The following is a 288,358-nucleotide window of genomic DNA, read 5'->3' as shown; positions in this document are numbered from 1 at the left end:
AATGCTAAAATAAGTATAATTATTTTTGATGCACAATTCCATCTACCTGATAAAGTTTTATGAAGTAGTCGTGTGTGCATCAATGTAATTTCATTCAATATTACATCTTAGATTTAAGCTATTTAAATAGTCACTCATGACAGCATATGAGGTCTTATAACTGAATGTAGAGATCATAAAACTATGATTTATTATCAGTAAATTTATTACTTGCATAACTGTATATCCAGGGTTTCATAAAAATTTCTCAAACAAAAAGGGGTCATAAGTGAAAAAGATTAAGAAGCTTTCTCTTAGATGATTATATTATAAAACCTAGAAATATTTGCATCAAGATGAGAGGAAGACCATAAGGAAATATAATATAAACAGAGATTAAATGTCAATCATAAGAAAGGTATCTGTGGACCAAATTAAGCCAATACATTCTTCTATCAATGCATTATATGTTATAATATAATATACATATATTCTATTCAGGTATATAAAAAATAAGTTTACTTTGCCTTCCTTATTAATCACACAGCTAAACACATAACTAAACTTCATGTGAGAATAGACTCTGTGTTTGCCTTTTGTCTTTAATGGTGAATTAAAACCTTGTTTCATACTGGTACAAGTGCTACGTCATGTACCAACAAGTCAGAGCTATCTAATAGCCCAGCATTCATCAGCAATTTATTATATCCCATCATAGATTCACTTCACTGCTTATTGAAACTTTAATCAAGCTTGAAGTAAAGTGACAGCTGTATCCTTAACAATAAGGTGACCAAAGTTTAGATATTAGTACTTCCATTCAGATGAACATTGTACAAAATTAAACTTTGCAAGTGTTTGAATGTTAAAGTGTATGAATTTTAAAAGGATAAACTATACTAAAACTTTCTTTTTTAAATAATAGCTTTTTATTTTCAAAATATATTTAGATAGTTTTTAACATTTACCATTGCAAAACCTTGTGTTACAATTTTTCTTTCTCTTTCCTCTAACCCCTTCCCTAGAAAGTAAGTAATCCAATACATGTCAAACATGTGCAATTCTTCTATATATAGTTCCACAATTACCATGCTGTACAAGAAAAATCACATCAAAAAAAGAAAAAAAAAAGAGAAAGAAAACAAAAAGCAAGCAAACAATAACAAAAAGGTAAAAATACGGTATATACTAAAAACTGCTAAAAATAATTCTTAAAATGAAAGTTAACTGAATATATAGTGTTGAAATTGTATGTTTGAAAAGGAGGCAATTTGTTTCCATGACATGTGCACAAATAGGGATAAATCTTTACCTTTTAGGATAGTATCGATGAAGATTAAGGATTTGCTCAAAGTAAAAATAATGATAGAATGAAACTGAGTGTTTGTTTTTTTCCCTATAAAAATGTTAATATTTTTACCTAAATTTCTAAGAAATAAAGTACATTACACATGGATAGTGTTAATTCATGGTGGGATAATGAAGTTCTGGACAAAATTAAAAATTTTAAATGAATAAATCATACCTTCGAGCCATCATCCTTTAAAAAAGGTACATTCATCTTAAAAATAGGTATAAAATAGGTATAGTAGTTAGTATAATGTTTAGAGTACTGGAGTCTTAAAAACCTGACTTGAAATATGGCTTTAAATGATTACTAGTTTTATAAACCTGAGCAAGTTATCTGATTTCTGTTTGGCTCAATATTAGTAATTTATAAAGGAGTGATAATAAATTACCTATCACATAGGGCCATTGTGAGTATAAAATAAGTTAATATTTATAAAGCACTTTGTGAAACTTAAAGCACTATTATTAGCTTTTAAAATTGTTATAGGAATATAGCTATTTTACTTCATATGTAAAGGAAGCAGGATGAATTTTAATGTTCTTATGACATTTTATGACATTACCATCCTTATGTATTTATATAATATGCATATATATTTATAAAGCTATGTGTATATTTGTATATATGTATCATTTATGTCACTGACATCTAGAGCAAAGCTATAGATGATATGATACAGCATTCTTTCTCTTTTGTAGCTTATTTTATCATTTTTCCAGTAGTCTATCTATTATATCTCTGACCATCAAAACACCTACCTCAAAGTGCTTGCATTCATTTCATTCTTCCCTTCTAGTATGATTCTTCTAAATTACTTTAGACTGTAAACCAGACCCATTAAGTATTTGAAGAATGGTATGACGGTTTGTGGTATGATGATATTGGCCTATACTTTTTTGTGATAAATGTAAGGTGAACATTTTAAAAAATAGAAATTCTGGTTTAAGGGTTATATTCTAGAAGATTGAAATTATGGATGATTATTCTCTGAATAAAAACATGATGCTTTTGTTGAGGAGAAGAAAATGTTCAGAGTGGTTATTGATCATGAGGGTAACTGTTATTACATAAACTCCTTCCCCTCACATATAAGTTTGGAACTTGTTTGTAACTTAAAGCTAGAGTTTCCTAGAGCTATGAAGATATTGAGGAACTGGTCTGTGATAACACAGTTCATAGTTATCAGAGATAGACCTAGAATCTTGTCTTTCTAACTCCAAGATAACCACTCCTAAATCACTATACTGCTCTATCTCTCCTACTAAAGCATGAAAGCCAAATTTCTTTTTCTTCTTCTCCTTTTTCTTCCTTCTCCTTTTTCTTTTATTCTTTTTTCTATAGAGGGCAGAAACTCTGAAAAGATGTACTTAAATCTAGGTCAGCAAGGTATATTTAAGTATATATTTAGTACTTAGTATGGTGATGTAATGTTTGCACAAGCTCATTGTATTATAGTGATGTAATCCTACTGAAGTATTTAAGGAAAGGGACAACTGGGAACACACCCTCAGCCACAGCTCTCTGCCACAGACACAAGAGAAGACATCAGATTCCAGACTTCATCTTTGATCAGCCATATGGACTTCCAGCCTCCTTCACTCCTCCACTAAGACCAAGGACAAAGGTTTTGTATCTTGTTGGTCCCTGCTATTATTCACTGTGCCAACGTATTAGTGCCCCAGTTTCCCCACATTCCTTCCAACATTCGTCATTATCTTTTCCTGTCATCTTAGCTAGTCTGAGAGGATTGTGGTATATATAGTGGTATACCAGAGTTGTCTTAATTTGCATTTATCTGATCAATAATGATTTGGAACACCTTTTCATATGACTAGAAATACTTTCAATTTCTTCATGTGGAAATTGTCTGTCCATATCCTTTGATCATTTATCAATTGAAGAATGGCTTGATTCTTTTAAATTTGAGTCAATTGTCTATATATTTTATAAAAGAGGCTTTTATCAGAACCTTTGAATGTAAAAACGTTTTCCCAGTTTATTGTTTCCCTTCTAATCTTGTCTGCATTAGTTTTGTTTGTACAAAACCTTTTTAATTTAATATAATCAAAATTATCTTATTTAAGGGTCAATAATGACCTCATTCTTTTTTAGTCACAATTTTTTTCTTCTCCACAGGTCTGAGAGGTAAATTATCCTATGTTCTTCTAATTTGTTTATAATATCATTCTTTATTTCTAGATCATGAACCCATTTCAACATTATCTTAGTATATGGTATTATGTGTGGATCAATGCCTAGTTTCTGCTATACTAGTTTCCAATTTTCCCAGCCATTTTTGTCAAATAGTGAATTTTTATCCCCAAAACTGTGGTCTTTGGGTTTATCAAGCACTAGATTGCTATAGTTATTGACTATTTTGTCCTGTGAACCTAACCTTGAATAGAGGTTACACATACTTGAAGTGACCTATTGGTTGAGTGTTTCTTTCTTAATTTACATGTCAAATCAATACTTTTGCAGAATTTTAAAGCATTGTGATACAATGGGAAAAGTGCTTGATTTAGAGTCCCTTTAATCTTTGAATTAATCCGAGAGCTATAACTATAACCCTAGAAATCTCTATCTCTTTATCACATCTTCATTTTCCTTCTAATTCAATAATGATGTTATATGAATTTCATTTTTGAGACATTCCTTCAGAATATTTCTAATCAGAAAAGCTTTGTTTGAATCCTACTTACTATCTTACTCTGCTATTTATCATCTATGTGACTTTGGTAATATCACTAAATCTCTACGGGTTTAATATTCCTCATGTATAAACTGAGGAAGATGAAATAAATATCTGAGTTTCTTTTGAACATTAGATCCTATAATTCTATGAATTCTGCTTTTGAGATCACATTTATGTTTTTCTAAATTACATGAAATATTTTATTTAAAAATAAAATATTTCTGGGTTAACCCTAATTATGTCTGCTTTAGAATTTTCCCCTAAATATTATAATATCTAAAATCAATAGCCTTTAATAATCAATAATTTAGTAATTTAGTTTAATAATTGTCTATGGTCTCTATCATTTTTATATTCTTAATCTTGCTGGTCAAAATAAAAATTAGAGCATAGGCAAGATTGGAAAGCATCCTAATTGTTACAGCAAATTCGGCAGTAAGTAAGAGGAAGTTAATTATAGCAGAGTAGGCTGGCCTAGGAAGCAAATCCTGTAAATTGACCTTTTGATTTACAAAGTGGCATATTTTTTTACTTCCTCAGTAATCTGAGAATTGCCAGCCAGAAATCTCCAATATTCATTTGAAGCTTTTAGTAGAATGAATTCATTCCCTACTTCCCCTCCCCCAACAATATCAGTATAAATTAAATTCACCATCATTATTATACTTTGAGTTTTTTGGTCTGTTAGAAAATTATCATATATATCCTCTATCTGACTAGACAATTTATAGTATAACCTTACAGTATAGTATAACTCATAAATAAATAATATATTCTTCTGGTATTCTATATCATCATTAGTTATTGTACTAGAATTAGGGGGATATGAATGATCATGTAAACCCATATTAAGTTTACTGTTCACCAAAACTCCCAGACTTTTTTTTTATGAAAACTTTTGTGTCACCACATACTCCTATATTGTATTTTTATATTTGATTTTTTAAGAACTCTAATGTAGGCTATTACATATGGCTAGTAAATTCCATATTAGGGATGAGGAGGATGAGTCCATCATCCTAGTCTACTGAAATCTTGTTGGTCCCTGCTATTTTTCACTGTGCCAATTATTCATATAAGCTTTACATCACCTGAAAATTAGTTAAGGATGTTACCTTTAATTTCTTTAGAGTCATTGAAGAAAATTTTGGACAGCACAACTGTGCTCAAGTTGGCTGTGGGGATTCAGTTAATCAGAGATTTATCTCATCGACCTTTTAGTTATTTGTAAAAAAAACAGTTTAGTCATAGTAATGACAGTGCTAGCACCCAGGATACCCCAGAATCAGCCAGAGTCAGGATAAGCAAAAGTCTTTAATCTTTATTCTTGGTCTTAGACACAGGATTGAAAAGGATTGAAGCAGAATCTCCTCGACCTGCCTTCCCCTTCTTCCACCACTGAGAGTGTGTCCCTGGCTAGCTTTATTCCACTCCCTAGTCCCTCCTACAATCCTCTATACACCAATCATTGAGCCAGTACAGATAGTGGAAAGGACCATTTTCCAAGTATTTGCCCATAGAGTTATTGTTCAATCAGAAGTTAACCTCAAGCGCTCAGCATTCCTGAGCTCAGTGCATCGATTCAACAGTTTTAGCCCTCTACAAGATATAAATTCCATCCTACTGAATCTTGTTTATAGCTGAGATGTATCTACATATTTGAATTGAATACATATACATGTGAACATAAATATAAACATATATATACATGCCACTACGCATATAGTCACACATTTGTAAATGTATACACATATATACATACGTTGTGTATTAACATATCTGTGTACAAATATAAAAAATGTATTTATATGTTTTATTGCATAATCTATTTATTTATATTTAGTCATTTGAGGGCATATATATTATTCATGCATATTTTATCATTTTATCATGTGAATTACTAATTATTTCCTGCATATGCTCTCTCTCTCGCATTGTATTTTTTCTTCTGTCAAATTTTTCATCTTTCATAATTTATTTTCATCTAGATATTTTCCTCCATATCCTATAACTTTCCATTTAAATGTGTTCAAGTTAAGATACCATGTCTGAAATAAATGTTCAAAATTTACTCATTCATACATTCTGTGGGCTTAGTTATTTTCCTAGAAAAAGTGCTTTTGTCAGTCATAGGACAGTTTTTAATGTTAAATTTTTTTTTTGGTGGGGCAGCTAGTTGTCACAATGGATAGACCCCTTAATACCAGATTCTACTCTGTGTCACTAGACCTCCTTGTCACTAAAATGTTTTACCCTATCAACTTCTGTATCAAGAAGAACACCATATATTTGTAATAAAAAATCAATTCATTTAATGTTGATTTCTGATTGTCTTGGATTGTTGAGCTTACAGCTAATATTCTAGAGTAGGTGTCTATCAAAGTCATGGTGCTTTAGAGATTTGGGATAACAGTACCCTTATATGAACTATTAGTCAGACTTGACTGGAGCTTTTATTTCATGTAATACCTCTCAATGGTTCTTTATGTAATTGCATTTTTCTTACATATTTATATGTGGTATAGCAGAGTGTTTAGTAATTTCCTTACATATTTCTTATTAACAGGTAGCACTTGGTGTGCCTAATGTTGGAGCTTTCCACTAACTCTGTTATTAATATCTACTGGTCTAAACTTTTAGAAGATAGAGATTAAGTGATTTTAATCACAACTAATCTACTAACTGACCGATGTCTTTATAGAGGAGTCTATGTGCCCAATAGCTGTCCATAACTAGATTTCTATACCAAAGTTGTTATGATATTTGAGCATTACCCCACAGAGTTGTGGAATTGATGGTCCATTTAAATTCTTTTAATAACAGAGTTCACTAGCTAGGGCTTTGTACATTCTTCAAAGATACCAGTATACCTCTATCCTGAGTGAGTTATCTAGCACCTGCATAGCTAAAGACTTGAACTCAGCAAAGTCAGTAATCTTACTTTCCCCTTGCAAGTATTAAACAAAGTTAAGTATGGTAATGCATGTAATAATTATTGCCACTGGAGATGGTAAGGCTGAAGGATTGCTTGAGCAGTAGAAAAATCTATGGGGACAGCAAACCAGGACCTGGCTAAACAAGGGCAAATTTTCTCAGACCCAAGAGTAGGTCAAAACTTCTACGCTGATAAATAAAGGGATCAGGTCATTTCCAGATTCCTGAATGCCGTCTGACCTGTGTGAAACAGGAAAATATAGTTTTGGTTTATCTATTTGTTCATCTTTTTGATTGAAAAGAATTTCAGATGCTGAGGCTTTAGTGTCTCAGAAGCCTTTTATTTATTAATTGCCTTAGTGGAATAGTTTGTAAATTATAATTTTTTTAATTATTATGATTCTGTGTTTACAAAGTGGGTGTATCAAGGGAAGTACTAAATACAATTGGGTTTCTGAAGGTGAGCTCTGGCATTTCAGTTGCAAAGGTAACTTAGCTGATGTTTTGAGGCTGTACTTTAGACATCTTCCATTTGTATGTTTGCTCTCTTATGAGTTTACATTCTCTTTATACAAGATAACTTTGGGGACTCAACATTATGAGTTACCAACTCATTGTATTACACATGACTCTGATGAGTTAATATTGTAACTGAAACTCTTACCTCTTTCCTCCTCTAACAGGGAAATGTAGGCATCAAACAGTTATTAAGGTTTGGAGCAGTTTAATATGGCATGAACTAAGTATTATAGAATTCAATGGGCACTTTGCAAGATTCAGTGCCTTACCATGAGGCTAAAGTATCTTCTGCCATTACTTATAATTCAAGAGAGAAATGCTGTAATTGGGACCAAAGAGAAATTTAAGTCATTGCCAATACAAAGGTTTATTTCTCTTTTCCCCACAAAATGTCAGATTATTTTTCCTTAGAAAGTAAAATGTCACTCATAGTATTGACTACAAAAAGTATTCCAAGACACAATTGGGAAATGTATCAAAAATATGTATTATTTAGCTTTTTTCTTATTTGAAGCTTCCTGTAGAGAAGATGTTCTTAACTTGGGGTTCAACATTGTTTTTTAAAGTATATTGATAACTGTATTTCACCATATGTGTTTCATCTATATATTTTTGTGTGTGCAGTTGACCCCATTATTAGAAGGGGTCCATAGCCTTGAAAAAATTTCCAAAGGAGGAATTCTTCTTCACACACACACACACACACACACACACACACACGATTAAAATCCCTTGTATTGGAAACTAGGACAACACTTTTTCTGGGACATGTTGTTTTGGCCCATGCCATTCAATGTCAAGTAACCACATGTGTTGCTTAAGACCCCAAACATTTTTTTTTCAGAACTTGTGTCATACTTTCACATTATCATATGGGTTGAGGTCATGAAAGAAGTAATGGTATTGCCTCTTTTCTTCCTAGAGGCCATTATATTATACTAACGTACAATACAAATTACCATCAATTTAATGGTACAGTTAACTTTGTTTTTAAATGATCAGGGAATGTGATAAGCTATTTAGATATTTTTGGGGAATGCCTGAAATATATATTGGAAATCTTACCAGAAAAGGTAAATTAGCACTGAGTTTCAGGGCTTAGAGGAATAGAGAAGAAAATATTACATACATAAAGCACATCTGAGACTAGTTAGGGCACAACCTTGTTCACTACTTTGCAGTACACTGTCATCCTTTATGTCCCATTCCATTTTAATAGAAGCCATACTAGTCTATAAAATAAATGGGTCTAAGGATACTTTTAATATACATACATATACACATGTATATGTATGTATACATATTTACATATACACATGTGTGCATGTATAGACACAAATACCCCCCCCCCACACACACACACACACACACAGAGAAAGAGAGAAGAGAGAGAGAGAGGAAGAAATGAGGAAAGGCACTTTCCAGAGACAAAGGAAAAGAATAATGTTGGTGGTGCTGTTTTTTTTTTTTTTTTCAGGTTGCCTTTAATAAATAATATTGCTTCTGAACTGTGGAATGCTGGGTGGGGTGAGATTAATAATAATAATAATAATAATGATATACCACTTAAGTATTTATTTAGTCACTTTTCCATTAATCCATTTATTTGTTTATTTGCTTATATTTATTTGTTTATTTTAGGTGCAGTATCTTAGCACTTTATTGTGATATTATCACCATTTTATACTTTGGGCAAAGGAGGAAGGCAGAGATGGATAAACATATTCAGGGTCACACAACCAGCAAGTATCTTGGGTAACATTTGAATCTGGGGCATTGTAATTCTGCAATCAGCACTCTATCCTGAGCCACCTACTGTTTATGAAATATAATAACATTACACACAAGCATAACCTTGTCTTATCGTGTGAATATTTATTTGACTAATAAGACAGGCCTTCATTTAGTGAGTACAATTCTCCTTTTTACAGTGTCTTATCAGTATGTAATTTTAGATTATTGCCATTAATATCTAGTCTACAGATGATAGAATATAGCAAATTACTAGCTGTACTTGACGGAGGCAATGTCTATATCATGTCATATGATAGAAATATCCTTATATGTGTCTTATATTTCATTAATGTCCAAATATCTTCATCAGTTTCAGTTAAGGCAGGTTAGAAAGGTTTCCATTAACTCATATAAAACAGGTAAATCCAAGGGGATAGTGTTACTTGGAATTTCCTTTCCAAACTGATATTTTATCTCTTTTCCATAATTTTAAGGGTACAGTAGTATTATGCTTCAGATGAAGTCAAAAAAGCAGGGGTAACCATCCTGATCTCAGATCAATCAAAAGCAAAAAATTGATCTAATTAAAAGAGATAAGGAAGGGCACTATATCTTGCTAAAGGGTACTATAGGTAATAAAGCAATATCAATACTAAACATGTATGCGCCAAATGGTATAGCATATAAATTCCTAAAGGAGAAGTTAAGAGAGCTGCAAGAAGAAATAGACAGCAAAGCTATAATAGTGAAAGATCTCAACTTTGCACTCTCAGAACTAGATAAATCAAACCACAAAATAAAGAAGAAATTAAATAGGTAAGTAGAACATTAGAAAAATTAGGTATGATAGATCCTTGGAGAAAACTGAATGGAGACAGAAAGGAGTATACTTTCTTCTTGGGAGTTTATGGAACCTATACAAATATTGACCTTATATTAGGACATAAAAATCTCAAATTCAAATGCAGAAAGGCAGAAATTATAAATGCATCTTTTTCAAATCATGATCCAATAAAAACTACAGTCAATAAAAAGCTAGGGGAAAATAGGCCAAAAAGTAATTGGAAACTAAATAATCTCTCTCTAAAGAATGAATGTGTGAGACATCAAATCATAGACATTAATAATTTCACCCAAGAGAATGACAATAATGAGACAACATACAAAAATTCATGAGATGCAGCCAAGGAAGCAATAAGGGGAAATTTTATATCTCAAGAGGCTTACTTGCATACAATAGAGAAAGAGAAGATCAATGAATTAGGCTTCCATCTAAAAAAAAGTAGGAAAAGAGCAAATTAAACCTCCCCCCACAATCAAACACTAAACTTGAAATTCTAAAAATAAAAGGAGAGAGTAATAAAATTTAAAATAAAAAAAAACACCATTGAATTAATAAATTAAAATAAAACTAAGAATTGGTTTTATTAAAAAACCAACAAAATAGATAAACCTTTGGTAAATCTGATTAGAAAAAGGAAAGAGGAAAATCAAATTTTTAGTCTTAAAAATGAGAAGGAGAACTTCCACTAATGAAGAGGAAATTGGAGCAATAATTAGGAGTTGCTTTGCCCAACTTTATTCCAACAAATTTGATAACCTAAGTGAAATAGATAATACCTTTAAAAACATAAGCTTCCCAGATCAACAGAGGAGGAAGTAAATTGCTTAAATAGTCCCATTTAAGAAAAAGAAATAGAACTATTAATCAACTCCCTAAGAAAAAATCCCCAGGACCAGATGGATTTACATGTGAATTCTACCAAACACTTAAAGAACAATTAGCCCCAGTGCTATATAAACTATTTTAAAACATAGGGAATGAAGTACTACTACCAAATTCCTTTTATGACACAGACATGGTACTGACACCTAAACCAGGTAGGTTGAAAACAGAGAAGAAAATTATAGACCAAACTCCCTAATGAATATTGATGCAAGAATCTTAAATAAAATATTAGCAAAAAGATTACAGAAAATCAACATTAAGTAATATACCATGACTAAGTAGGATTTATACCAGGAATACAGGGCTGGTTCAATATTAGGAAAACCATTAGTATATTTGACTATATCAACAATCATATTAATATAAACCTATATGATCATCTCAATAGATAAAAAAAAAGTTTTGATAAAATCCAATGCCCATTCCTTTTAAAAACACTAGAGAATATAGAAATAAATGGATTTTTCCTTAAAATAGTTTGTAGCATCTATTTAAAACCACCAGTAAGCATCATTTGTAATAGGGATAAACTGGAATGATTCACAATAAGATCAGGAGTGAAACAAGGTTGCCCACTATCACTATTACTATTCAATATTGTATTAGTGCTAGATTTGGCAATAAGAGATAAAAAAGAAATTAAAGGGATTAGAGTAGGTAATGAGGAAACCAAATTATCACTATTTGCAGATGATAGGATGGTATACTTAGAGAACCCCAGAGAATCTAGTAAAAAGCTATTAGAAATAACCTACAACTTCAGCAAAGTTGAAGGATATAAAATAAATCCACATCAATTATTAGCATTTTTATACACTACTAACAAAATCCAACAGCAAGAGATACAAAGAGACATTTCATTTAAAATAACTGCCGATAGTTTAAAATATTTGGGAATCTATCTGCCAAGGGAAAGTCAGGAACTGTATGACCAAAACTACAAAACACTTTCCAAACAAATAAAGTCAGATTTAAACAATTGGAAAAATATTAAGTGCTCTTGGATACTGCATCTTTATTCCAAAGAGATCATAAAAAATCAAAAGGACTCGTAATGTGCAAAATGATTGTAGTTGCTCTTTTTTCAGTGGCAAGAAAGTGGAAACTGAGTGCATGCCCATCAGTTGGGGAGTGACTGAATAAGTTATGGTATATGAATATTATAGATTATTATTATTCTATAAGAAATGGTTAGCAAGATGATTTCAGAAACACCTGGAGAAACTTGCATGAACTGATGCTCAGTGAAGTGAGTAGAACCAAAAGAACACTGTACACAGCAAGAAGACTAAATGATGATCAACTGTGATGGACTTGGATCTTTTTAGGCATAAGGTGATTCAGGCCACTTACAATAGACTTGTGATGGAGAGAGCCATCTTCATCCAAAAAGAACACTATGGTGAACAAATATGGATCATAGCATAGTATTTTCACCTTTTTGTTGTTGTTTGCTTATTTTTTTTCTTTCTCACCTTTTTATCCTTTTTGATCTGGGTTTTTCTTGTGCAGCATGATAAATGTGGAAATATATTTAGAAAAAATAATTGAACATATTTAATTTATATCAAATTTCTTGCTCGGGGGCAGAAAAATTTTGAACACGAGTTTTACAAAAAGGAATATATTTACATGTATTTGGGAAAATGAAATGCTATTGAAAACAAAACAAAATAAACAAATAATATATTAACAAACATTACCTGTAATGGAGATAAGATAGAAGCCTGCCCAATAAAATGAGAAATGAGCCTATTTCACCACTATTATTGAGCATAATAATAGAAATATTAACTCTAGCAATAAAAGAAGATATATAGAGAAAGAATTTGACTAAGCAAAGAGGAACTGAAACTATTATTCTTTGCTGATTATATGAAGACATAAAAAATACTTGAAATAATTAGCAACTTTAGCCAAGTTACAAGATATAAAATAAATCCACATAAATTATCGCATTTCTCTATATGATCAATAAAGCCAAACAACAAGCTGTAGAAAGAGAAATTCCATTTAATGGTCAACAATACAAAATATTTGGGATGGTACCTGCTAAAAAAATCTAGGAACTAAATGAATACAATTACAAAATACTTTTCATGCAAATTCAATTATAACAATGGAGAAAATGTCAATTGCCCATGTATAGCTTGAGTAACTATATTAAAATGATAATTCTGACTAAATTAATTTGCTTGTTCAGAATCATATAAATAAAACTACCAATTTATTTTATAGAGTTATAAAAATAGCAACATTATTCATCTGGAAAAATGAAAGTAAAATATATCTAGAGAATTAATGAAAAAAATACAAATGTGGTTGCTCTACAAATGCCAGATTTCAAACTATATTATAAAGTAATAATCATCAGAATATTTGGTACTGCCTATGCAAATAAGTGGTTTAGAAAAAAACATTAGATACACAAGGCAAAATAGCAATTTACTACAGTAAACCATTTGGTATACCCAAATAAAGACTTCCACTTCTGATGTAGAGACTCACTATTTGACAAAAACTGCTAGCAAAAGTGAAAAAAATAGAGCATAAACTAGTTATTGATTAATATCATGTACCAAATGCCAAGATGAGGTCAAAATGGGTTCATTTTCCACTCAAAGTTTATAGAAAGTGCTTTGGATCACTGATTGCTGAAAAGAGACAAATCTATCATTATTGCTCATTAAACAAATTGGGTCTTGCTATTCACAATGTATTCCTGGTTTTGCTCATTTCACTCAGCATCGGTTCATGTGTCTTTCCAGATTTTTCTAAAATCAATGTTGTCCTCATTTCTTATATAACAATAACATTCTATTATATTGGTATACCAAAACTTATTCAGTAATTACTCAATTGATTGTCATCCACTCATATCCCAATTCTTCACTACCACAAAAAAAAAAGTTGCTACAGACATTTTTGTACATGTAAATTATTTTTCTTTTTTTAATGATCTTTTGGATACAATAGTGAGACAGTTGGATCAAAGTCCTCATAATTGCATAGCCTTTCAGGCATAGTTCCAAATTACTCTCCAGAATGGTTAGATCAATAATAAATCCAACAACAATGTGTTAGTATTCTAGTTTTTCCACATTTCCTACAAAATTTTTCACTATTTTTCCCTTTCATTTTAGCCAAAATGAGAGATGTGAGGTGGTTCCTCAGATTTGTTTTAATTTTCATTTTTCTAATCAATAGTGATATAGAGCATTTTTTAACGTGACTATAGGTAACTTTAATTTCTTAATATGAAAATTATCAGTTCATATTTTTTGTTAATTTATCAACTGAAGAATGACTTATATTCTTAGAATTTGAGTCAGTTCTCCATCTGTATCATAAATGAGGCCTTCATCACAAACACTAATTGTGAAAATTGTTTCCCAGCTTTCTGCTTCCCTTGAAATCTTGACTGCATTGGTTTTCTTTGTGTATTCAAACTTATCTATTTTTCAACTCATAATGTTATCTATTTCTTGTTTAGTTATAAATTTCTCCCTTCTCCAAAGATTTGACAGGCAAACTATCTCTTGCTTTCCTAATTTTCTTATAGTATCACTGTTCATGTTTAAATCATGAAACCATTTTGACCTTATCTTGATATTCAGTGTGAGATATTAGTCTAGGCTTAGTAGTCATATTATTTTTCCATTTCCTTCTGCAATTTTTACTAAATAGTGAGTTCTTATCCTAGAAGCTGGAATCTCCAAGTTTATGACACAGTAGATTATATTAGTCGTTGACTATTGTTTCTTGCTTACCTAACCTTTTTCACTGATCTACTGTTTCTTGCCAATGCCAAATAGTTTTGATAACTGCAACTTTATAATATGATTTTGGATCTGATATAGCTAGGGCAACATCTTTTGCATTTTTCCATCAGTTCCCTTGACAACCTAGAACATTTCATTTTCCAGATGAATTTTGTAGTTATTTTTTCTAGTTCTATAAAATATATTTTTGGAAGTTTGATTGGCATGTCATTGAACAAGTAGACAAGCCAGAATTGTCATTTTTGTTGTATTAGCTTGGCATTGACAATTTTCCCAATGTTTAGATTTGGCTTTATTTGTGTGAAAAGTCATTTGCAATTGTTTTCATTTACTTCTTTGGTTTTCCTAGACAGGTTGTATTCCCAGTAATTTGTATTGTTCACCATTATTTTAAATGACATTTCTTTTTCTATCTCTTTCTGCTTGGCTTTATTGGTAACATATAGAAATACCAATTATACAGATTTATTTTATATCCTCCAACTTTGCTAAAGTTTTTAATTATTTCAAGTAATTTTTACTTGATTCTCTAAGTACAATATCATATCATCTCAAAGAGTGATTGTTTTGCTTCCTCATTGCCTACTCTAATTTCTTCAATATTTTTTTCTTCTTTTGTTGCTAGAATTTGCATCATTAGTTCAATATTAAATGATAAAGTGTGATATTGGAAATCCTTTATCTTTGTTTTACTGGGGAAACTTTTAGCTTATCCCCATTACATGTAACACTTGCAATTGTTTTAGATAGATGCTGATTCTAATTTAAGGAAAACGTCATTTATTCCTATGTTGTCTGGCAGTGGTTTGTTTGTTTAATTTTATTTTTAATAAGAATGTAAGTTGTATTTTATAAATGCTTCTTCCACATCTTTTGAGATAATCATATGATATCTATTAAATTTGTTATTTATGTGGCTAATTAATTCTAATTTTTTCCTGATATTTAACCAGTTCTGCATTCCTGGTATAAGTCCCAGTTGGTCATAGTGTATTATCCTATTAATAGATATCCTATTAATAGATTGTTGTAATCTCTTTGTTACTACTTTATTTAAATTTTTTGTATCAATATTCATTAGGAAAGTGGTCTGTAATTTTTTTTTTAATTTTGACTCTTCCTGATTTAGATATCAGTAGCATATCTGTTCATTAAAAAAAAAAATGATAGGACTCCTTCACCTATTTTCCAAATAGTTTATGTAGTACTGGAATTAATTTTTCTTAAAATATTTTGTACCATTCACTCGTAAATCCATCTGGCCTTAGAGATTTTATTAGAGGAAGTCCATTGTGGCTTATTAAATTTCTTTTTTCTAAGATGAGATTATTTAAATATTTTATTTCATTTTCTTTTAATCTGGGCAATTTATTTAAAAAAATTAATGCATTTCAATTAGATTGTCAAATTTGTTGGCATACAGTTGAGCAAAATAACTCCTAATTATTGCTTTAATTTCCCTTTCATTGGTAGTTGAACAGCTTTTATACAAACAAAATCAAAATAACCAAAATTAGAAGGAAAACAGAAATCTGGAAAACAATCTTTACAGTAAGTATTTCTGATAAAGGTCTCCTTTTTAAAATATGTTTAAATGAGTCAAGATTATAAGGATACATACTATTCTCCTATTGATAAATGGTCAAAGGATATGAATAGTCAATTTTCAGATTAGACATCAAAGTTATGAATAGTTGTGAGATGTGCTCTAAATCACTTTTGATTAGAGAAATGCAAATTTAAACAATTGTGATGTACAACTTTGACAAATATTATTAAAACAACTGTGAGGTACAACCTCAAACATATTAGATTGGCATACAGGGGTCCTCAAACTACGGCCCGCAGGCCAGATGTGGCCCACTGAGAACATTTATGCAGCCTGCAGGGTTATGGCAAAATCAGACCGGAAGTAACGTTTGACCTAAACTCACATTAGCAACGCACACTTTCGGCACTAGACTGATGTGGTGGAGACAGAGTGTGAGCCGATACCAAAGTGATGTGAGTTCCCAGGCCGGGGTGTGTGGTGTGGGGAAGGGAGAGAGATGCAGAAGATGGCCTGTGGCCTTGTACAGTAATGGCAGCCACCACAACAGACAGGTGTAGGGGATGTACAATGCATGCTGGGCATGTCATGGCCACTGCAGGGGGAATTCACTGCAGCAGTGAAGGTTGGAAGCGGGAATGCAAAGAGTGGGAGAGAGAGTGTGGGAAACGGAGGCACCACAGCACAGAGGCAGCTTGGAAGAAGTTGGGCATTGCAGTCTTTATGTCTTTGTGTGGGCAAAGTTATTGCTGGTATATTGTTTTTGTAGCGCTGTATATATATATATATATATATATATATATATATATATATATATATGTATTTTACTAATACCAATTTGGAATCCCTAGGAAATAATGATTTCAAGAAAAAGAAAAAGTGACTCAGAGTATAGGATATTCAAAGAACAGTGGATTTATGATTACTTTTTCATGCAGTACGAGGAAGAGCTGTATGTCTGATATGCCAGACACTATATTCTGTGTTCAAAGAATATAATTTGTGTCAACACTAAGAAACTCAATATAAAGATAAATATGATTGGTTGGAGAAGTGAGAAAAGATAAAATATTAAAACTGAAAAATACATTGACAATTCAGCAAAATACTTTTGTGAAGCAGAAGCAGCTAAATATTTCATCACTGTGAGCAAGTTTTCAAGTTGTCAAGCTAATAGCATGCATTAGCAGACCATTCTTGGAGGGAGAATTTGTTAAAGAATGCGTTCTTTCTGTTGCCAAAGAGATGTGTCCAGAGAAGGCTGATTTACTTAGTACAGTGAGTCTTTCAGGACCTATAATTACATAGAGGATTGAAGAAAGGGGAGACAATCTGCATCAGCATTTGCAAAATTCCATTAAAAAAATTTCATATTTTTCCTTGGCACTCAACGAAAGCAATGATGTTTGTGATTCTGCACAACTTCTAATTTTTATTTGTGGGACGAATGATTATTCTGAAGTCATAGAAGAGCTTGCTGCACTGGAAAGCATCAAAGGAACAACTACAGGAGAGGATATCTATGAAAAAGTTTGCAAACTATGAATGGCTTAGAGCTGGACTGGGCTAAACTAGCCAGCATGACAACTGATGGTGCTCCTAGCATGGTGGGGTCTGAGAAACGAGTAATTGCTCGCATTAACCAAGAGATGGACAAACCTAACCATTCTCATCCAATAGCCATACATTGCTTCATCCACCAACAAGCGCTGTGTAGTAAATCACTGACATGGGACTCTGTTATGAAAACTGTGGTATCTTGTGTTAACTTCATTAGAGCTAATGTACTAAATCACAGACAATTTCAGGAATTTCTGTCTGAGCTAAATGTTGAGTATGAAGATGTTCTATATCACACAGAAATCCATTGGCTGAGTCGAGGGAGAGTTTTGAAAAATTTCTATGACTTACTTCCACAGATTATAACTTTTCTGCTTTCAAAAAACAAAGAAGTACCAGAGCTCAATGATGCAGAATGCAAATGGCACCTTGCCTTTCTGACAGATGTAACAGAGCTACTCAACAATTTCAACATGCAACTTCAAGGAAAGGGGAAGCTCATCTGTGATATGCAATCACATGTCAAAGCATTTGAAGTAAAATTAGGCCTCCTCATCAAATAAGTGAAGGAGGAAAACTTCTGCCATCTCCCCACAACTCAAAATCTTTTAGTGGAAAAACCGCTGATTGCATTCTCAAACAAAACATGTGTGGATTCACTGGAAAAATTGCAAAAGGAGTTCCAATTTAGATTTAAAGAGCTTCACCTCCATGAACAGGACATACAGCTTTTCTGTAACCCATTTTCTATTGACATTAAAAATGTGGATACAATTTACCAAATGGAACTGGCTGAACTACAGAATTGTGACTCTCTGAAAGACACATTCAAGTCAAGCAGCTTTCATAATTTCTATGCATCTTCCCTCTGAGACATATTCTCATCTCAGGAACCATGCACTCAAAATGGCAACCATCTTTGGCAACACTTATGTCTGTGAACAGACTTTTTCTAGAATGAAATATTTGAAATATCCAACCGGATCAAGACTAACGGATAAACCCTTGCATCACTTGTTATGACTAGCAGTGACATTGACCATCTCATTAGCCAAAAGCAGGCCCATAGTTCCCATTAAAATACTGGTAAGTTTGTTGATTTAACTTTTCTTCATTTTAAATATATTTGTTCCTGTTTTGTTTCGTCACTTCAAAATAAGATATATGCAGTGTGCATAGAAATTTGTTCATAGTTTTTGTTTTTACTCTAGTCCGGCCCTCCAACAGTCTGAGGGACAGTGAACTGGCCCCCTATTTAAAAAGTTTGAGGACCCGTGGGCTAATATGACAAAAAAGGAAAAAAAAAAAAAAAGTAAATGTTGGAGAGGAAAATTGAGCTATTAATGTATAATTTTTGAAGTTGTAAACAGATACAACCATTTCTGGAAATCAATTTGATACTATGCCCAAAGGTCCATAAGGTCCATCTCTTTTTGAGAAGGTGGAATAAATAGTTGTAATATTTTCATATTCAACTCCAGGTAACTCCATAAAATAGTGCCCTAAGACAATATTTTGCACAATTATATGCCAATTAATTTGACAATCTTAGTGAAATTGATGAATCATTATGAAAATATAAATTACCTACCAGGGGTCCTTAAACTACGGCCTGCAGGCCAGATGCCGCAGCTGAGGAGGATTATCCCCCTCACCCAGGGTTATGAAGTTTCTTTTTTTAAACGGCCCACAAAACAAAGTTTTTGTTTTTAACTATAGTCCGACCCTCCAACAATCTGAGGGACAGTGAACTGGCCCCTTATTTAAAAAGTTTGAGGACCCCTGATCCTAGACTGACAGAATAGGAAATAAAAAGTCTAAATGATTCCATCTTTTCAAAAAAAATTAAGAAATTAAACAAGCTATTTGTGAACTCCATAGGAGAAAACATCCTCAAGGTCAGATGGGTTCATGAGTGAATTTCACCAAACATTTAAAGAACAATTAATTGCAATACTATGTAAAAACTAGGTATAGAACAACATTTCACACTACATACCAAAATAAAGTGTAAAAGGGTACATAATTTAGAAGTAAAGGAAGGCATCATAAACAAACTATAAGAGTCAGAACTAAGGGAAGGGGAAAAGGCCTTTGTAAACCCAAGAGATAGAGAACATATTGAGTGCAAAAAAATAATTTTGATTATACTAAAATAAAAAGTTTTTTGTACAAACAAAACCAATGCAACCAAGATTAGAAGGAAAGCAGAAAACAGGGAAATAATTTGTATAGCAAATGTCTTTGATATACTCATTCTTTCTCAAATGTATAAAGAACTGACACATTTACAAAATATATGCCATTCCCCTCTAGATAAATTGTCAAAGTATGTAAACAGGCATTTTTCATATGAAGATATCAAATCTATCTATGGGTATATGAAGAAGTATTATAAATCACTTTTGATCAGAGAAGTACAAATTAAAACATCTCACTCCTATTAGATTGACCAATATGATATTGGTGGTGTTCTTTTCCCAAAACACAACCAGATGATAAAAGTTCAGATCTTTTATTGTTTCTCAACATAGCCGGGTTAGCTCAGAGGCCTATCTCTCTGCTTGGTTCCAAGAGATCTTGCAGCTTTGTCCTTGGCTTCTGCCTCTGCTTTCTTCAGCCTCCAGCCAGCACCAAGTTGGAAGATACAATGAATCTCTTTTGCCTCTAAGATAGGGCTTGTGGGCTTCCTCCCAGAGTGCTCCTCTCCAACCCCTGGGAGTGTTCCCAAGTAACTAACTCAAGCTGTAAGAGCTCCCTGCATATATATGATCTCCCAAAGGTTAACTCTTCCTTCTGGCGAGAGAGGGATTCTGGGTTATCTCCCAGAGTGCTCTCTGGCCCTAAGGGAGGTGTGAATTCAGATATCTCATACTAAGCCCCGAAATCTCCCAAACGTGTGAACTCCATTGAGTACTTAGAAACTTATGAGCTCTCTAAAGGTGTGAACACAAGCCTCATTTCTATCAGTTGTACTTAGTACCTTGTTTCAAGTTCCGGCCCAAAATATCTCCTTCCAAGATCAAATCAATCATTGAACCATGCCATATTAGATAATTATTGTCTCTACCAACTCTAATGGCTTAGCACTTTGTAAAGATTCCAATATGATATTGTAAATGTTGGAATGGATGTGGGAAAATTGGGACACTAATGCACTTTTCAGGGAGTTGTGAATTGATCCATTTATTCTGGAGAACATTTTGGAACTATAACCAAAGGACAACTAATCTGTGCATGTCCTTTGATACCACTACTAGGTCTGTATCCCAAAGAGATCATAAAAAAGAGAAAAGGACCTAGATGTGCAAAAATATTTATAAGTTGTCATTTTCATAGTGGCAATATATTAAAATTTGAGGAGATACACATTGAGGAATGACTTTTTAAGCTTTGGTATATAAATATAATGGGATATTATTATAAAATAAGAAACAAGGAAAGGGCAGATTTCATATTATTGTTAATTAACAAAGTCATCATATCTGTGAGACAGATCAAGTAAGCGAGTACATTTAAGTGTGAAAACCTTGCATTAAATACTCACATTTATAAAGCAACATAAGTTTTGCAAAGTTCTTTATGTATCTTATCTCACTTAAGATCAATAACCCTTTGATGTGGGTGATAAAGCATTTATTAAGTATTTAACATGTACCATTCACTCTGGTTTGGGGTACAAATAGAAAAAATAGGACAAACCCTACTATCAAGGAACTTACATCCTAACATATGAAGATGCTTTATAAAGGAGGGTTCACCTCAGTGATCCTTTAGCAGCATAACAACTAGTGAGCACTAGTCAGAAGTTATGGGGTATAGTTCCAAGTTGGCAAGTCTATGAACTTGTGTGTTTTTTTTTTTTTTTTGCTGTTGCTTGTTGTTGTTGTTTAACCTGCCAGAAAATGTACTTTTTTTACCATGTAATTTTCTTAAAGGAAAGTGATGTATTTCTTCACTATGAGTATCTTCATTTATTAATTGACAACAGTTTATAGAGAAATTTGCATTATTATGCTAGTCTTATCATAGCTGTCCTTCCAGATAAATTATACCACAATCTAGAAGGTCTAGGACATCCCCAGTGAAGTTTTGACTATGACTAAAATTAAAGCTGTAAAGTTGAAAGCTGATGTTTTTGGGATCTAGGGAATGTGGTTGCACTTCCGCAGAATAGTTGTTATAAATCATACTCATCCCATCTTCACTTCTACTTCCAGTGACAACTATCCCCAAACTTTGGTAAGAAAACATAGTCTATTTATTCCTTCTTGAAGCTAATGGATAATAGAAAATATCACATATGTTATTATTTTTACAATAATCAATTACATTTTAAAATAAATAACCAGCATATTAATTGAGTGGTTAAAGGACTTGTACAAGATCATATAGCTAAGAAATGTCAGATGTTAGATTTGAATTAGTCATCATTCCAATGAATAAATTCAAATTGAACAAAATAAATAACAACAAAAAAACATATGATCAGAAAATAGCAATAGTTATCACATAATGGAAATAAGGATGGCAGATATTCTTAATTCTCTCTTGCTTCTCAGGGAAAGTTAAAAATAAAACATCTAAGAGGTATTTAATGTTTCCATTAAGGATTTATAAAAGCAAAAGCATGAGAATGTTATAGGATAAGAAGATGTGGATTATTTTAATCTTTTACAATTAAAGGGAAAACCCTCATTAATGAGATCATAAATCAAGTGAAACAATGAGACAGCTAAATATCTTAATACTTAGAGTACTGGACTTAGATTCAGAAAAGCCATTTAATAATCGGGGCTGTGATTTTAGACAAATCAGTCAACCATTCTCAGACTTAGCTGTAAAATATACAGCCACATATATAAAATGGGAATAATGATAGTGCCCACCTCACAGAGGTGCTGTAAATGTGATGTATTTTGCAAACCTTCACATACTATATAAATGTTGACTACTGCTGTTACAAGAAGGTGCAACTGAGCTCTATTCTCTCTCTTTATTTTTAGTGATAGTGGCTATTACATCTGGCTAAATATATCTGGGGACTTCTGATTTTCTACTTCTGTATAAAACTATTAGAACTAAGCTGAAGTTTAATTATTTGATTATTCTAGTATACAGACTCTTAAATTGCTACTTTGGATTCTTCAACCATTATTTGGTTATATAAAAGAAAAGGACAGAACCAAACAAATTTACTTTTATTTTACACCAGTCTTTCATAAGATTATTTCTTCTTGTCTATATGGAACTTCTCTTTATGTCCATCTCCCTCTGTTTTTATCTCTGCATGTCTCTGTCTATTTCTTAATTGTTGCCTTTTTGGTTGGACAGTAGGAGTGAAAGGAAGACATGAGACAATAAATAATGAGATGGCGCCTTTCATTAAAGAGAAAAACAAGTTTTTCTACACGTGGGTCAAAAATATATGTTAACTTAAATATTTCAAACCTTTTTTGCAAAACTGTCACTGATAGATGTTAAAAACAGAAATGTCAAAAGGTATTCTGTGTGAGGGAAATTCTAGATTACACATTCAGAGTAGTGCTATTTCTTTTCTATTTACTGGTTCTTTACTGAAAATAGAATTGTGACCCTAAAGGAAATACCTTTAAAGGTTGCTTTTTTTATTGTTGTTTTTGTTAATTATTGATGTTAAAAGTGAATCACAGGTTAATTGTACAATATTTCAGAGTCCGATTCTTTTTGTATAGCAAAAATAATGGTTTGGTCATGTATACTTATTTTGTATTTAATTTATACCTTAATATATTTAACATCTACTGGTCATCCTGCCATCTAGGGGAGGGGTTGGGGGGAAGGAGGGCGAAAATTGGAGCAACAGGTTTGGCAATTGTCAATACTGTAAAACTACCCATGCATATAACTTGTAAATAAAAAGCTATTTTAAAAAAAGACAGCTGTCAGACTGGCTAGAATGACAGAGAAATATAATGCGGAATGTTGGAGGGGATGTGGGAAAACAGGGACAGTAATACATTGTTGGTGGAATTGTGAATACATGCAGCCATTCTGGAGAGCAATTTGGAACTATGCTCAAAAAGTTATCAAACTGTGCATACCCTTTGATCCAGCAGTGTTTTTACTGGGCTTATATCCCAAAGAAATCTTGAAGAAGGGAAAGGGATCTGTATGTGCATGAATGTTTGTGGCAACCCTCTTTGTAGTGGCCAGAAACTGGAAACTGAATAGATGTCCATCAATTGGAGAATGGCTGAATAAATTGTGGCATATCAATATTATGGAATATTATTGTTTAGTAAGAAATGACCAACAGGATGATTTCCAGAAAGGCCTGGAGAGACTTACATGAACTGATCCTGAGTGTAACGAGCAGGGCCAGGAGATCCTTATATAGTTCAACAATAATACTATATGATGATCAATTCTGATGGACCTGGCCATCTTTAGCAATGAGATGAACCAAATCAGTTCCAATGGAGCAGTAATGAACTGAACCAGCTATGCCCAGTGAAAGAACTCTGGGAGATGACTAAGAATCATTACATTGAATTCTCAATCCCTATATTTTTGCCTGCCTGCATTTTGGATTTCCTTCACAGGCTAATTGTATAGTATTTCAGAGTCTGATTCTTTTTGTACAGCAAAATAATGGTTTGGTCATGTATACTTATTATGTATCTAATTTATACTTTAATATATTTAACATCTACTGGTCATCCTGCCATCTAGGGGAGAGGGTGGGGGGAAGGAGGGGAAAAATTGGAACAAAAGGTTTGGCAATTGTCAATGTTGTAAAATTACCCATACATACAACTTGTAAATAAAAAGCTATGAAATATAGATAAAGAAAAAAAGTGAATCACATAACATTTCTCAATATGTCTCACTTTGGACCCCATTTCTTAAGGGAAAATAAAATTCTTGTTGATCCTTTATCATGTACTTTCTTGAAATACTGTTTAGTTAATCTTCCTATTTCTACTCTTTCCAATCAGTCTTTTATTTAGCAGTATAATTGATGCTCCTAAAACACATTTTCAAAATTCTATCCATCTTTTATCCTATTCTATGACTTTCAGATTGGAGTTTAACAGATTTCTTTTTCTTTTAAATCATACTTCTAGAATCAATATCATGAAAATGAAAACATATTTGATTGACAGTAAATTGAGAGTAAAATCTTATGGTAATAGCCTTTCCAATGTCCTTTTGATAATGATAATAATTAGTTCACTGCTCTAATTCTAAAACTCCAATTGCATATAATATACTTTTTATATGATTTACATTTTCTATAGTATATTTGTTATTATATTTCTCTTATTTATCTATTTTACCTAAATAACTTTTACATAATAGTCTCCTGGCAATGTTTCAAGTCTAACTTGATTGATTATGATGCAATTCTCAATCAGTAAGTAAATGTTTTCAGTAGATCTTGAAATTTTTTTTTTTTTTTTGATATCACCTAAAACTCACTTTCCCTTGTCTGTTAGTTATTATGGGAAGATACTCAGAAACATAACTGAAGTTATATGACTGAGGCTGTGCCCTAGGGCACTGAATTTAGAGTGCTCTATTAATATTTGAAGTGTTGCAACAATCTGGAAGTAATAATGCTTAGTAGTTATTAGCAAAAAAAAAAAAATAATTAAAATAAAAAGCTATTAGGCAATGTGGCAGGATGATCTCATCTCTCACACATTGGCTTTTTCAGAAGTTTTAATGCAGCTTTTTAGATCACTCTGTATAATCCTTATAAGCAAAAGTTCTTTTCTCCTATCAACATAAGGGATACTTTATGCCACTTGATCCAGGCATAGTGTGTGACTGAGATGTGGAACAGAAACTCTAAATTAGCTTATTCAGTTTCCTTTGTCAGAACTTTTAATCCACCCATTCTACTCTGCTGACTTGCTAGTTTATCTAAAGTATACTCCATTTCCTCCTCTTTTTTCTTTTTCTTTTAGTCAAGTAATTAAAATTAAGTGAGTTGCCTGAGGTCACACAGCTAATCAGTGTTAAGTGTCTGGGGCCAGATTTGAATTTAGCTTTCCTTGACTTCAAGCCAGTGCCTATCCACTATAACTTCTGTCTGGTCCTTCCTCCTATCTTACTAAAAAAAAAAAAAAAAAAAAAAAAAAAAAGGCAGGTAAAGGAGAAAGAAACCAACCATAAATCTTGTTCTGGGAATATGGAAGAATGTAGTCATCTTCTGAAAAGCATGTTGAAGTAAAAATAAAAAAAACTTCTCCTTTCCCAAACAGTAATATTAAATGGTTACCTGTCCAAAAAGAATTTATAGAACTCAAAAAAGATTTAAAAAACGAAATGACCGACATTGAGGTAAAACAAAAACAAAATAAAAAACATGTAAGAAAAGCAAGATTATGGAGAGAAAGTCACTCAACTAGAAACGAAGATGAAGAGTCTTTTTAAATTACTTAGTTAATTAATTTTTGATAGAAATTGCTTTAGGAATGATATTGGGAGAGAAAAATCAAAACAAAAAGGAAAAACTATGGAAGAGAAAAAAAAAAGAAAAGAAAAGAAATGAGCATAGCAAGTGTTGGTTTGACTGAATGTAAACCATAGTTCTTTTTCTGAATGTATGTGGCATTTTCTATCCATTTGGTATTGCCTTGGAGATCCATACTCTTAAAAAAGAAAATGATTCTTTGAAAGTTAGAATTGAGCAGGTGGTAAGTAAGTTAAGTGATAAAAAACTAAAAAATAACAAAATAAAACAAAGAATGAAAAATCTAGAGTAGAGTGAAATACTGTATAAAAATAAAAACAACGGATTTGGAGAACAAATTAAGAAGAGAAAACATAAGAAAACTTGGACTACCTGAAAGCTGTGACCAAGAAAAATGAACCCTTACCCAATAATATAAGAAATAATCAAGGAAAATTATCCTTTAGTAATACAAGAGAGGAAAGTAAAAATAGAAAAAAATCCAAATATAATCACCTCAAAGAAATCCTGCAAGGAAAACACATAGGAACATGACTGCTAAACTTCAAAGCTCCCAGATCTAAGAGAAAATTTTACAAGAGACAAATAAAAAACAAATTCAAATATGCTAGAGCTACAATTAACTTTTACCATATTCATTAGTAGCTAACAACAAAAGATCACAAATCTTAAAATATTACATACCAACAATCAGAAGAATTAGGCCTGAAGCCAAACATTATATCCCACAAAATTAAGTATAATATTGAATGGGGAAAAAAATACATATTCAATAAACTTTCTCAAACAAACCTGAACTCAATAGAAAATTTAATATATGAGTATGTATGTATGCATGTGTTTGTATATATGTAAATAGATGTATGTGTGTTCACATATATGTATGTGTGTTTCTGTGTATATGTATGTATGTATATGAGCATGCATGTTTGTATGTATACATAAACATATCCATCTTAATTCTAATCTGCTTGACAGAGGTGAGAAAATTAAAAGAGAGGGGAAAAAAGAATAAAGTAAAAAAAGTACATAGTAGAAAACAAAAGAATAACCTATAAAGAAACAAAGAAAAGATGGAGAATCATGAATATAATGTCTTCTATAGCTATATATGCTTTCTGGACATGGAAATTTATTGTTACAAATTTAGAATCTCAGCTAGTTTTCTGTTGTGCACATGCCAGTTTCCCCCCTTTTTCTATCTTTCTTTTCTCCACCTTTTTATTTGTTTTAAATAAGTTTTAAAAAAGAAAGTTAAAAAAAAAAATCGGAGAGAGTAGAAATGGAAAGAAGTTTCACCAAATAGTACTTTAAGGAAGTATGTAATAAAAGATCAACAAGATCATTTTATTATCACTTTTAAGAAAAGGGGAGAAAAGTAAGACATATTTAGGAAGGTTAGGCATTCCTTGAGGAAAATACCATGAAACAAATGAATTTTTCAAGCAGAAAAAAAAAATCTGAATTTTACTATTTTGTGTATAATAAGTACAGGGGCAATGAAAGTATCTGCCCATCCTATCCATACTTTGGGAAATAACATCTACTTCATTCTAAGTTGTCTAGGCACATTCCTCAAAGACATAAACCTTCCAGGAAAAGATATTTCTGAAAGTTTTTATATTCTTCACAGTGATTTTTTTGCCCTATTTCCAGGAATCAAAGTTTCTTGGAGTACATAACCTTTTATATATCAATGCCAATGAGTGACAGATGACCCTCTCAATTTCCAGTCCTCTGTATCTTTTATTTTTTCTTATAAAATTGAAATATTTTAATGAAAATGAGAGTGACTCTCATAATATAGGAATAAGAAATATGGAATCAATTTCTTACAAAGTACTATGTGATGTTCCTCTTTCTTAAAAATGTGTTTCCAAATGTTTATATTTTTCTTGGTCTCTTCCACTGTGCATTAAGATTTCCAAGTAATAGGACTCAGAGAGACTTGGTGAAGAAAAATGGAATGAAAATTATAATTACGTGAATGCTGCTCTTTTTAACTAAAGGAAAAGTACCTCAGGTACAATCTCAGCTAAAGAGCTAACCAGTGACCTAGAGAAAATTGGTGTAGTCATTACTTGGATGACACCTTCCATTTTGGAAGAACAGAGTTTGCTTCACTTCACCAACTATTACATACTGGGAAAGGATTTTCCTTGATAGTCTTTGCACTTCATTCTCTTACAAGGTTCAGGCATTTGAATTTTTTTTTTTTTTTGGCACATTTTTAGATGTAAGGGTAGGGATCTATACCTCTGAGAATAATATAAGCCTTCTAAAATAGGAACTGAAGTACAGGTGTCTGGCCATAAATGCACATGTGTATATTGAAGTGATTTTTCTTAGTGAAATACAATATGTCATCATCATGGATAATGTGGTTTACAGGTTTTGTTGTCATATTCTTATAAACAAAAATAAAACACTAAAATACTTGCTGATAGAGAATGGTTTCCTTTTTTCTTCTTTTTTTTTTAACTAGTTAATAATGTATTCAATGACTTATTGCATAAATTAGGATTGATGTCACAGTGAGGGATCAAAGGAAATAAAAATATTAAAAACAGTTGTGGTAATTGATGAGATATAATATCATTAAGAGTCAGTTATTTAATGAGCATTTTATTAAATGCCTATTATGTGTCAAGCACTGTGCTTAGCAACATATCTCAAAAGAAAGAATGTGCCACTTTTCAAGTGGCACATTCAAAATATTTCTAATCATCCAAACAAATTATTATTATATTAAATATTATCATATTTATTATATATATAATATTATATATTTGTTGCAGCAGAGTTCTTTATAAAGATTAAAGGTATTATTTGTTGTACAAATATATTTACAAATGCAAGAAATATATCATATATTATAAATATATTAAATAAATTATATTAAAAATTAGAAACAAATCTACTCAAGTATATTATAAAGAAAAAAAATAAACTTTTTGTTGTTCTACCTATATATATTTATTTTTATCTTAAATAAACTTTCTTATAAATATATTTTTAATTGTGGGGGTCTTAGATATAATAACAGAAAGAGGAGATGGTTTCTAGAATTGAATATCAGATTATAGCACAAGGGGTAGAAAATGAGGAAATGGAAATCGGGGATTAGGTATAATAAATACCTAATTCAAATAGCTAGGAGAATAATAGTATTAATAATAGTTTAAAGTTTAATTCTGGATCTTTAAGAGATGGGGATTGGCATGTGGTGTGGACAATGACCAAGAAAACAGAGAGGATAAAATATATGGCCAGATCATTGGCCTGGCAAAGAAAGAAAGAGGGAAAGCCAGACAGACAAACACAGAAATAGACATAAGAGAGAGACAAAGAGAGAGACAGAGAAAAATAAAAGGGAGAGAGAGAAATAAAAGAGAAAAGAAAAGTTGTGCATGAGTTGGCTATGTGTTTTATAATTACATTTAATTTAATGATAGCATGTGTAAAAGATGCCACCACAAAGAATTATCTTTCCAATCACTAGGGTCTGTATACCCTATTTTCCCCTCTGGGGAAATTGGAGTTAAGAGACTTGCTCAGGGTCACACAGCTAGGAAGTGTTAAGTATTTGAGGTCAAATTTGAACTCAGGTCCTCCTGACATCAGGGCTGGTGTTCTATTCACTGCACCATCTAGCTGCCCCTATACCCTTTTTCTTAATTCTTCTTCAGGATTGGAAACAAAAGTTTATTTTTGTTACTTGAAAGTTTCTTCCTATGTAATATGTATAGAATAATTTTGAATGAATATTAACTAAATAACTATACAACAAATTAACTACACAACATTTTTTTGGTATCGTTATCTCATTTATTGTTATCCTCCCCCCACCATAAAAATGACTATAAGCTATCCTCCATAGATGAACATTGAGTTCAGTCCTGAGGTTAGTAGGTTCCAAAAAACTTCCACATGTTCCTTTCCATAATATGCTGTGACAAATCTCTTTGTTTTACACCATGAAATTCCATCACATATTTGTACAACAAATAATACCTCTAATCTTTATAAAGAACTCTGCTACAACAAAAGTTTACATCAGCTTACCTTGTATCACCTATTTCACTGAAAATGACCCCTAGTAAACTAGGTTTCCAGTTCCTAGTAACTAAAGCAAGTGGAGTACTTCAGTGCCACTTTTTTTTTTTTTTTTTTGTCTCTTATTGGAATGAACTGACTTTGCTCCTGAAAAGCAAAGATTCCACCATCCTGAGGAAGGTTTTATCTGACTTGATCAGGAAATTTCTTTCATTTTAATGAGACCAGCTATACTCAGACATCAACTTCTTATATCTTCTGTAACTTATACTTTACATTTTTCCAGACATTTGTGTTTTATGAATAGTTATCTTTCTTATTTTTTATTATCAGATGATAAATATTGAAATCAGATTGATTATGTATTTTTTTAGTCAAAAATGGAAAAACTTTATAAAGTATGTTAAAATAAGACCTGGAGCAAAATAAAACTTAGATAATGAGCTGTTTATTATAAAACAAACTCAAGAAAGTAGGGGAAAATAAAACCATGTAAGTATCATCCAAATAATACGTTTTATGAGTATGAAGTAAAGGTAATTATTATATCTAAGGGATTTGATCTAGTAAATAAGGCCTGAAGAACACTGGACAGAAGGAAACAGCCAAAAACTATCCCAAAGAAAAAGGAGGTCAAGAAAGCAAAATGACTATTCAGTGAGGCTTTTCACAATAGTTGAAGAAAGAATGTGAAAGGTGAAGGAGAAAGTGAAAGATTTTTATTTTCAAAATACATACATAGTTACATAGTTTTTTTTTTTTTTAACATTTACCCCAGAAAAGAAAATGAGAAGGAAAACAAAAAGAAAAAGAAAATACTATATTGTGATCTATATTCAGCCCCACAGTACTCTTTCTAGACGCAGCTTGCCCTTTCCATCACATGTCTATGGAATTGGCCTGAATCCCCTCATTGTTAAAAAGGGGTTACATTAATACAAAATTATAATCACATAATTTTGTTGCTGTGTATTCACATAATTTAGCATCATTTCATGTAAGTATCTCCAGGTCTTTCTGAAATCATCCTACTGATTGTTTTTTATTAAATAATAACGTTCTATAACATTCATACACCAATATTTCTTCAGCCATTCTCCAACTGACGGGCATCCACTCAGTTTCCAGCTTCTTTCCCCTACAAAAGGACTTCTACAAATGTTTTTGCACATGTAAATCTTTTCCTGTTTTATGATTTCCTTGGAATGCAAACCTTGTAGAGACACTGATAGATCAAAAGGTATAATGGCTCTTTGTACATTAATCCATATTGTCTCCAGAATGATTGGATCAGTTCACAACTCTACCAATAATGTATTAGTGTCCCAATTTTCCCAAACTCCCTCCAACATTCATTATCTTTTTCTGTCCTCTTAGCCTATCTGAGAGGTGTGTAGTGATACCTCAGAGTTGTCTTAATTTACATTTCTTTGATCAATAGTGACTTAGAGAATTTTTTCATATGACTAGAAATGGCTTCAATTTCTTCATTTCAAAATTTTCTGTCCATATCCTTTGACCATTTATCAATTGGAGAATGGCATGTATTCTTATAAATTTGAGTAAGTTCTATATATATATTATAAATGAGACTTTTATCAGAACCCTTGGCTGTAATTTTTTTTTCTGACTCTTCTGTTTCCTTTCTAAGCTTGTCTTACTTGGTTTTATTTATTAATAAAATTTAAAATGAACATACTCAATATCAAAATACAATATAATCGAGAGTATTTTAACTTAATGTAATCAAAATTAAAATAATATTATGAAAATCATTTCATAATGTATTCTAGTTCTTCTTTGGCCACAAATTCTTTACTTCTCCATATATCTGACATGTAGACTATCCTTTGTTCTTCTAATATGTTTATACTACTATACTTTATATTTAATCAAGAACCTATTTTGACATTATCTTGGTATATGATGTTAGGTGTTGCTCAATTCCTAGTTTCTTCCATTTTATATTCCAATTTTCCAAGAAAGTTTTGTCAAATAGTGAGTTCTTATCCCAGAAGGTGGGGTCTTTGTGTTTATTAAATACTAGATTACCCCAGTTTTTGACTATTGTGTCTTGTAAACCCAACCTATACCACTGATGAAGCATTCTATTTCTTAGCCAGTATCAAATCGTTTTCATGACCCCTCTTTTATAATATACTGTTTTGTAAAGGGCTGAAACTTTGAATCAGACAAGAGAGCACTTATGGTTACCTATTCAATGTGAGACAATGGCTCTATTAGCATATATTTGGATGATGGCTCTCCTCACCATTGGTGTTTGATGAATGTTTGGTAGCAAGATAACCTTAGGCAAGGATTGAGGGCAGGGGGAGAGAAGAGCGAGGTACTTGGTGGCAAGACAAAGAGGAGAGAGGCTGGAGACTCCAGATTCCAGAATCCAGGATACATCTTTGGCAAGCCGCATGGCAGCTTGCTTACCTCCTTCACTTCTCCCCCTAAAGACCAAGGACTTTGATTTATCCTGATTCTGGCTGACCTTGAGGCCCTCCAGGGTGCTAGTCCTTACTCTATACTTTTTGAACTGGTATAGTTAGGCCATCTTCAATTAAATATTTTTCATTATTTCCCTTAAAATTCTTGACCTTTGAGCAAATATAATAAAGATGGCAATACTACCTAAAATAATCTATTTATTTTGTGCTATACCATTCAGATTCACAAGAAACTATTTTAATGACACAAAATTCATCTGGAAGAACAAAAGGTCAAGAATTTCAAGGAAACTAATGAAAAAAAATCAAATGAAGGTGGCTTAGCTGTATCTGATCTAAAACTATATTATAAAGCAGTGGTCAACAAAACCATTTGGTACTGGCTAAGAAACAGACTAGTTGATCAGTTGAATATGTTAGGTTCACAGGACAAAGTAGTCAGTAACAATAGCAATATAGTGTTTAACAAATCCAAAGACCTGATTTTTGGGGTAAGAATTCACTATTTGACAAAAATTGCTGGGAAAATTGGAAATTAATGTGACAGAAATTAGACATTGATCCACACTTAATATTGTACACCAAGATAATGATAAAAAAAAAAAAAAGATCATGATTTAGGCATAAAGAATGAGATTATAAATAAATTAGAAGAACATAGGATAGTTTACCTCTCAGACCTGTGGAGGAGGAAGGAATTTGTGACCAAAAAAGAACTAGAGCTCATTCAAATTAAAAAGCTTTTGTACAAATAAAACTAATTCAGACAAGAGCAAAAGGGAAGCAATAAACTGGCAAAACATTTTTACAGTTAAAGGTTCTGATAAAGGCCTCATTTCCAAAATATATAGAGAATTGATTTTAATTTATAAGAAATAAAGCCATTCTCCAATTGATAAACAGTCAAAGAATATGAACAGACAATTTTCAGATGATGAAATTGAAACTATTTCTACTCATATGAAAAGATGCTCCAAATTATTATTGATCAGAGAAATACAAATTAAGACAACTCAGAGATACCATTACACACCTGTCAGATTGACTGGCAGGAAAAGATAATGATGAATGTTGGAGGGAATGTGGGAAAACTGGGACACTGATGCATTGTTAGTAGTAATGGATCTATCCATTCTGGAGAGAAATTTGAAACTATACTCAAAATGTTATCAAACTGTGCATACTCTTTGATCTAGAAGTGCTACTACTGGGCTTGTATCCCAAAGAGATATTGAAGAAAGAAAAGGGACCTGTATGTGAAAAATGTTTGTGGCAGCCCTTTCAGTCGTGGCTAGAAACTTGAAATTGAATGGATGCCCATCAATTGAAGAATAGCTGATAAAATGTAGTATATGAATGTTATGGAATATTATGGTTCTGTAAGAAATGACCAGCAGGATGAATACAGATAAACTTGGGGAGACTTACGTGAATTGATGCTAAATGAAATGAGCAGAACTAGGAGATCATTATATATTTCAACAACAATACTATATGAGGATCAATTCTGATGGAAGTGGCTATCTTCAGCAATGAGAGAATCCAAATCAATTCCAATTGATCAGTGATGCACAGAACCAGCTACACCCAGCCAGAGAACACTGAGAAATGAGTATGGGCTACAACATAACATTTGTACTCTTTCTGTTGTTGTTTGCTTGCATTTTTGTTTTTTTTTCCCCAGGTTATTTTTACCTTCCTTCTAAATCCAATTTTTCTTGTGCAACAAGATAACTGTATAAATGTGTATGCATATATTGTATTTAACATATACTTTAACATGTCTAACATGTGTGGAACTGCCATCTAGGGGAGGGGAAAGGTTGGGAGGGAAGAAGGGGAAAAGTTGGAGCAGAAGTTTTTGCAAGGGTCAATATTGAAAAATTACCCATGCATATGTTTTGTCAATGAAAAGCTATAATAATCAATAAATAAAATTGTGACCTTTTCTCCTTCCAGCTGAATTGTTATTACTTTTTCTAGTTCTGTAAAATAATTTCTTGCATGTTTGATTGATATGGCACTGAATAAGTTGATTAATTTGGGTAGAATTGTCATTTTTGTTATATTATCTCAGCCTACCCATTAGAACTTGATATTGTTCCATTTGTTTAGACCTGACTTTATTTAAGTGGAAGGTGTTTTATAATTGTTCATATGGTTCCTGACTTTGTCTTGGCAGGGAGACTCCCAAATATTTTGTATTATCTATAGAAATTTTAAATGGAATTTCTCTTTGTATCTCTTACTACTAGACTTTGTTGGTAACACATAGAAATGCTCATGATTTCTGGGGATTTATTTTGTATCCTGAAACTATTAAAATTGTGAATTGTTTTGGGGAGCTTTTTAGTTGATTCCCTAGAATTCTTTATGTGTAACATTATATCATCTGCAAAGGGTGATAATTGGGGTTTCCTCGTTACCCATTATACTTCCTTTAATTTCTTTTCTTTTTTTATTGCTAAAGGTAATAATTATAATATAATATTTAATAGTAATGTGATAGTGGTCAACCTTGTTTCACCCCTGATCTTATTGAAGTGATCTTTATCACTGTTACATATGATACTGTCTAAAGGTTTAAAATTGATGATACTGTGCTCTCTCTCTCTCTCTCTCTCTCTATATATATATATATATATTTAAGAATATCATTTATTATTATAATTTGACAACATAACTCTTAACTATTGCTCTAATTTACTCTTCACTGGTGGAAAGTTCACCCTTTTCATTTTTGATGCTAACAATTTGGCTTTTCTTCTTTCTTTTCGCTAATCAAATTAACTAATGACATCTATTTTGTTGTTTTTTTTTCATAAAGAACAATTTTTAGTTTTGTTTATTAATTCAATAATTTTCTTACATTCAATTTTATTAATCTCCCAGTTTATTTTCAGAGTTTCAAATTTGGTATTACATAGGAGTTTTTTAATTTGTTCTTTTTCTAGCTTTTTTAGTTGCATGTCCAATTCATTGATTTTCCCTTTCTCTACTTTATGTAAGTAATCATCTACAGAAATAATATTTCCTCTAAGGACTGCTTTGACTGCATTTCATAAATTTTGGTATGTTATTTCATTATTGTTATTCTCTTGGATAAAATTATCAGTTGTATTTATGACTTGTTTCACTCACTCATTCTTTAAGATTGGATCATTTAATTTCCTATTAATATGTGGCCCATTTTCCCCTGACCCTTTATTGCAAAACAAACAGCAAAAGATGCATTCACTATTTATGCATTGGATTTTGAGGTTTCTATGCCCTAATATATACTCAATTTTTGTGTAGATTCCATGGACTACTGAGAAAAAAAGTGTATTCTTTTCTGTTTTCATTCAATTTTTTTCCCAAATATTTATCATATCTACCTTTTCTAAAATTCAATTTACCTCCTTAACTTCTTTCTTATATATTTTGTGGTTCTATTTATGTATTTCTGAGAGAGCAAGTTTGAAATCTCCCAGTAATATAATTTTGCTGTCTATTTCTTCTTACAGATCTCTTAACTTCTCTTCTAATAATTTGGATGTTATATCACATGGTGCATATATGTTTCGCATATATACTATTTCATTATCTCTGATATCCTTTAGTAAAATGTAATTTCCTTCCTATCTTTTTAATTAGATCTATTTTTGCTTTTTTTCTTGCTCTGAGATAAAAATCACTACCCCTATTTTTTTTTTTACTTCAGCTAAAGTAAATAGATTCTTCTTCAGCCTTTCACCTTTACTACATATACATCATTCTATTTTAAATGTTTCCTGTAAACAACATATTATAAGATTCTGACTTTTAATGAAATCTGCCATTCACTTATGTTTTATGGAAAAGTTAATCACATTCAAATTTACAGTTAAAATTACTAACTCTGTATTTCCTACTATCTTATTTTTCCCAAGTTATACTTTTTTCCTTTCCTCATTTGCTTCCTTCCCAGTGTTTTGCTTCTGATCATCACCTTTAATCAGCACTCCCATTTTACAGCCGTCACCCCTTTCTTATTCCTTTTTCCTTCTACTTCTGTTCTCCTTTTGATTAACTGCCTCCTGTCCTTTCCCTTTCCTCCTCCTATTTCCCTATAAAATGAGATGAGTTTCTATATTAAACTAAATATGTCTGATATTCTTATTTTGAGCCAAATCCAATGAGATTAAGGCTCATACAATATTCATCTTTTCCTCAATTATAATAGGTCTTTTTTGCCTCTCTATACTATGAAATTTATCCCATTTTTACCTTCTTTTTCTTCTTTCTCCAGTACAAACCTTTTCCACCCCTAAGTTATTTTGGTATCATTACAATAAAGTCAAATTATGCATACACCCTCTAAGTATACCCCTATGAAAGATACAGTATTCAAGAGTTAAACATATTATCTTTTCATATAGGAATGTAATTTTTTTAATCTTTAAAAGAACATATTTTTTCTTCCCTTTTTACATTTTCATGCTTTCTTGAGTTGTTTATTTGAAGATCAAATTTTTTGTTCAGCTCTGGTCTTTTCATCAAAAATAAATGAAATTCCCCTAATTCATTAAATACCCATCTTTTCCCCTGAGAGATAATGCTTTGCTGGATAGTGGATTGTTGCTGCAGTCCAAGCTCCTTTGCCATCAGAATATGATATTCTAGTCTAAATCCTGGATAAGCTGGATTGTGGTTCTTCTATAATTTAATTATGTGGTTCTGGATACTTGCAGTATTTTCTCCTTGATCTGATAATTCTGAAAGTTAGGTTCCTTGGAGTTTTTAAATGTGTCTCTCAGAAGTTAATCAATGGATTCTTTCAATGGCTATTTTAGTCTTGGTTTTAGGACATAAGGGCAGTTTTGTTTGATTATTTCTTGGAAGATCTTTTCCAAACTCTTTTTTCATTGTGGTTTTTAAGTAGTCCAATAATTCTTAAACTGCCTTTCCTTAGATTCCATTTTCCAGGACCGTTATTATTGTGATGAGGTATTCTACATTCTCTTCTATTTTTTTCTTTTTTTTTCTTTTTTTTGGTTTTGTTTAATTGATTCTTGATGTCTCATTGAGTTATTCACTTCCATTTGTTCAGTTCTAATTTTTAATGAATTTTTTCCTCAATTAGCTTTTTTATCTCCTTTTGCATTTGGTCAAGTGAACTTTTAAATTAATTGTTTTATTGATTGGATTTTTTCTCCATTTAACCATTTCTATTTTTAGGGAATTGTTCTCTTTTTTTCTCTTTCACCAATTTTGTTTTTAAAGTTCTTTTTTTTTAAATTTTTCTATTTCACCAAATCTATTTTTAAGGAGTTTTACTTTTTTCCCATTTGGCATATCTATTTTTAATGTGTTTCCTTCAGGTAATTTTTGTGTTTCCTTTTCTAAACTCTCCTGCAAAGCTCTCATTTCCTTTCCCCATTTTTCTTCTCATTCTCTTTTAAGATCCTTTTTGAATTCTTACAAGAGAGACTTTTGAGTTGGAAACCCACTCATATCTCCCTTTGAGGCTTCATCTAGCTATGTTTTGCCTTTGGTGACATTAGGGTTCGAGATTTGTTTTTCCTTATCTCCAAAAAATCTATCTATAGTCAGAAATCTTTTTGCATTTTTGCTTTTTTTTTTTTTTTTTTTAAGTTAAGGTCTGCTTTTAGGGCAAAGGGGAGATTGTCCCAAGATTATACAAAGGCAAAAGGGTAACAGCAGTTTCAAAGTGCCCAGGGGGCCTCTGCTGCTGACTTTCTTTATGTGCTGTGTGAGCGTGGTCAAGTTCTGCTTTATGTTGGGATTCAGAGTACTAATTGCCTTCTGTAGTGGAGGTCTCACAGCTAGTCTGGGTAACAGCCTTCCAGTAAATTCCCCCAACATGCAGAGGTCTCTTCACCCTAAGTCCCTGTGCTGGCCTATTGCCATGCCCTCCTACTGACTAATTGAGACTTTTACTGAAGTTCTTCCAAAATATCTTCTGCTGGAAACTTTTTACACTCCAAATATTTATGGGTTCTGTCACTCTAAAACATTTTCAGAGGCTTTATCTGGTTTTGATCTGAGGGAAGCCAAAAATAGCTTAGACAAAAAACGTCTACTCTCTGCTATCTTAGACCCACCCCCCCCAAAGCATTTTTCACAAAATTAAACTCATATAAAAATGACAAATATCTATTGTTCATGGGTAGACTGAGTTAATTTGATAAAAATGGCAATTCTACCTAAATTAATTTACTTATTCATTGCCATATCAATCAAAACACTAAAAATATTTTATATACCTAGAAAAACAAATGATCAAAAATATAAAAGTAATTATGAAAAAAATGCTAAGTTAGGTGATCTAGCTGTACCAGATCTCAAGCTATATTTTAAAGCAGAAATCATCAAAACTATTTGCTTTAGGTGAGAAATATAGTTGTAGATCAGTGGAATGGGTTAGATATACAAGATACAGTAGTCAATGGCTAAAAGAATCAATTTTTTAATAAACCACAGATTCTAGCTTCTGCACAAAAAACTCACTATATGACAAAAGTACCAAGGAAAATTAAAAGATGGTATAGCCATAGAGTAACATTTCACACAGGATACCAAGGAAAAATCAAGAAAAATACATGATTTAGACAAAAAGTGTGATACCATAAGTAAATTATGGAAGCATGGAATATTCCACCTATTGGCATATTTCTCTCCTTCTGATAAGAAGGAAAGAGTATATGAACAAACAGGAGATAGAAAACATTATGAATTTCAAAATGGATTGTTTTGATTATATCAAATTAAAAATATTTTGCACAAACATAATCATTGAAATCATGATTATTTGGAAAACTAAAATCCGGGAATTTTAAAAATTATTTTGTTTTTGTAGGAATCTCTTTTTTAATTCACTGTGTTATTATTCCCTTCCAATTTTTGGGAGATAAATCTCATTCACATTCACAGTTATGATTACCAGCTCTGTATTTCCCTTGATCCTATTTTCTCCCTTGTATATTATTTTGTTCTCTCTTTCTTCCTTGCCTTTAGTGGTGTGTTTTCTTTTTTACCCATCCCCACCTACTACTTATATCCTATCACCCCTTATCCCTTTCTCTTATCTTTTCCTATAGTGTTTCTACCATCTCTTTAATCCTGAATCTCCCTTTTCTTTTCCTCTTTCTTCTTCTTATTTATAAGATCAAATAAATTTCTATAGCCAAATAAATAAGGTATTCTCTCTAAGAGCCAAAACCAATGAGATCATGCTTTAGACAATACTCATTCCTCTACCTTCTTTCCTTTTATGTAATAGGTCTTTTATAAGTCTTCAAGTGGTGTAATTTTTCTTTTATATCTCCTCTTTTTACATTTTAAATTACAGACCTTTTCCACCCCTCATTGTTTTATTCTTTGATATCATCACATCAGAGTCTATTTACAACCACACCCTCAGTCCACATGATGTCCCTTTCTGTTTGCCCAGTGATAAATACAATTCTCAAATTATACAGATATAATTTTCTCATCTAAGGATATAAACAGTTGGTAGAAGAAAAAATGAAAACGGAAATAAGAGGTATTCATGGTGAATCAATAGCTTGTACAGGGAAGGAAAAAAGGTTGACTGAAGAAAACAACTCCTTAAAAAATATAATTGGCCAAATATAAAACAATCCTAACAAAAGCAACACCTACAAAAGTAGAATTAAGCAAATAGAAAAAGAGATACAAACGCTAACTGAAGAAAATCACACATTAAAAACTTGAACAAGGCAAATGGAAGCTAATAATTCTATGAGACAGCAAGAATCAGTCAAACAAACTAAAAGGAATGAAAAAAATGGAAGAAAATGTGAAATACCTCATTGAAAAAACAGCTGACCTGGACAACAGGTCCAGAAAATACAATTTTAAAAGTATTGTCTTACCCAAAGACCATGACCAAAAAAAAAAAAATAAAATAACTTGATTGCATTTTTCAAGAGATAATTAAGGAAAAGTGACTGATTTTGAAGAACCACAGGGCAAAAAAAATAACTGAAAGAATTCATGAATCACCTTCAGAAATTCAGGATTACCTAGGATCTGGCCTTCTACAATAAAGGATCAGAGGGCTGGAATATTCAATTCCAAAAGGCAAAATACCTAGGATCACAACCAAAAATTTACTGCCCAACAAAATTCAGCATCATTTTTTCAGGGGAGGTGATGGATCTTCTTCAATGAAGTAAGATACTTTCAAACATTTCTATTGAAAAACTGGACTAAACAGAAAATTTAATCTGCGAAGACTCAAGAGAAACACAGAAAGGTAAACAGAAGAAAATGTTATTATTTAAAGATAAACTGATGGGAAAATATCTATAACTCTTGACAACTGTATTTGTTACTGGGGCAGACAGAGGGTACTATTACATGGACTGAGGGTGTGGTTATGATTAGACTCTTACATGACGATATTAAAGACAAAGACATTAAGGGGTGGAAAAAGGTCTGTACTTGAAAAAGAAGAAAGGAAAGAGAAAAAGACCTATTACAATGGAGGGAAAGAAAAAAAGGGGAATGCACGTTGTCTGAAGCCTGATTTCATCATTTCTTTCCTTTAAGAAGGAATAACTTAATCATTCAGTTGAATATAGAGATTTGCCTAATGTTATAATGAAGTAGGAAGAGAAAGGAAAGAAAAAAGGAGGTACAGGATAGAAGTGAGGGAGGGGGAAAGATAATATAAGAGAGGAAGGCATGAAAGAAGATAAGGTAGTGGGTGAAGTGCATTAACAAAACATGAGTAAGAGAAGAGAGGAAGGTTGATAGGAGATAATTTAGTGGGTGTGGTTTAAAAAAAAAAAGCACTACCAAGCAGAAAGTGGAGAGATCAAAAGTATATACAGGGAAGAAAATAGGATAGAGGGAAACACAGATTGGTAATCATAACTGTGAATGTGAATGGGATGAACTCCCATAAAACAGTAGTGATCAGATTATATTAAAGAAACAGAATCCTACAATATGTTATTTACGAGAAACACATTTGACACAGACAGACACAGACAAAGTACAGATTAAAAAAAATGTCTGGACAATGATTTATTATGCTTCAGATGAAGTTAAAAAAAAAAGCAAGGGTAGCAATTTTGAACTCAGATAAAGCAGAAGTAAAAATAGATCTATTTAAAAGAGATAAGGAAAGAAAGTATATCTTAAAAAATATTGCCATACCCTATATTTATGCCCACCTGCATTTTTGATTTCCTTCACAAGCTAATTGTACAATATTTCAAAGTCTGATTCTTTTTGTACAGCAAAATAACAGTTTGGTCATGTATACTTACTGTGTATCTAATTTATATTTTAATATATTTAACATCTACTGGTCATCCTGCCATCTGGGGGAGGGCGTAGGGGATAAGAGGTGAAAAATTGGAACAAGAGGTTTGGCAATTGTTAATGCTGTAAAGTTACCCATACATATAACCTGTAAATAAAAGGCTATTAAATTAAAAAAAAAAAAAGATTGCCATAAACAGTCAAGTAGCAATGACACTAAATGTATATGAACAAGTGGTAGAGTAGTCAAATTGCTAGGGAAGATTTTAAGCCAGTTACATGAAGAAATAGAAAATAAAACTATAATAGTGAAGGACCTCAACTTTTCCCTCCCAGAATCAGAAAAATCTAACCACCAAATAAAAAGAAAGTAATTAGGGAGGTTAATATGATAGACCTCTTGAGAAAATTGAATAAGAACAGAAAAGAATACACCTTTTTCTCAACAATTATGACTCATTTCTCTGATTTGTTGTTTGACTCACTCATTTTTAACAATTATATCATTTAATTTCCAATTGATTTTAGTTTGTCTTTCCTTCCTCTTTATTGAATATAAAATTTAATGCATTGTAGTATGAACAGGAAACATTTACTATGATAGCCTTTGTGCATTTGATTGTAAGGTTTCTATGCCCTAATACATGGTCAAGCTGTTTACATTTCTACCTAGGAGAATGGTTTTTTTAATTCATAAAAATTTCTCATAATTAGGGCATTTACCAATATTTATACAGACAGGGGGCAGAATTGAATGTGTAGTGATATGTTTGTGTATGTGGATATAAAAAAAGCAAGGACTGTATGAACTGGGACTAAGGGAAGGGAAAGTCAGAATAAGGTAAATTGCCTCACAAGAGGCAAGAATATTTTACAGTGGAGGAAAAGATGGAAAAAGTGAGGGAGAGTGAGTGAGCCATTCTTTCATCAGAAATGGTTCAAACAGGGAATAAGATATATAGTCAGTTGGGTATAGAAATCTATTTTACCTTACAGGAAAGCAAGAAGAGAAGGGGATAAGAATGGGGGTAGCAGCAGTTATGTGGTGCAGTAGGAAGAGCACCAGCCCTGAAATCAGGAGCACCTGAGTTCAAATCTGGCCTCAGATGCCTAAGGCTTCCTAGCTGTGTGACCCTGGGCAAGTCACTTAACCCCAACTGTCTCAGCAAAAAAATAAAAAAATAAATAAAAATAAATAAATTTAAAAGAAAGAAGGAAAAGGAAAAAAAGAATAAGGAGGTGGTGATGAAATGGAGGGCAGATTGGAGAAGGATGTAGTCAGCAGTAAAATATTTTGAAAGAGGGACTGGGTAAAAGGAAAGAGAATAGAATAAATGGGAGAGCAGAAATAATATAATTAATAATTATGAAAAAAATGAGTAGATTTCTTTAATAAAGATATTATTTCTCAAACATATAGGACAGTTATGTGGTGCAGTGGGGAAGAGCACCAGCCCTGAAATCAGGAGGACTTGAGTTCAAATCTTGCCTCAGACACTTAAGACTTCCTAGCTGTGTGACCCTGGGCAAGTCACTTAACTCCAACTGCCTCAGCAAAAAAGAAGAAAAAAAATAAGGGGATAGTGATCAAATGGAGGGCAGATTGGAGAAGGATGTAGTCAGAAGTAAAACATTTTGGAGGAGGGACTGGGTAAAAGGAAAGAGAATAGAATAAATGGGAAGGCAGAAAGAATACAATTAGCAATTATGTAAAAAAATGACCAGATTTCTTTAATAAAGGTATTATTTCTCAAACATAGAGAGAACTAAGTCAAATTTGTAAAAATAAGTCATTCTCCAGTTTTTAACTGGTAAAAATAAATGAACGGTATTTAGATCTAGTGATCAGGCATCAGAAAACTCACTATTGATTGAAAAAAAAGAAAATTAAATGAATTCTGAGATACTGTCTCATACATATTAAATTGCTAATGAACAAAAAAAAATGACCAAGTTTAGAAAAAGTGTGGAGAAAATGAGACATTAATGCACTGTTAGTAGGCTTGTGAAATGATTCAGCCACTGTGTAGAACAGTTTGGGACTATACTTAAAGGGCATAAAGGATATGCAAGTCAAAGGTGCATATTGCTTACCAATACTACTTCTATTATGTGTGTATCTCAAAAAAAGAGAAGAAAAGAAAAAGGATGTTTATGTAAAAAAATCACTTAAAGCAACCTTTTTCTGGGGGTAAAGACTTCAGAATTCAAAATTTACACTCAACAACTGGGGAATGACTGAATAAATTGTGGTATGTGGTTATCATAGAATATTATTGTGCTGTGGGAAGTAGTGATGCTTTCAGAAAAACTTGGGAATATTTCCATGAGCTGATATAAAGTGAATTGTACTCTGCACAAAGTAACAGCATTATTATAAGTTGATCAGCTATGAATATCTATTCTCAGCAATAAAATGATCCAAGACAACTTTGAAGAACTTGTGATGAAAAATGTTATCCATGCCTACAGAAAGAACTAATGAGGTCTGAATATAGATCAACATTTGTTTTAAACTTAATTTTTCTTAAAGTTTTAATTGTCTTTCACAATACTTTCACATGTAGTGCTGGAGAAGAATTTTGAGTTTCTTGGACAGTGAGGATATCAAATCAGTAAATACTAAAAGGAATTAATTGTTCACTGGATGTCAAATACTAAAGCTGAAGCTTAAATATTTGGGCTATTTGGTGAAAAGAATTTATTGGAAATTGTTAGAATCCTCATGATAATTCAATGGAGTTGATAAAAACAATGCTTATTGGTTCACACAGTAGAGTGAATCCTTACAAAGTGTTGTCATTAGAGTTGGTAGAAACAATGTTTGAGTTTGCACCTTTGAGAATTCATACATTGGCTCACACATTGGAGTTTACAAGTTTGGGAGATCCACAAGTCAGAAACCCACAATCCCACTTTCTCAGAGAAGGAGTCAACATTTGGGTTCACACCTTTAAAAGATCATATGTAAGAAGCTCTTAGAGCTTCAGTCAGTCAGTCAGCCAGTTCAGAAGATTGTCAGGAGTCGGAGTTGAGGTAGAGGCAGAAGCTGGAAGAGCAAAAAGACAAACTGCAAGAGCTCTTGGAACCAAGCAGAGAGATAGGCCTCTAAGAAAGCTAACCAGGCCCAAGGAAAGAGATAAGACTTGGAAGGAGAAAATAAACATTTGGATTTTATCAGCTGGCTGCATTTGAGGTGATTATTACTCTGAACTGAAACTAAGGCTGTCTCCAGAAAACCTCCCCAAGAAATCTGCTCCCAGAGAACCATTATTATACAAAAGAAGAGAATACCACAGGAAACTATGCATACATGTATACATATATATGCATTTATGTGTTTGTGTTGCATAATATATATATATATATATAATTATATACATTATATATGCATGTATTTATACATGTATGTGTATATGCATGTAAATATACATATATGTGAAGCTGTATGTGTTTATGTGTATGTGTGTGCATATATTATAAGTAATTTTCAAAATGCTGATATTGACAAAGGTTGAAAGCAAAAGAAATACGAGATTTGAGAGGATGCTACAGTAGTGTCATGCAAGTAATAAACATCAGTTGGACAGATTTGGGGAGATTGTGGAGGTTCAGAGAGTCTGGTATGTTACAGTTCATGGGATTACAAAGAGTCAGACTCAAGAGAATGAATGAAAAACATCTATTTTCTTTTCTTTGTTTTACACAATGCTATTTAAAAAGTATTTAGCTAATGAGTCATGGCCTAAAAGTATATATAAGAAAAATGATGCCAGATTCATTGCAAATGATGTCCTTCTTGCTATCTGTTCTAATCAACTGGAATAAATGGATACTTATTTTACTCCTAATTGACTTTATTGCTATTATTCAACTCTGGTGAGTGAGCAATCCCTCTTGAATCCCTTCAAAATTCCACTGGTATCAGAAGTAGAATTTGATATCTATTTTTAGATTCAATGTCATAATCTTCTGATTCCAGATTATGTACTCTGTTACCTATACCAGCAACTGTAGCAACTATCACCTTAGTGTTTGGCCTTTCCCAACTTTGTCTTCATTGGCCACCATCCCACATAGTATAGCCATTTACAATCATTTAACTTGTCATCCTGGTCAATAGTGTAATGCCTATTACAATTAGGCAGGATTAGGTAATGCAGGCAATAGTGTACTAATTAGATAGTCAGTTGTCAGGTAGTATTCTACTTTCATAACAAGAACTATATGTACTTCTATTCTCCAGTGACACTATTGCCTCATGCTTCATATCTCTTCTCTTTCCAGTCTATGTATTATTCATGTGTCAAATTGATGCAATTAAAGTACAAGTCTCACCATTAAACCCTGAGTCTGATTTTAGTAAAAATCTACTGGATCCCTTATAATTTTATACGTTAAAGTATAAATATCTTCTGCCTTATTTTTAAAGCCTTTCATAAACTGGATTCTTTTTATCCTTTTATTCATCTTACCTACTCTTACTCATCATCCCTCCAAATACTTTACTGACATAGTCATCCTTGTTGTATCTTCCACATAACAGTTCATCTTAATTGTCTATATAAGAGAAGCCAAAGTCTTTAAGAATACTTCAGGGATCCCAGCTTCATTCTGAAATTTTTGGGAAGGGTTCTAGTTTATCCATATTAAGAAAATACTTGCTCTTAGTTTGAGATAGATAGAATTTAATCATTTTAAGGAGAACTAATTCTATTAATTCTATACTTTCTAGGTTGTTTTTAAAATAGGAATACGAGTTGTATTTCTGTCGAAAGCTTATTCTACTTCTGTTCTTTTTAGTTTTTTTTTTTTTTTTTTTCATTCATTTGGTCATTTAGGCTGAAGAAGAAAATTGTGGTTTGACATTAGGAAGATAAAATTTGGAGATAATAAATTTTAAATCATTTATTTGGACTAAAATAAACTTCAAAAAACTTCAAACTAAAATGGTAACAACATTACTAGACATTCTTTTCATAAAAAACCATAAAGAAAAGCAAAATATAAATGTTCTGAGAGCAGAGACTTACCTCTTTTTTTAACTTAAAGCTTTTTATTTGTCTCTTTTAAATATCTCTTGCTTGGCAATTTCTTGGGCAAACAGTAGATACTGAAAAAATATTTAGTGGCTGATTACCATAAAAATCCCTCCTCCAAAAAATAGCAAATATAATCTTAATGATATTAAGAATGATGTTTAATGTCCAAAACAAAAGAAGCGATCATTTCACCATATTCTTCCATGATTAGATCATATCTCACATTCATTTTATTCTGCCCAAAACCCTTTAGAAAAAAACATTTACAAGAATACACACGCATATATGCATCTATGTTTGTTTGTGTAAGTATGTATAATATATATATATATATACATATATATATATATATATATATATATATATATATAGAGAGAGAGAGAGAGAGAGAGAGAGAGAGAGAGACAGAGACAGACAGAGAGAGAGAGAGAGAGAGAGAAAGGGACAGAGTGAGAGAGAGAGACAGAGACAGAGAGACAGAGACAGAGAGACAGAGAGACACAGACACAGACACAGACACAGAGAGTAATTTCTTTGAACAATGTTTTACAAGTAAAAATATGAAAGAACTTGAATCCTAGAGAAGAGAAATTTAATGGACAAGACATTTATCTTCGAACATTTGAAAAACTCTTATAGAAAAAAGATTACATGTATTTCCTGTAGACTCTAAATGCAGAATGCTGAAAGATTCAGAGAAAGAGATTTTTACTAATTAGAATAGAAAATACCTAAAAATTCCAGTCTTCCAAGTATAAAAATGACTACTGTGAAAGGTAGTGAGGTTCTCCTCACTACAGACCTTCAATCATGAATAGTTGATGGCTTTTAAGGAGTTTTTCCTTGAAAAAGTATTGAATATGTGTACCATAATACCTCAGAAGAAAGCAAATAGGAGTTCCTATGAGTAGCTTGCATAAGAATAAAATGGGGCATAGAACTAGAAATAAAATGATGTTGATTTTAAAAATGCTGGTTATGGTAATGACAAGATGAAAGACATTGATACACAATTTGAGCTAGAGAGAAATTTTTGCCACATAACACTGCATCTGTCTCACATTGCTATCTTTAATAATTGTTAATTCAAAGAATAAAACCCAAGAAAAGAGGGCAAAATTAAAAAAAAAAAGTAGTAATATAGAAATTTCCCAGAAGAAATAATTAAAGTGTGGTAAATCCAAAATTATAAGCCTATGTAGGATAAAGAGCAAACAATGAACAAAAAATAAAGGCCACCATTTAGGAATTTGAAAATAAAACTTAGAATAGATTGGGAAGCATGAGGGAATCGTTTTATTAAATTAATGTTATACCAATCAAATCACCCAAGGAATGTGTAAAAACTAGAAAATAATCACAGAATTCATTTTGAAGAACAATATCAAAGGAAATGATCTTTAAAAACCACTACAAACAAAAAGTGGATAACAGTTCTAGACCTATAATTGAACTATTAAATAATAATTAGAATTTTTTAACATGAGTTGAAAAATACTAAAGTAAGTCAGTATAATAGAAATTTAAGGACTGATGTTGTTAATAATGATGACCATGAAGATGATGATGGTGTTTATGATGAGGAAGAGGAGGAAAAGGGACAACATGAGAATAAGTTTGAACTTAACCACCATGCATTTGATAAATCACAAAACATAAAATCCTTATAAAGAAAGAACTCCCTATTTATCAAGTATTGCTTAGAAAATTGGAAAACTGTTTGATAGAATTTATTTTTAAATAAGTGACCTGATAATTAAATTTCCTATCATAAAATATGGAAAATGACAAGATTAGGAACTTTTCTATGCTATGGATAGGAGAATTTCTGAACCAGAAAGAACTAAAAACAATTATAAGATATAAAATATAAACTGTGATTATATGAAATGGAAAAAAAACTTTTGCATGGACAAAATCAACACAACTGGGAAAATACTAATTCGGGAAAATATTCCAGGTATTTCCAGGACTTATCCTTTTATGTAAGGGATATTAAAAGTTAATATATATGTATATATGACCAAAAACATTGCCCAGTAGACAAATGATCAAAATATGAATAAAGAGTTCTTTTTTAGAAATAGTATTTTATTTTACCAAATATTCACCAACACAATTTCCAACATTCACTTTGGCAAAACCTTGTGTTCCAAATTTTTCTTTTTCTCTCACTCTTCCCTCCTATAGCCAATAAACATATGATATTGGTTAAACATTTGCAATTCTTCTAAACATATTTTTATATTGGTCATGCTGTGCAAAAAAAAAATAAGATTCTAAGAGAAAAGATGAGAGAAAAAAGCAAGCAAACAAACAACATCATCAAAAGACTAAAAATATTAGGTTTTGATCCACATTCAGTCTCCATAGTTCTTGCACTGCATAAGGATGGCTCTTTCCATGACAAGTCCATGGGAATTGCCTTGAAACACCTTATTGTTGAAAAGAGCCAAGTCCATCACAATTAATCATTATATAATCTTGTCACTGTGTGCGCACTCTTGTGTTTCTGCTCTCTTCACATAGCATCAGTTTATGTAAGTCTTTCCAGGTTTTTTTGAAATCAGTCTTCTCATTTCTTATAGAATAATATTCCTTTATATTCATATATGATTACTTACTCAACCATTCTCCAACTGATGGGCATTCACTCATTTCCCAGTTTGTTATCACTAGAACTAAAAGGGGAATGCTATATACTTTTTTTTTTTTTTTACATGTGGGTCCTTTTCCCTTTTTTATGATTTCTTTGGGATAAAGACCCAGTAGTGGCACTGCTGGATGAAAGCATATGAATGGTTTGATAGCCTTTTGATATAGTTTTAAATTGCTCTCCAAAATGGTTGGATAAGTTCACAACTCCACCAACAATGGATTAGTGTCCCAATTTTCCCCCATCCCTTCCAACAGTCACCATTATCTTTTTGTGACATCTTAGTCAATCTAAGATATGTGAAGTGGTACCTCAGTGTTGTTTTAATTTTCATTTCTCCAATAAATAGTGATTTAGAGCATTTTTTCATGACTATTGATGACTTTTATTTCATCTAAAAATTGTTATCCATATCCTTTGACTATTTATTAATTGGGGAATGGCTTGTATTTTTATACATTTGATTTAGATTGTTATAAATTTAAGAAATGAGGCCCTTATCAACAACTCTGACTATAAAAATAATTTCCCAGCTTTTTGTTTCCCTTCATTCTTTGCTGTATTGCTTTTGTTTGTGCAAAAACCTGTTAATTTAATCTAATCAAAATTATCCATTTTGCACCTGATAATGTTTTCTAGTTCTTATTTGATGATAAATTCCTCCCTTCTCCACAGATCTGAGAGGTGAATTATTCTTTGTTCTAATTTGTGATATAAAAATATGTGATATTACAAACCCTTTATGTTGAATTCATAAACATATTTTGATCTTATCTTGGTAGAGAGTGTCAGCTGTTGGTTGATACCCAATTTCTGCCATACTGTTTTCCAATTTTTCTAGCAATTTTTGTCAAATAATGAGTTATTATCCCAGAAACTGGTGTCTTTGGTTGTATCAAACACTAGATTACTATAGTCATTGACTAGTGTGTCTTGTAAAGTTAATCTGTTCCACTGATTCACTATTCTATTTCTTACCCAGTACCCAGTGGTTTTGATGACCACCACGTTATAATATATTTTTAGGTCTGGTACAATTAGGCCACCTTCTTTTGCATTTTTTTTTCATTAATTACCTTGAAATTCTTGATGTTTTCTTCTTCCAGATGAATTTTTTAAATTATTTTTCTAGTTCTATAAAGAAATTGGATAATTTTAATTACATTAAATTAAAAGGCAATCATTTTGATTGGTAATGCATTAAATAAGGTTAATTTAGGTAGAATTATCATTTTGTTATATTAAATTGGCTAACCCCTGAGTACTTAATATCCTTTCAATTGTTTGGATCTAACTTTATTTTTGTTAAAAGTTTTTCTTTTTTGTAATTGTGTTCCTGGCTTTTTTGTAGCAGATAAACTTTCAAATATTTTATATTTTCTATAGTTATTTTAAATTAGATTTCTTTTTCTATCTCTTACTACTGGACTTTACTGGTAACATACATAAATGCCTATAATTTAAGTGGTTTTATTTTATATCCTGAAACTTTGCTCAAATTTTTAATTGATAAACAGTTCTTTTGAAAAGAATCACAAACTTTTAGGACCCACATAAAAAAAAAAAACTGTACAAATAATTAATTATCTGATGGATGCAGATATCAACTCTGCAGTTTCATCTCACCCAAATCAAATTGGCAAAACAGACAAAAGATAGGAAATAGTGAAGAGGACACGCAACACATTCACAATACATTGTTGTTGACTTGGTGAAATAATCTAATCCTTTCAGAAAGTACTTTAGAATGATAATAAAAAAGTAATTGAAATTTCCATACACTTTGATGTAGAGATCGCATCATTTAGCAATGACCTGAAGGAGAACAAGAAAGATTAAAAAAAAACTAGCAGTAGTTTTTGTTGTTGTTGTTGTTGTTGTTGTTTTTGTATTACCAAGATCTGGAAACAAAGATGGTGATCAATTAGTGAATGACTAATAAATTGTAACTAATGAAGAATTGATGAATGTGAAGAATACAGAGCAAAATGAGAAGACATTAGCTGATATAAAACAAAGCAAATAACACCAGAAAAGCAATATACAAAATAAGACAATGAAAATTCAAAAGAAAAATAAAATTATTTTAACTGGATGCTTCATAATTATAAAGAATAAACTCAATCCTGTGCCCTCTGAAAATTTCTATTCAATCAACAAAATTTCTTTCAATTTAAGCAAACACCTATAAAACTGTGAATTCCTTTTGATCCATCAGTGCCATTACTGGATTTGTATCTGAAAGAAATTATAAAAGAAGGAAAAAGTACCTCATGTGCAAAATATTTTTCATGGTGGCAAAGAAATAGAAATGAATGGATGCCCATCAACTAAGGAATGGCTGAATAAGTTAAGGTATATGAAATTAATAAAATATTATTGTTCTATAAAAACTGATGAACAAGCTGACTTTAGAAAAGCCTAGAAAGATTTCCATGAACCTTGCTGAATCAAGCAAGCAGAACCAGGAAAATACACAGTAATAGGAAGACTGTGTGATGGTCAACCATGATAGATTCAGCTCTTCTCAGTAATTCAGTGATCCAGGGCAATTCCAAAGTCCACATCCACATTGAGAGGGAGAACTCTGGGTACTGAATGCATATCAAAGTAAATACTATTTTCACCTTTTCTTTCTTCTGTTTTTTTTTTTTTTCTAGTGATTTTTTTTCTTTTTTGTTCTGATTTTTCTCTCCCAGTATGATTCAATGGAACTATGTTAAAATAAAACCATAAACAAAAGGAAGGTATATGTATAACCCCAAAATAGATTAAATTTATTATTTTTATCTATTTTATTATTTAATTTATATATATTTATTATATTATATTTTATATTATTTATTTTATATATATTTTATTAATATTAATTTATATATATTATATATTTATTTTTTATAATATATAATAATATATTTTATTATTTTATTTTATATTTATATATATTATTTTAAATAATAAAAATATATTTATATTATATAAATATATATTTATAATATATAATAATACATTAATTAATATTTATTTATATTATATAAATAATTTAATTATAATAATTATTATAATTAAAAAATAGCTGTTCTTTTTATGTTCAAACATTTGATGGGTCCCAGTTCCTTTAGGTGAACACTGTATCTTTGGACATATTCTGAAGTATTAGATGTATCTTTTGTCATAAACAACTACTTACTGATCCATTTTAGGAGTCAAAATATGATACTTTTGCAATCTCTTTCTGTCACTATCTCTAAGAAACTTTTTCTCAGCTATACACAGGTATAGTGCTACTTTTAGTTTTGTCATCACACATGGTAATTCCAGTACCATGTGTAAAGTAACCTTGATACATAATGAACTTTAAAAAAAATCTGTTACTCTATATGCCTTAATTACCATGACATCCAACTGTCAGTATCTTCTTAGTCCATGTAGCTCTGATTACATTCTCATTTCTAATCTCAACCTCTTAATGAAATATTCCAACTTTATACTATCCTACATTCTTGAATTCCGTGTTCTCTTCTCCTATCGTGGATTTTGTCTTGAGAAGATCCAGCTTTGTCTCTGTCTCTCTGTCTCTGCCTGTCTTTCAGTCTTTGCCTCTTTGTCTCTGTCTGTCTTTCTCTGTGTCTATATATCTCTCTGTTTCTCTCTGTCTTTGTCTCTGTCTCTGTTTCTGTCTCTCTGTCTCTGTCTTTCTCTCTCTTATTTTTTCTCCCAATATATTATTTCCTGCATTACTACCAGAACAAATGTCATCATTATTTTTTTTTAAACTGCACTAGAGCTTACCTATGTGGCAAGCTATCATCTTTTATCTCTTCTCTTCAAAGGTAAACTACACACACACACACACAAAGATATTTGTATTCAGGTCTTCCATTTCTCCTCTCACTTTCTTTTAAAAACCTTACAGTTTTATTTCTAAACTTGTAATTCAACTGTAACTACTTTCCCCAAAGTCACCAATGCTCTCTTAGTTAACCAAATCTGACCAGTTCTTTGTAGTTCTCATTCATCTTTACTTCTATGCACTATTTCACTTAATCTTTCCCTCCTTCTAGATAATTGAATACTCATGCTCTGTGATTCAATGACACTTCAATCTCATGGTATCTCTTCTAGCTGTCTGGTGATTACTTTTGATTTTTTTTCTTTACTGAATTTTTATTCACATCACAAGTCTTAATGTTTGATATATCACATGCCTCAGTCCTTGCCTTGCCTATCATATCAAGAAGCATTTATTCTGTGTCTTTTACATTTAAAGCATAGTGCTAAACTAATTTTTGTTTCTCTTAATGATCACAACTCCATTATATTTAATTACTCTTCCTGGATAAACCATTCATAGCTCTTTCTTCCTCTCTCTTTTCTCTTCTTCTTTTCCTCTGTCTCTCTTTCCCCTCTTTCCATCTCTCTCCCCTCAGTCTCTCTCTCTCTCTGTCTCTCTCTCTCTCTCTCTCTCTCTCTCTCTCTTCCCACCTCTCTTCCCCTGTCTGTTTCTGTCTCTCTTTATATATATACACATATGTATGTAAACATGCATATCTATTTATTTATATTCCCATATCTATATCTATATATTAGCAATATCCAGAAATAGATAGATAGATAGATAGATAGGTAGATAGATAGATAGATAGATAGATGAATAGATAGTTATACAGTGGTAGTCTTGCTCTTGAGCTCTATCTAGTATTGCATTACTAAACAGAATTTTAAACTATATTTAATAGGTAGATAAAAAACAAAAAACAAATATCAAGCAGAATTCATTGTACCCATGCCTTCAAAACAAAACAAACAAAAACCTCCTTTTTTTTTTTAACAGTCCTCTTACTGTTGCAGGAAATATAATTTCAGTCACCCATGTTTAGAATTGTACATTCATTTTCTGTCTCTTCATTCTTCACTCACACTGTGTCACTTCCAATCAGTTGTCAAATGGTATTACTTCTATCTCCACAAGTTCAGTCATATACTTCATTCCCTCCAATCATATAACCACCACTTTAAATTAGACCTTCGTCATATCTTCCCTGGAATATAGCTATAAGAGGCTTTCAAAATTTTATGTCATTGATGTCAAAACAAATTTCCAAAATATGAGTCTGATCAATCCCTCTACAATTTGGTAAACACAAATTGTTTCTTCATATCCTTAGTACAAAGACTTCTCTTTGTTATTAAAAACACATTATGATTTGAACTTTTCCTTAATCTTTTCAATATTTTAAAAAATTGCTCCCATATATCTTTTTTTTCAATCCAAACTTATGGAACCACTTGTTATTTGTTACTCAGGATGTTTCATCTCCCTTCTTGATATTACATTACCTATCACCTTCACCTCTTGAAATTCCTGGCTTCCTTAAAGACTCAGGTCAAATTCTATCTTTTGCCGGAAGGTTTCTTCCCCCTCCCTCCTTCCCAGTGCTATTTCCCCCATATCCTAGCATAGTTTTATTTAGTTATATAGCATCTTCTACTATTTAAATATAATCTCTAATAGGCATAGTAGATAGAGGGCCACCTCTGGAATAGAGAGAACTTGAGTTCAAATTTGATTTCAGATATTTATTAGCTATATGATACTGGGCAAATCACTTAATCTTGTTTGTCTCACTATCTTCATTTGTTAAATGAGCTCAAGGAGAAAATGACAAAGAACTCCAGTATTCTTGGCAAGAAAACTTAAAATGAGGTCATAAAGAGTTGGACACAACTGAAAAATTTTTGAACAAAGCTTATATCCTCAGTATGGGCCTAGAGGAAGCCATTAACTAATGTGCATTTATATGTTGATTTAGGACAGAGACTGATTTCATATTTTTCTTTGTAATAACAATACCTAGGAAATTGTAACCATTGAGTGACTGAAAAAAAATTTCATCTTAATCACATTAAGAAACCAATATAATTTATAAAGGACTTACATGGTTACATTGCTAATATCCATTCAGAGTAATTTTCTGTATCATCTTATTTTCTACCTAGGAACAAAAGAAAAACAGATACTATATAAATATCTGACATAGCCAGAGGAACAGATTAAGTAAGTAATAAATCTGAACAAATTAGTTACAGAGTTTTGTAACATTTGTGTCAAATAATATATTTCCCACTATCTCCATTGTTGCTACATTTGCAAATCCAATAAATTACACTGAATTCTGAAAAGATAACTGGTAATTAGTTTCAATTAATGCAATCATTAAATCTATAAGTTGAGTGGAGTGGGGGAAAAGATGCAGTAAAAATGGCTGACGATAAATTAAATTAAAGTTTAGGTATTGTTAGGCACACTGGTTTCATCTACTCCTCAATTCTCTCTGCATTATTTCAGTTTCTAATCTGGTAGAATTATACTATACTATCCATTCTACCTACTCCAGAACTTAAACTTTCCATCATACTGATTATATTTTAAGGATTCTGTGGAAGATTTCTTTATGATTTCCCATGATTCTTCTCCTTGATTTTTTTTAATTAAATAGAATTTCATTTTCCCAAATATATGGAAAACTAGTTTTCAACACTCACCTTTGAAAAGTTTGTGTTTCAGATTTTTTTTCTCTCTCCTTCTCCTTTCCTCCCTTCCCATGACAGCAAGAAATCTGATATACATTAAAAATGTGCAACTTTTGTAAACATATTTTGATATTCATCATGTTGTACAAAAAAAAAAAAAAAAAAAGACCAAAGGGAAAAAAGAATCAATCAGCAAAAACAACAACAGATGAAAATACTATGTTTTAATCTAATTCTAAATAATGAACACATTAAACAAAAAAAATCACAGAAACAATACATAATTTCATCCAAGAGAATGACAATGAGACAACATGTCAAAATTTATGGAATGCAGCCAAAGCAGTTCTTAGGGGAAATTTCATATCTCTATATAGCTACATGAACAAAAAAGAGAAAGAGGAGATTAATGAATTGGGTATGCAAATAAAAAAAAGAACAAATTAATTAAAATTAATTACTAAATTAGAAATTCTGAAACTTAAAGGAGAGGTTAATAAAATTGAAAATAACAACTAATTAATAAAATTAAGAGTTGATTTTATGAAAATCCCAACAAAGTAGATAAATCTTTGTTTAACTTGATTAGAAAAGAAAATAAAGGAAAGCAAAAAAAAAAAAAATTACCAGTGAACTTACCACCAATGAAAAATAAATCAAAGCAATAGTTAGTAGTTATTTCATTCAATTGTATGACAGCAAATCTGACAATTTATCCAAAATAGATGAATATTTGCAAAAGTATAAATTGCCCAGGTTAACAGAAGAGGAAATAAGTTACTTAAATAATCCCATTTTAGAAAAAGGAATTGAACAAGCCATTAATGAATTCCCTAAGAAGTAACCTTTAAGATCAAATGTTCTACCAAACATTTAAAGAATTATTAATTCCAATACTATATAAATCATTTGGAAAAGTAGGTAAAGAAGGAGTTCTTCCAAATTCCTTCTCTGACACAAATATGATACCGATATCTAAACCAGGAAGAACTAAAACAGAGAAAGAAAATTATATACCGATCTCCCTAATGAATGTTGGTGGAAAAAATTTTAAATGAAATATTAACAAAGCGATTATGGCAACTTATCAGTGAGATAATACTGGCCAAGTGGGATTTATACCAGGAATGCAGGGTTGGTTTTATATCAGGAAAACTATTGCAATAATCAACCATATCATTAACAAAATCAACAGAAATCATATGATAATCTTATTAGATGCAAAAAAAAAAAAGCTTTTGATAAAATACAGCACCCATTTCTATTCAACTAGAGAACAGAGGGATAAAGAGACTTTTCCTTAAAACAATAAGCAGCATCTATCTAAAACCAATAACAAACTTTATTTAAAATGTAGAAAATTTGGACACATTCCCAATAAAATTAAGAATAAAACAAGGGTGCCTATTATTACTACTGTTGTTCAACATTGTATTAGAAATATTGGCTTTAGCAATGTAAAAAGAAAAAGAAATGAAAGCAATTAGAAAGTAAAATAGTACTGAGAAGATAAAACTATTACTTTTTGCAGATGATAGGCTATACTTAGAGAATCCTAGAAAATCATCCAAAATCTATTTGAAATAATTAATAGGTTTAGCAAAGTTGCAGGATATAAAATAAACCCACACAAACCATCAGAATTTCTATATGTTACTGACAAATCTCATTAGCAAAAGTTAGAAAGAGGAATTCCACTTAAAATCATTGTAGACAAAATAAAATACTTAAGGGTCTACCTGCCAAGACAAACCCAGGAACTATATGAACACAATTACACACCATTTCTCACAAAAATAAAGTCAGACCTAAAAAGTTGGAAATATATCAGTTGCTTATAGATAGGTAGAGGTAATAGAATAAAAATGACAATTCTGCCCAAACTTGTCTACTTTTTTAGTACCATGCCAAACAAACTACCAAAGGTTATTTCACAAAGCTACAAAAATAATAACAAAATTTATCTGGAAGAACAGAAGATCAAAAATATCAAGGGAATTATTGAAAAACAAAACAAAACAAAGAGCTGTGGTTTAGCAATACCAGACCAAAACATATATTATAAGGTAGTTATCAAAACCATTTGGTACTGGCTAAGAAATAGAATGGTCAATTAGTGGAATAGGTTTCACACATGAAACAATAATCAGTGACTGTAGTAATATAATATTGGATAATAATATGACTATGGACTATATGAATAATAATATGAAAAATATTTTAAATTACTATTGATTAAAGAAATTAAATATAATACAATTCTGAGGTATCACCTCACTTCTCAGATTGCCTAAGATAATAGGAAAAGGTGATGATAAATGTTGGAGAGTGATGTGGGAAAACTGGGACACTACTGCATTTTTGGTGGAGTTGTGAAATAAGCCAAACTTTCTGGAGAGCATATCTGTAAAATTGTGCATATCCTTGGATCCAGCAGTACCACCACTTAGTCTGCATCCTAAGGAAATCATAAAGAGGGGAAAGACCCACCTGTGCAAAAATGTTTGTAACAGCTCTTGTTGTGGTAGCAAAGAATTGTGAAGTGAGTAAATGTCTATCAATTGGGGAATGGCTAAATAATTCATGGTAAGTAAAGGTAATGCAATATTATTTTTCTATTAAAAATGATGAACAATTTGATTTTAGAAAGACCTGGAGAGATGTACATTAACTTATTTTGAGTGAAACTAAGCAGAATCAGGAATATATTGTACACAGTAAGAGAAAGAATGTTCAATTATTACCTATGAAAGACTTGTTTCTTCTCAATGGTTCAAGGATCCACGGCAATGCATACAAACTACATATAGAAAGTGCCATCTGCATCCAGCAAAAATATTATGAAGTTAAAAAAAAAAAAAAAACTTTACAACACATGCTATGTTCATTTATTTTTTTCCTTTTTTTCTGTTTTGTGTTTTTTTTCCTTTTGTTCTGTCTTTTTATCTCCTAACATTATTAATAAAGAAATCTACATTAAAAATAAAAAAAGAAAAGAAAAGAAAATACTATGCTTTGATCCACATTCCATCTCCATAGTTCTCTCTCTGAATGCAGATGGAAACATGAATCACAAGTATATTATTGTGGTAGTTGTTGTTTGTCTTTCATTCTCAAATAGAACTATGTCATTAAGGAATTGAAGCCATGGCATGCATGCAAATTAAATTTATGTGCGAGTGGGCTGTGCACTTTCCCCTCTGTAGCCATCTAGTCTAGTGACAAAATATACATCAAGATGACTGTAGATGGCGTGGATGAAATGGGAGACTGGCTTTTTAAGTTAAGATACGCAATAGGTCTGAGTTTAACTGAGGCTGCTTCCATTTAATGATTAAGGCTAGGTAGCAATTGAGACAAAGGGCCCTGTTTTATATAGTCCAAAAAATTCTTTGGAATTGCCTTGAATAATCTCATTATTGAAAAGAACAAAGTCTATCACAGTTAATCATCGCATGATCTTATTAATTTGTACAATGCTGTCTTCATTTAGTAGTAGTCCTTTTAAGTGTTTAGAGGCTTTTATGAAATCAGTCTGTTCCTCATTTCATATTGAACAATATTATTGCATTACATTCATATACCATAACTTATACAGCCACTCCCAAATTGATGGGCATCCACTCAATTTTCAGTTTTTCACTACAAAAAAGGTTGCTATGAACATTTTTTTTTATATATATGGGTCATTTTCCTCCTTTTATGATTTTTTGGGGGATAAAAACCAAGTAATGGCATTCCTGAATCTAAAGACATGGACAATTTGATAATCCTTTGGGCATAGTTCCAAATTGCTCTCCAGAATGATTTCATCATTTCACAACTCCATCAACAATGCATTAGTGTGCCAGTTTTTCCATGTCCCCTTTAACATCCATCATTGGTTTTTCCTTTCATCTTAATTAATCTGAGAGGTGTGAAGTGGTTGTAAAGGTATTTAAAAAGATTAAAAAATAATTTGTATTTGTTCTTTGAAATAATAGGAAGGTATTGGATTTTGTTAAATACCACTGGTCATACCCTCTCTTTCTTACCTTTAAAATGATTCTTGTATGTACCACCTTCTATAATCTTGCCTGCCTTTTATCTAGATAGATGATCTCATTGCCTCATACCTTAATTATTATAATAAAATCATGCTTAGTTATTCAGTCTCAGGTTTCTCCTTACCTTCATTCTTTTATCACTCAATTGTCAAACTGATCTTCTCAAAACACCCTTTTCACTATACCCTTTTCTATTTAACAAAATCGAATATCTTCCTTTCATTTCAAGGAACAAATATAAAATTATTTTAAAATCTTTTCATATACCTTTACAACCAATATCTTTCATACTTTTTTAGTCATTTCTATACATTATTTCCCTCCAAGAACTCTACACATTAACACTGTCTTCCCTCCTATTATTCACACAAATAACTTTCAGTCCCACAGCTCCATTTCTTATCACCAGCTTTAAAGTGCTGAGCATGTTGAGTTTAAGTTTTCTCTAGGACACCTAGTTTAAAATGTCCTAAATAAATATGCTTATGCATATACACACATACACACAAAAATATAAACACATTCATGCTTATATAAACTATGAATACATATTTATGGGATATATGTATATACATTAATATTATAAATGATTTATGCTTTTCCTCCTTATCTTTGCTTACTGACTTCCCTGGATTCCCTGAAGCTCTTTCCTTCTATACTTCTCCACTGCTAATATCTTGGTTCTTAAGTTACCTCCATTCCACTTATACTGAAAGAAAGACAGAAAGAGAGAAAAATAGAGAGAGGGAGGGAAAGAGAGAGGGAGGGAGGAAGAAAGGAAAGGCAGGAGAGAGGGAGGGAGGAAGAAACAAAGGGAGGGAGAGAGGGATAGGGGGAGAGAGAGAAAGAGATGATAGATATAGACATATAAATTTCTCTTTATATATTTATTTCTCTCTTTACACACACTCACACACGTCATAGATGTCCAAAATTATTATTGAAATATACCTGTTGCATGTATATCCTGAAGCATTTGCCTAACAACATTAAAGATGTAGCAAAAATGATGTTGTTAAAGCCATGTTAGACAAAAATTAAAGTTCCTTGAGAGTAAGGCAAATACGTTATGTGTCTTTACATCATCAATGTGAAATACAGTACCTGCTTAACAGTAAGTGGCCCTTAGTCTTACTAGGCAAAAGTCGATGTTTATGCTTTATCTTGTCTCCTACTTTATTCTTTTTGCCTCACTCTCAATCATTTCTTATATCTCAATACTTCAGCATCTCCTCTCTAGGAGTTCTTTTATGTCAATGCTTCCTGTACCCTTTAAAAATAGCAAAAATTAAAACTAATACTAAATCTTACTATTCTGTCTATCTATTTCTATTTCTATTTCTGTTAGTCTTTTTTGGCCAAAGGTGTGTGTGTGTTGGGACTGTATAAATTCGGTAATTTTACTTCTCTTCCTCATTCCACTATCTTATTAACTTGGCTCCAACTTAATTATTGAATTGAAATTGGAATGTAAGGAGTGTTAAGAGAAGTTCAGTACTTCTGGAGTGAGGGCCAATGAACCCATCGCAGGACTTTTTTATACATTTATTGTCTACCTGCCACCTAACTCTCTGATAGATCCAAGAAGCCATACCATATGCAGAAGCCTGAGATGCCAGGCATAAGGCTGGCATGTTTGGGACCTCTGCAAAGAGGGTGTCCCAGCTTGACCGCTTTTATAATGGGAGATTTAGTTAGAAGGGCCTGTGGGTGTAGCCCCAAGTTGTCTCAGATTCAAATGGGGCTGAGACTGTCCCAGATCTTCTATTGGAATTCAAAAGGACCAGGATTTGTGGTTGGGAATCAGAAAGAAAGGAATAAGTCAATTCTTAAAGGGACCACACCTACATCAACTTCAGACTTCATTGAAAATAGTCTGATGAAAAAACTTTGTGAGTATTCAAGCCATCTCTCTGGAATCCTGTCCTTATCCCAAATGAGATACACCACAGGTCTATAGGCAATAAATATGCTTCAGGCATCATAAAAGTGCTTTGGATTGATACTATCAGCATAAAAGTCAATTTTATCAGGCTTCTTACTAAATCAAGAATCATGTATCTCTAAGTTTCACTTGTACTTTACTTTTGATAGAATTAAATGCTATCTTTTTAGAGATTGATGAATTATCCTGCTGTTAAACCCTATGGAGTTCTTGTTTTTAATTTAGCAGCTTCTGAATTTCTCCATCATTTTCATCAAAATAGTCTTTATGTTTGTGAACATTCTGGCCAATATGAGCAAGTTCAATGCTCTCCACCAAATCTCTGAAATGTGCCTACTCCTTTGTTGCTCTACTGTTGCCAACTGTTGATTCAACTTTCCCTCCAAGTTGGCAAAACAAACAAACAAACAAAACAAAACTATTCCCACTCAGAGAAGAGCCCTAATCTATTAACATTAACTCAATGGGTAGTCATTATGCCTTGGAGCCACTGCTTTTGTTAAATGTGAATGTATAACTTGGAGAATATAAGTTCAGCACTCTGTACCACACATTATCTTCATCTGTCTCTATTCCTTACAATCACATAGTCTATCTATTAATTGTCAATGTTGCTTCACATGTGTATCCATGAAGTTTTATTTCATTTAGATAAATGGAAAAAAAATGTTGATGAGAAGGTAATGAGATGCACAAGTCTTCCATGGTATGTGATCAATTTTTGTTGCTGTTTACAAATCCATTCCACTCAAGGACTCCATGCCATGTTTAGAATTTTTGAGCTAGTCTATAGTTAAATGCATGCAGAGGTATAAGTGTGTCCTTTTTTTGGCACATTGATGAAAAGACATTATAGGTCTTCATAAACCATCATCAGGATTTGCCCTGAAGGTAGCATAAGCACTGATGATAGTGGTATGGTGTTTTCCTGCAAGTGGCAATTGCATTGTTATGAGCATTGTAATGAGTTGATCATTACTTTTGGTAGGCCTACTAGCTTGTTGACTAGATCAATTTTAGTGCAAAAATGCATCAGCTTTGCATGTTTTCTCTTCATGGTGGCCACTTCAGAAAAAATATATATCAAACTCTGACTTCAGTAAGTTGACTTTCATTTGTCAGCCTTGTTTCACTCAGGGCTGCTATTTGGATGTGATACCTATTGAGTTCTTTCAAAATAAGAGATGCTTATCTTTCAAGTCCATTGGATTTTGCATTATCTGTAAGTGTGAATACATTTCATGTATTGATGATGAGGGAAATAATTTTTTTGGAAAAAATTTTTATTGCATGTGGGAATCCCCACATGCTATTTTAAGCAGTCCAGGATTGGGTAAACAGATATTTTTTGAGTGCCTTTTCTAGTCCTTTCTTCCTATCATGTGGTGAGCAGTACAGTCTTCAAAACACTGCTCAGGCACCTAGGGAGATTCTGAATCTCACTGATTTTGCTCACTGAGAAGATGGTTCTATGGACTGAACTATCTGTGTGCAGGTTGATAATTAGTTCCCAATGTAACCACATCTGCTGCTTTATTGCTTGCCTGCTGCCAAAGGACTTTCAGATAGGTAGAAATGGTAAAATGGTATGGATGATGTCTATTGATTAGTTCATAAATTTGCTTTAAGCGAGGGAGTGTTACATTACATAATTGACTTCACTCTCTTTCTTTCAGAAGCATCACAATCCAATGGCAGGATAGAATCAAGATGACTAGTGATGGCTCCAGATTCAGGGAATGACTTTGCCCTCTTTGATATCTAACCAAACTATAAGTGCTCCATGTGATATTGAGCAAATACATTGATTTGAAGAGTATTGACTTTTTTATATATTGGCTCATCCTATGCATGAACAAGTGATATTTTCCAATCATGTAGATGCCTTTATTTCTAAGAACAAATTTTTATATTTATACAATTTTTGTGTATGATTTTGAACATAGACTCTCAAATAATTTACATACTCCAAAATATTTTTATGAAATTCTTCTTTATATCTGTTTATCTTGGTTATATTTATATTATACAGAAATACTTATTGTTGTATATTATATATCTCACAAATTTGTTAAAATTATTGAGTTGAGCAAATTTTATTTGAGTCTTTTGGTTCCTTAGTTATACCACACAACTATACAAAAAAAGTGCTACTTATATTATTCCTTCATCTGTGATTGATTATTCCATTCCCTACAGTTCCCCCCCCCCATCTTATAGTTATAGCTAGCATTTCCAGTACTGAATCAATAGAAATAGTGACAATTGACATTCTAGTTTACATATAAGTTTTTGTGTGTGTGTGTATTTAAAATTGTGATTATGAAGTAGAACAGATTAGGTAAATGACATGAGGGAACTAATGTATCTAATATCCTATTTATTGGGATAAAGATTCACTATTTGACAAAAACTACGTGGGAAATTGGATAATGATGTGGAAAATTTTGATTTCAACCAATACATTTCACTTCATACAAAAATAAGTTCCAAAGGTGTGCATGGTCTACATACTAAAGGTCACTTAATATTAAAATTAGAAAAATATGGAGAAAATACCTACCCTATGTATGAATAGGAGAAAAGTTCAGGAACAAATGAGGACTAGAGAGGATTACAAAAGATAAAAAGGGCAATTTTTATTATATAAAATTTGAAAGCTTTTGTACAAATACATCTAATAAGACTAAGATTAAAATGGGAACACTTAACTGGGACAAAATCTTTGCAGAGAGATTTTCCAATAAAAGTTTCATTTCTAAGATCTATCACAAACTGATTCAAATTTATTAGAATATAAACTATTACTCAGTTCATAAATGTTCTAATAATATGAATAGAAGTTTTATAGGAAAGAAAAAAGAATACTTATAGTCAAATAAAAATATACTTCAAAACACTAATTAAAATCTTGAAAATTAAAGCAATTCAGAGATTGTAATCTCCATGCTCCACCAATGTTGCAAAGATGACAAAAAAGGAAAATGGGAAATAGAGAACAGACCTTAGGAAAACTGGCAAACTGATGCTCTGTTGATAAACAGAACAATTTTTAAAACAGCATGTAATTAGACACAAAAAATTTACCAAGCAAAACAAACTCCTGGATTTTCAGGAATTTCTATCAACCAAACCTTTACTTAACAGAAAATTTAACAAATAAGAGTCAATATGAAAGACAAATTTTAAGAAAAGTAACATGGACAACCTTTTTGACTTGGAAAAATTATTTGTCATTTTATATATGTATGTGTATATATATAAATATAATTCACATCAGCAATAAGGTACAAATGACTATATATATATATATATATGTATGTATGCATAAAATGTATATATATATATATCTTGCTTTTATTTTGTTTTGTATTTCTTTTCTGTTCTTTCAAATAAAATATTTTTTTATTTTTTTCTAATAAAATGAATTTTTTTATTTGTTTGTTTGTTTTTTACATGACCAAACTGTTATTTTACTGTACAAAAAGAATCGGACTCTGAAATATTTTACAATTAACCTGTGAAGGAAATCCAAAATGCAGGCAGACAAAAATATAGGGATTGAGAATTCAAAGTAATGGTTCTTAGTTATCTCCCAGAGTTCTTTTGCTGGGCATAGCTGGTTCAGTTCATTACTGCTCCATTGGAAGTGATTTGGTTCATCTCATTGCTAAAGTTGGCCAGGTCCATCAGAATTGATCTTCATATAGTATTGTTGTTGAAGTATATAATGATCTCCTGGTCCTACTCGTTTCACTCAGCATCAGTTTGTGTAAGTCTCTCCAGGCCTTTCTGAAATCATCCTGTTGGTCATTTCTTACCGAACAATAATATTCTATAATATTCATATACTACAATTTATTCAGCTATTCTCCAATTGATGGGAATCTATTCAGTTTCCAGTTTCCAGCCACTACAAAGAGGCCTGCCACAAACATCCGTGCACATACAGATCCCTTTCCCTTCTTTATGATCTCGTCGGGATATAAGCCTAGTAGTAACACTGCTGGATCAAAGGGTATGCACAACTTTTTGAGCATAGTTCCAAATTTCTCTCTAGAATGGCTGGATGTATTCACAATTTCACCAACAATATATCAGTGTCCCTGTTTTCCCACATCCCCTCCAACATTCCCCATTATCTTTCCCTGTCATTCTAGCCAGTCTGATAGGTGTGTAGTGGCATCTCAGACTTGTCTTAATTTGCATTTCCCTAATTAATAATGACTTGGAGCATCTTTTCATATGGCTAGAAATAGTTTCAATTTCTTCATCTAAGAATTGTCTACTCATATCCTTTGACCATTTATCAAATGGAGAATGGCTTAATTTCTTATAAATTAGAGTCAATTCTCTATATATTTTGGAAATGAGGCCTTTATCAAAACCTTTGACTGTAAAAATATTTTCCCACTTTATTGCTTCCCTTCTAATCTTGTCTGCATTAGTTTTGTTTGTACAAAAACTTTTCGGTTTGATATAATCAAAATTTTCTATTTTGTGATCAGTAATGATCGCTAGTTCTTCTTTGGTCATAAATTCCTTCCTCTTCCATAGGTCTGAGAGTTAAACTATCCTGTGTTCCTCTAATTTATTTACAATCTCATTCTTTATGCCTAGATCATGAACCCATTTTGATCTTATCTTGATGTACAGTATTAAGTGTAAGTCAATACCTACTTTCTGCCACACTAATTTCCAATTTTCCCAGCAATTTTTGTCAAACAGTAAGTTCTTATCCCAAAAGCTGAGGTCTCTGGGTTTGTCAAATACTAGATTGTTATAGTTATTGACTGTTTTGTCCTTTGAACCTAACCTATTCCACTGATCAACTAATCTATTCCTTAGCCAATACCAAATGGTTTTGGTAACTGCTGCTCTGTAATATAATTTTAAATCTGGTACAACCAAGCCACCTTCATTTGATTTTTTTATGAAATTTTACAAATATGAGAGAATTAATTTGAATATTTAAGGTTCCAAAGAGATCTTATATTTTATATAGCCACTGCTTTGACTTTAAAAGAAAATTTCCTTTCATCAATTATTTGTACATAATTTAATCAGTATTAATATTTCCTATAAGAAATCTCTCTCTTTTTCTCTTTCTTTCTCTGAATCCATACATATGTGTTTGTTTGTTGATGCATGATGTTTTTGTTTGAGGATGATTGTGCACTCAGTAATGTAGTCTCCAAAGCTGAGATTCAAAAAAAGTATGGATCTCTACTGTTTGTGTTAATTTTGGCTTAAAAATTAACAATTAAAAAATATATAGGTACTTTATCAGTTAATATGACACTATCCAAACGTGGAACAATCAGTTATTGCAAATGTAGAAGTTTTGAGTGCCGTGGATAAAGATGACTTCATTTACCTTAGCAATGTACTTTTCAGGGATTTCCACACTGATAATGAGGATAACACATATATTGCCAGAGTTAGCTCAGTGTTTGGGAGTTTCCAAAGGAAAATGTGGGAGAGAAGAGACGAAGCTGTTGTGCTGACCTCATTGTTGTATGCCTATGAAACCTGGACAGTATATGAGAGCCATGCCAGGAAATTGAATTGCTTCCATTCGAATTATCTTAGGAAGATTCTGAAAATTACTTGGCAGGACAAGATAACAGATACTGAGATCCTTTCTTGAAATAAATTCCCAAGCATTCAAAGTCTACTGAAGACATCACTGGTCTATTGGACTGGCCACTTATTCAAATGCCAACTATTTGCTTGTCACAAAGGCTTTTATGGAGAACTCTCACAAGACAAGCATTCACAAGGTGGTCAGAAAAAGCTATATAAGTACTTTCTTAAGTTCTCTCAAGAACTTTGGAATTCATTATATGACATGGGAGAAACTGGCACAGAACCACCTAGCATAGTGTGCCTTCATCAGATAAGGTGCTTATGCTTTCTGACTAAAGCAGAATTTAATTAGCTCTGAAGAAATATGAGATGTACAAAATTAGGGAACCACCCCAATCTTCATAGGGACTATTTGTGTCTGACCTGTGGCAGAGCATTCCCAGTTCCTATTGCTCTTAATTAGTAACAGATAACTAACAACTCTAACACAGTGATGTCATTTTGGTTTTCTGCGAGAATGAAGGATAACAACCAGCCAATATAAGAGGAAATAGACTTTATAAGTGGTAAAGCTGAGACTTGAATTATTTCATTTTTTGGTAATGTCTTAGATTATAAAAATAATGTCTCCTGCAGCAAATTTTTCTTACTTGAAAAAAGCAAAAGTTTGAGCTAAAATGACATAAAATATAGACAGCTAGGTTTGGAGCCATGAATAGCTATATTCAACTTTTGCCTCTAGATAAATACATACATAGATATAGATATAAATACAGATATATATCCTTATCCCCATATATATATATATATATGTATGTATATATTTTATATATACATATATATAAAATATATACATACATATATATATATATATATATATTACTGAAGAGGTGTTGAATTGCTTTAGTACAAGGAATTTCCTCATCTGGAAATACAAACACAGAAGAATCTCTTGTTGTCTATGAAATAAGTAACTGATTCAAATTGTTTAGAGTACATAAGAGATGTAATTATATTTTTAGCACTATATGCTAGTATAAGAATTATACTGAGTAGAAGTGTAATGTAGTGGCAAGATCATCAAACCTGGAATCTAAATATCTGGTTAAAAGTGAAATTATTTCTCATCATTTTACTCAATTCTCTTTCTTAATCTCAATTTATACAATAGCCAATAACTGTAACAAGTTTTTTTTGTATTATAAACATATTTTTAATTTAAAACTACTATTTCAGTAGTTTATTAGAAAAATAATCACCTCAGTTAGTTTGCCACCATATAGCAAGGCTGTATGATAATTTTCTTTTAAGCAGAGATAAGGTTTAGACTCATTGTTTAGTTGTGTCTGGCTCTTTGTGGCTCTATAGACCATACTATCTCTTGGGATTTCTTGGCAAAGATACTAGAGTGGTTTGCTATTTCTTTCTTCAGTGGATTAAGGTAAACAGAGATTAAGTCACCTATGCAGGGTCATGGTAAATATCCGAGTCCAAATTTGAATTCAACTTTCAAAATTTATACTTAGTGCTCTATCCACAGAGCTACCTAGTTACCTTAGCATTAGACTTAAGTTAAATATTATTTAGGATTTAGAGTATTATCAAGATTGACATTTTAAAGATCTCTTCCTCTTTCCAATAATCTTTCCTTTGCACTGTTTGTTTTACTGTCATTTGCTGTTTTGAAGTTCAAAACAGTCTTTTAGCCATTTAGTCAGAAAACTAGTATCTCTAAAGAGGAATTAATATTTTAGATATTTATTGTCTCAATTATCTCATTTGATATTAATACTTATTACTTTAGAAGTGAAAAATCACAATAATAAACACAACCAATATATAAGAAATTTTTTTTCTAGTTGGAATATAAATGTTTTTAGAAGGTCATCAGCTTTATGTTCAATAATTCAAAAGATATATGGTTTCACTGTTATTAGTAATCCCTCTGCAGGAGCAAATGACCAACCTGTTAAGCTTCAGTAAACTCTTTCAAGTCCTTCTATAATCAAAACCAATTTCCTATCTGATGACCAAGCTTTTAATGATTACTTCCCTAGATTTAGGGAATAATAGTTACATAATATGACTAAACTGCTGCATTTGGTTTTCATTCTTTTCTCTCTGCTTAAATGTTTTGCATTCTCTGTCCACTTGGACTGTAATATTCTCTCATAAGAGTCAGACAAGATTGAATGATTGAACAATAAACTTTAAGGATCTTACTTTCTTCTAAGGAAATGAGCATGTGCAAAGGTAAACAACCCATACTGATTCTATAATAAGTTTTAAAATTTTTCTGCAGGTGTGATAGGATAAGTGAATTAACATTTGGGAATCAGGAAAAGCCTCCTTTAGAGGATGTTTCATACAGAGGGGGAAAGAGCGGGCATTAAAACCATATATTACATATATACAATTATATATTGCTACTGACAAAAACATAGCTTTGATTATACATACCTTTGTTAACAAGGTAATATCTCTGCTTTTTAATATGCCAGAGCATACATCAGTTAGTTTAAACCATAGCTTTTTTCTATCATCAGAGAACTATTCTTGGCCTACCTGAAATTGTAATTTTTGTCTGAAACCTTAATTGCAGCTTTTGGTTCATCTAGTCTGGCATTTCATATGAAGAAAACTGTATATGAGTTATAAGTTGACAATTTATACCCTTATTGTAATCCTTATCCAGTATTAAATCAACCAATCGTTCCATGTTCAATTCTGTTTCTCCCACAGACAGGATTTTTAGGAAACAAGTAAAATATTTTGTACTCCTATCACTGTGAGGACTTAATAAATTGCATTGTCATCTACACAGTAAAAGATCTTAGTATAGTCAATTAAGAAAAAATTGATATTTTCTGGAATTCCCTTGCTTTCTTCAAAATACAGTAAGTTGGTGTCAGAGATTGACACCAATTGTTTTTGTATTTCCAGCGTCTAGACTCAGCAATTAGGATTTAATAGTCATTTAATAATTAGTGATTCTGTTGATTCTGTGTGAACAAATGAAGCATTTTGAAAACTTTGCACCTTGGTAAGAAGGACCTTTCAAAGAACAGCATTTCTACGATGGCCTTTGAAAATGCATGACCAATTTCAGGTCAAAATAAAGAAAGCATTTGAGGACATTCTCACTTCAGTGAAAGTTCAATGTTAAATTGAAATGTCATTTTATATTCACATGTCTACATACAGGGTTATGTCATTTGCATTTTTCAGATCCAGCACAGAAATTTGCAAAATCCATAAGAAATACCACATACCTTTCTTTGTTGGTGACACGGGAGTGAATTACTTAAGAGGACACCCATTCTTCATCAACTCTTTACCACTCTGAAAAACTGACATCTGGTAACCACTCACTTCCCTCCTTCTCACTTCTCTAGTACTACATTGTCTGAAATACACACACACACACACACACACACACACACACACACACACAAGTGTCAGTAGCACAAATAACTTGTTACCATAGAAACAACCAGTGCAATTCCAAAACACTGAGAAGTAGGATGATAGATATCACTGAACACACTCATACACACTTACAACACATAACACACACATACCCACACATGCGCACAGAAAACACATATACACACATATACATAATTAATGTAAATATATATACACAAAGAGGTAAAAATACTTCAAAAATAAATGTGGAACCTTGTGTTTCCATAAATTCACTTATGTTTTCCCACTGGCTCATGTACTATTCTTTGACCTGAAATAATTCATAGGAATTATTATTAATTTAAGAATACCAAGAGTTTTTTTTTCAATTAAAGCATTGAGAAAATACTATTAGAAATAATCATTTTTTTAAAATATTCATAGTAAGAGAAATGATATGTTATAATATTGTGTAACCCTTCAAAAAGCAGTTCAGAATTTCTAAAAGCCTATAGCTCTTGAAGATAATGTGTTAAAATGTTTTATAATTTGATATTTTGATGAAAGAAAAATGATGCATTGTGGAATGCTCAGAAAAAGTTAGATATCGTCATTTTCATATATTGAAAAAAAAATCTTTGCCCACCCCACCCAAACATATTTTGTTCTGATGATAAAAGTACTGAGCTTTTCAGCAGACCTAAAATAAACACACTTTATTTTATTTTATAATAAAACACTTATTTCTGGTTGATGTTTCTTTCATTATCATAATTATCTCAAATAACAAGCTACAGGGGTAGTATAAAAAAGTGTGTACATAAACATTAGTGGTAGAAGGAGAGTTAACTTAAGTAATCGGAAACCAAGTTAATGGGAAGAATTAAGGCAAAGGAGTCAAGGAATTAAGACATAGAAAAAACATAATTATAAAGATCAAGAGTAGATTTAATTAGGAAAAATGAATAGTAATCATGATCTCAGACAAAGAGCTAAAATAGATTTAATTAAAAGAGAAAATTAGGAAATTAGACTATATGTTATCCACAAACTATTTGTTTTAGAATATTTAGAAAATTAGACAGTATGTAGGCATTGACCCACACTTAAGATACGATACACCAAGATAAGGTCAAATGGATTCATGACCTAGGCATAAAGAATAAGATTATAAATAAATCAAAGGAACATAGGATAATTTACCTCTCTGACCTGTAGAAGATGAAGGAATTTATGACCAAAGAAGAACTAGAGAGCATTATTGATCACAAAATAGAAAATTTTGATTATATCAAATTGAAAAGATTTTGTACAAACAAAACTAATGCAGACAAGATTAGAAGGGAAGCAATAAACTGGGAAAACATTTTTACAGTCAAAGGTTCTGATGAAGGCCTCATTTCCAAAATATATAGAGAATTGACTCTAATTTATAAGAAATCAAGCCATTTTCCAATTGACAAACGGTCAAAGGATAGGAACAGACAATTCTCAGATGAAGAAATTGAAACTATTTCTATCCACACCTAGCCAGTCCAAGGTGTCCTTGCTTGATATTTCTGAGGAGCAAGCCCAGAGGTGCCTGCATTTCAGACGGGTTAATTACCTAGACAGGGGTCTTTCTTCAGATTTTCTCAACTTGTTTCAGGAGGACTCCAGTTCTACTCCAAGACTTCTTGATTTTTCAGGAATCTATGCTTGCCCTGAGGCAGAATTTTTTTCTATTTCTGAGGGAAATTGAAAGAGCTTGAAATTACCAACATACTTCACCACCTTCTCAGAATCCTCCCTCAAAGATATTTTTCACCATTTTTTTTTTTAGATTTTGCATTCCAAATTGTTCTTTTTCCCCTCTTCCCAAGATATCAAACAATCTGATATAGGTTTATACATACAACCATATTAAACATATTTCCACAGTAGTAATATTGAAGGTCCCTTCCTTTATACTAGGTGTACAGCAATTAACAGCAATGGAAGCAACAAATCTAATATATTGTTCATGTCAACACATTCCCATAGTTTCTCTTCTTAATAATTGTACTTAACAGCAAGGTCAATTATGGATGAGGATGAGTCTTAGGGCAGTTTTCCTTGGGCAAGTGAGAGTTCTTAGCACTCCTGGGCTGAATTACCTCTGTAGTCCAGTAATTGCTCTCACTTGTGTCATTGTTTACTTAGAATCTTAGCAGCCTTCATCAAGGCATGCAAAAAGCCAGAAAATTTGTTGCTGATGGATCAGCAATAGGCTGAAATATGCCCCCAAAGGAAACAATAACCTTGTCTAGTGCAATTTATCTCAATATGTTCTATATCAAGAATAGGGGGGAAAAAAGAAAAGTAAAGTAAAAATCTTTATTTTTGGAATATCTATCTAGCATTTTCTCCTTGACTTAATTACTTTCCCAATTATTTCAAATATTTAACTAGCATTGTTTTTTTTTTTTTTCAGACAGAAGTCCACAAAGCAAAAAGAGGCTCTCATATATATATATATATATATATATATATATATATATATACACATATATATATATTATATTAGATAATATAATATATATACACATATATAATATAAAAACATATATCTTTGATCCTCTAGGGAAAAATATGACAAATTGATAGTCCCAGTGACAAATATGAACAATTATTATCTACACATAAACCCTACACTTTGAAATGATGTTGCTTTTTTAGTGACTTATTTGGACAACTCTTTCCCTTAGTCTCTTGTATGTTCTCTAGGAAAAAATGTACAGAGAAAAGGGCATATTTAAATGTATAATTGTGAAGAAAGTGTTTACTTCTGACCTTTATGCAATCATGAAGTAGATTGCATTAAAATCGCTATTACTGTAGTATTTTTTCAGAATAAATATGCCATTTCTGTTAGCTGTCATAGGCCAAAATCTTACAGAAACTGTTAAGTGCTTATATAAAGAAAGTTTGACATTTTTTAGGCAGAAAGAATAAATGATTAAAAACAAATACAAGTTTTAAATTCTCTTGAAAAAATGAAAAATGCAATTATATAATAGTCTACTTACAATAGTATGAAAAATCATTTGATAGTATCTAAATCATAACTCCAGCAAAGGTTCACTATATTGTCAATATCCCAGTCTATTCCTAGTGATGACATGTATTTACATAATAGAAGAGAATTTGTCCATATTTTATTTATTCATCTCTTGACTCTTTATGAAGGGTCTATTCAAGAGGGCTGCAGATAGCAGGGAAACTCTGGATAAGGTATAAAACCCTGCAGCCCAGAGGGAACCTGCTGACAATGTCTGGTTTGGCTCCCCATTTCCCCTAAGGGTTTTCACCCTTCCAGAGAAGTCAAGAAGGGCTTGACCACCTGTGTTCTACTTGAAGCAAAAGATACTTATATTAAAGAGAGTCATTTACATATCAATAGCAGGGTCCTTATAGTTAAAACATGTACAGTGTGCTGTAGTAATGTAATGGTACTGTAAGTGGCACTTTCTCAGTGTGCTATGGTGATATACTGGTTCTACAGTTGGCATATGTTCAGTGTGCTGCAGTGATGTAATCATACTAAGGTATTTAGGGGTAGAGAGAACTGAAAATAAAGAGACTCCATCTTTTGACCATCTTTGTGGGTATCCTACCTTCTTTACTCCTCCCCTAAGACCAAGGACTCCGGCTGGTCCCAAGAGCCTCCAGAGAGCTAGTCTGGACAGTATACTTTGGCACCCCAACTTGGAGGCTCTAGAAAGCACCCTATATTTTGGTGCCTAAATGTGGGGCTCTATGATTGGTGAGTTCAATGGAGAAGTCCCTGTGGCCTTAGGAGGTAAGTATAAAAACAGGCAACCAGGAAGATTCAGTCAGGGCTACACTAGTCACTTTTGTTTTTCAGCTAGAATGAGGCAGATGGTAAGAAATGGGTCTCCCTTCACAGGGAAGTTTGAAGCATGCTTAGTTAGGTTAACAGGGAAGAAAGGTTTGTTAGTACCACAGAAGCAGATCAGTAAATTCTCTGATGCTCAGAAGGGCATGATTCCTTGGATCTTTAAGGCAGCAATATTAGACCCAGAGAAGTGGAAGTTAGAGTGAGAAATTGCTGAATACAATGGGGTAAAGTTGGTTTTAAGGAATAATACAACTGGGAAAACATTTTTACAATCAAAGGTTCTGATAAAGGCCTCGTTTTCAAAACATATAAATAATTGAATCTAATTTATAAGAAATCAAGCCATTCTCCAATTGATAAATGGTCAAAGGATATGAACAGAAAATTTTCAGATGATGAAATTGAAACTATTTCTAGCCATATGAAAAGAGGTTCCAAGTCATTATTAATTAGAGAAATGCAAATTAAAACAACCTTGAGATACCACTACACACCTATCTGACTGGCTAGGATGACAGCAAAAGATAATGCTGAATGTTGGAGGGAATGTGGGAATACGGGGACACTGATACTTTGTTGGTGGAATTGTGAATTCATCCAGCTATTCTGGAGAGCCATTTAGAACTCTGCTCAAAAAATTATCAAACTGTGCATACCCTTTGATCCAGTAGTGCTAATATTGGGCTTGTATCCCAAAGAGATCTTAAAGAAGGGAAAGGGACAAATGTGCAAAAATGTTTGTGGCAGCCCTCTTTGTAGTGGCCAAAAACTGGAAACTGAGTGGATGCCCATCAATTGGAGAGTAGCTGAATAAATTGTGGTATATGAATATTATGAAATATTATTTTTCTGTAAGAAATGACAAGCAGAATGATTTCAGAAAGGCCTGAAGAGACTGAGAACTGATACTGAGTGAAATGAACAGGACCAGGAGATCATTATATACTTCAATAACAATACTATATGATGATCAATTCTGATGAACCTGGCTCTCTTCAACAGTAAGATGAACCTAATTAGTTCCATTTATTCCATAATGAATAGAACCAGTCACACCCAGCGAAAGAACGCTGGGAAATGAATGTGAACCACTGCATAGCATTTCCAATTCCTCTGTTTTTGTCTGCTTGCATTTTTGATTTCCTTCACAAGTTAATTGTACATTATTTCCAAGTCTGATTCTTCTTGTGCAGCAAAATAACTGTTTGGACATGTATACATATATTGTATTTAACATATACTTTAACATATTTAACATGTATTGGTCTATCTGCCATCTGGGGGAAGGAGTTGGGGGAAAGAGGGGAAAAATTGGAGTAAAAGGTTTTGCAATTGTCAATGCTGAAAAATCGCCCATGTGTATATTTTGTAAATAAAAAGCTATAAAAAAAGGAATCTCACAACTTTTTAAAACTAGGAAAGATTTTAACTTGTATGACTAAACAAGGAAGTATCAGAAGAGAAACAAGCAAAGGGTTGATAATTGTGGCTTCAGAGGGTACAGCATTTGGAACATAGTTAAGAAAGTCGTTTTTAGTATTTACTGATTTATATTGCTTGTTACTGCTGTAGGAGATTTGTAGGGCATAGACAGTTGGGTGGGGAAAGAGTTAAATACCTCAAGTACCTTGCTGAAGAGCTTGCTTTTCACTTTCAAAGGTCCTTTTCAATTCTGCCTACACCTGAGCATGTACCTTTGGGGTATTCCCCATATCCTGATGCTCCTCCCTCAACTCTGCAACTCTGCCTTCCTGGGTGGGAGGAAGAGGAGGAGAAGGAGGTGCAATGAAACCATGAGTGTCACCCATGCAGCAGTTGTGCCCACCCCCATGTCCCCAGTCAAGGCTGGGCTTGACTCCAAAGCCCCAGGCAAAAAACACTTGGGGCATGATGACAACTGCTGTTACATGCACAAAGTATTTAAGCAAGCCAATGGGAGAAGGGCATTGTAATTAGGGAGAATAGAGCTGTATGCTGCTGGCACTACTGAACTATCCCCTGAAGAGCTAAAACTTGTCCCTGTCCAGCCTATAGACCCCTTGCCTCCACACACAGTCAGCTTGATCATTTCACCTCCTGAGAGTGCTAATAAAACAGTATCTATCCATACAATGATTTGGGAAACTGGGGAATGTGTAGCCAATATCCCAGCCATTGATAGAGATTGACAATGTGTGATCTATCACCCAGGACAAGTAGTAGCTTGAGGCCTCCTGATACACACTCCTGAAATGCAATTTGCTGATATTTACCCAGATTTTGACTCCCAAAAACAGAATCCAGGAATATTCTGGACTGCAACTGTTATAGTTGACCTTCCTATGTTCACTATCTATGTAAATGCCATACCATTGAAAGGGTTGGTAGACATAGGTGCAGATCTCATAATCATTAGAGGTGCCAGTTTGGCCAAATCATTGGCCAAAGATTATGGCAAAAACACATATGTCTAGCATAGGAGGATCAATAGTAGTTGAAATTAGTGCTACCCCTTTGACATGGAATTTCAAGATGACAAGAGTGTTTACTCCTTTTGTATTTTAAAAAAAAATCCCCATCAATCTGTGGGGAAGAAACTGTTTCTATTCTATCCCTCTGGATAAGGAGGATATGAAAAGATTTACCTTTTCAATGCCCAGTATTAATTTAGCTGAGACTTACAAAAGATTTGACTGGCAGATTCTTTTTGTACAGCAAAATAACTATTTGGACATGTATACATATATTGTATCTAACTTATACTTTAATATACTTAACTTGTATTGGTCAACCTGCCATCTGGGAGAAGGGGTGGGGGGAAGAAGGGAAAAAGTTGGAACAAAAGGTTTTGCAATTGTTAATGCTGAAAAATTACCCATGCATATATCTTGTAAATAAAAAGCTATAATAAAAAAAGAAAAAAAAAAGATTTGATTGGACAGTTTTGCCACAGGGAATGAAAAATAACCCCACTATGTATGAAATGTATATGGCTGCTGCTCTTAGTCCAGGAAGAAAAGCATTTCTAAAAGTTACATTATTACATTACATGGATGATATCTTGGGGTATGTACCCGAGGAGCAAATGTTAGAAGCATGTCTATAAAAGACCATAGAAACATTAAGGAACTTCCAGTTGTATATAGCCCCAGAAAAAAATTCAAAGGCATGATTCTTTTCAATATTTAGGATATGAAATATATCCTAACGTGCTTATAGTACAAAAATTTTCATTAAGAACAGAGAAGTTGAACACCTTAAATGACTTTCAGAAATTGATAGGAGATATCAGATGAATGTGTCCAGGGTTAGGCTTAACTACCTATCAATTGCACCCATTATATGACACTTTAAGGGAACACATTGCTTTAGACTCACCCCACCAACTTACAAAAGAAGTTCAAGAGCCTTTGAGAGAGACTGAACTGGCCTGATCCAATGTGGTTGAAAGAATCACTCAAAAAGCCTTGGAAATATCACTTTTTGCTTCAAAAGAGTACCTACACAGCAGTCCTTCATCAAGGAGATAGTGAGACAAAGTGGGTAACTCTCCAAGCACAACCAGACCAAAGCCTTGCTTCTTACCTAGTGCTTGTGGCTAGAATCTTATTAAAAGCCTTTAATTGAGTAGTACAATTATCTGGTATAAGACCTGATAAGATGTACACCTTTTACTCCAGAGGGCAGAACTTTGGAGAAGTATACTTAGTATGGTGATGTAATAGTTCTTTAAGTTCACACATAATCAGTATGTTGTAATGATGTAATTACAATAGACATATAAGGACTAATAAGGACTGGAAGAGAGACATTCTTTCTTTGACTATCCTCATGGTGGTTCTCCTGCCTCCTGCACTATGGGGGAAACTGGCAGACTGGCAGACTGATAGACTACTGAAAGAGACTGTGGAGCAGACTAGTTCAGACTGGGAGACTGAAGGAGACAATAAAGACTTTGGACTTTATTCCTGACTATTCTCCTGGTGATTATTCTACTGAGTCCAAGGCTGGTTCCAAGGCCCTCCAGAAAGTTAGATGAACATTACATTTTATGAAAAAGCACAAATTAATGCATGCTGTGAAACCATCCCAGAGTGGCAAATTTTATTGGCGAAGCTCCAAATTTTACACACAGGTCTCCATTAAAGATAACCCTGCCATTACATGATTGACAATGGATTTTTGAAGAAAAGGCTTCTAATGTTCCTCTTAAATGACTAACTATCTTTACAGATGCATCCAAACATAACATTTGTGCTGTGTTCTCTCATGACTTAACTAAAAAGAGAGTAGTCAGAACATCCTTTCATTCCACTCAGTAGAATGAGTTGTATGCAATCATGCTAGCTCTTATTTATTATCCAGGAGATGTAAATATAATATCTGATTTGGTCTATTCAGTAGGTGTGGTATAAAGAATTCGCACAGCCCAAATAAAATTTGTAGCTTCTGGCATATATCAGCTCTTTAAGGAATTTCAAGAGCAAATGAGAGCATCCAGGTAAGTATTATATCTTGCATGTCCACTCTCATAGTGGATTTCCAGGTCCATTTTTAAATGGAAATTCAAAGGTACTTTGCTTTCTAACCATGTTAGCCAATACTCCTTTATTTCAGGCAGCCCATGAATCTCATTCTAAATATCATCAGGCTTCTCGAGCATTACATTTGCAATTTAGGATAACAAAAGTGGAAGCTAGGAGTATGTAAAAAGCTGTACAACTTGCCTTCCTTTCCACGCTCCTATGCTCTCGATGGAAGAACCCTTGTAGTTTGAGACCCAATGAAATTTGGCAAATGGATGTGACCCACTGTAAATCTTTTGGCTGTCTGTCTTTTATCCATGTTGTAGTAGATACCTTTTCAGGATTTACTTTTGCAATACCAGCAGCAAAAGATACAGCCCAAGTGGTCATTGAATTCCTTATACAAGCTTTTCCAATTATGGGTGTGCCACAAGCAATAAAAACAGATAATAATCTGCATAGACTTCTAAACATTTTGGACATTTTTGTGCACAGTACAAGATTTTACACACCACTGGCATACCCTTTAATCCTCAAGGACAGACAATAATAAAGAGGAGAAGCAGAGACATCAAGATGCTCCTCCAAAAACAAAAGAAAGGGGCAGCCACAGGAAACCCTAGAGAATTTCTACCCAGAAAGTGGTGAATAGAAAGGACCAGATAGGTTAACTGCTTCGGGGAGAAAATTTGCTTGTATCTCTACAGATGGAGAAGGAATCAGATGGGTGTTGACAATCCGTATTCACCTTGTTCCTCAGAGACAGAAAAAGAGAAGACTGTGGAAATGACATTGGGTGAGACTTCAAATAATGCAGGATTCATTGGATTCCTAGACAGGTGAAGTGATGGACAATAGACTGGTTTTGAACTACCTTTTGGCTGCTGAAGGAGGTATATGTGTGATTGTTATTTATATACCTTCCTTCTAGGATTCATGATGGTTTGTTACATCACTACTTACCTGTGTGATTCTTCGCATGCTGATTCATATGGTTTGTTATATCACTACTAGCCTGTGTTATATTACTACTTGCTGATGAATTTATGTATAACTGTTTCAACTAAAACAAAAGAAAACAGGAGATGTAGAAGGCCACCAGTAGTGGGAGAAGGTATGAGCCCCTTCAGCCCAAATGCTGTCTTGTCTGGTTTAGCTCCCCATCTTCCTTTGGTGCCTCTCACTCTTTCTGAGAAGTCAAGGAGGGTGTGACCTACTTGAAGTAAGGGATATTTACAGTAAAGAGGAATTTACATTTCTATAGCAGGATGTTTATAGTTAGCACTTGCTCAGTGTGCTCTGGTGATGTAATGGTTCTACAGTTGGCACATGCTCAGTGTGTTGTAGTGATGTAATCATACTAAGGTATTTAGGGGCTGAGAGGACTGGAAATAAAGGGACTTCATTTTTCACTAACATTGTGGGTCTCCTGCTTTCTTCACTCCTCCACTAAGACCAAGGAAGGACTCAGGCTAGTCCCGAGATCCTCCAGAGAACTAGTCTGGTGGGTATATTTTGGCATCCCCGTGTGGAGCTCTAGAAAGCATAGTATATTTTGGCACTCCAACTTTGGGGCTCTAGAAACTATACTACAGTCTATTATGTGTAACTTTGTACTAGATTGTGTGGGGATTCTGAAATAATGTAACAAGGTCCCTAAACTTCATGAATTTCCTGCTTAGTGATATTTCCATAGGCTAAGTACACAAGCAGTAAAAGATAAATCAGGCAGCATATGTGCTGCGTGAGTGCTACAGTCAATTATAAAAGTAAATCCAGAGGAGGGTGAGATCTCAGTGGGATGCAGTGATTAAGAAAGCCAAAGAAAAACTGTTCAGTATTGAATGACACTAACATGGTCAAAATTCACATAAACCTTTCCACATCAACAAGTTGGATATTAATTGTCATCTGCATTTCTTTTGTCATTTATCATTTCAGGATGTCTAGGGAAAAAATGTAGTATAATGAAAAAAATACTGGATTATGAGTCTGAAGATATATTTAAATCTTGGCTTTCCCATCAGTAATCTATGCAATTGGGCAGGTCAATTAAACTCTTGGTACCTCAGTTTCATCTATGGTTAGATTAGGTACCTGAAGGTCCCTTGTAGTTTTAGGTCTATAATCTTTTAAGCATCATATCCTTGTAATATCAAATATATTAAACAATAAATATCTTCTATGATATATGTGTAACATTTTTAACATAAGTATCAAATATATTCTTAACAAAATCTAATTTGTGCTTGCTTGGGTTATCAAGACTCTTATAGAGTATTTTTATTGCTTTTGTATGGAGAAAAATACTCACTAAGGAAGTGCAAAACTAAGAATACTATTTGTGTCTAACCCAGGAGAGTTTATATTTAATATTTCATTCCTTATCATAGCTATAATTTTATTTTCTTTCTCTAATAGACAAAGCTAACATAAATCTATCAAATACTTTATTGATTCAACCAATTAAGAGCTGATAAGATCCAGAGTATTTTTTCAATGTTGCCTAATAATCAAAGACCTAAAGAATATTAAATGTTCCTAAAAATTCCTAAAAATAAGAGGAAACAAAACAATATTGAGCTGAAACATTAAAAATTTTATGGCTTATTGAGATTTGCTTTATTCTAGTGGGCTCTTCAAATACCTGCAGAGTCATTATATGGAAGGTGAGAAAAATATCAGAAGGAGAAGAAATCATCTTTCTAGACCTTACTTGCCAGTATCAGCAGATGACAGAAATACAAGGAATAGGTTTAGGAAATAATGAGAGGAATTTATATGACCATAGAATTTAGAAATAGAAAGGAACTAGCACAATTATTTCATATTATAGATGAAGAAATTGTGACTCAGAAAAGTTAATTTTCTTTTAAGTCCCATATGATAAATAGTAATATCTCAATTCAAATTCAGATTTTCTGAATCCAAATCATAATGAAATAATTATACATACTGTTTCTCTGAAAATGAGAATTATTAAATATTAAAGCAAGCATGAAGAAGGAACTTTTAATTTTTTTTTTGTTTTTTTTATCATCAGTAGCATTATGTATTTTAATCATTTCAGTTGTTTCTCATTCTTGATGATCTATTTGTTGTCATTTTCTTCTTCATTTAATTTTACAGAAGAAGAAAGTGAGACAAATGATGTTAAGTAGCTTGTTCACAAGGATCACAAACTATTAAGTGTCTTAAGGCCGATTTGAACTTTGAAAATGAAGTCCTGACATCAGACCCTGTCCTTGATATAGTGTCACCTACTTCCCCACAGTTCCATAGACAGTCACTGCCTTTTATTATTTATTCTTCTTCCAATCCTGTGATTTCTGGGTAAAAATTTCAGAACCCTAAACAGTTTTTTTTAAACTACTTATTCATTCATAGACTGACAATTATGCAGTCTATTTTATTCAATCAAAGATTTGACATTTTAGGAATACCAAAATTCATTGGAATACAGATTATGATTCCACTACATCTTATTAGATAATCTTAAAGTGATATTTTGAGTGAAAATTTCCTCAATTTGGCTTGAACTTGTATAGAGATGCTTAGTCTTGCAACCAGGTTGTTCCACAGGTAGCAGTTGTGTCATCCATAAGCATCCATCAACAAATCTATACTAAAAGTTTTTATTGCTTTGTAGAACCTGTGAAAGCTTTTGCTCTGTCAACATAGCAACTTTTTTGAACCCACAAGAACCTTAATAGCATAAATAAGCATCAGAGTAAGATGGTGATAGAAGAAAATAAGCAATATTTTTGTATGATACTTGAAGTACATATAAAGAAGTCTTACATGTGTCACTCATATCTATATTGTAACATAAGCATGTGTACATGCTAATGAGTATGCACATATATATTTATGTGTATATAAATAGCTATATGTTTATTTGTACATTTATGTCTACATTGAGAAAGAGAGAGTAAAAGAGAGAGAGAGAAAAGAGAGAGTTGGGGAGCAGGAAGAGAGAGAGACAGAAAGAGAGAGAGAGACAAGGTAAGGGAGAGAGGCAGAAAGAGATATCCATTTATACATAAGGTCAGCAAAAGCCCAGAGAGTAACAAGTCAAAATTAGAGATTCATTTTAAACTATCCACACTCATTGTAAGTATTGTACTGACTTGAATTAAGCATAATAATTGCCACTTCAAATGGAAAGTAATCTTTCTATATTTCACTTAGTTAAAAATATCAAAATGAAGAAGGGACCCCGAAACTCTAAAACTCCTTGAAGGAGAAATTCTCCTTGGGCTCTATATCAGTGAGGGACCCCACCTGAGGGAAACAAGATAAACAACTTCATTCTATTATCTTGATGGGGTTGGTTAAGTCCTGACCAATTTTTAACTTAAAAAGTCAGAAAAAGAACGAATTAAAAATCCTCAATTAGTTGGCACTATTGATAATAAAGCAAACAAATCATATGATAATTTCAAAAGATGCAGATAAAGCTTTTGACAAAATACATAATCCATTCATTTTAAAAACAAAAGAATAAACTGATCTTTCCTTAAAATAATAAGTAGTATCTATCTAAAACCATCATCAAGCATTATTTTTTTCATTATTGCCTCCTATGATTTTTTAAATAACTTTTTATTGACAGAACCCATGCCTGGGTAATTTTTTACAACATTATCCCTTGCATTCACTTCTGTTCCAATTTTTCCCCTTTCTCCCTCCACCCCCTCCCCAAGATGGCAAGCAGTCCTATACATGGTCACGGTATATCCTAGATACAATATATGTGTGCAGGACCGAACAGTTCTCTTGTTGCTCAGAGAGAATTGGATTCAGAAGGTAGAAATAACCCAGGAAGAAAAACAAAAATGCAAGCAGTTTACATTCATTTCCCAGTGTTCTTTCTTTGGGTGTAGCTGCTTCTGTCCATCACTGAGCAATTGAAAGTGAGTTAGATCTTCTCTTTGTTGAAGAAATTCACTTCCATCAGAATAGATCCTCATACAGTATCATTGTTGAAGTATATAATGATCTCCTGGTTCTGCTCATTTCACTTAGCATCAGTTCATGTAAGTCTCTCCAAGCCTCTCTGTATTCATCCTGCTGGTCATTTCTTACAGAACAATAATATTCCATAACATTCATATACCACAATTTACTCAGCCATTCTCCAATTGATGGGCATCCATTCATTTTCCAGTTTCTAGCCACTACAAACAGGGCTGCCACAAACATTTTGGCACATACAGGTCCCTTTCCCTTCTTTAGTATCTCTTTGGGGTATAAGCCCAGTAGTAGCACTGCTGGATCAAAGGGTATGCACAGTTTGATAACATTTTGGGCATAATTCCAGATTGCACTCCAGAATGTTTGGATTCATTCACAACTCCACCAACAACGCATCATTGTCCCAGTTTTCCCGCATCCCTTCCAACAATCATCATTATTTTTTCCTGTCATCTTAGCCAATCTGACAGGTGTGTAGTGGTATCTCAGAGTTGTCTTAATTTGCATTTCTCTGATCAATAGTGATTTGGAACACTTTTTCATATGAGTAGAAATAGTTTCAATTTCATCATCTGAAAATTGTCTATTCATATGCTTTGACCATTTATCAATTGGAGAATGGCTTGATTTCTTATAAATTAGAGTCTCTTCTCTAGATATTTTTGGAAATGAGGCCTTTATCAGAACCTTTAACTGTGAAGATGTTTTCCCAGTTTGTTCCTTCCCTTCTAATCTTGTTTTCATTAGTTTTGTTTGTACAAAGGCTTTTTAATTTGATGTAATCAAAATTTTCTATTTTGTGATCAATAATGGTCTCTAGCTCATCTTTGGTCACAAATTTCTTCCTCCTCCACAGGTCTGAGAGATAAATTATCCTATGTTCCTCTAATTTATTTATAATAGCTTTCTTTATGCCTAAATCATGGACCCATTTTGATCTTATCTTGGTATACAGTGTTAAGTGTGGGTCCATGCCTAATTTCTGCCATACTAATTTCCAGTTATCCCAGCAGTTTTTGTCAAATAATGAATTCTTATCCCAAAAGTTAGGATCTTTGGGTTTGCCAAACACTAAATTGCTATAGTTGACTATTCTGCCTTGTGAACCTAACCTGTTCCACTGATCAACTAATCTATTTCTTAGCCAATACCAAATGATTTTGGTGACTGCTGCTTTATAATATAGTTTTAGATCAGGTACAGCTAGGCCACTTTCATTTGATTTTTTTTTTCATTAATTCCCTTGAGATTCTCGACCTTTTGTTCTTCCATATGAATTTTGTTGTTATTTTTTTAAGATCATTAAAATATTTTCTTGGAAATCTGATTTTTATAGCAAGCAAGCATTATTTATAATGGAGAAAAGCTGTATACATTCTCAATAAAATCAAGGTGAAACAAGGATGCCCAGTATCACCAGTATTATTCAACATTGTACTAGAAATTCTTGCTTTAGCCATAGGAAAAGAAAGAGAAACTAAAGGAATTAGAATAGGCAATGAAGAAATAAAACATGCAGATGATATGATGATAAACTAAGACAATCCTAGAAAATCATCCAAAATTCTGTTGGAAACAAGCAAAGTTACAGGATATAAAATAAACCCATACAAATCATCAGCATTTCTGTTACTGATAAAGCCCATGAATAAGAGATAGAAAGAGAAATTCCATTTAAAATTACTGTAGACAAAACAAAATACTTGAAGGTCTATCTGCCAAGAGAAACCCAAGAACTCTCTGGACACAATTACAAAACATTCTCACACAAATAAAGTCAGATCTAAACAATTATCAATAGCTCATAGTTAAGCTGAGCTAATATAACAAAAATGACAATTTTTCCTAAATTATTATACTTATTCATTTGATTAAAAAAAATCAAATGAAAGTAGCCTAGTTGTACCTGATCTAATACTATATTATAAAGCAGCAGTCACCAAAACCATTTGGTATTGGCTAAGAAATAGATTAGTTGATCAGTGGAATAGGTTAGGTTCACAAGACAAAATATTCTGTAACTTTGCTTGTTTCCAATAGAGTTTTGGATGATTTTCTAGGCCATAACAATCAAACTGCCAAACCATTATTTTTACAACTAGAAGAAAAATAACAAAATTCATCTTGAAGAAAAAAAAAGGTCAAGAATATCAAGGGAATTAATGGGAAAAAATACAAAGAATGGTAGCTTAGCAATATCACACCTAAAAGTATGTTATAAAACAGAAGTCATAAAAACTATTTGGTACTGGCTAAGACAGTGGAATAGATTAAATACATACTACACAAAAATCAAGGTTTATAATAATCTAGTATTTGATATACCCCTCTAACTCTGGCTTCTCTAATAAGAACTTACTATGACAAAAATTACTGGGAAAATTGGAAAATAATGTTAGAAATTTGGGATGTAGAGAAACCAGTTCTTAGGGGAACCTACATCTCACACTTTATAACAACAACAAAAAAAGTCAAAATGGATACATGATTTGAGCATAAAGGATGATACTATAAACAAATTAGGAAAACAAGAGATAAATTACATTACAGATATTTGGAAAAGGAGGAATTTATGACCATAGAATAATTAGAGAACATTATGATAGGCAAAATAGGCAACTCTGATTACATTAAATTAAAAAATTGCACAAACAAAATCAATAGAAACAAGATTAAAAGGGAACTACAAATCTGAAAAAAAAAATTTCGTCATTAGTGTTTCTGATAAAATGCTCTTTTCTAAAATATATAAAGAATTGTACGAATTTATAAGAATACAATTCATTCCTCAATTAATAAATGGTCAAATGATATGAACAGATAATTTTCAGATGATGAAATTACAGCCATCGATAGTTATATGAAAAATATTCTAAATCAGTATTGATTAGAGAAATTAAAATTAAAACAATTCTGAGGTACCCCCTCACACCTCTCACATTGGCTAAGATAATAGTAAAAAATAATGATAAGTTCTGGAGGAGATGTGGGGAAAATGGGGCACTCATGCATTTTTGATAGAGTTGTACAATTATCCAACCATTCTGGAGAAAAATTTGAAATTATACCCAAACGGAATTTTGTACAAAACCTTTGACCCAGCAGTGCCATCCTTGGGTCTGTATTCCAAAGAAATCATAAAGGAGGGAATAGGACCTACATGTCCAAAAAATGTTTGTAGAGGCTCTTTTTGTGTTAGCAAAGAATTAAAAAAAAAAAAAAAGTAGATGTTCATCAATTGGGGAATGGCTGAAAAACTTTTGTGTATGAAGTTAATTTGATTTATAAAAATTATGAAAAAGGTGAATTTTGAAAGGGCTGGGAAGATTTACATGAACGGATGCTAAGCGAAATAAGCAGAACCAGTAATACTTTTGTACACTATAATAGCAAGAATGTGTGATGACCAAGTATGAAATAGTGCTTCTTTTCTGTTTTTTTAGTGATCCAAAGCAATCCCAATAGACTTTGATCAGAAAATGTCACTTGCATCCAGAAAAAAGGAGTAAGGAGATTAAATGTAAATCAACACATTGCTTTGTTCACTTCTTTTTATGTTTATTTTTTCTCTCCTGTGGTTTTCCCCTTTTGCTATGATTTTTTCCCCCAACATGATTCATAAAGAAATGTTTTTCAAATAAATAAATTTAAAAGGTGAACAAAGATAATTGTAAAAATATTTAAAGAAAAATTCATTAAAATGGATGAATGGAAATTATTATTCATTTAATATTTATCTAGCATTGTGTTAAATATTGAGGATAAAGATGCAAAAGTGTAGATTATTCTCAAAGAACTTACATTCTTATGTAGGAAACAATATACAAAGGAAAATTGTGGTCTGGCAGGGATTCTTTGTTCTAGAAAGTTACATGCATGGTAAATATGATGATAGAGAGTAGAGTGCAATAATCCCTCCAGAAAATATAGAAAATGTGATATGATCTTTATAAAGTGAATCATGTGTGAATCTTTCCTGAAGTAGTAGTTCAGGAGTGACATTCATCAATTAATATAATGGTGTCTTAAGCAAGAAGTTTTTCCAGGACTGTGGGATAGTTAATAAAGATATGGAGGGGATTACTGGAGATTAGTAGTGAAGTGAAGGCATGACTAGGGCTACCTGAAATGGAGGTCATCATATGAACATTCCTTTGAGAATGTAATTTCTTTTTAGCCTAGTTATAGGCATTTATATATTTTTTCAAAAATATTTATTGAATCATATGATCTTAGACTGCAAATAATCCCTAGATGTTCTCTAGTCCAATCCATTTCTTTTTTATTTTATTTTATTTTATTTTTATTATAACTTTTTTATTTACAAGTTATATGCATGGGTAATTTTACAGCATTGACAATTGCCAAACCTTTTGTTCCAATATTTTCCCTCCCTATCCCCATCCCCTCCCCCCAATGGCAGGTTGACCAATACATGTTAAGTATGGCAAAGTATAAATTAAATTCAATATAAGCATACGTGTCCTAACAGTTATTTTTCTGTAAGTCCAATCCATTTCTATACAGCATTTCCCTTTATAACAACTTCTTTATCTGAGGTATGAGTTCTACTTGCTTAGACACAAATAATAAATTGATATTTAATAAATACTGTTATAAAACATCATGTTTATTATTGGAAACTTCTAAATGATACTTTTTATTTCCCTCAAGTATTCAAAAGCTTTCCTTAAAAAAAAAAAAAAAAAAAAAAGGTTTATAGGCTTCACCAGATTGTTTAAAGGATCAATGTGGAAAAAAATATTTAAGACTTCTTGTTCTATAATATCTCAATTAGGTGACTTCTAACCTCTGATGGAACTCCAGTGAAGGAGAACCTGTTAATTCCCAAGGAAGCTAATTTCATTTTAAGGCACTCTAACTTGAATGCTTTCTTCTGTCGGAGTTTTATCCTAAGTTGTATGGAAGATGCAGAGATGAGTTTGTGGTTCCTGTTTTCCAAGATTCAAAGCTTGGGGTTGGAACTAAGATATGTACATACATAATTATAGTAGTTGTCATTTTATGTATCATGACAATGCTATTAAAATACTTAATGGTGTTCAAAGGAGAAAGAAATTAGTTTATTCGGGGGAATCAGGATTCACATAGGAAATAACATTGGGGCTTGTTGTGAGACTATGGATGGAGTTTTGATAAGATCAAATGGAGAAATTCAAGATGTAGAGAAGGGAATAAGAAAAGAAAATGAAGACAAAGTATGCTAATAGAACAGCTCATGGTTTTTCTCAGTTAGGTTTCTATAGAACACACATATTTGTGTGTATATATACATATATGTATTTATATATTGATATGTGTATAAATGTAGATATGCATATATAATGTGTGTTTTTGTGTCTGTGGCTGTGACTGTGAAGTTTTTGATGAATGACTTTCTTACAAATGTCCAATGTGATACTATAAATTTAGACCATAAAGATAATTGCCAAGAAGAAAATTGTGCATGAGGAAATGAATATGCTTATATGAAGTATTTATTTCTATATAGAGGATTGAAATATATGGAGGATGACTTTGCAAACATCATTATTCTTTTTAACTTTTAAAAATTCTTTTCATTTAGAATGTCTTATAAGAACAAATGACCCATGTATGATTTTGACATACAATATCACAAATTTCCAATGGGAAAGAAGTTGATTTCAAGTAAAATTATAATGCATTTTCAACATATTCAATATCTGGTAGGATCAAGGCATTCTGATGGGCCTTGGTGAAATAGAAAAACAAAACAAAACAAAATAATCCTTTATCTCAAAAAAACTTAAGTCCTATGAAGCATATTGCATAGCTATAAAATATTGCTTTTTTTCCTTTTCTTGTAAATTTATTTATTTTTAATACACATTGCTTTATGGATCATACTGGGAAAAGAAAATCATAACAAAACCAACTACTCAGCGAGACTCAGCATCATTTTTGATGGAGTTTCAATGAAGTAAGAGACTTTCAATCATTTGTATTGAAAAAAAAAACAGAACTAAAGAGAAAATATAATGTACAAACACAGGACTCAAGAGAAGTATATAGAAAGGTAAATGGGGAAAATTTATATTATTTAAAGGTTAAACTATTTCTATACCTAGATGGGAAAATGTTATTTATAACTCTTGAGTACTGTTTCTGTCACTAGGACAGAGAGAAACTGAGGATGTGGTTGTGAATGATGTGATGACATCAAAGATAAAATATTGTTTAAAGAAATAAGGAACTGAGGCAGGTGTTACAGTATATAAAGCATTTGCTCAGATGAATGTCTGAGTTCATTTCTGGTCTCAGACATTTAACACTTACCAGCTGTGTGACCTGGGGTAAATCTATTAATTCTAATTGACTTGCTGTAATGTTGGAGCTAGCTTTCTGGAATCCTCTGAATGGGTCTTGGTTTCAGCAGAATAATCACCACAAGAATAGTCAGAAATAAAGTCCAAAGTCTTTATTATCTTTTTCAGTCTGTCTTCTTCACCTGGGGCCAGACTAGCTTTCTGGGAAACCTTCAAATGGGCCTTGGTTTCGATGGAAGAATGAAGAAAGCAGGAGAGCCACCAGGATTGTGGAAGATGGTCCTTGTTTACTTCTATATACCTTATTGTAATTACATCATTAAGCATACTGATTATATGCAAACTTAGAGAACCATTACATCACCATGGTAAGTACTAACTATATATATAAACTAGATAACCATTGTCTCATCAATTCCTGTGAGTTAACACCTTGTTCAAGTATGCTTCTCCAGAATTCTGGCTCTCTATAACTTGCCCTCCCTTCAGAAAAAAATAAGAAACAACTTAAAACTGGAGGAATATTCATGGATGGATTATCTTAACAAAATAAAAATGATAATACTACCAAAATTAAGATACAATTTTAATGCTATCGTAAAACAACTATTAAATGGTAATTCACCAAACTTTATGAAATGATGGAGAATTTTGGAAAAAAATTGGAGGACTTTTAAAAAAATTGCATTGGAGGATAAATAGAAATTCAATACTGATAACTATGGATTAAAGTGATAGAAGTAGCCACAGAAAAGTAACTGTGACTAGCAGAGAGAGATAGACATATAGACAGGAACAGAAGCAAAGAGAGAGATGAGTATCATTGGAACTACATAAATAAAGGATAACTAGAAATAATAGAAATGAACTCAGGGTTCAATAAATCAGAAAATTTACATTAGTGATAAATTTAATTTAAAAGTTTAAAAACTGCCAGAAAAACTAGAAAGAAATGAGATAGAAATTAGGCTATGACAAAAATCTTACGTCATAGTAGATTTTAAATAAATATGTGACTGATAACATTTAAAATTATACTAGGAAAAAATAGAGGAACATATTTCCAGATATAGATAGGAGAGGCATTCTTAAGCACAGGACGGAATAAACTACAAAAACTAATTATCTTTAATACTAACAGTTTTCAAAATAAGAATTGCACATTATCGACTTCCATATATAAATATGTTCCAAATCACCATTTATAGAAATTAAACAAAACAACCTTGTTCTCAGCTCACATGCTACAAACTTGCCCAGAGGACAAAAGATAGAAAATCAATATCAAAAAATAACAGGAAGACAGGTATAGTAGAGCATTGTTGGTGAAAATATAAATCAGTGAAATAAAGTAATTTAAAATTATGTAAATTTATGTCCACATCCTCTGATCTAGAGACTGTTTTGATGATATAATCTTAGAAAATTATTGGTAAAAAAGGAAGTCCCCATAAGCATTAAAATATTATAGCTGTGCTTTTTGTGATAATGTTTTTTAAAAATGAAACCAATATGTAGATCCATTGATTGAGGAATGGCTAAAGCAATTACATAACATGAATGCAATAGGATATTACAATGATGTATGAAATGATGCAAATGATTAAGATAAACATGGAATAATCTGCAGGAAATGAAAAAGAATGAAATAAGTAAAATCAAGAAAATGATATGTAATAACTACAATGATGTAAATGGAGAGAACAATGACAAAAAATCATTTGATGCTTTAGAACTGAAGTCTAGTTAGACACTTTATACCTAGATAGGAAGAAATTGTTGGTCTGCTTCAAAGAGATATTAAGTAATTCAATGGAAATTGAAGAAGTAACTAAGAAAATATCACATAATGCTAATTTTAGAGCAGCAGGAATCCTTACAAACACATCTTTTATAAAAGAGGAAACTGAGAACCAATAAGTTTTAGGAATTTAATTTATTAAGTAACAGAAATGGAATTGAACCAGTTTGCCAACTACACACAATAGAGATAACTGATTTGATATCATTAGCAATAACAAGCCAAGGATAATTTGGAGATATGTTTTCATTTTAAGTGCTTTTTTACTGTTAGGGATGATTTTAAATATATTGACCAAATGTCTTCTACAGTCCAAACATTCCCCTTATCTCTGAGTAATTCAACAGTTAATATGCTCTTTAAATCTCAGTTTATATATAAAAGAGAGGATTGGATTAGAACATATCTAAGTAAGATCTCTTCAGAAAATTTTTAGGACTTGAATTAAATTTTGATGAATTTTTTTAAAACTCTAAATCAGGCAAATTATATCTAAATGCTATATCACCTCATACTATCTAAATTTGTAAAAAAAATATTTAGCATTGATGAGTAATTTGGGGTTTTAAAATGAATTTATAATCCTATTTAAAATACATTTTTGCTTTAGTAATATTCTTTCTGTACATTACACCCCTGGATTCCCATTCTTTGCTTCCTCCTTCACATTTTCCATCACTTAACATATGTATCCTTGGGGATATTATTTTAGGATCTTGACTTATGCAACTCTCTTTCTGCTTTCTACCAATTTGTATAATATGGAAACAGAACATGAAACTAATCAATCTGCATTTCAAATAATTTTTCTTTTCCTCCCAATTGAAAGAATATACAAGTGAACCATGAAAAACTCAAGAACATACAACAAACACACATAAACATAATTACTTTAATATTTGAGAAAGACTATTACATTTGAATGTTTTTTTTTAAGTAAAAGGCTAAAAGTTTTCTCAGGCAGAATAATTATTTTTACCTTTGAGTTTGGAAATAAAACATTTAAAATTATGGTAAAGAAAAACAGGAGCAATTTTGTTAAAGTTAGAAACAAAAGATTTTTATAGTTTTAGTTTTTGCTGTTCAATCATTTCTTAGTTGTGCCCAATTTGGGGTTTTCTTGACAAAGTTGCTAGAGTTGTTTGCCATTTCCTTTCGTGGACTATTTACAAATGAAGAAACTGAGGCCCAAAATAATTAGGGTGTAGTGACTTGTCCAAGGTCAAACTGCTAGGAAGTATCTGAGGCCAGATTTGAATTTAGAAACTTAAGTCTTCATGATTCCAGGCCTGATGTTCTATCCACTGTGTTACCTAATTATCAAAATAAAGATTGAGTAAATCCTTTGTAAAATCTTTGTGTTTATCTTTTTATTTTATTATTTATTTATTTATTTTATTATTATAGTAACTTTTTATTGACAGAATCCATGCCAGGGTAATTTTTTTTTACAACATTATCCCTGGCACTCACTTCTGTTCAATTTTCCTCTCACCCTCCACCCCTCCCTAGATGGCAAGCAGTCCTATATATGTTGAATATGTCCTAGTATATCCTAGATACAATGTATGTGTGCAGATCCAAACAGTTTTCTTGTTGCACAGGGAGATTGGATTCAGAAGGTGAAAATAACCCGGGAGAGAAAACAAAATGCAAACGGTTTACATTCATTTCCCAGTGTTTTTTCTTTGGGTGTAGCTGCTTCTGTCCATCATTGATCAATTGAAACTGAATTAGGTCTCTTTGTCAAAGAAATCCACGTCCATCAGATTACATCTTCATACAGTATCGTTGTTGACATATATAATGATCTCTTGGTTCTGCTCATTTCACTTAGCATCAGTTCATGTAATTCTCTCCAAGCCTCTCTGTATTCATCCTGCTGGTCATTTCTTACAGAACAATAATATTCCATAACATTCATATACCACAATTTACCCAACCATTCTCCAATTGATGGGCATCCACTCAGTTTCCAGCGTCTAGCCACTACAAACAGGGGTGCCACAAACATTTTGGCACATACTGGTCCCTTTCCCTTCTTTAGTATCTCCTTGGGGTATAAGCCCAGTAGAAACACTGCTGGATCAAAGGGTATGCACAGTTTGATAACTTTTTGGGCATAATTCCAGATTGCTCTCCAGAATGGTTGGATTTGTTCACAGCTCCACCAACAATGTATCAGTGTCCCAGTTTTCCCGCATCCATTCCAACAATAATCATTATTTTTTCCTGTCATCTTAGCCAATCTGACAGGTGTGTAGTGATATCTCAGAGTTGTCTTAATTTGCATTTCTCTGATTAATAATGATTTGGGACACTTTCATATGAGTGGTGATAATTTCAATTTCATCATCTAAAAATTGTCTGTTCATATCCTTTGACCATTTATCAATTGGAGAATGGCTTGGTTTCTTATAAATTAGAGTCTCTTCTCTAGATATTTTGGAAATGAGGCCTTTATCAGAACCTTTAACTATGAAGATGTTTTCCCAGTTTGTTGCTTCCCTTCTAATCTTGTTTACATTAGTTTTGTTTGTACAGAAGCTTTTTAATATGATGTAATCAAAATTTTCTATTTTGTGATCAATAATGGTCTCTAGTTCGTCTTTAGTCACAAATTTCTTCCTCCTCCACAAGTCTGAGAGATAAACTATCCTATGTTCCTCCAATTTGTTGATAATCTCCTTCTTTATGTCTAAATCATGGACCCATTTTGATCTTATCTTGGTATACGGTGTTAAGTGTGGGTCCATGTCTAATTTCTGCCATATTAATTTCCAGTTATCCCAGCAGTTTTTGTCAAATAATGAATTCTTATCCCAAAAGTTAGGATCTTTGGTTTTGTCAAACACTAAATTGCTATAATTGACTATTCTGCCTTGTGAACCTAACCTGTTCCACTGATCAACTAATCTATTTCTTAGCCAATACCAAATGATTTTGGTGACTGCTGCTTTATAATATAGTTTTAGATCAGGTATAGCTAGGCCACCTTCATTTGATTTTTTCTTCATCAATTCTTTTGGGATTCTCGACCTTTTATTATTCCGTATGAATTTTGTTGTTATTTTTTCTAGATCATTAAAATATTTTCTTGGAAGTCTGATTGGTATAGCACTAAATAAATGATTGTTTAGGAGTATTTCATCTTTATTATATTCCTCACCTATCCAAGAGCACTTGAATTTTTTCAATTGTTTAAATCTGACTTTATTTTTGGAAGTTTTTAATTTATCATATAATTCCTGACTTTCCTTTGGTAGATAGATTCCCAAATTTTTATGTCGACAGTTATTCTGAATGGAATTTCTCTTTGTATCTCTTGCTGTCAGTTTTGTTGGTGATGTATAAAATGCTGAGGTTTATGGGTTATTTTTATAATCTGCAACTTTGCTAAAGTTAAGGATTATTTTTAATAACTTTTTTAAATCTCTGGGTTCTCTAGGTATACCATCATATCATCTTCAAAGGTGTGGTTTGGTTTTCCTCCTCCTTTCATTCCTTTGATCTCTTTCCAACTCTTATTGCCGAGGCTATGTTTCTAAACAATATTAAAAATAATGGTGACATGGGCAAACTTGCTTCCTCCAGATCTTACTGGAAAGATTCAGTTTTTTATTATGGATGTTACTGATGGTTTTAAATATATTCGCTATTTTAAGAAAAAAAAAAGTCCATTTATTCCCTTCTCTCAAATGTTTTATTAGGAATGGATTTGGATTTTATCAAATGCTTTTTCTGATCTATTGGATGATCATATGGTTTTGTTGTTTGCTTATTATATAGTCAATTATGCTAATGGTTTTTCTAATATTGAACCAGCCTGCTTCCTGGTATAAATCCTACTTGGTCATATTATTATCCCGGTGTTTTTATCTTTTTAATTTTTATTTAAGATTTTAGCATCATTTATTAGGGAGATTGGTCTATAATTTTTCTTTCTCTGTTTTCAACCTTGGTTTGGTATCAATTTTTCTGTGTCATAAAAGGAGTTTTGGGGACTCCTTGGTCCCCTATTTTTTCAAATGTTTATATACATTGGGGTAAATTGTTCTTTAAATTTTGGTAAATTCCATTAAATCCATTGGTCCTAGGGTTTTTCTTAGGGAGTTGGTTAATGGTTTGTTCTATTTCTTTTCTAAGATGGGACTGTTTAGAATATTTACTTCTTCCCTCTGTTAATCTGGGCAACTATTTTTTAGGTATTCTTCCATTTCTTTTAAGTTTCAATTTATTGCCATAAGTTGGCAAAGAATTCCTAATTATTGCTCAATTTCCTCTTCATTGGTGGCGGTTCTCCTTTTCATTTTTAAGACTAACAATTTGATTTTCCCTTTCCTTTTTTTTAATCAGATTTACTGGGTTTTGTCTATATTGTTGGTTTTTTAGACCAACTCTTATTTATTAATTAATTCAATGTTTTTTTACTTTCAATTTTTTGATCTCTCCTTTTATTTTTAAATTTCAAGTTTGTGTTTGACTGGGAGTTTTTAATTTGTTCCTTTTGTACTTTTTTAGTTGCAAGCCCAATTCATTGACCTTCTCTTTCTCTATGCAATGCCTCTAAATAAATTTCCCCTTATTACTGCTTTGGCTGCATCCACACATTTTGATTGATTTCTCATTATTGTCATTTTCTTGGGTGGTTATTATTTTTCTTTTGCTGTTTCCCAAATCATTCTTTAGTATAGTTATTTAGTTTCCAATTATTTTTTGGTCTACTTTTCCTTTTTTGTTAGTTAATTTTATTCATCATGGTCTGAAAAGGATGCATTTACTATTTCTTCCTTACTGCATTTGGTTTGGTTTTTATGTCCTAATATATGGTCTATTTTTATGGTTCCATGAACTGCTGAAAGAAAGTGTACTCCTTTCTGTCTCCATTTCTTTTCTGGGGTCTATCATTCAAGTTTTCTAGTATTCTATTTACCTCTTTGACTTTTTCTTATTTATTTTGTGATTTGGTTATCTAATTCAGGTGCAAGGTTGGATCTCCCACTATTATGTTTTTATCTATTTCTTCTTGCAGCTCTATTAATTTCTCTTTTAAAATTTAGATGCTGCACCACTTGGTGCATATATTTTTAATATTAATATATTTTAATATTGATATTGCTTCATTTTATGCTACCCTTTAGCAGATATATCCCTTCCTTATCTCTTTTAATTAGATCAATTTTTTTTCTTGATCTGAGATCGGATGGCTTCCCTTTTTCTGGCTTCACCTGAAGCAATGATTTTGCTCCATCCTTTACCTTTATTTGCATGTATCTCCCGCTTCAGGTGTGTTTCTTAAACAAAAGAGGATTCTGGCTTTTAATCCATTCTGCTAATTGCTTCCTCTTTTGGGGTTACCCCTTCACATTTATAGTTAAACCAATTCTTATTTTGCCATCTTTTAACCTTTTATGCTTTTCTCCTTCCCCTCTTTTCCCCCCTTCCCAGTTTTAAACTAGGGCACCACGTTTACACCCCCTTTTTTTCCTTCCCCCACCGGGGTTCCTCCACTTCTTCCCTTTTCCCTCTGGTTTTGTTTCCCCAGCTTATTCCTTCCCTTTTCACTTTTCCTTCCCTTTTCAATGAGATGGGAGAAATTCACCATACATTGAATATGCAAAATTTTTTCTCTTAAAAGTAATTCTTATGGCATAAAATACCCATTATTTAACCCCTTCCATTTCTTTCTCTCAGATATAATAGGTTTCCTTTGCCTCTTTGGAGAATTTCCCCCACTTTACCCTTTTCTGATCAATGTTTTCCACCTCTAATTTCTAGAACAAAGGTATATCATGTATTTTTATACATCTTACAGTCAAATATAGTTCCCAAGATTTCTTTTTACCTTTTTCTTTTCTTGAGTTCTATATTTCAGATCAAACTTCTTGATAAGTTTTTTTTTCACCAAAAGTAAATTGAAATTCACTTATTTGTTGAATGACCATCTTCTTCCCTGGAAAAGATCTCATTCTGGCTGGGTAAGTTATTTTTCTTTCCCGAGTTCCTTAGCCTGTTGGAATATCATATTCAGGCCCTTCGATCTTTAATGTGGATTGCTAGATCTGGGTGATCCTTTTGTACTCCTCTATATTTGAATTGGGTTTTCTAGCTCCTTGGGTATTTTTTCCTTTGTTTGGGGTTCTGGCATTTGGCCACTATATTTCTTGGTGTTTGATTTTGGATCCCTTTCAGTGGGTGATCGATGAATCCTTTCAATGTATTTTACCCTCTGTTTCTATGACTTTGGGCAGTTCTCTTTGTAATTTCCTGGAAAATAGGGTCCAGGCTTTTTTTCATCGTATTTTCTGGGAGTCAATAACTCAGATTGTTTTCTCCTGATGTTTTCCAGGTCTTTTTTTCCCAAATTTTCACATTTTTTCTCCATTGTTTGTTTTTTTTTTTTTTTTTGGTTTTGTTTGACTGATTCTTCTTGTCTCCTCGAGTCATTCAGTTCCATTTGTTCTATTCTGATTTTCAATGAAGTGTTTTTTTTCCTCACTTTTTTTATATCTTTTTTCTAATTGTCCAATTTGTTCTATGGAATGTTTTTCCATTTTGCCAATTTTATTTTTTAGTGAGCTATTTTCTGTTTCCAGTTCACTAATCCTATTTTTCAAGGGTTTGATTTCTTTATCCATTCTGTCTTTAAATGGTGGATGACTTTCAGACCTCTTGCCAAGCCTCCTTCTCCTTTTCCCATTTTTTCTTCTAGCTCTCTTGTAGAGCCTTTTTTAATTCTTCTTGAGATTCATCTGTGCTGAGAACAGATAATCTCCTCCTGTAGGGATTAACCTGGAGATAATTTTTTATTCTCCCTCAGGGTTTTAAGTCTGTTCTCTGTCCTTAAAACTGTCAGTCGTTAAAAGTCCTTTTTCTTTTTGCTCATTTTGTCAGAGAAGAATCAGAGACAAACTAGCAAAGAAAAAAAAGGGAAAAAAACCCAAATGGAATCTGCTTTTTTTGGGGAGGGGCTAGGTGGCCCCTCTACAGACTGAGGGGGCAGCAGTGAGGCACTAGCAGGACTGTGTTGTGCCTGCGCTCTGAGACTCTGAGAGCATGCTAAGACACTGTGGGGGAGGGGTGGCCGGTCCCAAGGAACTCCAGCTGTTTGGGGTTGTATTCTTCACTCCCGGTGTTTTTAGCTTCTCTGCTGGGCTACTGACTTGCTGCCAGGGCAAAGTATCCAATCCCGTAGGGAAGCTCTCCCCACAGAGACGGCTGAGATCACACCCCAACCCCCTCCGGTCTGCTTGGCTGTGAGCTGTCTGCCGAGCTCTTGCTGCCTCTGCCTGTCCTCAGCCTGTGCCCGATCTAAAACCATCCCGCCCTTGAGCAAAAACAGACCTTTCCTGTCGAATCTCAAGGATGTCTTCTCTTGGTAACTGTTTGTGGGTTTTTTTTTTTTTTTTTTTCCCAGTCAGGCATTAATTCAGAGCCTTGTAATGAGATGGATTGGATTCTGAGAGAAAATGCGGAGCTTACACAGCTATGTGCCTCCTCGCTGCCATCTTGGCCGGAAGTCGTGGCTGTGGAGTTTTAAAAAAGAATTAGGAAAAATAAGAAAATAAAACCTGATTTTTCCCCCAATGTAATAGAAAGGGAGTAACAAATTAAACCACCTTTTAACTTTATAGATGAATTTTGCTCTATAAGCATATTTTAACACCCAGTTACCTAAAATCTGAATAATGGAATAATGGATCAAGATAATTATTATTTCTTAAGGTTTTTTTCAAGGTAATAGAAGTTTATATTTCATATCTACATAATATTAGAATTATTTGGGCATACCTATATAAAGATAAAAATATGATGGTTATTTTAGGCCTCACTGATCTTCATTGTATGAAATCACCAACATAAGCAGCAACATTTGCATTTTAAGGCTTTTCATTTTGAAGATGGCTCATTTGTTGTTTTTGCTTGAGCCCACATTGAAGCAAATCAGAATTATGTATAGAATCATAGTCTAATTAAACTTGACGTAGATATCATCTAGTATAACTCCTTATATGAATTGTAACAGTATTTTCATTTTATTCCCTGACAAATGTTGACACAACCTCTATTGATAGTAATTGTGAACTTCAGTCAGAGCAACAACTCAGAAGACAAACCACATGGAGGCGTACTGTTATTGTGTCTTCACACAGGAGACTCAGTAGCACTCTGGTGTTCAGACTGAAGTAATCTTCATTCTGCCCCCAGATATCAGATATTGCTTAATCTGTCTCAATAAAGTAATATCATAGCTGTAGATCTAAAAAGTAATCCAGACTGTTTACTTTATAGATGAGGAAAATATGTTCCATGAAGGTTAAGCTCAATGCAGTACAGGTCATTAGATCAGAAGCAAATGTGTCTCTCACTATGATGTGATGATGCAAGAGAGAATTATATTATAATCACCATAGAGTCTATAAAAAATAATGAATTATTTTGCCACTTGATTTCCTCTAGCTATTTCCATCTATTTTATATCCTATTTAACTATGTTCACTATCAATATATTTTCTTGTGTGTAAGAGAGCTTTGTATTGTGGGGGTGTGAAAAAAATTTACATAACTTGTTATTTCATACAACCATACTGAATTTGGGGAAAATAGAAAGAGTTCCAAAGTCAAAATTCTCAAACAGTCAAATTTTATGACATGTTTATGAATTTAACATAATTTAACAGGTAAAATGATTGTTCCCGGTTCTCAACTTTACATTGAATTATCTCTGAGGTAGTGAATATATAAGCATTGTTTGTAAAGCAGAGTTTTCATAAAATTTCTTTAACTCATCAATCTCTGTAAAATGTATGGGTGCATATATTGCAATTATTTTCATGGTATCTCATTTGTTCATCAAGTGAATATCAAAGAAAGATGATCAAATGTGCCTTGAAACTTTATCTCTTGTTGCTCTTGGGCAACTGTTAAAGTATTTTCTTTTTTTAATCCACTAAAGGAGAATCTTTAAATCATTCTTAAATTCAATTTAAACATTCTTTTAGTTTCTTGCTTCATTTTTAGGAAAGTCAAAATTGATATGACTCATTCCCTGTAGAAATCCATTGACCCATTGCATGTTTTTTTAGCAAGAAACTAACACTTATGGTATCAATATTAAAATTACTATTAATAAATATCTGAAAACAATGGGATTCTTAGTAATGTCTTCCTGACCATTCTTTTCTGCTATTCTTAAACTACAACTACAAAAGGAAAAGGGCACTATAGGGAACAAGGCACATTTTTTATTTGTTAGTTTGTTTTTCTGAAATCAACAATAAATTTGTCACTGGATGACCAGATTCTTGGTAATGATCTTCTTTCTACATAGCTACTTGGTCCTTGGAATTTAGAATGGTATGTTGTCAGGTGTCTGTTTGAAAATGCTTAAAGTAATTGAATCTGAACTAATTTGATAATCTTCAAGAACTTATGATCATAGTAGGGCAATATGCTTAAAGAAACTACTAGGAATCAGAAGAAACTAATTGAAACAATATCTATAATAAGATGTTTGAATACCAAATAAATCTTTAGGAATCACTGGTATTAAATGCTGTTCTATTAAAAAACGGTCAACTGTTCATCCCAAAAATGAAAAACAAAAAAAAGGAAATATTGATAAAGAAAAATTCTATTTTAAATAACTACCGAATACATAAGGCATACAAGAGGCAAACTGTCAAATCATATAAATATGTTTATATGTGTATGCATGCATGCATGCATTTTATGTGTGCAAATATGAATGTATATCTGTTCATACATACTCTAAAGATGTTTTAGCAGGAGCCAACACCTTCTAGCCTTGTGAGGATAGGCACATATGTCGTAGTAGAAAATAGTGATCAGAAGAAATAGAAAGAAAGAAAGAGGGTTACAAACAAATAGGACCTAAAGAGTACATGGATCAATGTGTTAAAATGTAGGGTTAATCCATATATGGAATCAAGATCTGAGGGTAGAGATAGCTTTAAACAGAAAGCAAAACCAAACTCAATAAAGAAATACATATTACATATAAGAGATGACCAAGAAGTGAATCCAGATTAAAGTCAAAAGGGTGGTATTATCTTTTAAATCTCTCAAATTCAGGCAAAACTCACAAATATTTGTAAATATAAACTTTCACCGATTAAAAAAAACAAGGAACATTTCATATTAGTTCACCAAAGACTATTGCTTAAACAGACTCTTCATAACAGGTTTTAATGATCAAGTAGATTCTGTTTAAATGCAAAAAAGGATTTTTTTAAAAATAGCATTTTGCACCTGGGATGTAATATTACAGAGATGTAAACTCCATTATTCTTTACACAATATTTAAAATCAATAGTTACATAGGATAAAGTAATACAGCAACTTTTAGTGCTTAAATGAATGAATCAACAAGTACAGAGTTTGAAAATGTCATTAATAAAAGAGATTGTGGGGAAAACAAATAAGAAATACAAATTCATCATATGATTATAGGATAAATTTTTTTTTGCCAATTTCCATAACATCTTGAAAACTAGAGTATATAAAAATTTAAATTCTAGTCATAAAATCATTCCAAGGGTACTAAAATGCAAATTTTACTCAATTATATGGGATTTTTCAGGTTCTTCTCTGACCTCATGAAATATTTTACTTCCCCCACAAAATTCATAAGAAAGCTTTGTATATCTGAGCTCTCTCTTCCAAGTCATTAGTCTTTGATCAACTGGGTTCTCTCAATTTTAGAGTGCAATGACTAGCTTCCCAATTTCATTGAACAATTTGACATCAGATGCTCTTATTAAATTCAAAGCAGAGAATCAAGGAAAATGAAGAGATGTTAAATAATAGATTTGAACATACAGGACAACCTAGGAAATAGCAAGAATTTGGAAATTCTAAGGGAGAAAAAGTTGATCTGAGAAAAAAGAGTAAGAAAAGATGCTAGAATTATGCAGAAATCTCTAAGATAAACTTAGGAAAGCAAATAATGATGTTACTTTTTTTTTTTTTTAAATCCATTAAGTCCATTAATCAGTCAATATAACATCTAATCAAGAAGATGAAGATGAATATCTGTAGCAGCTGGATAAGAATGAAACATGGAAATTAAGAGACATATCATCAGGCTTTGAAAAGAAATTCATTTGCTTGCTCACATCTTGATTATCTAGAAATCATAGCTTAAAATGTTTGGCAGGCTTCCCAACACCCTAGGAACATATGTATTTGCAGCTGCTTTTAAAAATAAAAATAATCCTTTATATTTTGACCTATTGACTCCAATGAACACTTCAAAAAAGTTTAACATGAAGATTTTTAATTTGCACATAATATTAAAAAATGTATTTGACAACTTTTTAAACAGAGAAATAAATTGATTTACATATACTTTTACTTGTACTTAAAGAAAACTACAAATATGTGATGGGAATCAGATCATAAGCCTAAATAAGCATAATTAGTTTTGATGTTATATGTGTTTCTTTCCCCATTCTTCCTTTAGAAATATTGATAATGGGACTTTGTTATATGTGTTTTTATGGATATAGGCTTATGTTCTGATCATTACAGAATTACTGGATGAGATGATAAAGACTTTAATTTTTGAGGAAAAAATTAACTTAAAGTAGTGACTAGGATTTAAAATATATAGGGAAAGCATTATTAATATTTGGTTCATGTGAAAATATTTATGTTTTTAGAAATTTTATTATTTTTACTTTTAACCTGGAAGAGCAGATTACAAAATTCATAAGAAACTAAATAAATTACATTTTAAACATTTGCCAAATGCTATGCTAAATGTTGTAAATACATGTAAAGAAAATCTTCCTTCAAGATGAAAGTAGATAATATATAAAGGGATTTTTGGGAAAAAAAAGATGGGGAAAACAACAATACTTTAGGAATAGTTCATGGGGTAGAAATATAGTTTCTAGAAAAATAAGGTTAAAACATTCTTAATATTAAAGTATTTTAAATTTATTTCCAGACTCCAGATATAAGATTAACAGTCCTGCACCTTGTCAACTTAAATTGTCCTTTCCCCCTTTTATTTTTTCCTTTTTAAATTAAAAAAAAAATTAACGTACATATGTAAATTCACTTTTAAATATTTCTGTAGAGGACTGAAGCTCTGTAGATACATTTAAACAATGTATTAACTCAGTGGAATTGATAAGACAATGGTTGTCTAGTTTAGCATGGTGATTAATAGTTTTCTTGTTCATTATGAGTGAATTAATCTTACAATAAACAATGGTTCCCTAGTGATATAATGATTGACTTATACTCAGTATGATGAATGGATTTAATTGTAATAGAGTATTTAAGAAGGTCAGAGTCAGATCTAGAAGGGACTAGGATTTACTGGGGGAAGACAAGAGGTCTGGAGGCTGGAGCACAACCTCTCAGGCTGAGAGCTTTGTGGTGGTCCTCCTGCTTCCTCCACAGAAACTAAGACTCATTTCAGAGGATCTCCAGAAAACTAGCCCAGGCCCCAGGCAAGGAGATAAGACTGTGAAGGAGACAATAAAGATTTTTGGACTTTATCTCTGGCTATTTTCGTAGTGATTACTCTGCTGAAACAAGGCTGGTCCAGAGACCTCCAGAAAACTAACCAGAACACTGCATATTTCCATATGTAAATGTAAATTTATAAATGAAAAAAAAAAAAAAAAAACAAGAAAGAGAAGAGAAAGGGAAGAAAAAGAAAGGGAATAGTATGTTCTGATCTGCTTTCAGTCTCTAAAGTTCTCTTTCTGGATGCAGATGGCATTTTTTACCCTAACCCTAATTCTACTCACTTCATTCAGCATTAGTTCATGTAAATCATCATTCCTCATAAAACAATAATATTACATTCCTTAATTGATGGATATCTGCTCATTTTCCAATTTTTTGTCAACAGAATAAGAGCTGTTACAACATTTTTCAACATATTGGTCTTTTCTCCCTTTTAAAATTATCTCTTTGGTATACAGACCCAAAATAGTGAGACAGCCATAACAAAAACACACAGTTTGATAGCTTCCCAGGCATTATTTCAAATTGCTTTCCAGAATGGTTGGATTAGTTCACAATTCCACCAACAGTGTATCAATTACCTGTTTTCCCACATCCTCTCCATCATTGATTACTATCTTTTCTTTTAATTTTAACCAATCTAAGAAATATGAGGTGGTATCTCAGAGTTGTCTTAATTTACATATCTCTAATCAATAGTGATATAGAACATTTTTTATGATTAGAAATGGCTTTAATTTCTTTGTCTTAAAATTGCCTGTTCCTCTTCTTTGTCTATTTGTCAACTGAGGAAAAGCTTGTATTATAAATTGGAGTCAATTCTTTATATATTTTGGAAATGAGACCTTTATCAGAAATACTATGTGTAAAAATACAAACTTTCTGTTTTCCTTCTAATCTTAGTTTTATTTGTGCTTTTATATTATCTATAGTTATTTTAAATGGAATTTCTCTTTCTATCTCTTGCTGCTGGATTGTGTTAGTAGCATCTAAAAATGCTTAAAATTTATGTGGGTTTATTTTATATCCTGTAACTTTACTAAAGTTGCTAATTGTTTCTAGTAATTTTTTCAGTTGGTTTTCTAAATAAGCCATCATATCATCTGCAAAGAGGGATACTTTTGTTTTTTTATTACCTAATCTAATTCCTTCAATTTCTTTTTTCTTTTCTTATTGCTAAAGTGAACATTTCTACTACACATATTGAATAGTAGTGGTGATAATTGGCAGCCTTACTGGGAATGCTTTTATTTTATCCCCATCACATATAATATTTGCTGTTGGTTTAGATAAATGTTACTTATCTTTTTAAGGAAAACTCCATTTATTCCTATATTTTCTAGTGTTTTTAATAGAAATGGATGTGATATTTTGTTAAATGATTTCTTTCTATTTATTGAGATAATCATATTATTTCTCTTAATTTGTTTATTGATATGGTCAATTATAATGATAGTTTTTCTTAATATTGAACCTGCCCTGCATTCTTCATATAAATCCCATTTGGGCATAGTTTATTATTCTGGTAATAACTTGCTGTAATCTCTTTTATAATATCATATTTAATATTTGTGCATCAATATTCATTAGGGAAATTGGTCCATAATTTTCTTTCTCTGTTTTGGGCTCTTCTGGCTTAGGTATTAACACAATACCTATATCACAAAAGGAATTTGGTAGGACTTCTACTTCACTAATTTTTACAAGTAGTTTCTATTGTCCTGGAATTATTTGTTCTTTAAATATTTAGTAGGATTCACTTGTAAATCCATATGTCCCTGATTTTTTTTTTTAATTGATGGCTTGTTCAATTTCTTTTTCTAAAATGGAAGTATTTATGCATTTTATTTCCTGATCTGTTAATCAGGGAAATTTATATTTTCATAATTATTCATCAATTTCACATGTTGACACTAATAATTTGCTTTTTGCTTTCCTTTTTCTATTCATATTAAACAAAGGTTTATATATTTTTTTCATAAATAAAATCCCTATTTATTGATTCAATAGTTTTCATACTTTCAATTTTATTCTCTACTTTGTTTTCAGAATTTCTAATTTGGTGTTTAATTGAGGGTCTTTGATTTGTTTTTCTTTTTCTGACTTTCATTGTTCTCTCTTTTTAAAAACATTTATTCATATAATTATCTAGAGTTATAAAATTTCCAGAACTGTTTTGGATGCATCCTTAAGTTTTGGTATGTTGTTTCATTATTGTCATTTTTTTGGATGAAATCATTGATTGCTTTTTTTTTTATTTGTTTAATCCACTCATTCTTTAGTATTAGATTATTTAATTTCCCATTATTTTTTGGACAATTTGTCCATGACCCTTTATTACATGTAATTTTTATTGCATCATGTTCTAAAAAGATGCATTTACTATTTCTGTCTTTTTGAATTTGATTGTGAAGTTTTTATGCTTTAATATAGGACAATTTTAGTAAAGGTGCCATATACTGCTGAGGAAAATAAGCTATATTCCTTTCCAACTGCATTCAGTTTTCTTCAGGGGGTTATTATGTTCATTTATTCTAAAATTCTATTCATCTTAACTTTTTCCTTTTTTAATTTTTATTAGATATAAATAATTCTGAGAAAGGAAAGCTAAAATCACCCAATATTATAGTTTTGCTGTTTATTTCTTCTTACAACTCACTTCTCTAAGAATTAGATGCTTTTCCACTTAGTGCATATAGTTAGTATTATTTTACTTCATTATCTATGGCAAGAGGAAGTTCTTTTAATTGCATCTATTTTTGCTTTTGCTTGGTCTAAGATCAGATTTACTACCTTTGTCTTAAAAATAATAGTTTCTGATTCATCCTTTTACCTTTTTTTCTTTGTAGGTACTTTTATGCTTCAAATTTGTTTCTTTTAATAATATATTGTAGGATTCTGTCTTTTAATCCACTCTGCTATCTGCTTCCATTTTTTTGGAGTGTTCATTGCAATTACCTTCACTGTTAAAATTATTAACTCCTGTCATTAGTAATTTCTTGCCATTCTAAATTCCCCTTTTTATTCTTTTCCTCCATTCACCCTTTCTCTTTTTACCAGTATTTTGCTTCTGATTTCCACCTTTCTCAATCTGCGCTCCCTTTTTCCAGATTCATCTTCCTGCCTCTTTCCTCTTGCATTTCTGCCCACTCTTTTATTAGCCTCCTCCTTTGCTTTCCCACTTTTCTTTCACTTTGCTATATGGTGAGATAGATTTATACCAACACGAATAAGTATGTTATTTCCTTCATTTAGTCAAATCTGATGAAATTAAGGTTGAACCATTTGTCACTTCACTCCCATCTTTCCCTCTACTATAATAAGCATTTTTGTGCCTCTTTGGGCACAGTTCCAAATTGTGCTATAGAATAGTTGGATCATTTCACAACTTGAAAAAACAATAATTAGTATCCCAGGTTTCCCACATCTCCTTCAACATTTATTATTATCTTCTTCTGTCATTTTAGTCAATCTGAGAGGTGTGAGATAGTATCTCAGAATTTCTCTATTTTATTCAAATAAGCATCTAGAAATAAGCATCTATGAACCACTTTGGCTTCATCACATAAATGTTGGTATGCTACCTCATTATTTTCATTATTTTGAATGAAATATGGTTTGTTGTTCCACCCATTCATTCTTTAGAATTACATTATTTAGTTTCCAGTTAATCTGGGTCCTATTTTCCCATATCCCTTTTCTTACATATCATTTTTATGGCATGATCATTTTTAAAAGATTCATTTATTATTTCTGTCTGTCTGAATTTGGCTGTGAAGTTTTTAATGTACTAATAATGGCCAATTTTGTTTAGCTTCCATGTACTGCCAAGGGAAAAAAAAATATTCCTTTCTCTCTCCATTTGATTTTTTCCATAAATCATTTATATCGATCTTTTCTAAATTCTATTTACCTTAATAACTTCTTTCTTGTTTATTTTGAGGTTTGATTTATCTAGTTCTGATAAAGCAAGACTGAGATTCCCCACCAGTATAGTTTTGCTGTCTATTTTTTTTTTCTTGCAATTCTGTCAATTTCTTTTCTAGGAATCTGTATGCTATACCACTTGATGCATATTTATTTAATATTGATATTATTTCATTGTCTATGATATCCTTCAGAAATATATGTTTTACTTCCTTATCTTTTTGAATCATATCTTCCTTTGCCTGTGTTTGATCTGATATCAGGATTACTAGCCCTGCTTTTTTTTCCTCTCTTTTTTTATATCAGCTGATACATACTAGATATTTTTTCCTTTTGTGTACTTTTTGCCTTTTGTGTTTTTTTGGTAAATAACATTTTGTAGCATTATGTCTTTTAATCTAGTCTGCAATCTACTTCTATTTTATGGGAGAGTTCATTCCATTCATATTCACAGATAAAATTAGTATTTCAGTCCATCTTATTTTTCTTAAGTTATGCTTTTCTCTTTCCTTTTCCCCTTTGCTTCTCACCAGTGTTTGCTTGTGACCACAACACCCCTCAATCTACTCTCCCTTTTTTCATCCCATCCCTCTTTTCTTAAACTAACCCTTCTATTAGCCTCCCCCTTTCCTTATATTCCTACTTCCTTGTAGAGTGAGACAAGTTTTTACATCAAACTAAACATGCATGATATTCCCTTTTTGAGCCAAATACAATGAAATTAAGGTTCAAATAATGCTTCACTCCCTCCCTTAGTTCCCTCAACTGTAATAGGTCTTTTTTGGTTCTTCATATGATGTAATTTTATCTGTTTTATCTCTCCTTTCCTTTTCTTTCCGTACAAACCCTTTTCTATTTCTAGTTTCGTTTTTGTTATCACAATAAATTCAAATTATATCTATACCATATAAGTATATCCTAACAAAGACAATGTTCTCAAGAATTATGTATATCATCTTCTCTTATAGGGATGTAAACATTTTAACTTTTAAAAAAAACAAGTTTTTTTTTTTCTTCCCTTTTATGTTTTTATGCTTTTCTTGATTTCTATATTTAAAAATCAAATTTTCTGTTCAGTTCTGGTCTTTTCATTAAAAATAATTGAAGATGTCCTATTTCATTGAATGTCCATCTTTTCCCCTGAAAAGTAATGCTTAGATTTGCTAGGTAGTTGATTCTGGGTGCAGAGCAAGCTCCTTTGACTTCCAGAATACCATATTCAATCTTTTAAAACTTTTAAAGTGGAAGCTGCTCTCTCCTGGGTACTTCAGATTGTGGCACCTCTTTTTTAAATTGTTTTCTGTTTCTAGTATTTTCTCCTTCAACTGAAATTTTGGGATTTCTTTCAGGAGGTGAACAGTGGTTTCTTTAAATAGCTATTTTACTCTTTGGTTCTACAACATCAGGGCAGTTCTTCTTAATGATTTCTTGAAAGATGTTGCTTAGCCTCTTTTTTCATCATGGTTTTCAGGTAGTTCAATAATTCTTAGATTGTCTCTCCTGGATCTATTATCCAGGTCAATTGTTTTTCCAGTAATATATTTTATATTTTCTTCTATTTCTTTTTCATTTTTGGTCTTGTTTGATTCTTGATATTTCAATGAGTCATTCACTTCCATTTGGTCAATTCTATTTTTAGTGAATTATTTTCTTCAGTTACCATTTTTACTGTCTTTTGTATTTGGCCAATTGAACTTTTAAATGATTATTTTGGTCATTGGGATTTTTTCCATTTCCCAAATTCTAGTTTTCAAGAAGTTGTTTTCTTTTTCCATTCCAAAAATTGTATTTTTTAAGGAATTGTTTTTTTCAGACAACTTTTGTTTCCTTTTTCAAATTCTCCTGCAAAGTTCATTTCTTTCCTCCATTTTTCTTCGAACTCTGTTTTAATATCCTTTTTGTATTCATCAAGGAGAGCCTTTTGAGTTGGATTCCACTTCATATCTCCCTTTGAAGCTTCATTTGGAGGCATTTTACATTTAGTATCCTTAGATTCTGAAGTCCACTCTATCTCCATAATAGCTCTCTACAGTCAGAGTTCTTTTTGGTTTTTTGCTCATTTTTAAAGGTTGTGTTCTGCTCCTAAGGCAAAGAAAAGATTGTCCTGAGATTCTTCTTCAGGGCAAGAGTGGCTTTATGTTAGTCTGTAGTTGGTGGTACTGCTGGCTTCCTCTTCGAACTGAATAGGCATGGTGAAGTCCCACTTGTTATGCTGGATTTCAGCAATCCACTATTTGCCTTATGTTGTGTTGGAAATCTCATATCTAGTCTGCTGGTCTACTGGATTCTGAACCAGGACATAAAATCCAATGCTGCTGTATTTTGTCTAATATTCTCCAACCAAATTCTCTGCTGGGCCTCTCTGCCCTGGGCTTCTTTACTCTGGATCATACCACCAATTAAGACAGACTTTTTTGAATTCCTTCCGAGATATCTTCTTTTGGTACTTTGCTCAATCCAAATATTTGAAGGTTCTGTCACTCCAAAACCCTTCTAGGGGCTTGATAAGGTTGTGATTGTGAGGAAAACCAGGAAAAAAATAGGCAACGTCTTATTTATTCTTCGCCATTTTGGCTCAACCTCCTAAGATTCTTATTTTATTCTAAGTGTATCTGATGTTCTTTAACCTTGAATTGATGTGAGTAGGGTTCCATCTAAAATATCCCTCCCTTATCCTCTCCCTCTCCCTATCCCCTTATCTTATATATTTCTGAATTTAAATTACTTTTATACCCATATACCTTTAAGATTGTGATTAATTTTGCTGGGTATAATAATTTCCTTGTTATCCATATTTGCACCATGAGGGTTTCTAAATTTGGCTATGATGTTCCTATAGTTTTTCCTCATAGATTCTCTTCCACGTGGTGATTGAGAGATTTTTTTTTTCTTTCTACTTTTCCCTCTGTTTTAACATTTCAGGAAATTTTCTTTAATTATTTATTATATTATTGTATCAAAATTATTTTTTTATTGTAGAGTTCAGCTGATTTGATTATGTTTTCTCTTATCAATTGTTTTTCTTGTGAAATGTCTTAGACTTCTATTTTTTAATTATTTATATTTTGTTTTATTATTCTTTGGTCTTATAACTCTTCTGGATTTCTCTTTCCCAATTAAAGTTTTGAAGGAGTCATTTTCTTCCTTTTATATTTGCTTGACTTTCTTTTCATAATCTTAATTTTATTGGATTGTTATTTTAAAAAATATTTCTCAATCTCCCTCTTTTGGGATTTAATTTTTTTTTTCTTTAAAAATTTATACCAGAAGCTGGTGATTACATTTCATCATCTCACCTTCTGGCTTTACTAAAACAACCTTGTCCATGTTTCTGTGAGAACAGACCAATATTTGGTACTGTTAGCTTGATGATGACCATGATATGGCACATAACTTCTCTGCCTAATAAGGCTAAGTTACTCATTAAATATTATATTTTTATTAATATATATGCTTAAGAACTTACATATTTACAATAATTTCTAAGTTTTAGGATTACAAAACCAGAATTCAGTATCATGTTTGTTAAAATCTTCTTTAGATATAAGGAAAGCTGATAGTGGTCTTCTAATGATATAACAGTCAAATATTTCCCATGGATGTGAATAACTGGGTAAGAGATAAAGCTCAATTATAGTTTGGTTTAATAAAATTTAACTATTTTTTAAAAAAATAAAGTCAAATACTAAAAAATAAATGTTGAAGATTGAACTTGTGTCAAAATTCAAAGGTTATTTCTCTGGTACTATACTGATGGTATGATATGTTATGATATGATAAATATGAGATCACCGTGATACTGGAGAAGACCTCATCTCTCTGGACATAGGTCTTCAACTAAAAATACTTTTAATTCAAGAGTTCAGTGGTCTATTAAATTTACATATTAAGTTTCAAAACAACAACAATATTAACAATAATACAGAAATGTAGCATTGTACAATATTAAGGACCCTTGATCAGAAATTAGAGAAACTCGAGTTTCTAACATTGTTAATCATTTTCTTTGTGATCCCATTTTCTTAATCTTTGATATAAGGGGTTTTAACTAGATGTTCTCAAAATCTCATTGAAGTCTTTTTATATGTATATTTCTATGTATATTGTGTGCATTGAAATAAGATTTTAAAGAAATGATGTATACTACTATTTAGATGTTAATGATGAAAATTCTTTGCCTCTTGCTCCTTCATGTGTGTAAATAAATAAATAAACATTTTTTCTCAACTGCTTATATCATAATGAAAGACTTCACTTTCTACCTCTTGAAGTTAAAATTTCTAGCTTCTGAGGTAATAGTGTGACAAAATCTATATCTTAAGTTCCTGCTCTTAATTTTTTCATAATTTTCATAGAAAAAATGAGAAAGATTTCAGCATTATTCATTTAGATCTAGTTCCATTATTGATTATTTTTCTCTTTCTCTTTCAAGAATTCAGAATATAATGGCACCCACCTTCACAAGCAGTTGATCACATTTAATTTGTACATACATCATGGACTATAAGCATGTCACCTTGAAATATTCTTGTGAGGAATGGTAATTAATGTAAAATTAAGGGTGATTACAGCAATCAAACCTACTCAAAAGAAAAGGTTACTGTCCAGATAGTTATCTTGAATGGAACACTACTTAAATTATGGGTTTCAAGAAACGTCCTTAAAATACTCAAGAAAACTACAGTCATTAATTTTTCATTAACACAATAACTTCTAAATGTGCTCCATTGAAATTTATATATTACATTAAAAACTACCTTTATAATATTTAAGATTCAAACCAAATAAAGCATTAAACTATAGCTATATTGGCAGATTTGGTATGCTCTTTAAAAAATGTTCCATATTCAATTAATGTAAATCTCACACAAAATATTAAACAACTGTGCTGTAATGCTGCTATGAGGTGTCCCTTAGCTTAATCTTTCAGTAATTGTAATGATAGATTTCAAACACAGTGAGGTAGTATGGTCTTATCCTTTGATCTGTATAGTCACAAGTACAATGACTCTGTGAGTTTTAATTTCAATTTATGCCTAGAAAAATACAGCATTGCAATAATGATGTAACTTTTCTTTAGAAGCTATCTCTGTTTTGGAAAACCTTTATGTTTCAATATTAAGATACAATAATATCATTTTTTGAGCACTCAATATAGCCAAAATCAATTTTGTAAGCACCAACATGGAGACAAATAGGCCCTTTATAGCTATTAATAAAGAAAGATAATTGCTGGCATTAGTCACAGCATTTAATTTTGCCAAAGAAGCAGTTGGACAGTTTGTTTCCTCAAGGTGATGATTTTCCATGAGGCATTTTAAGCTACACAGCTCGTGTTTTATAAATAGGCAGTCCTTGTTTGAAAAAAAAAAAAATCCTATAGTGACTATGCTTCCGTTTTACAGAACACTACACACTTATAGAGAATTAAAACAATGTACTAACAGTTAAAAACTATACTTCTGACTAAGATATAAAAAATGCTATAAAATGAATTCATTACCTTTATATTTAAGGGTGATTATCTACTTCTAACATAATGAAAGGTCGAGTGATCATAAGCATTAAATCCAGAAATTTAACTACATAAAAGTTATTTTTAAAAATGTGATGAATTAGCAAAATATTCAATTCTTAAGGAAATGAACTAAAGTCAGACACTTTGTCCAAAAAAAAAAAAAAAGAAAAAAGAAAAAAAATTCAGAGACCCAGATACAATAATATTTTTGTGAAATTCAAAAGATCCTAAAATTTTCTGTGCTGACTAAAAGGATGTAATCATAAGGTAAATCATACATAAATACAAATATTCATATTTATATATTTTAAAAATACAAAATAAAAAAAAACATTATCAAGAGCATAGCACAACATAAGAATATTCAAAATGTAAAGAAATACTGTGTGTTCAGAGCTGTCCATCTTTTCTTCCTTATAGATTTTCTTTTATTTTCTACTCTGTGCTTTTTATTTAAATTTTTAACCCTTCTTTCCAATTGTAACCAAAGAAGTCTATAATTATTTGCAGATAGATAAATGTAGATATATAACACAGATAGATATAGTCATATTTATATATGCATATATACATACAAATATGTGTGAATTTACAAATAGACACACATATATATGCATAGATGTCTATAATGCATTTACATACACATAAACATTCATATGCATTTATGTAAAATCATATTATTCTCGCTTTTTCTTTGTTTTTCTGAAATTAGTTAATATTTTTTCTTAAGTCCACATTTTCCCATATTTTTCACACTCCACTGATGCCTTAATTCCTACACCACAGCAATATATTGTTCAACCTTATATTGTCTAGTTATTTTAAATAGTCTAAAATAATGTTCATTGATGTAAATGAGATATAATGTTTCCCTATTTTCTCTTTTGATTAAATCTATTTTACTTTTAAATTTGTTGGAGATTATGATTACAACTTCTGCTTTTTTAAACATAATTAATCCTGCTCTTGATCTTTATTTTATATCTATGTGTATCTCTTATTTATCTCTCTTGTCTCTGCTTTACTTCTATCAAGCACCTTATTCTCTTATTACTTAACCTATCTTCCCTATTCCAAGAATCATTCATTTATGCTCTTCTCCCACCATTCCCCATGCTTCCTTGTTTCTATTTATTTGAATTTTGAAGGATTTTAATCCCTTGTAAATAGATATATTGTTTACTCTTTATCTTATTCCCATTTATCTAATTATCTTATCCTTTTCTAGTGAATGTACACACTCTTTGGTATCCCACTTTATCTTATCCCTTCCCCATTTATTTCTTTATTAATTTAGAAAACTATTCCCTTCTAGATGGATTTGTCATTCTCCCTTTAATTCAGATCTGATGTGAGTAGAGTTCTCTTTAAAAATCTCTCTTATCCTCTCTCTTCTCCATATCTCCTTACACTCTTATTTCTTTTTGAATTTAGGAGACTTTTATATTCTTCTAGAAAAAAAAAGTGTGTGTGTTTGTATATATATATAACATATATATATATATACACACTTTTTTTCTAGTATATATATATATTCTTCTAATAGTATATATTCTTCTAATAGTATATTCTACTTCTAATAGTATATTTTAATATATATTACATATATATATGTTAATAATTATATATATAATAATAATATATATATTACTCTCTTTAACCAATTCCCAAGGAGAGGGTTCCAGAATTACCAATTCACATCCTCCATCTAATTCCTGTCTGTCAATTCTTCTTCTTGCACATTTTTGGTCTTTTTTTTTTTTTTTTTTTTTAATTAAAGCCTTTTATTTACAAAAAAATGCATGGATAACTTTTCAATTTTATCCCTTGTAAAATTTTGTGTTCCAAGTTTTTCCCTCCTTCCCCCACTCCCTCCGCTAGATGGCAGGTAATCTAATACATGTTAAATATGTTAAATATATGTTAAATCCAATATATGTATACATATTTATACAGTTATCTTACTGCACAAGAAAAATCAGATCAAGAAGGAAAAACAAAATTGAGAATGAAAACAAAGTGCAAGCAAACAACAACAGAGTGAAAATGCTGTTTTTGCACATCATTTTATAAGATAATTACTCTTTTTCATTTAATATTTTACTTTCCCCAGTTATATGAAAAACAATAGTTAACATTTGTTTTTAAAACATAGAGTTCCAGATTCTCTTATTTCTTCCCTATCCAACTCCACCCACCCACTAAGAAGGTACATGTGCACTTATACAAAATATTTCCATAAAAATTATATTGTAAAAGAAAAGCATAGATCACCCCACACACACACACAAACAAAAAAATCTTCAAGAAAAATCAATTTAAAAATTATGCTTCAATCTAAATTCATACATTTGGATATGAACAGTATTTTTCATCATAAGTCCATCAGAGTTGTCTTGGAGCTTTGTATTGTTGAGAACAACAAAATTATTAACAGCTGATAATCAGACAACTTTGCTATTACTATGTACACAATACCTTTCATTTTGCATGAATGCATGGAAGTCTTTCAGATTTTTCTGAGAACATTCTGCTCATCTTATTATAGCACAATAATATTCCTTCACAACTACATACCATTGTTTATTTAACTATTCCCTAATTAAAGGATATCTCCTTTTTTTCTAAATTTTTGCCCTATCATAAGAGCTGCTATAAATGTCTTTGTACATATAGGTACTTTTCTATATTTTTTAAAGTCTCTTTTGGAACACATGCTAGTAGTGATATTATTATGTTAAAGGATATGCATGGTTTTTATAGTCCTTTGAGCATTATATGAAATTGCTCTACAGAATGGTTGAATCAGTTCACAATTCCATTAATGCATTAATATCTCATTTTCCCCATATTTCCTCCAACATTTTCATTTTCCTTTTCTGTCCTATTAGCCAATTTAATAGCTACAAGGGAGAACCTTAGAATTCCTAAATTTGCATTTCTCCAATCAATTATGATTCCTCCTTCCCCCCCAAAATATGGCTATAAATGGCTTGATTATTTTTTTCTGAAAGTGGTTCATATATTTTGATCATTTGTAATTGAGGAAAGCTCTTACTATTTTGTAAATATGGCTCAATTTCCTATACATTTGAGAAATAAGGCCTTTATTAGAGATACTAAATTTAAAATTATTTTCATAATTACTGTTGCTAACTATATTCCTATTCTTCTACTTTTATTCTATTCTCTCCCTCTTTTCATATTTTCCTTGCTTGAAATAGTTTTTGCTCTTGACAACTCCTTCCCCAATATGTCCTGCCTTCTATCAGTCTTCCCCCTTCTCATATACCTTTTCCTTATTAATTTCCTGCAGGGTAAGATAGATTTCTATACTCATAGTAAATGTGTAAGTTATTTCTTCTTTGAATCAATTCTGATGAATGAGGTCAATTCACTCCCTTTCCCCTCCACATTAAAAACTTGTTCTTGCCCCTTTGATGTAAGTTAATTTATCCCATTCTATGCCTTTTTTTTCTCACAGTATATTTCTTTCATCCCATTTATTTTATTTTTAAATATTATTTTTTAACATTCAACTCACAGTGCCTTCTGTTTATATATACTCCTAACTGCCCTAATAATGAGAAAATTTTAGGAGTTACAAGTATCATCTTCCCATATAGTAATGCAATTCAATTAATCTTAAGTCACTTCTGATTTCCTTTTTCTGATTACCCCCTTATTCTTCTCCTGAGTCCTGTATTTAAAAGTCAGTTTTTCTATTCAATAGATCTGCATTTTTCATCACAAATTTTAAGTCAAATGTTTTTCTTGAATGGCAATCTTTTCCATTGAAGGATTATTCTTTGTTTTGTTGGGTAGATGATTCTTAGTTGTACTCCTAGCTTCTTTGAGATCTAATATACCATATTCCATGCCCTCTGATTATTTATTGTAGAAACTGTTAGATCTTGTATTATCCCTACTTTGATTTCACCAGACTTAAACTATTTCTTTCAGGATGCTTGCAATATTTTTTCTTTGATATGGGAGTTCCAGAATTTGATGATAATATTCATGGGAGTTTTCATCTTAGGGATCCCATTCAGGAGGTCATCAATGGATTCTTTGCATTTCTATGCTATCCTCTGACTGTAGAATTTCAGGCAATTTCCCTGACAATTGAAAGATTAGATCTAAGCCTCTATTTTTTTTTTTTTTTTTTTGTCATGGCTTTCAGGTAATCCTATAATTTTAAAATTATTTTTCCTGGATCTATCTTACAGATTAGTTGTTTTTCCAATTGTTTTCATTTGTTTGGTTTTTTAATTTATGTTTTTCTTGATTTATTATTGTAATTAGCTTCCATTTAGTCAAATCTGTTTTTTAAGAAATTAAAAACATTTATTTTCCTTAGTGAGTTTTTATACTCCTTTTCCATTTGCCCACTTTTGCTTTTTAAGACATTCTTCTCCTCCTTGGCTTTTTGTACTTTCTTTTGTATCACTCTAATTTCTCTTCCTAATTTTTCTTCTCTTACTTGACTTTCAAAATCCCTTTTGACTTCTATCATGACTTGAGAGGACTTCTTAATTTTTGGAGGCTTAGGATGTAAAAATTTTGACTTTCTTATATTCTCAGTATGTGTTTTGATATTTCTTGTCATTATATTAGCTTTTTGTAGTCAGAATTTAGAAAGTCAAGTTAGACAAGAGAAGAAGATGGATAATGATTACTTTGGAAACCCTGCCCTGATAGCTTACATGCCAATATATTTAAAGGATTGGTTTATGCTATTGAAGAGTTGGTTATTTTAGAGAAAATAATTTTCTCTTTCAAAACTGGGGGAAAAGTTGGCAATTCACAATAAGAAAATTGGTGTAATTTCAGAATGTAAGTATTTGACAGAAGGGATACTTTGCAAACATCTTGATAATGATTAAATTTCTTACGAAGAACACAACTTAATGAGTCAATTTAATTACCTTTAGTAATAGAAAAATGGATTTTTACACAGAAGTTAAAATTAATAGAAAATATGGGTTGACATTAATTTAAAAAGGTTTTTTTCTCCATAGCCTAATTTATAAAGATTTTAAGGAAGAAAGCACTTAAAGAAATAATTGCTATCACACTTCACAACAGGAGTAGGGCTAGGAATGTTAAACACACACAGCATTTCTACTGCTTGTCAAACATCAATATTATAGTATTTCATTTGCTGTGCTTTGAAGTCCAAGATTATTCAGATCAAGGATAACCCTGGAAGTGTCACTATGCTTGATAAATTCATGCAAAAAGTGACAGCTTTCATTTCAGTTCAGTTTATTCAATGCCAACCAGAATTTATGAATTACCTACTATGTGAAAGGAACTGTAATAGGTAATAGTTATACATCAACAAGTAATACAGTATCTGCCTTCAAATAGCTTTCATTTATTCTATCTAGGTAAAGGGGGAAGGAAAAAAAAATAAGGAAAGATGGAGGGAGATAAGGAGGAAGGAAAAAAGGAAGTGAAACAACCACCTATTCTATTTTTCCACTCAACAATACAAAATAAAAATCATCAAAATAAATGAAAAAAAAGAATGATGCAATACTTAATTAGATTACCTTGGCATTTCTTTCTGTGTTTCTGTCTTTCTCTGTCTCTCCATTTCTGCCTATCTTTTTTCTGGTTCTTTCTCTGTCTTTATCTCTGTGTCTATCTCTCTCTTTGTATTCTTGCTCCCATCACATCCATATCCTCTAAGATTTTATTTCACACAATTATCCTTCATTATCAATCTGCACACTTATCCTAGTTTCTTTCATTTTCCTGAAACATTTTGCAAGTCTCCCCTAACTCCTTGAATGATTTTTCTGTTTTAGACTCTGGAGATTTTTCAACTACACCTTAAGCTGAAATGCAGTTCCTGAAGAATCAGCTCCTATACTGGATTGCAGGAAACTTGAATTTAACTTGGGATTTAATCATCACTTAATTTAATCGTTCTACAAGCTTACTTTAAGTATGTAATATGTGCCTTTAATTGTGAACATGTGCCATCAAATAGCAGGAATGTGTAATGGGCTGAGGTTTGAGCTGATGCACTGAGGTCCCAAGTACATGAGGCTAGATAGTAATTGGGCTATACTCTATTAATATACATGATTGGATAAAGAATGGTCCCTGCCCACTCTCCCTGCAAGTCCTGATGTGTTGTATAGGAAATGACGATTTTGGTGGGTGGAGGCAGAGAGAGAGAGACAGGAAGAGAAGCTGGGAGAGATTGGGCTGGGTTCGAGACTCCAAGCTGCTGGTTGTGTGGCTGCTGGTCGAGCTAGCTTCTTGACTTAGCTGCACACATTGCTATCGCCGATTCTCTTCCACCTCCGATCCTTCTTCACTGAGAATAAAGACTGACGATTTTCCCCTAACCTGAATTCCTGTCTCGTGCTGATCTTAAAATACACGATCTTCACATTTGGCGCCCAACGGTGGGAACCGAGAACTGAAGAAGTCTCCGGTGACCAAGAACTTGGGTGAGTATTGTTAATAGACAAATAAGGAACTTATTTTCTTAAAAACTAAACCAGTAATCTTTTTTTTTTGGCTAAAATGGGACAAAGGCTAGCTAAAGACTCTCCATCCCCGCCCCCAACCCCACCCAAGAGTGGTGCTATGGAAAGCATGATTAAGCTGACAGAAATACATGGGTTACTTATAACTTGGGAACAGATAGCGAGATTTGTGGGTATATTAAAACTGCATCTCCCCTTGGATCGTAGAGGAGGAGCAGATCTCTCGAGATAACTGGTCCCGGGTTGGACAAGACATGTCCATACATTTCAGAGAATATGGTTCTCATTCAATTTCCTTGGAGGCATTTTATTTATACAATATATTTCAGTTAGCACTAAGAAACCCTATCCCTAGAAGAAAAGAAAAACCTGTGGCTCCTTCCATCCTCCTCAAATTAGCCATGATATTAAGGAGGAAGACAATGAAGAGATTAATGACCATATCCCCACAGGGCATGGAGACTTAAGTGAGCAAGGGTGTGGTGACCTTTCCCTCAGGAGGGGCTTCAGCCCCACCCCAGGAGCAAGTGATTGACTCTCCTCCACTAACCCACCCTCCAGGATGGAGGGAGGAGGGCAGTGGGGGCAGTGACAGGACCAATCTTGAGTAGGCTTCAAGAGGGCTTAATGAAGGCCAAAGAAAAGGGTGTGGACATCCGGGAGCTTCAGCCACTTATGTTTCCTGTAATTTCCCAGTCTAATGCCTCAGGTCAACAAAGTAGAAGATATGCCCCTTTAACATAGAAATCATTAAAGATCTTAAAAAGGCTTGCACTAATTATGGGGCTACATCAGCTTATGTTAAGATGCTGTTACAGAATTTGGCTTTTGAAGTCTTGACTCCCTGATGACTGGAAATCTATAAGCAAGGGTATGCCTAGAACCTGGACAAAATTACATGTGGCTTTCTGAATATAGTGAGCTCTGTAGGATACAAGCCCAACAAAATAGTCAAAATGCTGTTCATGCTGTGATCACCTATGACCTACTACAAGGTATAGGTCCATATGCAGATGTCACAGCACAGGTTAATTATTCAGTAGCAGCATGAGCAAATTGCTGCTAATGCTATCAAAGCGTGGGCTTCGATTCACAATAAAAATGATAAAGGTGAGGCCTTCACAAAAATAATGCAAGGGCCAGATGAGCCCTTTCCTGACTTTGTGGGACATTTGCAGACTGCTATCACAAGAACTAATGGGGAAAATCCAACAACAGATGTTTTAATAAGGTACTTGCTAAGGAAAATGCTAATGAGGTGTGCAGAAGGATTATTCTAGGACTGCGTAAGGATGCACCTTTAGAGGAGTTCATAAGACGCAGTGCCACAGTGGGCACAAATGCCTTTTATAGCCAGACTATGATGCAAACTTCCCAAGATCCCAACATGGGTAGACAGGGTCCCTTCCAGCAAGGGACTTCTAGAGAGACACGTCAATGCTTTCAGTGTGGTAAAGTAGGGCATCTGAAAGCTCAATGTTGGTATAGAGGCAGAATGAGAAAACAGGGTGGGAGAACAAGACCCAGTATCCCATGTCCAAAATGCAACAAAGGCTTCCATTGGGCCTCAGAATGTAGACAGGTTCAAGGAAACGGGATGAGGGGCCAGGCAAAAAACACTTGGGGCATGATGGCAGCCAATGGTTCACCCAGAGAGTGCCTAGACGGCCAATACCCCAATATGACCAATCATCCAGGAAGCCATATGATGGCAGAAAGGGATTACACAATCAATCAGCCAGGAAGCAACCTGATGGAAGAAAGGATTACAATTAGGAGAATAGAGAGTTGTATGCAGCTGAGACAACTGAGATACCCCTGGAGAGGTGAAATCTGTTCCTCTCCAGCCTACGGATCCCTTGCTCAGGCACAGTAGGCTTGACCATTTTACCTCCTGAGAGTACGTACAAAAACAGTGTCCATCCACATACTGATGTGGGAAACTGGGAATGTGTAGATAATATCCCAGTCACCAATACAGGCAGACAATGTGTGACTTATCACCCAGGAGAAATAGTAGCATCAGGTTTACTCATACAGAATCCTAATAAGCAGCCTGGTGGATAGTCACCCAGATTCTGATTCCAGATCACAAAATCCAGCAATTTACTGGACAGCAGCTGTAACAACTGACCGACCTATGCTCACAATCTATATAAATGGCCTTCATTGAAGGATTGGTAGACACTGGTGCAGATCGGAGGGTCATTAGAGGTGCCAGCTGGCCCAGTCACTGGCTAAAGATTAAAGCAGACACCTACATGTCTGGTGTGGGAGGATCAATAGCAGCTGAAGTTAGTGCTGCCCCTATGAGAAGGGACTTTGAAGGCAAAACAGGAGGTTTTACCCTTTATAGTTGAAAAATCCCCATCAATCTGTGGGAAGAGACGTTTTACAGCAATTAGGGTTAAAAATGAGTACTTTGGTTTTTTTAAGCAGGGCTGCTTTGAAGGCCTGCCAACACTTTCCCTGTTCCTATCAATGGAACACTGATACCCAGTTGGATGACAGTGGCCCTTAAAAAGATAAAATTGGCCTTATTAGATATAGTACAGGAACAGTTGACCAAGGACACTTAAAACCTTCTTAAGTCCTTGGAATTCCCCATGTTTGTTGGAAAAAATTGGAAAATGGAGGATGTTAATGGATTTAAAAAGTGAATGAACAGATGGAAACTATGGGAACTCTTCAGCCTGGACTTCCATCTCCCACTAGTTCTAGAGAATGGCCTTTTGGGTCATAGATATTAAGGTTGTTTCTATTCTATCCCTCTGGAAAGGAATTGAAAAGATTTGCCTTTTTTGGGTTAACTTAGCTGGCCTTATAAAAATTGAATGGACAGTTTTGCCGCAGGGAAGAAAAAGCCCTACTGTGTGTCAAATGTATGTTTGCGCTCTTGCTCCAGTAAGAAAAGATTCCCAAAAGTTATGCTATTCATTACATGGTGATATTTTGGGATGTGCACCCAGGAACAAATTTGAGGCATGTCTACAAAAGACCATAGAAACCAAGGAATTACAAATTATACATAGCACCAGAAAAATTCAAAGACAGCTCCTTTTCAATATTTAGGACAGAAGATACCTAAGGTGCTTGGTTAAAAACTCTCCTTAAGAAAAGAAAAGCTAAGCACATTGAATGATTTTCAAAATTGATAGGAATATCCAATGGATGCGACCAGTGTTGGGTTTGATACCTTCAGTTAAACCCTTATATGACATTTTAAGGGAGGTGTTTAATTCCCCCACACAAAAAGAAGCTAAGAGCTTTGAGAGAAGTTAACTGGCTTTATCAATGGTTGAAAGGTCACTCAAAAACCCTTGGAATATCAGTTATTCCACAAGAGCAGTCCTTCATCAAGGACACGTGGATAAGGGGTGAACCTCCCGCACAACCAGATCAAACCTTACACCCTACCCAGTGCTTGGGCTGAATTTTTTAAAGGCCACTAACAGGACTTATCTGGGCAAGACCTGATAAGATATCACCTTTTATCCAACACCAAATTTGGGTGTTGGAGACCATCAGGTGGCAAATTTTTGATGGCTCAAATTTTTACATGGGTTCCATTAAAAGATAACTAGACTATTTAATTGGCGATGGACTCTTGAAAAAAAAGTTTCTAATTCCTCTTCAAGGACCAACAATCTTACGGATGCATCCAAACATAATATTTGTGCTGTGTCTCTATTAACTATAAAGAGAGTAGTCAGAACTCCTTTTCAGTCCCCAGCAGAATGGGTTGCGATCATTCTAGCTCTTACTTAATTCCAGGAGTAAATATAATTCTGATTCGGCCTATTCAATAGGTGTGGTACAAATAATTGCCCGCCCAAATAAAATTTGCAGCCTCTAATATATATCAGCTCTTTAAAACCAAGAGCAAGTGAGAAAACATCAGGTAAGATCTATATTAATGTCCATTCTCAGTGGACTTCAGGTCCCATATTTGATGGCAATTCAAAAGGCAGATACCTTCACTTATGTTTCAATACCCCTTTTTAAGGCCCCCTTTTAAAATTTCCCTGCTCAAGCTTTTGTTTACAATTTGGAATAACAAAGGAAGCTAGGAGCATAGTAAAACCTGTACGGCTTGCCTTCCTTTCCATCCCACCCCCAGGGAAAACCCTTGTGGTTTGGCCCAATGAAATCGCAAATGGATGCCCATTGTAAATCTTTTGGTCATCTTCTTTTCCATGTTGTGGGCCCTTTTCAATTCATTTTCAAAGCACAAAGGACACCCATTTAGAATTCCCATAAAGTTCCAAGGGTAAAGCAATTTGGGAAATTCCCTTTCCTTAAAATTTTTACTTTTTTTTCACAAAATTTTTAACCCAGGGCAACAATTAAGGAACAATATGGAAAACAAAGAAAGACCCCCAAAAACAAAAAAAAAGGGGCCCTAACCCTAAACTTCCTAAATTGCCTTTTCTTTCCTTGATTTTTTAAAAGGGGTCCGGTGCCCAGGTTTTAAAAGGAAGTTGTTCCATGCCAAAAATTAATCTTTTGAAACCCAGGGATTGGACCGAAATTGAATGGAAACCTATAATCTTTGGGGAAGGTTTGCCTTGATCTTAAATTTGGAGAAGGATAGATGGGTCCAACCCAATTTTGTATCCAAACAAGACCTTTTTGAAACAAAAAGGGGGAAAATCATGGTCTGGTTTGATTGTAATTGAAAAGGGTGGAATCTTTGCTAAGAATAAAAGATTGTTGGTTCAAAACCCTCAGGAATCTTGGTTTCACCATGGGGAAATAAATTTGTTCCACGGACATGGCTTGAAAACCTCGGTCTTGGACTTGGGAAAAACCCTTTAAGCCTTAAATCTGGGAATATTTGGTTTCCATAAAAGACTTTTCAGGCCCAAAAAACCAAAAAATTTTTCCCTGCTTTAAACCTAGATTGGTTTGGACCATCTCTTGTGCTAAAAGGGTTTTGAGGTTTAACCATTCAATTCGTCTTTTCCCCCTTTGAAAAGTTGACCGTACTTCTGCTTCTTACTCGAGGGCCCTTAAGGGGGTCATTAAAGGGGTTTGGTGTTTGGTGAAACCTCCCAGTATGGGTTTGGTAATGTTTAAAAACCCTAAACCCCATTTTTTTTGGTTTTTCCCCTTCCCTTTGGATGTGGTGGGGAAAATTTTTTGGTGTTTAGCCCGAGAAGCAGGGAGGCGGAACCTTTTTCAGGCTTTTTTTCCCGGGTTGGGGGGCTGTGATCACCTCCCCTTGGGGGCTCTGACCTCCCTGAGGAGTCAGGGATGGCATGATCACCTGTGTTCTAAAATAAAAGAAAGCGGGAGATGTAATGGGCTGAGGTTTGAGCTGATGCACTGACGTCCCAAGTACATGAGGCTAGATAGTAATTGGGCTATACTCTATTAATATACATGATTGGATAAAGAATGGTCCCTGCCCACTCTCCCTGCAAGTCCTGATGTGTTGTATAGGAAATGACGATTTTGGTGGGTGGAGGCAGAGAGAGAGACAGGAAGAGAAGCTGGGGGAGATTGGGCTGGGTTCGAGACTCCGAGCTGCTGGTTGTGTGGCTGCTGGTCGAGCTAGCTTCTTGACTCAGCTGCACACATTGCTATCGCCGATTCTCTTCCACCTCCCATCCTTCTTCACTGAGAATAAAGACTGACGATTTTCCCCTAACCTGAATTCCTGTCTCGTGCTGATCTTAAAATACACGATCTTCACAGGAATGGAAGAAAATAGATTGACAACCCAAATGCTGACCTGTTATTAATAAAAAAAGCAGCTCAAGGAAATGTCTGCAGTATATTGGGTAGATGTTTTATACAAAAGGAAAGCAAACAAACAAACAAAACAATACAAATAATCATGAGGAGATTATTTGGCTGATTTATAATATTAACTATTAAGAAGTATCTTACTTATGGATGAGTTAATAGTCCCATCTGAATAGAAAATTATATAAAGCCTGATATAAAATATTGGAGGCAGAACAATATAATGGAAAATTTGGTAATCACAGCCCCAGTATTCATAAAGATTATAGGTTAGTAGAGAAATATGAGTATTAGAATGCCTAATAAGAAATGAATGGGACTTCTACAGGTGAAACCAAGATGGTGGAATGAAGCCAGGAAGCTTCTCAAACTCTGTTTCCTTCAAAAAACACATGAAACCAAACATCTGAACCAAGTCTGGTGGAATGAAACCACTTTGCAACTCAAGATAGATTGGAAGAACTTCAAGAAAGATCAGTCTCACTGGGGTGAAGGAAGTGTTCAGCTCATACTCTGTCTTTGAAGGTAGTGCTAGAGTCTAAAACATAGATCATCAACTAAGACCATCAGGCATGCTACCCCATGATGTGAGCAAAGCATGAAACACAAGAGGCCCCTATGTTCAAAGTCAAGGATCAGAGCTGCACAAAAACCTCGTGACAGCACTCACTTTAGCCCATAAGCACAGCTTGATGACAAATAAAAACAAAACAAAACAACAACAACAACAACAAAACAGGAAAGGTAAATGGAAGCCAGTGACTGCTTGAGACAATAAGAGTTAGTCAAACAAACTAAAAGGAATTAAAAAATGGAAGACAATGTAAAATACCTTTTTTGGAAAAGTCAGCCTGAAAAATAGGTTCAGGGAAAAACAATTTAAAAATTATTGGTCTACCTGAAGGTCATAACCAAAAACAGAGTCCAGGTTAGCATTCTTTATGAGATCATCAAGGAAAACTGTCCTGATATTCTTGATAGAGAAAAATAATTCTTGAAAGAATCCATTGATCACCTGCAGAAAGAGATCCCACAAGGAAAATACTAAGGAACACTTTCAAAACTCCAGATCTATAAACTTACAGAAAAAAATACTATAAGTGCCCAACAAAAGCAAGTCAGATATCAAGGAAGAATAGTCAAGATTACCCAGGATCTGGCAGTGTCTACTATAAAGGATTCAAGAGCCTGGAATATGATATTCCATAAGGCAAAGAACCTGGGGTTACAATCAAGAATTATCTAGCAAGCCTGACCATGATCTCTCAGGGGAGGCAATGGAGCTTCAATGAAGTAAGGGACTTTCAATCATTTCTCTTGAAAAACCAAAACTAAACAACAACAAAAAATAATCTACAAATACAAAACTCAAGAGGAAAATTATAATGTTTTTTGGTAGGTTTCCTTGGGGGTCTCTGGGCAGTGTTCATTACAGTTCAGCAATCACCAGGAGAGTAACCAGGGGTTAAAGTCCAAATCCTTTATTGTCTCCTTGCCGGGGGCTGGGCAGCTTTCTTAGAGGCCTTCCGGAGTCTTGATTTCAGTGGAGAAGCTAAGGAGGACAGCCCTGCCACCAAGGTGGAGTGAGATGGGATGAATGAATCTGAGTCCAAAGAGTTGTGCTCTAGCCTCCAGACTTCTGTCAGCTTGTCTTCTCTGGCTCTCAATCTGGCTCAGTTTGTCTGAGTTTATATGCTCTCTTATCATAGATGTGAATCTTGTAGAACTATATTAAGTACTAAAGTAGTACATAATGTACTGAACTACCATTGTCTTTATCAATTTCACTGATTTAACACCTTATAAGAATCCTTGTTTCAGAGTTCTGGCCCATAACAGAAAATATATATTATTTAAAGATTTAACAGTTTACATCCATACATGGGGAAATGATATCTATAACTCTTGAGAACTGTATCTGTTATTAAGGCAATTAGAGGGGACGTTACAAAGATGGAGGGTGTGGTGGTGAATGGACTCTGATGTGATGATATCAAAGAAAAATACATTAAAGGATGGGGGGAAAAAGGCTTGTAGTGGTAGTAGAGGAAAGGGGGCAGTATTATGGGACAAATTAGATTACATGAAGAGGCACAAAAGACTTATTACAATAGAGGGAAAGAAAGGAGGGGGATGAGCATTTTTTGATGTTTAGCTTCCTCAGTTTTGGCTCAAAGAGACAATAACTTCATCATTTAATTTGGTATAGAAATTTTAACTTACCCTATAAGTGAGGTAAGTAGTACCTAAAGTAGGAGAAGACAGGAGGAAAAGGAGGGGTAATAGAAGGTAAGGCAAATAGAGTGGGGTGGGTAAAAACAAAACACAACTAAGGAGAGAAAGAGTTGAAAAAGAAAACACAAGTATATACCGTATATGAAAAAAAAGTTTGAAGGGAAATACAGAGCTGGTCATCATAGCTATGAATGTGAATGGAATAAACTCTCCCTGAAAACAGAAGTGAATAGCAGAGTGAATTAAAAAAAAAAAAAACCAGAATCCCACAATACTTTGTTTACATGAAACACATTCGAAACAGAGACATACATACAGAATAAAGGTAAATACTGGAGATGAATTTATTATGCTTCAGCTGAATATTTTTAAAAAGCATCAGTAGAAAATGATTTCAGATAAAGCAAAAGTAAAAGCAGATTTAATTAAAAGAGATAGGAAAGGAAAGTACATTTTGTTAAAATGTTATGTATATAATAAAGCAGTAACAATAATAAAAGTATATGATCCAAATGATAGAACATCCTGATTCCCAGAGAAGATATTAAGCCAGTTACAGGAAGAATTAAACAGAAAAACTATATTAGTCAGTGATCTTAACTTTCCCTCTCAGAATCAGATAAATCCAGCCTCAAGAAAGAAACTAGGAACCTTACTAGAATCCCGGAAAACTTAGATATGACAGACTGCTGGAGAAAATTGAATAGGGACAGAAAAGAATAAACCATTTTCTCAGCAGTACATGGCACCTATACAAAAACTGATCATGTAGAAAGACATAAAACCCTCAGAATCAAATGCAGAAAGTGAGAAACAGAAAACGCTTACTTTTCAGACAATGAAACAATACAAATTTTATTCAATAAAGAAGCAAGGAAAGGTAGACTAAAAAGCAATTGGAATTTAATAATCTAATTCTAAAGAATAGGTGAAACAAGAAATCACAGAAACAAGCCAGAATTTCACCCAAGAGAATGACAATAATGAGACAACTTACCAAAACCTATGGAATGAAGCCAAGGCAGTTCTTAAGGGAAATGTTATAGGTCTAAATTACATGAATACATGAATAAAACAGAGAAAGAGGAGGTCAATGAATTGGGCATGCAACTAAATAGCTAGAAAAAGAGCAAACTACAAAATCCCAATTAAATACCAAATTAGAAATTCAGTTCTGAAACTTAAAGAATAGTAAACCTGAAACTAAGAAAACTGTTGAACTAATTAATAAAACTAAGGATTTATGAAAAAAAACCCAAAATAACATTTGGCTATTTTGATTAGAAAAAGGAAAGGAAAAAAAAATTACCAGTATCAAAACTGAAGTTACCACCAATGATAAAGAAATTAAAGCAATAATTAACAGGTATTTTGCCCAACAGTATGATAGCAAGTCTCATAATCTAACCAAAATGGATGGATATTTTCAAAAATATAAATTGCCAACATTAACAAAAGAGGAAATAAATCACTTAAGTATTCCCAGTTTAGAAAAAGAAATTAAGCCATTAATGAATTCCTTAAGAAAAAAAAATCTTCATTACCAGATAGATTTACAAGTGAATTCTACCCAACATTTAAAGAATAATTAATGCAGTACTGTGTAATCTATTTGGAAAAATAGGTAAAGAAGGAGGATATACCAAATTCCTTATATAACAAAAATATGGAACTGATATATATACAAAAAAGAGCCAAAACAGAAAGAAAATTACAGACCAATCTCCCCAATGAATATTGATGTAAAAATGTTAAATCAAATATTAGAATAGAGACTACAACAATTTTTCAGCAGGAATGCACGGCTCATTCAATATCAGGAAAATTTAACATAATCGACCAAATGAATAACAAAATAAACAGAACTCATATAAAGTTCAATAGATGCAGAAACAGCTTTTGACAAAATACAGCACCTATTACTTTTAAAAACATTAGAGAGCATAGAAATAAAGGGATTTTTCCTTAAAATAAAAAGCACTATCCGTCTAAAATTAAAAGCAAGTATTATTTGTAATGAAGAGAAGCTGAACAAATTCCCAATAAGAGCCTGGGTGCCCATTATCATCTTATTATTCAATATTGCATTAAAAAATGTGCCTTTTAGTAATTTAAGTAAAAAAGGCACATTAGTAATAAGAAAAGAAAAAAGAAATTAAAGGAATTAGAATAAGTAATGAGAAGATAAAACTAGCACTCTTTCAGATGATGTGATATATTAAGAGAATCCTAGAAAAGCATTCAAAAACTTCCTAGAAACAGAGCTTTAGCAAAATTTTCAAGATATAAAATAACCTATACAAATCATCAGCTAGTCTATATATTGGACAAAGTCCAGTAGCAAGAGATAGAAAGAGAAATTTCATTTAAAATAACTGAACACAAAATAAAATATTTGGCTGTCTACCTCCCAAGACAAACCCAGGAACTACATGAACACAATTTCAAAATTCATCTCTTACAAATAAAGTCAAATCTAAACAACTGGAAAAAAATAGTAGTTTCTTATGGATAGGCTGAGCTAATATAATAAAAATCACCATTCTTACTAAATTGATCTACTTGTTCAGTGTCATACCAATGAAACTGCCAAAAATTTATTTTGTAGAACTAGAAAAAAAATAACAAAATTCATCTGGAGAACAAAGTTCAAGAATATCAAAGCAATTAACGAAAAAAAAAAAATACAAGGGATGGTGGTCTAGCATTGCCAGGCTTACAACTATATCACAAAGCAACAGTCATCAAATTTTTTTGGAACTGCCTAAAAATAGAATGATGGATCACTGGAATAGGTTAGATACATATGAAACAACAATCAATGATATAGTAACCTAATATTGAATTAAATCCCAAAACTCCTGCTTCTGGGATAAACACTCATTATTTGACAAAAATTGCTGTGAAAACTGGAAAATAATGTCAAAAACTCACCATAAGATTTCTAACACCTCATACGAAAATAGTGTTAAAATAGTTATATCATCTGGGCATAAAGGGTGATACCATAAACAAATTAGGAAATCAAGCAATAATTTACCTATCAGATCTCTGATAAAGGGAGGAATTTGTGACCAAAAAGAACTAGAGAACATTATGAAATGCAAAATGCATAACTTCCATTACATTAAATTAAAAACATTGTGTACAACAAAATCAACTGTAGCAAGACTGAAAGGGATGTACAAAATTGGGAATTAAATCTTTATATCGAGTTTTTTTTTTTTTTTTCTGGTAAAGGTCTCATTTCCAAAATATTTTGTCAAATTTATAAGAATACAAGTAATTCCCCAATTCATAATTAGTCAAAGGAATAGACAATTTTCAGGTGATAAAATTAAAGCCATCTGTAGTCATATGAAAAAATGCTCTAAAGCACTTGTGATTAGAGATTGATTAGAGAAATGCAAATTAAAACAAATCTGAAGTACCACCTCATACTTTTCAGACTGGATAAGATGACAGAAAAGATAATGAGAAATGCTGGAGGGGATGGAGTAATACTGGACACTAATATATCTTTGTTGGATTTGTGAAACGATCGACCCATTTTGGAGAACAATTTGCAGCTATGCCTAAAGGATTATAAAACTGTGCATGCCCTTTGACATAGTAGTGCCATTACTGAATCTGTATCCTAAGGAAATTATAAAGGAGAGAAAAAGATCCACATATGCAAAAATGTTTGTAGATGCTCTTTCTGTGATAATAAAGATTTGGAAAATGAGTACATGCCCATCAATTGGGGAATGGTTAAATAAAGTGTGATATATGAAGGTAATAGAATATGATTGGTCTATTAAAAATCATGAATAAGCTGATTTTAGAAAGGCCTGGAAAGATTTACATGTACTGATGCTAAGTAACAAGCAGAACTAGAAATACACTGTATACAGTAACACCAAGATTGTATGATGATCAACTATGAAAGACCTGGTTCTTCCCAGTGCTTCAGTGATCCAATGAAATCCCAATATACTTTGTATAGAAAATACATCTGCATGAAGAAAAAGAACTACAGAGTTTGAATGTAAATCAACACATGGCATGTTAATTTTTTTTGTGTGTTTTTTTCTTTTCCTTTTTTCTTTCTCAGTTTTCCTTCCCAATATGATTCATAGAGAAATGTTTATATAAAAAGTTAATATATATAATAACCAGGAAAATAAAACAATTAAAAAAAATAAATGGGTAATCTGCCCCAGTAGTCTAGAAATATAGTATAAATGGCATAATTATAGTCACTATATAAAGTTTTATGTGAGATATGGTTTTTAAAAAAGAACAATAACACAGTGATGGGGGGGTGAGGGAAGGTTTTATAAAGGAATAGGAGTTTGATTTAATTTTCATTGGATGAGTAAATATTCAATAGATAAGGATAAGGCTGGCTATTGTAAGTACAGGAGTGGTAGAGAAGTACAGAAGTGATGGAGAATAGTCCATCTTGGTTGAGGCAGAAACTGGAGAGGAAAAGAGAGGCTGAATTATATGGAAGTAGATCAGAAAGGTGAAGAAAGTAGCACCAACATAAGAAGATCTTTGAAAATTAGGCAAAATTTACTTTTTTTTTTATTTATCCCACTTCTTTGAATGAAAAGAATAATCAGGAGAACCAATAAATCAAAATGAAACATCAGTAGGAAAAGTCTGAATGAGAGATTATGTACAGATCATTTCATTGCTTTCTCAATCTCTCCTAGAGGTTGAGGCTGATGTCTCAGCAGAAGCCTAATCCCAGATATAATTCCCTAGAATATTTTTTGACCAGTGCTTGACTCACTGGTTTCAAAGAGTTGTTTTTTGAACTCTAATTATTGAGAAACACACAGATAGAGAGAGGCACACAGAGAGGCAGACAAAAACATACAGAAGAACCTGGACTTTGTAACCCACAAACTTTGCAAACTATTGTATTTATAAAGAATTGTTTGTTATCTTATGTAATTGGCCTGATTTCATCAAGGCTGGGATGTTAGAAGTTACCTGCTCCAGAATGCAATCATGGGTCCTTCACCCCAGATCTCTTAAATCACCTTTGGAATATAACTACAATAAATTCAATATTTAATCAACAAGAATTTATCAAACCCCACTTTTCTGTAACAGGCACTGTGCTAGACATTGAGGATATAAATATAACAAATGAAACAATTAGTAATTATAAGGAACATATACTCTAATAAAATAATATATATGTGTATATATATATACAGATGAAAATGGAGATAATGTGAATCAATAAAAAGAAATTAAATGCAAGATAGTTTAAGAACAAAAATATTTGCATTTTTCCATTTTATAATCTCTGATTTACTAAGTCTTTATGACCTTCTTTTCAGGGTAAGCAATTTTTGTTTTTTCATTCATAGAATCACCTAGCCAAATTCTCCTTTTAGAAAAAAAATAATGTAGATGGTTGTAAAAGCTGAAACTCTGAATCAGATGAGAGAACACTTAAGGCTACCTATTTGATGTGAGATAATAGCTCTAATAACATATATTTAGATGAAAATATATTGGTGCTTGCTGAATGTGTTTTGGTGAGATAATCTTAGGCAAAGATTGGAGAGTGGAGAGAGAGAAGTCAGAGTCACTTGGCAGCAGGACTAGGAGGAGAGAGGCTGGAGATTCTGGACTCCAGAATCCAGGATACATCTTTGGCAAGCCATGTGGCAGCTTTCCTATCTCCTTCACTTCTCCCCCTAAAGACCAAGGACTTTGATTTATCCTGACTCTGACTGACTCTGAGGCCCTCCAGGGAGCTAGTCTGGACATTATAGCTGATGGAGAATGTTCTTCTATGAACACTACTATCACAATCACTGATGAAGAGAGAAAGGAGAAAGAGAATGATAAGGATGATTAATAGTTTAACCTGACATACATCTCATGTCTAAAGCTCTCTAAAGCCAAACCATTCCCAAAGTTTATACCATCTTGTTAATTTGCATAAGAACAGTCCTTGAATGTCTAGTACTAAATAATTGAATTAAATATAAAGTATAACAATATTCTATCTTGATCAATAATGAAATTGATACCTGTGAAATAGCATTCAATACTAGGTAGAAATAATAATGGATCTACCTGACAATTAAACTTTTTAAAGTTTACAAAGCACTTTACATAAATTATTTCATTTGATCCTTAAATAGTCTCTGCCATGTAGTAGTAGTATAATATTCATTCTAGAAATGAGGAAGATTACAAAAAAAAAAAAAAAAAAAAAAAGGTAAGATTCTTATCCAGGGTTAAACAGCTACAAATTCATCCAAGATAGGCTTTGGATTTAGGTATCCATGGCTGCAACTTGAACTTTCTCTATGGCCTACCTGCCATTTATATGTAGGTTTAACATTTACATGTAAGTCCAACATATATTTGGAGAACATTAGGTAAAAACAAGCAGAGAGAGAGAGAGAGAGAGAGAGAGAGAGAGAGAGAGAGAGAGAAAGACAGAGAGAGACACAGAGAGAGAGACAGAGAGAAAGAGAGGAGAGATTTGAAAGTGTCAAAGATCGCTTTGGGCACTGAGGGTTAAATCTGACTCTTCAATACATGCTCAAGTAGATGGGAAAAAAAATTACATAAATGAAGTTCAGGCCAAATAATGGGAATATTTAAAGTCATAATAAAATACATTACAATTTATTTTTCCACTCTGCATTTGATATTCTTTCTAGTTTCAATTCCACTAAAAAAGATGTCCCTACCAGCATAACCTCATCACTTCTAAATTCAAACTTTGACTGAAACCACCTTCAACAGACAGGATTGTAACCTAATTGGAGTACTAAAAGGAAGGCAGAGTACCTAAATCCTCCCAATGACTTTCTGGATAAAGGGTAGAAAGGAACTTTCAGTTCTATAGAATAAGATACCACCATGCCAAATAACCGTGATTTGTTATTATTGCTTCCCTCCTTTTGTTAATATCTGCCTTTAACTCATAAGCTCCTTAAGGAGAGGGATTATTTCTCTTATCAATTATATCTCTAGCCTTTAGCACAGTGTCTGGCACATAATAAGTGCTTAATAAATGTTTATTGAATTAGATTGAAGAATCACAGATTTGTCATATTACAGTCTTCAATTTATATAGTTTGAATATTTATATTTATAATCATTCATTCATTCATTTAATGATCAATTTATCCACCTATCAACTATGAATTATTCATTTATGTAGTCATTGCATAATTCTATCATTTGTTTTTTCAGTCATTAATTCATTCAGCCATCTAGTTTTCTACCTAACTAGTTATCTATTTATCTGTCTATCACCAGATCTAAGATTTTATTACTATAGAATTACTCTCTTGTGTGATATACAGTTTCAGACTGTTAACTAGAAAACTGAAAGATTAATTGCCTTGCCCATAGTCAAACAGTCACTAAGTGCAGACCAGAACTCTATGTTCTCCATGCCACAGTGTCTTTCACAAATTTATTTATGTTACATGTACTGTCATGAAAAGGTATGTTATATTGGTACAAATTTAAATTATTTTTGTTTCAATGTTTTGTAATAGCAGTTAGAATGCCACACAAATTTTTGCTTCAATTTTCAAACTTTTACAAACTTTCACTTTAGAAGTCTTGAAAATTCAATCTCCTTTTTCTTCTGGAGGATCATATTTCAAGAATTCCAGTCCTTTAATTTAGAAGCTGCTAAATTCTTTGTAATCTTGACTAATTTTCATCTTGCTGCCTTTTCTACTTTTCTACTATTCCTTACTTAACTCTAGAGATGAAAGCCACTCCTTACTGAGATAATATATACTAAATGTACTGAACTATAGCTAGCTCCTAAGCATTTCAAACTGGCATGGAAGCAGAAATCTTTCAAAATATAGATTATTTGTAGGGATAGTCATTGTTTTTTTTCTATTCTTTATGTATATTAAGAATGAGTACAAAAAGTAAATACAAATAAATACAAGATACTCAATTAACTATATAGTAGTTTTAGAGTGATAAGTAGCAATTAAAAATCATAAAATGAGGTTTCTATAGGACATGGTATTTGAAGAATATTTTAAAGGATGGGTATTTCATTAGGGGGATATGAAGAGAAAGTGAATTTTAGTATAGGGGCACTAGTATAAAGTTATGTAGATAAAGTTCTTTGTAGGGAACAGAGAACAGAATTTTGGCTACATCACAAAATGAAGGAGACATACTAATATCTGATGATAGAAGAAATATAAGTTTATGAATGCTTGTGAAAAATTTAAAACCTAAAAAAATCATAATTGATTATAGAAGCAATAGGAAATCATTGGAATCTATAGAGTAGGTGATATGGATAGATTTGTATTTTTAATAAATTACTTACCCATCAGCATGAAGAATAGATTGAAGAAGGGAGAGACTTGAAGGGGGAAACCCATTAAAATGCTATTACAGTTATCTAGAATATAGATGATAAAGGCCTAAAAACTCAGTGAAGGGTTTCTTGAGTATAGAAGAGTTGGATCCTAGAGATCTTGTAGAGGTAGAAATAACCAATTTTGACAACTGATTGGATTCAATAAGTCTTTATTAAGAACAAACTCTGGGTAATATCATACTTAGATTCTATAGAAATAAAGTTAAAAGTGCAAAAATATCTTTCCTCAAGGATATTGCATTCTATATAGATGGCAATTCCACCTTTTTTCCCTCCTTCCAATGATCTATATTCACAAGGAGAAAAAACTATGTAAAATAAACTAAAATTTCAAAAATAATATAGTAGGATAGGAAGAGATTGTATAAGTAAAGTAATATGATTTGATATTATATAAAGTAATATAGTGTGGTATGATGCAACATGACATTGATATAATATTATATGACACCAAAATACATTAAAATATGACATTTTATATTAGCAATATAATATATGATGAATATATGTTTATAATATATTAAGCTGAGATATAATATGTTATAAGATATAGTATGCTATGATATGGAATGGGATGGGATGAGATGAGATGAGATGAGATGTTATAATGACAGCTAGATGGCACATTGAATAAAGTATAGGAGCTGGAGTTAGGAAGAATTAATTTCAAATCCACTCTCAAATACTCACTACCTATGTGACCCTTGGAAAATTCTTCAAGTTCTGTTTGTTTTAGTTTCTTTAAGTATAAAAAGAATGATAATAACACCTACATCCCCCTATAGATAAGATATGTGTAAAGTATATGGCACATAGGAAATATATAAATGTAAGATGTGGTATTATTTACACCAACTATGAATTAAAATTTCTTCAAAATGATCCATATCATAAAACATGAAGGAATTGTTTGAATTTTCCAAATGTTTGTCTCCATTATCATCCTCAGTATTGAGAAAAAAAAATGATACACATTTAGAACATTTTTATTGAATAGATGTAATAATTTTTTATCCAAACAAATCTGATGGAGCATATGTGTTATAAATATTATAGGAGATGGAGTTGTAGACCTTGAGTGCTGCTTTCTGACATAATGACACCGGAGAAGTTACTGAGTCTCTGCTTTTCAGTTTTTTCTTCTGTAAAAAGAAAATGTTGGACTTAATGAGTCTATGAAGTTTCCTCCAGCTCCAAATGCAGTTCTGTGACCATAATTTATAGATATCAGACACTGCTTCATTAATTCATCTATTCTCCTGCAAGCGATGAATGTACAAAATAAATCTTATTTTGAGCAATAACCCAAAAATGGGAATGATAATCCGGGTAAGATGGTGAAAAATGCATGTGTATTAATGGGAATGCATCTTAACAAAATACAGTGGAATGCTTATTTAAGAAATATCCCATGATCTTCAAGGAAAAGTAAATAAGACTGGAAACCTTTTGAAGTTAGAGACAAAATGCTGCATCAAAGCTCAGACTACTGCAATGTTCATCAACCATATAACAATACAGCAATATTTTATACCTAAAAAGATCCTGCCTCTAGTTACTATGATCACATTTACAGAAGAAAAATAATGAAAATAAAATCACTCAAAATGAGAGGAGTGAAAAAAAATATATTAGATGGAACAGATTAAAAATGATTCTATAGGCTGGGAATCAGAATAATAAAATCATTTTGAATTTTTAACATAAAGAACCATTTCAAGGTCATAATTAAAAAGGTATTATAATAATTTTTCACTTTTATCGTATTCAATTTTACTATCTTGGGGTCAGAGTAATTTTGTTTTTAGATTTGGCTGACTAAAGACTATTCCCCATTATAAGTAAACTCATCTGCCCAAAACTTTATTCATGGAATGATATTATTAAGTTTTTTTAACATTCTTTAAAAAAATATTTAAGGTTTTAAGCATGGATATATTTATGTATGCACACATAGATATATTACACATATATATGCTTGCATATATGTAATATATTTAATCATAAACAAATGTACATATATACATTCATATGTCTCTATGTAAGACTGTATTGTGCTTATTTATCTTTTGTTTTTCTGAGATAACATCATCCTTCATAATTATAAGTCTTTCCTTATTTCCCTCAATTTACTAATACGTCATACACCACAACAATATTCTAGTCACATAGCTATATAGTTACTTTTGAAAAGTCCTATTTATTACAGGGGTCCTCAAACTAAGGCGCACCGGCCAGGTGCAGCAGCTGAGGATGATTATCCCCTTCACCCAGGGGTATGAAGTTTCTTTATTTAACGGCCCACAAAACAAAGTTTTTGTTTTTACTATAATCCTGCCCTCCAACAGTCTGAGGGACAGTGAACTGGCCCCCTATTTAAAAAGTTTGAGGACCCCTCGAAAACAATATTGATTATTATGACCGACATATAGAGTAGTGTCCCTATTTTTCTCTTTTGATTAAATCATTTTCAGCTTTACCTAAGTCTGGGATCTGTGAGTATGACCTCTGTTTTTCTTTTTTCTTTTGCTCCTGATCATCATTATCATGTCTGTATATTTTTCTTATTTCTGACTTCTGCTAACTTTTCTATTTTACTGCTGTCCTCTACCTTGTTTTGCAATTAACTTACCCACCTCCAAAGATTCCTCACTTATCTTCTGTTCCCATCTTTTTCCTCCCTATTTATTTCATTTCCTTTAATCTATACACCTTATTTTCCCCCTTAATCTACACACCTTTCTATAACACACTTCCCCTTTTCACATGATTCAAACTACCATTCTGGTATCTTTCTTCAGATGGTTGTTCCAGGAAGACCATTGTTCCATCTTGACTTTTATATTATTAGCCTTCTATATTCACCCTGAGACACCTTTTTTTTTCTTGTTTGTGGAGAAAATCAGATATTTTTTGACATACTCTTCCATCTTTCCAGAATTCTCTCCTCTTTTTGACATTCTTGAGATAAGATACCAAAAGAGAGAAAGAAAGGAATATAGTATCTAGAAAAAATTAAAACTCTCCCAAAGGAATTTAGCTAATTCTAACATTGACCTTTTCCTCATTTCTGTGACATTTTCCCCCCTCAATCAGCCCATTGTAAACTCTCTAAAGGTAGTTTTAAACTCATAACTTGTCTTAGTTTACCATTGTTGTTCAGTTGTTTTCTATCATGTCTGAATCTTTTTAACCTTATTGAAGGTTTTCTTGGCAAAGATACTAGACTGCTTTACCATATCCTTGTCTAGCTCATTTTATAGGTTAGGAAAATGAGACAAGGAGGGATAAATTTATACTTATTAATTAAATATCTGAAGTCAGATTTGACTTTAAGATGATGTCTTCCTGACTCTCTGTCTAACACTTTATGCATTCTTGTTCTATGGTTAACTATAAAATCAATGTGTTTAAACAGGTCTTTTCTGTAGGGAATACATTATCATTCTACTTAACTGTGTTTATTTACCTTCTATGGCCTAACAGGAAGTACAAATTTGCTGCGTGTGAAAAGAATTCATCTATTTCTCTTATATAATTATTTTCTGTGAAAAGCTTGCTCTGAACTATGATATAGATTGAGGGTCATTTTTCTAAATTCTGAATGCACATTTGAACATAATGAAATCTTGGGTATAATTTCTGAAATTTCTTCATTATAGCATTGAATAGCAGCAATTAACTTTCACATGAACTCAGTATTCTGGTAACAAAGGTAACTTTTAAATCTCTGGTTCAGAAGTAGTTTTTTTTTTTTAACTTTCCAACACATAACTTGTGTATCAGAATTTTTGAACAGAGATATAAATGATTAAATATAAGTGTACATATTGTTGATTTAATAAAATGGGGTTTATTTTGTGGAATATGTATAAATACTCGGGATTTTCTTTCAACTTCATTTCCTTCTTATTTTGCTACGTTTGAAAAAGAAATAGGAAAGAGGAAAGAGAAAACTGCCTTTCCCCTCTTCCTTAGTATGCAAACAAATAAGCAATCTTTTTTACACAAAAGCCGGGGGCCATATGGTTACATACATTAAACATAGAGATCCTTTGTCTCTGGACTTATAAAAGAAATCTTATACATCTTCTCTTGATTGTTGTGAAACAAGCAAAGTTGTGAATGCACAAAATATAGACAGCAAGATCACACAACTTTTACTTTCACAAGTCTGTGCAAGTAAGGAATAGTACAAACTGAGTTAATTTCTAGAGCAAGAAAATTAATATTCACATTACAAAATGCATTCTATTCTTTGTGAAGCTAAAACAATTAAAAAGCCTGGCATTTACCTCTTCATTTGAATTTAATGACAGTGTAGTTGTTTTAAACCTTTCCTGGGGACATTGTTAGGCAAAAATGGTTCCCTATGTCCAGGGATTAAATTTAGCACACAATACAATGTCTGGAAAAAAAAAAATCATTCAATAGCAATTAGAGTTCTGGGTAACTAAATCTGTATCTTCTTGCCAATTTGTAAACCAAAAACAAATGATCCCCATTTGCCACAATTTTTTTCAAGAAAAGAAAAAAGTAAACACTACACTGGCTTTGACCTTCTCAGTGGAGTTTCAAGGTTTTCCAGAGGGAAGAAAAATGAAAAAAAAATGTGAAATACCTGTTTTTAGCATATGGAAACTAACTTCTTTCAGTTTCAGTATATATAGTGATGGATATGAAACCATGGGGAAATTAAATGAGATATATGTTACAAAATATTCACTTTCATCTAAATTGAAGAAAATTACCAGTCTTCAGAGAGCTAATTGAAATCAGAAACATAACTCTATAATTCACATTGTATTTTGAACCCTTCAGATTTCAACAAAGGGGGTAACTGAACATAGCAAAAGAATAAGAAAGTGAATTTGGGAAATATAAAAGGAGCAAGAAAAGACTTTAAGGCAAATTTATCCCAAAATTAAATTACTTAAATTTCTCATGAACATTTAATAAAATTAGCAGTCTACATGAAAGAAGGAAAAATTTTACTCTCCTGAAGAATAACATCATCTTTTTAAAAAATCACCTTAATAATCTTCAAAGACTTCTCATTACTTATCAATAAAAATTAAACTCCTTAAATGGACATTCAAGACTATTATATGATCCTAATCTGTTTCTCATCCTGCTTATAGACAAACTTTCATTCTTCTGAGTCTTCTATTTTTCTCAAAAGCCTTTAAAGCTACTTTTAAAATTCTTCTATGAGTCCTTTCTGGAGAAAACTTTGTATTTATCATTTGCTTTTTTTGTACTTTTCTGAATCTATGTCTCTGTCTTCCTTGTCAATATAATAGCTGTCTATGGTCATATCCTTTTGTTGATGCTGTTGTTGTATATATCTTTCTTTCTTCCTCCCCACCTCCCCTCTCTTCTTTCCCCATTCTTTTAAATTTGAACTCTGCTCCCTATATGGAAGGAGTACTCTCTCAGGCTTCTTGGGTCAGTGGCTAAAGGCACCAATTGTTTATCTTTTACTGTACTGATATTGCCCTGATGTCCATGGGATTCTAAATCTTTAATCTCAGGAAATTTGAAAAATCTGCCAGAGGTATCCCTCTCATTCTGGCAAGGAGTAGAGGAGCCAGTCCAATACAGCTAGCTCCCCAGTGATACCGCAGTAAGCTTCACCACAGCAAATTAGCAGAAGATCTTGAGCCTCAGAATGATGGAGCAAACAAATGTTACACCATGCTCCATCACACACCTTGGCAATATCAGGGAATGCTGCAGATTTTAGGTCCAGGAATCATCATGTGTTCTGAGAATCATCCCATTCTCTAGGTAGTCCTGGGTAATTCTGCATTCTTTACCTGCCAGACTTCCAGGCCAAAGCAAAAATGAATCCTTCAGTGACCAGTAATACCAGGGAAACACAGAAACACTTCTCATGACTTCAATATATACAAGCCATCACTATTAGAAACTCAGATCAACAGCAATTAAATTGGCAGATCCCTGAACGCTCCAACGGTGTCTCCCCACACATTATTATTTTTCACAGTCAGCATCAGACATGAGGGTGAGCCCATGGATCTCATGACAACATCAGTACAGGACAAGGGAAACAATTGAAGCCTGTGGCCTCTGGAACAAGAAGCCTACAAGAGTACTTCTTTCACCTGGGGAGTAGAATTCAAATATAAAAAAAGATGGAAAAGATAAGAGAGAAAAAGAGAGACAGAGAGACAGAGAAAGACAGAAACAGATACAGAGGGGTGGGGGAGGAACAGAAGGAAGAAGAGAGGGAGAGATCATCATCAATAACAGTGACAACAATGAAGCAACAGCAAAAATATAGAATATGAGAATATGATCAGAGAAATAAAAGAAAGATTGTTAGGAAATTTAAAGTGATGAAAGAAAATCATGGAAAAAAAAAGTCAACAGCTTAGAAAATTGCATAAAATGTATGATTAGCCAAATGGAAAAAGAGATAGAAAAAAAAAAACTACTGAAGAAAACAACTTAAAAAAACTACAAATCACCAAATAGAAAATAAAATATAAAAGCTAATTGATGAAAAGTTACCTTATAAGTTAAAATCAAATAAATGAAAGATAATGAGTATAGGAGACATCAAGAATGTGTCAAACAAATTCAAAATATTTTTAAAAAATGGAAGAAAATGTAAAATACCTCCTGGGAAAAAAATAATTGACCTGGAAAATGTCCAATAGAGACAATGTCAGAATTATTGGATTATCCCAAACCCATAATAGCCAAAAAGGCAACTTAGACTATATCTTACAAAAAGTTATCAAAGAAAATTTCTCTGATATGCTGGACCCAGAGGGTAAAATAAGCATTGAAAGAATTCACAAATCAACTCATGAAAGATATCCTAGAAGAAAGACTCCAAGAAACATTATATCCAAATTTCAAAGCTAGTAGGTGAATAAAAAGGTTGCTACATGTGAACAGAAAGAAACTATTCAAATATCAGAGAATCATAATCAGGATTACACAGGAACTGGCAGTACCAACACTAAATGACCAGAGGTCATGGAACATGATTCTCTACAAGGCAAAGGAGGAAGAACTACAAAAAGGATCATCTACTCCATGAAATTAAATATAATATTTTTTTTTGGTGAGATTGTTAGTTATAATTTTTTAATAACTTTTTATTGACAGAACCCATGCCAGGGTAATTTTTTACAACATTATCCCTTGCACTCACTTCTGCTCTGATTTTTCCCCTCTCTCCCTCCACCCCTTTCCCTAAATGGCAAGCAGTCCTATATTTGTTAAATATGTCACCGTATAGCCTAGATACAATATATGTGTGCAGAACCAAACAATTCTCTTGTTACACAAGGATAATTGGATTCAGAAGGTAGAAATAACCCAGGAAGAAAAACAAAAATGCAAACAGTTTACATTCATTTTCCAGTGTTCTTTCTTTGGGTGTAGCTGCTTCTGTCCATCACTGATCAATTGAAACTGAGTTAGGTCTCTTTGTCAAAGAAATCAACTTCCATCAGAATACATCTTCATACAGTATCGTTGTTGAAGTATATAATGATCTCCTAGTTCTGCTCATTTCACTTAGCATCAGTTCATGTAAGTCTCTCCAAGCCTCTCTGTATTCATCCTGCTGGTCATTTCTTACAGAACAATAATATTCCATAACATTCATATCCCAAAATTTACCCAACCATTCTCCAATTGAAGGGCATCCATTCATTTTTCAGTTTCTAGCCATTATAAACAGGGCTGTCACAAACATTTTGGCACATACAGGTAGGTCCCTTTCCCTTCTTTAGTATCTCCTTGGGGTATAATCCCAGTAGTAGCACTGCTGGGTCAAAGGGTATGCACAGTTTGATAACTTTTTGGGCATAATTCCAGATTACTCTCCAGAATGGTTGGATTTGTTCACAACTCCACCAACAATATCCCAGTTTTCCCGCATGCCCTCCAACATTTGTCATCATTTTTTCCTGTCATCTTAGCCAATCTGACAGGTGTGTAGTGGTATCTCAGAGTTGTCTTAATTTGCATTTCTCTGATTAATAGTGATTTGCAAAGAATCTTAAAGGAAGGAAAGGAATCTCCATGTGCAAAAATGTTTGTGGTAGCCGTTTTTGTAGTGGCTAGAAACTGGAAACTGAATGCATGCCCATCAATTGGAGAATGGCTAAATAAGTTATAGTATATGAATGTTATGGAATATTATGTTTTTGTAAGAAACAACCAACAGAATGATTTCAGAGAAGCTGGGAAAGACTTACATGAACTGATGCTGAGTGAAATGTGTACAAACAGGAGATCATTATTCATGGCAACAAGAGTATATGATGATCAATTCTGGTAGATAGGGCTCTCTTCAATAATGAAATGACTCAAACCAGTTCCAACGTTCAGTGATGAACAGAGCCATATACACCCAAAGAGAGGACTGTGGGTAGTGAACATGGGGCACAATATAGCATTTTCACTTTTTCTGTTGATATTTGCTTAAATTTTGTTTTCTTTCTCAGATGTTTTTTCTTCTTTACCCAATTTTCCTCATGCAGCTAGATAAGTGTATAAATGTGTGTGTGTGTGTGTGTGTGTAAGATTTAACATGTATTTCAATATATTTAGCATGTATCAGACTACTTGCCATCTAGGGGAAGTGGCGGAAGGGAGTAAGGGAAAATTTGGAACAGAAAATTTTGATTTTGCAAGGATCAATGATTAAAAATTACCCATGCATGTTTTGTAAATAAAAAGCTTTAATAATTTTTTTAAAAGCAGCATGGGTAAAATACTATTAGCAGTTTAGGTTTACATTCCATCTTAGACATTATTAGTCTATATCCTGCTCATAAGTAGTGCACACATGGTGTAGGCTTAGGTTGAATCTAGGATAAATCAGCAAAATGACTAATTTACCCTCTCATTGCCTCTGTTTACATATCTGTAAAATGACTATTATAGTATTCATGCACCTTATCTTGTTGTGAGTTGTGATGTTAGGATGAAGAAAGGACTTTGTAAAGGTTAAAATTTATCATGGTTTGATTAAAGAATGTCATTATGACCAAAATACATATCTCTGATTGGTCAGTCTTCTACTCCAAACCTTTCATTGAGCTCTGAGACCAGTCTCATAACTGAGAGCAACTCATCTAAGATATAGACCTGTAAGTGAGCTTCCAGATTCAGTAGAAACATAAATGAACATTATTTGGCACTTTATAAGTAGTTAGTCCTAGGTCCACAGGGCACATATGATCCTATCAAATCATCTTTGAGGACTCTAATGCTTATCAAGTGAAGGTTTCTTTCTATTAGCTTTGTCATCTTTCACAATCTGTTCTTTCTTTGTAATTCTTCCTCAGGGAAAAATAATCAAATTAATATTAACATTTTTACTGTAAAGATGTGCATGACTGCATGACAATTAACTGCTCTATACTTCTACTCAAAATTCTTGTGATTTCCTTGACTAAAGCTCTTCATCAGTTATCTCACTCCAAAAATATGTGCTATGTTCCCTTAATAAAATGTAAAAGCCTTAACAAAAACAATTCTGTCATTTTTATTTTTTATATTCCCAGTAACTATCTCAATAGCCTGATAACAAGCACTTAATATTGATTGATTAATTTATCCTCCTTTTCTAACATCTTTCATTTGATATTTTTCCACTCTCATTTCCATTGCCACATTCGGCGACTCCATTTTATATGATAATAATGATAATAAATTTAGAGCTGGAAAGGAGTTTGGAAGTCATCAGTTTTAACCTCCCTACTTTACAGAAATGCTTCTCTAGCCCAGAGAGTTAAATCAGATGTATTATGGATATATATATAGAATAATATAATATTACATATAATAGATATGTGGATATTTCCTTAGAGGATGATGTTGCCCATGATAGAAAGGTGAGATGATATGTTTAATTTCAGGTATGTTAAGTTTATGGAGCTGAGGGAACATACAAAATATTTCATTCTCTATACACATATATGGATATTTAAAGTTATAATGTCACTTTTTGAACTATAATACCTTTAGCTGCCAATGAGACTAATAACAATATCTCGACTTTATCCATTTACCTTTCATTCCTACCCTAAATAAATTAAAACCAACCTATCATTCCACAAGTTTTGGGAGATCTGATTTCATTTGGGAAAAAATAAAACTGAAGTAGCCCTTCTTTCTAATAATAATGTAAAGAAAATCTTCCCTAGAACAAAGTCCAACATTTAAGAAAAGATTTCTCTTCTCTTTTGTTTTCCATCAAAAATAAATTTCTTTTGAATTGTTGAGCTCCCTTTTTATCTTGGAAACATGCAGTGAGATCATTTTTCCTGGACTGTTTCCATTCAATTTTCCCAAGCTTTTAGCAGGTGAATGACTCCAACTTGGTTTTTGGCAGGATCTATATTGTTCTGAACTCCAATCAAAATATGTTAGGTAATCCAGTTTTTGAAAATATAAGATTAAAAATAAAACAGGCTTGTTCAAACTATTAAGAACTCAAGTGACTTCTTAATTTACAATTCACTATTGAATTCTCAAGTGAACAAATTTAATTCTCAAGTGAAAATTAGCTACATTGACAAAAAAAAAAAACTAAATGATGCAAATCATTTATATACACAATGTATATAATTGTATACATACATAAACAAACTCTTTTGGCTTTGTTCATATTGCTTAGGGAAAAAAAAAGTTCATACTGCTTAGGAAAGATTTGAAATATAAAAAGAACACAATTTTCTCATAGTATTTTAAATTCATTTAGTGTGCCTCATCTCCATACTATAATATTGCAATGTTGAGAAGTCTCATCGTGATGCACTAAATTGATGTATTGTACACATAATATAGTACTTAAAATAATATCTTAATTTTGTCATTAAAAAATTTAAAACAAAGGAAAAAACCAATAGATTCAGATCAAACACATATTGTATTATCTTCTTTTTATTTACTATGAACATAAGGTATACTGTTATTTCCTCTACCACTACCACATTAAGAATGATGAAAAATTCTCATAGTTTGTGAATTTTTCAATTTCTCTTTTCTTTAAGGATATTTGTTTTCCATTATTTGATGTGACAACATTTGTTTAGTAATTTTCAATCTTTGGGCAAATTCTTTGTTTAGATATTTGTGTTATCACTAAAAGTGGTAAGAACAATAATTTTCTTCTCTTTTATTTTATCAGATTATTTTTGAATCTGACCCTTTACTACTGTCCTGATTTTGTTTGGGGACAATGGGATCTAGATTATGAGGCCTTCCTCACTTCAGCCAACATTTTCGTGAAACCAAGTATCTAAATTATTTGAACACAAATTTCATATGAAGAAATGGAAATGGTGGTTAAGATGGATTTAAGAGAATATGCTTTTTATGGGTCAGAACTTGAAACAAGGTGCTAAGTCAGTGGAATTGGCAGAGACAATGATTATTTAGCATGGTATTTAACAGTTCTCTAGTTCAGTACATATACTTAGTATGTACTAGAGTTCTGTAAGATTCACACCTTTAAGAGAGAATATATAAGCTAGGAGCCTCAACTAGGATTCAGTTGGGGAGATTCAGAAGCCAGAGAAGGCAGGCTGGAGCAGAAGCTCTTGGAACCAAGGAGAGAGATAGGCCTCCAGAAAAACTAGCCGAGCCTCAAGTGAAGGAGACAAGACTTTGAAGGAGACAATAAAGGATTTACACTTTAATACCTGGCTGCATTTGGGGTGATTACTGAACTGAAACTAAGGCTGCCTTCAGAGACCCCAAGGAAACCCCAATAAGAGAAGATTACATTTTAGAGAAGAATATTACATATGATGGAACTAGATAAGTGTGTGTGTGTGTGTGTATGTGTGTGTGTATAATAAATCGTCAATGGAAGTGACAAAATTTAAAGGATATGGGAGCTTGAATTTAATTTTAAATTAAAGAGAGTAATATCCCCCAAAATTAATGATCTAATTATGCCATTTGATTACTAAAACAGGAAGAATTCATCAATTATGAAAACATATACTAACTTCCTTCACCTTTATGAAGACTCTATTAGATTGGCCTATGTCCATATCTGGGATATTCTTTGTGAGAAAGGAGCAAGTAGTCTCTAGGGTCAATAATAAAGCTTAAATCCTTATTTCAAGGTTTTATCCCTAGATAGCCCCAACATACCACACTAGCTCTCAGATATATCTTATAGTGAAGTATAATATGGAACAGAATGAAGGTCAATATTATTATTATTATTATTAACACTTTTCTCTTTCTTCCAATGACTAAAAAGATGTTTCAGATTAGAAACTCAGAAAAGAAAGCATTCCTTCCTTTTGGTTTATTTAAATTTAGTAATTATGAAGCATTTGCTATGTTCAAAGCAGTAAGATATTTGCTAAACTCCATTGCTTATATAATTATCCTATTCTTACTTATCTTATTGTTTAATTGTCACAGAAAACTGTAAGTTCCTTAAAGGCAGAAACACCTTCCAAATACACATACACACACACACACATACGTATGCATAGGAGGCACTCAACATTTATTAATAGTATTTGTTGCTGAAATGTGCTGAGTGTTGGAGAAAACTTTACTTTCAAGAGAGTTATAAAGTTGGCAGTAAAAAAAAAAGTAGATAATAACTATTTCATAATGTCACAGCATTACTTCCATTATCTATTCAATCATTTATTTGTTTATTTATTGGTTTAATAATTTTATTTATTTCATTTCTAGCTTTCCTCACTTATTAATTTATTCCTTTTTTTTCTCATTCTCTTTTTTCTTTATTTTTTCCTTCTTTCCCCTATCTCTTCCTCCATTTTCTCTCACTGTTTCTCAGTTTCTATGTCTGTCACTCTGGTTGTTTCTATCTCTCTGTTTCTGTCTCCATCTGTGTGTGTGTGTGTGTGTGTGTGTGTGTGTGTGTGTGTATTTCTCTCTCCATGTCTTTCTTTCTCAGTGGGTCTCTATCTGTGTCTCATTCTATATTTCTTGCTTTCTTTTTATTTCTATTTCTTGAGCCTGGATTGTGAGAAGGTGTTAGAAAAATAAAATCTAATTTAGGTGAATATGCTAACATAATGAATTGTCTTAGATACCTCTCTCAATTATGTTTTTCTGTAACTCTCTTTATTATTGTAATCCATTGTTTTTATAGCCCTACTATTCTGGGAATGAAGATATTTAAAACTGATACTTAAAGAAGCCATGCTCTTGAAACTTAGGGATGTACTTGTATTTCAGATATATCTATATTTATGATTATAATACTTTAGTTTGCTGTCAAATTTTAGCAAGTAAATAATTAATTTATTTTTTCTTTTCAAAAAATGACACAATTTGCCTATATAAAGAAATCTTGGTATGAAAATGTCTTAAATTGATATAGAACAGCTTTAACTTAAATGTTTCATAGACTATCCTAGGGTATTCAGAGATTAATTGACTTGCCCATGCAATCATGCAATATTTGATGGAGATAGAACATCAATCCAAATCTTTTTGATTTCCTGTTTTGTAAACAACAGTGTGTTTTCATTGATTGCATATATTTAAAATTTGAAAAGATATGTCTCAACTAAAATTTAATTTAGAACTATAATTTGCTAGCAATGTTTCTAATTAAAGATATCTTTTATAATATGTGACACAATTCGCTACTTCAATACTTTGATGATCTCATTGATGTAAAAAACTCCTTCAAACCAAAAATTTCCTTCATCACAGAAATATATCCTGTTGGTAAAAGGACATCCATTTACATATTGTTTCCTCCCTTCCTTTTGTCTTTTCTCCATTCCTTCCTCCTTCCCTTCCTCCCTCCTTTTCTTCTTCCCTCCCTCCTTCTCTTCTTCCCTCAGTCCTTCTCTTTTTCCCTCCCTTTCTCCCTTCTTTCCTCCCTCTCTCCTTCTCTTTCTTCTTCCCTCCTTCCTTCCTTCCTCCCATTTTCCTTCCTTCCTCCCTTTCTTCCTCCTTCTTCCCTCCCTCCCTTCATTCCTTCCTTCTTTCGTTCTTTTGTTCCTTTCTTCCTTTGTCTCCCTTTCTCTCTTTCTTTCATTCTTTCTTCCTTCCTTATTTTCTTTCTTTCCTTCCTTCCACCAATCATCATATGTATATGAACAGAATACATTGTCTTGATGTCTAAATGCTATAATCTGGGCAATATAAAAGCATTTTGGGTTGCACACATACAGTAGCAAAGAAAAGGAATTGAATTATTGTGGACAAGTTCTTTTCCTAGTATCTCACCAGATGATGGTTGGTTGATTCTTTTAAACATTATGATAGTCATAATTAAAGGATTGGTAATTTCACTTGTTGAAATAACAAAAATTCTTGGAATTGCATGTAGGAACAAACTATAAGCATTGATTAGCAGACAGCATAGCCGTTTATTTAAATTTATATAACAGAGACAGATATTATTGATTAGAAGTCAAGTATCTGAGAATGAAACTCTCACCTTTACTCGATATATCATAACCATCCACACCCTCTCCCACATACACACACATATAAGCATGCACACATTTACAGACACATATATAAACACATATACACAATTATAGGCAATTTCATCATACATATTGGTTATATATTATATATTAAGTATATGGATTATATATAATTATAAACTCACATATATACATAAATAATATATACCACATCATCTAAGAAATTGCTATTGCTTTATTTATGTCACATACACACATGCACAAACACATTTGCCATTCCACAGTAGATAAGTAGTTGAAAGATAAGCAAACAACTTCCAGGAGAATTACTGAGTATCTATTAAAATATGAAAAAAAAGTTCCAAAATTTATATTAAGAAAATTTTTGAAATCAAAACAATTCTGAGGTTTCATCTCACACTAAAAATTGTTAAACGTTATTTAAGAATAGCCATAGTAAAAATTAGAAAAGATATGAAAAGATAAGCATACAATATATTTTTGCTGAAAATGTTAAATCATACAAAAATTGGAGAGAAACAATTAAAAATTTTGTGACAAAGTGACAAAAATTCCTTTAAACCAGATATCCCATTATCTAGCTTGTGTGCCCCAAAAAGCTATCTATAGGAAATTCCCATATACACCTATTTGTGATAACTAAAAATTGTAAACAAAGTTGATGAATTATATATTGTAAACAAAGTTAGGAAATGGCTAAATAAATTTCTGTAAATCAATATAATAAAATATTACAGCAATACATGAAATGATGTGTAATAAAGAGTGATTCAAATTGAAATAAGGAGAGCAAAAAAGCAAACAATGTCTATTGTATGTAAATGTAAATAAAGAACTGCATGGAAAAGAGAAAGTGAATACAATGAAGTTACAATAATCAAACATGACTTGAAAAAAATGGAGAGAATACCCACATTCCATGGTCATGTTTTGGGACTTTTTCAATATATTCACAAGTTGTGATATATATTTACCTTTTGTCTCTAAAAACATTATTTGTAATAAGAGAGGGCTGTATAAAAGAAAAAGGTGAAAAAATATTGGAATCACTGGTGACATAAAAATAGAAGACCAATAAATATTCATTTATAAAAATTAAATTAAATTTATGATCTAGTTATTTTCTGACATCCTCTCAAGTTATAAGAACTAATTATATCACCTTAAGAATGCTTCTTATCTTGGTAAGATGACATATGTTTAAAGTGAAAGTAAAGAAGGAGTCCTGCCTAATTCCTTCTATGACACCAATATGATATTGATACCTAAACTAGGAAGATCCAAAACAGAGAAAGAAAATTACAGACCAATCTCCCTAGTGAATATCAATGCAAACATTTTAGATAACATTGGCAAAGAGATAACAGTTACTTATCAGTAGGATAATACATTAAAATCCATTGGGATTTATACCAGGAATGCAGGGCTGGTTAAATATCTGAAAAACTATTACCATAATTGACCATATCAATAACAAAACAAAAAAAAATCATATGATAATCACAATAGATGCTGAAAAAGCTTTTGACAAAATACAGAACCCCTTCCTATTAAAAACACTAGGGAACATAGATATTAAGGTATCTTTCTTTAAAATAATAAGCAATATCTATCTAAATTAAAAAACAACCATTTTTTTATTATAGCTTTTTTATTTACAAGTTATATGCATATGTAATTTTACAGCATTGACAATTGCGAAATCTTTTGTTCCAAATTTTCCCCTCCTCCCCCCCTCCCCCAGATGGCAGGTTGACCAATACATGTTAAATATGTTAAAGTATAAATTAAATACAATATTAGTATACATGTCCAAACAGTTATTTTGCTGTACAAAAAGAATCCGACTTTGAAATTGTGTACAATTAACCTGTGAAGGAAATCAAAAATGCAGGGGGACAAAAATAGAGGGATTGGGAATTCTATGTAGTGGTTCATAGTCATCTTCCAGAGTTCTTTCGCTGGGTGTAGTTGGTTAAATTCATTACTGCTCTATTGGAACTGTTTTAGTTCATCTCATTGTTGAAAATGGCCACGTCCATCAGAATTGATCATCATATAGTATTGTTGTTGAAGTATATAATGATTTACTGGTCTTGCTCATTTTACTCAGCATCAGTTCATGTAAGTCTCTCCAGGCTTTCTGAAATCATCCTGCAACAACCATTATTTGTAATGGAGAGCAATAAGATCAGGGATGAAAAAGGAATGCCCATTATAACCACTATTATTCAACATTGTACTAGAAATGTTGGATATTGAAATAAGAAGAAAAAAAAAGAAATTAAAGGAATTAGAATAGGCAATGAAGAGATAAAAGTATAACTTTTTTGGATGATATAGTGATATACTTAGAGAATAGAAAGATAAATTCCATTTATAGTAACTGTAAACAAAATAAAATATTTGGGAATCCACCTGCCAAGATAAACCCAATAACTATATGAACATAATTATAAAGCACTTATTATACAAATAATATCAGATCTAAATAATTGGAAAAATTGTCAGTTTCAGATCTAAAAAAATATTATGAAGAAAGAGTCATTAAAAGCATTTGGTACTGACTAAGAAATAGAATGTTGGATCAATGAAATAGATTAGATACACATAACACAATAATCAAGATCTAAAGTAATCTAATATTTTTTTAGACATCCAAACTCCAGCTGCTTGAACAAGAATTCATTCTTTGACAAAATTTGCTGGGAAAACTGGAAAATAACATGTCAGAAACTCAGTATAGATTTATATCTCATACCTCATACCAAATAAGGTCAAAATGGGGAAATGATTTGGGGCATAAAGGATGGTACCAAGCAGGATTGATTTCAGAGAGGCCTAGAGTCCTTACGTGAACTAATGCTAAGTGAAATGAGCAGAATCGGGAGATCATAGGACATGGCAACAACAAGATTATATGAAGATCAGTTCTGATGTATGTGGATCTTTTTCAAAAATGAGATGATTGAGGCTAGTTCCAATGGTCTTGTGATGAAGAGACACCGAGAGAGGACTATGTGAACTGAGTGTGTATCACAACATAGAATTTTAACTCTTTTTGATGTTTGCTTACATTTTGTTTTCTTTCTCCTGTTTTTCCTTTTTGATCTGATTTTTCTTGTACAGCATGAAAATTGTTTAAATATATGTGCATATATTGGATTTAACACATATTTTAACATATTTAACATATACTGGATTACTTGTCATCTAGGGGAGGTGTAGAGGAAAGGGAGAGAAATTTGGAACATAAGGTTTTGCAAGCATCAGTGCTGAAAAATTATCTATGCACGTGTGTTAAAAGTAAAAAAGGTGTAACAAAAAATTAAAAATAAATTTAAAAAATGGATGATGCCATAAGAAAATTAAGCGAGCAAGTGACAATTTACCTATCAGATCTTCAGAGAAGGGAGTAATGTATAACCAGAAAAGAACTTAAGAACATTATGAAAAACAAAATGGACAACTTTGATTAAATTAAATTAAAAAGATTTTGCACAAGCAAAACCAACACAAACAAGATAGAAAAGGGAAGTGCAAAACTGGGAAAATTTTTATAGCCAGTTTTTCTAATAAATGTCTCCTTTCTATGATATATAAATAATTGTATCAAATTTATAAGAATACAAGTGTTTCCCAAATTGATAAATCATCAAAGCATATGAACAGACAGCTTTCAGATGATGAAGTTAAAGTCATCTATGGTGAGATGAAAAAATGTTCTATATCCCTATTAATAAGAGAAATGCAAATTAAGATAACTCTGAGGACTACTATATACCTCTCAGATCGGTTAAATTAACAGGAAAAGTTAATGACGAATGTTGGAAGGGATGTGGGAAAACTGGGACACTGATGCATTGTTGTTGAAATTGTGGAATAATCCAACCATTCTGGAGAGCAATTTGAAAGCATTGCCAAAGGACTATCGAATTGTGCATGTCCTTTGATCCATCAGTTCCACTACTGGATCTGTATCCCAAGGAAATTATAAAGGAGGGAAAAGGAGACATATGTGCAAAAATGTTTGTAGCAGCTCTTTTTGTGGTAGCAAAGAAATGAAAATGAGTAGATGGGGGTAGTTAGGTGGCACAATGGACAGAACACAAGCCCTGAAGTCATGAGAACCTGATTTCACATCTGGCCTCAGACACATAATATGTCCTAGCTGTATGATCCTGGGTAGGTCACATAACCCCAAATGCCTCATCAATAATAATAATAATAAAAATGATGATGAGTAGATGTCTGTAATATTCTCTGGGTTTGGTTTTCCTGGGGGTCTCTGGAGGCAGCCTTCATTTCAGTTCAGTAATCACCACAAGAGTAGCTGCAGGGTTTAAAGTCCAAATCCTTTATTATCTCTTTCACCTGGTACTCAGCTAACTTTGTTTTGGACTTGGTTTCAGTTGAGAAAATAAAGGAGGAGAGACTGCCACCAGGAGCCTGACCAAAGGTGAAATTGAATCTTTCTCTACCAGTTTTCTTGTCTTCTCTGCCTCTCCATGAACCTAGCTGAGGCCCCTACCTTATATGCTCTACACCAAGTATAAACCAGTTATTATATCACTAGGAAATCATTATTTGTTGTAAGATTAAATCAATCATACTGAACTTAAGGAACTATTAAGCACCATGTTAAACTCAATAACCATGGTCTCATCAATTGCACTTAGTTAGTAGCTTGTAAGCCTCCTTGTTTCAAGTTCAGAGTTCTGGCCCATAACATCTCCTGCTTTCTTTTGTTTTAGAACATAAGGTGGTCATACCCTTTCTGACTTTTCAAGGAGGTAAGAACCCCAAAAAGGGGGTGATCACATTCTCTGACTCCTTAAAAAAGGGGGTGATCACATTCTCCCTGATGTCTCAGGAAGGGAGATGAAAACACCAAAAGAAAATGGGAAACCAATCCAGATTAGCCAGTTTCTGAAGGGTCTCACTTGAAACAGGTATACATAATATCAACATGGAAGATATTACCCATAATCATATAAATTACATAAGCACATAGTAACACAGGATAGTAGTGATGTGACAAATATCATTAATCAACTTGAGGAATTATACATGTCCATAAGTCCTGGAAATAGTCCAAAAGGAATCTATTGTCCATTACTTCATGTATGTAGGAAATCCAAACATTCTTGCAAGTTTTGAAGTCCTGTAATAGTCTCATCAAACATTTTTCAACTCAGGGAATCCAATGATTCCTGCAGATTTTGAAGTCCTGTATCTGTCTTATCATGTTTCAGAGAATCCAATAATTCCTGAAGATTTTGAGGTTCTGTAACAGTTTTATCAACAATTTTTTTTAACCTCAGGAAATCCAATGATTCCTGAGGGTTTTGAAGTTCAGTAACAATCTTATTATCAGCTATGCTCATCAATGATCTGCTCCCAAGTTACAATCAAACCTTGGTTTTTTTATAAGTTTAACCAAGCTTTTGACACATTTTCCTTACAGCGGAGAAATCTCCTTTCTAAACATTTGTCCCATTTTAGCTGGAATACTAATTTAGATCTTTACAAAGTTTCCTTCTTGTATTCACCCTAATTTCTGGGTCACAGATGAAGGTCCTTGGTCGCACATTCAGGCGCCAAAATGGAATGTTCTCTGGTTCAGGTTTTCTTGGGGTCTCTGGGAGCAGCCTTTGTTTCAATTCAATGAACACCACAAGAGTAGCCAGGGGTTAAAGTCCAAATCCTTTATTGTCTCTTTCACTTTGTGCTCAGCTAACTTTTTTGTGGCCTTCAGATGGACTTGGTTTCAGTGGAGAAAATGAAGGAAGAGAGACTGCCACCAGGAGCCTGACCAAAGGTGAAATTGAATCTTTCTCTACCAGTTTTCTTGTCTTCTCTGCCTCTCCATGAACCTAGCTGAGGCTCCTAGCTTATATGCTCTACACTGAGTATAAACCAATCATGATATCAGTAGGAAACCATTATTTGTTGTAACATTAAATCGATTATACTGAACTTAGAGAACTATTAAGCCCCACACTAAACTTGATAACAATGGTCTCATCAATTCCACTTAGTTAGTATCTTGTAAGCATCCTTTGCTTCAGGTTCAGAGTTCTGATCCATAACAGGTGTCCATCCATTGAGGAATGACTAATCAAATTGTGGTATATGAAGATAAGGAAATTTTATTTTTTTAATAAAAATTATGAATGAACTGATTTTAGAAAGGCCTGGAAAGATTTACATGAACTGATGCTGAGCCTAACAAACAGAGTCAGGAATACATTGGATGCAATAATAGCAACAATGTGTGATGATCAACAATGAAAGACTTGGTTCTTCTCAGTAGTTTAGTGATGCCTCTGCATCCAGAAAAAAGAATCATAAAGATTTAATGTAAATCATCACATGCTATAATTACTTCTGTTTTCTGCTTTTTTTTCTTTCCCATGAGTTTCCCCTTTTCCTCTGATTTTTCTTTCTCAACATAATCCATAAAGCAATTGTGTTTTATAAATAAAAATAGTATTTACTAAAGTGGTAGTGTAAAGAAAAGTCATATAAACTAAATTCCTTGAAAATCTATCAAATATTGTCCCACAAGTACCAAAAAAAATTCTAGATATAATGGGATCAAACTTTGAAATCAGATGTTGCCAGTGGATAACTCATAGATTCTAATTGCTGTAAATAATTTTCTCTTGGTAGAATACTCAAGAATTCTGATTTTTCTTCCCTCTTCCTCTCTTCAAAAATGTTTACAATGTTTACACTGTTCTAAATTCCCATGAATAAAGTACTAAATTGACTTTTACCTCAGCTTGGCTATCATTTTGATATATAGAGATATATACCCACTCTATGTTCATATTAGTGCATGTGCATATAAAAATGCTTTTTCTTCTTTTGGATAGAAATTAATATCTTATGGTACACTTCATATGAATGACTGGTAATAATAAAATTGAGCATCTTATTATATGTTTTTTTTTTTCTATTTTGTTCCCCATGCAGAAGCAAGTAAGAAGGCACAGTGAATACAATTCTGGAACAGCATTTGGAAGCTTTGAATTCAAATATGAACTAAACAAACTGATTAGTTGTGTAAAGCTGGGCAAGTCAACTATCCTTTATTTTCCTTAGTGTTTTTTTTTTTTTTTAAACAAAGGATAATAATAGCCGATTTCCTGGGCTTTTGTTAGAGTGCAAGATAATTGCACTGCACTGAACATAGTGCCTTTTCCATAGCAAGTAATAAATAAGTATTAGCTATTAAGTTGTTAGTTTTCTTATGGACATACTCTAACTGATATTGTATATGATATGTTTTATACGTATGAATCAGTTTATTAATTATATTCTGAATGTAATTTATGGTTATGTTTTGCCTAGATCTTTTTTGCAACCTAGTACATTTTTAAATTGTGTGTGTGTGTGTATGTGTGTGTGTGTGTGTAAAGTGCCATGAATGTTAGAATAAAATAAATGTCCTTTCATAGTTATTTTGAATTCTCTCATATTATTTAGGCAGAATTCATTATAATATATCACAGAATTCCAGAATATTATAATATTCTGTTCAGTTCTGTATTTTTTATATTAGGTCTATCATATGTAAATAATGTGTTATCAGAATCTAAAATCACTAATATTTTAATATATTTCTCATCAAAGGATTGAAGTCTTTTATTAATTTAATGATATTGTGTTACATATATGTTCATATAATGTCCAATATATAACTTACTTTACACATTAATGTTCAACATATTCTGTTTAATATTTTCTTGTTTTAATGTACTTCTAAAACAACATTAATTCCATTTGTACTTTTCATATTTTGACAATAACAGTAAATTTTAGATAACATTTTCCCTTTGAATCAATTAGTTTTTTTTTTTTTGTATTAGATGCATTGATTCTAGATAGCATATTTTAAAAATTCTGCTTTATCCTGTGATATCTGTTCTTCCTTTTTATTGGGAGTTAATCTTGTTTCTATTTTGCAATATTTAGAATTATTGTTTGCTATGCCATTATTCATTTCCACATGGTAAATTGAGATTCCCTATGGCAAAAATAAGGACTATCCTGTGGGATTACCCTGTAATTGTCTACTTGCTTTTTCTCATTATTTTCCTTTGTTTCTCTGCATCGTTCTTCAGAGACTTTTAGTGAATTTGAGAACATAATTCTCTGACGCTTCTCTTATTTCACAATAATGATGTTTTTCTTGGATCTTTTAAATAGTTATCACTTTGCTTAAGAAATTTGTTTATTTTTCTAATGGTTTGGTTATGTATACTTATTGTGTATCTAATTTATATTTTAATATATATTAACATCTACTGGTCATCCTGCCATCTAGGGGAGGGGGTGGGGGGAAGGAGGGGAAAAATTAGAACAAGAAGTTTGGCGATTGTCAATGCTGTAAAGTTACCCATACATATAACCTGTAAATAAAAGGCTATTAAAATAAAAAAAAATTGTTTATTTTTCAAATAATTCTGAAAGTACATAGATTTCTGTGTAAACTTTTCTAAGTCTGATTGCTTCTCAAATATTCATATCTTGTCCTCATGTATCATTTTGAATTTCCCTGGGTAGATAATTCTCAATTAATGTCTCTTAGTTCTCAATTTTATGTATTCAAATTTTTCTTGTTCTTCACTGTCCACCTTGAGAAATCTACTGTGATCCCAATGATTGTTCTTTAATTATTTCTTCATTGTTTTGCAACTTTTTTTTTTCTTTTTGTTGATTCATTGAACCTTAACTTTGATGTTCCTACACATGCTACATATTATAGTATCTTTGATCATCAGAGGAATTCTTATTTTACAAATAAGAAAACTAAGGCCCAGAGGGATTAAGTGGCTTCCCAAGGTCATTAAATGATTATCAGGAACAGGTTTCTTTTCTTTTGTCAACAATATTTTCTTTGTCACCATCATCATTCTTAATAATAATAACAGTTGAATGTTGCAATGTAGATACAGCTCTTCTTAAAGGGAAATTTACATATCTGTTGAATCATAGGTCCAACCTAAGAAACAAAAAATACATAATGTACAGATTATGCAAATAAATGAATAAAAAGTACAAACATATAAAAACTAAATAAAAGAACAAAAATAAATAAAAGAAAGATAAGTGGAAGAATAAGTAGATAAAAATCTATTTCAGATTTTCTTTCATGACATTTTTTTTAATTTTCATGATTTCTTGTACATTAGCTGATTTAATTGCTCTATGTACACGTGTATACATTTTAATTGATCAGCATTTCATTTGTTTTTATTTTTATGTTATTTTTAAAATATATTTTTTTAATCTAAATCCTAGCTCTTTTCTCATTTTCTTTTCTTTTTGGTTGTTTTTGTGAAGTGTTTAGGAGCCCAAAACTCTTCACAATACTGCTCTATTGTGTTGTATCTGTCATCCCAAATTAATATTTTTGACCAGGAATTATGATATTTACATCATGAAAATACCTTAACTATTTTTATCTCCTATGATCAAAAAATACAATTGTACAAAAAATGTGGTTATTAGAAAATGAGCAAAGATTAGTTGGCAATGAAAAAGATTTAGTAAAGTGTTAACTTCCCTCTCCCACATGCATAAATAGAAAGTAATTCCTTGAATGAGAGATAATTAGCTTTACTTATTTCCAGTTTTAGAAATCATTTTTTTCCTCATTTAATCCAATTAAATTTTATACTTGAAACATGGTGTTGGAATGTAATTTTTATATGTGCTGAATGAAAATATAACAACATTCATGACTTAGGTCAGTTTAATAAGATCCACTTCAGTACCAATAAAATGAAACAAGTCATGGTTATGTTTGGCCTTTTGAAGATACTATTTTATTGGAAATATGAAAATACTTGATAAAGCATAATTAATCCAATTTAATCATATTAGTTTGTGAAATGGAAGCACTTCTTTCCTAGAAAGGTGTTTCTAATGAGTTGAAAATAAAAAAAAAAAAAAACACTCTTCTAGCCTTCAATTTGATAAATAATTTCAAAGAGCTCACGGTGTAATCAATATTCTAAACTCTCCCCTTTATCACAAGAACAACAGAGGTTAAGCTTAGACATTTCATTACATGAAGATCACCACTCCAGTTTTACGATAGCCTTTCATTTATGTTTCAAGCAAGCTTTCAGAGCCTGAAGCACTTCTACTTTGTATAGATTTTTCTGCATCCCACTGATTTTTTTTTTAAACTCACTGGTGACATAAAACCTGTGGCAGCTATCACTGGAAAGCTGACAGCTGCATGTCCAGAGTTTTTCAAACATCAATGAGCTGACACAAATATCTTTGCTTGTTTCACCTTAAACAGAACAGTGCAGCTTACAAAATCAATTTTTAATGGAAACTTTCATTAGAGAATAATGTAGAGTCATCAGAATAAGAGGCAATATCTGATGTCAAACAGAAGAGATTAAACTATTAAACCACTGTAGAAATAGATGATGCTGAGAAGGGCAAGATAAATCATACAATTGCTCATATCATATCTTAAAATGTTCTTTCATTCTCAAGGGACTTATTTTTTATTAAATAATGTTTGATATTTGATATTAAATAATATTTGGTAGTGCTTGGTAGGAAAATAATTTAGGAAATTTGAAGTTTTATGAAGTAATAGGTTTTTATAGAAAGTAAAACTATTTGAATATTAATTTGCAATTCCAATGTATGTTATCAGTTAATTTAAAAATTAAGACCTGATTTCTAGCATGATTAAATAATTCATTTAGATACATTCACACAATCAATACATATGATATGTTAAATATGTAGCTAGCTTTGAAAATGTGCAGGACTGAATCCTGTGCCAACCTGTCACACATGCAGACTGTGTAACCTTGATTGTTAATCTCTCAATACTTAGGTAATTTTCTAAGGCTACACTTTGCAGAGAATGTGACAACCTTCATCAGTAGGGGGAGCTATCATTTGTAATGAAATCACAGTCTAGTCCTCCTTATCATGCAAATGTTTCACATAAGATGATATTGATATTCTTAGTTTTTCTTTTTCTTTTTTTTCCCTCTATGACATGAAGGCAAAGTCTAGATGAAAAAATCCAGATGGGAAATGAAGAGATGACTGACCTGGGACCTTCCCTAATGGAATTTCTTGGAGGTGATTGACAAAAGAGAACATTTTTCTTAGATTTTGATAATAGAAATATGATAAAAATATGTAAAATAATAGTTGCACTGTACTTTACACTTGACAAAATTCAAGTGGAATACATTTTCATAGTCAGTCAAAGTATTTCAATGCTTTTTCTAGATAATATTCTGAGGATAATCATCCAAATAAACTGATGATATTGAGCCTGATAAAAAAAATAGCCTTCCAATTATTTGAAGGATTATCATATGAAAGATGAATTTGTTGTCTTCTGTATGATTCTAGAGGCTGAACTAGTACCAGAGAATGGAAGTCACTGTCAGGGATTGACACATATATAGGAGCTTAGTAAAATTTAAACTATCTAAACATTAAATGTCCTCTTCACAAAGAAGAGGATTCAAACAAATTCAATAAATGCTTGTTAAGACTAATATGCAAAACATTGGACTATAACATTCTGTCATGGTTTTCTACACTGCTACTGACTGCGTTGACCTTTTAGTGTCCTTGTCAGGATCATCATCCATGTTTTGGTCTAAATGCTTGATATTATGCCCCATATTCATGTCCATTTCCATTCCCTTTTTTTAGCAATATTATTAGTTTCTATGGCTCACATGATACATACACATGAACACACACATAGGCATACATATGCATATATACAGGCATATATATGTATATAAATATTATATATATATATATAATTTTATAATTATAAATATATATATATAAATATGCATATAAAATTCATTTTTCATTTACCTTTGAAGTCTTTTCTCTATAATATCTCAACAAGAGTGACCTACAGAAAATTCAGATTCAATACGTCCAAAGAGAGCTATTTGTTTTTCCTCTAAACCTATCCTATCAACTTTTTTTTTCTGTTGCCATCATCAATATTTTTTCATACATTCTTTATTCCCCCATCACCATCATTCTTCAATGCAATCAATATACAAGTCTTATCAATTCCATACTTTCAACATCTTTCACTTCTTTGAAACTGTCTATATATACACATGGTCATTACTTCTAATTCAGACCCCCAATTATTTCTTTCCCTACTGCAGTCCATCATCCATTCCAAAGTTGAAGTCCTTTTCTGAAACCACAAATTTGACAGTATCACTCCTTTGCTCAAGAAGCTGCAGGTGATTTCTATTAAATTTCAGGAAAACAATATTCTGTAATTTTAGACCCTTTCTCATTCATGTTACACTTTAGTCAAGCAGCCTCACTTGATGTTTGAAGTTAATATGTCATCTTCTTGTTCTTTCCCGTCATATTTTAACTGCTCTTTTTCCTCACTTTCATGTCTTTGAACTACTTACTCCCTTCAGAACTCAACTCAGGGAACATCTACTTCAAGATCCTTTCTTGTTCCCCCTAATTCCACCGTGTCCCTTAAAAATGACTGAATATATATTTTCTACATTTTTTTATATTTATCTGTGAACATGTACTATTCCAAGATAATTTAAGCTCCTTATGGGCAGCAATTATTTCCAATTTTCTTTTGTTTCATCATGGATGGTAGCAATTTGGTTGCTTTTGTTCCCTTTTGTGTATAGAGGATGCTTAGTAAATATTTATTAATTAATTAAATCACAATCAGTGAATAAAATATGAAATTTATATAAAGCACAAGTTCTATACTGACAAAATAAATATGCAGTCATTAGAGAAATAAAATCTCTAAGAAAAATATCTAATTTTAGTACATGATACTACATAAAGCTGTATAATATCAACTGCTATGTAGGATATGAATCAAATAGTCTTTGTGAACCACGGAGAGAGTGAATAATTCAAGACTGAGTTGACACTAAAGAATGGATAAAAATTCAACAACCAAAAAAGGTAAAGGTAATACAATCTGGCATGGAGAATACTATAAACAAAGACATAGAAAAAACAAAGGGCAAGATAGGAATAAAGAATGAAAACAATTTGGCTTAAAAATAAAACATAGAAAAAGGAGTGACAATGTTGAATAAGTAGGTGGAAACATTATGGAAAGACTAGAATGCTATGTAAAAGAGTTAGAAATGCACAATAAGGAATATTTCCTTATTGTCTCATTTCCATTTGGAGGCTAACCCATGCACACAAACCCTTACCTACCTCCATCCAAGTGACATGGAACCCTCTAATTATAAAACACAACCTTTTTTTTTTATCTCAGTTAAGTTTCCTTATTTCTGACCTCAAATCATCTGTACTTCCTAATGTTTCAATATAAGAACATCTCCATGAAGCAGAAACAAGATGGCAGAATAAAGGCAGGAGCCTAAACTTTCCTCCAATATGTTTAAATAATAACTGTAATAAATTATAGCAGCAGAATCTACAAAAACCTACAAATAGTGAAACAATTTTAACCCCATAGAATTTTGAAGAATAGAAAGAAAGGTCTGGTTCACCAGGAGTGAAGTATAGAATAGCACAGGAAGTGCCAGCACAGCCCTGGCCCTAATAAGAGCTGGTCCTATGTTCCACTTAATCAAAAGCTGCATTAACAGTTACTGGAATTTTCAGTCATAAGACTGGGTCAAACACTAGTGAAAGAGAGTTAATAATGGCCTCTTTGCACTGATGTAGAACTCTGTTGCTTTGGCCATATTCAGAACCAAACTATAGTCCTGGGTGGCAGTTTCAGAGTAAAGAGGAACACCAGCACACCAGAGCTTTCAGTACAGTGGATCAGGGGTCCTCCTTACAATTTCAGGGCAGAAGAGAGTGCTTGTTGACACTCAAAGGTCAGAGCACAGGCCAGAAGAGTAGTAAACACAATTTTCCTTAGATCATACTAAGAATGGAAGAATTGAATTCTTACAGTTTCCTAGAAGTATCTCTGAAAACAGCTGGAGAAAATAACTAAAGCTTGGTTCAATGCACCTCCATCCTAGAAAGCAGAGCCCTATTTCAACAAAGAGTTAAAAGTCAAGTAGTAGGCTGAGGAAATGAACAAACAAAAGAAAGAGATTCTGACCATCCAAATAACTATGGTGACAAGAAAAATCAAAATACAGACTCAGAAGATAAGAAAGGCAAAACTCTTATATGCAAAGCCTCCCAGAAAACTATTAATTGGTTCAGACCATGGAAGAGATTAAAAATGAGTCTAAAAATCAAGTAAGAGATGGAGAGGGAAAAAAATGATTCACAAACAAAAACTCATAAAAAAGAAGTGAACAACTTGCTAAAGGACACACACATACACACACACACACACACACACAAATACTGAATAAAATAACACTTTAAAAACATATTAGGCAAAATGGAAAAGGAAAAACAAAAAGTTAATGACAAGAATGCCTTAAAATCAGAATTAACCACATGGAAAGAGAGACAGAAAAATTCATTAAATTAAAAATATCTTAAAGCATAAAACTGGACAAATGAAAAAGGAAATACAAAAACTTACTAAAGGAAATAAGTCTTTACAAGTTAGAATTGCTCAAATAGAAGCTAAAAGAAAACAATCTGAAATATATTATTAGAAAAACAATTCTTAAAAATAGATCCAAGAGAGATGATTTTAAAATTACTGTACTTCCTGAAACCCATGGTCAAAAAACAAACAAAGGAAAAAGAAACAGCCTAAGAAATAATGTTTCAAGAAAGTCTCAAGGAAAACTGCCTTGATATTCTAGAACTAGAAAATAAAATTGAAAGACTCCAATGATGATCTCTATAAAGAGATACCAAAATAAAAATTCCCAGAAATATTACAGTTAAATTTTTGATCTCCTAAATTAAGGAGAAAATATTGCAAGTAGTTAGAAAGAAAAATTCATGTATCACAGAGTCATAGTCATGACAACACAAGATTTAACAGCTTCTACTTGAAAGGATCAGAAAGCTTAAAATATGATATCCCAGGTGGCAAAAAAGGTAGAATTATAACAAAGAATTACCCCTCCACCAAAAACTAAATATAATCCTTTAGGAGAAAAACAAACAAACAAACAAAAAACACTGAAATTCAGTGAATTAAAGGTTGTTCAAGCATTCTTCATGGAAAGACTATAATTGAGTAGAAAGCTTGACTTTCAAATATAAGATCCTAGAGAAGTATAAAAAAGTAAAGAAAAAAGAGAAATCATAAAGAATTCAATTAATTTTAACTATATATATTCCTACATGGGAAGATGGACTCAAAAGAACTTTTTCACAATAAGGACACTATATAGATAGAAGACATACAAATTAGTTGAATATGAAGGAATGATATCTAAAAAAAAATAAATTGAGAAAGGGAAGAGGAGAGATGGAATGTGGTAAATTCTCACATTTTGAAGAGGGAAGAAAACTTTCTTTTTTAATGGTGAAAGGAAAGGCTGAGGTAGTAAATGAACTTTTTCCTCAACTACTGTTGGCTCAAAGAGATAATATCATATACACTCAATTAGGTATAGAAATCCTCTACTCTTTACTTCCTTGATACTATAGGTTATCACTAAACTCCAACCCTGGATTATCCTTACCATATAATTCTTTTTGTCTTACATATTGTTGAAAGGGATTTGAGAAAACCGGAAATACATGGGAACTCTGTTCACTAAGAAATCATTTAATCTAATCAAATTTCAACTGAGCTCTCAAATCAGCATAACAATCTTTCTAATCAATCAATCAACAAGCATTTATTAAGTATCTATTGTTTGTAAGACAATGTGCTAAGCAATGAGGAAAAAAAAAACTAATGAAAAGAAGAATGTCTTTAAAAGCAAAATTGGCCATTTGGGAAAGGAGGTACAAAAGGTCACTGAGGAAAATAATTCCTTAAAAAAATTAGAATTAAGTAAATGGAAGCTAAGGACTTTAGGTAAATCAAGATACAATTAAGCAAAACCAAAAAAAATAAAAAAACAAAAAAGAAAACTAGAAAAATATGTGAAATATCTCGTTGGAAAAACAACTGACCTGGAAAATAGATCCAGAAGAGATCATTTAAAATTATTATTCTACCTGAATGTCATAATCAAAAAAGAGCCTGGAGACCATTTTTCAAGGAATTATCAACAAAAGTTGTCCTTATGTTATCTATATATATCTATATCTATCTAACTAAATAGATAGATAGATAGATAGATAGATAGATATTCTATTCCTTTTGGGGGAAAGGAGGATAATACTTGTAATTCATTAGAATGTTCTCATTATGGCAGTTAGGAGTCTATACAGCAGAGAATGTGGATTGTGTTGAATATGAAGGGGTGATATCTTTTCTTAAAATAGTATATTGGAGGAAGAGTCAATAACAAAACACTTTTGAAGAGGAAAAGGGTGAAAGGAGAGAGAATAAATGGGAGGGAAATACAATTAACAATAGTAAGTGTAAAAATGTTTTCAGAGCAAGTTTCTCTGATGAAGATATTATTGTTTTCTGGAAAATGATGAGCACATTCTCTCAGGAAAAAATAATAAAGTGAAATATACTATATACAAAGTAATAGCAATGTTCTACAATGACCAGCTGTAAGTGACTTTGTTATTCTCAGTAGTACAATCATCCTACTCTGAAGGAGTAATGATAAAATTCTATCCATACTCAGATAGATTGAAGCTATCTCTCTTCATTTTAAACTTAATTTTTTTTTGATGTTTTTCTATTAGGATGGGAGATCTATGTTTTCTTTCACAATCTAACTCTTATGGAAATGTTTTGCATAACTTCATGTTTGGTTTCGTAATTGTGGTTGGGGTTAAGGGAGAGAATGTTAGAATTCAAAAATATTAAAAAGAACTATAAAAATTTTTTGAATGTAACTGGAGAAAAATATTAAGTAAATAAATTAATTTTTAAAAAAGAAAACATACTAGACATGGTGACTGGGGATGAGAGATAGGGAAGGATGATTTCTAGGTTGTAACTGATGTGATATGGTCGCCCGCTACAGTAATAGGGAAGATAGTAAGGTGGAAGAAAGCAAGGATTTCTGTTTTGGACATTTTGAGTTTAGGATTTCTACTGGACTTTCAGTTGGAGATGTCCTTGTCCTTCTTCCCCTTTACTGCTTTACATATATCATATCAATCATACCATATAATTTATATTTACATATATTATACGTCAAGCAGAGAGCTAAATTAGCTTAAAAACCAATGTAGAAAAGATTGTCCTAGAAAATCGTCACTTTTCCTTTCTCAGTGATCCTAGCATTTTCCAAGAATTTGATTATCATTTTTGTGTAAATAATTCCAATATCTATATATTTTGCTTTAGCTTCACTTCCTAAGTTCCAGTACTGAATGTCATCAACTCACCTTTGGATATTTTTACCTGAATATTTTGCAATCATCTCAAATTCAACATTTCCAAAAAATAATTAATTATATCTTTCCTCCTCCATCGAATAAACATTCCACTGCTTTCTAAACTTTCATATTTTTATCAAGGGGACCAATATAGTTTCAGACATCTAGGATGGCAACAACCAGATTGGTGGCAACCAGCTTGGCAAACTTATTTTTATCCTTGACTCCCTTTTTGTCATTAGCCACATATTCAAATATGTGGTAAATATGGTCATTTATTTCCTCACACAATCTACTAAATGTGTCCACTTCTCTATACTCCCAAAAATATTATCTTAATTCAAATACTCATTACCTTTCACCTAGTTTACTGAAATACCCTTCTAATTGGTTAGTCTCAAGGATCTCTACACTCGAAAGTATCATCTAAAGATGTCACAATTTTTTTTTCTAAAGAATAGGTCTAAGCATGTAATTCCACATTTCAATAAAACCCAATATTTCACCCTGCCCTGTATGCCCTGCAATGTGTGCAATGAAATGAATAAAGTACTAGTCTGGAAACTGGAAGAACTGCCTTCAAATCTAGCCTCAAATGTTTACTGTCTGTAATTTCATAATACTTGATAAATTATTCAACTTCTGTATGTCTTGGTTTTCTCATCTGTAAAATGAGAATAATAATAATAATATCCACCTTCCAAGTCCATCATGAGAATCAAATAAAATAATATTTTCAATGTTCTACACTGTGACTGGCATATAGGAAGTGTTTTTAAAATTGTGTTTCTTTCCTTCCTATTGTTTTCAGGATCAAATAAAACTGTCAGGAATTTTTTTTTCATCCTTTGTAAAATAACTTAATCACTCTAAAACTCAGTTTCTTTTCTAGAAAATGGTAATAATTTTAATAACATCAATCTTTCTAAGGTGTTATGATTATTGGATGAGATAATTTATATGAAGTGTTCTCTGACTCTTAAAGCATTATAGAAATATTAGTTATTATTGTTTTTGAATATTTATCATTTCCTTTAAAAAGTTATATTAAACTATTAATATTTATTAAAATGGTTTTAATAAATCACAATCTGCTACTTTTCTTTTTACTTTCTGAGTTCTTTTTGCAGCTAGAGTTATTCAGCTTTTAGTTCTACTGGATTTCACATTGTTCATAAGCATGAGCAATTCTATATACAAATGATGAATGGAATCATCTTTGCAAACATTTTGTAGATTCTTTTGTGATTCCTGTCTGCCTTGGCAAGCAGATCAGGTTAAGTTCAGTAAAACAAACAGTTTTTCAGACATCTTTTCTAGAGTTTTCATCTTACCAGGAGGTGAGCACTATGGTCTCTAAAAACAGCTGCTCAGACATTTAGGAGGTTGCTAAATCACTGTTGTGTCACTCCATTGAGAAGACAATCCAAAGGTCAGAACCACCTGTGTGCATTGTTGTGAATATAATTTTCATTTTATTCACGCCCAATGCTTCATGACTTGCCTGTTGGTATAGACTTTGAGGCAGACAAAAATTGTAAAACAGGATGGATAATGTCATTTGATTCTCACATAAATGAGATTTAAATGAGAAAGAGTTGGGTGAACCACCAACTTCACAGTCTTTTCCAGAGTAAAGTCCAGTATCAAGAGGAAGTGAAAATAACTGGTGATGTCTAGGGATGCAGTAGATAATCTTGACATCCTCATGTCTAACCAAGTTCTAAGCACTCTACAATGCCTTCTTCAGCTGCCTTCATGACAATAGGTAAAAATAAAACAAACAAACAAACAAAAAGCTATACTTATCTATCCATTCTATCAGAGGAAATCTCCATATGCTTGGGATAGACATCCTCCTAATTCACTGAAGTTTTGAGATCCCTCTCTTATTGTTAACTTTGTTTAGCCCATGTACTGAAATAGTTTACCTGGTTGTGACAGTTGCAGATGGTTCAGCTTCTTGAGCCACAGGTGAGAGCTGGGTAAATCAGGTAAGCAACAAAATTAGAAAGCAGCCCTTAAAGGGCTCAGCAGCCCTCGTCCTCAGTGAACATCCACCACAGAAAATAGGGAGGAGATAAGTTATATATTACCTATGAACTCTAAACTTCCAGGATTTTCTTCTCAAATGAGCACAGTAATCATGGAAGAAAGAGGGAGAATGGTTTTATTCATTCCCCTCTGAGACTTTAGGGATACAGTGTTTTATTATTCAGATTTGAAAAGTGAAAAAAAAATCAAATTAAGTATATTTAACATAAAAGCTAATGGATATGTGCTTTGAATATTCCTGGATTGATTTTTGTATATCTTTAATTATATAATTTGGGTCAAGTAACATTTTAAGGATTCTGTTTTTCAATAGGAATGAACATTTATTCAAATCAGGTTGACAGCAGGAACTGAAAATTTTAACTCAAGTGAGGGAAAATGTTGTGATTTAGTATTCAGCTGCTATAGGTATGGTAAAACTGAAAAGAAAAATGAGAGTTTTTAAAAAAAGCTTATCAACATTAGGTAGAATTTTGTCTTAATGTTACAAAAATCAAGTCATTGGATTGAAAATTATTGACTTTTGCTACTGGCTTCTTACTGGTATCACAGTGATCATCAGATAAAATTGCAGCACTTAACTGAGTTTTTTTATTTGCTCTTCTTTTATAGTATTCAGTATTAACAATTTCAGAGTTTGCTAAAAATAAGAAATACAAGATCTGATATGTCTGAACTCCCCCATCTCAGAAAAGAAAAGAACAATCCATAGAAATCTGTTACAAGCAAAAGGACACAAATAATATTTGAGACAAACATACCAACAAAAGTCAGCCAAAATGGTGTGTGTGTGTGTGTGTGTGTGTGCGTGTGTGTGTGTGTGTGTGTGTGTGTATGTTCTCTATTAATAGTTTAAAGAAATTTCAGGATCAGGTTTTTTAAATTAACTTTTTAATTGAAGCTTTTTATTTTCAAAATATATGCATTGATAATTTTTCAATATTGGCCCTTGCAAAACCTTTTGTTCCAAATTTCCACCTCCTTCCCCCACCCCCTCCTCTATATGGCGAGTAATCCAGTATATTTTTAAATATGTTAAAATATAAATCAGATCAAATATGTGTATATATATTTAAACAATTATCTTCCTGCACAAGTATTATATTCATATACTATAAATTGCTTAGTCATTTACAGAAAGGATTTTTCCCAGTATTTAGATAATAATGAGGAAAAAAAAGTGAGTGTAGTGTATATATATATATATATATATATATATATATATGTATATATGTATATATGTATATATATATATAAATAATCTTTTCTTCTATTTTGATTTATTTAGGATCTAAGAACTATTTCATTCATTATATTGATATATAAAAGGGATAATCAAGAGTCCACTATATAGCAAGAAATATTTGTAGTTTCAATAAATGATTGATTTTACTTTAATATTGAACCATTTTAATTACATTCACTTTTGAGGCACCATTATCATACAGTAGTTTATGACATTTTGGAAATAAAGACAGACTGAGAAGGAATGGCAAAAAGAGAAAGTGAGAGGCATTCTGAAAAAAGCTACATAGAGACTTACAAAGAAAGACATTTAAAAAGACAAACTCCAAGACAGAGAAACAAAGCCAAATAGACAGAGATGGTGACAGGGACAGAGATAAAAACAGATAGAAAGAAGGGAAAGGAGTTGGAGATAGAGAAAGAGAAACACACACACACACACACACACACACACACACACACACACAAAGACATAGAGAGAAGAAACAGACAGAGACAGAGACAGACAGACAGAGACTGAGAAGGGATAGACAGAGAGAGAGAGAGAGAGAGAGAGAGAGAGAGAGAGAGAGAGAGAGAATATATTAGATATGCTGCTATGATTTTCTATGCATTAGACAAAGAGACTATTATTCCCATTTATCGAATGCATATAAAATGGAAAGTGATTTGACCAGAGGTGTCAAAATATAAGAATACATACAAGTCTTTATTTTTTTTATTTCAAGACCAAAGTCACTTTGATCATAATATGTAGACCCATTGGTAATATTTACTTTTTTCTTCCAAGATAGATGTAGAAGAAACAGGGAATTAGAGAAAGAAGGGAGCAAAAGTGACATAGAAAATTTTAGACAATCAAATGTAAATCAAGAATGTATTCATGAAGAAGCAGATAAATAGAGCTAAGAAAATAAACTTGCCAGGGTAGTCTGAATGTCAAACTATTAGGAGGTGAACATTATCTAGAATCTTTGATAAGCCCTCAGCCTCCTAGTGTGTGAGCTTCCTTATTTATCAAATGACAATAAAACATTTCTCAGTTGGTTATTGTAAGGATTAAAAACTATTCTTCACAGAGGTAGGGGTTTTAAAATTATAAGACTTTACTGTTGTGAAAGTCCTAACAGGCATCTTACTGTTCACGATTGAATAAAATTCTATATAAAAGACACCTGCTGCACTGCTGCTGCTAGAATGAGAGTAACCTTTAACTTGTATCAAATTTTATTTTATTACTTAATGAAATAAGCCTTTGTTGTCATAATAACAATATGATTCAATATAATATATTAATAAATTTTCAATAAATTTGCAATGTGAATGTCAGTAGTCATAATTCATAAGATAAATCAAAAGTAGCATATAAAGACTACTTCATGGCAATTATTATTAACATATTATGGCAAATGGCAAAAGTAGTCAAAGCTTAAAGCACTGCTTGAATGTGAATAATAATTATCATTGTCCCTATACAGCAATAGGAGAATTCAATAATCTAAAAGAAACATATGGGATGAGATTATAAGTCTCTATTTCATAGCTTTTAAAGATTCCTTAACTAGTCTTTCTCAAAATCTAAAATTGTAATTCTCAATATATGTATAATGATTTTTAACAAATTTTATACAAAGATCTGTAAAACACTGAAATTTCCTTTGATTGCCATACACAAAAGAAATCTATATTTATTTTCATTCATGCAAAAAATAAAATTGACAATCCCCAGGAATTAAGTTTTTCATAAAATATGATTGCAAGAAAAGATTTTTTCTGTAAAGAAAAAATAATAAAACTCACTCATCCTCTGTATATAGTCAGTAACAAGTTTTTTGCATGCTCTATTCTCTCAAACAGAATTTTTCAAAAGCAAAGATTTAGTTCAGCTTAAGGTCACATATCTTTTTCATTTCATTATCATTTTATTTTCAATACAAAAGTAACAAACATAAATAACAACTAATATGTTTTTCTTGTATTTATACGAATTGACTTCTGACATTTTCTCTTCAGTAATGTTGTATAAATGAAATATGTTTTATTTGAAATCAGAGTTAGGGTTCAGTCTCTATCCTTATACTTAGTATTTGTAGCACTTTAGGCAAATCATCTAATTTTATTTTTAGATCTTGGCTTTTTTGTTTGTGAAGTCACAGTGTTTTTTTACATTTCTGCTCTAAATATATAATTTTATGATATGTATCTATTTTCCAATAAACATCTGTGTTTGAAATAGCTCATATGTTCATTAGTTCAATATTATTTGGTGTCCACTATATTCTAGGCATTATAATAGGTGCTAAGAATACAGAAACAAAATGGAAACAAATCACTAAAATTAAGGAGTGTACTTTCTATTTTGGAAAACAACACATGTGCACATATAAGTAATTACAAATTTTTTGTTAATTACTCTTTGGGATGGGTATGCACAAACAAGTGATAGGCCCACATGTTGAAGAAAGCATTCAATATAATCGTTGAAAGAAATTAGGGAAAGGAACACATATCAGTATACTACTTGCTGTATGTGGGAGGATGAAGGGTGTGTGTAGGGAAGACTAGTACTCTGGTATAAGGGCTGTTGAGCTCTCTCATGGCTATTTTCCACTTTTTGTTCATCTAATTCACTTAACTCTCACCTGTGACTTCAAGCTTTTTAAGGACACCTTAAGTGAGGAAAGGGTTATAAAATGTGCCCTAAAAATTGACCGCTTACCCACCCCTGGTCTGATTATCACAGAAGACAGAAATCCCACCCTGCAGTTGAAATGCATATACAAATTATGTATAAAAATTTCTGCAGAGTGAATTCCATTTAATATCAGTACATGGAATATGCACACCCTTATAGACAATGCAAAATCCATTAGACCTGAAAGATAAATGGTTCTTGTGAAAGAACTCAGCAGGTATCACATTCAAATAGCAGCCTTAAGAGCAACAAGGCTGGCAAATGAAGACCAGTTCACTGAAATTGGAGCTGGATACACTTTTTAATTTTCCTGAATGGCCACAATGAAGGGGAGAGCTGTGAAACTAGTAGAGGTTTTTCAAACAAGACTAATCTAGTCAATAAGATGAATCAATTTTCTGCTGCTTGAGCTAATTTTGGCCTAACAATAAAAATCAAAAAAGTGCAGGTGTTCCAGCAGCCAGCACCACATCATCCATAGGTGGAACTATTGTATATAGCAAATGGAGAAGTTTTGGATGCTGTAGATAAGTTCACTTACCCTAGCAATATACTTTCCAAGAATGCACATATTGATAGCAAAGTGGAAGCATATATTGCCAGAACTAGTTTGTTATTTAGAAGAGTCTGAGGAAAGTGTGGGAGAGAAGAGTATGGTCACTCCCAAACTGAAGTCAACAGAATCATTTTGCAGACTTCATTGTTTGATTGTGAAACCCAAACAGTATACCAGTGCTGTGCCAGGAAAGAGAATTATTTTCATTTGAATTATCTTGGAAAGATTCTTCAGTCAGTCTAGCTGTCTAAAATACCAGATACCAAATTCCTTTTTTCAAACTAACCTGGAAAGTATTCAATCTCCACTGCAGACCACAACTTTATTAGGCTGGCCACATTGTTTAAGTAACAAACATATGCTTTCCAAAGAAATTATTTTATAAAGAACCCATACAAAGCAAGTGCTCATATCGTGGCCAAAGTAATATATAGACAAGGTGTCTCCTAAAAACATTGCTACTGATTGGGGGACATGAAGGAAATTGTGCATAGAGTCTCCTCATCAGAAAATGTTCTGTACTCTGTGAGCAAAGAAGTAATGTAACATAAAATATAAAAAGTAACACAAATTTAGAGAATCCACCCCAAATGTTCACATAAATTATTTGTGTCTGACCTGTGATAGATGTCCTATCACCAACGTCATAGTGGTCCAATCAGTCCCAGCTGGATATAATGTAACTTTATTCTAACAAAGTGATATTATTTTGGTCCTATTTGAACATGAAGAATAACCAAACTGTGTGACATTCACTGTGCTTATCACATATTTTATTCAGTCCTCACAACAGCCTCATAAGTGTTATTGTCACCACTTAATTGATGTGGAAACAGGCAATTCATGACTTACCCAAGATAAAACAGTAAGTGTCTGAGATAAAATCTGAACAAAAGTATAAGAGGCAAAGCAGAGGGGTTGGTGCTTGATGGAGAAGAAAAACAGCCAGACAGTACTGATGTGCTAAATTTGACTATGGAATATTCTGTACAAGAAATAAATAAGCCAGTTTATCTGGATTTTAGAGTACATGAAAGGGATTCATGTGCAATAAGCTTAGAAAGATATGCTGGAGTAAATAAAGGTAAGCTGTCTCTAAAAATATGCTATTAGAATTAATGTCAAAGATTGGACTTGTCATCAGATTAAATGGATTTTATGTTGCTATCTTTATTGGGATTACTTCTAAGTCATTATATTGTGTTTAAGCCATTTTTATCATTAACCAGCAAGATTTTTCAGAGCATTTTGTATTATATGCCTTTACATTCCACCCATATCTAGTAATCTTAGATCTTATTTGAACAGAGAAAGCAATAATGACATTTTTCACTAGTTATTGCTTTGTCAGAGATGAAATGATTATAGAATGAAATAGTTCTTTGGCTACAAGGATAACATATGTGAATCATTTTAAACTTTCCATAAAAGATTACACTATAGCAATGGAAGGAACATAACATTACAATATGCAGAGGAAATCTGAGAAAAGCCTTCTTTTCAGAGCAGGGAAACAATGAACTGCAAAGAAAATCGTACTTAATTTGAAATCAGGGCACCAAAATTCACATTTAGACTCTGAAACTTTCTACTTAGGTGGTGTTGAATCAATAATTTAACCTCTTTGGGCACCAGTTTGTTCATCTTTACAAAGAATGAAGGAGTAATACCTACCAGACAACCACTGGTCCTAACATCCTAGGCTTTTCCAACTCCAAATCTATGCATGATCTTGTATGTGTTTTATTTCCTATAAGATGAACTTAAGGACAACATTGTACTTAAGTTCATCTTATAGGAACATTCCCATTCCTTAGAACAGGAATGTGAAATAGATATAGGGTCACACTAGGAATACCACCTGCTTGTAAGGATCAAAGACTATTTTGCTATGCAAGTATTCAAAAATTCAATGCAAGAAGCAATTATTAAGTTTCTATTATGTGATAAATGTTGAGCTAGATATTGGAAATGTCAAGTCCAAAAGCAAAAATAAAACTAGTGTCTACTCTCAAAGAGCCTAAAATTCATAAGTGTATTCATGGTAATTTCAAAAAAGTAGGCAAGGAAAAAGAGAAGGGAAATAGGGGAAAGGGAGTACATATTTTATATTTCTACTATGTGCCAAATACAGTGCTAAAAGTTTTACAAATATTCTCTGATTTGATCCTCATAACAACTTTAATAGGTAGGTGCTTTTATTATTTCCCATTTTGCAGTTGAGAAAACTGAGACAAATAGAAGTTAAGTAACTTTGTCCAGAGCAACTCAGCTAAAACAAAATTGAGGTTCAGTCTTTTCAGTTCAAGTATTCTATCTATTGTACCTCCTAAGTGACAAATACTAAATATTAATACCTAAACAACTGACACTGGTAAAGAATTCTATCCTGTGGTAGTACATGAGCTGAGGTATAAAGAGAAATGAATATTCTTAGAAGCAGAAGGGAGAAGTGACTGGATTCCAAGCAAAGGAGATAAACTGAGCAAAATATCAAGGCAGGAGATAGATACATTCAAGTAAACTAATTTATCTGGAGCACAAATGAACTATTTTAGGATAATAATCTAGAACCAGATCTTTATTTATTGAACTTTTTCCCCAGTCTCTCCAATTCCAATAGCCATCATTCACACAATTGCCAAACTGATATTTCTAAAACATGGGATTAATTTTGTTATTCCTTGACTCAAGCGGCTTCATAGAATGTTATTTCTATAATGATGCAAAAATCATATTAGATATTTAAAACAATTCAACTTTTGATCATGTAATTCTTAATTGATTTCTCATGGACTCAATGTTCCCCCACCCACTGGTTAATTTAACTGATATTTTATCATAAATGGCATCTTATCTCCTGTTTTCATATGTCTGTCTTTGTACAAGATGTTCCTCATACCTGAAATGTATTCTCTCCTAACCTTTATGTCTTGGTATCCCCATCTCCCATCAAGCCCAAGCTATGATCCCACTTCTTACATAAGAATTTTCCTGGTATCCTTTTTTCTTACTCTTGTGCTTTTCCATCTTCTCTTCTCCCCTAAACTTCCTTTGTAGTTTCTTTATGTATTTGTATTTATCTATCTATATACCTGCTGCTTCTTGATAAGAACCACTTTGTTTTAATTTTCAAATTCTCAGTGGTTGATAAAAATTTATTGAATTAGATATACACAATACTTAATATATGCATATGTAGAATATATATATATATATATATATATATATATATATATAACATAATTACTCATATAGGTATTGGAGATGTAACACAGAGATATTACATATTATACAGGTGTATATGCACATATGGTTACATAGAACCAGCACCATAAAATGTATAAAACACACATATACACATTCAGAGTAAATAGTGTGAAGAAATAGAAATGGATAGAGGATGAAGAACCTGGAGTTCTATCTCAATTAAAAACTTTGTGACCATCAATCTTGAACTCACTTTCCTCACCTGTAAACTGATGAGGTAGGACTAGATCATTTCTAAAATGCCTTCTTCATCTAAATACTATGACTATATTTTAAAATATTTCCATCTTTTATGAAATAAAATATCATGAGAATTAGCATGTTATAGTAAATAAAGAGCTGGTTTTGAAGATAAGAAGAGCTGACATCATTCTTTTTTATGCAATTTTAGCTGCAGTAAAGTTAATTAACACTTAAGTGGTCCATGCAACTATCTAGCTTTTTCTGTTGGTAAGAAGATGACAGTTTATACTGGAGGAGCCTAAGGTGGAACTTTTTTATAGCAATAAAATCCCAGTTTGTTCCAATTCTTATCCCTAAACCCAACAAAATATGAACCATAATTTGCAAAGAGAAACTACCTCACTTGGTAGTTTCTTATACCAATTAAATCAAAGTCCAGTACTTATGCTTTTCTTTCTTTTGTGGTATGTCAAGAAGACCTTAGTTCAAAAGAAAGAAGAAAAAAAGGAAAGAAACAGAGAGGAAGGAAAGAAGGAAGGAGGGAAGGAAGGAAGAAAAGAAGGAAGGAAGGAAGGAAGGAAGGAAGGAAGGAAGGAAGGAAGGAAGGAAAATTGATATACTGAAACAAACAAAGAAAACAGTTGGACAGGACTGAAAAATGAGTGAATAACAAACACTCTGGATCAAAACATTCAACAGGTAGTTGAAGATATAAGGAAAAAGTGTAAGGCTAACCAAATGCATGACAGAAGCAATCACCTAGAGAAAATAATTGAAACAATGGAAATTAATTAAATGACTAAATGAAATACTTGAGGGAGAAAAGAAGGCCCAAAACATAGCACTAGGGGATACATTTGCTTAATAATAATAAACATTCCATTATGATACAACAAAGGAAACAGAGAAGAAGCATTCAGCTGTTAAGGGGATAACCAAAAGAGACTCATATTGCAAAAAAATCTAAAAAGGATCATCATAGAGAAGACGGTGATAATTAGTGTTAAAAGTACAGAGAAATCAAGAAAAATGATGGTTAAGAAAAGTCCATTGGAGTTGGCAGGTAAGAAATCATTCCTAATTTTAAGAAAGCTAAGTGAATGAAAAGAAAGGAAAAAAAATACTCATCAATTGCACACAACCTTCTCTAAGAGTTTAGCCAGAAATGACTGTGTTACTAGGTTCCCTATGAAGAAACTGGTGGGAAGGGAGTTTAGATGGATGGAGGAGTAGTATAGTGGAAGCCTATTCAAACTTTAATATATCTACAAGACAGAATCAATATCCAGAGATGAAGAGATTGTTGGTGTTGGTACAGAGCTACAGAAATAGAAAGTGATATCTGAGTTGGAAGATCAGTACCAAGAATACAATTTACATTTAGAAAATAGATTTAAGACTACAAGAGATGAGGGATATCAGTTAATAGAGCTTAGTATTTTTATTTCACAAGTAAGGAAACTGAAAAGTCGAAATATAATGTTCATTCTCATAGAGAATAAGTAACAAAGTTGGACTTTGAATCCAGATTGTCTAACTCAAAATTCAGTGCTTTTTTTAGTATCCCAAAATGCTTCCTTAATATATTTTAATCTAGTACTATTTATTTATATTATTAAATATTTCATTTTCCCCAAATTACAGGCAAAAAAAAAACATTTTCAGACTTAATTTTTAAAATTGAGTTCCAAATTGAATTCCAAATTCCCTTCCTCACTCATTTTCTCATTTTCTCATTTCTCATTTTCATTGAGAATAAGGCAAGCAATTTGATGTAGGTTATATATGTATAATCATGAAAAATATATTTCCACATGAATCATGTTGTAAAAGAAAACATAGATCAAAATAAAAATTTATGAAAAGTAAAGTTAAAAATATGCTTCAATTTGTATTCAGACTCCATTAGTACTTTCTTTGGGAATGAGTAGCATTTTTTTTGTGTGTGATTAGTCCTACAGAGTTGGCTTGGAAAATAAGAGTGATGAAAATAACTAAGTTATTCAAAGGTTATCATCTGATGATATTGCTCTTGCTATGTACACTGTTCTCCTAGTTCCTCTCATTTCACTTTCCATCAGTTTATGTCAGTTTCTCCTGATTTTTCTGAGAGTATCTAGCCCATTTTTTACACCATAATAATATTCCACTATAAACATATACAACAAATTTGTTTAGTCAATCTCCAACTGATTGTCATTTCTTCAATTTCCAATTTGTCGTCAGAAGAGAGTGATCTAAATATTTGTACATAATTTCAAATTGTTCTATATAATGTTTATAACAGTTCATAACTCTGTCAATAATGCATTAGCACCTAAATTCCCACAACTTCTCCAACAAGTATATCTTTTTCTTTTTCTCTTCTATTAGCCAACCTAATAGGTGTGAGGTAAGACTTTAGTATAATTTTAATTTTAATTTTTTCCAATCAAATATAAGATAGAGCATTTTTTCATGTAGCTGTAGATAGTTTTGATTATATCAAATGAAAACTAACTTCATATATTCTAATCATTTGGCAATTAGTGAATGTATTATTTTTAATAGATTTCATTCATTTTTCTATATATTTTAGAAATGAGGTTTTATCAAACTTGTTTCAGTTATTTTCTTCAGAATTATGATTGTTAACTGTAGTTCCCTCTATTCTATTCCTTCTTATTTATTCTATTCTTTCTCCCTTTTATTATGTCCTTCCTAAAAATGTTTTACTTCTGACTATTGCTTACTTCAATTCACTCTCCTTTTTATGAGCAACTTCCCCACCTTCTTATCCCCTTCTCCTCTTACTTTTTTTGTAGGTTAAGAGACTTTTATATCCAATTTAGTGTATATGTTATTCCTTTTTGAGCCAAATCTGATGAGAATAAGGTTCAAGCCTTTCCCACCACCTCTTCCATTTTCATTCCAGTGTAATAGTCATTTCTTGCCTCTTTTATGTGAAATAATTTAGGCCAGTCTACCTCTTTTTGCCTTTTCCCCTTTTGAAGTCCTCTTTCTCACCCATTAATTTTATTTTTAAAGGTATCATCCTATCATATTTAACTCCTATGTTGATATATACTCCTAACGATTATAATATTGAGAAAGTTCTTATAAGTTACAAGTATCATTTTTCAATGTAGAAATGTAAACAGTTCAAATTTTCAGTCCTTTACAATTTCCCTATTGTATTTACCATTTTTGTGTTTCTCATGAGTCTGGTTTTTGGAAGTCAGATTTTCTATTAAGCTCTGGTCTTTTTATCAGGAATGCTTGAATGCCCTGTATTTCATTGAATATCTATTTTCCCCCTAAAAAAATTATACTTAGTTTTGCTATATTGGTGATTCTTATTTGTAATCCTAGGTTCTTTTCAATTTAAAATGTCATATTCCCAAATGTCTCATCCTTTAATATAGTGTATTGTCCGAATCAAGGAAACTTGATTTTTTTTTTCTGGCTGCTTGCAATATTTTCTCCCTACTCTGGGAACTCTGGAATTTGATTAAAATATTCCTGGAGACTTCATTTGGGGATCTTTTGGGTGATCAGTAGATTCTTTCAACTTCTGTTTTAGCCATTTGTTCCAATTTATCAGTGCATTTTTCCTTGATAAATTCATGAAAGATGATGTCTAGGCTTTTTTATTGTTGTTTTGATTATAACTTTCAGAAAATCTTATTTTTTAAACCATCTTTCCTGAATATGTTTTCCAGGTGAGTTGTTTTTCTAATAATTAATTTCATAGTGTCTTACAGTTTTCATTTCTTTGGTTTTGTTTCATTGTTTCTTGATGTCTTGTGTAGTCATTAGCTTCCACTTAGTCAATTTTTAAGGAATTATTTTTTTCACTGAGCTTTTGTACTTTCTCCCCCCCACCCCCATTTATTCAATTCTTTTTTAATGGATTCTTTTCTTCAATGAATTTGTGTCCTTTTTCCCATTTGACGAATTGTGCTTTTTAAGGAATTTATTTCTTCAGTGAATTTTTGCACATATTTTTCCATTTCACCAATTCTATTTTCAAGACATATTTCTCCTTGTTGGATTTTCATACTTCTTTTACCATTGACCTATTCTCCTTTTTAATATGTTATTTTGTTCAGGTATATGGCTTCCAAGAAGAGCAGTGTGTGTATGTTTGTGTGTGTGAGTGTGTGAGACAGAGAGAAAGGATGGGGAGGGATGGGGTGGAATGGGGTAGCAGAACTTTTAAAACATTGAGAAAAAGGGGTGCCACTTAGAGTATGAGCACAATGATGGAAGTGATAACTCAGAGCAAATGAGGAAGTCAAGTACAGTAAGCGGCTCTTCATGAGATGAAGGAACAGCAATGTAGAGTATCATCACTGGGAGGAAGAACTCTCTCTCTTCTGTCACATTTGTAACTTGCTTCAAAATTCTGATTGTCTTCTCTACTATATATTTATTCTAGTATTTTTCTGATAAAGTTTCTTCAAATGTAATCCTCAGAGGAAGTAAGTAAAGCTTATGCAAAAAGTGCCATGTGTTCTCCACTCATTACTTCTTGCTTTTTGACTCTCAGATCCTATTATTTTACATTTAGATTAATGTAAAAAAAAAGCCTTGAAAGGAAAATAAATTTCTCAAAGTAGAACAACCAAACTAATAATTGTGAGAAAGGTAAAAAGGGACATCCTATTGACTGCCCTTGGTGACCTTGGGGCAATTTGTAACGCAATTGTCCTTGCCTTGCATGAACTTTTTATGTGTTTAATCAGAAATAAAAAGGATTTCCATTCTCCTCAATTCTCATCTCCCAGCTTTAGTCTTACCTAGATTACAAGTTGTTTTAAATTTTAGAGTATGTAATCATTCTAATTTGCCATGAAAAGTATGAGAAGTTAGGTTTCCATAGATGATGCAAAACAGGCTGGAAAAATATCTCCATCCAGTCATCTTTTTAAATAACTTTTTATTGACAGTACATATGCAAAGATAATTTTTGATAACATTATTCCTTGCACTCACTGCTGTTCTGACTTTTCCCTTCCCTTCCTCCATCCCCTCCCCTAGATGGAAGGCAGTCTTATACATGTTAAATATGTTATAGTATATCCTAAATACAATATATGTGTGCAGAACAGAAGAGTTATCTTGTTGCACAGGAAGAATTGGATTCAGAAGGTAAAAATAATCTGAGAAGAAAAACAAAAACGCAAACAGTTCACACTCATTTCCCAGTGTTCTTTTTCTGGGTGTAGCTGATTCTGTCCATCATTGATCAATTGGAACTGAATTAGATCTTTTCTTTGTTGAAGAAATCCACTTCCATCAGAATACATCCTCATACAGTATTGTTGTTGAAGTGTATAATGATCTCCTGATTCTGATCTGATCTGATGATCTGATCTGATTATTTCATTCATCATCAGTTCATGTAAGTCTTTCCAAGTCTCTTTCTATTCATTCTGTTGGTCATTTCTTACAGAACAATAATATTCCATAACATTCATATACCACAATTTACCTAACCATTCTCCAATTGATGGACATCCATTCATTTTCCAGTTTCTAGCCACCACAAAAAGGGCTGCCACAAACATTTTGTCACATACAGGTCCCTTTCTCTTCTTTAATATCTCTTTGGGATATAAGCCCAGTAGTAACACTGCTCAATCAAAGGATATGCACAGATTGATAACTTTTGGGGCATAATTCCAGATTGCTCTCCAGCATGGTTGGATTCATTCACAACTCCACAACTCCATCAGTGTCCCAGTTTTCCCACATCCCCCCCAACATTCGTCACCATTTTTTCCTATCATCTTAGCCAATCTAACAGGTGTGTAGTGGTATCTCAGAGTTGTCTTAATTTGCATTTCTCTGATCAATAGTGATTTGGAACACTCTTTCATATGACAAGTAGTTTCAATTTCATCACCTGAAAATTGTCTGTTCATGTCCTTTGACCATTTATCAATTGGAGAATGGCTTGATTTCTTATAAATTAGAGTCAATTCTCTATATATTTTGGAAATGAGGCCTTTATCAGAACCTTTAACTGTAAAAACAGTTTCCCAGTTTGTTGCTTCCTTTCTAATCTTGTTTGCATTAGTTTTGTTTGTACAAAGGCTTTTTAATTTGATATAATCAAAATTTTCTATTTTGTGATCAATAATGATTTCTAGTTCATCTTTGGTCACAAATTCCTTCCTCCTTCACAAGTCTAAGAGGTAAACTATCCTATGTTCCTCTAATTTCTTTAAAATCTCATTTTTTTATGCCTAAATCATCGACCCATTTTGATCTTATCCTGGTGTACGGCATTAAGTGTGGGTCCATGCCTAATTTCTGCCATCCTAATTTCTAGTTTTCCTAGCAGTTTTTGTCATATAATGAATTTTTATCCCAAAAGTTGGGATCTTTGGGTTTGTCAAACACTAGATTGCTATAGTTATTGACTATTTTGTCCTGTGAACCTAACCTATTCCACTGATCAACTAATCTATTTCTTAGCCAATACCAAATGGTTTTGGTGACTTCTGCTTTATAATATAGTTTTAGATCAGGTTCAGCTTGGTAACCTTCATTTAATTTTTTTTTCATCAATTCCCTTGAAATTCTCACTCTTTTGTTCTTCCATATGAATTTTGTTATTTTTTTCTAGGTCATTAAAATAGTTTCTTGGGAACCTGATTGGTATAGCACACAATAAATAGATTAGTTTAGGGAGTATTGTCATCTTCATAATATTTGCTCAGCCTATCCAAAAGCATTTAATATTTTTCCAATTATTTAAATCTGACTTAATTTGTGTGGAAAGTGTTTTGTAATTTTGCTCATATAATTCCTGACTTTTCTTTGGGAGATAGATTCCTAAATATTTTATGCTATTGATTAATTTGAATGGAATTTCTCTTTGTATCTCTTGCTGTTGGATTTTGTTGGTGATGCATAAAAATGCTGAGGTTTTATGTGGATTTATTCTGTATCCTACAACTTTTCTAAAGTTGTGAATTATTTCTAATAGCTTTTTAGTAGAATCTCTAGGATTCTCTAAGTATACCATATCATCTGCAAAGAGTGATAATTTGGTTTCTTCATTACCTAATCTAATTCCTTTAATCTCTTTCTCAACTCGTATTGATGAGGCTAGCATTTCTAATACAATATTGAATAATAATAGTGATAGTGGGCAACCTTGTTGCACTTCTGGTCTTACTGGGGATGGTTTATTCCTATTGCATATGATGCTTACAGACCAACCAATCATCTTGTGAATCAGAAAGCTAGCTAAATCACAGAGTTTCTGATAAGGGAGCCCAGGTCTAAAGTTGGCTAAAACCTGTTGGGATCACTTATAGGACACAAGCTTTTCTTGAGCAAACATGCTTAATGAACCTCATGTATATTAACTGACACACTCCAAGGGTGGGATCAGTTGCCATCTTTGAACATGGGACATATGAACAGGAAGGGGAGATATATTAAGGAGAATGTATAGGAATGATGTGAGAGTTCTGAAGGGTCTCCACCAATGGAAACTCTAAGGAGGAAGAAGAGCTAGGATTACAAAGTATAATTGTTGGCTCTGATGCCTGTGAGTTGTATAGGAAACACTTGGAGTTTTTATACCTACTTCTACAGGAGTGAATTAAAAAGTTTAAACTGCTTCACTTAGCTGAGTCTATTCATTCACAGTTCCCTTTATGGGGTTCAGAGTATTATTTTTATCATTTGTCATACCCTAGAGTTATCCTTAAAAACAAAGGTTGTTTCTTTTTGTTTGCTCACTTGTTTGCTTTTCTCAGAGAGAAGCTGTTATTGTCTTTGTTCCAATATCATACCCAGTCCATTAGCCTGCTTTCCATGTAGACAAACTATATGTAGAGAAGAAATAGCATTTTGGAACCAGATTTACAATATAATTGGAAAATGTTGGACTCAAGAGGTCAACAGCCTCAATTTATTTGGAAGGGAATCTTAAAAAGTGAAATATGTCTTTTCTTCAACTCAGAATGAATATACTTTACCATATTTAGGAAGAAACTTTATTTCATTTGGAAATACTTAATCTTCTCTCTTTTCTTAAGAAGAAAAAAGAAAGATTTGTTGTAAAGATGTTCTTTGTTGTTATTGCTATTGATGTTTGTTTTTCCTGCTTGAAGGAAACCTGACTTCAGGGAGGTTATGCTACAACACCACAAGTAAATTGGATTTAAGTGAGGGAGGGCTGTGTAAAGTCACCAGCCTCATTTTTTTTCCTCTCCAGAGTCATTTGGGAACCAGTCAGATATATCATTGGGACTGGAGATGGCTGGGATTCTAGGGGAGACCTTTGCCTTTTTAAGTTAATGTTTTTTTTTTTTTTTGTTTGTTTGTTTTGTTTTGTTTTTTAACAGGTTTCACTTTGGCTGGGGCAAAACCCATTCTGTGATTAAGGAGAAGATTAGTCTCTTTTTATCTAGTCAAAAAAAATCCAATCTGGGAGGGGAAGACCTTCCAGGTTTCTGCACAAAACAAAAACAATAGCCATTTATGTTTATTCAAAGTCAATGGGGCCCAAAGAATGACTGACAGGGGTTAGGACCTATTGTTGACCAATGAAAAAGAGCCTGAATGATTGGTTTTAAGTAATAATCCTTAAGAAAGAAATCTAGCTAATAAATCCCAAGATGCCTTGGGAGATTGTAGCAATTAAAATTTATATTCCTTTTGGCAGAGCACCTGCAGGTAAGGACATCAGATACCCTACAAAGAAAGACAGACAGCAAGAGACCAGTGCAGTGTAAGAGAGAGAAAGAAATAAAGAAAGATTCTCTTTATAGGAACACCAATCATTATGCATGGGGCAGAGGGAAATGAGACCAAGAAGTAAGACAAATGAAGTGTCACCTTCTCATCTCAGCAAGCATTCTGTCTCCTGGGTATAAAGACATTTAACATTTCATTTTGTACATTTCATCATATTTGTGCACTTGCTTCACAGTAAAGTTATTGTGGCAGAGAAAAAGTAATAAATTCCAGAATTGTCTTGATATTTGAATTTTTCTTTTAATAGGATGGATAATTTTCTCAATGAATTACTTTATCTTCTGGACCACATCCACATCCTCTGTTAAAATGGTCTTTGATAAGCCAACATTTTGTTACCAAATGAATAGAAATGAAAATTCAATAGTTGACAGAGTTTTATGGTTGGTTTGATTTTATTTGCAGACAAGAGAAACTGAAATAAATCTAACCTTTATTATCTCAAAGATATAACTATATTACTCAAATAAATTTTTAATGCATATTAAGCCCATGGAAATATTTCAAGGATCCAGAATCTCACTGGAGTAGACATTCTTGTAGCAGTCTCTCTTTTCAGAAGCAGTGACCAATCAATATTTTAAAAGAAAACATTAATCCATTGATGTTGCCTTCTGATAATGAACCTTTGTGCTAGTCCTTAGGCAACAGACAAAAGAAAAAAAAATTACGTTGGACAAAATCTAGCTTAGTAACTATTGGAATTAATATTACTCCAATTTGAACTTTTTGATAATTCTTTTTAATTTTTCTACCCTTTTGGAAATGCAAATGCAACAATACCATATTGTGATAAAGCATTAAAATAGGATTTTAAGCACTGATAATAAATATAATGTCACCATTCTAGAGGTTTGCCCAGAAGAGACATTCTGTATAACTAATGATTAGGAAGGATAAGCTTTCATAAAAAAGGGAAAGAATGATGTGAGAAATGGATGGGCATTTATTTGGTTTCCATAGTTATGAAAATTAAATTGGATAAACTTAGATTAGAATATTGAAACCCACATGGACATCAAAGAATAACCAAAGGTGGTTGTTATCTTCTCCCCAAAAAATGGTTAGCTACTTGGTGGTGATAAGGGAACCCTGAAACTGTCCTCCTTGAAACTGTCCTTGAACTTTGGAGTGAGCACTGAAACTCTCCTGACAGGAACACACCCTTCAGGCCAGTAAAGTAGTTTCATTAAGATTGGCTCAGGATCACTTCCTACTTAGCTCAACCTTAAGTGGTCTCATTTAGCTGGAGATCTATATTTGATGTTTCTATTGACCTCTATTGAGCTGAATATTGGCTCAAGACTACTCCCAGTAAGTGGTCTCATTCAACCAGAAATCTAGACCTGGGGGGAATGACAACACTGAAGTAATCTTCTTTGCAGAGGACCAGAGCAGAACCATGCCTTGTCAAGGAACCTCTTTCTCCTTGGCATGGCTGCTTGGGAGAACCCTGCCTGCTGTGAAGACATTGACTTCTCAGCATTAACCCTTTTATCTGGCTGCCAGGATTTCTCTGCTAGACCTTTACTTCTCTGTCAGGACCTTGCCACTGAAGCCTCCTAGCAAAAGTTGAGTTATCAGGGTCAATAAATTTCTTTTTGCCAGTCTAACTTTTTGGGTTCATGAATTCTTTCACATTGAACCTCTGCACAGACAAAAGAGGGGTTCCCACAACTCTCTGCCCTGCACCAAACCTCATCATGGTCAGGAACTGACTTTTGTAATATAGACTGGAGACCTGAGATTTGAAAAGAATGGTTTGTTCTTTGTCCCTAACCCTTCTAGAATGTAAACTCTTTAGGGGCAGGGACTGACTATAAAATGAGGAATGGAGATTTAGGTCCTATAATTTTGGTAACATCCAATTAATGGTGTATCAGGGGAGGGTTGATACAAGATAGGAAATAAAATGCTGTGTTTGGAGTTTCAAAGGTGTGTCTACTAACTTAGGCACCCTTTCTTGAAAGAATGTAAAATAAAAATTTTTCCTGCATTCATCTATGAGTCAATGCAATTCTTGGTAAGATATTTTGTTTCTTACAATAGATTAATAAACATATATGAAACTTTATGAGTTTTTAGAAAATTGGAGGATTTCAGTTTCATCTTAAACAATATGTGTGTGTGTTTATGTGCGTATGTGTGTATGTGTATATGCTAGTTCTCTTTGCCAGTCTTGTGAAGTCTATAAATCCCTTCTCAAAATCATGTGGTTTTGTTTATTCATAAAGAAAAATATATAAAATTACAAAAGAAATTAATTATGCTGAAATGCAATTAATGAATATTTTTAAGTTTACAAACCTTAAGGCAAGAACAACTTTATAGGGGGAAAATTATATAATGATAGTTTTGGCAACTATCAATTACAATATGATATACCATCAATTAAATAACATTATTTACTTTCTTCTTTTCTCTTCAACAGCTTCTCTGACAAACCTTCTTTAATTCAGTTCAATTCCTCTAGTATTTATGTGCTTTTTATGTAGACATTGTGGGAAGGGAAGTGGGAAGAAGAAACAGGTATTTATATAGTTTGTTATCCTTCTCTCCACTTTGCATAGTTTTAGTCCCACACATTAAGATGCTTCAAGCTAGATACCCTTCCTTATTCAGTTTCTCTACTTCTTTGCTTCCTTTTGTGTGCCATCTCCTTCCTCCCTTTTCAATAAATTATGAGCTCCTTGAGGGCAGAAACTATTCCTTTTTAATCAATTGTATCCTCAGCACTTAACACAGTGTCTGACACATAGCAGGCAATTAATAAATATTTATTGGATTTTCCCTACTATATATGCAGTTCCTTATCCTTTCAGAATTTAATAGCCAGTATGCAGAACTTTGCTTTCCAGACCTAATTCTGTATTTCTGTGTTCTTTACCTTACTCCTTTCCAATCAGGTAATCTTACTTTTATTCTAGAACCCAACTCCACATTCTTTTCTTTGAGCTGGTAACATGACCTTCAATCACCTTCACTCTTACATACCTTGGCAAGAAAAACCTGAACTCTTTTTCCTACTTCACTAAATATTTTTCTTCTCCATATTTCAGAAGACAGGATTGTGGCATATAAATTTGCATATTCTGACATTTAAATAAAATACCTAGAGAAGATGTATTGCTGATATATTAGTGTGGTTTGTCAGGAGAGTTAATGTACTTCCTTAAGTTCATTATTTAATATCGATATATGACTTTGACCAGAAAAATCTGGGTCACATGATTACATTCATTAACTGAGGCTCTGTTTATACTGTTATTGTCAACTCCAATCATTTTTTTTTTCTTGAAGTAGCTTCATTTACCTTCATTAAACCCTAATAAGATTATCCAGTGGTAGGGAGAAATGTTCTTGAAATTTTCATGTTTGTGTTAATTTTGAATCTTTGATTTTTTTTTTAAGAATTCAAAAATATCCAATAACTCTTTCACCTAATGATGGTTAAAATTATGAAACAAAATCTTATTCTATGAGTAAAGAATTGTTCAAAATAAAATGATATTAGCAGCATACTAATAAATGGATAGCTTTTTTTAAATTAAAAAAAGACAATGCTGAATTTGAAATCAGTGAGCATGGATTCAAATTCATCTGTACTATTTACTACTGCATGACTTCTCAACTTTTCTGAGCTTTGGTCTTCCTACTAGTAAAAAGGAAAGAAGTAGTTTAATTTATTTAACATTTTCCTTATAATTTTGAATATTCCATCTTATGATCTTGTAGAAGTTTGCAGATATATAGAGATGAAAAAATGATTTTAAAGTATTCTAAAAATAATTATTTCATTTACTTAGTTGTAGAGATTTGGAGTATGATAAAAGCATTTGAATAAAATATAATAAAATCCAAAGAATATATTGGGAGAGGGAGGAAACAGAGAGAGAAAGAAAAAAAAAAAGAGAGAGACAGAGACACACAGAGAGAAAAAGAGATAGGGAGAGAGAGATGGGGAAGAGAGAGAGAGAGAGAGAGAAACAGAGAGGGAGAGAGAGAGAGAGAGAGCATGAGTTCAATGGAAAACTTGTCTTAATAAAAATGGCTATTTTGGATAAACTATTATCTTCATTTTACAATTAACTCAAAGCACTCCCTGTCTCTTAGAGATTCATATTCAAGGTTTTATAAGTAAAATAGCTATAATTATCTTTAAAATTGTATAACTACTTTCAAAAGCTAAAGGCTTTAACATTTTTTAATCTGAGGGTTTATAATTTAGCCAGAGATATATTTTACAGATCTCTTCTATGACAATGATATTACAAATTATGGTACATTTAATATGTAAAGATAGTATTCAATAGAAAATATCTCCCTTAAAAGATATCTAAAAACTTTTTTTCTGTAATATAGAATGTCAGAAAGATAATGAAAGTTGGATTAATGATGAATCAAACAATCATATGTGGCATTAGTGTCCAAATATGTTATGTTTTTAACATCAATTGATGATATTATTTATACTGTTATAAAAAAGAACCTTTAATATCACACTGGATTTAGAAAATGAGGGTATTTTACTGGGAGACAATTTTAAATGTTATGTTATAGAACTAGGTTCTATTTCTTTGCTTTCTGTAATGCCTCTTGGCCCAGAGTTGGAAGTTCTGGTTTCCACTGCCAAGTCAGTCTTTGAGTACTTGTGAGGTTTGGGGCAATCATTCCTTTGTTTTCAGTTTCTATAGTTATGAAAAGAAGGGGTTGAAATAGACGACCTCAAACTTCCCATTTTAGCCCTAAAACTCTATAATTCTATCAGTTCTAATGGAAGGTTTAGATAGGTCATTATGTAAAAAGTTCAGCCTAGTTAAAGTATGGAGACTCATTTCCTCACCCAATAACAAAGAACATGGTATTTGATGGTAAACAAGAAAAACATATTTATTTATTTAAACATGATTATTTTTTTCTTCCTCCCCCCCCCAGTGGAAATATCAATGCTTCATCCTTCTGTGATGTGACAACCTTGTTCATTTGTTATTTCAATTAAATTCAGTTCAGCTCAATTAAGCAAACATTTAACTATCCAGGGTTACATTCTACAAGTTCAATCACAGACTTTGAGCTGGAAGACATCTCAGAGTTCTCTAATCTAGCACTTTCTTTTTATAGAGGAGAAAAGTTAGGCCTAGAAAGGTTAAAATTCTTGCTTAAAGTAACACAGATTATGTCAGAGTTAATATTTCAACCCACATTCTCAGATTCCAAATCCTGTTTGTTTTCTACTGACTCATTTCACTTCTGGATCAATGAGTCAGTAAATCAATCAATTAATATGGAAAGTATTAGTGATATGATGGAAACTAAAAGACAGTCCCTGATCTTGAAGAGCTCCTAATCTAATGTAGTAGTTCACAATCAAAGTACAAAGTACTTTTTTTGAAGTATATTTTTGTTCAGTTTATAAAATTTGATTAAATCAAAAACATAATCTTGGCAAATAATTAAAGAGGAGGAATGCAAGATAGAAAACCAGCAGTGTCACTAGATAGATATGTTAGATTGTCTTATCTCTACAACTTGAAATCTCATATCTTTTATGGAAACACAATTTTCTCACATAAAATTTCTGTCTCCCTTTTTGCTGTTTGCATTGAGAGTTATTGATGAATTTCCACATATTTAATTTGTTCATTAAAATTTGTTCATATTTACTTCATATAATTAATCTTCCTATACTTGACAAAATAGGAGATGACTCTCATTCTATTTGATTCACAAATTACATATTTACTTGGAAACTTTGCTTTATGTGAATATGCCACATGAATGTGATGGCTTTTATGTATACCATCTTCTGATAATGATATAAATATCAACTCTTCTGTAACTGAAGAGAAGACTCTCAGTAGTTATTACATCAGAAAATTGACTCATTGCCAATTTGTTGATGAACCCCTCTAAATTAAGCACTATTGATCCTAATATCAGAGCTATATAGTGAGTCACTAGGACATACCTAAATATTACCTAATAAATTGATACATCATCATCCTAAATAATTACTCAGTGCCTTTAAAGAATTTCTTAATTCCCCCTTTCAATTTTAGTGACCAACAATGACTTCTCTGGCAACTTAGGACATGAAAAAAAAGGGACAGATAGCAAAATACTGTATTAAACTTAGATAAGGTCATGCTTGGTTATTTCTTTCAAACATGATTTTATCAAGGAGACAAGAAACCAACTCCTCCCTTCCCCTCCCCCACCTAACTACACTCCTCCACTATATACAAAAATATTCATGTCTATAAACAAAGGTAGGATGATGTGTGTCATTTAAATCTAGTAATGATTAGACTAGATGGCAACTGACACACCTTCCAACTGTGAAATTTTGATCCTATAAAGTGGCTAATATATTCCTGAATATCACCAGGTACACTGTGCCCCATTAACTTCCATGGTTGTTTTCCTTCCATTGTTTCATTTATACATTATCTCGTCTCGATGACTGGAGAGAAAGAAAATAAATGCTTTCAGCCAAGTTGGTTAAATTTTCACAAGACTGAAAATTTTCATTAAGGTAACATTCACTTTATCTTCTACTTCAATTACTACTATTTTACCATTTGTATATGGAGAAATCCAGTTCAAATTATTCCAAGGAAGCAGATGTTTTGAAAATGTTTGTTAACATTTTCAAGCAAGCAGTTAAATTTAAAAGGAGCATGTATTTAAGTGAATTGGAATAGTATCACATTACATTTGAAAGTCTGATATATTACAGACAGAGTTAGAAGAAATTATAACAATTTTTTTTTTCCATTTACTTACGAATTTTTTTTTCATATTCTCCTCAACATGGACACAACTAACTTCAATGTTTGGGGGCAAGGAAGCATAGATGGAAGGTTTTGAGATGGAATTGTTTATTGCATTGCCCATTGTTTAAAGTTATCACTTTTAATCCTTCATGACCTAAGAGCAACTCCAAAGAGACACTAAAATATGAATACTTTTAATTTCATCAAATAGTTAAACTTATAATAGAAAACATCAAGATTAACTAAATTTCCTTGTTACTGCCATTGACAGCATCACTCTCCCAGCCTCCTAGCCATGAGGCTCATGACTCAGTGTCATCCTCAATTCCTTACTACTCTCAAATTGTTATTGAATTCACTTCTGAATTTTGTCATTTATAGATTTGTGATATCTTTTATATTCACTTTTTTCAAATCCTCACCACTTCTCATGTGAACTACTGCAATAACAATTCTTCCTATGTCAACTCTCTCTCCACTACAATTCATCCCCACCACCTACATACCAGTGTTATTTTTCAAAAATGTAGATCTATGTTACCCCTCCTTTCCCCATATTGCCATCCAAGTGTCTCCATATTACTTCCTGAATAATGTGTGTGTGTGTGTGTGTGTCTGTGTGTGTGTGTGCGTGTGTATAGGCATTTAAAATTCTTTATAAGCTGGAATTTTCTACTTTTCTATTCTTATTTTACTTGCTTTCAAACATTCCATGATTCAAATGTGCTAGCCTACTTACAATTCCTTGAAAACAATATTTTATTTCCCATCTTCATTCCTATTCCCATTCCCATTCCTAATCTTTTCTCTTTCCATGGTTAGAATACTTTGTCTCTTTACTTCTATATCCTAATTCTTTGACTTTTGTCAGGGCTTATCTCATATACCACTTTATTTAGGAGATATTTCCTCATTCCCCTAATTGCTCAAGGCTTCCTTTCTACCTACCTATCTATCTACCATCTACTATCTTGTATTACCTAGTTATTTTCATATAACTTTCTCATTATAACATATTCTTTTTGCCTTTCTTCTAAACTCAGATCTTAACACAGGACTTGACATATAATAATCACTTTAAAAAATGCCTACATGGCTGATTAATATGAAGCAATGTCCTTGAATTCCCTCCTCAGGTTTAGTACAAATATATTTTTCCTATGTTAATGTGTGTCTCCTTCTGGATACCATTGCTTTTGGAGGAAGGGGCATCCCCTTACTATTTTTGCTCTACTTTGGAAGATGCATGTTGTAGAGCAGACTTAATTTTAGTTATGGATTTCAGGTTTATGAGATAGGATAGTTAGCAAGGTATAGAGCTGCTTCAGACATATCTTCAGACAAATGTGACTTCTTCCTCATCTCTTTTCCCACCCTGTTTCCATTCAGATGTGTCTAGTCAGTTATCATGATCTGAATGGTGAGGGGATCTACCAAGACTGAAATACACTAACTTTTTGTTTAGTTAGTTTTGGGGAGTGCTTCTTTTCATTTTAGGTAAAAGGAAACTATCCCAAACAAAACAAAAGCTTCATTTCTCTTAAGAGAATTCTGGTATATATGGCTCTCACCAAAAGATAGGAGAGTAAACATGAAGAGTAAGTCCTCAATAGCTCAGATTTTCACCAACAGTTGAGTTCTCGCAGAATAGGGTCGCCTTGCTTTTTCTAAGGAAACTTAGGGTATTATCCATACTCTAGAAAGTCCTTACATACAATTTCTCACCTTTGGTCCTTGGTACCCTGATGGCACAATGGCCAAGGTTATATAGTCCCACCAGATTGATTGAAGAGCTGCTAAAATCTGACCAAACCATAATGAAGGATCACACTTCACTATGCCATCAATTTATGTAGGAAACTGCATTATATTCTGTTATTAGGTTTTCTGAAATGTATCCCTTTCTTAAGAAAAGGATTAGGCTCATCTGGTTTGCACAGGAAGCAAAAAACAAACAAATAAATAAGCAAATAGGATCATTGTGTAAAAATTGCAAGAAGTCGAATTAGGCATCCTCTTCATATCAAATCAAGGTTTAATGCAAAGAACAATTGTCTAATAATTCGATACTAAAATGAAATCTAAATCTTCCGGAAGCAATGGTGTCCCTTTTATTGAAACTAATGCTTACTTGTTGTATGGGAGTGGGGGATTTCTTCTTGAACATTGACTTGGACTGGAGATAATGCCTGAAATTATGTTTCTTCTCCTTGGAAAAAAAAGAAAGAAAGATAAAAAGGAGCATTCTGGGATGATGGCAGAGTAGGTCAGTAAAGAAACAGAACAAATTTTAGCATCAGGCAAACCTAGATGGGTGAAAAAAAGATATGGGTCAGAAGGGGGTTCCTCTTGGGAAAACCCAAGGGAATTAGAGATGAACCCATGTGAAGTGTAAACACTTCTAGACTATCTCCACAGAAACAGCATGAGGGTACCACTGGGGCAAACTGGGTATGGCTGGAGTTTCAGCAGGAATCACAGGAACTTTTATTCCCTGGACAGTGTGGAGAATAAGAGGTCTTAGTCCAAGAAGGCTGAGGGAAGGATGCTGATTAGGAATACCAAACCCAGCTGTGATGCAGCCCTAGGTAAGAAGGAATTAGCACACCAGGTGAGTGCAAAAAGAAAAGGTAAAAATAGTAATTTTGTTATACAAATGAGATGCACAGAAAGAACAGACACAGAGACATTAGAAGGGGGAGTTTTGAAAACATAATTATATTGAAAATAGATAACTCTACATAAATACAATGAGGGGTACAATATCTTCCAAAATCTGTGAAGAAATGAGGGTGAAGGGAATAAGGTAAGATGAGGTATAGAAGGATATGTAGATTTATGGCAATGGGACAGGGTATGTAGATTAATATGGAAGGGATAAAGACTAAGGTGAAGTACAGAAGAATATATAGAGTAATGGTGGTGGGACAAGGCATGTAGATTAATGGAAAAAGGATAAAGAGGGAAGAAAGAATAGATAGAATAAGGTAGGGTACAGATCTTTAGATTGATGAGAGTGGGATAAAAAGGGAAGGAAAGAATTCATGGAGGAGTTAAGGGAGGGATTCATGGATGGGGAAAGGTTAAGTAATAGCAAGGCAAATTAAGGAGCAGATTAAAGAAGAGTCAGCAGGGATAGGAAATAAGAGATAAATAGAAATTTACTGCACCAAGGATCAGAAGTGGAACTTATTAGGAAAAAAAAAAAAAACAGTTCAACTAGTAATTGTCTTAGATTCTTAGAGAATCTATATTATGTCAGTTAATATTTTTATTTATTAATATTATTTTAGATGCATGTTTGCATATATGTAAATACATATGTATATGTATATACATACACATATATGTTTCTGTGTGTGTCAGAGTATATATGGGCATGTATGTTTGTAGATACGTATGTGTGATATATAAATCTGTATAGTGGGGGGGTTTGTGGGAGTGTATATATGTGTATATAGATATGCATATATAAATACATGTGTGCTTAAATATTGCCTGCTTAGGGTTGGTGAGTGTTAGGGGAAAAAGAATAAAGTAAAAAGTGCTTAGCAAAGAACAAAATAATAAGCTACAAGGAAGCAAAGAAAAGATGGAACTTATGAATATATTTTTTTATTATTATGTACTTCCTTGAAATGGAAATTTATTACTACATATTTTGAATCCATCTTGATATTCTGCAGGGTGCATGACAGTGTTTTGCTTTGTTTTATTTTTCTGATTTCAGATTAATTGGGCTCAAGCTATGTTTTCTCCTTTCTTGACTAAAAGAATTGTTCTCATTACTAACATGAATACCCACATGTTCACTAACTATCTCTGCTCTTTTATCTAGAATTTCAATTCCCTCTATAGGGATTGGGGGAGGGGAGAGGGAGGTATAGTAAAACTGAGGAAAAAAAAAAGAATGTCATATGCACTATTCCATATTCGATTTCTTAAATCTTCTAAGAAAATATGTGTATGGAGGAATATCTTCTCATATCTCTCCCTGGAATCATCCTTGATTACAATTTCATAGGTATTTATAAATAATAGCTAAACAATACAAATGTTAGCATATATGAGGTATTTCTGATATTTAACTGGCAATATCATCTCTAGGTAGAAAAGTGGGATATTTTAGCTGCTTTATTTGCTTAATTACTAATTGCTCTCCAAAATGTTTATTAAATCTCTACCAAGAATACTTTAATGTTTCCATCTTGTCACCACCCCACCAATATTAACTATTCTTTTCTTCTGTTATCTTTATTAGTTTGATACATTTGAAGTAAAATATCATGGTTGATTTTATTTGCATTTCTCTTATTTTATGCAAATCTCTGATTTGATATTTTTGTCTTGCTAATAAAGAAGTTATGATTCTTTTAAAACTTTTTTTGTGGCTTTTGAGAATTCATTTATAGGAGAATATATATATTTCCATTCTATATCTTTCTCTTAGTTGTCTATATAAGGTGGCCATCAAACCCTCATCATAGATATTTAATACAAAATTCCACCCCCCCCCCCCCAGGACACTTTCCCTCTTCTTATTCTAATTACATTGATTCTACCCATTGAAAATTTCAATTCTAGGTTACCAAATTATTTACCTTACTTTTTATAATTACCTTATTTGATTAAGAATTCACTCAACATAAATTTAAAAGTCAATATGTGGATTGTATTTTCTTCTATTTTTGAAGTCACATGATCTTTCATATTTAAGTAATATGCTCATTTCAAATTTGTTGTGACATAAAAGATAGGAACTTAAAACAGGGGTGTCAAAAAAATATCCACTGCCACAATCCACATCAATCCCAAGAGGCAGAAAATCAAATTAAAATATAGTTGGAATTTTTTAATGGAAAAGTCATTTTAAAAATAACTTTATTACTATATTATGCATGCTATATATGCATAGCAACCACCAAGCTATCCTTAATTTTTTTATATTAGTTGGAAAATACATAACAAAAATTTTTTAAGTGTAATAGAATATATATAATATTAATATATAGTTTTAAAAGTAAATATGTGGCCCAAAATAATCTTTATATATTTTGTAATAATATTACTTTGATATTCCTATTGTAAATCTATTTTAATATATTTCTTAGTATTTTTCATTCAATTTTTATCAAATATGGACCATTCTCTTGAGAATTTGTATTTTCATATTTATCATATTTCCTTTTTTATTGTGTAAACTTTCTATTAACATATTTGTGAATTTATTTAGGATTATACTAAATCTATAAATTAATTTTACTAGCAGTAGCTTTTTTATAACATTGAAGTAATCCAGCCATGAGCACCAAATATTCCTTCAATTATTTAACTTGTAAATATTTATACTGTATTTTTTTGTTGTTGTTATCATTAAAACCTCATTAAAGTTTTTGTCTTCTTGTGTTTCCTTTACTGATGACTCTTTTTATTATTATGACCTACAATAGGCACATTTAGAATGTGTTCTTTTTTACATTTATTCATAATTCCTCTATGCTATAAATTTATTTTTATAAATGCCCCCTAAAATACTGAAAAATATGTATGTTATTCAGCAAAATATGCTATAAGTCCTTTTGCTCTAAATTTCTTAACATGTTCAATTATATATTTTTTCATTCAGTTTTCTCTTTTGTGCTTATGCAGCTCTAAAACAGGGACATTAAATAATTTCTGTTACTCTCTATGTCTTTTTACAATTCAATTATTTGTTTGTTATTAATTCCAATAATATAACATTTAATGCATGTTGCATGTTTATTTTGGATTATTGTCTATGGATCATTTAAACATTATATAATTCCCTTGTTTATCTTTACTAATATTTCAAATTTTCCTTCCTTCTCTTTCTTCCTTCCTTCCTTCCTTCTCTTCCTTCCTTCCTTCCTTCCTTCCTTCCTTCTTTCCTTCCTTCCTTTCTTTCCTTCCTTCCTTTCTTTGTTTTCTTTTTTCTGGATAGCATAATTGTGTCATCTCCTTTAGTTTGATTTATTTGAAAAACAGTAAGTTTGGCTCCAGGCTCTCTTTTTTATTCTGTGTGTCTCTGCTTTTTAGATGTGATTTTTGTAAGCAATAGGTTATGTAGTTTCATCTTCATAGTCATTCTGCTATTCCATTTCATTTTATTTGATTGAGCCATATGATGCCTTAAATGGATACTGATGCACTCTATAAACAAATGCATGTAATGGGATTTCTTGGCAAAATAATTCTATCAGTCCTGCCTTTGTCAGGACTGTGCTTTCTAGGAGAACTTACTCAAACCAATAAGATCTGACAACCTAGATCAAGTGACTATTTTAAAGCAGTATAAATATTGGTTGCTCCTGGGAACTTAGAGCTCCAGAGCATAACATTGCCTAATTTTTGTCACCCCTTCATGCCTGACAATTACTCCTTTTATTCTGGTCTGTATGGACTGAGACATCTGAAATATAGCAGATAGAATACAAGGATTAGAGTCAGAAAAACTCATCTTTCTCAATTCAAATCTGGCATCATATACTTTACAGGCTACATAATCCTGAATAAGTCACTTAACTTTTTATCTCAGTGTCTTCCTCTGTAAAATGAGATAGAGAAGGAAATGACAAAGCGTTCTAGTATCCTTACAAAGAAAATTAAAAATGAGGTCATAATGAGTGAACAACTAGTAGGTCATCAGGATCTAAGGGGAGAGACAACTACATAGCCTGCATCACATCCTCCAGGGTTAGATCATCTTCTGGGCTGTAGTCTATAAATTGCCAACTACCTTCTGCCTTCCTCACAAGGAATATTGAGTTGTAAAGCATCTCATATTAAATGGTACTATAGCTTCTTTCATCTCTATTACTAGAGAAGAAATTTCTTCCATCCCCTGAGGATATTATGTTATATCTTAGAGAATTGCCTCAACTATTGGTGAAGAGATTTGTTCCAAAGCCAGTACATGTCAGGTATGGTATTTGAACCTGTCTTAATGATTCTGAAACTTTTTGTAATGTGAAATCTCTCATGAGGAATCACTTTTTTAAAAAAATTACTATGTTATGGAAATACTTGTTTTATTCCATAAATTAAAAATTAAATAAATATTTAATTAAAAATAAATAACATAGTTTAGAATACTGAATATGTATATTTAATATGTATTTTATACTACATAAGCAAATATTTTTCTTAATATATTTGGTCCTATCCTGGTGGAGTTTTTTTTTTTTTTTTTACTTTATTTCATTGTATCTTTTTCATTTCCCCATTTTTTATAATCAGGTGGTAGACTCAAGATGTAGTCTATCACTCCCTCCTCTGCCCCTGTCTTCTTACATATTATGCTTCATTTCTCTTCTTCCCCCTATCTTGCCCACATGGAATTTTTTCTGTTCCTGAAATAAGATACTTCATCTCCCATATTTGGGAATTTTTACTGATTGTCTCCCATGAAAGGAATGCTCTCCCTCTCTATCACTGAATCCTATCCCCCTTGACTTCCTTCAATTCTCAACTAAAATTGTATCTTTTACAGGAAGCCTCTCATGATCCCTCTTAATTCTAGTGTCTTCTCTCTATTAATTATCTCAATTTTTATCCAGCATATAGCTTGTTCCTTCATAATTATTTGCATGTTGTTTTCCCTTTTGCATCATGAGCTCTTTGAGAGGAGGGATTATCTTTCACCATTCTTTGTAACTCTCACTTAATATAGTACCTGACATATAGTAAGTAAGCACTTAACAAATGTTTTATTAACTGATTGACTATCCCTACTGATGAAAAGTTAGCCATGGAAAAATTAATAAATCTCTGCCATTTTGTATAAATATACTGTTCTCATTCCATTACAGTCAGCTCAATGGTTCAGCAGTCACAATGCTAGACTTGACGTCTAGAAACCTTGAGTTTAATATGATAACAAATTCTTCCTGGGTGATCAAGGAGGACTAACACCTCTGCTATGAAGACTTAGTTGCTGTAGAGTGCTTAGAAATTGGTGAGACATTAAAGAAGCCAAACTCATTCACTGCAACCCAGACAACAATCCAGTCATCTTGACTTTTGTGAGACAGTGAGTTTGATGATTTTGTGCATCTTTGCTTTACTTTAATCTAATTCGCAAATGAGTCATAAATGTCACAAATGAGTCAATGAAATGTCATTAGTCCTCTTTGAAAATGAACAAATAACAAGTAGTTGCATAACTCTGGGTAAGTACCTTAATCACTGATTATCTCAACATTTTCAGTGATAAAATTGGGATAATAAGAGAAATCACCTTACAGAGTTCTTGTAAGGATCAGATGAGATCATTTTTATAAATGTTTTGCACAGTGCTTGATACAGAGTAGGCAGTATGTAAATGTTATTTCTTTGCTTTTTGCTCACTTTTCTTATACAGATATTCTTCAGGTTATGTGGATTAGCTAGATGCCAAAACAATTACTTTTTGGTTTTATTTTCCCTTTATATATCTTGTAATGATAATTTATTGCATATCTTAAGTACATCCTTGGGAAAAATAGAAAACAGCAATATTCAGAGTTCTACAAACAACATTTTAATCCTCAGAATCATAAAATTCACTGAGAAGTGGATAGAATACAAATTGCTTTCTATTGTTATCTTTATAATTTGCTGGTTGAAAAAAAAGTATAAAGTTCATTTGGAAATTTTTCATTTTTTTTGACTCCACAATAGATGTAACTAAGGAGATGATGTTGGTGAACAATTGCCAAAGTACCAGTAGCAATCAAGAGACAAAAATGGTATAAATTCATGGCAACACAGATCAAAGGACACTTGTTTCCACTTATACTTGCATAAAAATCCCATCTCTTGTACAAAATCACCAATAAGTATTTATCCTTTACTTGAAGAACCCACTTCTTCCTAAGGAAGTTCATTTTCTTTTTTAATAATTCTACTTGTTGGAGATTTTATTTTCTTATATCAAGTCCAAAAACATCTCTATGAATGAATAAAATAATAAATCATTTAGTAAGTGTTTATTATATGCAAAATACAATCCTAATCATTGGGGTACATAAATAACATTGTAAATCTTTGCTTGCGGTAAAGAGTCCATATTCTAACAGAGAAGACTAAACACATTTAAAATATCAGTTGCAAATCGGGTGGAAGGATTAACAGTCTCTATTGTTGAATCATTTGACACTTGCCTAGAAGTATATCTATTCCAAGCGCTCTGGGTTTCAGTGTCCTAGACTAGGGGAGATGATGGTCAATTAGTTTGACCTACCTGAAAAAACTGTCTCCTGTTTGATTGTTATGACTTAAAGGGGACTCTGGAAACTGGATTGGTAGCAAGTACAGTGACCTGGGGAATGATGCTATTCACAAGGTCCCTAGATGCAATATATCCACTAGAATCTTAGCATAGCCAAAGATGGTGGTGGTTGATACTGTCTGTGTCTCTTTCAGGGTGCTTTGCAGCAACTTTCTCCCACTGACACTGGACCCATGGTCAAGGAGAATATGTCATATTGCTCTTACATAAGGTGGCTCTTTAAATACTTCAAAATAGCTAGCAAGACTCTAATGCTACCTTTCAAGTCCTCTCCATGATCCTGAAGTTCTTTACCATTTTGGTCACTCTACAATGGAGCATCTGCAGATGATGTGAATATCTTAAAATGAAACAAAAAAAACAAATACATTATTTCAGATATGCTATGGCAAGAGCAGAATCCATCAGTGCTGCCATAGTCATGGCTACTATTAGTATCACTATTAGTGATATTAGTGAGGATTATGATTATGTTTGCCTTCAATTGATGGTAGGTGGTAACATTTCTGTATTACACTGCTGACATAGATCATTCTTTCATATCTAAATTCATGTAATCTTTTCTTGGAAACTTCAGATAATGTCCAAGTCATATCTTTTTTAATCATGGATTTCCAAAGCTCAGTTTTTTAACTCAACTCTATGATATAAACTTTGACTCTATTAAATTTCATCAGACTGTATGTGGGCCAATATTTTAAAATATTAAGTTATTTTTGTGTTGGGTCTCACTCAGTGTATTCTTCCTTTTATCTATTTGAGTCATATGCAAATTTAAGAAACATTTTGTTGTTTTTTTTTTTTTTGTCGTCATTGATGAAAATATTAAACAGCACAACAGCACATTTATAAATCAACCTCACCATCAAAACAGGATAGAACAAGGTGGATTCAGAAAGCATATTATCCAATTTGTGGCAGAAATTTAGAATAATTACCCCAATCCTTTTTTTTTTTTTTTTGTCAAGGCAATTGGAGTTGAGTGACTTACCCAAGGTCACACAGCTAGGAAGTGTTAATTGTCTGAGATTAGATTTACTCCTATCAAAACAAATGTCATAGGCAACCCTGCAGCTAAACAATTTGTTGGGCCCTGTTAATTTAAATAGATAGATTATAACTGGGGAAAACAACTAATTTCAAAGATTGTACATTGATTCCTGACACACAGGCTCATCAGTTAAAAACTATTATTCTACTAGAGTACAATAAAACTCTCTATCATGAATTATGATGATTTTAGATGAAATACATTTGTACATAACTAAAATGGAGAAGTTTATGTTGGCTGCAGAATATTATAAAAGATGAAGAAAAATAGGTAGAGCATGACACATTAAGGCAGAAATACTTTCTCATGATGTCTTCAAGTGAGGAGGAGGAGATGGGATATAGGACCTCAAGTTAAAAAAAAAAAAGACCCTAATTCAAATTCTGCTGTAAACATTTTTTGGCTGTGTGAAACAGAGCAAATTACTTAATCTCCTTTTCAATTTGATCATATATAAAAATGGAAAAAATACTATTTCCTTCCTTACTCAAGGGGTATCTGCAATACTCAAATGTAAAACATTTTGCAAACTTGTATGTGATATATAATGTTATTTTGTACTATTATTATTTTTAATAGCATCTTCATAAAAGATAAAAGGTGGAAACATCCATTAATTAGTGAGAGTGAGGAAAAGCAAAGGGATTATCTAAGCACTGTTCAGGAAGCCAGAAAACAAGGAAAATGTAGGGAAAGGTCATGAGTGTTTTGAAGGAATTGTATAAAACAAATTTTTTTTTCTGGTTGGGGGGGACATGAATAAGAGAGAAGATAGAAGCACAGTGATGAATTATAATTGATGTATATGACCCAAAGATCTTTCTATTAAGATCAGATATCCATTGAAGAACTGGAGTTAGTAGGTTGTCTACTATAGCTTAACAAGTATGGTTTCTCTTATTTTCTTTAATACTTTCCATTATCATTCTTTCCATCTACTTGAAACCTCTTCTCATCTTTCAATTATATGATTCTTTTTGGTACTTTTGTTTTTATATTTCTCTTTCTTGAATCTCAACTAGGAAAAACAAATATACATCTGAAAATATGAAGAATATTTAATATATCAACATTTTCATTGAGTAAAAATATCATTGTACTTCGTTCCTTAATTCGTCCTAGCATATGTAGTTCTATTCGACTCAGTCATTATCTCTGTGCTTTATTATAAAAATCTCTTAGAGAAAATTAGACTATTTGTCAATAAACTTCTGCATATAAGATGCCACTGTGACCTTATGCAGAGGAGATTCAAGATTTATTTATATTACCTATATATATTCTACAGCATATATTGCATCTTTAAAACTGCAACTTCCCAGCTGAACTCATGAACTAAAAACAAACAAACAACAACAACAAAAAGACAAAAGAGATTATCTGAACAATTTAAGCCAACACAAAGAATTTGGAAAATTCAAGGCAAAATATAGTTTTCTGATTTTCTGAATTTCTTTAGTTAAAGAGATAAAAGGAAAATTGTTTCAACCACTAGTTGTTCTTGGTTGTCCTTGATGTCAGGAAATAATTTGTTATCACAGATTTATGAAATAGTGAAAAAATTTCATTCTCACTTCAAAACTTTGTCAGGAAGGAAAATATACCAATGTTAGGATATTTGCTGAGTGAGAATTCATAGTTTCACACAACTCTGCACTCAGCAACCTCTTTATCTTCCATGATGCAGAAACAATGCAAGTTTTTTTTTTTTCTAGTGATGTTCAATTTTATTTATTTATTTATTAATAACTTTTTATTGACAGAACCCATGCCAGGTTAATTTTTTACAACATTATCCCTTGCACTCACTTCTGTTCCGATTTTTCCTCTCCCTTCCTCCATCCCCTCCCCCAGATGGCAAGCCATCCTATACATGTTAAATACGTTACAGTAGATCTTAGATACAATATATGTGTGCAGAACCGAACAGTTCTCTTCTTGCTCAGGGATTATTGGATTTAGAAGGTATAAATAACCCAGAAAGAAGAACAAAAATGCAAGCAGTTTACATTCATTTCCTAGTGTTCTTTCTTTGGGTGTAGCTGCTTCTATCCATCCTTGATCAATTGGAACTGAGCTAGATCTTCTTTTTGTCAAAGGAATCCACTTCCATCAGAATATATTCTCATACAGTATCGTTTTTGAGATATATAATGATCTCCTGATTCTACTCATTTCACTCAGCATCAGTTCATGTAAGTCTCTCCAATCTTCTCTGTATTCATCCTGCTGGTCGTTTCTTACAGAACAATAATATTCCATAACATTCATATTCCACAATTTACTCAGCCATTCTCCAATTGATGGGCATCCATTCATTTTCCAGCTTCTAGCCACTACAAACGGGCTGTCACAAACATTTTGGCACATACAGGTCCCTTTCCCTTCTTTAGTATCTCTTTGGGGTTTAATAAGCCCAGTAGAAACATTGCTGGATCAAAGGGTATGCACAGTTGGATAATTTTTTGAACATAGTTCCAAATTGCTCTTCAGAATGGCTGGATGTGTTCACAATTCCATCAACAATGTATCAGTGTCCCTGTTTTCCCATATCCCCTCCAACATTCCACGTTATCTTTCCCTGTCATTCTAGCCAATCTGACAGGTGTGTAGTGGTATCTCGGAGTTGTCTTAATTTGCATTTCTCTGATCAATAGTGATTTGGAACACTCTTTCATATGAGTGGTAATACTTTCAATTTTGTCATCTGAAAATTGTCTGTTCATATCCTTTGACCATTTATCAATTAGAGAATGGCTTGATTTCTTATAAATTATAGTCAATTCTCTCTATATTTTGGAAATGAGGCCTTTATCAGAACCTTTAATTGTGAAAATGTTTTCCAAGTTTGTTGCTTCCCTTCTTATCTTGTTTGCATTAGTTTTGTTTGTACAAAGGGTTTTTAATTTGATATAATCAAAATTTTCTATTTTGTGATCAATAATGATCTTTAGCTCATCTTTGGTTACAAATTTCTTCCTCCTCCACAAGTCTGAGAGGTAAACTAAGCTATGTTCCTCTAAATTATTTATAATCTCATTCTTTATGCCAAAATCATGGACCCATTTTTGATTTTATCTTGGTATATGGTATTAAGTGTGGGTCCATACCTAATTTCTGCCATACTAATTTCCAGTTTTCCCTTGAGTTTGTCAAACACTAGAATGCTATAGTTGACTATTTTATATTGTGAACCTAACCTATTCCACTGATCAACTAATCTATTTCTTAGCCAATACCAAATGGTTTTGGTGACTGCTGCTTTATAATATAGTTTTAGATCAGGTACAGCTAGGCCACCTTCATTTGATTTTTTTTTCATTAATTCTCTTGAGATTCTTGAGCTTTTGTTCTTCCATATGAATTTTGTTGTTATTTTTTCTATATTATTAAAATATTTTCTTGGGAGTCTGATTGATATAGCACTAAATAAATAGATTAGTTTAGGGAGTATTGTCATTTTTATTATATTTCTTCAGCCTATCCAAGTGCACTTAATCTTTTTCCAATTATTTAAATCTGACTTTATTAGTGTGGAAAGTTTTTTTGCAATTTTGCTCATATAATTTCTGACTGTCCTTTGGTAGATAGATTCCCAAATATTTAATGCTATCAAGAGTTATTTTGAATGGAATTTCTCTTTGTATCTCTTGTTGTTGGGTTCTGTTGGTGACATATAAAAATGCTGAGGATTTATGTGGATTTATTCTGTATCCTGCAACTTTGCTAAAGTTATGAATTATTTCTAATAGCTTTTTAGTAAAATCTCTGGGGTTCTCTAAATATACCATCATATCATCTGCAAAGAGCAATAGTTTGGTTTCCTCATTACCTACTCTAATTCCCTTAATCTCTTTCTCAGCTCTTATTGCCAAGGCTAGCATTTCTAATATAATATTGAATAATAATGGTGATAGTGGGCAACCTTGTTTCGCCCCTGATCTTACTGGGAAAGGTTTCAGTTTTTCCCCATTGCATATGATGCTTAGTGACAGTTTTAAATATATCCTCCTGACTATTTTAATGAAAAATCCATTTATTCCTATACTCTCAAGTGTTTTTATTAGGAATGGATGTTGGATTTTATCAATGTTTTTTCTGCATCTATTGAGATGATCATATGATTTTTGTTAATTTGGTTATTGATATAGTCAATTATGCTAATAGTTTTCCTAATATTGAATCACCCCTGCATTCCTGGTATAAATTCTACTTTGTCATAGTGTATTATTTTGGGGATGATTTTCTGTAATCTTTTTGCTAATATTTTATTTAAGATTTTAGCATCTATATTCATTTGGGAGATTGGTCTATAATTTTCTTTCTCTTTTTTCAACCTACTTGGTTTAGGTATCACTACCATATCTGTGTCATAAAAGGAGTTTGGTAGGACTCCTTCAATTCCTATTTTTTCAAATAGTTTATATAGCATTGGAGTTAATTGCTCTTTAAATATTTGGTAGAATTCACATGTAAATCTATCTGGTCCTGGGGAACTTTTTCTTAGGGAAATGATTAATAACTTGTTCTATTTATTTTTCTAAGATGGGACTGTTTAGGATATTTACTTCTTCCTCAGTTAATCTGGGCAAGCTATATTTTTGAAAGTATTCTTCCATTTCATTTAAGTTGTCGAATTTATTGGCATAAAGTTGGGCAAAGTAATTCCTAATTATTGCTCTAATTTCCTCTTCATTAATGGCAAGTTCTCACTTTTCATTTTTAAGATTAATAATTTGGTTTTACTCTTTCCTTTTTTTAAGCAGATTTACAATCTTATTACAAGTAGGCCTGTAGAGATAGGAAATTTCCCCTTATTACCGCTTTGGCTGCATCCCACACATTTTGGTATGATGTCTCATTATTGTCATTTTCTTGGGTGAAGTCATTAATTATGCCTATGATTTGCTGTTTCATCCAATCATTCTTTAGTATGAGATTATTTAGTTCCAGTTATTTTTTGGTCTATTTTCCCCTGGTGTTTTATTGAATGTAATTTTCATTGCATCATAGTCTGAAAAGGATGCATTTATTATTTCTGCCTTACTGCATTTGACTTTGGGGTTTTTATGTCCTAATATATGGTCTATTTTTGTATAAGTTCCATGAACTGCTGAGAAGAAAGTGTACTCCTTTCTGTCTCCATTTAGTTTTCTCCAGAGAGCTATCATATCTAACTTTAATCATATTCTATTTACCTCTTTGACTTCTTTCTTATTTATTTTGTGGCTTGATTTATCTAATTCTGAGAGTGCAAGGTTGAGATCTCCCACTATTACAGTTTTGCTGTTTATTTCTTCTTACAGCTCTCTTAATTTCTCTTTTAAGAATTTAGATGCTACACCACTTGGTGCATATATGTTTAATATTCATATTGCTTCATTGTCTGTAGTACCCTTTAGCAAGATATAGTTTCCTTCCTTATCTCTTTTAATTAGATCAATTTTTGTTTTTGCTTGATCTGAGATAAGGATGGCTACCCCTGCCTTTTTGACTTCACCTAAAACATAATAGATTCTGCTCCAGCCTTTTACCTTTACTTTGTATGTATCTCCTTATTTTAAATGTGTTTCCTGTAAATAACATATTGTAGCATTCTGAGTTTTGATCCAGTATGCTATCTGCCTCCAATTAGTTTTTGGGCTATGTTTTTCTGGCACTTTATTACAGGTAATTTTTATGGCATTTTGATCTGAAAAAGATGCATTTACTACTTCTGCCTTTTTGTATTTGATTTTGAGATTTTCAGTGCCCTAATACATGGTTAATTTTTGTGTAGATTCCATGTACTGTCAAGAAAAAAGTATATTTCTTTCTGAATCCACTTAATTTTCTCCAAAGATCTATCATATCTAACTTTTCTAACATTCTATTTACCCCCATAACTTCTTTCTTATTTACTTTGTCATTTGATTTAATCTATATCTGATAGAGCAGGATTGACATTATTCACTAGTATAGTTTTGCTGTCTAATTCTTCTTGCAGATCTCTTAACTTCTCTCCTAGGAAATTGGAAGCTATATCACTTGGTGCATGTATTGATATTACTTCATTATCAATAGTACCTTGCAGCAAAATGTAGGTTTTTTCCTTATATTTTTAATTACATCTATTTTTGCTTTTGTTTGTTCTGAGATCAGGATTACTCCCCCTCCTTTTTGTTGTCATTGTTGTTTTTGTTACTTCAGCTGAAATGCAATAGATTTTGCTTTTGTAAAGGTAGAAACCTTTACTCTGTATGTATAACTCTGCTTTAAATGTATTTCTTATAAACAACATATTTTAAGATTCTGGTTTTAAATCCAGTTTACTATTTGCTTCCACCAGAAGAATTCACCCTATTCACTTTCACAGTTAAAATTACCAACACTGTATTTCCTGCCATCTTATTTTCTCAAAGTTGTACTTTTCTCTTTCCTTTCACTCTTTCCCTCCTCCTCAATGTTTTGTTCCTGACTACCACCTCCCTCAAATAGCTTTCCCTTTTAAGAGCCCCCTCCTTCCTTTCTTATGCCTTTCCACTTCTAATTCTTTGCTCCCTTCTATTAGCCTTCCCCTTTTCTTTCTCTTTTACTTGCTTATTTCCCTGGAGGGGGAGAAAAATTCCTCTACAAAAGTAGATATATCTGATATTCTCTTTTTGACCAAATCTGATGAGTAAGGTTCACACAATGCTTATCCCTCTCCCTTCTTTCCCTCAGTTATAATAGGTCTTTTTTGCCTCTTCATGAGATGTAATTTTTCCCAGTTTACCTCTCCTTTCATCTTTTTTTCAGTACAACCCCTTTTCTATTTCATTTCCTTTTTATATCATCATAATAATGTCAAATTTTTCATACACCCTCTAAGCATACCCCTAAAAGAAATGCAGTCCTTGCATTAAATATATCATTTTTCCATATAAGGATGTGAACTTTTTAATTTATAAAAGAATTATAGCGGAGCCAAGAAGGCGGAGAAGACACACGCGTCTTTCTAAGCTCTTCTCTTACCCTCTTTATCAATAATATATCAAGCCTCAAAAATAGTCTTGACTGCTACAATTCGTAAAGATAAGAAGTAGAACAACTCACCAGCCGAAAAAATCTGCAGTCTCACCAAAAAGGTCGGTTCCGGGGCCAGGGGAGATCTGGCGCAGACTGGGAGAGGAAATTAGGTTCCGAGGAGTCCAAACCGAGGGTGAAGCAGATCTCAGCACAAGCGCAGCCCCAACCTCAGTAAGGGGCTTTTCCTTGGGCAGTTGTGATCCTACACGGCAGGAGGACGCAGCCCGGTTAGCCTCCAATCTGCGCAGGGGAGCTCGGCTTGGGGCCATAGAGCTTTTTTTCCAGGGCCGATTTGTATCAGGCAGAGACGCTGGCAGAGTTTGTGGCTGTCTGCTTTCTGCAGTCAGCTGCTAACTCACAGTCCCACAAGAGGCTCCGGCCTGGGCGGTGACACTTCACCACTTAGTCTCTAGCCTAGGGCAATCGATAATCCACTCAGCCCCTACTAGCAGTTTGATAGCTCGGTAGTGCTGAATCCACCTCCTGTTGGGGAAGGAAACTCTCACACAGAGCACTCCCATACCTTGGAGCCGGAAATCGGTTTACATCTCTCCTATTCTGCAGAGGCTGGTAACCCCTGCTAGGAGACCCTACCCTAAAGGCTTTAAAACATGAATAAAAGATGAAAAGAACAATCGACAAGCTTTATGCAGAAAAGAGCAGGTCAGCAAACCTGAAGAGACCTCAAACAGCAAAATGCATCAGACTGTCCTCCTTTACAGAATGCTCTCATAGAAGAGGCCATTAAAGTCTCAAAAGAGAGTTAGAAGATAAATGGGAAAGGAAGAGAAGCCTTACAAGAGAGCAACAACTTCCTGAAATACGAATTGGAAAAAATAAAGAATTCTACAAAGTAGGATTTGTGATTTGGAAAAGACAAAGAACTCGCAAGAAGTAGGATCCATGAATTGGAAAAGACAAAGAACACACAAGAAAGTAGGATCTGTGAATTGGAAAAAAGAAAATAATTCACTAAAAAAAAAAAATTAGTGAAATGGAAAAAATTCCACAGACCAAAACAATACATTCAAAAACTCAATTGGACATATACAGAAAGAAGTAAAAAAAGCTATTGAAGAAAATAATTCTTTAAAATTAGAACTGAACAAATTGAAACTAATGATTCATTGAGACAGCAAGAATCAGTCAAGCAAAACAAAAAATGACAAACTGGAAAAACCACGAATTATCTACTTGCAAAACGACAGACTTGAAAATAGATCTAGGAGAGATAATCTGAGGATTATTGGACTTTCTGAAAACTATGATGAAAAAAGAGCCTAGATACTATTTTACAAGAAATCATCAAAGAGAACTGCCCAGATGTAATAGAATCAGAAGGTAAAATAGGCATTGAAAGAATTCATCGAACACCTTCTGAAAGAAACCCTAAAAATAAAACCCCAAGGAATATTGTGGCAAAATTTCAGAACTATAAGATTAAGGAAAAATTTTACAAGCAGCCAAAAACCATTTAAATACCGAGTACCAATAAGGATCACCCAAGATCTGGCTGCCTCTACATTAAAGGAAAGAAGGGCCTGGAATATGATATTCGAAAGGCACAAGAACTTGAGATGCAGCAAGAATAAACTACCCAGCTAAGCTGAGCATTTTCTTCCAGGAAGAAGATGGACATTTAATGAAACAAATGAATTCCATTTGTTTCTGAAGAAAAAAAACCAGAATTAAACAAAAAATTTGATCTCCAAGAATAGAACTCAAGAGATGCAGAAAAGGTAAAAATAACCTTTGAGAACTGTATTTCTGTTGTGGATATACAAAAAAATACATGTAAAATTTGATTGTACTGATATAACATAAAAAGGGAAGTAGATATGGAAAAGGGATGATGGCAGAATAAGGTGGGAAGGAGGGATAAAAGAGGGAACCACATCCCACAAAGAGGCTAAGGAAACTTATCATATCTGAGGGAATTTAGAGAGGGGAGAACATTGTGTGAATCTTACCTCATCATCAGAGTTGGCTCAAAGAAAAAATAATTGACATTTGTTTTAGAGAAAATTCTCTCGCCTCATTAAAACGGGGAGAGGAAAAGGAAAGAAAAAGAGTAATAAGGGAAGGAAGGGGAAAGACTCAAAGGGGGAGGAGGATTATAAAGAGGATAAGTATCGTGATACAAGAGGGTACATAAGTTTAAAGGGGTAAGAGGGTTGGGGAGGCAAGAATAAGTAAAGCACAATCTGGGGTTATTGGATGGCAGGAACACAGATTTGTAATTCTAACCGTAAATGTGAATGGGATGAACTCCCCATAAAGAGGAGAGATAAGACTGGATCAAAAGTCAGAACCCTACAATATGTTGTTTACAAGAAACACATTTAAAGCAGGGGACACATAGAGTAAAGGTAAAGGCTGGAGCAAAATCTATTATGCTTCAGGTGAGTCAAAAAGAGGGTAGCCATCCTTATCCAGATCAAGCAAAGTAAAAATTGATCTAATTAAAAGAGATAAGGAAGGAAACTCATCCTGCTAAAGGGTCATCAAACAACAGAAGCAATATCAATATTAAACATATACACCAGTATGTCATATGGTATGCCATCCAACTTCCTAAAGGAGAAGTTGAGAGTTGCAGAAGAATAGACAACAAAACTGTAATAGTAGGAGATCTCAATCTTGCACTCAGAATTAGACAAATCAAACCACAAAACAAATAAGAAAGAAATTAAAGAAGTAAATAGAATATTAGAAAAATTAGGTATGTTGGATCTTTGGAGAAAATTGAATGGAGATAGAAGGAATATACTTTCTTCTCAGCAGTTCATGGAACCTATTCAAAATTGACCATATATTAGGACATAAAGACCTCAAAATTAAATGCAAGAAAGCAGAAATAGTAAATGCTTTCTTTTCAGATCATGATGCAATAAAACTACATTCAACAAAAGTTAGGGAAATAGACCAAAAGTAATTGGAACTAAACAATCTCATCTTAAAGAATGATTGGGTGAAGCAGCAAATTATAGATACAATTAATAATTTCACTCAAGATAATGATGATGAGCATCATACCAAATTGTGGGATGCAGCCAAAGGGTAATAAGAGGAATTTTATATCCTTAGAGGCTTACTTGAATAAAACAGAGAAAGAAAAGATTAATGAATTGGCTTGCAACTAAAAAACTAAAAAGACCAAATTAAAACCCCAATCAAATACTAAATTGGAAATTCTAAAATTAAAGGAGAAATTAAAATATTGAAAGTAAAAATCTATTGAACTAATTAATAAAACTAAGAGTTGGTTCTATGAAAAGCCAATAAAATAGATAAGCCTTTGGTAAATCTGATTAGAAAAGGAGGGAGGAAATGAAATTAGTAGTCTTAAAAATGAAAAGGAGAACTTTCCACCAAGGAAGAGGAAATTAGAGAAATAATAAGCAGTTATTTGCTCAACTTTATGCCAATAAATTTGATAACCTAAGTGAAATAGATGACTACCTCAAAAATATAGACTTCCCAGACTAACAGAGGAGGAAGTAAATTGCTTGAATAGTCCCATTTCAGAAAAAGAAATAGAACAGGCAATTAAACAACTCCCTAAGAAAAATCCCCAGGACCAGATGGATTTAATGTGAATTTACCAAACATTTAAAGAACAATTGGCTAATGCTATATAAATTATTTGATAAAATAGGGAATGAAGGAGTCCTACCAAATTCCTTCTATGACACAAGACATGGTAATTGATACCTAAACCAGGTAGGCTGAAACAGAGAAAGAAAATTATAGACCAATCTCCTAATGAATATTGATGCTAAAATCTTAAATAAGATATTAGCAAAAGACTACAGAAAATCATCCCAAGATAATACACTATGATCAAGTAGGATTTATACCAGGAATGCAGGGCTGGTTCAATATTAGGAAAACTATCAATATAATTGGCCATGTTAATAACCAAATTAACAAAACCATATGATCATCTCAATAGATGCAGAAAAGCATTTGATAAAATCCAACATCCATTCCTATTAAACACTTGAGAGTATAGGAATAAATGTACTTTTCCTTAAAATAATCAGCATCTATTTAAAACCATCAGTAAGCACATATGTAATGGAGACAAACTGCAACCATTCCCATAAGATATGGAGTGAAACAAGGTTGCCCACTATCACCGTTACATTTAATATTGTATTAGAAACACTAGCTATAGCAATAAGAGCTGAGAAAAGATTAAAGGAATAAGAATAGGCAATGAGGAAGCTAAATTATCACTCTTTGCCGATGACATGATGAGTATACTTAGAGAACCAGAGATCTGCTAGTAAACGTTATTAGAAATAATCCACAACTTTAGCAAAGTTGTTGGTTATAAATAAACCCACATAAGTCATCAGCATTCTTACATATCACTAACAAAATCCAACAGTCAGAGTTACAAAGAGAAATTCCATTTAAAGTAACTACTGATAATAAAATATTTAGGAATCTATCGCCAAGGGAAAATCAGAAACTTTATGAGCAAAATTACAGACCTCTTTTCACACAAATTAAGTCTGATCTAACCAATTGAAAATATTAAATGCTCTTGATAGGCGAGCAAATATAATAAAGATGACAATATTACCTAAACTAATCTATTTATTTAGCCTTTATACTAATTAGACCCCAAAAACTATTTTAATGACCTAGAAAAATAACAACAAAGTTCATATGGAAAACAAAGGTCAAGAATTTCAAGGGAATTAATGAAAAAAATCAAATGATGGTGGCTTAGCTGTACCAGATCTAAAATTATATTATAGAGCAGCAGTTACCAAAACTATTTGATTGGCTAGAATAGATTAGTTGATCAGTGGAATAGATTAGGTTCAAGGGACAAAACAGTCAACAAATATAGAACCTAGTCTTTGACAAACCCAAAGATCCCAGCTTTTGGGATAAGAACTACTGTTTGATAAAATTGCTGGGAAAATTGGAAACTAATATGGCAGAAACTAGGCATTGATCCATACTTAACGCCGTACACCAAGATAAGGTCAAAATGGGTTCATGACCTAGGCATAAAGAATGAAATTATTAATAAATTAGAGGAACATAGGATAGTTTACCTCAGACCTGTGGAAGGGAAGGTCTTTATGACCAAAGCAGAACTAGAGATCATTACTGATCACAAAATAGAAAAATTTCTATTATACCAAACTAAAAAGTTTTTGTCAAACAAAACTAATGCAGACAACATTGAAGGAAGCAATACACTGGGAAAATATTTTACAGTCAAAGGTTCTGATAAAGGCCTCATTTCCAAAATATATAAGAAAACTCTAATTTTAAAATCAACCATTCTCCAATTGAAAATGGTCGATATGAACAGACAATTCTCAGATGAAGAATTGAAACTATTTCTAGTCATATGAAAAGATGCTCCAAGTCATTATTAATCAGAGAAATGCAAATTAAGACAACTCTAAGATACTACTACACACCTGTCAGATTGGATAAGATGACAGGAAAAAATAATGATGATTGTTGGAGGGGTACGGGAAAACGGGGACATTGATGCATTGTTGGTGGGTTGTGAACGGTCCAACCATTTTGGAGAGTAGTTTGGAACTATGCTCAAAAAGTTATCAAACTGTGCATACCCTTTGATCCAGCAGTGTTACTACTGGGGTTATATCCCAAAGAGATTATAAAGAAGGAAAGGGACCTGTATGTGCACGAATGTTTGTGGCAGCCCTTTTGTAATGTCAGAAACTGAAACTGAATGGATGTCCATCAGTTGGAGAATGGCTGAATAAATTGTGGTATATGAAAATTATGGAATATTACTGTTCTGTAAGAAATGACCAACAGGATGATTTCAGAAAGGCCTGAGAGACTTACACGAACTGATGCTGAGTGAAATGAGCAGGACCAGGAGATCATTATATACTTCAACAACAATACTAGATGATGACCAGTTCTGATGGATCAGGCCATCCTCAGCAGCGAGATCAACCAAATCATTTCTAATGGAGCAGTAATGAACTGAGCTAGTTATGCCCAGAAAAATAACTCTGGGAGATGACTAAAAACCATTACATTAAATTCCAATCCCTATATTTATGCACACATGCATTTTGATTTCCTTCACAAGCTAATTGTACAATAATTAGAGTCTGATTCTTTTTGTACAGCAAAATAATGTTTTGCCATGTATACTTATTGTGTATCTAAGTTATATTTAATATATTTAACATCTACTGGTCATCCTGCCATCTAGGGAGGGGGGGGGTAAGAGGTGAAAAATTGGAACAAGAGGTTTGGCAATTGTTAATGCTGTAAAGTTACCCATGTATAAATCCTGTAAATAAAAGGCTATTAAATAAAAAAAAAAAATCACTCTATGGTATTCATGCCAGACCAAAAAAAAAAAAAAAAAGAAATAATCCACAACTTTAGCAAAATTGCTGGTTATAAAATAAACCACATAATCATCAGCATTCTTCTATATCACTAACAAAATCCAACAGTCAGATTACAAAGAGAAATTCCATTTAAAGTAACTACTGATTATATAAAATATTTAGGAATCTATCTGCCAAGGGAAAATCAGAAACTTTTAAGCAAAATTACAGACCATTTTTCACACAAATTAAGTTTGATCTAACCAATTGGAAAAATATTAAATGCTCTTGGATAGGGTGAACAAATATAATAAAGATGACAATATTACCTAAACTAATCTATTTATTTAGCGCTATACCAATCAGACTCCCAAAACACTATTTTAATGACCTAGAAAAAATAACAACAAAATTCATATGGAAAAACAAAAGGTCAAGAATTTCAAGGGAATTAATGAAAAAAAAATCAAATGAAGGTGGCTTAGCTGTACCAGATCTAAAATTATATTATAGAGCAGCAGTTATCAAAACTATTTGGTATTGGCTAAGGAATAGATTAGTTGATCAGTGGAATAGGTTAGGTTCAAGGGACAAACAGTCAACAACTATAGCAACCTAGTCTTTGACAAACCCAAAGATCCCAGCTTTTGGGATAAGAACTTACTATTTGATAAAAATTGCTGGGAAAATTGGAAACTAATATGGCAGAAACTAGGCATTGATCCACACTTAACACCGTACACCAAGATAAGGTCAAAATGGGTTCATGACCTAGGCATAAAGAATGAAATTATTAATAAATTAGAGGAATACAGGATAGTTTACCTCTCAGACCTGTGGAAGGGGAAGGATTTTATGACCAAAGAACTAGAGATCATTACTGATCACAAAATAGAAAATTTCGACTATACCAAACTGAAAAGTTTTTGTACAAACAAAACTAATGCAGACAACATTAGAAGGGAAGCAATACACTGGGAAAATATTTTTACAGTCAAAGGTTCTGATAAAGGCCTCATTTCCAAAATATATAGAGAATTAACTCTAATTTATAAAAAATCAACATTCTCCAATTGAAAAATGGTCAAAGGATATGAACAGATAATTCTCAGATGAAGAAATTGAAAATATTTCTAGTCATATGAAAAGATGCTCCAAGTCATTATTAATCAGAAATGCAAATTAAGACAACTCTAGAATACTATCACACACCTGTCAGATTGGCTAAGATGACAGGAAAAATAATGATGATTGTTGGAGGGATGTGGGAAAACTGGGACATTGATGTATTGTTGGTGGAGTTGTGAACGAATCCAACCATTCTGGAAGTAGTTTGGAACTATGCTCAAAAGTTATCAAACTGTGCATACCCTGATCCAAGCAGTGTTACTACTGGGCTTATATCCCAAAGAGATCATAAAGAAGGGAAAGGGACCTGTATGTGCACGAATGTTTGTGGCAGCCCTCTTTGTAATGGCTAGAAACTGGAAACTGAGTGGATGCCCATCAGTTGGAGAATGGCTGAATAAATTGTGCTATATGAATATTATGGAATATTATTGTTCTGTATGAAATGACCAACAGGATGATTTCAGAAAGTCCTGGAGAGACTTACACGAACTGATGCTGAGTGAAATGAGCAGGACCAGGAGATCATCCATCATATACTTCAACAACAATAATATATGATGATGACCAGTTCTGATGGACCCGGCCATCCTAATCAATGAGATCCACTAAATCATTTCCAATGGAGCAGTAATGAACTGAACCAGCTTCGCCCAGAGAAAGAACTCTGGGAGATGACTAAAAACCATTACATTGAATTCCCAATCCCTATATTTATGCCCACCTGCATTTTTGATTTCCTTCACAAGCTAATTGTACAATATTTCAGAGTCTGATTCCTTTTGTACAGCAAAATAATAGTTTGGTCATGTATACTTATTGGGTATCTAATTTATATTTTAATATATTTAACATCTACTGGTCATCCTGCCATCTGGGGAGGGGGTTGGGGTAAGAGGTGAAAAATTCGAAGAAGAGGTTTGGCAATTGTTAATGCTGTAAAGTTACCCATACATATAACCTTAAATAAAAGGGTATTAAATAAAAAAAAAAAAAAGAATTTATTGAGTAGGGGGGTTAAAATGAACAGACTTGCATTTTAGGAAAATCCTTTCAATGGCTCAATGGAGGATTGAAGAAGGCAGATCCACCTGTTTGCTATTGTCCATGTATGAGGGAATTAGAGCCTGTGCTAAAGTAGTGGAAGTGTCAAAGGACAGAGATAGCTTCATTTAAGAGATGTTGCAAAGTTGAAATCAACAGACCTTGGCAACAGATTAGATATGGAGGATAGGATGAAAGATGGAGAGGAATCAGACATAACTTCTAGATTGCAAGCCTCAAGAGCATATATCTTCAATAAAGTATTTGTTCAACCAACATTTTTGAGAACTTCCTCTATCCAAGAAACTGTGGGAGATGCAAAGATGAATATGAAACTATTCATTTCCTCAGTGTTTTCACTCTTTGCTGTCATAAATGGAACATACAGCCAACAATCATGGATTAAACATTTGAGAAGTTCCCATCACCATAGTAGGTATTCAGGATACAAAGGCAGAATAGAACTATCCCATTTTAAAGAAACATAATTTATCATACAAACTTCCCATAATTATTTTATGTGAATTCATAAATATAAGACAAATATGAGTATATAACATGTGTGTATTTATACTTGTAATTGTTCACTTGTGTCTGACTCTTCCTAAGCCATAGACTATAGTATAGACTATATACTATAGTATTTCTTCTCTCTATTATTTCTTTAAGTCTGTCCAAATTCACATTCATTATTCCATCATATCTTTCTATCTCATCTTCTACTATCCCTTTTTCATTTTGCCTTCAAACTTTCTCAATATTAGGGTCTATTCCAATGAGTTCTACCTTTTCATCATGCTGCCAAATTATTTAAGCTTAAACTTCAATATTCATCCTTACAGCGAATAGCCTGAATTTATTAATTGAACAACTGATTTGATTTTTTTTGCTGATCAAATGATTTTCAAAAGTCTTCTCCAGTAACAGTTTAGATAGATAGATATATACACAAGTATACATACAAATGTAATTTTATTATGGATAATCTACATTGACCTCATATGCAAACTGTCCTTTTGTTTGAGAATTTACTTTTAGATGTTTTGGGGTTATTCTTCTGAATTTGTGTCTTGAGGTTTTCCTGTCTTGTAAAAGCTCTTTGTTACAGGAATCTTTTATTTTTAACTCATTTTTCCAGTCTTACTTTCTGAATTGTGAATTTGTGTTGTAGTTAGCTGTAAACACTTTTAAAGGACCTAGATTGAGAGCAAAATTTGAGCAGTACCTTCCTGGTGTGAGCTTTGCAACCTTCTCTTTATGCTTTTAATCTGGGCAAAAGAATTATAAATTGCCTCTGGTTTAAACTGATCCCTAGTTGCTGGTCTCCTCCAATATTAACTATTTGGAATATTCAATAGATTCAAGCTGAACTTCACCTTCCTGAAAAGTCTGAGCTTTCTGATGTGTTTATTCAACTTCTAACCTCTAACAGGGTTTAGGGCTTAACCTGAGACCCTGCTTCAGGGTCAGAGACACAAAATTTATTTTTATTTTTGCTCTTGCTCCTTTCTCAATACATGTAATGTCAATGGTGGTAATGTTTATTTTTTGTATTGATTTATCATGGTATGCTGCTGAAGGTCGGCCATCATAAGTCCCAAGTCCAGTTTTCAGTCTCCACTGAATCTAGGAACCAGTTCTGAGATCAAAAAACTGGAATTGTCAATTGATTACTATTTTTGATCCCTATAACAAGGCTTATCCCTGCTGGATCTAAAACATATTCATACAATTGTATTACAGAAATATATGACCCATTCAGGCCCATGGCTGAAAGAGCCCAGAGGGCTTTTCCTCGCTAGATCTGCTCTGTTGTACCTGCAGATGATTATGTCTATTTCTTAGGTGATCATTACTTGAGGAGAAAATGAGTCCCTGCAATTTTTATCTTGGATTCTCTGATAAGACTTTAACTTCCTTGGAAATCTTCATTAGAGTCATGGGGAAGATGTTTCATACAATTGTACTATCCTTGTTCATCTGATAGAAAATGGTAATTTTTCAGGAATGAAATATTTCACAAATTATCCAATTTTTTAAAGTTCTAATTTTAAAATTGTCAATTTACTTTAAAGTACTAAGTGCTTACTATGACTTTATTGATGATTTTAGATGATTTTACTGATTTGTTTTCCCTTTTTTTCAGGTACCTTTGGAAACTTCAGGAAAGTGAGAAATTTGAGGCTCAGAATATGTGAAGCTCTTTCACATCAATGCTCACTTTCTCCTTGCAGCTGAGGTTAGAATGTAAACCTCCATTTAAGCATTTACAGAAAATTGGTTTTTGGTACACTAGTGCAAGAATGAGTTCTACAACTATTTGGTGAAGCAAGTAGGCAAAAGCAAAAACATGCACACACACACACACACACATTATTGCAACATAGAAAGAAATTCAGCTACACAAAGTCAGGTTTCCTTATGTGAGGGGAGACATGTACAGGAGCAAAATTTTGATAGGAATATATATCATAAAGATAGGAATGGTTGAGAACAGATAATTCATGCTAAATGTAGGAGGAAACATTCTTAATCAGATTTCGATGTGGTGGGGCAATTCCCCTTATCCCTTATTGATATCAGACTTGGGTTGAGGAATTTCTTAATAAGTACCAGAAATTAGGTGAGGATTCTAATTATATTTGGCAAGTTACTTTGTTTGATAAAGAACGATGGTCATTTATATGTCTGAACAGGGTCTGAATGAGTAAGGATAGTGGAAAAATATACCTTGTCTTTAATTGCTTATATGTCATTAAGACCATGTAGTCTAAGTGACTCAATCTTTAAAACATCACTTATACTACAATATATTTCAAAAATCACAATTATCACTATAAGAAAACTCTGCAATGCTTTAGTATTACTAAACAATATACTTTAAGAACTTTATCTCAAATAATAATGAAATAAAACATGCCTATCATTTCTCAATTAACTGAAGGTAACAAAAACATCCTCAGATAAATAGATAAAAACACAAATGAATGAAGACTGAAGTTTTTACCTAGAATGAGGTGAGAATTCAGGTAATATTATAAAAGTTTCCTGTTTCCCTCCTCCAATTTTATTATAATACAACCTATCTGCATGTTTGAAAGGAAAAAGAGATTACACATAAATTAGTATTTCTAAATGCAAATAAGAAGCTTTTGATCTTTTTTTCACATGAGTTCTTGGAGGAAATATGCATATATATTATGTATAAATATATGTTTATATATTTTGTTTGAGATATTTGTGGAAGTCATAATGATATATACCAACAAAGGATTCTCTCACTGAACTTGGAGTAATAGAGGCAGTGGTTCAAATCTTAAATAATAAAAGAGAAGCCATTTTTTCTTCTCATCCCCCTGGGATGTCTGATTAATTAAAACTGTTTATTACAACTTGATCAAAAAGTCTAAATTCTATGTGTCCTACATCTAGCTACTAGAGTATTCTCTGTCATAGGCCTCATGAGGGTCTGGAGATTTTGACTTGGTAATGTAGCCTTCAAAGGGATAGGCTAACTAACTCTTTAGTTCAAGCTGTTTGTTCCAAGATGCACTGCAGAATATGCCTCAGGCTTTCTAAGGGTAGTCTTTTTTCCTTCTTAATTTAAAACTAAAATCTCCTTGCCATGCTTAATTAAACATCTGAATTCAATTAATTATTTTGTAACTATACTGGTATGTAAGATGTAAACTTTAAATTTTTATGGGACATTAATTCAAAATACAATGTTCTTCTCAAGAAAATGTGACTATTTTACTATGTTGTGGCATTTTAAGTATGCATAGATTTTTTAAAAAATGTACAGTCTTATTTAGTGACAAGGGCTCAACCAATGATTTCATTAATACAGCAAACAACCTCTATCAAGGAAGGTTGGCATTTTCTCTCTATTTAAAAAAAAATTCTAAAGCTTTAATATATTAAATGACTTGCTTAGAGTCTTGCAAACAATATTTATTAGATGTGGGATTCTAAAGCCAAGTCTCCATGGTTTTGAATACAATTTTCTTTCCACTATAACATTCTGCCTCTCTTGAACCTTATTTAAGAAGATAAAAACTAAAGGTAAGCATGGATAATGGAGATTATCTTCCCAGGCCTCTGGAAATCTGACAGATATTTTAATATTTTACTCTTTCATATTGTTATTATTAGAAATTTATCATATATTGTGTTAAACAATTCATTCTTTCCTTATAAAGCTATGGGCATATTTGTGTAAGAAAACAACTGCTTCCTTGTCTTCTTTTCTTCTTCTTTTTCTTTTTCTTCTTCTTGTTCTTCTTCTTCTCTTCTTCTCTTCTTCTTTTTCTTCTTCTCTTGTTGTTGTTGTTGTTGTTGTTGTTCTTGTTCTTCTTCTTCTTCTTCTTCTTCTTGTCATCATTATCATTATTAATTCTATTTGGTTTATTTGTGGCTTTTATTTCTTATGTGATTCATCCATTTGTTCATTTACTTAGAAACAAGTATTCATTCAGTACTTACTATGTGCAAGGCTCTTTATTGGGACCACCACTAGAAAAGCAAAGTAATAATAATAATTATTATTATTTATATAGTGGTATATGGTTGGCAAAGTGCTTTGTATATTTTATTTTATTTGGGTCTCAAAATATCCTGTGAGTTTGGTGATATTATTCCCATATTACAGATGATTAAAACTGAGACTAGAAGGGTTTTTAAGACTTATCCAGGATTATATTGCTATTATGTGTCCACAAGAGGATTTAAACTCATATTTTTTCTTCTTCAGATCTAATGTGATATCAACTATACTTCCTATCTACTAAAAAAGATGAAAAAGTTCTTTTTTCTCTTCATGTAATTTATGCTTCACTGCAATGACAGAAAGAAAGTTTTGGGTTCTATAATGTAATTAAGGAAAGCAAATATAAGAAAAAAAGGGTAATCTAGAAAGACCACTGAAACAATAGGAAATTAAAAAAAAAAAACTGGGAAGAATGGAGTACATGTTATGATCATATAAAAAATCAATGAGAATAAATTTACATAGTATTATGACAGAAATTTATTTATTTATTTTGCTTATTCATTTGGGCACATTTTCCCTTGTGGATATGTTTGATATTGGCTTCTCTTTATTTTTTTTATTATAGCTTTTTATTTACAAGTTATATGCATGGGTAATTTTACAGTATTGACAATTGCCAAACCTTTTGTTCCAATTTTTTCCCTCCTTCCCCTCATTCCCTCCCCCAGATGGCAGGTTGACCAATACATGTTAAATATGTTAAAGTATAAATGAAATACAATATAAGTATACATATATAACAGAAATTTAGAAGAAAGAACTTTAAAGGGTGCAATAGTACTATATGTATTAAGATTAAAACATTTAAATGTAAATACTTCCAAAGAAAGAAAATTTATATTGATATTCACCACTGAAATTTTATGATGCCTTTCCTGATCACAGAAGCTTTTGTAGGTCTAATATCAGGTGTATGCTGGGCCAGTTCTAACTTTTGCAAGTCTAGTTACAAAATTTTCAGTGCAAACATTTACATGTAATAAACTGACTAAATATCAGATTTTGATTTATTGTTTTGTTAATTCTCTGACCTTAATAATGCAGATAAAACTTAGAACTATGAATATATTTATTTATTTTAAGGAAAGACCAATTATTAAACATTTACCAGTACCCCTCTGTATTTCTCTATAAACGTTTCTTGGGCTAAGCAATTCAGTAGAAAGTACAGCATGAAATAATGAATTAATTATTTCAAGTAACAGAATCATCTGACTTGGAAGCCTCAGTGATTGTAGATTGTAGATTATTAATAATAATGATAATACCAGCAATAATAATGAAAATAAACCAGCATTTATTTAGAACTTGAAATTTTCGAAGTGCTTTAATCCTTTTATTTTATTTGAGCCTCTCAATAACCTCATCTATGATAATAGATTTTGAGCTAGATGGAGACTTAGCAAATATTCAATCAATTCTCCTGCTTTTATATAAGCAAACTAAATGACTAAGGCTGTATTTGAATTCAGGCTTCTTTTACACCAAGTCTAGTATAGTATCCATTTCTTCACAGAGCTCCATTAAGAGTGAGTGGTTCCTGAAATCTGAGAAATTTCCTACTTCTTTCTTGACACTCTGTCTAATTTATTTACTACAATTAAGGTGTGAAAACAAAAAAAGTTAGTGTTCCTTACACGGGCATATTTACAGACATAGCCCAGAACCACATGTGCTAATTATACTTATAAAGTCAAGAAGACATTCTTGCTGGTTGTCAGGTTCTGAGTAATGGACTATAAGACTAAAACTAAAAGATAAGAAACCAGAAATGAGAAAATATGGTTCTATTTCTTAGTCTTCTCAACTGTCCATGAGATTTTTTTGGAAGTTATACTACCTTACTTAGATCTGCTTTTCTTTCTTCAATTGCCTGATTTCTGAGGCTGGAATACTTAACAGGAAGTTCGAAGTTCTGGCTTTAGACTAGCATCAGCTCTTTGGTGCTCCAGGGACAGACTACTGTGGCAACCAAAACAGCTGCCATTGCCATCTGAGTGATGCCCCAGAAGTTCTCAATCTCAAGGGCAAAATAGCAAAAGCACCAGCTCTACTCCCTTTGCCATATGGAATAGCTGACAGGAGCTATTCTGTGTCTCAAGGGCAAAGACATGAAAAGCAAAGAAAAAAGGGAAATTTAAATGCCTGGACACAAAATCGCACCCTGTTACCTGTCCTCTGATCAAGAGTTCATTGCTGTTGAAAGTGCATATTCACAGCAATTTCACTTCAAATAATTCAATGATTCATTTTCCACTTAGGAATTCTCATGACCATTTTGGCATCCAAAAAAGATGAAGTGAGTTGCAGGCACTATACTAATAAAACATTAAACACTACTACCATTACTATGAACAAAAATAATACTAATCAAGTATCTCTTCCAGGCAGTATGCAATTTAGGGGGAAAATGTCATCCAATGCTAAAAATCACTTTGGAATCTTAATGGCAATTTACTTTGGAATCAAAAGAGGTCAGGACTTGATGATTTGCAAAGGGAAATTATGGAAATGAAGGTAATAGCTCAATGGTAGGTGTCTGAGCTTTAAAGAAGAACCTCGAGAAAAAAGCAGCAGGAATTCTTGCCTAGAGAACAAGTTTTGCCTGTGATAGTCAATCCTATATTCCTCTCTCCGATCTAGATGATAAAAGTGTGGTTTGATCATTAAGTAAAACCTGAGACTCAATCTTAGACAACCTAAGTAAACATCTGTATAAGTTGGTCACGAAGTCGTTGGGTGCCTCTGCCTTTGTCATAGAAATCCTTGTCTCTGACACTCCTGAAATGTCAATGACTGCCTTTTTATATTAGAGTTAAAGCCTGCAAATAAAGTCTTTATGCCCTTTTTGTGTATAGCTGCAGGAAACACTATGATTTCAGCAACCTTAAATAATTCTCAGAGTAATTTCCCCTTTTGAAAATAAATGGATTCCTTTTTTTTTTATTTCATACTTCAAAATACTCAAAATTCTTCTGCACATGAATATAGAAGTTTATTTTGCATTCATTCCAACAGCTGCTCTTATTTAGAAGAATCAATAGCCAAGGAAGTTTGATTTGGTTGAAAATCTTAATTATCTCAATACAGGAAATATTTCTACTAAAATAGGATAGAATAGAGAGATATAGTTTTTGTGTAATTCAAGAGAGCACTGATTCTTTCACAGCATAATATTTTGATCACAGTTAGCACTTTATAAATGTTTATTGAATGAATGAATATTAATGTATTTCATAAAAGTATAAAGCACTATTCAGTATAATCTCTAAATCCTAAATTAGCCTATATCATTATAAAATAGTGTTATAAAATTTGCAAAGCACTTTACAAATATTACTACATTGATTTTCAGGGGTGGAGTCAAGATGGTAGGGTAAAGCCAGGAAGCCACTCAAGCTCTACCAGTTTCCTATGAAAATCACATAAAACCAAGTCTCTGAACAAAATCTGATGGAATGAAATAACTATCCAGTTCAAGACAAACTGAAAAAAACTTAAAGAAAGGTCAATCGCACTGGAGTGAAAAGGGAATTCAGGCCAGCTCATATAGATTGTGAAAAAAGTGAGTGAGAGGCTCTTAATCACAGCAAATCACCAACTAAGACCCTCAGTCCTGGTTCAGTAGAGGAGCAAATCAGGGGCATAGTTTCCAATCCCAGCTCAGAAAGCAAACTTTGGGAATCCAGGGTGTTTCCTAAAAAGAACAGGCAAAGCTACCTCCTGTAAAAACAAGGGGCCACTGTGCTCAAAGCCAAGGTTAAGAGCTGCACAAGAAGCTTAGGACAGCATCACCTTTCCCTCAGGAGCAAAGCTCGACCTGAAAGTTAAAAAAAAAAAAAAAAGAGGAAATACAAAAAGAAAAGGAAAGAACATGAACAAGAAATATAAAAGAACCTTGACAATAGAAAGCTACTATAGTGACAGGGCAGACCAAAATACAAACACAGACAAGGACAGAATGTGCACAGAAGAAATCTGAAAGAGTGATATAAATTGGTCTCAAGCCCAAAGAGACTTCTTAGAAGTGCTCATAAAAGACTTTAATTGACAAATAAGAGAGGTAGAAGAAAAAAATAAAAGAAATGAGAGGTATGCATAAGAGATTCAGCAGCTTTGAAAAGGAAGGGGAAAAATGATGTTTGAAGAAAGCAATACCTTAAAAGGTATAAATGACCAAATGGAACAAGAGATACAAAAATTAACTGAAGAAAATCACACATTAAAATCTAAAACAGGACAAATGGAAGGTAATGACTGTAAGACAGGAAGAATCAGTCAAACTAAAAAGAATGAAAAAATGGAAGAAAATGTGAAATATCTCATTTAAAAACCAGCCAACCTGGAAAATAGACCCAGAAGAGAAAATTTAAAAATTATTGGCCTACCTTAAAACCTTGATCAAAACAAGAGTCTGGATAGTATTCTTCAAGAGATTATTAAGGAAAGCTGTTCCAATATTCTAGAAACAGAAGGGGAAAAATTCATTGAAAGAATCCATTGATCATCTTTGGAAAGAGATCCCACAAGAAAAGTCCCAGGGAACATTGTTTCAAAATTTCAAAATTACAATCTCAAGGAAAAAATACTACAAGCTGCCAGGAAAAAAAAAATTCAAATATCAAGGACCAAGACAGAATAATCCATGGTCTGTCATGTACAATAAAAGAATGGAGAGTCTGGAATACCATATTTCAGAAGGCAAACGATTTAGTGTTATAATGAAAAATTAACTATCAAGAGACACTAAACATCATTTTTAAGGGGAGGCATTAGAGCATCAATAAAGTGATTTTCAATCATATCTATTAAAAAAACAGAACTAAACAGAAAATTTATTCTATAAACACAGGACTCAAGAGAAGCATAGAAAGTTAAACAGAAGAAAAAAATGAATTAAGGTTATGCTGTTTACATACCTAAATGAAAAAATAATATCTGTAACTCTTGAGAATTGTATCTATCACTGGGATAAACAGAGGGGAGTATCACATGGATGGAGGTTGTGGTTGTGAATAGTTCCTGATGTGAGATCATCAAACAAAAAAAGACATAAAGGGGTAAGAAAAATCTGTACTAGAAAAAGAAGAAAGCAGAGGGATAATAGGACAATGTAGAAATTTATTTAACCCTAAAAAGAAGTAGGAGGAGAAAGAAGGAAGAAAGAAAAGGGAGGGGCAGGATAGAAGGGAGGGCAGAAACACTAGAGGAAAAAGTGAGAGAAAGAGAGAGGGATGATAGAACAAAAGGTAGTACATGGAGTGGATTAAAAATCTACCAGGTAAAGAAGAGGGGAGGGGTGATAAGAGATAAGATAGTGGGTAGAGTGGGTAAAAAAAATAACTAAGAAAAGGGTGGAAAGAGAGAACAAAAGTATACACAAAAAAGAAAATAGGGTGGAGGGAAACACAGAGCTTATAATCATAACTATCAATGTAAGTAGGATGGACTTTCCCATAAAATGGAAGCAAATATCAGAGTGGATTAAAAACAGAATTCTACAATATATTGTTTATAAGAAAGACATTTGACACAGAGAGACACATACAGAGTAAAGGCAAAAGGCTGGAATAGAATTTATTATGCTTTAGCTGAAGTAAAAAAAAAATCAAGGGTAGCAATTCTGATCTCAGATAAAGCAAAAATAAAAATAGATCTTATAAAAAAGATAAGGAAGCAAAGTACATCTTGATAAAAAGCACCATAAACAATGAAATAGTAATGGTACTAAATGTGTATGTTGCAAGTGGTAGAGAAGTCAAATTTCTAGAGAAGATTTTAATCTAGTTATAGGAAGGAATAGACAGCAAGACTTGTAGGGGACCTCAACTTTCCTCTTTCAGAATCAGAGAAATCTAATCACAAAATAAACAAGAAAGAAACTAGGGAAGTTAATAGAATTCTAGAAAACCTAGACATGATAGATCTTTAGAGAATACTGAATAGGGACAGAAAGTAATATACCTTTTTCCTAGGCAGTACATGGCACTTTCACAAAAAATGACCTAATATTGGGAGATAAAAACCTCACAGTCAAATGCAGAAAAGCAGAAATAGTGAATTCTTCTTTTTCAGGACACAATGCAATAAAAAATATATTCAATAACAAGGCAGGGAAAGATAAACTAAAAGTCAATTTCAAATTAAATAATCTAAGTCTAAAAAATGAGTGTGTCAAACAACATATCACAGAAACGGCCCATAATTTCATCCAAGAGAATGACAATAATGAGATAACACAGTCAAAGTGATTTATAGCAGGCAAAACAGTTCTTAGGGAGATTTTTATATATCTAGCTATATAAATAAAATTGAGAAAGCAGAGATCAATGAATTGGACATGCTACTAAAAAAGGCAAAAACAATAATGAATTAAAACCCCCCAATTAAATACCAAATTAGAAATTCTGAAATTCAAAGGCAAGGTTAATAAAATTGAAACTAAGAAAACTTTTAAATTAATACATAAAACTAAGATTTGGTTTTATGATAAAGCCAAGAAAATAGATATACCTTTGGTTAATTTGATTAGAAAGAAATAAAGAAAAAAAGTTACCAACATCAAAAATGAAAATGGTGGAGTTATCCCTGAAACAAAGATATTAAAGCAATAATTAGGAGCTATTTTGCCCAAGTGTATAGCAACCAATATGACAATCTAACTGAAATGGATGCATATTTACAAAAACTTAAATAACCCAGATTATAAGAGAAAATAAATTACTTAAATAGTCCTATTTTAGAAAAAAGAAATTGAACAAGCCATTAATGAACTCCCTAAGAAAAAATCTCCAGAGCCAGATGGATTCACAAGGGAATTCTACCAAACATTTAAGAATAATTAATTCTAATTCTGTGTAAACTATTTGGAAAAACAGGTAAAGAAGGAACACTGCCAAATTCCTTCTGTGACAGAAACATGGTACTTATGTTTAAATAAGGAAGAGCCAAAACAGAGAAAGAAAATTACAGACTAATCTCCCTAATGAATTTAAATGAAATAATTTCAGCTAAAATATTTTCAAAGAGATTACAGCAATTTAAGAGCAGGATAATACAATATGACCAAGTGGTATTTATACCAGGAATTCAGGGCTAGTTCAATATCAGGAAAACTATTACCATACTCCACCATATCAATAACAAAAGCAACAGAAATTATGATAAATGTCAATAGATGCAGAAAAAGCTTTTTGACAAACTTTAGCACTCATTCCTATTAAAAATACTAGAGAGCATAGAGATAAAGGGAACCTTCCTTAAAATAATAAACAATATCTATCTCAAACCAATAGCAAGCATTATTTGTAATGACAACAAGCTGGATGCACTCTCAATAAGAACAGGTGTAAAACAAGCATGTCCATTATTATTATTATTCAACATTATACTAGAAATGTTGACTTTATCAATAAGAAAAGAAAAAGAAATTTAATGAATTAGAATAGAGAATGACAAAATAAAACTATCACTCTGTAGATGATATGATGATATATTTATATATCCTAGAAAATCATCCAAACTTACTGGAAACAATTCATAGCTTTTGCAAAATTGCAGGATATAAGATAAAATCACATACATCATCATCATTACTATATATTACTAACAAAGCCCATTAGTAAGAAAATAGAAAGAGAAATTCCATTTAAAGTAATTGTAGACAAAATAAAATACTGCCAAGACAAACCCAAGAACAATATAAATACAATTACAAAACAGTTCTCACACAGATCTAAAGAAATGTAAAAATATAAATTGCTCATGGGCAGGCCGAATTTATATAATAAAAAGGACAATTCTGCCTAAATTGATCTACTTTTTCAATCCCACTAACAATCAAACTTCTAAAAAATATTTTTATAAGAAGTAAAAAAAATAATTAAAAATTAATCTGGAAAAACAAAAGGTTAAGAATATCAAGGTAATTAATGAAAAATAAAATACAAAAAATGATGACATAGCAATACCCAACCTAGAATTATATAATAAAGCAGCAGTCATCAAAAACATTTGGTATTGGCTAAGAAATAAAGTGGCATATCAGTGGAATAGATTAGCAACAGAGAACATAATAATCAAGACTTGTATTAATCTAGTATTTGGTAAACCCCCAAACTCTAGACTCTGGAATAAAAACTCAATATTTGACAAAAATCATTGGAAAAACTAGAAAATAATATGTCTTAAGCTCAGCATAGATCTGCATGTCACACTGCATACCAAAATAAGGCCAAAATGGGTACATGATTTTGGCATAAAGGATGATATAAAGAAATTAGAAGAGTAAGGGATAATTTACCTTTCAGATCTTTGGAGAAAGGAAGTATCTATGAACAAAGAAAAAGAAATAGAGAGCATTATGAATGACAAAATGGAAAATTTTGATTACATTAAATTAAAAAGATTTTGCACAAACAAAACCAATAGAAACTAGATTAAAAGGAAAGTACACAACTGGGAAAACTCTTTATAGCCAAGTGTTTCTGACTACTCTCTCAGATGAACTAAGGTGACAGGAAAATATAGTGATAAATGTTGAAGATGATGTGGGAAAACTGGGATACCAATGCATTATTGGTGGAATTGTGAAATGCTCCAACCATTCTGCTGATCAATTTGGAACTATGCCCAAATGGCTATAAAATTGTGCATACCCTTTGATCTAGCAGTAACACTACTGTGTCTGTATCCTAAGGAAATCATAAAAGAGGGAAAAGAACCCACATGTGCAAAAATGTTTGTAACAGGTCTGTTTGTGATAGCAAAAAATTCAAAAATGAGTAGATGTCCATCAATTGGGGAATGGCTGAACAAGCTGTGATATATGAAGATAATGGAATATTAGTATTCTATAAAGGAGGGTGAGCAAGCTGATTTTAGAAAAGCCTGGAAAGACTACATGAACTGATGCTGAGTGAAACAAGCATTACCAGGAATACATTGTATGTAATAACAGGAAGAATGTGAGATGATCAACTATGAAAGACTTGGGGGAATGAATTAAAGGGAGGTAGGGCAAGGATGTTAAAACATCTTGCCAACTGTGTAAAGACTACCATTCTTGGGGCACTGAATAGGAGTTCCAGCACTTAAATAAAAAGCTCATCTATAAACTTGATTACCTGTGTGACCTATCACTTTGGGTTACCTTCAGTAAATGAAGGGTGTTAACTAATTGACCATTAAAGTCACATCTAATTTGAAATCTCTGAAGGAACAAAGGAGATGGGAAAGCCAGAGTACAGAGCACAATGCATTAAAAACCCAGAGAAGAGAGAGCCATAAAAACCCAGGAAGAGAGAATAGCCAACAGAATCAAATGCTGCAGAGAAGTCAAGAAGGATGAGGATTGAAATAAAAAAATACTGGGTTTCTCAATTAAAAGAACATTGATAATTTTGGAAAGAGTATCATTAGTTGAGCGATGAAGACAAAAAACAGATTATAAGCTACTGAAAAATTAAATAAAAGAAGAAAAAGTAGAAACAATGAGTCAAGGCAATTTTTTAAAAATTTTAAGCAATTTTTAAAAAATGATACAGTATGATAGTTTATAATCTTAGAAAATCATGTGGAGCTCCAATATATTATGTAACTTTCTTGCAATCAATCACACAGGTAGGATATGTCAGTCATGCCATTTGAACATAAAGTTTTCATGAACCCACATTCAGCACCCTATCTACAAAGGCTTGCTGAAACCAAGGAATTTGAATAATAACAAAAGTGAACTGGAAAATATAGAAAGGGGTTAGAAATGAAAGAGCACATTAGTGTACAAATTACTCACAGAACTTACACCTGATATCATGAATAATCTCTTCAAGAAGATATTATAAGACTTGGCAATCACCAAGAAACATGACAAAAATCAATTTACTGGATTTTATTCAGAAAGAAATTATTCATTACCAATATTGGCACTATTCAAGAATGACCTTTCTGAAGAGAATATAATCATCTACTGTTTTAAACAAAAGCAAAAATTCATACTACATTTCAATAAAGATGAAGATGATTTTTTTAAAAGATGCACTTTTAAATTATCACTTAAAAAATAGAGGTATTGCTTGATTATTCTTGTTGTTTAAATTGTACCAGTAGAAAATATTTGTCATATCAGAAAAGCAAAAAGAGGTCAGAAATAACCTTGGTCACGAAATGCTCATTATTCTCTTTATTAAACAGAAAGTAATGACTGCCAAGAGAAAAAAATCAGCTTAGAATAAAAGTTAATTTGCAAAGCATGTTCTTGTTGTTCTGTTGAGTCTGATTCTTTGTGTCTGAGGTGTTCTTGGCCAAGGCAAAGTGATTTGCCTTTTTCTTCTTCAGTGAATTAAAGCAAACAGGATCAAGTGACTTGCCCAGGGTCACACAGTTGTTAGTTCATGAAAGTGGATTTGAACTCGGTTTCTCCTGACTCTAAGCCTAGCCCTCTATTGACTATATGATCTGACTGCCCTCACAAAACATAGTGGAGCAATATTAGCTTAAAAAAAAGCCAAAAATAATTGAGGAGGAAAATAAACCAGCAAAAATATTGTGATACGACAAAGGAAATTATGCCAAAATCATTTACTGATAAAACTGCAGAAAGGAAATTAAATAAATATAAAATGGAACATGTTTACTAGAATTTTTGTAGTGATCTAGTGTCAGAGTTAAGAGAATACTTCACTACTAATACCTTATTCTATGATGTGAGAAAATATAATAACAGACAAGAAAATATAGTTAAAGTAAAAATCTGGACAGAAATAAACAAGTTCAACGAAAACTTAGGCTTGAATGACACAGGTTAAAAGCATTCAAAATCTGATTTTTAAGATGGCTCTGAAAGAAGAAGCAACCAATAGAATGTTAAAGAATGCAATGTTGTCATCAGATAAACAAAGACCAGGCAAAGCAAAGAAAAGCAACTGAGCCAATATCATTGATAATCATTCAACCATATGACTATTGTCTTATCTCTTCAAAATCTTTATGTAAGCAATTTCTGTGTATATTAAAACTGTTAGTGATGCAAATATTAGGAGATTATTCATATACAAATTATTCTAGAAAGTCAATCTTATTTTATTAATCACATAAATAACAGAGAAATATAGCTAGATACGTATAGACTGTGAGTATATGTATATATACACATATTTGTATATATATGGCACAAGACAGAAGAGTGTGTGATATTGACACTAAGGAAACAGACAAACAACAAAAAAAATTTTATAGTAGTGGTCAGATAGGTAAGAAAATAATACATGCAAAACAGCTTTATTGAAATTAAGCTAGGATAGAATATCTTTGGGGTGTTTCTCAACCCACAGATTCCAAGATTCTTTAGGAGAATACTTTCTCCCACCTAGATTTACCAGGTTAATCTAGAGGTAATAAAATGTGTTTTTAAAATGTTTAATTAGCATAGGTTGATGGGCTCTTACCAGGTCATTTGCAACTCCAAAGAACAGAGAGAGGGCCATACATTTAAGTCCATTAAACCTTCTTTGGTGGGGTAGGAAGTCTTAAGTTAATAACACCAGAATATCTAAGGTCAGACAAGAGGGAGTGGAGGACTTGGAATTGAAGCAACATAACTTCTGCAGACTCTTTTACTTTGGCTTCTAGGAAGATTTTGAAAGAAAAGATGATTCTCCTAACTTTAGAGTACACAGGTTTCATCCATCTCCTCCATTGCATGTAGTAAGCAATTGGTATAAATAATATTAAAATAGATCAAAAGAGTGAGACCAGAAAAAATGCTACAAGAATTAGGAGTTATGGTATTATTTGTTAAAATCTGTTAAAAGCCTGGGAGTTTTGTGGCTGACCACTTTTTGATGTGAAAAGAGCTTAAAATAAATGATTGAAAGTGAAAGACAATGGTTCTAAATAGTATTTTGGTTCTTTTGGCCTTCTTCCTGTTCCTGCATGTCAGAATAATATTGGAGGCTGTGCTGAACTTTTGCAAGTTTATTGGAACTCAGCCCCATCTCCACCCAAACTGGGAGACAGGGATTGTGGATTGAAAGTCTGGAAATGATGATTGTTAAGGGGGACTTTCTAAGGCAGTCAGATTTAAGCTTGAGACAAGAACTTCAGTGTTGCTAACTTGAACAAGTTATTTCAAATCACAGACTAAACACTTGCAGGCTTTCATTAGTAATCTGACTTGACAATGTTCCCTAAAAGCTTTGGCCCTCAGGGCTGAGACTCTAAAATCTACCATATGCTCTCCTAAAGGGGATAAAGCTGAATATGCTCAGTGGATATGCTAGGTACTGCTTTTGAATCATTGAATGAATAAATGAATGAATGAAAAAGCATTTATTAAGTGTTTCTCTATAGGAAGCACACAAGATACAAATGAAAGTTAAGACTAATGAAGAGGCAACATGTATTGGCAATTTCAGTATAAATCAGATGGAAATGTTCTGCTTCTTAGATCAAAGCGAATGATAAGTGCTATTATATCTTTGCTGTTTATCTTGCTGTGTTTAGGCAAAGTAAACCTACTTTGCTAAAAGTTCAGAAACTCAAAAGTGTCTCATTTTGTGCCAAATTGAGTTTCAATTAAGAATCCAAGGTCTATCTACAGCAGCTACCAAAAAAAAAAATCCATTTACATTCAAATTTCCTCTTCCCCTTTTTGCTCTATATCAAATTCAGTCATATTGCTTAGTTTTTAGATTTGTCTGAATTCTAAATTCTTTTATAAGATTTTAAGAAAGGTTTAAATAAAAACACTATAGTATTCTGCATTCTCTAAAACATAATTTTCTGGCTTCATAACTATAATTTCATTGATTTAGCATTATTTTACTGACAATGATAATAGATAATATTAGGGAGGGGTGGGGTTTTTTTTGAGGCTTTTATAAAAAATACTTGTTTAAAAGTTGGATCTGATTTGAAACTTTCCATGCATTATATCTTAAATGAATAGCCTCATGAGGTAAGCCACTGAATATGAAATTATAAAATAGTTTTTAAATTATTTGTTCCATATTCAAATATCAGTAAGACCAAACATGCCATAGGACCAGTGATGTAAAAATTGACAAATGTATCTCTGCTAGACATAAGCTGAAGAAATAAATAACCTGCCAAGAAAGAAATGCAAAATTGTTGGTGGAGTTGTGAACGAATCCAACCATTTTGGAGAGTAGTTTGGAACTATGCTCAAAAAGTTATCAAACTGTGCATACCCTTTGATCCAGCAGTGTTATTACTGGGCTTATATCCCAAAGAGATTATAAAGAAGGGAAAGAGACCTATATGTGCACGAATGTTTGTGGCAGCCCTTTTTGTAGTGGCTAGAAACTGGAACCTGAATGGATGTCCATCAATTGGAGAATGGCTGAATAAATTGTGGTATATGAATATTATGGAATATTACTGTTCTGTAAGAAATGACCAACAGGATGATTTCAGAAAGGCCTGGAGAGACTTACACAAACTGATGCTGAGTGAAATGAGCAGGACCAGGAGATCATTATATACTTCAACAACAATACTATATGATGACCAGTTCTGATGGACCTGGCCATCCTCAGCAACGAGATCAACCAAATCATTTCCAATGGAGCAGTAATGAACTGAACCAGCTATGCCCAGAGAAAGAACTCTGGGAGATGACTAAAAAACCATTACATTGAATTCCCAATCCCTATATTTATGCACACCTGCATTTTTGATTTCCTTCACAAGCTAATTGTACAATATTTCAGAGTCTGATTCTTTTTGTACAGCAAAATAACGTTTTGGTCATGTATACTTATTGTGTATCTAATTTATATTTTAATGTATTTAACATCTACTGGTCATCCTGCCATCTAGGGGAGGGGGTGGGGGGTAAGAGGTGAAAAATTGGAACAAGAGGTTTGACAATTGTTAATGCTGTAAAGTTATCCATGCATATAACCTGTAAATAAAAGGCTATTAAATTAAAAAAAAAAGAAAGAAAGAAATGCAAAATTAATCTATTTGTACATGACAATTTAAAGAAAGTAGTCAAACAACCTCAAATTTTTGAAAGGTCAAATCCTAAAGTGAAGAATATACTGAACCATCCAGCGAAAATAGCCATCAAGTACCTAATGGCCATTTCAGGAAATCTAATTCTCAATAATGAAACCTATTTGTTTCCAGGGAAGAAAAATATATATGGCTCCTACCTACTTAAGAAAATTTTTAATGTAAATATGTAGAAAAACCAAGTAATCTATGCTTATAATTTTTTCTTCAGTCAAATATATACCTTCTGTATTTTAAATAGAATTGAGAATTATTCAGCATTAGCATAACTACTGTTTCCCTTCCCCCCCCTCTTTTTCCTGCAAAATCTAATTTAGGAGGAGATACAAATGCATTATTAATGACTTCTTTGGACTTGAGAGAGCGAAATTATAGTGCCTTTCCTTTTCACTTTTATTATTATTTTACAGTATATCCCTATACGTGTAGCTATTTCTAACCCGAGAATTCTATTCCATTAATTCTATCTTAATTCCATGAATATCTTACTCTTACTGAATGGATTTTACTTCAGAAAATCCAAGTGGATGGAATTCACTTAGTACCTGCTGTAGCACAAAATTGTTCAGCTTCAAATTTTCTCTCGTATTCTTTTATCTTACCTTCTACTTTATGCCATCTTATATGCATTTCTTTTTTTTCTCTCAACTATTTGTATTTTTCCCTATTTCCAATGTGATTTTTTTTCTTTTCTCTGTCTCTAATTGTTTTCATGAGCTCCTCATTCACATCCATAATTACTAGTTATTTTAGTTATTTATTTATATTACTAGTCATTTAGCCCAAATAGCTCTTTAGCATTTCAGATGAAAAACACATTATCATATTGTTCTTTTCTTTTCTTTCCTTCCTTCCTTTTTTTCTTCCTTCCTTCCTTCCTTTTTTCCTTCCTTCCTTCCTTCCTTCTTTCCTTCCTTCCTTCCTTCCTTCCTTTCTTTTTTGTGTGAGAAATGCTGAAAAGTTAGGTTTCCATAGTGTTGCAAGCTTTAACGTAGTGTGGGATTGGAATAGTGGGTACCACTGACCAAGAGGTTTTCAGAATATGAGAAATTAAGAAGGCTAGAATTCACAGAACAATTAAGTAATCAATGGAAGCCTTGAGCAAACAAGGAATTGGGGGACTATTAAGGCACATGTGGATTCAGCCAATCAGAAAGACTCTTGTGGTTTTGAGAAAACCAAAATTTAAGATAAGAGCCCATCCAGCCCAGGCTAGCTGGGGCAATGACCTGACCTGACCTGACTTGACCAAATCTCTACTTCATCTGCTTAATAGGCTAATTGAATATTAACTACCCCAGAGGAGGAGTTTTCTGTCATTTTTGAACATGGGAGGTATGATTGGTGATCGTGGGGATCATGTTTCATACATATTAAGGGGAAACATGTAGTTGGCATGTCAGAAAGACTGTAACCTGGATAAAACTGACCATTCTGTTCTCTGAAGGGAGGAGCTGTATCACATGAGAAAGTATAAAGGTTCCCCCACTCCTGTACCCAGTGCTCCTTCTTCTGCAAGAGGAGTGGGGCCTGCTTCTGGCCAGAAACATTAAAAGAATTTCTTAAGAATCTTCTTTAATAAATTTTTCTTGATATCTGATTTTCAGTGTCAAGAGTGTTATTTCTAACAGTATATTTGTTTTTTTCTCTCTTTCTCTGTCTCTCTGTCTCTCTGTCTCTCTCTCTCTGCCCCTTTGTCTCTCTCTCTCTCTGTGTGTCTGTCTCTCTCTTTCTCTCCCTCCCCCCCACCCATAATCCTCTCCTGAAGAGAATATTACTCTCCCTTTCAACCAGGCATGATATCTGAAAAGTAGTAAAATGATAATGTTGATAATGATGATTAGAAATAATAATAAGAACCTTCTCCAAGTCCCATGAATTGTTAATGCTGAGGGGAAGGAAGAAAGAGATTGGGGAAAGCAAAGGCAAAGTTGGGGAATGCCAGACAGTACCATGTTCAACAATGACTTTTTAGATTCTGAAATCATTATATTAACTTTGAAAGTCTTTGAACAGGAACTTGGAAACTCTGCCAAATTATGGTTTGTATGTGTCAGAGTTTATACCAAGGACAGTGACATATGTGTGAAAGTAATGGAAAAAAGCATCAAAAATCTGCAGTCTAACTCCATTGGAAATATTCTGATGATCAGTTCGAAATGGGAAATAGTGCAATAAATGGTGCTTTTCATGTTCTGTTACTACAAGAAGACAATATAAACAAAGGGAATAAATAACACACACAAAAACAAATACCAATAACCTCTTCTGTAAATACTCAATGAAGATGGCACTGACCACTAAAGTACACAGTACTCAAGGGTGCAGAAAACAGATTAAAGATAAGAAGGTATTCAATGTGCAAATATTCTATAACAACAACATTGGAAAGACTTATTTCTAGTTTTAGACAAAGTCTTCCAGGATTTTTTTTCACTGTAATTATAAGACTCTTCTTAAATCATGGAGTTTAGTAACTTTCTAAGTGATAGAGTAAAGAAACTCTGCCAATTTAGCTTAATTAATTTTGATATTTGGTGCATTTTTTCAGAGCCTAGTTGAAAATACAAGGGTAATCCTGGGAAGACATATCAGACCTATTATTTTCTATACAATGGTATTAGTTAAAAAACCTAAAATGTATTACCAAAGTGATTGGTGCCTTTTATTGAAGCAGATAACATTGGTTTCTGAAGAACATGTTTTTTTTCAAAATGTGCATTCTTTACATTCTGTTTCTGTGATGACTAGCATTTCAAAAGTGTTGGAAAAGAAAAAAGCAAAATTGGATTTATAGGTTCTTCTTTACAGAAGAAGGGTGTACCTCAAGTGTATATGGAAGGCAGGATTAAGAAACCTTTATTACTTTCTTTACTATGTTTTTTGACTAATAATTTTTTGTTTTGAACAATCGTGTCCTTTGAGAAATAAACTTATCTAGAGAACTTAGAAATTATCTTTTTGAGTAGCTTTTAAAACAGAGTTAATCTGCAAACTCTTGTTCATTTTTCTCACACCCTCATGTGAGGGACAATCTTAGATTTGCAGCTCTGCCTTTCATTCTTCATAGGAATAGTAGTATTAAAATTTTATTCTTATCCTTGATTTGAAAGACTTCCTCATTGGATCCTTAAGGAGGCTTTCCTTGAATTTCAGGCCATTTGTCCTTTCATGGACATTTTCTCTTCTATTCAACAAGAGATTTCAATGGTTCTGGATCTTGAAAGTTCTTTCTTATCCTTTACCTAAAATTATAACTTCTGAATGATTTCCTTAAACAAATTAACGAGCAGGTTGTTACAATTGATTCTTATCTTAGGGGATGAAATTGTCTTTTCCACTCTACCTTTTTTACTGAAATGAGAATCCATAGTTTTTGAGAACTTAGTGGTTTAGGATCTAGATAACCTCTTAAACTGCTGACTCCATGATACTTCCAGCATGGAATTCATCCAACTACCTTTTGCCAATCAGGACAGATGGTTCTCTGTCTTGGCCATACCTCAAATATATAGAGATAAATATAATTCTTCTATTTCTTTTAGCAAATCTGAACAAAGTTTATTTAACATTTAGAGCCAAGGGACCCTCATTTTGCCCTGTATAGTTTTCATCTTATCAACATCTTTCCAAAAAGTAATAGCCCAAACTGAATCCAGTTTGAATCCAAATGAATGTTGCTTTGATCAAACCAGTCTAAAGTATGATGACATTATTACCTTTTTGTAATAAATATTGCTTCCACTCTGTTAGCCAATTAGTTTTCTATATCACTTTCCTTTAGTTCTTATAAATTTTAATTTTAAAAATATCTTATAATTAATTATTAACTTGCAGATCAGGGGAAATATTGGTGTCAAAAGGATGAAATTTTACAAATAGCAGCTTAGGATGATGAAAAACAAAGAATATTTTCCCAATTGTCATTTAGTCTAATGTCTTCCTACAAAAAGTAAGATCTTCTGGAACTTATATTCCACTAAAAAAAGTTTAAGTATACAATCAACCCTGTGCTAAAATGGAACATTAGAGGAGATTTGGAGAGAATCTTTGATGATTCCTTGACATGGAAGTAGATGAAATATTGTTCCCAAAGGACAGCAAGCATACCAGTTTATCTGAAAGGAACAACACATAAAAGAGAATTTATACAAATATAGGTCAAGTCATGTGAAGAAAAAAATATAAAGCCATAGAAAAGTTTTTTTAGATTATTTTAGAGGAAATGAGAAGTCACTAAGTTCCTTTAATAAGAAAGTGGCATGATGACACTGGTTATTTAGAAATATCTTATGGTAATGAATATTTACAGAATATAAGATATGCAGATTAACAAAAGAGGAAAATTTATTTATTTATAAGTTATTTAAATAACTTCATTTTAGAAAAAAATAATTGAACAAGTGAACTTCCTAAGAAAAATCCTTAAGATCCAATGGATTTACAAGTGAATTCTACCAAAGATTTGAGAACAACTAATTCCAATACTAAACTATTTGTAAAAAAAAAAAAAAAGCAAGAACAACAACAACAACAACATATATATATATATATATATGTGTGTGTGTGTGTGTGTGTGTGTGTGTGTGTATAAAAATATATATACACACACACACAAATATATATATATATATATATATATATATATATATATATATGAAGGGGTCCTACTAAATTCTTTTCATGACACAGATATGGTACTGATACCTAAACAGGAAACACAGAAAGCTAACACAAAGAAAGAAAATGATAGACCAATTTTCCTAATTAATATTGATGCAAAAATCTTAAATGGAATATTAGCAAAGAGATTACAGTAACTTATCTCCTGTCTAATATACAATGATGAATTGGGATTTATACCAGCAATGCAAGGTTGCTTCAATAACAGGAAAACTATCACTATAATTGATCATATCAATAACAAAAGCAATGAAAATCTGTGTCAAATTTATCAGAATACAATTTAATCCCCAATTGATAGATGAAAGAATATGAACAAACAATTTTGAGATGATGAAATCAAAGCCATCTATAGTCATATGAAAAAGTGCTTTAAATCATTTTTGCTTAGAAAAATGCAAATTAAAACAACTCATACCTCACAGATTGGCTAAGATGATAGGGAAAGATGATGATATATGTTGGAGGGGATGTGGGAAAATTGGGACCCTAATGCATTTTTGGTAGAGTTGTGAAATGATCCAACATTTGGAAGAGCAATCTGGAAATATGCCCAAAGGATTATAAATCTGTGCATACCCAGCAATGCCATTACTAGGTCTTTATCCCAAGGAAATCATAAAGCAGGGAAAAGGATCTACATATGCAAAAATATTTGTTGCAGCTCTTTTTGTCAAAAAAAAAATTGGAAAATGACTAGATTCTCATCAACTCATCGGGGAATCGCTGAATAAGTTGTCGTATATGAAGATAATGGAATAAATTCTATAAAAGTTCTATAAAAATGATGAACAAGCTGATTTTAGAAAGGCCTCGAAAATTTTAGATGAACTGAGCAAAACAAGGAGAACCAGGAATATATTATACACAATAACAGCAAGCATGTGATATAATCAACAGTGAAATATTTGGTTCTTTTCAGTGGTTCAGTGATCCAAAGCAATCCCAAATGACTTTGAACAGAAAATGTAATCTGCATCTAGAAAAAGAACTATGGAGACTAAATGTAAAACAACACATGCTATGTTCAATTCTTTTTTTCTTGCTTTTTTTTTACTCTCCCAAGTTTTTTTTTTCCTTTTGCTCTGATTTTTCTCTATCAACATGATTCATAAAGCAATGTGTGTCAAAAATTAATAAACGTAGAAGAAAAATAACAAAACCAATGTAAATCATATGATAATCTTAATAGATGCACAAAAAAGCAGTTGATAAAATACAAAATTCATTCCTAATAAAACACTAGAGAGCATAGAAATGAAGAGAGTTTTCTTTACAATAATAAGTAGCATCTATCTAAAACCATCATCAAACATTCCAAGTAATGGAGATAAGTTAGAAGCATTCCCAATGAAGGAGTCCTACCAAATTCCTTCTATGACACAGACATGGTACTGATACCTAAACCAGGTAGGCTGAAAACAGAGAAAGAAAATTATAGACCAATCTCCCTAATGAATATTGATGCTAAAATCTTAAATAAGATATTAGCAAAAAGACTACAGAAAATCATCTCCAAGATAATACACTATGATCAAGTAGGATTTATACCAGGAATGCAGGGCTGGTTCAATATTAGGAAAACTATCAATATAATTGGCCATGTTAATAACCAAATTAACAAAAACCATATGATCATCTCAATAGATGCAGAAAAGCATTTGATAAAATCCAACATCCATTCCTATTAAAACACTGAGAGTATAGGAATAAATGGACTTTTCCTTAAAATAATCAGCAGCATCTATTTAAACCATCAGTAAGCATCATATGTAATGGAGACAAACTGCAACCATTCCCAATAAGATCTGGAGTGAAACAAGGTTGCCCACTATCATCGTTACTATTTAATATTGTATTAGAAACGCTAGCTATAGCAATAAGAGCTGAGAAAAAGATTAAAGGAATAAGAATAGGCAATGAGGAAACCAAATTATCACTCTTTGCCGATGACATGATGGTATACTTAGAGAACCCCTAGAGATTCTGCTAAAAAGTTATTAGAAATAATCCACAACTTTAGCAAAGTTGCTGGTTATAAAATAAACCCACATAAGTCATCAGCATTCTTATATATCACTAACAAAATCCAACAGTCAGAGTTACAAAGAGAAATTCCATTTAAAGTAACTACTGATAATATAAAATATTTAGGAATCTATCTGCCAAGGAAAATCAGAAACTTTATGAGCAAAATTACAGACCACTTTTCACACAAATTAAGTCTGATCTAACCAATTGAAAATATTAAATGCTCTTGGATAGGGCGAGCAAATATAATAAAGATGACAATATTACCTAAACTAATCTATTTATTTAGCGCTATACCAATCAGACTCCCAAAAACTATTTTAATGACCTAGAAAAATAACAACAAAGTTCATATGGAAAAACAAAAGGTCAAGAATTTCAAGGAATTAATGAAAAAAATCAAATGATGGTGGCTTAGCTGTACCAGATCTAAAACTATACTATAGAGCAGCAGTTACCAAAACTATTTGGTATTGGCTAAGGAATAGATTAGTTGATCAGTGGAATAGATTAGGTTCAAGGGACAAAGCAGTCAACAAATATAGCAACCTAGTCTTTGACAAACCCAAAGATCCCAGCTTTTGGGATAAGAACTTACTGTTTGATAAAAATTGCTGGGAAAATTGGAAACTAATATGGCAGAAACTAGGCATTGATCCATACTTAACGCCGTACACCAAGATAAGGTCAAAATGGGTTCATGACCTAGGCATAAAGAATGAAATTATTAATAAATTAGAGGAACATAGGATAGTTTACCTCTCAGACCTGTGAAGGGAAGGTCTTTATGACCAAAGCAGAACTAGAGATCATTACTGATCACAAAATAGAAAATTTCCATTATACCAAACTGAAAAGTTTTTGTACAAACAAAACTAATGCAGACAAGATTAGAAGGGAAGCAATAAACTGGGAAAATATTTTTACAGTCAAGTGTTCTGATAAAGGCCTCATTTCCAAAATATATAGAGAATTAACTCTAATTTATAAAAAATCAAGCCATTCTCCAATTGAAAAATGGTCAAAGGATATGAACAGACAATTCTCAGATGAAGAAATTGAAACTATCTCTAGTCATATGAAAAGATGCTCCAAGTCATTATTAATCAGAGAAATGCAAATTAAGACAACTCTAAGATACACTCCACACCTGTCAGATTGGCTAAGACGACAGGAAAAATAATGATGATTGTTGGAGGGGATGCGGAAAACTGGGACATTGATGCATTGTTGGTGGAGTTGTGAACAAATCCAACCATTTTGGAGAGTAGTTTGGAACTATGCTCAAAAAGTTATCAAACTGTGCATACCCTTTGATCCAGCAGTGTTACTACTGGGATTATATCGCAAAGAGATTATAAAGAAGGGAAAGGGACTTGTATGTGCATGAATGTTTGTGGCAGCCCTTTTTGTAGTGGCTAGAAACTGGAAACTGAATGGATGTCCATCAGTTGGAGAATGGCTGAATAAACTGTGGTATATGAAAATTATGGAATATTAATGTTCTGTAAGAAATGACCAACAGGATGATTTCAGAAAGGCCTGGAGAGACTTACACGAACTGATGCTGAGTGAAATGAGCAGGACCAGGAGATCATTATATACTTCAACAACAATACTAGATGATGACCAGTTCTGATGGATCAGGCCATCCTCAGCAACGAGATCAACCAAATCATTTCTAATGGAGCAGTAATGAACTGAACTAGCTATGCCCAGAAAAATAACTCTGGGAGATGACTAAAACCATTACATTAAATTCCCAATCCCTATATTTATGCACACATGCATTTTTGATTTCCTTCACAAGCTAATTGTACAATAATTCAGAGTCTGATTCTTTTTGTACAGCAAAATAATGTTTTGGTCATGTATACTTATTGTGTATCTAAGTTATATTTTAATATATTTAACATCTACTGGTCATCCTGCCATCTAGGGAGGGGTGGGGAGGGTAAGAGGTGAAAATTGGAACAAGAGGTTTGGCAATTGTTAATGCTGTAAATTTACCCAGGTATATATCCTGTAAATAAAAGGCTATTAAATAAAAAAAAAAAAAAAAAAAAAAGAAGCATTCCCAAATGGCAAAGGTACAAATCAAAGATTGTCCTGAAGAAAACAACAAAGTCTGTATATGAGGGGTAAAGCAAGGATACCCATTATCACCATTATTATTCAAATGTTGTACTAGAAATGTTGGCTTTAGCACTAAGAGAAAAAAAAAGAAATTGAAGGAATTAAAGTAGGCAATAAGAAATAAAATTATCACTCTTTGTAGATGATATGGTGGTATATTTATAGAATTCAAGAGAATCCATTAAAAAAAAGCTACTTGAAAAAATTAACAATCTTAGTAAAGTTGCAAGGTATAAAATAAATTCACATAAATCACTGGCATTTCGATATTTTACTAACAAAACACAGAACCAAGAGAGAGAAATTTCATTTAAAATAACTGTAGATAAGGTAAAATATTTTTAAGTACACCTGCCAAGACAAACCTAGGAACATTATGGATACAAATACAAAACACTTTTTCATACAAATAAAGTCAGAACTAAATAATGGAGAAATTATCAATTGTTCATGGGTAGGCCAAGCTAATGTAATAAAAATGAAAATTCTACCTGAATTGATCTAAGTATTCAGTGTTATTCCAATCAAACTGTCAAAATATATTTTATAGAACTGGAAAAAGTAATAACAAAATTCATCTGGAAGAACAAAAGGGAAAGAACATCAAAGGAATTAATGAAAAAAAATGAAAAGGAAGGTGGCCTATCCATTCCAGTTCTAAAACTATATTATAAAGCAGCAGTCATCAAAACCATTTGGTACTAAGAAACAGAATAATGGATCAGTGGAATAGATTAGCTCACAAGACATAATAGTCAATGATTATAGTAATCTAGTGTTTGATGAATCCAAAGACTCCAGCATTTGGAATAAGAACTCACTATTTGACAAAAATAGTTGGGAAAGCTGGAAAATACTGTGACAGAAATAGAGACCAATATCTAAAACCCTATTCCACGATAACATTGAAATGAGTTCATGAATTAGATATTAAGGGTGATACTATATGCCAATTAGTACAGCAAGGTATCTATTAGATTTTTGGAGGAGAAAGGAATTTATGGATAAATTAGTACTAGAGAACATTATGAAATGCAAATAGATACCTTTGATTACATTTAATTAAAAAGTTTTTTGTGCAAATAAAGCCAAGGTAACCAACATTAGAAGAGAAGCAGATATCTGGAAAAGAATTCTTATAGTTAGTGTTTTTGATAAAGGTCTCATTTCTGAAATAGATAGAGAACCGAGTCAAATTTATAATACAAGTCATTCTCAAATGGTAAATGGTCAAAGAATATGAAAAGATGATATTCAGATGAAGAAATTAAAGCTGGCTATAATTACATGAAAATGCTCTAAATCATTATTGATGAGAAAAATACAAATTAAAATACCTCTGTGGTATCATTTCATAGTTACCAAATTGGCTAACTTGGCAGGAATAGATAATAACAAATGTGGGAAAACTGGAATACTAATGAATGATTTTGGTAAAGTTGTGAACTGATCAAATTATTCTAGAGAAAAAATTGGAACTATGTCCAAATGATTAAAAAACTGTGCATATCTTATGATTCAGCAGTGTCTGTACTGGGTTTGTATCTCAAAGGGGTCATAAAAGAGGAAAAAGGATTCACATGTGCAAAAATTGTTTGTAGCTGTTCTTTTTCCTGATTTTCATCAATTGGAAGATAACTGAATAAGTTGTGCTATATGAATGTAAGGGAATATTATTGCTCTATAAGAAATAATGAGCAAAGTGATTTCAAAAAAGCCTGAAATGACTTACCTGAACTAATACTGGGTGATAGGAATAGGATCAGGAGAACATCATAGATACAGCAAGATTCTGTGATGATCTAATTTGATAGACTTGGCTCCTCTCAGCAATCCATTGATCCAAGGGAATTTTAATAGATTTGTAACAAAAAATGTCATCTGCAACCAGAGAGAGAATTGTGGAGAATAAAGTGCTGATTAAAATATACTATTTTCACTTTTTTGTTTGTTTCCTTTTCCTTCTCATGTTTTTCCATTTTGCTGTGATTTTCTTTCACAAAATGACTATTATGGAAATATATTTAAAATGAAGTACTTACATAAGCTATATCAGATTGCTTGCTATCTTAGAAAGTGGGCTGTTAAGAGAGGGAAAGAGAAAAAAATGAGACTCAAAATCCTACAAAAATGAATGTTCATGAAATGATCTAAGACAGTACCAAGAGACTTGTGATGAAAAGAGCCAACCACATCCAGAGAGAGAAGTATGGAGACTGCATATGGATCAAAGTATACTATTTTCATCTTTTTTTGTAGTTGGTATTTGCTTTTTTTTTCTCACGTATTTTTTCTTTCATCTTTTGATTTGACTTTATTTGGGCAGAATAACAAATATGGATATATATTTAGAAGAATTGAACACTTAATTTATATTTTATTGCTTGCTGTCTATGGAAGGAAACAGGGCAGAAGAAGAGAAACATTTGGAGCACAAGGTTTTGCAAGGATGAATGCTGAAAACTCTCTTTGCATGCATTTGATAAAATAAAAAAAATATGAAAATGGAAAAAAAATAAAATGTATGTTTGGAGAGAAAATGAATGTTGAAAACTATCTTTACATACAATTGAAAAACTAAATATAAATTAAAAAAGAAAATATTCTATGGTAATTGTGTGGAAGAAAAATTAAAGAGAGCAAAATATGCAGGGAAATAATTAGTATATTTTAGTATTCTCATTATCTTGTTTGATTCTCACAACAATATTGTAAAGTAGGTGTTATCATAATTTTGATTTTACAATTGAAAAAACTAAAGCAAAGAGCAGCTAAGTGACATGCTCTATTTTTAAAAACGTATTTAGGTTGCACTTATTTCTGACTTTGTAGACTGATGTCTAGCACAAAATTTGGTATGGAGTACGTATTTTATAAATATTTGTTGATTTGAATAGTTAGCCAATTATTAGGCCAGTAAATTTGGGGAGAAAGGGGGAAGGGAAGGGAGGAAAGAGGGAGGGGAAGCAGGGAAAGAGAGAGAGAGAGAGAGAGAGAGAGAGAGAGAGAGAGAGAGAGAGAAGGAAGGCAGGAGATGGAGAGACAGAGAGATGAAGAGATAGAGACAGATAGAGAGAATGAAAAAATGAAAGATAAACTAAAGGTGGAATGTCAGTTTTCATCAGAGCTGCCCTCAAAATTATTTTGCAGGGTAATGGTAAGGGGATAAACTGGCTATAACACAGAGGTCAGGGTCTGTGCAGGGTCACAGAAATAGTGCTTAAGCTTTGAATTCAGGTCTTCTGTATTCCAGGTCCATCACTCTATCCACAGAAATATCTGACTAGAAATAATAAGAGAGTAAACTAGAGGTGTGACCTTGTAAATGAAAGGAAGGAAACAGATAAAAAAACGATATTGTGGAAGCTTAGCTGATGAGACTTGTTTAGGTGTATGATGTGAGAGAGATTGATATTAAACAAACAGAGGAGTGGTCTTTCATTTAATAGAAAAAAGCAAATTGGGAAGTGGGGTGAATTTGGGCAAAAGATTTCAATTTTGGGCATGTTGTAGATACAACATTGGAGCTCAGAAGACAAATTAGTACTGAATATGCAGATTTTGACACTAGCATCATAGATGTGATCATTGATTCCAGATTAGTTGATGAGATCCCAAATAGAAATTATAGAGACAGAAGAGTAGAAAGCTAAAAACAGCACTGAGGAACATCATCAGAGGATGTGAGTCATGAATGATGAACCAGCTAAGGACACTAAGAAGAACTAATTGGGCAGGTTAGAGGACAAATAGAAGAAATCTATGTTTCAAAAATCCAAGGAGAATAGATCAGCCAAGAAAAGAAAATAGCACACAGTGTCAAAAGCTATGTGGGATCAAGAAGTATGCAAAGGGCCTTCAAAACCCATTATTCCTAGAAACATCCTCTGAAACAGGACAAATAGAATTCCTCTTCCAACTGGCCATACTTCAGATCCTTGAAGATAAATCTCACAAAAGTTGACAAATAAATTTTCATGGGGCCTAATGTTTAGGCCCATTACCATTTTCATTTTTCTCTGGACAGTACCCCAAACTGAATCCAATATTTCAGGCATGGTCAGACAAGACTAAAGTATGGTGATACTGTCACCTCTTGTGTGTTGAATACTGCTTTAATTTTTATAGCCCATTTATTGTCTTTTTCTTTTCTTTTTTTTTGTTACTTGAGGGGGGACAGAGTGTAATGTATTACATTGTTGACTGTTATTGAACTGAAAATTTGCTTTTAAGATTTTTAAAAGAAATAAAAAAAAACACCCAAACATCAGAAGGTATGTTTTATATCTTATTACATTTGTCTGGAAGACTAGATCTTTTTTAGCCTTAAGTGTCATATGTTGGTAAAGACAAAACCCAAATTTCTAAATTTCTAATTTCTAAATTTCTAAAAATTTCTAAAAATAGTACAAACACACAAACTACATATTTGTAGTTTCCAAATAAAGCACCTGATTTGTTTAAAGTGTACTTTAGCAGGCAAACTTAAACATTCAGTAAAATTGGGGTAAAACCAAAACACAAACTTCATTTAAACTTTAGATTAGATAAAATCTTGCTGCAAAAGGATAGGTATGATAAATACACAGATTTTCCAAATAGTATGATAGTTGTTGCCACAGATCCACATTATTCCTCTCAATTTGCATCATCCCAGAATTAAATAAGTACATAATACAAGCTTTTGTCTAAGTCACTGAACAAAACAAATAAGCAAAAAAGAAAACACAAAGAAACACAGAGCTAACCAAAAATCCATGGAGGACTTAACTAGAAACCCAATTCTTGACTTATTTCTGTAAGTAACAACATTTTTGATGGGAAAAATGGAAGGGACCAGTTCTGTAATGAAAATGAAAGACACTAGATGGTATATTGGTATCACTATGCTATTTTAAAAGTTAGAAGAAAAGTATTTGGGGCATTGAGAGATCTTTTATGGAACATTTGATAACAAAATATAGATGAGAAGATTTTGGAAAGTGAAGCTAAAAGACAGGCTCCTATAATGATGAGATTCTAGATTATTTAAATATTTAAGTAAGAATATCAGGAAGATTAAGTAATAGAGATTCCAGCAAGATGAGATATTATAGAGAGCAAAGCTTAGCTTGAAAATCTTTAAAAGGAAAAGATATAGAAGATCTGAATGCTATTACAAATTGTATTTTATATTCTAATGCTATTTTTTTTCTAGCCTTAAATATTAAATGTCTTCTTTTCTTCCTGCAGCTGCCCTCCATTTCATTGGGACCCCTGGAAATAGCCCTTATTCCCTACATGTAATGGTTACCCCTGTGTTATAGCCAGTTTATCCCCTTACCCATACCCTGCAAAATAATTTTGAGGGCAGCTCTGATGAAAACTGACATTCCACCTTTAGTCTACCTTTCATTTTTTCATTGTCTTTGTCTCTGTCTCTTCATCTCTCTGTCTCTCCATCTCTCACCTTCTCTCTCTCTCTCTCTCTCTCTCTCTCTCTCTCTCTCTCTCTCTCTCTCTCTCCTTCTCTTTCCCCGCTTCCTTTCCCTCTTTCCTTCCTTTCCTTCCAAATTTACTGGCCTAATAGCTTGGTTAACTATTCATATCAACAAATATTTATAAAATACGTACTCCATACCAAATCTTGTGCTAGACATTAGTCTACAAAGTCAGAAATAAGTGCAACCTAAATATGTTTTTAAAAATAGAGCATGCTTTTTGGGCAGCGGGTGGTAGAGGACTAATGACTGAATGAGTCAGAATGTGTTTCTAGTCTGATGCTGTGTAATGCAAAGAATATTTTATTTTGAAATACATTGTGAGAGTGGAATAAAGCAAGTGGCTGGCCACGACAAACAGGATTTTACACGGTACCATTCATATGTATATGAGAGTAATATGATAAAAGAAAGGTTATAAAGAGTGGCAATAGTTATTTGAGAGAGAGAAATAGAGAGTCAGAAACAAAGAGAGAGACAGAGACAGAGAGATTGAGACAGACAGATACAGAGACAGAGAGACAGAGACAGAGAGAAAGAGACAGACAGATATACAGACAGAAATACTGAGAGAGAAATGGGTCTGTGAATCCAAAGATTCAAGTTCACTAATTAGCTGCAAATCACTTTACTTCTCTGCACCTCATTTTTCTTCTGTTAAAATGAAATAATTGGATTAGATGTCATCTAAGGTTCCATCTCCCTATTATAGCCTATGTTGCTATGGCCCCTGTAAACTTCCAAAGAAAATAATTTTATACCTGTAACTAAAGAGGTCCTATAGTGCTGTCAGATAATCACTGAGGAAGTGCAGTCTAAATGAAAAAAATGATCTTAATGACGTGAGGTGACTGCTAATTTGAACACAAACATTACCAGTAGATAGAAGCCAGCTTTTTATTGCTTATAGAATGTGCTATCAGATTAATTAAAGGTCACATCTTTTTTTGGGAGGAAATGCCCTACAATGCTCACTCATTCCCTTATTTTTGGAATATTTCAAAAATGTCTACTCCTTTCCAAAATAGAATTGACTCTAATTTATAAGAAATCAAGCCATTCTCCAATTGATAAATGGTCAGACAATTTTCAGAGATGAAATTGAAACTATGTCCACTCATATGAAAGAGTGTTCCAAGTCACTATTGATCAGAGAAATGAACTCTGAGATACCACTACACACCTGTCAGATTGGCTAAGTTGACGGGAAAAAATAATGATGAATGTTGGAGGGGATGCGGGAAAACTGGGACACAGATGCATTGTTGGTGGAGTTGTGAATGAATCCAACCATTCTGGAGAGCAATCTGGAATTATGCCCAAAAAGTTATCAAACTGTGCATACTCTTTGATCCAGCAGTGCTACTACAGGCCTTATACCCCAAAGAGATACTGAAGAAGGGAAAGGGACCTGTATGTGCCAAAATGTTTGTGGCAGCCCTGTTTGTAGTGACTAGAAACTGGAAAATGAATGGATGCTCATCAATTGGAGAATGGTTGGGTAAATTGTGGTATATGAATGTTATGGAATATTATTGTTCTGTAAGAAATGACCCAGCAGGATGAATACAGAGAGGCTTGGCAAGACTTGCATGAACTGATGCTAAGTGAAATGAGCAGAACCAGGAGAACATTATATACCTCAACAACGATATTGTATGAGGAAGTATTCTGATGGAAGTGGATTTCTTCGAAAAAGAGAAGATCTAGCTCAGTTTCAATTGATCAAGGATGGACAGAAGCAGCTACATCCAAAGAAAGAACACTAGGAAATGAATGTAAACTGCTTGCATTTTTGTTCTTCTTCCCAGGTTATTTATACCTTCTAAATCCAATTCTCCCTGAGCAACAAGAGAACTGTTCAGTTCTGCACACGTATATTGTATCTAAGATCTACTGTAACCTATTTAACATATATAGGACTGCTTTCCATCTGGGGGATGGGGTGGAGGGAGGGAGGGGAAAAACCGGAACAGAAGTGAGTGCAAGGGATAATGTTGTAAAAAATTACCCTGGCATGGGTTCTGTCAATAAAAAGTTATAATTATCAAAAAAAAATTAAATTAAAAAAGTCTACTCTTTGTAGAACATTAATCTAGAGAACCCAGAAAGTTTCAATGAGATTCCAATTTGGATGAGGCACACATACTTAACTGGATGACACTAAGGATGGAGTATTAATCAGGAAGAGGAATTCAAATCCTGTTTCAGAAACTTATTAATTATATGATCTTGGAAAAGTCACCAACATCTCTCAATCTCAATTTTTTAGTCTCTATAAGTTATAAATAGCACTTACCTCATCCTCAAAACTTTATTATGAGCATTGAATGAGATATTTTAAATGCTTTGAAAATTTTAAAGAACTATTTAAATTCAATCTATTAGTATTCCTTTGTGACACCTCCGGATAAGGTATGACCACAACACATAAAATTATATAATGAAAGTCTATGTGCTGTCCAAAGGAAAAGATACTACCAAATTGGATGATTGAGAAAGGCTTCATGGAAGAGGTGAAAATCCACTGTACTTGACTTTTAATAATTGTTCTAGTGAAGTCATTACCTAAATTCTAATATTATATATGAGATCAAGACTAAATTTGGGGGGCAGCTAGGTGGTGCAGTGGATAGACCACCTGCCCTGAAGTCAGGAGGACCTGACTTCAAATATGGTCTCAGACATTTAACACTTCCTTGCTGTGTGACCCTGGGCAAGTCACTTAACCCCAATAGTCTCAGTAAAAAAAAAAAAAAAAAAAAAAAAAAAGACAGTTCTTAGGCATTAAGAATTTATTTTTTTTAAACACTCTTCAATTTAAAAGAAATAATTGAATCTTTGCATACATATTCAAGTTATCTGGGCCTAATTCAAAGTATTACATTATCATCTTGATCGAATATGTCATGATTGATTGTTAAGAATGGCAAATTGAACATGTTCAATAATTTCAAGGTCATGTAACACAAGATAGAACTGCAAAAGACCTGTGAACAACATAGATTAACGTTGAGAATGCATATGTACAAACCTGTGTTGTTGTTGTTGTTGTTGTTTTACTTTTATTGCTTCTTCCTCATTGTCCTACCTTGTATGTTTACTTCAATATGTCAAGGATATTTCATTTCACTCATATGAATATATGTGTAATTATGAATATGTGTAACTAATACACATGTATTAGAATTGTGCCTTACTATCATATATACATGTCTTAATATATGTAAGGTATGTGGGATGTTGAAAAAGGATTAGTACCTGTGGCTGAGGGTTTTTTGAGTCCTTTTCAGGGATGTTCATCTATCTTTGGAGTCCCCCTGTCACCCAATTCTCATTTGTGACTTCAAGAAATTGCAGCAAGCACAGTGATCACACCCTAGGAAAACTGTCTTGATGGACGGATTAAACCAGATTGAAGGTAACCAGCAGATTTCAAACCCATCAGTGAGTTAAAGGGATGACCACTCCAAGCATGTGAAAATCTTTAGCAGAATGGATGTTTTGAGAACAATTCATTTCAATCAATGGGTCTGAAGGTGGATGAAGTTGGAAGTACTTAGAGCTTGGTCATATATTAAAGATACCAAGGTCATTCTTTACATTTTGTACCATCACCAGACATCTTGATTTTTGTCTTGCTACAAGGCTTTAATGACTCTGGAAGAGAGAGTAAAGATGACAAATATTCATTTCATGCACAAGTCAATATATCACTCTGTGATGCCATTGGTCCTCTTCAAACAGGAAGAACAAACAATATATGTGTGTGTGTGTGTGTGTGTGTGTGTGTATATACATGCATGTATGCATGGTATCTTATCATCTGGCAATAGGGCTTTTCACACTTGGTTAGGGTAGTCCATAGAGAGGCTTTTGTTCAAAGATTTTCAAATTTGATAATATTTTCTAGAACAGACCTAGTGTATAAGAATCCAGGGAAACCTATAAGAGATAATGAAACTTTGGAATAATATTTTAAGATCTTGAATAACTTAATGTATTCAATTTTTGTAAAATTTTTGTATAAATTTTTTGTAGAAGCAAGGAGTAGTAGGTAGAGGAAATGATAAAGCGACAGGCAGGGAGGTGAGGGAGGGACTAAGAAAAGGAAAAAGGAAGAAGGAGGGAAAAAAGATGGAAGAGAGGGAAGAAGAAATGGAGAAAGGAAAGTAATGCAAAATGAATTTATAAAAGTACAATTCTCATATAAAAGAAAAATCTAAGTGGTTTTTAATGGAAGTAAGATGGGAAGTAAAGCAAAATCATGAAAGGCCAACATTTTATATTCTTAGGCACTGGGGTTCTTTTTCAACCCATTAGCAAGGAAATAAGCCATTTTATTTAAAAATAGGAAAAAATTATTCTAGCCCATCAGCACATGTGTCATATGGATAGAAGAGCAGAAATAAGATATTCTCTTACCTCATTTGGTGTGTATTTTTATCAAGAATCTTAACGTGGTAGAGAACCTTGATGGGAAAAAAAAATCACATCTCATTTGTGAAATGATTTGTGAATTAACTGAGAAAATTTATTAAGATATCACAAATCTTAAAATTTTATATATTAAAATTAATTGATAATACACCAATTTGTGGTAATAATTTGATTTATCTAACTTGTCATTGAATTCATAAGTGTTTGCTACATTCTTTAATCCCAAATCATGAAGCCACATTTTTGTCATATTAAGTATATTTTTTATAAACATTTATATAACTGTAGATATGCAATAGACTTTCAGTCAGCCAACAGAAAATTTATCTCTATCTACTATGTAAATTAACATTGTGTGACTTGTTACTTGGTGAAGGTTAATTTTCAGTATTCTATATCCATTTGAGAATTTCTCTAATTCTAGAACTATTGTGCTTATTATTTTTATTTATCAGATTTCATTCATGGACTTCTTTGGGGATAATGTTTTTCAGCCCAATACAATAAACTTATAGGTTCACTTTCTTCTAACAAATCATTGATAAATAAAGAAAATGTGAATTTGACAAGTAAATATTTCCTTTTTCTAATAATTCTCCAGTTTTTGTATTGTCTTGATACTGACAAGTGTTTTTTTTTTTTTTTCTTCATCTTCACAGTTATACCTTTAAAAGCTGAACAAAACAAAGGAAAAAACTCATCTTATCATTTGTCCAACTTTAAGAAGATCACACTGAATTGTTATATATTTTATAAAAATCTATATCCCTTTAAACGTTATTGTTTTCTGAATACTAATCAGGGTAATGACCATATAGCAATATTATATATTTTTTCCATTATTGGAATTTTTCTTTGACATTTTTGTCAAAGTTTTGTTTTTCTAAGCTTTAAAGTCAGTGAATCTGTCTCATTCAGGGGCTCTGAATGATACTTGAAATGCACGATTTCTTTTTTTTTTTCATAATTATAACTTTTTATTGACAGAATCCATGCCAGGGTAATTTTTTACAACATTATCCCTTGCACTCACTTCTGTTCTGATTTTTCCCCTCCTTCCCTCCCTCCACTCCCTCCCCCAGATGGCAAGCAGTCCTATACATGTTAAATATGTCTCAGTATATACTAGACACAATATATGTGTGCAGAACCGAACAGTTCTCTTAACACATGATTTCTTATGTTACAACAGCTCTATCAGTTATTGAAATATGCTGATTAAGAAGTATTAGGACATTTTCTTGGAGTAATATTCATTCTTAAATACAGAAAATAGCACACATACACACACACACACACACACACACACACACACAGCAACAAAAAATGTGTTTATTCTAGTAAATCTAGCATTCAACTGATGGAGATACCTAAAAGTGGTGAAGCAAGATCAATCTGGTTTCAAATGATCAAGATCAGCCAAATGCCAGCAGAAGCATTCATATAACCATTGCTGTCTCAAAACAAAAATATAAAAGCAATTTGCTTTTTCAGAGTTATGATTGTCAGAGAATTAGAAAATTAGGATTGTAAATAATCTCTTATCTATTACCATTACGACCCATCAGTCATTACCCTGTTTGCTATCCTAAACTACATGTAGCTATTTCCTGATACTAAGAGTTACAGTATTCTCACAGCTTTGATGGAGAATTTTAACTGAGTGCTTTTTTTTTTTCTTTTTTGCAGGTAAAGATAGACATGTAGAATTTAATGTGTACAAGAATTCTGAACTAAAAACTTCAAATGCTAAGGAAGGCTTAGATAACCATTGATTTACCAATTTTGTTCTTGAATGTTTTAAAAGCATCATGGTATAGTGGAGAGAAGTCTAAATTTGGGCTCAGAGATGAATTAGCAGAGACACCCCAGAGGTCCTCAAACTACGGCCCGAGGGCCAGATGTGTCAGCTGAGGACGATTATCCCCTCACCCAGGGCTATGAAGTTTCTTTATTTAAAGGCCCACAAAACAAAGTTTTTGTTTTTACTATAGTCTGGTTCTCCAACAGTCTGAGGGACAGTGAACTGGCCCCCTATTTAAAAAGTTTGAGGACACCTACCAGTCAATTCAAATCTTAGAAATTTGGTTTTGTTATCTGTAAAATGAGGATAATAACAAATTATTAATTACTTCAAAGGGCTATTGTGAAAACAAATGTAAAAACCAACTACATAAAGCACTAAACATATTTCAATTATTATATAATTGTATAAGCATATGTTTCGTTCTCAATTAGTACCTATTATTATATTAAATTTATTAAAATTATACTAATTATATTAAATTATTTGAAAGTAAATTCTATGTCTCTTGAGCAGGGAATAGCAAAAGCCTGCATCTTTGGAAACAGCTTCACTGCTCTATGTTTCAGGTTGTCAGGGAGAGTTAGAAGATAACTTTGAAATGGTTAGATGACCAAGTGGTAATGGACATTGACAGACCAAACTACAGATTAGCCTATCTAGATCTTTGCCTGAATCTCTGTTTATAAGTTCCCAAAAAGTCTATGAACCAAAAAAAAGTTTATTTCAAGTCTAACAACTGAGGCATATTGACTTATGAACCTGGACAAGTCACTTATAAGTGCTCTAGATAATTTTCTAAGACTCTAGAGTGCTCTAAATTCCATATAAGGTGCTGACCTATATCTCTAGTAAGAATTTTCTCACCGAAAAGATATCTCTATTATTGAAATCAGAGTTCCAGGCTTAATCCACATCTCTGTTTGTATGAATGAATATTCATTTTCATATACCATTTCTATATACCAATTTCATCCTTAGAAATAAATTCTTCTCTCTTCAAATAACAATAGCAACATTTATATAGCATTTACAATGTTCCAGATACTATACTAAATGCTTTACAATTATTATCTCATTTGATCCTTACAACAGCCCTTGGATAGTCAATTATTATCCCCATTTTATAGATATACACAGAAGGGAAGTGACTTGTCCAGAGTCACAAAAATAGTCAGTGTGTGAAGTCAACTCTGAACTCAAATCTTCCTGATTGAAACCTATGTCTATTATCAATCCAAGAATTAAAATAAACTTTGAAATGATTTATCATTAAGTGGAATGGCATGACATGTCTTATTGAATTAATTAAGAGAATTTTTGCGAGCTGTTAACTTGGTTGGGAAGCATGAACCAAAAAAGTTTGTTCAACTCCAACAACGACAATACTAGAACCTGCATATTATTTATTTTCCTTACTTAATTTTCTAAGACCTAGGTCTTAGAATCATATAGGTGCTGACTTCATCTATCCAATTTTTTTTACGAATTTTTCTTTATATAAATTAGCTTCAATATTTATTTAAAAACAAATATAAAAAAAAAACTTCAGTAATACACTTCATAAGTTATTGAGTAAAATATGGAGAATATTGTTGTGTTATAATATAGCCACCATTGTGCAATATAATATATAATTCTGCTCACTAAACAAGATTTTTCTAAATTTTCTCTAATGAGGAGATTCATTAAAAATTATTATTTCTTCAATTTAATAACAGGAATACACAATTTATAATACAAATAGGAGTGTTTGTCTAATACTAAATAGTCAGTATTAATAACTTTAAAGAAAAGAAACTGACTAGCTTGTATTTAATTATGAAAACCAGGAATTAAGATCCATATTTACAGTCTTCTCAGTTGAAATTCCATCATGTGTTACTAATAATATACACATATTAATTATTAAAAGAGGAATTTTGGGAGATGGATTACTGAAGGCTACCTGTCTCTTTGGAAGCTAAAAATTCATCCAAAACCATTTTGTTTCTATAAATTAGACCCAAATAGGGTGGACCAGATTGCGAAGATTAACAGCTTATTTCTAGCTCTTCCTTCCTTCCTTTTCAATTTATTTTTCGAGCCTCAAATAGTCTTAGCTTAATTTGTAAAAAAAAAGAAACAAACCAAAACTCAAGAAAAGAATGCATCTCCCAAAAGTGTTGGTAAATATGAGATTGGCTGGTATATAGACTTGGCAAGAAATTATAAGTCTCCTAAACAGAGGGTGAAATTTGCACAGATCTCAGTCATTAAAAGCTTATTCCCAATTAAAAAGGGCTTTCCATTGGGCAGTATTACCTGCACGGCAGGATTGACTCCATGTTTCCAAGGTATAGCTCAATAACTTTAAAGGGGGAGCTCTTGCATTTAGGGGCCATAGACATTTCCAGGCAGGTGCATCAGGCAGAGACCCTGGCAGAGTCTTCCAGGTGAATCTCTGTGTACTGCTGATCATGACAAGGTTAACATAGTGTCTGGGCACATTGCTTAATAACTCACAGTCCCACTAAGAGGCTTCCAGACCTGGGGCCAGACACATTTCACCCTCTTAAAGTCTTAGAATCGAGAGGCAATCGACTAACCCATCTCAGCCCTACTTATAGAAGTTTGATAGCTCAAAAGCCATGACTGAACACATTCCTGTTGGGAAGAAAACTCACTCAAAGCACAATCCATACCTAGCAAAATCGGTTTACATCTCTCCTGCTCTGCTGAGGAAGCTGGAACCCCATTGCCTAGGAGACATCCAAAGGCTTGTAACACATGAATAATACAGATGAAAAGCAACAACCTCAGACTCAGTCTTACTGTAGAAAAAGAGCAGGCTGTACAAACCTGAAGAACCTCAAACTAGCAAAATGCATCAGACTGTCCCTCTTTCATAGAGATGTCCTCATTAGAAGGACTGCACTTTGAGAAAAGTCGTCAAAGAGATCACTCAGAAGATACCAATGGGGAAAGGAAAGTTCATAAGCTTCATAAGAGAGCAACAACTTCCTAAATACAATCTGAAAAAGTAAAAATGCTCAGGAAAGTAATATTGTGATTGGAAAAAAAAGAATTCACTAGAAAGAGATCTTGAACTGGAAAAGACAAAGACTCTCCGCAAGAAAGTAGGATCCGTGGTAATTGAGAAAGACAAAGAACATGCAAGAAAGTAGATCTGTAATTGGAAAAAGAAAAAATAATTCACTAAAAAGAACAAAATATAGTGAAATGGAAAAAATCTCGACAGACCAAAACAATACATTCAAAAACTCCAATTGGACATATACAGTAAGAGAGTAAAGAAAAGCTAATAGAAAACTAATTTTTAAACTTAGAACATGAATAAATAGAAACTAATGATCTCATTGAGACAAAGTAATCAGTCAAGCAGAAAACAAAAAATGCACAAAATGAAAAACCATGAAAATTATCTAACTCTGCAAAAATGACAGACTTGGAAAACTAGCATCTAGGAGAGTAATCTGGGATTATTGGACTTTCTGAAAACTATGATGAAAAAAAAGAGCCTGAATACTATTTTCACAAGAAATCATCAAAGAGAACTGCCCAGATGTAATAGAATCAGAAGGTAAATAATGGCATTCGAAAGAATTAATGAACACCTTCTTGAAAGAAAAACCCTAAAATAAAAACCCAAGGAATATTGTGGCAAAATTTCAGAACTATCAGATTAAGGAAAAAATTTTACACAGCCAAAAAAAAAAAAACATTTAAATACCGAGGTGCTACAATAAGATCACCAAGATCTGGCTGCCTCTACATTAAAGGAAAGAAGGGCCTGAATATGATATTCCGAAAGGCACAAGAACTTGAGAATAAACCAAGAATAAACTACCCAGCTAAGTTAGACATTTTCTTCAAGGAAGAAGATGACATTTAATGAAACAAATGAATTCCATCTGTTTCTGAAGAAAAACCAAGAACTAAACAAAAATTTGATCTCCAAGCATAGAACTCCAAGAGATGCAGAAAAGGTAAAAATAACTCTATGAGAATTGTATTTCTGTTTGAGTTATACAAAAAGAATACATGTATAATTTGATTGTACTAGATATAACATAAAAAAGGAAGTAGATATAGGAAAAGGATGATGGCAGAATAAGGTGGAAGGAGGGATAAAGGGAAACCACATCCCACAAAGAGGCTAAGGAAACTTATCATATCTGAGGGAATTTAGAGAGAGGGAGGAACATTGTGTGAATCTTACTCTCATCAGAGTTAGCTCAAAGAAAAATAATTGACATTTGTTTTAGAAAAATTCTCTCACCTCATTAAAACGGGGAGAGAAAGAGGAAAAGAAAAAGAGTAATAAGGAAGGAAGGGAAAAGACTCAAAGGGGAGGAGGGATTATAAAGAGGATAAGTATCGTGATACAAGAGGGTACATAAGTTTAAAGGGAAAGAGGGTTGGGGAGGCAAGAATAAGTAAAGCACAATCTAGGGTTATTAGGATGGCAGAAATACAGATTTAGTAATTCTAACGTAAATGTGAATGGGATGAACTCCCCATAAAAGGAGGCAGATAGCAGACTGGATCAAAGTCAGAACCCTACAATATGTTAGTTTACAAGAAACACATTTAAAGCAGGGGACACATATAGAGTAAAGGTAAAGGCTGGAGCAAAATCTATTAGAAGCTGGTGAAGTCAAAAGTAGGTAGCCATCCTTATCTCAGATCAAGCAAAAGTAAAAATTGATCTAATTAAAAGAGATAAGGAAGGAAACTACATCCTGCTAAAGGGTACATAAACAATGAAGCAATATCAATATAAACATATATGCACCAAGTGGTATGGCACTCAACTTCCTAAAGGAGAAGTTAAGAGAGTTGCAAGAAGAAATAGACAACAAAACTGTATATAGGAGATCTCAACCTTCACTCTCAGAATTAGACAAATCAAACCACAAAACAAATAGAAAGAAATTAAAGAAGTAAATAGAATATTAGAAAAATTACGTATGTTGGATCTTTGGAAAAATTGAATGGAGATAGAAGGGAATATACTTTCTTCTCAGCAGTTCATGGAACCTATTCAAAATTGACCATATATTAGGACATAAAGACCTCAAATTAAATGCAAGAAAGCAGAAATAGTAAATGCTTTTCACATCATGATGCAATAAAAACTACATTCAACAAAAAGTTAGGAAATAGACCAAAAGTAATTGAAACTAAACAATCTCATCTTAAAAGAATGATTGGGGAAGCAGCAAATTATAGGTACAATTAATAATTTCACTCAAGATAATGACAATGATGAGACATCATACCAAAATCTTAGGGATGCAGCCAAAGCTGGTAATAAGAGGGAATTTTATATCCTTAGAGGCTTGCTTGAATACAAACAGAGAAAGAAAAGATTAATGAATTGGGCTTGCAACTAAAAAACTAAAAGACCAAATTAAAAATCCCCAATCAAATACTAAATTGAAATTCTAAAATTAAAAGGAGAAATTAAAAATATTGAAAGTAAAAACTATTGAACTAATTAATAAAACTAAGAGTTGGTTCTATGAAAAAGCCAATAAAATAGATAAGCCTTTGGTAATGATTAGAAAAAGGAGGAGGAAAACGAAATTAGTAGTCTTAAAAATGAAAAGGAGAACTTTCCACCAATGAAGAGAAATTAGAGAAATAATAAGAGTTATTTTGCTCAACTTATGCCAATAAATTTGATAACCTAAGTGAAGTGGATGACTACCTCCAAAATACAGACTTCCCAGACTAACAGAGGAGGAAGTAAACTGTTGAATAGTCCCATTTCAGAAAAAGAAATAGAACAGGCAATTAAACAACTCCCTAAGAAAAAAATCACCAGGACCAGATGGATTTACATGTGAATTTTACCAAACATTTAAAGAACAATTGGCTCAATGCTATATAAATTATTTGATAAAATAGGGAATGAAGGAGTCCTACCAAATTCCTTCTATGACACAGACATGAGTAATGATACTTAAACCAGGTAGGCTGAAAACAGAGAAAGAAAATTATAGAACCAATCTCCTAATGAATATTGATGGTAAAATCTTAAATAAGATATTAAAAAAGACTACAGAAAAATCATCTCCAAGATAATACACTATGATCAAGTAGGATTTATACCAGGAATGCAGGCTGGTTCAATATTAGAAAACTATCAATATAATTGGCCATATTAATAACCAAATTAACAAAAACCATATGATCATCTCAATAGATGCAGAAAAGCATTTGATAAAATCCAACATCCATTCCTATTAAAAACACTTGAGAGTATAGGAATAAATGGACTTTTCCTTAAAATAATCATGCAGCATCTATTTAAAACCATCAGTAAACATCATATGTAATGGACACAAACTGCAACCATTCCCACATAAAATCTGAGTGAAACAAAGGTTGCCCACTATCACCGTTACTATTTAATATTATTAGAAACGCTAGCTATAGCAATAGAGCTGAGAAAAGATTAAAGGAATAAGAATACAATGAGGAAGCCAAATTATCACTCTTTGCCGATGACATGATGGTATACTAGAGAACCCCAGAGATTCTGCTAAAAGTTATTAGAAATAATCCACAACTTTAGCAAAGTTGCTGGTTATAAAATAAACCACATAAGTCATCAGCATTCTTATATATCACTAACAGAATCCAACAGTCAGAGTACAAAGAGAAATTCATTTAAAGTAACTACTGATAATATAAAATATTTATGAATCTATCTGCCAAAGGAAAATCAGAAACTTTATGAGCAAAATTACAGACCACTTTTCACACAAATTAAATCTGATCTAACCAATTGGAAAAATATTAAATGCTCTTGGATAGGTGGAGCAAATATAATAAAAGATGACAATATTACCTAAACTAATCTATTTATTTAGCGCTATACCAATCAGACTCCCAAAATACTATTTTACTGACCTAGAAAAATAACAACAAAGTTCATATGGAAAAACAAAAGGTCAAGAATTTCAAGGAATTAATGAAAAAAAATCAAAATGATGGTGGCTTAGCATGTACCAGATCTAAAATTATATTATAGAGCAGCAGTTACCAAAACTATTTGGTATTGGCTAAGGAATCAGATTAGTTGATCAGTGGAATAGATTAGGTTCAAGGGACAAAGAGTCAACAAATATAGCAACCTAGTCTTTGACAAACCCAAAGATCCCAGCTTTTGGGATAAGAACTTCACTGTTTGATAAAAATTGCTGGGAAAATTGGAAACTGAATATGGCAGAAACTAGGCATTGATCCATACTTAACGCCGTACACCAAGATAAGGTCAAAATGGGTTCATGACCTAGGCATAAAGAATGAAATTATTAATAAATTAGAGGAACATAGGATAGTTTACCTCTCAGACCTGTGGAAGGGGAAGGTCTTCTATGACCAAAGCAGAACTAGAGATCATTACTGATCACAAAATAGAAAATTTCCATTATACCAAACTGAAAAGTTTTTGTACAAACAAAACTAATGCAGACAAGATTAGAAGGGAAGCAATAAACTGGGAAAAGATTTTTACAGTCAAAGGTTCTGATAAAAGCCTCATTTCCAAAATATATAAGAATTAACTCTACTTTATAAAAGTCAAGCCATTCTGCAATTGAAAATGGTCAAAGGATATGGAACAGACAATTCTCAGATGAAGAAATTGAAACTATCTCTAGTCATATGAAAAGATGCTCCAAGTCATTATTAATCAGAGAAATGCAAATTAAGACAACTCTAAGATACTACACTTAACACTGTCGATTGCTAAGATGACAGGAATAAATATGATTGATTCTGGAGGGATGCAGGAAAACTGGGACATTGATGCAGTTGTTGATGAGTTGTGAACGAATCCAACCATTTTGAGAGTAGTTTGGAACTATGTCAAAAGTTATCAAACTGTGCATACCTTTGATCCAGCAGTGTTACTAATGGATTATATCCCAAAGAGATTATAAAGAAGGAAAGGACCTATGTGCACGAATGTTTGTGCAGCCCTTTTGTAGTGGCTAGAAACTGGAAACTGAATGGATGTCCATCATAGGAGAATGGCTGAATAAATTGTGATATATGAAAATTATGGAATATTACTGTTCTGTAAGAAATGACCAACAGGATGATTTCAGAAAGGCCTGGAGAGACTCCTAACGAACTGATGCTGAGTGAAATCAGCAGGACCAGGAGATCATATATACTTCAACAATAATACCTAGATGATGACCTAGTTCTGATGGATCAGGCCATCCTCAGCAAACGAGATCAACCAAATCATTTCTAATGGGGCAGTAATGAACTGAACTAGCTATGCCCAGAAAAAAGAACTCTGGAGATGACTAAAACCATTACATTAAATTCCCAATCCCTCATATTTATGCACACATGCATTTTGATTTCTTCACAAGCTAATTGTAATAATTCAGAGTCTGATTATTTTTGTATCAGCAAAAATAATGTTTTGGTCATGTATACTTATTGTATCTAAGTATATTTTAATATATTTAACATCTACTGGTCATCCTGCCATCTAGGGAGGGAGGGGTAAGAGGAAGAGAAATTGGAACAAGAGTTGAATTGTTAATGCTGTAAAGTTACCATGTATATATCCTGTAAATAAAAGGCTATTAAATTATAAAAAAAAGAAAGAAAATAGACCCAAATACTTTGTGAAATATAATTGGATTGAGTTTGAATATTCCTGTATGATTTCAAAAATATACAGGAAATTAAATTTTAGGTTTTCTTTTATTGTAGTTCTCTTTCAGCAACTATTTTAGACATGGGAAGGCAATCAATTTGACAACTGGCATGTGTTCATACAAATGTGTCCATTTTTTCTTTTCTCCACATTTTAAATTGTCTCTTCCTAAAAATATCAACTTTCATAAGTGAAAGAAACCTACTAATTTTAGAACTGAATTGATCCTCATAATTGTAAATTTATCCTGACACCTTTAAAATTAAAAATTTAAAAGAACATAGTCTTTGGCTGCTATCAAAGCAAACAAACAAAATACTTTCTTATTGAGAATTCTTAAGTTGAATAAATCTAAGATAAAATAGAGTATATCATACAATGTAGGTAAGTGCAAACATCAAAAGAAAATTCACACAATCCCTTCCTTAGAACTTTATGAACATGTCAGCAGGAAGAGAACATATGTGACTAAATTTAACTCATATTGTACTGGTTTCTTTCTCTGCTCAAGGTGCAAAAAAATTTAGTTTTCTTAGAGAAAATAATGCTTTCTTATATTAGGATAGTGCTTTATAGTTCAAATATTTATTTGCATATTAACAACAGGGGGAGGAGAAGGAAAAAGAAGAAACAAAGGAAAAAAAAGAATAGATAGGCAGTCCATCAAATTAGCTCACAATTACAGTTCATATTATATGGTGTTTTAAAGTCTTAAAAAGTTCTTCACAAATATGTAGCTGGTATATTGCAGGTCGAAAATGAAATGGATCAAGAAAAGGAGTGGAAGGAAAAATATAGGTTGTACTACTCTGGCTGAAACTGGGCTTGTCTTTATACTATCAAATTATTCAGTGCTTCAGATGTACATTGTTTTATTATCAGTAATCTATTGTGTGAATAATATGGCTATATAATATAGAACAAGATCTCACAAAAATTAAAACCACAAAAATAGTTTAACATAATTGAAAGACAAATTGGTATGTTACCAATGATAATCTGCATGTGAGAATTTTTCGGAAAGATAGTATTGAGCATATGTAGCAGCAATGATTTTAAAAGAAACAGATGGCCACCTCATTTAGAATATTCATCTTTAAGAGAAAATAAAAACAAAAATGAGTCTTGTACAAAGAGTAGATCCCTTCACATGGATTTATAGGAAAATATGAATAAGAAGAATGCAGATTCCATCATGTATGTGTCATTAAATAGGTTGCACATACCAATGTAATTAAATATTATAGATTTAGAACTGAAAGGAATCTTAAAAGTGATCTATTTCATCCTTCTCATTTAACAGAGGAGAAAAATGAAAGTCAAAGAGATTTATTATCAAGAAAAATCTTTCTCTGTTTCATAAAGTTGGACTAGAACTTTACATGGTTCATGTATCTGCAGACAACTAGGGTGGGGGTAATCTGATAGATGAAATTCTAAACTCATTAGGAAAATCCTGAACTCAAATATTTTACAAGGAAACTGATGCTAAGGGAGATAAAATGATGTGCCTAAGATTTTATTACTTCATGGAGGTAGTAAAAAAAATAAAGTAGGCTTTAGAATAAAGCCCTCTGATTCTGGGGATACTACTCTTCTTACTATATCTTATTCTTATTTGTTGGAATGAAATAAATGATTGAACTGTCTAGTTACATAACCAACCATCTGGGTTCCATTTGTAGCTTCCTGATGCCAGTTTGTGTAATATATTTGATAATTATGGAACTGAGTGGGATATGCATGTAATCTTACTTACAACTAAAGAATCTTCATATATCATTTTCCTTAACTTTAACCCAAAGTATAAATGTTTTCTACACTACTGCAACAAGAGTCATTTAATATTGATAACTTCTAGTCATAGAAAACTCATCAAATCCCAAGATCTATATATGGTATATAACCTTTTTAAAGACCTGGGCTAGAAAAGTCCAAATTACATACAAATGTACCTCAAAATTTAACCAAAAAAGACTTTTTGCATTGTTTGTGACCTTTCTCCTGATTGTATACGTGGGGATGTGTGTAATTTTATGTATATATTCCTTCCAGCATTCAAGGGAAGTTGATTACTGATAATGAAATTTTTCTGGAAAGGGATTTACCTCTAAACAAACTGTAATCTTACTCTACTCCCACCATTTTCTTTCCTATTTAAGTCAAGATAATATTTATAATTGTCATATAATATGCAGGCAAATTGAATATGCCAGTTGTGTCAATGAGGACATGCATCAAAAGCAGCAATGGACCATATGTGGATTAAGCTATTGAGTTTATTTGTTTTTATTTGTTCTTTTTTTGCACTATATATATTTTTTCAGCTGGAAATCTTTACAGATAGCTAACTATAAAACATTTTGATAAGTATGATTTGGTCTACATAAAGTAAAAGGCTAATACCCAATTAATCAGAGATTTTTAATTTTTTTTTTAAAAGAATGGGGATAGTTACAGTCAGCAGTATAGATTACAGATTCTAGGAACCAAAATCAAGGGACCTGTGTTCAAATTTTGCTTTAGAAATTTTCTGATTCTGTAACTCTGAGAAAGATACTTAATCTCAGCCTCAGTTTTCTTATTTTTAAAATGGGATAATATACTTGTATAATTTACTTCTTGGAGTTATGATATCAAATAATAATATTTAAAAACCAAGTTAATTTTAAGTGATATATATTTGTTTATTTATTTATTATTATCCTGTTCATTCTTAACTTTGTATATATTTTACTTTTTAAAATTCTTACATTGGTAGAAAGGTAGCACCTTCATCAATGCCTTCAAGTTTGGATGGTGAGATGTTGCCACAGTTGAGCATACTGACATCTTCAAGGACAACTCTATGACATTGTGCATTATTATGTGTGTGTGTGTGTGTGTGTGTGTGTGTGTGTGTATGTTAAGCATTTTGTAGGGAAAAAGAAAACAAAACTGTCCAAGCTTACTATTAGCCTCTAGATCTAGATTGGAACTACTTTATTTCCCTCTGGGGTGACTAAGAAAAGGAGTTTTTATCCTAAAATGCCCCCTGAAATTCCCCCCAAAGAGAATCATATCCATAGATTACAAACATCTAATGTCTGATAAATATAATCTCAAACTTTGTACCCTCTCCAACACTGGATGATGAGGTAGTGATTGCCCAGCCTTGACTATAAACCCCACAAAGGTCAATGATCAATATACCCTTGAGATGTGCAGTGGAAAATTCCATGTCTATTTTTAAATAAATAATTTAAAATAAATTTTAAACAGGCTGCAGGGGTACTTTATTACACATACTATCACATATGATACATGCACTAGAAACAGATTTCTTTAATAACATATTTTAATATTCTACTCATTTTAAACACATGGAATTTATCTCAAAAAGAGTTCATTAAGATTTATGCCAAGAACACACACACACTATTGTATTGCTGGTGCATTCAATTAATAGATGTCACTAGTTGTTCCATGTATCTAACTGACAGCTAGTTGAAATAATCAAAAGATGCAAGAAATGACAATGAGATATCATGAGTGGAAAGAGAACTTTACATGCTAAATATCAGTCAGTGATAAGGGCAAAAAAAAAACCCAGAAAAAACTCAGAAAAGCATTATAAATATGACCTTGAATTGTTAACTCATTTAAGGTATATTATTTCTACATTCTTCCACATTTTATCACTGTGCTGTTTCCAGGTTCCAAAAGCAAGGGTGAATCAATAAAGGAGTCTCTAAAGATGAAGATTTTTAACCTACTGTTTTTGATGTATTTCTGTCAATGTATCAGTTTCAAATTTCAAACATAGTCTCTCTATAAATCAGTGAAAAAATGTAACCTAAACTTAACCATGCTATCAAAAAGTGGTACTCAGCATGAAACAACTATTTTTCCATCATGATCATGGCCAAAGCTATTAGTGAAATAAGCACAACATTTTTTTTAAACTTGCTAATTTTATGTTTCTTTTCCTATTTATCTCCTGCATGATTAATCTCTTTACTGAAAATCTCATCTTATTTTACCTGGTTCTTTCTATATTTCTACTTATTCCTTGATCCTGAAATCTCTAATCCCTCTGCTTAAGTGCTAACATGCATCAGCTTTAGGTAGAAACTTCTATTTTGATGGTTGGCATTTAATTCTTAACTTTCCGAGTTGTGTCTTCTGATTTCTCTAACCTCACTTTTGAAGATAGTGGGTATTATAAGGAAGGTTGTAATGAAGTCATATGTGAATTTTTGAGCTACAGGGGATTTGTTCCAGGTAGTTCCATAGAAGCAAAGTCTGAAGTACCAACAGATCAAAGTCAGAGGGATCCATTATTATGTGAATAAATACATGGTTCATGAAAGTTTCAGCATCAAAAACAAAAAGAAGTATGAAGTTAAGGCTTTAGTTGGAGTCAGTAATAACTGAATACCTTGTACTATAAGGAGATGAGATCTTAGTTCAGTCAAATATTTTGCACAATCCATCACTCTCAAGAAACTGAACATACTTGTGTACTATTAAGTTGAGTTGTGTAAAGTAAGTTCTGCCACCCTTACTTTTTTCAAAAAGGAAGAGATCCTAATTTAACAGGGACTTCTGAATGTATGGGAATGGTGTTAGCCAATTAGCAGGAAAATATTGTCAAATCTATCTATCTCTCATCTCTCTCTGTCTCTCTCTGTCTGTGTCTGTGTCTGTCTGTCTCTCTCTGTCTCTCTCTTTCTATCATCTATTAATGTCTTTTTGCTCCCTTCATAAAAGGAAGTGACTACAAGTGTGAAATATCTCAAGTACAATTAGAAAAATTATGTGTACTTTGTTTTTTGCTGAATTGTTTTTTCTCATTCCTTTACTTTAATCTTTGCTGCAATTGATGTGATATAACACATAAGAATTAGAAGCATTAAGGGAAGGTTATATTAAAAATAATTAATTTAAAAGTGAATTATGAAATACAATGACACAATGGATAGAGGACTGAATCTGGAGTTAAAAAAGCTTTATTTCAATATGAACACTGCAGCACATGTTTGTCCTATAAACATGCCATAATAAATTGCTGAAATCAGTACTGCCAGAACTAACTGATCGTTGACATGACTCAATTCACACCAGATTTTGAATCCTTTCTGATCCAACATTCAACATCTAGTCTACCAGGGCTCCAGACCAGAGAACTAAATAAATATCAGAATATTTAGCAACCAACTCAATTTTATTTATTATATAACTTTAAGCTAGCTTATAGACCTTAATACAGACCTTTGGGGTCTATCCTCATGAATAAAGGACTTTTTCTCATTCCTTTTTCTTTTCTTTTCTATTTATTTCTACCCTTCTATTCTGTTGTGCTTTCTCCTTTACTAGCAACTCCTAATCCTCCCTTTAGTCATTTGTTGTTTGAGATCAAGGGTTCATATTTGACTTCATAATATGTCATGATTCATCTCATATAAAATTAGAATGATATTAGAGTTGCTGACAATCAAAGGTCTGAGCTCCTAAAGAGAAATATATTTATCAAGTAGCATAGAACATGATAACATTATTTATTCTTTTTTGAATCTCAAAATGAAAATATAAACTGGTCAGTTTTTTTTTTTTTTTCTACACACATATCCTCTCCATTAAGACACCCAGGAATCAAAAATATTCTGCCTTTTGTCCTTTCTCAACTGATGATTGCTACTTCAAATGGCTATAATTTATAATGTTCATTAAAAGAATATTCCTTTTGAAAATCTTGTGACTTGCAAAATTTCAGTGTTTCATACCCTGGTTCAGAGTGTCTGTAAATAGAATTCAATGTGACTTTTAAGCCACTGTTCTCTGAAAACCAAATATGTTTTTGCAGAATGTACAAAGAGAAAAAATTGCAGTACTAGCAATAGCTTATGAAATTCACAACAGGCAGTAATACTGGGTTGTTGGAGCTTTGTCTGTTGCTAGGTAAGTCTTGGGAATATCCATGAATTTCTGATGAAGAGATTTCATATATATTATTCCAGGTCACTCCCCTTCCCTGTTTTTTTTCATAATTATGGTTTAACTATAGAAAATGACTAAAAACTATTCAACCTCAAAAATTGCTGAACTATATCACATAAATTGCATTTACTTTTATAGCTAAATGGGAAAGGATGGTCTGTAATTAAAATCATTGATGCAAATAGCAACATTGAAATTTTTGTTAGTAGATTAGATTAAACCTAAGGCAGCCAAATTGGATTAGCTAAATGTTTTGCCATTTTGTAACATTTGTAACATTTTGTAATATGCTTAAGTGTTTATATAGTTTTAAAATAGTGACAGTCAAATTGCTAACCTATAGTATTAAAAGTATGAAGGAGATAGTCTTGTACTTCAGTTTCAGCCTATTTGTCACAATGGACCCAGTTCTTTTTCATAAACCTTATAAGATAGTCTCCATAATATTATTGTGATTGGGGTTTTAGAGTCCAAAATTACACTTGAAATAAATTTCTAACACATTGCAATGCAGAATAAGATGTAAAAAGGAGGGGAAAAATTAAACTTTCAATGCTAATATCAAAAACCAAATATATTTTTAAAGGTAGAAAAAATAGTCTGAATATAGGTGTTTAGATTCCCCCCAAAATTTCTGTTTTATTAATATTTTTGTGAAGCAATTTGGCTTAAGTGATTTGTCCAGGGTCAGATAGCTAGAAAGTGATAAGTGTTTGAAGCCACATTTAAATTCAGGTCTTCCTGACTTCAGGGCTGGTGCTCTGAGATCCACTGCATCAACAAAATGTTTTTTAAAAGATATTTTCAAGGTACAAGTAGTGACAAAAAAGATAGTAAAAATAGACATCTCTTTTGAAAATTGTATCATTAAAGCTTAATCTATAATATTTTCATATATGGAAAACCCAAATTATTTACAATTCTGAAGACTTTCTTAAACAATGTCTTATTTCTATATATTATCATGATATTGAGAAGTACATGCTTTTCCAAGATCAGGGCAGCAAAGCACATGTTTCTGTCATTTCCATCAACTCAGGCAAAATTCAACCATGACCCAGGTGATAGAATCGAAGTTTATCTTTAAAGATTAATCTAAAAAGTAATCAACACAAATTTTCCAAGTAATTATTTAATTTGTTTTGTTTTGTTGATAACATCTAGAGAGGGTGAGATAGATCATCTGAAAAGGACAATATAGTAAGAATTATGTCAGTGAAATCATGGATCAGTTCTATTAAATAATTCAAAATGCTTTATGCATTGTGTTCAACACTGGGAATACAAAGGCAAAGGGGATAATATAATAGATGGTTATTATTCTTTCTTTTTAAAATAAACATAGGCCTAATAATGGGTTATTATGCAGATATTTCTCTTAAATCCTTTGAACAACCTATTTCCCCTTGAGTACAGGGAAGGAAAATGTATGTAAAAAGAGTTAGAATGGATGGTGTGTGACTTTTTAAAAATGATTTAAACTACATGAAAAAAATCAGCTAATTTCCAAGACAAGTATATTTTAGAATTTTTTCTCAAGTTATGCAAAGACTAGGTTTCTTTTGAATATTTTTATTAATACAAATTTAGTCAGAAATTACATCATATAAATTCTAGGTATTTTTAGCAAGAGAATAATTCCTCAGAAACATAAGATTTGAAAGTGACATTAAATATAATTCATTTCACTGCTTACCATCAATTCATTTTTGAGATGTGCTGAAGCTAAGAAAGATCATATGACTTATCAAAGACATAGAACTAATTAAGGATAGAACTGGAAGTAGTAGATGACTAAAAGTTCTGAGAACCACAAATAACATCACAGATTAATGAAATAAGTTCATAGATTTAGAGCTGGAATGCATCACAAACATTTCTAATCTAACTAGCTCATTTTACAAGAGGAAATTGAAGATTAGAAAGGTTAACTGATATGTTTAACATATTATTTGTCAATGGTAGAACTATTGTTTAATTTATGTTCCCTGACTACAAATTCAATATGTTCTCTAGTGCACTATTCTACAAGGTTTATTCAAAAAACCTGACACCTTTTTATTATGGCGATATGATCAGAGTGAATAGAAACATCTGGAAGTCAACTAATATTTCTAAAACAATTAACATATGTCAGATACGATGCTAAATAATGGAGATTTTTTTTAAAAAGGCAGAAAATATCCCCCCACTCTCATGGAGGTCACAATCTAATGAGGGGGAAATATATTTTTAAAAGTATATAACCCAGAATTTTATAATGTAAATTGTGTATAGTTTCAAAGGAAGGGAGAAGAGATTATATAGGGCTGGGGAAGGTCTTTAATTTTGCAGAGGGTGGAACTTCATTATTCTATTGTTTCTTCCTCTTCATGGTCCCATTTGGCGTTTTCTTGGCAAAGGTACTAGAATAATTTTTTATGTCCTTCTCCAGTTCATTTATAGATGAGGAACTGAAGCAAACAAGATTAAGTGATTTTTCTGGAGACAGAATTGAACTCACAAAGATGAGTGTTCCTGACTCCAAGCCTAGCTCTATATGTACTGTACACCTAGCTGCCCATGAGGTGGAAATTTAGTTTACATTTGAAAGAAGCCATCACAGGTAGGGCTCAGAGAAGGGGGGAACAATATTCCATGCATGAAAGATGGCAAGTAAAAATATCTGAAGTTGGAATATGGCTATGCTAAGGTGGAAATACAGTAATTATTGAATAATGAGTTCAGATATTATAGCTTATTTTCTCATGCTTGCTTTCTGCAGTGCCATTGTCTTTTCCTAAAGAAGAACATCTGAGTCTGAAATTTTACATTACAATGGTTTCTATACTAAAATAGTTTGCAAAAAAAAAAGTTTGTCAAAAAGTGAAGGTCTTTTTTTTTGTGGAGAGATTTGCAAGATAATTGGGATCAAGAGACTTGCCCAAAGTTACACAGCTAGTAAGTGTTAAGTATCTGAGATCAAATTTGAACTGAGGTCCTTTTGCCTCTGGGGCAGATACATTATGCACTGTGCCATCTAGCTGCCCCTTTTTCTTTTCTTTATTTATCCTCTTCCTTCCCTTTTCATTCTTAATGATGCTCAGTTATGGTTTACTATAAAAAATTTCACTAAACTGTTTTTTAAAATAATTTTTTCATTGTTTCTGCTTTATTGCAATGATATAGTCATAATCTTTAAAGAAAATTCTATGTCATATTTTTTAAAATAACTTTTTACTGACAGAACCCATGCCAGGGTAATTTTTTACAACATTATCCCTTGCACTCACTTCTGTTCCGGTTTTCCCCCTCCCTCCCTCCACCCCATCACCCAGATGGAAAGCAGTCCTATATATGTTAAATAGGTTACAGTAGATCTTAGATACAATATACGTGTGCATAACTGAACAGTTCTCTTGTTGCTCAGGGAGAAATGGATTTAGAAGGTATAAATAACCTGGACAAAAGAACAAAACTGCAAGCAGTTTACATTCATTTCCTAGTGTTCTTTCTTTGGATGTAGCTGCTTCTGTCCATCCTTGATCAATTGCAACTGAGCTAGATCTTCTCTTTGTCGAAGAAATCCACTTTCATCAGAATGCATCCTCATACAGTATCATTGTTGAGGTATATAATGATCTGCTGGTTCTGCTCATTTCACTCAGCATCAGTTCATGTAAGTCTCGCCAATCCTCTCTGTATTCCTCCTGCTGGTCATTTCTCACAGAACAATAATATTCCATAACATTCATATACAACAATTTACTCAACCATTCTCCAATTGATGGGCATCCATTCATTTTCCAGTTTCTAGCTACTACAAACAGGGCTGCCACAAACATTTTGGCACATACAGGTCCCTTTCCCTTCTTTAGTATCTCTTTGGGGTATAAGCCCAGTAGAAACACTGCTGGATTAAAGGGTATGAACAGTTTGATAACTTTTTGGGCATAGTTCCAAATTGCTCTCCAGAATGGCTGGATGTGTTCACAATTCCCCCAACAATGTATCAGTGTCACTGTTTTCCCACATCCCCTCCAACATTCTGCGTTATCTTTCCCTGTCATTCTAGCCAATCTGACAGGTGTGTAGTGGTATCTCAGAGTTGTCTTAATTTGCATTTCTCTAATCAATAGTGATTTGGAACACTCTTTCATATGAGTGTAATAGTTTCAATTTCATCATCTGAAAACTGTCTATTCATATCCTTTGACCATTTATCAATTGAAGAATGGCTTGATTTTTTATAAATTAGAATCAATTATCTATATATTTTGGAAATGAGTCCTTTATCAGAACCTTTGACTGTAAAAATGTTTTCCCAATTTATTGTTTCCCTTCTAATTTTGCCTGCATTAGTTTTGTTTGTACAAAAACTTTTCAATTGGATATAATCAAAATTTTCTATTTTGTACTCAATAGTGATCTCTAGTTCTTCTTTGGTTAAAAATTCCTTCCTCTTCCATAGGTCTGAGAGGTAAACTATCCTATGCTCTTCCAGTTTATTTATAATTTCATTCTTTATGCCTAGATCATGAACCCATTTTGACCTTATCTTGGTGTACGGTGTTAAGTGTGGGTCAATGCCTAGTTTCTGCCATAATAATTTCCAATTTCCCCAGCAATTTTTATCAAATAATGCATTCTTATCCTCAAAACTGGAGTCTTTGGGTTTGTCAAACACTAGATAATTAAAGTTGTTGGCTGTTTTGTCCTTTGAACCTAATCTATTCCATTGATCAACTAGTCTATTTCTTAGCCAATACCAAATGGTTTTAGTAACTGCTGCTTTATAATATGATTTTAGATCTGGTCCAGCTAAGCCACCTTCATTTGATTTTTTTTTTCATTAATTCCCGTGAAATTCTTGACCTTTTGTTTTTCCATATGAACTTTGTTGTTATTTTTTTTCTAGGTCATCAAAATAGTTTTGGGTTCGAAGTCTGATTGGTATAGGGCTAAATAAATAGATTAGTTTAGGTAGTATTGTCATCTTTATTATATTTGCTCGCCCAATCTAAGAGCATTTGATATTTTTCCAGTTGGTTAGATCAGACTTAATTCATGTGGAAAGTGTTTTGTAGTTTTGCTCATAAAGTTTCTGATTTTCCCTTGGCAGATAGATTCCTAAATATTTTATACTATCAGTAGTTACTTTAAATGGAATTTCTCTTTGTAACTCTGACTGTTGGATTTTGTAAGTGATAAATAAGAATGCTGATGAATTATGTGGGTTTATTTTATAACCAGCAACTTTGCTAAAGTTGTGGATTATTTCTAATAACTTTTTAGTAGAATCTCTGGGGTTCTTTAAGTATACATCATATCATCAGCAAAGAGTGATAATTTGGTTTCCTCATTGCCTATTCTTATTCCTTTAATCTCTTTCTCAGCTCTTATTGCCAAAGCTAGCACTTCTAATACTATATTAAATAGTGATGGTGATAGTGGGCAACCTTGTTTCATTCCTGATGTTACTGGGAATGTTTCAGTTTGTCCCCATTACATATGATGCTTACTGCTGGGTTTAAATAGATAGTACTGATTATTTTAAGGAAAAGTCCATTTTTTCCTATAGTCTCAAGTGTTTTTAATAGGAATGGATGTTGGATTTTATCAAATGCTTTTTCTGCATCTGTTGAGAGGATCATATGGTTTTTGTTAATTTGGTTATTAATATGGCCAATTATACTGATACTTTTCCTAATATTGAACAAGCCCTGCATTTCTGGTATAAATCCTACTTGATCATGGTGTATTATCCAGGGGATGATTTTCTGTAGTCTTTTTGCTAATATTTTTATTTAAGATTTTATCATCAATATTCATTAGGGAGAGTGATCTATAATTTTCTTTCTCTGTTTTCAACCTACCTAGTTTAGGTATCAGTACCATGTCTGTGTCATAAAAGGAAATTGTTAGGACTCCTTCATTCCCTATTTTTTCAAATAGTTTATAAAGCATTGGGACTAATTGTTCTTTGAATGTTTGGTAGAATTCACATGTAAATCCATCTGGTCCTGGAGATTTTTTTTTTAGGGTGTTGATTAATAGCTTGTTCTATTTCTTTTTCTGAAATGGGACTATTTAAGCGATTTATTTCCTCCTCTGATAATCTGGGAAGCCTATATTTTTGGAGGTAGTCATCCATTTCGCTTAGGTTATCATATTTATTGGCATAAAGTTGGGCAAAGTAACCCCTTATTATTTCTTTAATTTCCTCTTCATTTGGTGGAAAGTTCTCCTTTTTCATTTTTAAGACTACAATTTGATTTTCCTCTCTCCTTTTTCTAATCAGATTTACCAAAGGTTTATCAATTTTATTGTTTTTTTCATAAAACCAACTCTTAGTTTTCTTTATTAGTTCAATAGTTTTTTTTTTACTTTCAATATTATTAATTTTTCCTTTTAATTTTAGAATTTCAAGTTTAGTAATTGATTGGGGGTTTTTAATTTGGTCTTTTTCTAGCTATTTAAGTTGCAAGCTCAATTCATTAACCTTCTCTTTCTCTATTTTGTTCAAGTAAGCCTCTAAGGATGTAAAATTTCCCCTTATTACCGGTTTGGCTGCATCCCACAAATTTTGGTATGATGTCTCACCGTTGTCATTATCTTGAGTGAAATTATTAATTGTATCTATACTTTGGTGTTTCACCAATCATTCTTTAAGATGAGATTATTTAGTTTCCAATTACTTTTTGATGTATTTACACCTAACTTTTTGTTGAATGTAGTTTTTATTGCATTTTGATCTGAAAAGAAAGCACTTATTATTTCTGCCTTCCTGCATTTAATTTTGAGGTCTTTATGTCCTAATTTATGGTCAATTTTTGTGTAGGTTCCATGAACTGCTGAGAAGAAAATATACTCCTTTCTGTCACCATTCAGTTTTTTTCAGAGATCTATCATACCAATTTTTTTCTAATATTCTATTTACCTCTTTAATTTCTTTCTTATTTGTTTTGTGATTTGATTTATCTAAATCTGAGAGTGCAAGATTGAGGTCTCCCGCTATTATAGTTTTGCTCTCTATTTCTTTTTGCAACTGTGTTAACTTCTCCTTTAGGAAGTTAGATGCTATACCACTTGGTATATATATGTTTAATACTGATATTGCTTCATTGTCTATAGTACCTTTTAGCAAGATACAGTTTCCTTCCTTATGTCTTTTAATTAGATCAATTTTTGCTTTTACTTGATCTAAGGATGGCTACGCCTGCTTTTTTGACTTCACCTGAAGCATAATAGATTCTAATAATATCCAGCCTTTTACCTTTACTCTGTATGTATCTCCCTGTTTTAAATGTGTTTCCTGTAAACAACATATTCTAGGGTTCTGACTTTTGATCCAGTCTGCTATCTGCCTCCTCTTTATGGGGGAGTTCTTCCCATTCACATTTACGGTTAAAATTACTAATTCTGTATTTCCTGCCATCCTAATATCCCCACATTATGCTTTCCTTTTTCTTGCCCTCCTTCCCCCCTTCCTTAGTATTAAACTTATTGGTCCCACTTGCGTCACCCAGCTCTCTCTCTTTAGTATCCCTCCCTCTTCCCTTTGAATCCCTTCCCCTTTCTTGTACCCTTCCCTTATTACTCTTTTTCCTTTTCCCTTTTCCTCTCCCACTTTTTAATGAGGTGAGAGAAGATTCTCTGTAAAACAAATATGTCAATTATTTCCTCTTTGAGCCAATTCTGATGAGAGTAAGATTTGCACAAGGTTCCTCCCCCTCTCTAAGTTCCCTCAGATATGATAGGTTTCCTTTGCCTCATCGTCGCATATAATTTCCCTCTTTTTATCTCCCCTTTTCCCTTTTTCTGACCTTATCCCCTTTCCATTTCTCCTTCCCTTTTTTATGCTATATCAGTAAAATCAAACTATACATGTGGTTTTTAAGTATATCCACATCAGAAATACAGTTCTTAATTGTTCCTTTTACCTTTTTCTACTTGTCTTGAGTTCTGTTGTTGGAGATCAAATTTTTTGTTTAAGTCTGGTTTTTTCTTTAGAAACAAATGGAATTCCTCTGTTTCATTAAATGTCCATCTTCTTCCATGGAAAAATGCTCAGCTTAGCTGGGTAGTTTATTCTTGGCTGCATTCCAAGTTCTTTTGCCCTTTGGAATATCAAATTCCAGGCCCTTCGATCCTTTACTGTTGAGGCAGCCAGATCTTGTGTGACCCTTATTGTCCCACCTTGATATTTGAACTGTTTTTTTCCTGGTTGCTTGTAGAATTTTTTCTTTAGTCTGAAAATTCTAACGTTTGGCCACAATATTCCTCGGAGTCTTTATTTTAGTGTCTTTTTCAGAAGGTGTTCAATGGATTCTTTCAATGCCTATTTTACCTCCAGTTCTATTACTTTTGGGGAGTTCTCTTTAATGATTTCCTGTGAAATAGTATCTAGGCTCTTTTTTTTCATCATAATTTTCGGGTAGTCCGATGATCCTTAGGTTATCTCTCCTAGATCTATTTTCCAGGTCTGCTGTTTTTCCAAGTAAATATTTGACATTTTTTCCAGTCTTTCACTATTCTGGTTTTGTTTGACTGATTCTTCCTGTCTCAATGAATCAGTCATTTCTATTTGTTCAGTTCAGATTTTTAGTGAGTTATTTTCTTCATTAGCTTTTTGTACTTCTTTTTGTATATGTCCAATTGAATTTTTAAATGAGTCATTTTGCTCTATGGAATTTTTTTCCATTTCACTAATTTTTTTTCTTTTTTTAGTGATTTATTTTCTTTCTCCAATTCACAAATTCTGTTTCCCTGCATTTCTTGGGAGTTTTTTTTACCTTTTCCAATTACATTTTAGGAAGTTGTTTTCTTTTTCCACTTTATCAAATTTTTTCTTTTAGTGAGTTATATGTCTTTTTTGTACTCTCTTGCATAGCTTCTCTTTCCTCTCCCCATTTTTCTTCTAGTTCTCTTTTAAGGTTTTTAATAGTCTCTTCTAGGAGAGCCTTTTGTATTGGGGACCAACAATTGTCTGGAGACTGTCTCTTCAGGTATTGAAGTCTCTTCAGGGTTGAAAAGCTGTTCTCTTTCTGAGTAGAAATTATCAATTATCCTTTTGATTTTCTTACTCATTTTGTTAAAGCCTGTAGGGTCTGCCTTCAGGGCCAGGAGGTTACTGGCCTCTGCAGAGCAGTGAAAAGTGTATGGGTGGGTAGCTGTCCTGCTAGTGGGCTGCAAAAAGCAGTGAGGTACTGGAGTGCTCTGGGAAAGAATTCCCCACCAGGAAGTAACTCAGGTCTGAGGGCAGAGCTGGGAAAGTGCCCTGCAAAGAACCCCTGCTGTGTGAGGTAATGACTGCCCTGGGGCTAGAAGCTGAGCAGTGAGAGTTTCACTATCCCAAGTCAAATCCCACCCTGGGGCTGTGGGTATTAGCAGTTGAGCAGTGAATGGATTTGCAGGGACCAGAAGTGTCTCTGCCCTGGGAAGCATAGTCCTGTTGGGGAAGTTCTATTGCTCCAGGCTGAGTCTCCCACTATGCTGATTAGAGGCTGCCCAGGCTGTGCCCCACTGCCCCTGCAAAAGCCCGGAACTGCAGGATGTGGCTGCAGGGCTGCATTTCAGTCTGCCTGAGTCACTTCCAGGTTTGAGTAGCTACAGCCAGATCTTGTTAGGTTCTGCGTTTTTTAGAGTACCCTCTGTTTAGGCTTTAATTTCTCTGCCAGTTTATTGCTTTGTAATCAAGGCAGAGCAGTTAGCCTATAGAAGAGTGGTCTCTATAACTTCTCTAACCACAGAGATCACCCCCTGCCCCTGGTCTGCTCAGGATTCTAGTCTCTCACTGCCTGTGCTAGTCTGTTCCTGGCCTCTCAGGAGAAACCTTTCCTGGCGATCTTCCAGATTGACTTCAGCTGGTAAGTTGTATGCTTCTGATCTTCATGGATTTAAGCAGTGAAGAGCTATTTCTGAGGCTGGATAAAATAGTTGGTTATGAGGGGAATGAGAGGAGCTTAGAAAGTTGCATGTGCCTTCTCCACCATCTTGCCTCTGCCCTCTAATATTTTAAAATATTTAATATTTAAAAAAATATTCTAAATCTTTATTGCTATGGATAACTATATCTCATAGCTTGGTAAGTCAAATGTGACTTGACTAAGGTGGTTGAGGGGCTCTTTTGACTTTATCTTTTTTTTTTTTTTCCCCTGAGGCAGTTAGGGTTAAGTGACTTGCCCAATGTCACACAACTAGGAAGTGTCTGAGGCCAGAGTTGAACTCAGGTCCTACTGACTTAAGGGCTGGTGCTCTATCCACTGCACCACCTAATTGCCACAACTTTCTATTTAGAATAACTGATTTACTTAAATCTTTAATAAACTGTTAAATAAAAATCATGATTATGTTCTTCCTTCATGTCTCTATTTGGAGTCAGTATTTTGTTTATATTTTCAATATTTTCATTGGAGGCCAAACTTTTTTTTTCCTCTTTTCATCATTTCTTCTATATCTATGTTAAAATTTGATGTTTATTTAAAAAATCAGTGTTTTGTCTATACACAGAGAGCTCATTCAGGAATGATAAACATTACTAAAGACTGATTTCCTGTCTATTTAAATATATTCAACTTAGTGATATTACTTGGGGTTCCCTATTCTTAGCTTTCTTATTTTTACTCAAAGAAAACATTTGGGTTACATAGCCATTAGAATTCAATGTAGTCTACAAGTCTTTGGTCTCTTTTATTTCTCACTTTTAAAGCCAATTTGTCTATATTTTTTAAACAATCGTTACCTATTCTCACATTGACATTAATTCATTCATTATCAAAGTATATTGACTTAATTTAGTATTGAGTTCTTTGAAGATTTCTGTGTATTTCCATCTTCTCCAACAGGTGTTGATCAATGATCTTCAATTATTTTAATTGTGACCTTTTTTGAAATGTTCCTAATGAACACTGAAATGTAGTGTTCAAGATTTAAGTTATCTCCTTCAACTGTTTAACTACCATCTACAAAAACAACAAATAGAAGTATGTGAATACAAGGCAGCCTTCTATTAGGTTGCAAATTCCTATTACTTCTGACTTTATTTATAACAAGAATATTAAGATTGTTTTGATTAGATTCTCCTGGTAGTAAATGTGTTTATTGCTCTTTGGATAAAGATCTCACATTCATGATAATAAAAAGTTTTAATGTTTATCAAAAACCTAAAAATAATGATCTTTCACATTCTCTTCCTTCTCTTTTGCTTCATTCTTCCTCCATCTTCTAGAAGTGGATGCAACAGAACTTAGGGCCAGATGTATTTTTCTTTGTTTCACAAATTTCCATGAACAAAAAAATCTGTCACCATTTAGCAGTCTACTTCTGAGTGATCAACTTCTACTGAACTAGGCTAGTCCTTGGAAAGTAAAGACAACATATTAAGGATATATACTAGAACTCTCTTTTCACCGCCACTTCTTGGAATCCCTAGCTTCTTTCAAGCATAAGCTCAAATATTACCTTCTTCATGATATCTTTCCTGGTCACTCCAGAGGCTATGTCCCATGACATGAATCCCAGGGTCATGTCAAATATGTCAAATCATATATATAAATATGTGTGTATGTGTTTCATTGCTATAAAATGTTTGAGGTCAAAGGCCTTTGTCTTTGTATCTCCATCATCTAATGCAGTGTCAATCCTATATTTAGTGCTTAATCAAAGCTTATTAATTGACTGGTGGAATCTGCTAGATTTTACTCTTTGATATACATAGTTTTTAAGAATCCATGGGAAAATACCATGCTAAGATGAAACATTGTGGAACCTTTTTGCAATATGTGGATAATAGCTGACATTTCCAATTGGTCTATGTATATGTAAATTTGAAGTACACATATACACACACACACACACACACACACACATACACACACATATGTATTTGTTTCCTATAAAGTAATTTGGTAGGTGTCACTTTCCAGAACCAGGCATTTACACAAATTTATCAGGAATAAGTGTTCTTTTAAATTATCCTTTTTTTTTTAACCTTTAGGTTACCATTGAGAAAAAAATAAAGATTCATGACTTTGAGAAATATAAGATTAGTGTCACATGTTAGATGAAACCACATTTGTTATTAATAACTTGACTAATAAGATAATTGATAATTATAATGCTATTTTATCATAAGGTATTTTCAGAAAAAAGAAGGATGTTTCTGACATTCACTAATAGTGGGTCTTGTTTCAATATTATAAATGTAATTTCACTTCCTCTGCTTTGAAAAAAAAAAAGATTGATCTGCATATTGATAAAAGCATGTAATTATGCAGCAGACTTTCATAATTTGGAAAAAAAAAGTGTTCTAGTTGGTAGCTGATGATTTCCAAATTATCATTTATATTCATGCTAAAAAAGCAGAACTTACCAGATGTGATGATAGGGAAACATCCCCATTCCGTCATAAAACTTTACATAGAATCAGAATTTTTCCTGAAACAGCATAAAAGCATGATAAAAAGTAAGAATCCACAAAAATTAAATACAATTAACCAGTTTATAAAACGTCTAGAATCCTAGTCAGTTTACATCTACCACACAGCTGAATATGAAGCCAGCCAGGAAACTAATATACTCTATCCATATGCAGCTGTTTGGACAGTATCTAGGGAAAGGTCATCTTGGTTTCACACCTGCCAAACAGAGTTCCTAAAATATGTTCATGTTGATTGCTGGTGAAGTGTGTATCATGAAGCACAGAAATATTGCCAAACTATCCCTTGTTCAAACTTTATTCTCAGACAGACATAGAAGTAATATGCATTTCTTTTAATATGGGCTCCAAAATGATACACTCCAGAAGAGCAGATGCATAAAGAAAATCATAATGGTCTAAATTGTCTGAAAAAAAAATTTCACTTTTTTATACATACTCTTAATAACACTAGATATAAATTTTACCGTCTATTTAGATTATGCAAATGCGAAAATGTGAAAAGTTCAATTATACAGATGTTTTATATCTCATGTTAAACAGAATTTTTATAATTTTTTTAAAAAAGGAATTGAAATATATGTTTTTTTTAATACACTTTTCTTTTCAATGTGTCAAACCGTATATCTATCTCAGCAGCATTCATTTCCTAAAATTTCTCAAGAACGTGGTATGGGGGTTGGTAAGTGTGTGGGGGAAGTGTTATGTGCTAACATGTGTTTTATAAAATATACCAGCCATTGTTTTTAAAATGGGTTTACTTTTGGGAGATTGATATATCAGGACTTAATTTAGATTTCAAATGATAGAATTTTATAATAATGAGGATATTGAACGTGGATTCAAGTAATTCAGGTACTAATTTCAATATTTTTATTTCCTGGCTTTGTGATTGTCATGAAGTCATCCACTCTTTGTTGTTTCCAGTCTACTTGTTCATCTGAAAAATAAAAGATCTGTACTATATATGACATTTTTAAATATAAAAATTTTGTGTATTTCATATAAAAATCACTTTAGAAAGATTTTAGAATATCTTACCAATTTAGCAAGAGGATCATCTTGTCAACAAAATGAAGACATAAAAATTATTTCATGTCATCTTTTGAGGGCGTGTGAAGCATCATGTGAGTCATTGTATTGGTTATGGGCAAAGCTTTATT

The sequence above is a fragment of the Sarcophilus harrisii genome, chromosome 3, assembly GCF_902635505.1.
Source record: "Sarcophilus harrisii chromosome 3, mSarHar1.11, whole genome shotgun sequence".
Taxonomy (NCBI): Eukaryota; Metazoa; Chordata; class Mammalia; order Dasyuromorphia; family Dasyuridae; genus Sarcophilus; species Sarcophilus harrisii.
This window is presented reverse-complemented; position numbering follows the sequence as displayed.